At 34.7% G+C, this 288,358-nt stretch overlaps 1 long non-coding RNA gene across 1 annotated transcript; it reads left to right on the top strand.

Moving 5' to 3' along the window:
• The first annotated feature begins 74,972 nt into the window (after positions 1 to 74,972).
• Positions 74,973 to 263,119, top strand: LOC126962340 (uncharacterized). Its single transcript, XR_007728656.1, has 7 exons — positions 74,973 to 75,115; positions 76,466 to 76,512; positions 76,835 to 76,909; positions 112,816 to 112,941; positions 182,405 to 182,513; positions 230,655 to 230,757; positions 263,056 to 263,119. It is a non-coding gene; the product is annotated as an uncharacterized LOC126962340 (long non-coding RNA).
• Positions 263,120 to 288,358: the final 25,239 nt, after the last annotated feature.

The raw sequence follows: 288,358 nt of genomic DNA, 5'->3' as shown, positions 1-288,358 counted from the left end.
ATTAGATAAGACTTTAAAGGAACCAAAGTATTAAAAATAAGACAAAGAAAGTAATTATGTTATAATAAAAGGGTTAATTCAACAAGAAGCCATAACAATCCTAAATATATATGCACCTAACTCTAGAGCACCCAGATTCATAAAACAACTACTACTAGACCTAAGAAAAGAGATAAACAGTAACACAATAATAGTGGGGGATTTCAAAACTCCACTAATAGCACTAGACAGGTCATCAAGATAGAAAGTCAATAAGCACTGTACTTAAACTGCACTCTAGAACAAATGGGCCTAACAGATATCACAAAACATTCTACCCAAGAATTGCAGAATACACATTCTTCTCACTGGCACATTTTCCAAGATAGATCATATGATAGACTACTAAACAAGCCTCAATAAATTTTGACAAATAGAAACATAGCAAGTATTTTCTCAGACCACCGCAAAATGAAACTAGAAATCAATTCCAAAAGAAGCCCTGAAAACTATACATATTAAACAATCTGTCAGAATGATTTTGGGATTAACAATGAAAGATGGAAATCTAAAATTTTTCAAATGAATGATAACAGTAACACAAATTATCACAACTGCTGGGATACAGCAAAAGCAGTGCTAAGAGGAAAATTCATAGTGTTAAACAACTACATCGAAAAGTCAGAAAGATGACAAATTGACAACCTATTGTCACACCTCGGGGAACTAAAATAATAACAATAATAAAAATAAAAACAAAATAAACTCAATCCCAGTCAAAAATAAAAAATTAACAAAGGTCAGAGCAGAACTAAACTTAATTAAAACAAAAAAAAAACACAAAAGACCAGTGAAACAAAATTTGGTTCATTTCAAAAAATGAAATTGATAGACCACTAGTTAGATTAACCAAAAGAGAAGACAGAAGATTCAAATAAGTTCAATTAGAAATGAAAATGGAGACATTACAACTGATACCACAGAAATATAAAAAATCATTTGAGACTGCTTTGAATATCTCTATGTATACAAACTAGAAAATTTACAGTAAATGAATATACTTCTGGAAACATACAACCACCCTACCTTGAATCAGGAAGAACAAAAGTGCTGAACAGGCCAATAACAAGCAGTAGTTAAAAAGCTGCCAAGAAACAAAAGCCCAAGACTGGATGGATGCACAGCTGAATTCTACCAGATATTCAAAGAAGAATTGGTACTAATCATACTGAAAGTATTCCAAAAGGTTGAGAAGGAGGGAATCTTCCTAACTCATTCTATAAAGCGATTATTACCTTGATACCAAGCCAGAAGGGACATAACGGAAAAATAAAACTATAGATCAATATCCCTGATGAACATAGGTGCAAACATTTCTTAACAAAACAATCCCATGAAATTGTGGACAAGTGACATGAACAGACTTTTCGTAAAAGAAGATATACAAATGGCCAATAAACATTTGAAAAATGATCAACATCACTAATCATCAGGGAAATGCAAATTAAAACCACAACCAGAATGGCCATTATTTAAAAGCAAAATAATAATAATAATAGCTCAGATACTGCTCAAGATAAAAAAAAAATAATAAAAAATAAATAAATGTTGGCACAAATGCGGTGAAAAGGGAACACTTATACAATTCTGATGGAGATGTAAATCAATACAACCTCTGTGAAAAACAATATGGAGATTTCTCAAAGAAAGAAAAGCAGGTTTATCTTTCGATTCAACAATCTGACTGGTGGGTATCTATCCAAAAGAAAATGAGTCGTTATATCAAAAACACACCTGCACACACATGTTTATCACAGAAGAATTCACAGTTGCAAAGGTATGGAATCAACCTAAGTGCCCACTCATGGATGACTGGATAAAGAAAATGGACTACTATTGGACTACTTATTCAGCCATCAAAAAGAATGAAGTAATGTCTTTTGCAAGAACTTGGATGTAACTGGAGGCGATTATCTTAAGTGAAGTAACTCAGAAATGGAAAACCAAATGTTACATATTCTCATTTATAAGTGGGAGTTAAGATATGGGTAGGTACACAAAGGCATACAGAGTGATATAATGGACATTGGAGACTCAGAAGTAGGGGAGGTGGGAGGAGGATAGGGATAAAAAAGCTACTGTTGTGTACAGTGTACAGAATTCAGGGATGAGTACACTAAAATCCTGGATTTCACCACTATATAATTTATCCTTATGAGCAAAAAACCATTTGCACCTCAAAGCTATTTAAATATAAAAATTTAGAAAAGAAAATATTTAGAATTGAAAAAAAATAAAAACACAAGTTATAAAAAATTGCAAGATGCAGCCAAAGCAACGTTTAGAGAGAAAGTTTTAGCAAAAAATGCTTATGGTAGAAGAGATGAAAAGTCTAAAACGATCACCTTAAGAGGTTGGGGAAAGAGCAAATTAAGAAAGAGATGAATAAATTTTAAAAAGAGCTTTAATCAGTCAATAGAAAACAGGAAATCAGTAGAAAACAATGAGAAGAATTAAAATAGAGAAGATTCAAATAATTAAAATCAGAAGTAGAAAAGGAACTTTGCTGTAGATACTAAAGATACGGAAGTAATAAGGTAATATTATGAACAAGTGTATGCCATCAAATTTGATAATTTAGAAAAAAAAGGAAAAATACTTAGAAGACATTTACTGAAGAAGAATTAGATAGCTTGTAAAGCCCTATATCTATTTTAATTTTTTTGTATTTGTAAGGTATCTGCCCCCATGACCCAAGCACCTCTCATTAGGTCTGAACTTCAACATGAAGGATCAAATTTCAACATGAAGTTTGGGGGGACAAACATCTAAGCTACAGCAATTCAAATACTAATAAGTGAGTTTATCAAGGTTATGGGATACAAGGTGAAAATATGCACATTGTTGTATTTCTATATATAATCTGCCCCCCAAATTCCTACAAAAGTAACTCTAACTGGGTATGATCTTTTGGATTCTGATTCATACTACACTGTTTGATATTTCAGGCTTTTAAAAATATGTAAACATGAAAATAATGAATATAATAAATTAATAAATTCAATTAGCATTAATTTACTATAGATAAAAACTATATATAAAAATCATTTTGGTATTTTAGTTGTCTTCATTGGGAGGATTGGCTCAAATTGTCTTGTTCACCATTCCTGGAAGCAGAAGTCCAGAGACCCAAATGTTTCATCCATTAGATTGGCAAAGATTGTGATGTTGTGAAATTTAGAACTAATCTAAACGTCCCTTAATAGAAGAATGGCTAAATAGGTAAAATATGTTTTTAGGTATTAAGTTAGAGATAACTTTAAAAGCAGTTAATTTTTAAGTCAAGTTTTATAATACTTATAGTATAATACAGTATATTAAAAATATGTATTTTCTTTGAGTATATATTTTTTTCTTCTGGCATCTCAGCATTTTTTCCAATCATATGCTTTTTCACTTTATTTTTGAAAATATTTATTTTTGAGTAAAGTCAAATACTATTTATTTTAACCTATTTAGCATAACTTTGTATTAAAACGTGTTCTTAACATTCTGTATAGTTTTAACATTATAATTATTAATCAAAATCAAATTTACTTAAAACTCAGGGTAGTTTATTTATTTGAAATTAGGCACTCGTTTTAGTGGCTGTTATTATTATTCATAAGATGTGAGAAAGAGTGATATTCTATTAATGTATGATTACAACATGGATATACGTTTTTTAAAAAGATTTGTAAAGGAAGACTTTAATAAGTAAATAAAATGAGTCCCCCTGATTATAAGTCACTATTCAATAAAAGCTGAAGAAATTGATGTTTGGTTCATATCAAACAATGAAAAAAGTAGAATCTCTATAAATGTCTCATTGTTATATTGATACATTAAAAACATTAGAGCAACTATTTGAGTAAATGGTGTTATAATATCATAGTTTTGGAGTTCCTCCAGTAAATTAAATGTTTACTCAAAACAAAGTTAAGGTAAGTCATGCCTCAAATGGGTGACCAAAATACATTGAAAGTGTAAATATTTTGGTTTCTTAAGAAATGAAGTTGAACTAGCTTCATTACTTGCATTGTACATAAAATATGGATACTCTTTTTTTTAAGTGTGATTACTACTGTGTGAGATTTAAGCTAAAACACAAATTCAATAAAGGGATTATTCGATGTAGCTCTACACTGGGATATGCATTTGTTCCAATTCTGCTGCTAAATCATTCATGCTTGCTACTAATAAAGAATAGCTCAAGAGTAATCCCTAGAGGAAAATAGCATGAGGAAGACAAGTCCAATTAGTTTTAATGCTATACTAGGTATATATCTTATTTTTCTCCAAAATAAATGAAGTTTAAAATATTGGTGCAAAAGTAAATTTACTGAGCTTCCTATTATTTAGTATTATATATAAAAAATGTATAGTGCTGAAAAACTATTCTCAGTAAATATTCAGGAATAAATGATGCAATACTAGAGCACTGCCTTTGGAATCAAACAGATGTTATATAGCTAAACAAAACCAACTGCCATAAATGGGTCTTAGGAATTACTGAAATTTAAACTATCGGTGTCAAATTCTAACCAAAGCCAATACATACATTATATAGGTTGTTGTAAGCTGCATGCTACATGATTATAGAGATTTTAAAGGCAGTCCCAGAGACTCAGGGTTGCAGCAAAGTGATCTCTACTTAATCTTAATTTCCCTGAGCAACCAGCGTAAGTCTTCAATGCAGAAAATGCTCTTAATGAAAGGGCAGCAGGTACTAGTGGGGATATCACCAGAATGATAATTGGAAGTCTGTAAGTTTTTGTCTCTGTAACCATGTTTCCTTGTCTGTGAAGGCAGTCCAGTTTCAGTGCTGGGGGTTCTGGGAATTATATGTAATTCCTCAAAAGCACTGACTTTTCCATCAACTGAGCACTTTCAAATGGAGTAATGTCTTAAAGACCCAAAGTACCACAGAGTTTCTGCAGTAATAATGACAGGATTTAGGTGGCACCTAAATGTTAAACATTTCCAGCTGCAGGCAGATTCTTCCTGTGAATTCAAGTAGCTTTTGGGTTTGGTTTAATTATTTCTTATACAACTTCAAAATCTAGTGTGCTTTAGAGTAACTACGTACATGTCATTTCTTGACAAATGTATTACTTTTTTAATCTCAACTCAAATAGTGCCTTGCTTAAAGCTGGTATTCAACAGAAGTTTGCTGAATGAGTGAATGAAAAACTAAGTGAATGAAAAGCAGACCTTAAAGTCCGGCAAGAAAGCAGACCTTTTGAAATAGAAAGACGATTTAAAGAGTTAAATAGTCTTTTGATGAGAATGAGGCAACCCTAGATTATAATCTCTCATTTTAATATTAAGAGAGCACATTTCATTATAGAGAAAACAGTCTTTTTTTTAATTGAGTAAGCAAGAGAGTGAGTGAATGAGTGAATAAAATTAATTATTATGATTTATAGAAAGCTTAGACTTTGATATTTTTTACAGTGTGAGCTGCAGTAATTAACTGCTGCTATCCCACAATCAGTTCATAAATATTACTTTAATAAGCTGCATAACATTTGGCTCAGATGTTTGCCTTAATTAAAATTTAAATCCCATATTATTTCCCTAATTTAACAATGCAATATTGTACACATGTTATTCAAGAAACACATTTGGTTAGGATCAAATTCAGAGGATAGAAAAAGGAAGTTGAAAACATGTAATTTGGTCAAGGAAGGTGGGAAGTACACTTTTCACAGAATTATGTAGACAAAAAATTATAGTAGAAATATGAACACAAATGTCATACCCATTATTCAGTATCCGGAAGTGTAAATATTTACATGATGGAAACTGCAGGTTGCTAGCAAATCTTTAGGTTCCTAATATCCCACTAAGTCTGCATTTAGTCAAATACTGAAATGGGAAATATAAATATTTTTAAAATATTTAATTATAAGTAATTAAAGCTATTTTACCTAAAACCTTAATATTTATATATCTGTATTAACTATGTTTTGGCCAGAACAATTGCCATGGCCATTTGAAATAAAGCACAGGCTATGAAGCGCAAAAATATGTTTAAATTAGATTCATTGAGTAACTACTAAAGTAGTGCATTATATGGAATTGCTTTGAAAATGAATGATATTCAAATTATGTATATATAATAAATCCTAAAAAACATAGGAAACTCGATTGCCCAAGTATGTAATTTACCAAATCTGTTTGAACATTAAGTTGTCTTTTACCCAAGTAATCCTTTCATAGACCTACTATTCCCAATAGAAACTATTGAAAGAAGTGAGATTGAAAATAATATAAATATTCTAAAATCACTAAATTATAGGAAGTAAATTTTCAAAATAGAACAGTGCCAGGTTGTGCTTTTATAGTTTTTAAACTAATGATAAAATCAACTACTTAGTTTTGTCTTTGCAAATATTATAAATAAAACTAATTTCTTATCTTTACACCAGAGAAAGTAACTTTCTAGTATGGAATACACTGAATTTCTCAGGAGAAAGATGCTGTTTAATGCAGGCACTTTTGATTTTCAAGTTTAAATAACTACTCTAACCATGCTAGCAACATTCAAATTAATAGCTGTAAAATTTGCTATGGAGTGTAAACATTAATAAGCACTTGATATTTCCAAATGCTGATTAAAACTGGAACTAACTAAAAACCATAACCATAGTTTAACGTAAGTGATTTAGCTATTTCTTAATTTGAGGGAAAAAAAAGTCTATTTTTCTGACAGGAATATTCTACTGGGGTTTTTGAGAAAAACACACAGACCAATGGTTTTATTTTTTGTTTCTTTGTTTTTTCTTCAGACGGAATCTCCCTCTGTACCCCAGGCTGGAATGTAATGGTATGATCTCGCCTCACTGCAACCTCTGCCTCCCAGGTTCAAGCAATTCGACTCCTCAGTCTCCTGAGTAGCTAGGATTACAGGCGCCCGCCACCACCCCTGGCTAATTTTTGTATTTTTAGTAGAGATGGGGTTCACCATCTTGGTCAGACTGCTTGAACTCCTGACCTCAGGTGATCCACTCACCTTGGCCTCCCAAAGTGCTGGGATTACAGGCGTGAGCCACCGAGCCCGGCCCAGACCAATGAATTTTCAAATGTCTTCCGCAGAGCAGCTGTATCAGCATTCTCTGTAAACTTAGAAATGCAAATTGTTGAGCCCTACCCTAGATATACCAAATCTTCCGGAAATAGAATCCAGAAATATATTTTATCAAGTTCTCTAACTGATTCTGATGTAGGCTAAAATCAGAAAGCCATTGGTATAATCAGACCCATGAAGCTGTTATTTTCTAGCTTCCTCCAACAGAAAGAATTGATGACTGTTTGGAAAGCAGGCTGTATCGTTGGGTCTCACAGAGCTCAGGGTTGTCCTGGCAGTGGAGGGGCAGTTACCAATACAGGCAAGGTCATCATAGGTAGAGCCCATGGATGAAAATGGAAGCCATATTGTTGAAGGGGTTTGAGGTCAGAGCTGGAAAACGAAGTTTAAACAAAATGATCAATCAAGGTGTCAGAGGTGTTTGAAACAGAGCAACTCCATCTTGTATAGGGGCTGGGTAAAATAAGGCTGAGGCCTACTGGCCTGCATTCCCAGGAGGTTAAGCATTCTCGCCATAGGATGAGATAGGAGGTCAGCACAAGATACAAGTTACAAAGACCTTGCTGATAAAACAGGTTGCAGTAAAGATGTGGGCGAAAAGCTGCCAAAACCCACCAAAACCAAGATGGTGGTGAAAGTGACATCTGGTCATCCTCATGGCTCATTATACATTAATTATAATGCATTAACATGTTAAAAGACACTCCCACCAGCACCATGACTGCTTGCAGATGCCATGGCAACATCAGGAAATTACCCTATATGGGCTAAAAGAGGGAGGAAATCTCAGTTCTAGGGATTGCCCACCCCTATCCTGGAAAACTCAAGAATAATTCACCCATTATTTAGCATATAATCAAGAAATAAGTAAATGCAGTCAGCAGACCATGCTGCTGCTCTGCTTGTGGAGTAGTCATTCTTTTACTCTTTTGCTTTCTTAACAAACTTACTTTCACTTTGTGGATTCACCTTGAATTATTTCTTGCCTGAGCTCCAAGGACCCTTTCTTGGCATCTGGATCAGGATCCCTTTCCAGCAACAAAGATAATCACAATAAGGGTAAAGAAACTGAAGCCTAGATTTAGGTGCAAGCAAATGAGATCAAGGAGCTATGGATTATTTAAGCTTTTTAAAATTCTTCATCTTTGAAATGACAAATACAATACTACTTGTAGAATTATCATGAAACTTAACAGCAATAGTTAACATAAGTAGAATTATCATGAAACTTAACAGCAATAGTTAACATAAAATTAACACCTAATATGTGCCAGGAATTTGTCAAGAGCATTATCTATTTTCCTCACAGATCTTATGAGATAATCATAAATATCATTCCCAGTTTATAAAGCAGGAAACTGCAGCATAGAGAGATTGAGTAACTTACTTAATTTCAAATGGCTGGTGAGTTATGGAGGTGAGATATAAACAGAGGGGGAAAAACTGGGGTCTATGCTCGCAGATAAAGTACTTAGTACATTTCCTAACACAGAGTAAATCCTCTAAAAAACAGGAAAGGAAAATTAGAAAGCTTATGCAATGGAATTGGAAGGAATACTGATCACTGAGTAAGACCAGAAATACCTTCGTACCCATCACAGTGGTTTCTATTTCAATATTCACGTCTACAATGAAAGGCAAGGATGAAGTGAGGCATGAGTTATCTGGATACACTTTGATTTACTACTTTTAATATCATTATGATTTTGAAATTTCTTTCACTGTGTTTGGAATGTTTATCCTCATTTTAATTGAGAATCTGTTAAGACTCTGTGCCTTCCTATGTCATATAACTTTTTCCTGATAAGCAGAACATGATGCTAGCTAGCATGTCCAATTAATAATGTTTATGATAAACTCCCATGGATTCGACTATTGTTAAAGTAAAATATGCCAAAAATATTTGAGATTTATTTACTGGATGAAAAAATAATTTTCAACAATCTTTGAGCTCCAAAATGAAAAGCAGTGTGGTGATGTATCTCATAGAGCCTGACACCAGCCAGAATACTGTTTTTATTTTTTAAGTGCTATTTGCAGGAGAACTTGCAGTATTCTTCACAGAGGGGATCTGTTCTTGGGAATTCTGTACAGGAGAAGGCACTGGAGCTCTGTGACACAGCAGAAATGGCCTTGGGGCTTTTCAAAAGGTGCCAATAGAAATTGAACCAAAGGATAATGTTATAATTCTGTGGTATATTTGGCAGACACTTTTTACCATATATATTGCTATTGTATTCAAGGAGCAAAATCAGAATTTTGATGACAAGCTGAAAATGATTTGCAGAAAAAAGCTCTGTATTTGCAATTTGCCCCCAACGCCCTAGCCCCTACCTCTTGCTTTTACTGAGGGAAAGTGCTACTACAGGGAAACTTGCTCAAATTCACAAATTCTAATCTGGACCTCATGCTTTGGCAAGTTACTTAATCTCTTTCTGTCTTGCTTTACTCACTTGAAAAATGAGAATAATAACACTTTCTTCTTTCTTGGAGTATTGGTGAAAATTAATGCATTAATGCTTTTAAAGAACTTTGAATGGAAAAAAAATGTGCTATGTACAGAACAATATTGCTTTCCTTCTCTTTCAAAGTTAAACAAATACTTCCTGACCAGCAACGCTACGGAAAAAAGTTGATCTAGACTCAGCTCTTCAAAGGTATAAATATGCTCAAATATTTGACTTTGTGCCCCACAGTCAACACTAAACAAGATTAGTGGAGATTTGCTGTTTTGGGCTACCAAGCAACAATTTTCTTAACTTCAGTGAAATTTGTTTTGGGAAACTAACTCTTTCTCATTCTTTTACTCATGGTGGTACTATAATTCAGTGCTCCCTGGGTTCCTTATCTTGAAAGGGTGAAGTAAGCTAATCCAATCTGGCACTCTTTTCCCAGGTATTTTGAATTCTATTCAAAGTTAATGCAAAGATAGCTAAAAACCCCCAAATGGTAGAGCATACCTTCCGGTTACTTTCTAAATTTATTTTTCTAGTTTCCAGCTGATTCTATCACTGTAATCAAAGAGAGACTCTATCACTCAAGTCAAATATCACTCTACTCAAAAAGTCATTGAGTCAACTTGTTTTACTTAAAAACTAAATATCCATAAAAATAAGAAAATTCTAGCTATGATGACTAGTCAGGAGATTCCTGGGAACAAAAAGTATCTTATAGAATTCGAATTAAAAACTTGTAATGCAAATAAATAAATAAATAAAAGAGGAATCAACTGAGTTGCCACAGTAGTATAAAATTATATAGACTTATGTATCATTTCATCTTTGTATTTTTATCTTTATGTCTTTAAATTTAAACCATTCTCACTCTTGAGTCTGTCTGCAACTCAGGCATAGCTAGAGAGGAGATTTTGAGTACTCCTAAGGAGGAGTACTTCTGTAACAACACAAGTGTGTATTATCAGTACTCTAATCTTAGATACACGTGACTGTTCTTGTATGAGTGTCTGTCCCATGAAACGAGAAAACCAAGTCTTTTAAGAAATGGTGTATTTGGATCTAGACCAACATAAATTCCAGGTTAGGTAGAGTGCCAGTGAGGTGTCCCTACCAATGTGGGAACTTACAAGGTCAACCAAATGATCAGTGAAATTTTAACCGTCATTCATATCTTGGAAAATCCTACAGGACTTGAAACCCTTCCTCGATTATTTTCTCAGTTACTGATTGTAGAGTCGAAATAGATAACTTCAGAAACTGAGATGATTTCCCCAGTGAATTCCTGATTTGTGAAGTTGCCATTAAGGATATTTACTGAGCACCAGCCATTGCTATGACATAAGTTTTTAAACTTCTGAAAGCATCAGAATCACATGGAGAACTTCTTAAAGCAGAGACTGCTAGGCCACTCCCAGAGTTTGTAACCTAGTAGGTGTGGGTTGGAACCCCAAAATGTACATTTTTAATAAGTTTCCACTTGATGCTGATGCTGCCAATCTAAGGAACACATTTTGTAAACCACTGTGCCCTATCAAATAGGAAGCGTAATATATGAAAGAACAAAGATTATAAAATAAGGCAATAATATTCTATTCAGTGACTTGAATGATGCAAAAAAACAAAAAGAAAGAAAAAAACAAGAAGTGCAGTTATTGCTGCATTCTCATTTCAATCACCATTTAACTGGGTGCATAACACAACAGGATCTGAGAATGATATTGGATTATTATAGATGAATTAAAGTGGCAACTCTAAGAAAGCTTCTATACATTACAGAAAATCCAATCATCATATAATAACAGGCATTCAGCAAATGACACATAAATTATTCTTCATTTTGATCTGAATTTGTAAATAAATGTTGAATAAGAGGTTTGGCCAAGGGCAAAACTATAATGCAATAGATGATGAAGAAAGAAAATTATTAAAAAAACAGCTACAATATATTAACATGTGACAAATTTAGGACTACAGAGGACCTCTATTTCCTTTCTTATTCTTTTGCTTACATTTATATATATTTTAATTTTATTTCTCGCCTTCTTTTCTTACACTATGGCATATAAGATGTGTTGATGGATTCAGGTATTAACCAATTACTCTGTAGAATGAAAGAAAATATTTATCACTTAATCCACAGAAGAAAAACAATGAATGAATTGGGTCCAAAGCAAATGAGAAACAGACAGCTTTTAACATAGAGTTTGTTTATAGCAGCAATAAGACTTTGGCTTGTCTCACTTTGAAAAGGGCAAAGTATTCTTAGGGTTGAGAAAGAGGTTTAGTATTGTAGATAGAGCATTTTGGAAGCCATAAGTGTAGGCAAAAAGGAAAGGCACCATAAATATTGACTACTTTTGACACTTGCCATCCACAGCATATTTTTTAAAGATCTTAATTTTCTTTTGGGTTATTATCTTTCTTCTATTTCATACTTAGGAACCAGGTCACCCTGCTCTTCCACAAGAGAAACCAATGTTCCTAGAGAATCTACTTCTAAATATATATGCTCTCTGTTTTGTAGTCCAGAGGCTATTTCATGATCCTATTTTCTAAGATTGAACACTTTCAAGTGTATTGGCAAGAAAATGAAAGAAATTCATGGATAATATTTTTTAGTGATATATTCAAGGTGAGTTTTAAAAAGATCTTCATAATATAAATACTCTGAAAATTCCTTATTCTTTGCTGCTCCAAAATTGATCATTCAAAGCTGTCATAAAACCCTGTAAACATCCCTTCATCTCATATCTCCTCAAGAATTTTCTTCAAGTTTGTGTGTGATATTTATTATAAAATAACTGATTTGGATTTGAACATAATTTCAAACATTTAACAGGAATTTATATTTATTTCCTTCATCATAACTTTTACCTGTTTCCTAACATTCTATTTTAACTGATTCAGTCTAGCTCTTTACAAATACTTGGCACTAAAATTTATCTCTTTAATATATAACAAAAAACTTTTATGGTATTGTTTTCCTTTAGAAATTTTAAGTTTATATTACCAGGGAAATATAGACATATATAATTTTATTCCTTTTACCCCTCTGGCAAGAAGCCAAAATAACATTTTTAAAAATATTTCTTCTAAAGATTTTCTTTTTTTTCTAATTTTCTAATTTAGCACTTCACACAGAATTTGTGCATAATGTGAGGCAGATGTTAAACTTTTGTTTAAATTGTTGATGAATTTTCTCAGCACCATTTTTTGAATAGGTCATAATTTCTTAATTGACATGTGGTTCCACAGTTATGTCACATTTGCCTCTTTATTTCCACAATAGCACACTGTCATAATCTTACTTGTTAACTTGTATACAAGTTGTCTTTTTAACTCACCGAATTCAAGCTTCATAAGAGCGGTAACTCATGCGTCCTCTTCAATACTTCATTTTTAGAGCCTAGAATCACTTGCACATATTCGATTCCTCAAAACATTAATAGAATAAAGGCATAAATTTAAAAAAATAAATGAGTGATTAAGTTTTTCAAAGCATAAATATATGTGTGTATATATATATGTATTTGTGTATATACCTACATATATGTACACACATACACAAGTATTTGTGCTTATAGTGTTAATAAATCCACTGAAAAGATTTTTTTTAAAAGAAAGATACCATTCCAGTGAGCAGTTTGCAAAACAGAGATGCAGCCTTCAGTACAAAATAAAGGTGCACTGACATTAAGATTGATCACAGGTCGCAGTCTATTGGTTAGGTCCAGTTGGTGAAATGGGACTTTCCAGCAGCCTTTGATCCAGACTATGTAAACAAGAGCAGACAGCTATGAAAGTTCCTATGCTACTTAAGGATGGTTTTTTTTTTCTAGGAACGCAGAGTACATAGGTGACGTCTAGTCAGCAAATGGCCAATTAGCCCCATTTTGAATATAGGCCCATTGAGCCACTCAAGATCCATCTGGAAGGATCGGCTCTTTGAAGGTTACAGGAGATATGTGTGTTATTTAAGAACTTGGTAAATTTGGGTCTACTTGATCTATTGAGAAAAGTAAATTAAAATCTTGTAACCCTACCTGGGTTTTCTCAGTTTCCTAGTTAATATGTTTATTTTAAAGAATATCATGTTGTTAGTTGCTTAATAAATAATGACAATTATTTATCTTAAATAGTAACTATATAATTAAAATGCCTGCAGTTGTTATACATTTTTGCCTTAAATTTATTATTTTGTTATTTACTTGTGTTTGTGTTTATTAGAAATGGTATTCTTGAATAGTACTGAAGCTAATGCCTGGTGTAGAGCTGGTGTAGGCAGCATTGAATGAAAAAGTTACTATGCACAATTTATTCCAACCTGTGGATTTAATTTATTTAAAGTTAATTATGCTTCAGTTTGTTTGTTATGACAGCCCTCTATAATGTTATCAATAAAAAACAACTTAAATAGGAAGAGCTATGTAACTTTTGTCAACAACACCCTTGATACTAACCTGGGTAAAAGGTAGAAAGGTAGTCACCCTTTAGTGTGCCACATTGCTGTTAATAGATCCACCTACACTTGTTTCTCAGCCTGATACTCAACTACAAGAATTTTTACCTTCTCATCAGTAGAGGACAAACCTGACATGAATATTTGAGAGAACATGGGACAGAATAAAGGGCTGATATGTCAGAAGACGAAAAGTAATTCCATCCTAAAAGAGTATCATTTGTCAACTTAAAGAAGATCTGATACTTTGATCATGTTTGGTATTCTGTATGATATTTTCAGTCACATTTTTGAAAGGGCAGCTTAACCCAGTGAATTGTGCTTTGCCTGGGCATTGAGATCTCAATTCCAAATCACTTTTTCAGTGACCTTTCTTTGAATTATTAAATTTTCATTGTTATTCAAATGGAAAGCACAAATAATGTGAAACTTCAAATTATGTGATGATATAAAACTTGAAACTAGAAATAAGGTTTTAGGTGACAGAAAACTTTAGTTTATAATATTTCTGAAGAAAATATTCTTCTTTTTATCCTTACTTTTACAGCAGAATTTTTTTTTCTGGAAGCATTCTCTTTATTATTATTTTTATGAGAAAAAAGGGTCAAAAACATATTTGTTGGAGGTGATTTCCATTAAAAACAAGCTAGATTCATTGTCTTGGGGAATGAACAATCTCATATGATATGGTGGGGGTTATTGTTTGCTTTTAGCAATTTAATTAAAAGTTCAAACAAGTAAAGCCCACAGGTGATTTCTACCAGAGAGTAATTTATTGCTAAATACTATTCTGCTATTCTGAGTAGTACAGCACAGAAAGTAGAATGTCTGCTATAAGCAGTCTAATTTATGAAGGGAATACATTTAGCAATTATTAAATAGTATAACTTTCTTATAGGTAGAAGGAGAAAACACTTTCGGCATTTAGCCTATCTATCAGTTTGTTTGGGACTAACTGTTTTATTATTTGTATATATTGGTACCATATCCAAAAAATATGTTTCATTGATTTCCCCTGATTTCAGTATGCATATATATTCAGTAAATCTATATATGTAAATATATGTACATATATACAGTATATTACTATATATACATATATGTATGTGTGTGTGTATATATATATAGGTGTAGGTGTGTGCACTTTTATGTATACTTACACACCCAAGAATGTATATATATTTCTTTGGTTTAGGTCATTATCTTATTTTTATAGGTTTATTTGTGAGAAAATGATTCTTCTGTCCTTCACCAGGAGTAGGAAACATCATGAGGAATCCCTTGGACTTATGTTAAATAGTAGAGTTATTAGAATGTCTAAGAACTTTGTTGTAACTAATATAGCTACAAAGTATATGCAAAAAAAACTTACTTATAGCTATTTCACCACCACTATGCTTGCCTAAGATGCCTTATCTTCTGTCATATTTTTGGGTAGAGAAGGATATTGCTTTTATGACTCATAATAGGGTACTTGATCAGGGTACTGCAATATGAGACAAAAAAGGAATAATGGGCCTAATCTATGAATTTATACTGCAGGTCCTCATGCCAACTGTATTAGTCAGAGTTCTCTAGAAGGACATACTAATAGGATAGATAGATAGATAGATATATAAAGGGGAAATTATTAAGGAGTATTAACTCACACTATCACGAAGTTCCACAATAGGACGTCTGCAAGCTGAGTAACAAGGAAGCTAGTCCAAGTGTCAAAGCTGAAGAATTTGGAGTCTATGTTCAAGGGCAGGAAGCATCCAGCCTAGGAGAAAGGTATAGGCTGGGAGGCTAAGCCAATCTGAGCTCTTCACATTCTTCTGCCTGCTTTTATCCCAGTCACAGTGGTGACTGATTAGATTGTGCCCATCCAAATTAACGGTGGGTCTGCCTTTCCCATCCCGTTGACTCAAATGTTAATCTCCTTTGCAACACTCTCACAGACACACCCAGGATCAATACTCTGCATCCTTCAATCCAATCAAGTTGACACTCAGTATTAACCATCAAAAGTCCACCCCTTGTCAACTTGAACACATACACACCTCCTGAGATCATACATAATCTTCAAATAAGACAATTATAAGGTCATAATTATGCATAACATAATACAACTATCCTTCATACAGCTGGAAAGGCACCAATCCCCAATCCAAATGTTATTACATAAAGTTAAAAACACTTAAATGCTAACATGAAGTCAATAAATCTTATATCACATGATAAAGGAAAAAGGAAATAAAATGAAGATATTTTCTTAGTACAAGTGTATGCATGAACAAATATTTTTTTGTTTGTTTGTTTGTTTGTTTGTTTTGTTTTTGTTTTTGAGACAGAGTCTTGCTCTGTCGCCCAGGCTGGAGTACAGTGGCCGGATCTCAGCTCCCTGCAAGCTCCGCCTCCCAGGTTGACGCCATTCTCCTGCCTCAGCCTCCCGAGTAGCTGGGACTACAGGCACCCGCCACCTCGCCCGGCTAGTTTTTTGTATTTTTTTAGTAGAGACGGGGTTTCGCCGTGTTAGCCAGGATGGTCTTGATCTCCTGACATCGTGATCCGCCCGTCTCGGCCTCCCAAAGTGCTGGGATTACAGGCTTGAGCCACCGCGTCCGGCCAACAAATATGTTTTTAACGAAAGAAGGAGGAAATACTCATGACAATTACAGTCCTCCTTTCTCAACTAGTCACTTGGTTGTGGCTGGCATTGATGACTACCTTCTTCTACGACCCATTCTGTATTCCCTTTGCCTTCAGCAAGCACCTCAGCAGTTTGTGGATTTTTTTTCCTGGTGGAGTGACCCAAACCTTCATTCCTGAAGGATCTGTCTGGGCCATTTGTAGTCCTGCCTGGATTGGGATGTTGTAGTTTCCTATTGACCTTAATCACAGGGCATGGTGATACTAAGACATACCAAAAGGGATCTCCTGTATTCCACACGTACTCTTTCTTACTTCCATTATGGAGTAGTAGACAGATTTCATCTTGATAGTCCGGGTCAGTCACCCCAGCCAGTAATGTAACTCCCTTCTTAGCCTGTTGACTTAAAGGTAGGAAGAGCCCAAAGTGTCCAGGTGGCAATCTCAACTTCCAATTTAATGGAATCGTTGTGTCTCCTGGTAGGAATGTTCCTCCCTCTGGAACTAAGACCTCTAGGCCAGCAGAACGTAATGTCGTGGGAACAGGAAGCAAAAATTTTGTTAGTGAATCACTAGGGGTGATGGTGAGGGGTGTCACTTCCATTTCCACCCCTTGATTCCTGGACCCATGAATCCTGGCTATGGGAGAAACAGTATCATACATTGGATGCTAATTCAGAGCATACATGGCCTTCCAGAGAACTTTGCCCTAGCCCTGCAAAGTATTGTCACCTAGTTGGCATTGTAATTGTGACTTCAAAAGGCCATACCACCATTCTATCAATCCAGCTGCTTCAAGATAATGTGGAACATGGTAAGACCAGTGAATTCCATGAGCATGAGCCTACTACCACATTTCTTTAGCTATAAAGTAAGTGCCTTGGTCAGAAGCAATGCTGTGTGGAATACCATGATGGTAGAAAAGGCATTCTGTGAGTCCATGGATAGTAGTCTTGGCAGAAGCATTGTGTGTAGGATAGGCAAACTCATATCCAGAGTAAGTGTCTACTCCAGTGAGGACAAATCTCTGCGCTTTCCATGATGGAAGAGGTCCAATATAATCAGCCTGCCAATGAGTAGCTGGCTGGTTACCCCTAGGAATGGTGCCATATTGAAGGTTCAGTGTTGGTCTCTGCTGTTGGCAAATTGGGCGCTCAGCAGTGGCTGTAGCCAGGTCAGCTTTGGTGAGTGGAAGTCCACGTTGCTGAGCCCATGCATAACCTCTATCCCTGCCACCATGGCCACTTTGTTCATGGGCCCATTGGGCGATGACAGAGGTGGCTGGGGAAAGAGGCTGAGTGGTGTCCACAAAACGAGTCATCATATTCACTTAATTATTAAAATCCTTATCTGCTGAGTTCCCCCTTTGGTGAGCACTCACATGGGATACAAATATCTTCACAGTTTTTGACCATTCAGCGAGGTCCATCCACATACCTCTTCTCCAGATTTCTTTGTTACCAATTTTCCAATCACACTTCTTCCAAGTCCCCAACCATCCAGCCAAATCTTTGGCTGCAACCCATGAATCAGCATAAAATCTCACATCTGGTCATTTCTTCCTCCATGCAAAGTGCAAAACCATGTGCAATGCTCAAAGTTCTGCCCACGGGGAAGATTTCCCTTCACTGCTGTCCTTCAGGGAAGTCCTAGAAAGGGGCTGTAGTGCTGCAGCTGTCCACTTTTGGGTGGTGCCTGCATATTGTGGAGAATCAACTGTGAACCAGGCCCTAGTCTTCTCATCCTCTGTCAACCGATCATACGGAACTACCCATTAGGCCATTGGTGCAGGCTGGGGAGAGAAGGAAGTGTGGCAGGAGTGGAGACCATGGGCATTTGAGCCACTTCTCATGAAACTTAGTTGTGCCTTCAGGATGTGCTCAAGCTCAATCACATATATACCACTTCCATTTGATGATGGAATGCTGCAGTGCATGACCCACTTTATGACTAGATGGGTCATAAAGCATCCAGTTTATGAAAAGCAGTTTAGGTCACATGTTGACTTGATGACCCATAGTCAAACATTCAGTTTCCACCAAAGCCCAGTAACAGATCAAGATCTGTCTCTCAAAAGGAGAGTAGTTATCTGAAGAAGATGGCAGAGCTTTACTCCGAAATCCTAGAGGCCCCTTCTGTGATTCACTTTGGGGGCCTCCCAAAGGCTCCAAACAGCATCCCTCTCTGCCATTGACACCTCAAGCATCATTAGATCTGCTGGGTCATTTGGCCCAAGTGGCAGAGCAGCTTGCACAGCAGCCTGAACCCATTGCAGAGCCTTCTCCTGTTCTGGACACCACCCAAAACTGGCAGCCTTTCAGGTCAATCAATAAATGGGCCTGAGTAACCACCCACATCAGGAATGTATTGCATCCAAAATCCAAGTAGGCCCACTAGGAGTTGTGCCTCTTTCTTGGTTGTAGGAGGGGCCAAATGCAGCAACTTATCCTTCACCTTAGAAGGAACCACATCAACAGGACCCACAACATTGGACCCCTAGAAATTTTACTGAGGTAAAGGGTCCCTGAATTTTAGTCAGATTTATTTCCCATCCTCTTGCACACAAATGTCTCAGCAATAAGTCCAGTGTGTCTGCCACTTCTTGTTCACTGGTTCCAATCAGCATAATATCATCAAGTAATAGAACAGTGTGATATCTTGTGGAAGCAAAAAAGCAATCAAGGTCTCTTCAAGGAAGATTATGACACAAAGCAGGAGAGTTAATATACCCCTGAGGTAGGAGAGTAAAGGTATATTTCTGGCCTTGCCAGTTGAAGGCAAATTGCTTCTGGTGGGCCTTATGGACAGGAATGGAGAAAAGGGCATTTGCCAAATCAATGGCTGCGCACCAGATACCAGGAGATATGTTCATTCGCTTAAGCAATGAAACCACATCTGGTACAGCAACTGCAATTGAAGTCACCACTTGGTTAAGCTTATAATTAACCAAGATCCATCTGTCTTCTGCACAGGCCAAATCCGAGGGTTGAACGGAGATGTGATGTGAATCACCACCCTTGCGTCTTTCAAGTCCTTGATGGTGGCACTAATCTCCACAATCTTTCCAGGGATGTGATATTGTTTTTGATTTACTATTGTTCTGGGTAGACTAGCTGTAATGATTTGCATTTGATCTTTCCACCATAATGGCCCTCACCCTACTAGTCAGGGAGCCAATGTGGGGGTTGTGCTTGATGCTAAGTACATCTATGCCAATTATACATTCTGGCACTGGGGAAATGACCACAGGAAGAGTCCAGGGACCCAGTGGACCCACCATAAGTTGGACCTGAGCTAAAAATCCAGTAATTACCCGACCTCCATAAGCCTCTACTTTAACTGGAGGACAACAGTGATGTTTGGGGTTCCCTGGAATCAATGTCAGCTTAGAGTCAGTGTCTAGTAGTTCCTGAAATGTCTGATAATTTCCCTTTACCCAATGCACAGTTACTCTGGTAAAAGGCTGAGGTCTCCTTGGGGAAGGATGGGAGAAAGATTAACAGCACAAATTGTCAGTAGTGTATTGGGGTCCTTCCTCAAGGGGACCTAACCTCCCCTTCATTCAAGGGGTTGTGGGTCTGTAAACTGGCTCAAGTCTGGAAACTGATTGAGGGAATGTGGTTCTCTGTTTTTATGATTCAAATTAGTCTTTTGTCCACTCGACCTGGAAGTTTTCTGCTTATATAAATTAAGTAGGAGTGCAGTAGGTTTCCTATCAATTTCACTTCTAGGCACACTATGATTAATTAGCCAATGCCAGAGCTCTATAGGAGTAAAACTGTTCCAATTGCTGCTTTGCTTCTGCTGTCCATTACAGTAGCTATGCTCACCTTGCCTTTGATGATTGAGTGCTGCCATTTGGCCCCTGCCACCTTGGGATCGAATTATTCCCATTGTATTTAAATTTTGTAGTTGAGTGACTGCTGTTCCCACAGTTAGATCTGACATACAGAGAAGAACAATTACAGGGCTCTTTCAAAGATGCAGGTGCTGTGCTCACAAATCTATTTCACAAAGCATTGGTCAAGGGTGTATCTTCTAGACCCTCCCAGCTGGGATGAGGAGGTCTAAAGTGACTAATCCACTCCACCATCCCAATCTCCCTAAGCCTTTGACTCCCATCCTCTACATTAAACCAAGGGAGATCAGGCATTTCCATCTCGCTCACAGTGGGCCATCTTTTAATTCATCTTTCAGCTAACAAGCAAATAAATTATTAGAACCACTTTTAACTCCCCAAGCTGCAACATTAAATGCAGAATCCCTACACAGTGGGCCCAAATCAATAAATTCAGCCTGATCCATCTCTGTTCCTTCCACCATTATCCTGTACCCTTAATAGCCATTCCTATGTCTGTTCTCCAGATTTCTGCTTATATAAATTAGAAAACTGATGCACATCTTTTCAAGTGTGGGTCACACTCTGAACCTCACCTCTAGGGACCTGCCAGGACTTTAGTCTAGCTATAAGTCTAGAAGCAAATAGGAATGTTGGAGGTGGCTCCTGAAGAAAATCAACATTGTCCTGCCTGGCAGCTGCCTCACAGGAGGATATCATTGTTGCCTTAGGAAGCACAGAGCTTATCTCCTCGGAAAAATGTAGAAAGGCTGATGGCAGCATGGGTCAGGGAGGGGATGTTGCCACTACTGGGGGTGGGAAAGCTGCTTCTTTTGGCAAAAAAACGTTCATCAGAGTTCACAACTCAATATCCCCAGCTTCATCAAGGTCCTCCCACACATCCCCATTCCAAGTTGCAAGGTCCCATTTTTTTCCAATCAATGCCCTCACTTTAACAGTAGATACCTGGTGAGGCTGTACATGCACCTTTCATTGAAGGTCAGCTGCTCACATGATAAGAGCTTGTCTCTGATTTTCCACAATTTTACCTTATTCTCTACAGGAGATAAGACTCTCACTCAGCAACCTTAGCAGATTTGAAGCTCAGTGTCTGCTTCTGAAGCTGGGAATTAGAATCCCTGAGTTCATTATTTTCTTTCATCCCTTTTCCAGTTAACTTAGAAGCAACCAACCAACTTCATTATATTCCTTGGTTCTCCACATACAGTCAAAGTTATTATGTATAGAGTCACTAAACTCCTTGCCTCTCACAAGCAGTGAATCAGGAGTGTCAAATGCATTTATTTTGCATAACTCTCTAAACAGTTCATGCCAAGGATTATCAGTATTCTCCGTGCTATTAGAAATAGAGTCCTTAGCATTTTTTAGTTTAATCATATTAAGCAGCCAACTCCAGAAACCCTAAAAGCACAAAAAGAACTCCATCCTTAATACTCTGCTCCTCTAGAACCACTCCTGTATCAAAATTGGCTTTAGTCAGGGTTCTCTATTGCATCCCTCAATCCAATCAAGTTGACATTTAACCATCACACCAACCATGACCAGATAAGGGCAACTTAATATTGAAACTTTCTCAGTGTGAATACTGCACTGGTTTGCCAATGGTTAGATTGGCCACTATGATGAAACTTTCTGAAATGAGATTGCCAGTCTTTCTGAAACTAAATTAAATGGTTTTGATAACACAGTCATGTACCTTGTATCAATGTTTTAGTCAAGGACAGACTGCATATATGAGGTTGTTCCATAAGATGATAATGGAGCTGAAAGTTTCTTATTGCCTAGTGACACTATAGCTGTTGTAATGTCATAGCATCTTACATTATCTTTTCTATGTTTATATGTGTTTGGATAAACAAGTATTTACCATTGTGTTATGATTGCCAACAGTGCTCAATACAGTACCATGCTGTACAGGCTTGTAGCCTGGAGGCTATAATGTATAGCATAGCTGTGTAGTAAGCTATACTATCTAGGTAAGAACACTCTACAATGTTCACACAATAATGAAATTGTCTAAGGATGCGTTTCTCAGAAATGCATATATCCCCATTGTTAAGTGAGGCGTGATTGTACTTACTTAATAGTATCATTTAGAGACGTAAGTTGGTCAACACGTGCAATGTTCTCAAAGTTACATATATTGTGGTGTTCAGTAATGACTGGAATATGGATAAGTGAAATTTTATATGAATGTAGAAGCTATATTTTTATACTCTCTCACCATGTATTCCAGATAACTTTTCTGTCTCGTTGAAATGCTTTGTAAAAATAAATCTAATGTTTGATCAATATTTCATAACATGGATTGAGCATAATTGTTTAACCATTCCTCTGTTGAAGATTTCATTTGGGTTCCAAATGTTTTACTACGCAAATACAGTACTAGCATAAATATTGTGATTGGGTTTTGGATTTTTTTTCCCTAGAAGTGAGTTATTCAACTGTAAGTATCGGTTCAAAAATGAACAATTTAGAGGCCCTTGGCACATATTTCCAAATTGCTTCATGAAAAAATTGAATAAACTTCCATTAACAAATAGTAGATAATAGCCTCATTCATACTTGCCATCATCAAATATTATCATATTTTGTTTTACTCATTTCATAGTAAAGATTTTGTTTATTGCCAGTGATATTGAACATATTTGTATGATTAGATTTTGTATTTTCTCTTTTTTGTCCTTTTTCAGATTTTTTTATTGGTATTTGCATATGTGATGGTTGTAAATTAGGAGTTTCCTATCCTTGGTTCACAGAGATGAATTATGAGAAAACTATCATGACTTACTTTATTAGCAATACATTCATAGATACAGAAACAAATGGAGAGATATGGAAGAAAATAGTAAGATCTAAATGTAAATATTCTCTTTAGCTTCTAGGAATGTGGAAGCTCCTACTCCCCAGACCCTTCCCTGTCTTGGAATTACCATAGACTTTTCAGAGGGAAGTTTGATCAACAGTCTCCCAACAAAGTAGAGAGGAGACAAATTTTAATCTAATACTGGAAAGTAAAATTGAATTATTGGGTATGAACACAGAGGATACAGTCTTGACAGAAATTTCTCATAAAAATATTTATGATTTTGTGACACAATAGATTTCAAGCACTTTCATATTCATGGTATCATTCAATATTTATAAAAATCTTAGAGTACAGAAAAAGAAGTGGACAGGGAATATACACAACAGTGTGAATCCATGTAGCTTATGGAATTATGGAATATTTCATTTTTCATGTTGTGAGATGTGATGTTTTCAGAAAGATAGTGGCACACTATGGAGAGAAAAAGGAAAGACTGTATAGGTAAACATGAAAATGTTTACCTTTCACTGAACCCACTGCTGTACCCTTCTTCAAGGAGAAAAAGAAGATGTGGAGGGAAAATTCTTTTTTGCATTTCATAAGAATATTAGTATCCAGGATGAATAAGCAGAGATCTGGGCCTTGGAGATCTGTACCAGTGGAAACACCTCGGTCTGATTCAGTGAATTACCTTGTAATGGCACTAGGACCAAAGGCTGCCATATCACTGCTTGGCTGATGCTAATATCAATGATGATGGGATAACTTCAACTTAATCAGGATTAAAGTGTGTCTGTGACGGAGGATTAACAGCAGAGAGTCGCTGAAGCAATAGCCCTTTGTTGCAGTTGGCACCTCTATGGAGCTATGGTAGTCAGTGGCCACATAGTTCTAGTTTGGCTAACTCCAAAAGAGCAGGGGAACCGTAACATTTTTCATGGACAGGGCTAAGACACTCCTGGAGGACTTCCTAAATTATCTTGGAAAGAGGAACTTTGTAAGGGCCAACGTTCCATCCAGCCAGAGGCATCAAGAGCCGTTATAATTTCAGCATTGTAGTAATAATTTCACAGAGTATATGCACAGCTAAAAATAATGCCCTTAAGTTCTTCTCTCACACACAATGGTTTATTTCAATTATCTACATTTGTGCTAAGTAGCCCCTCTTCTTGGACATGGTTGATTGGAACAGAGAGGATGTCTGACACAAACTGCGTAGGTCAATGGTAATGTAAGCCAGGAAACTGTGTGCTTTCCACCTTTCATTCCCTGTGTAAACTAAATAGCAGAGAAGGCAGCTTTTCAGAGAATGAAGAATGAAACATCCTTTTGGTTCACTGGGATCCCAGGCTCCTGACAACTATTTAGGCTCTGCTTCTGGCCTTTCATAGTTCAGCAGCACCCTGCTTTTGAAATCTAAAATCTTTAGTTTTCTTAAAAATCTAGGATTACAATAGCTCTAGCTGGCTAATTTTGGGGGAAACAATGTGGTTCCAACTAATTATATATTAATGTTAATGACATCTATTATATTTTCGTTATATCCCCATGCACTTAGGAGGCACAAATACACATTGTGTTCATTGAATTCTTCTCTCATAAAATAGGAACCTCACTTCTTAGAATTCTTAGAATTAAGCACGTGTTTTGAACATGGAAACAGTTCTCATTTAAAACTGTTTTTAATTTTTAACTTGTATGGATACATAGTAGTTATATTGATGGAGTACATGAGTGTTTTCATACAGGCATGCAATGCATAATAATCACATAAGAGTAAATGGAGTATCCATCATCTCAAGCACTTATCCTTTGTTCATGCTATAAACAATCCAGTTATACCTTTTTTGTTGTTGTTGTTGAGATGGAGTCTCACTCTGTCACCCAGGCTGAAGTGCAGTGGCACAAACTCGACTCACTGTAACCTCCGTCTCTTAGGTTCAAGCAATCATTCAGCCTCAGCCTCTCGAATAGCTGTGACTACAAGTATGTAGTACCACATCCGGCTTTTTGTATTTTTAGTAGAGATGGGGTTTCACCATGTTGGCCAGCCTGGTCTCAGACTCCTTACCTCAAGTGATTCTCCAGCCTCAGCTTCCCAAAGTGCTGGATTACAGGAATGAGCCACAGTGCCCAGCTCAGTTATATACAGTCTTTTCATTATTTTGAAATGTACAGTAAATCATTATTGGCTGTAGTCACCTGTTGTGAGACCAAATACTAGATCTTATTCATTCTATCTAATTACATATTTGTACCTGTCAACCTTCCCCATTTCCCCTGCTTCACTACCCTTCCCAGCCTCTGGTACCCATCATTCTACTCTGTATCTCCAAGAGTTCAAGTGTTTTAATTTTTAGCTCCCACAAATAAGTGAGAACATGTGAAGCTTGTCTTTCTGTGCCTGGCTTATTTTATTTAACATAATGACCTCCAGATTTGTTCATGTTGTTGCAGAAGACAACATCTCATTCTTTTTATGGCTGAATAGTACTCCATTATGTATAAGTGACACATTTTCTTTATCCATTCACCTGTTGAAGAAAACTTAGGTTGCCTCCAAATCTTGACTATTGGGAATAGTGCTACAATAAACACGGCAGTGCGGATATCTCTTCAGTATACCAATTATCTTTCTTTTGTGTATATGCCTAGCAGTGAGATTGCTGGCTCATATAAAAGTTCTATTTTTAGTTTTCCGTGGAACCTCCAAACTGTTCTCCATAGGAGTTGTACTAACCTATATTCCCACAAACAATATTCAAGAGTTCCCTTTTCTCCACATCTCCTCAAGCATTTTTATTGCCTGTTTTTTTAAAATAAATAAATAAATAAATAAAAGACATTTTAACTGGGATGAGATATCTCATTGTAGTTTTGATTTGCATTTCTCTGATGGTCAATGATGTGGAGCACTTTTTCATACAACTGTTTGTCATTTGTGTCTTCTTTTGAGAAGTGTCTATTCAGATTTGTTGCCCATTCTAATTGGATTATTAGATTTTTTTTCCTATAGAGTTGTTTGGGCTCCTTATATATTCATGTTATTAATCCCTTGTCAAATAGATAGTTGGCAAATATTTTCTATGGGTTGTTTCTTCCCTTTTTTTTTTTTTTTGTGCAGAAGCTTTTCAACTTGATGTGATTTCATTTGTCTATTTTTGCCTTGGTTGCTTGTGCTTGCAGGGTGTTACTCAAGAAATCTTTCCCCAGTCCAATGTCATGGAAAGTTTCCCCAAAGTTTTCTTTTAGCAGTTTCATAATTTGAGGTCTTAGATTTAAGTCTAATCCATTTTTATTTGATTTTTGTATATAGTGAAAGAGTGGGTTTAGTTTCACTCATCTGCATATGGATATCCAGTTTTCCTCGCACTATTTACCGGAGTCTGTCCTTTCCCCAATGTATGTTCTTGGTCCCTTTGTCAAAAATTAGTTTATGTAGGAATATGGATTCATTTCTGGGTTCTACATTGTGTTTCATTGGTCTATGTCTACTTTTATACCAGTATAATCCTGTTTTGGTTACAATAGCTCTAGTACTATTTGAAGTCAGTTAATGTAATTCCTTCAGTTTTGTTCTTTTTACTCAGTTTAGCTTTGGCTATTGTGGGTCTTTTGTGAATCTATATAAATTTTAGCATTGTTTTCTATTTCTGTGGAGAATATCATTGGTATTTTAAAATAGATTACATTGGATATGTAGATTGCTCTAGGTAGTATAGACATTTTAACAATGTTGATACTTACAATCCATGACCACGAAATATCGTGTGTGTGTGTGTGTGTGTGTGTGTGTGTGTGTGTGTCCTCTTCAATTTCTTTCATCAATGTTATACGGCTTTCATTGTAGAGATCTTTCCTTCTTTGGTAAGTTAATTTCTAGTTATTTAATTATATTCATAGCTATAATTTTAAAGTTTGTGAATGGTGTTACTTTCTTAATTTGTCTTTTACACTGTTTGGCATTGGTGTATAGAAATGTTACTCATTTTTTTATGCTGATTTTTCTTATCTTGCAACATTACTGAATTTATTCATGAATTCTAATAGTTTTTTGGTGATATCATTAGGTTTTTCCAAATTTAAGATTGTATAATCTGCAAACAAGGATAATTTGACTTCATCCTTCCTAATTTAGATGCCTTTATTTCTTTCTCTTGTCTGATTGCTCTAGCAAAGACTTTCAGTTCTTTGTTCAAAAACAGTGGTGAAAGTGGGCATCATTGTTGGGTTCCAGAGCTTAAAGGAAAGGCTTTCAGTTTTTGCCCATTCACTATGGTACTACTCGTCATATACAGCTTTTACTGTGTTGAGGTATCTTCCTTCCATACACAGTGTTTGGAGGGTTTTTATTATGAAAAGATGTTGAACTTTATCAAATGGGGTTTCAGCACCAATTGAAATGATCATATGGTTTTTGTCCATTATTTTGTTGATATGATGTATCACAGTGATTGATCTGTACATGTTGAACATCCTCGCATCCCTGTGATAAATCCCACGTGGTCATGATGAACAATCTTTTTAATGTGCTGTTGCGCTCAGTTTGCCAGTATTTTCTTGAGGATTTTTGCATCAGTGTTCATCAGGAATACTGTCTTGTCATTTTCTCTTTTGATGTGTCTTTGTCTAGTATTGGTAACAGGGAAATATTAGCCTTGTGGAAATAGTTTGGAACTATTCCCTCCTCATCTATTTTTGGAATAGTTTAAATAGGATTGGTACTAGTTCTTTAAATGTTTGGTAATTTAGGTCCTGAGCTTTTCTTTGCTATGAGTTTTTTTTTTTTTTTTTTTTTTAATTACAACTTCAATTTTGTTACTTGTTATTGGTATATTTGGGCATTGGATTTTTTTATGGTTCAATCTTGGTAGGTTGTATGTTTCTAGGAATTTATCCATTTCTTCTTGGTTATCCAATATATTGGCATATACTTGCTCATAGTAGCCTCTAATGAGCCTTTGAATTTCTGCAGTATTGATTGCAGTGTTTCCTGTTACATCTCCTACTTTATTTTTGGAGTCTTTTCTCCTGTTTTCTTAGTCTAGTTTACTTTAAAATTTTTACTTTAATAAAACCCAACTTTTCATTTCATTGATTTTTATATTGTTTTATTTCTTTTCATTTCATTTATTTATTCACTAATCTTTAGTATTTCTTTACTCCTACTAATGCTGGGTTTGAATTGCTCTTGCTTTTCTAGTTATTTATGATGCATTCTTAAGTTATTTGAACTTTTTCTACTTTGTTGACATAGGCACTTATAGCTACAAACTTCTCTTTTAGCACTATTTTGTTGTATCCCATGGGTTTTTGTATGTTGTGTTTCCATTACCATTTGTTTCAAAGAAATTTTATTGTCTAATTTCTTCATTGACCCACTGATCATTCAGGAAATTAAAGTTGTTTAATTTACATGTCTGTACACTTTCCAAATTCCTCTTGTTACTGATTTCTAGTTTTATTCCATTGTGGTCAGAGAAGATACTTAATATAATTTCAATTTTTTGAATGTTGTAAGACTTGTTTTGTGGCCTAACATATGATCTATCCTTGAGACTGATCCATGTGCTTAGGAAAAGAATGTGTATTCTGCAGCAATTGGATGAAATGTTCTATAAATATCTACTAGGTCCTTTTGGTCTATAGTGCATATTAAGTACAACGTTTCTTTTTTAAGTTTCTGTCTGGATGATCTGTCCAATGCTGAAAGTGTGATGTTGAACTCTCCAGCTATTATTGTATTAAGGTCTGCATCTCTCTTTGGCTGTAATAATATTTGCTTTATATATGGCTGCCCCAATGTCAGGCGCATATATATTTACTATTGTTTTATCATGTTGCTGAATTGACCCCTTTGTCATTACCTAATGACCTTCTTTGTTTCTTTTTATACTGTATGTCTTGAAATCTATTTTATCTGACATAAGGATAGCTACTTCTGCTCTTTTTTGGTTTCCATTGGCATGGAATATCTTTTTCCATCCTTTTATTTTCAATCTATGTGTGTCTTTATACTCATCACATTAGTAGTGAACATACCACAATTACAATATTATAATTTTCTGTGTTTCTCTGTGCATTTATTATTACCAATTAGTTTTGTACCTTCAGATGATTTCTTATTGCTCATTAATGTTGTTTTGTTTCAGATTGATGAACTCCCTTTAGCATTTCTTGTAGGACAGGTCTGGTGCTGATGAAATCCCTCAGCTTTTGTTTGTTTGAGAAAGTCTTTATTTCTCTTTCTTGTTTGAAAGATATTTTTGCCAGATACATTATTCCAGGGTGAAAGCTTTTTTTTTTCCCTTTAGCACTTTAAATATGTCATGCCACTCTCTCCTGTCCTGTAATGTTTCCACTGAGAAATCTGTTGTCAGATGTATTGAAACTCCACTATACATTACTTGTTTCTTTTTTTTTGTTGTTTTTAGTATCCTTTCTTTATCCTTGACTTTTGGAATTTTTATTATTAAATGTCTTGAGGTTGTCTTATTTGAGTTCAATCTGCTTGGTGTTCTATAACCTTATATTTGAATATTCATATATTTCTCTAGGTTTGGGAGGTTCTCTTTTATTATCCCTTTGAATTAAACTTTTTAACTTATCTCTCTCTGTCTCCTCTTTAAGGCTAATAACTCTAGGATTTTCCCTTTTGAGGCTTTTTCCTAGATATCGTAAGTGAGCTTCATTCTTTTTCAGTCTTTTGAATTTTATCTCCACTGACTGTGTATTTTCAAGTAGTCTGTCTTCAAGCTCACTCATTCTTTCTTAGGCCCAGTCAATTCTGCTATAAAGAGACTGATGAATTCTTTGGTATGTCAATTGCATTTGTCAATTCTAGAAATTCTGTTCGATTCTTTCTAATCGAATTTCAATTTCTTTGTTAAATTTATCTGATAGGATACTGAATTTCTTCTCTGTGTTATCTTAAATTTCTTTGAGTTTCCTTAAACCAGCTACTTTACATTCTCTGTCTGAAAGGTCACATATCTCTGTCTCTCTGTGATTGGTCACTGGTGCCTTATTTATTTTATTTTGTGATGTCTTGTTTTCCTAAATGATCTTGGTGGTTGTGGATGTTAGTCAGTGTCTGGGCATTGAGGAGTTAGGTATTTATTGAAGTCTTTGAAGTCTGGGCTTATTTGTACTCATCCTTTTTGAGAAAATTTTCCAGGTAGTATTCAAAGGGACTTAGGTTTTACGATCTAAGTATCTGTTCACTGCAGTCATATCTGCCTTAGGGGGTCACCCAAAGTCCAGTAATGCCATGGTTCTTATAGACTTGTAGAGGCACAACCTTGGTGGTCTTGTATAAAATCTGGAAGATTTCTCTAGATCATTAGACATACTCTTGTTCTCTTCCTCACTTTCTCCCAAATAAATGGATTCTCTCTATGCTGAGGTAACTGGAGCTGGGGAAGGGGTGACACAAGCACCCCTGTGGCCAATACAACTCAAACTGCACTGGGTCAGTCCTGAAGCCAGCACAGCACTGGATCTCACTCAGAGCTTGTGGTAACCACTGCGTATGTTTGCTCAAGGCCCTAGGGCTCTACAACCAATAGCTGGCAAAGCCAGCTTGGCTTGTGCCTTTTCCTTCAGGGCAGTGATTTCTCCCTGGTCCTAAATGAGTCCATAGCTGCCATCTGTGAGCCAGGGCCTGGAGTCAGGTACCTTAGGAGAGTCTACCTGGTGCTCTATTCCACTGCAGCTGAGCTGACACCCAAATCACAAGGCAAAGTCCTCCCACTCTTCCTTCCCATTTACACAAGCAGAAGAGTCACTTCCCACGGACACCACCACCCCAGGCCTGCAGTGAGTACTGTCTGGCTACTACTGATGCTCATTCAAGGCTCAAGAGCTCTTCAATCAGCTTGTGGTGAATGTTACCAGGCCTGAAACTCTCCTTGCAGGGCGTCAGGCTCTTCTTTGGCTCAGAGCAGATCCAAAAATGCTGTCCAAGAACCAAGACCTGGAATCAGGGACCCCAAGAGCACACGTGGTACTCTACCCCACTGTGGTCAAGCTGGTAACTAAGCTGCAAGACAAAGTCCCCTTTATTCTTTCGTATCTTTTTCCCAAACAGAGGAATCCTTCACTTTAGCCATCACAGCTAAGAATGTGCTGGGTCACACCCGAAAGCCAGCACAGCTCTGAGTCTCATTCAAGGCCCGTGGCAAGTACTGCCTGGGTAATGCTGCTGATTATTCAGGGCCCAAGGACTCTTTGGCTAGCTCGTGATGAATCCTGTCAGGACTGGGTCCTTCCTGTCAAGGCAGCAGGTTCCCTTCCAGTTCAGGGTGTGTTTAGAAATGTAATCTGGAAGCTAGGGCCTGGAATGGAAACCCCTGCCTGGTGCTCTATCCTACTCTGACTGAGCTAATGTCCAAGTTGCATGTCAAGGTCCTCTTTTCTCTTCCCTCTCCTTTTCTCAAGTGAAAGTAAGGAGTCTCTCCTGGAGCTGCAAGCTGTGCTGCCTGGGGTTGTGGGAGGGGTGGCACAAGTACCCCGGTGTCTCACTGGTTTGTGTGTCTCTCAGGTCACTGGCTCTGACCCTAGCACAACACAAGGACTTGCCACAAAATTGCAGTCCTTGCAGCCTAGACTGACTTTCAAGTTTGTTTAGGACTTCAGAGTACTTTGGCCCCATGGTGGCAAGACTTGTTGGAGCTCAGGTTCCAACTACTGTGAAAGATAATTCCTCTCTGACTAGGGTTCATCTAGTTGCTCCCTCTGTGAGCATTGGCTGAGTTTTGCCTGGTGTTGCTTTCTGCTATGATAGTGCACCACTGAGTCCCAATGCAGTGCCCCACAATCACTGCTTTCTCCCTCCCCCAAGTGCTCAGATTCTGTCTGTATGATATGTGGCTGCTGCCAGGGAATTAAGGGAGTGATGGCATCAGAAATTCAATATTGTCTTTCTTCCTCTCCTCAGTGCCTCTTTTGTTAATATGAAGTTAAAACCAGATACTGTGAGCACTCTTCTGATTTTCTGGTTCTTATGAATATATATATATATTCATGAATATATATATATATATATATATATATATATTCATGCCAGTTATATATATTATATAACTGGCAACCTCCAGTTCTCATTTTTGAGAAACTAAATAGTAGAAAACTACTTCATCTGGAATCTTACAGAGGTAGTCAACCACTAGTTGGGAAATGGACTATATGAAATTTAAAATCTATATGTCCCCTTATGTTTTGCATCTAAATGAATTACCATAAATTAATTATTTAGCACTGTATTGCATTTCACAAAATAGGTATTTATTATTAGCATCACTCTAATACAGGGGAATTTGAGGAAAATATAATACAAACTCCCTTTATTCAGTATTTAATATCAGCATTCTCTGTGTGTGGAAAACAAATGAAGAAGAGAACAATGTGTCTTCAAGACAGGAGCAACCATAGACAGAATAACAGGCTTGAATGAACTTTGATCTACAGCAGAAGCCTCCTGCAGCTACCGACTTCACAGAGACAGGGAGGTAATGAGATTCCTGGAGAGGAACACTGCAAAGTAGGTAGAGTCATTGAGCCCAACACAGTTGCTGTGCATTAATTTTCAGATAATGGAGCATAACTAAAATCAGTACAGGCTGAGGGCTGCAATCTAGACAGCTTCAAGTTTAGAAGCCGTCAGTGTAACATGAAGAAGAGTAGACGATGCTCAGTGCCAGAGAGTTAAAAAAAATCCTAGGCAGCAGTAATCAATATCAGATGTGTTGCTATAGTAAACTTATTAACTGTGTTTTAGAGTGATAAAATTGTATAATGAATATAAAGATATTGATTCTAAATATAAACACTATTTTTGTGTAGTGTCTTACATTTTTCTAATGGAAATTTCATAGGATAGTTGTTTATTTATTCAATGAATATAAATACAACTCAGTATTTGCTATGTGTCAAGAGCTAAGCATGGAAACATAAACAAAACCACGTCCCTTCCCTCTAGGAGCTCAGAGTCTACTTGGTGAAATAAAACATCAGTGATTCCAGAAGAACACGAAGAGTACTGCACGAGATGTTAGGGATATGGAGAAGATGGCCTTACACGGATTAGACTGGGAAAGGGGTTTCAAGAAAATATTTTATTCATGAAACTATCCTTGGTCTCAATGTTTCTCTCAGGAGGTAAACTACTTTTTTGTTGATTGCACTGCCAAAATCTGAAGGAGACCTATATTTCTAAACAAAGCTTCTGTGTTTTTTTCAGGGCAACACAGTTGTGTTTTGTGGTAGACTCAAAATTATCATTGAGAGATTCAGATACTCCATGAAAGATTTATATAGATATACATATTTTCCTGTGGCAGTCTTAAGAATTAATAAAAATGACTCTAACTGGACTATATCAATTATTCCATATGCCAATTATGCCCAAATTGTGAACCACAGGGAGGTATTGTGTATTGCATGTTTATGTATAATAATGTACATTTTTTATGTGTGTATACACACAGGATACTGAAATGAAAGTGGATCTGAATATTTTCCAGGCCAGATGTAGGGTAGTCTTGTTGGGAATGAGTATGCAATGATGACAAGTCTTAAACCCCTTTCTTCTTGAAGATGGATTAAACAAAAGATTTATTTCCAATGAATCAAGTTTAGAAAGAAAAGTAGCATTACAATAGAGAAACCTGGCAAAAACTAACACTAATCAGTAATGTCATGTGGATATCATGCCCATCCTGATATAATATAATGAGAAGAGTGCTTCAGCTGTTTGGTACTTTTTTTCTACAAACCTATAACCCCAGACTAATCATGAGAAAACTATTAGACAAATCTAGAATGATGGACATTCTTCAGGATACTTGGACAGCACTACTTAAGATTGTTAGTGTCCTGAAAAACAAGGAAAAACAGCAACTGTCACAGACCAGGGTAGCCTGGGAAGACATGCTTCCTAAATGCAATGTGGTAACCTCAGTTGGATCATGGAACAGAAAGAGGATATTAATGGAAAGGCCAGTGAAATATAAATAAAGTATGGAGTATAGTTAAATAATCATTACCAACATTGGTTATTAGCTTTGACAAAACTTAGTTTATATCACATTAGCGTAATTTGCAAATAATGGGGAAAACTGAATGAAGGATGTACAGGAATGCTGAACCATTTTTGAAATTTTTCTGTAAGTCTAAAATTATTTCCTTCCCTTTCAAAAATTTCCTTGTGGGGAGATACCAAATCTACCTCGTGATTTGCCTTCTCGCTAATCCCTGGAAATCAACAGAATACAATGGACTTTAGAACTTTTACCAAGTGTGATGTGAGCTTGAAATCCTAGAATTGTGGCTCCTTTTATTCATGGCAAAATTCAGAAACATTTTTCTGGTTCTCTGAGCTCCACTTATGCATTGGGGATAAAAATTGATAAATTGATAAATCATATTTTATCCTTAACATGTTTTAGGAAGATTACATGAGAGTAAAAATATACAGTAGAGATACATGGTGGATTTTTAATAAATAGTAATTCTTTCTTTATATATTCTGTCAGTAGTACCCTCTGAATATCAAGGTAAACCATTAAAAACATTACAGGACCTAATTGGAGACCTTTTTTTTAGCAATTAATTAATGAACTCCTATGTGTCTGGCACTATGTGTGTTCTGATGATAAATGATTAATAAGCAAACTTAACTATTTAATCAGAAAGCCCAGCAGAAAATGAGTCAATAAAAACATGAAATTAAAATGCAATAAATGCAAAGGCTTTGAATAAGAAAATGTGTGAAAAATAATAGAAGAATAATGATGTCGCTCACAGAGTCTACGACTCAGTAGAAGGCGGCAAGGAGGCACGCCTCTCTTCTATCTATTTCTCTTCCTCTTTCTTCCTCTCTCTCTCTCTCTCTCTCACACACACACACACACACACACACACCCCTCTGTCTTCCCAAACCAATATCTGATTCCATTCTGCAGCTTCTGAGTTGGTTAATTTTGACAAAGAAAGTCAAAACACGTGGCCAATTACTTCAACTATAATAAATTATGGTTTAACCTTACTGGTATTTATAAACCCTAAATTTAAGGTCGCATAAGAAAGAAAGAAGTTTTCAGCAACTCAAAATATATTTTCATATTCAACCAATATGTGCTAGCAGGTTGATTTATTTCAATCACACTTCTGACTTTAGAGAGGCTGTTTTGAAGAAAGGGGTTGACAATTGCTTCTCAAAGATGAAGAGAAGAAGAATGCATCAGGAAAGCAAGTAGAGGCCAGGAAACGAGATTCTGGATATGCCAGAGGGAAAGGTGCGGGCAGTGTGATCACTCATAATAACCAGCCCCTTCTTTCTGGCTTTAATTATTTTCTGCTAAGTTCTCCTTCACCCGCCTTTTGCTCATTTTACTTTAGTGTGTGCTTGGTGTTCCTAAGGAAATACTATTTTAAAAGCTTGCTTGCCCATCATTTCCAACAGCTAAATTTGTTTCTTCCCATGGGCCCTCCGTAAACTTCCTATCTTCTCTAAATTCCCATACTGATTTATCATTCTGCTTCTCATGTTCCTTAAAGCTTTTAACCTTGAACTGTCATCGCTCAGATATATGTACCATTTCCTCTATGAGACTTTACCTCTTTAAGATCAGTGATCATATTTTATATGTCCACATCTTTCGAGATGTTTATCAAATTGCCTTGTATAAGGTATACATTTTAAAAAGGCTTGAATTAATAAATTTGACATAATAAATGTTTATCCATAGATATTTTTGATTATCACTAAAGGAACTTATTTCTACAGCTATAATCGGAGTGTTTTTCACATCAAAAATCATTAAGTTTTCTCTAATAAATATGTTTTATTCAGGCTGTGCTTCCAAATTGGACTAAATAATGTTTAAGATCACAAATATGGCTACCTTGAAGTTAATAAAACTTCTAAGAAAGTTAAGATTTAAACAAAAGATTTAATCCCTAAAGGACTGTAAAAATGTACAAGATTCTTTAACTGACAATTATTTTATAGCAGAGCTCTGTCTATTGGTTTCATCAATGAATCTAGAAGCAGTAGAGATATGATTAAACATTGAAAAATTGCAAATGAAAGTTACTTTAATAAATACAATCATATTGTTATTTAATATGCAACATTGGAATGTTAGCAATATGCATTTTACTTATTAATACCTACGTGAATCTCTCAAACTAGTTGTGGTGTTTTTAAATTTTAGATTCAGGGGGTACATGTGTTTGTTTATTACATGGTCATTATACGTGTAACAGTGGGGGGTGGGCTTCTAGTGTACCCATCACCCAAATTGAACATTGTATGCAGTAGGTAATTTTTCAACCTTCATCCCCCACCACCACCCTTCCCCTTTTTGGAATCTCCATAGTCTATTCTTCCCTCTTTATGTCCATGTGTACCTGTTGTGCTCCCACTTATAAGTGAGAGCACCTGATATTAGATTTCCTGTTTCTGAGTTAGCTCATTTAGGATAATGACCTCCAGATCCATCCATGTTGCCTCAAAGAACATGATTTCAGAGGAATAAAATTAGACTCCTATCTCTCACCATATATAAAAATTAAATCAAAGTATTTAAAAACCCAAATGTAAAACCCCAAGCTATAAAAATCCTAGATGAACAACTAGGATTAACTGAGGAATTAACTTACTTCTGATAGAAGCCTAATCCTCAGAAAACTTGTCATTCAAAATAATCAATACATACCTGTCTAAACAGTGGTCCTCTGGTTGCTTACTATATAAAGAGACAGAAACAAACCACTACGTCTAGGGTACCTACCTCTCTCCTTTCCTCTTTCCTTCTTTTTTGACCTATTTTTGTTTCCTACTCTTATCCCTTTATATCTCTCAAACATGTTGTCAGTATGTACGGTGGATACATTAATATTTTGAAGTAAATTGATGATGGGATTTCATTCTGGATGTTATCATTTGAGAAGGTACTTGGCAGTATTCTGATCCACAGAGAAGAAGAATGATTGATAAGGCTCATTTATTTTCTCTGATCCCTCCTGAAAAGTGCTGAGACAACTTTTCCAACACCCTTGCTATCCTCATGGCCCATACCCAATATACTTCATCTGAACATTGCTGAAAAATAGGCATTATTTTTTCTTCTGCCATCACTTTGTTCTGAATAGTATAAAAATTTTTTGGTCCATGAGTCTAGATAAAGAATTCTTCCAGTTTATCCTAGCGGAAAAAATTGGCAGAGAATTCACACTCTACTTTTACCCTCCTAATTTGATATGAGGCTGCTAATAGAAACATTTATGTAAATGATACATATTAGCAACTGACCTTGAAAAATAACAACATTTCCCACCTACAAACAAGTCTCCACTTGGCACTTTACTAGTGATAATGATCCAGAACAGGTGTTAATTCTCAATTTGCAGGTTCATTATGAATCTGTTAAAGTTTAGAAGTTGAACATGTCTCTCATGTGATTCCAAATTTTGCCATTTTCATCTATATAGTGGGTTTATGTTCTCTTACTTACAAAGAACATATGCTCTGCAATGGTAATGTGGTCCATAACATATTCAGTATTACGTAAACATTCTTTCTCTTGAAGCATTTACCTACAAATGTGATGTATTCTCAGCTCCCCTCCTCATTTTAAAAGTTCGTTTAGATGACAAACTGTGGATTTCTTTAAAACGTTTTCACTTTTTCCCATGTACTTTTATAAAAGTTTGCACATCTTTTTTGTGGTGTACTCCGAAGAGCGTTTGTTTCTAACAGCATAGATAAATAAATTGCTGCCCACCTCAATCATTTGTTTTGTTTTCTATGGGGCAGATTAATCTGAAAACAAATTAGTATTAGTTATGAAAGCTTTCTCAAAAATCAAAGTGTTATGTATTCATAAATGCACTGTCCCTTTGAAATGGACAACAGTAGGCACTGATAATATTTAAATACAGTGATTAAATTTTTCTTCTTAAAAAAATAGGTTTTCTTCAGGATAAGTCAGAGAAAACATAATAAAGTTACCTGGTGAATCTTCAAAATGTTGGAAACCAGAAATCTTACTGGAGCTAGTGAGAGAAGTATTTGAGCTTACACTGAAGTATAAGAATGTAAGTGTACTAGAAATATCATTTTCAACATGGAACATAAATAGAAATGGGCAGAACATATGAGAAAGCCAAGAATATTAACGTAGATACCAAGACTAGAATTCCTGTAAGTAAAAAACATAAATGAAACAATTTGAGGAAGTAAAAGTAAACAATTTAAATATGATTACTTTTACAGGAAAGTATTTGGAAACTTGAAATAGTCTCATATATTTTGTTATTTAAAATCCATTTTAAATATGTTGAAATCAAATTAGAGTTTACCAATTAGTTACAGGTATCTGAGAAACTATCGCTGGAATGCCAGAGAAAAGAAACAAGAAACAGAGCCATCATGTATTAAATGTCTATGGTGTGCCAGATACGCCTTTTAAAACTTCTGCATGATTTTTCCCAGTTAACCCTCACAAATAGCCTAACAAGTTAAAATGTTGTTATTTTTCAGATAAAATAATTGAAAATTTGAAAAATTTGATTCATGTACCTATACCAACACAAGCACTAAGTAGTGAAGCTAGAATTTAACTCATCCCTTTCATACTCTATCATTTCATATGTTTCTCAGAGGAACCTCAGTGACATCCACTTGTGCAGAAATATATGTGCCTGCTTGTAGGAAGGATTTGAGCCTGCAGTAAGGAGCAATCTAAAGTTATTTCAGTTGGAGTGGCCACGAGGCAGAGACATTAGATTTTTTCATGGTTATTAATTGCAATGGGAGGAAGAGCTGCTACGTTAGAGGAGATTTAGTTTAGTAAGAGCTGTTTATGGCAGAGAAAGCAAGAATGGTGTAGTAAAGAGTCTGCAGAGACACTAAGTACTTTTTCTCAAACACATTTAACTCCCAGATAAGAGTGCTAACTAAAATGATAAAGTATGGTGTCCAGGCAAAGCTTATTGCTTGAGAAGATGCAGTTTAAACATGTTCTCTCAAGTAAAACTTGGAAAGACCATATTTTGAAAATGTTTGTTTGCTTTCTTGTTCTAATTGAATATAGCAAGTGTAAAAATGCCTTGAATTTCAAGGCCCGAAGAAAGTCAAAATAGCCTGAAGACTTTTGTTAATACAAAAGCTGATGATGTTTGTAAGAAATACAAACTCATGGCCCTCATAAAATAAGTTTGAGGCCAGAACCTTGAACTTATTATATGAGAGCCATAAGGTTCTATTAGTTTTTTCCAGAGAAACAGAACCAATAAGATGTGTATATAGGCACTGAGAGCAAGAGATTTATTATGAGAATTGCTTTGTGTGATTATGGAGGCCAAGAAGTCCAACAATATGCCATCTGCAAACTGGAGAACCAGGGAAGCCAGGGGTGGAGGGTGGGGGTAGTGGGGAGCTGGTATAAATCCTGGAGGCTAGGAACCAAGATCTCTGATGTTCAAATGTCCAAGGGCAGGAGAAGATGGATGTTTCAGCTTAAGGAGAGACAGGAAATGTATCCTTCCTCCACCTTTTTGTTCTATTTAGGCAGTAAAGAACTGGGTAAGGAACTATATAGGTGAAGGTGGATTTTCTTTACTCAATCTAGTAAATCAAATGTTAGTCTCCTCCAGAAACACCTTTACAGACACACCAAAAATAATGTTGTACCAGCTATCTAGGTATACTTTAATCCAATCAAGATGACACATAAAATTAACAGTAACAGAAGTAAATAGAGAAAAGAATGTTCAATAATAAGTGTGAATATTAGAAGATTGATTATGAAATAATAAAACTCTTCCAAACGTGGCTTACAGATGTCCTGCCTCAGGAACTAGAAGGAGGGTAATGCCATTAATAGAGCTCATGTGACAAAGCCATTTTCTAACTCTTGTGCAGTTGGCATCTAATGTAATGAAAGGTAACTCTTCCATCCAACTACAAAGTTCATGGACAGGTAAGACATTATTTGGACAACAGGTTTTAAAATTTGATTATGTATGGAATCTCCATTTTGAGAACTTTGGAATTCTCTAGTAATGTTGAAACACCCACCTTCTATGAACCAACATTTCCACTCTTAGTTATCTACACTACAGAGAAACTCATACACATATGCAAGAAAAAAATTTCTGATTGTAGAAAATTGAAAAAAACTTGTGTTCATCATATACACACACACGCACATTATATATACTATATACATAGCTATATAGTGTGTATATATAGTGTAGTGTGTATATATAGAGAGAAAGAGTGTGTGGATATGCAGTGTGTATACACATATAGTGTGTTTATAGTGTGTGTATATATAGTTCACTCACTATATACACAATATATGTATATATATTACACACACACATGCTGAGACAGACATTACCAATTTCCTCCAGGAATGAATTTACCTCTAGATGAGGCATATATAGGATTAAGGTAAAATACAAAGGGATTTTATAAATGTTCAATTATACAGATGTTCTGGGGGAGGCACAGGTTGAGTCTTTGGGAAGCAAACATTGATTCAGAATTTAGTGTGCAGGATATTTATTAAAGAGTGTCCTTGAGATAGACATCTGTTGAAGGGAAGGGAAGGAAGCGGAGGAGTGCAAAGGGAAAAGTTAAAATGCAATGCAAGCCCAAAGGCAGTCTCAGCTGACCTTATGAGGATCTCTGTTGCTAACAAGGTCCATCAGGTTGGCTATTTATAGCCCAACCTGAAGTAGTCATTGGATACTGGCTATTCCAGAAGGGCCTTCCTTGCAGAGAATGGGTAACTAGAAGCTGAGGCAATTCATGAAGGGGCTGACAGCTGAAAACTCTCTCAGCGGACAACTTCTGGTAACAGCTGGCTCAATAAATTCTTCCTTTGAAAGAGAACTACGCTCAATTCAATAAACCAAGTCAAAGACAAATGAATAATAAAACTAGGAATAAATATTTGCAAAGAATATGGCTCACTAAGGGCACATTTCCTTAGTACATAAAGATCTCTTACCGCTCATGAGAAAAAAAAATAAATCAAATGATCTAATAAATACAAAAATGAGCAGAGAACATAAACAGGCTACTCACTGCCACAATAAACACACATGGACATGTGCAAAAATAGGTAAATGACCATTAACAAAATGATATAATGATAAATCTCTGAAGGAAAAAGGACAACTTAAAACTATAATTAATTAAAAATCTTTGTTTAACAATTAAAAAGATATACTCTGTTAGCAAAAATATGGGAAGTATCACAGTTGTATATTGACATATATTGTTTAAAATGTATGAAGAACAATTTAGCACTACATACCATTTTATTAAGTTTATATTCTTGACCAAGAAATTTTCCTTCTAAAAATATATCCAGCAAATATAGTCACATGTATGCATAGGAAATATTCATCTGATCAAATTTCATAGTGTAAAACAGAAAACAAATAACAAAAATATCTAATAATATGGAACCTATTAAGTAAATTACCCTAGAGCCACACAGTGGAACAACATGCAATCATTTAAAAATAATATATCTCTTTTAAAAGTATAAAAAATTAGAAGAGACACTTCTAGTGAAGAAAGAATAATAGTAAACACTGTATATAATGAACCATTTTTGTAAGAAAAAGTTGTCTCTATGTAAATACTCATTCCTCTCACACACACACACACACACACACATACATGGACACTTTATACTTGTTTCTTCACAGAATCTCAAACCTCATTGGAAGAATACATCATAGAGAGGTAATGCTGATTTGAGGATAAGGATTAAGAACTCAAGGTAAGAAATAATCAATTTACTTTCAAAATTTGATGTCTAATTATTTTCCCTCTGAATAATTAAAATTTAATTATTTTCCCTCTGAATTTTAAAATAATTTAAAATTATTTTAAAATCTCTTAGGTTTTCCAGTGATAACAAATAAAACTGTGTGAAAGACATATACCAAAATCCAAATGCCTTCCTTAATATGTTAGTGAGATTTTTAGTTGCCTTTTTTTTTTGCAATGAATATGTTATTTCGATAAACAAGAATACAGTTATAAAAATAAATGATCATATTTTCCAAATTTAAATTATTAGAAATTATACAGTTTGAGGTATTAAGGAAGTAATATGGAAGTTTTGCCTGTGTTTCATGTTTCTTCAAATTTTACTTCAAAGCACATTTTCTATATTTGATTCGACAATTTTCTTCATGAAAATTAATAGAAATTTTATAAACTACAGATGCCTAAAAAGAAGAAAAATTCAAAGCTTTTATAATACCCGCCAATAGGAAATGACCAAAGCAATCATATTTTTCTTGGTAGTATCTTTTGATGTGCATTTGCATGGGTGTGTTTTTTGTAAACAAAACAGGGTTATATGCATTTTAAAGTTTCTTTATTGCAAGTAATCCATCATAAATATTTTAATGTTTTAATATTTTATAATCTGTTCAAAATATAACCTACATTTATGTTTCTATTTTATTAAAATGATATTTTTGTTTAATTTGGTTTATTTTTGAAAAATCAAATATTTTGTCTTTTGTATTAAGCTGTTCATATTTAAGGGGATGTTAATTATTTTACATGCTTCAAAAGAATGTACTTCGACTATTTAATGACAATTTCTTGCAAAGAGAATCTTAAGGAATAAGATACGATAGTTACATCTCAAGTAATGGCCTAGCAAATTCAGTTCAACCTTAGCAATCACACACGAAAAAAAACACAATATGAAAGTGCAAGAAGGTAAACAACTCTTCTATGGAATCTACAATGAAAACTACTAGGTAACAAACCCTTGTAATATTTGAAGGTAGACCAACAAAAGCACTTCAAAACAGTTTGAACTCATATTCAGTAAAATGATTTCATCTCTGAAAATGAGCAGGCATACAGAAGAGTTTGGGGACTTGGTTTGCATTGCATGGGATGTGCTGATCCACTGCCATGAAAAGCTTTTGGGCATGTATTCTAGACATTAAATTATGGTAATTGAAATGGGAAAATGTCTGTAGCCTTTCTCAATGTGTTTGGGTTAGTTGCACATGAACATCTGCTTTCCCTTTATAACCCGAGACTGGAGAATAGCATCAATTTGCAGGCATTAACAACTTCTGCTCACAAAACAGCAGACAACTCTCTGTTGGAACACCACACCATATAGTCTGCTCAGGGAACAGTCTCTAAGCACTTACACCAGTATCAAGTCAATAAATGTACTTGCTAAAAAGAAAAGACATCAGTGTTCAGCCATTTTGTGTGAATATTTCTTTCTTCCTCTTTTCCCTTCTCCCATCCTTGAGTAGATGGAAAAGTTCATGTTTGTGCCATTTTAAATCACGATTGATAAGTTATTAAAACTATAATGTTTACACTATATTGATATGACTCAGAGTTCTCACAACCTATTCACTCTACTCCCTAGAGAAAACCATGGTATTGTTTCAGATCCTTTCTCTGTATAAATTATAAAGTATTATTTCTGTAACTAGCTTTTCCCATTCATATTATTGATATAGGTGTGATAAATGCAAGCATAGTAAGTATATCATGTCAAAAATCCATATGATTTCATTTAGGTATATAAAGTAATTATGTAATTGTTCTTCTGTAGAAAACTTTTTGCTAATGTAAATGATATTCCAAATATTAAGGACAAAATAATTTCAGTTTTATAAAAAATATTTGAAGAGAAGAAAGAGAGGGAACTCTTTCCACCTTATGTTAGGAAGTCAGAATAAACATGACAATGATATCAAAAGATGAAAATGTAAAGGCCAATCTTTGTCAAAAACACATAAGCAAAAATCCATAACATCATCAGTTTTTTTCAACATTGTACCAAATTGGGCAATAGAATAAATAAAGAAAAAGAAATAAAAGAATAAAAATTGGTAAAGTTAACTCTTGTGCTAATGTCCAAATGAATCTGCAAGAAACTCTTAGAATCATGAGTGGATTTGGTAAATTCACTGGAAAAACAATTATTATGCAAAAATCAATTTTACTTCGATACACCAGCAACATAAAATTTGAATAACCATTTTTAGTTTTATCAAAAATACACAGGTTTTAGGAATAAATCCAGTGGATGATGTGAAAACTACAAAACACTGTTGAAGAAAATGAAGAGTCCAAATAAATGTAGAGACATATGCTGTTAATGAATGAGAACTTCATATTTTAAATGTCACTTCACTCTAAATTTATTTTTTGATTCAATATATCCCCAACAAAATTGTAGCAGTTCTTTTTTTAATTGTTAAATGGTGAGTTGATTCTAAAATATATAGAAAAAGAATGGGCAACAAATAGTAAAAAAATACATTTTCCTCCATTCCTCTTGAAGTTCACAGGGCACTATCCTGTGTCTGATCAATTCTTGCCTTGGTCTAAGCAGGAAAAGTCAGAAGTGGAGGCAGGTCCACCCCAGCCTCTTCATGCTCTCAGTACCTATGCTTGGCTTGCATCCAGAGGGGCACCTTCTTTTTCTCACTAGTTTTCCTGAAAATATTGTGTGCTCTGGTTTCTTCTTCCATCAGATCTCATAGCACAATACCTTTGAAAGAGTACTTGTCGTTATTCTTCTAATTTTAAGTATTCAAGGTTATAGATTTGTTAGACAAAAGATAATTTTCTCTTTGTTTAGAGATATAGGATCAAAAGGGCCAGCTGTAATGTGTAGCTTGAATTTTGATCCAATTCTCCTTTGTTGTAGTTTTCTTTTTAGAAACTCTTCACAATGAAAATATGATGGATGTAGTATATGTACAATCTTAACAAACAATATCCTAAAACAAGAGGGTTGTTGAGTATTCAAATTAGTGAAATCTTAAACTTTTTGTTTGTCAAAGGAAATCTAAGGACACAAACAACATGTTATTGGGTATGTTTGAAGTGATGCATATCAACAATTTCATGAGTTGTCTTCAGCTTCAATTCTACATTTATCAATGCTGTTGACTTCTTTAGAAGTCCCTCTAGACTCACCAAGAAACTGGCAGAATCTCCAGCTAATTTGGAATAGAAATGCTATGTGATGAATTAATCTAGGCATTCAGCTTCTGATATGAGGACTCACAGCTCAGTTAAAATATTTTTCCTGAGTCACATAAATCAGAAATCCATTTGCAAAGAAGTGGCTTGCAGTTCCCATTAATAATTTTCTGAGGGTATCAAAATATACAGTTTTTCTTCATCAGTTTATCAACCACTTTATTTTGCAGGCATCATTTTTATACACGTATTACTTATGAATCCAATAGCTCTTTTTCTTTAAAATATCCTGACTAATAATAGAATTAAAATTATGAAGTGCATAGTGGCAGGGATATATTTATCTGTGAAGAGTGATGTTCTTAGAGACTTAGATACAGTGCTTAAATTGGAGAATATTACCAATATGTCTCCTATAGAAAAGATAACTCAGAATAACATATTAAAGGGTATTGGAAGTCCTAGCCAGAGCAATTAGGCAAGAGAAATAAATAATGGGTATCCAAATAGGAAGAAAAGAAGTCAAATTAGTTTTACAGATGACATCATCCTATAGCTAGAAAACTCCATAGTCTTGACCTCAAAGCTCCTTAAGCTGATAAACAACTTTAGCAAAATCTCAGAATACAAAATTAATAGCATTCCTATACACCAACAATAGTCAAGTGACAGCCAAATCAGGAACATAATCCCATTCACAATTGCCACAAAAGAAATAAAATACCTAGGAATACAACTAACCAGGGAGGTGAAAGACTTCTACATAGAGAACTACAAAACACTGCTCAAAAGAATCAGAGATGACACAAACAAATGGAAAAGCATTCTATTATCATGAATAGGAAGAATCAATATTGCTAAAATGACTATACTGCCCAAAGCAATTTGTAGATTCAATGCTATTCCTATCAAACTACCAATGGTACTTATCGCAGAACTAGAAAATAAAACTATTTTAAAATTCATGTTGAACCAAAAGAGACCTCAAATACCCAAGGCAGTCATAAGCAAAACCAACAGAGCTGGAGGTATCATGCTACCCTACATCAAACTATACTACAGGACTATAGTAACCAAAACAACATGGTACTGCTACAGAAACAGACACATAGACCAATGAAAGATAATAGGAAGCCAAGAAATAAAACCACACATCTACAACTATCTGATCTTTGACAAAACTGACAAAAAAAGAAAAATAGCAATAAAGAAAGGAAACTCATTTCAATAAACGGTGCTGGGATAAGTGGCCAGCCATATACAGAAGATTGAAACTGAACCACTTCCTGACACCATATACAAAAATTAACTCAAGATGGATTAAAGAGTTAAATGTAAAACTCAAAACTATGAAAACCCTGGAAGACAACCTAGTAGAAATGGGAAAAGATTTCATGACAAAGACACCAAAAGCAATCACAACAAAAGCAAAAATTAACAAATTAAACAGCTTCTGCACAGCAAAAGAAACTGTCAACAGAGTAAGCAGACAACCTACAGAATGGGTGATAATTTTTGCACACTATGCATCTGACAAAGGTCTAGTATCCAGAATCTATAAGAAACTTAAACAAATTTACAAGAAAAAAACAAATAATCCCATTAAAAAGTGAACAAAGGATCCTTTTCAAAAGAAGACATACATGTGGCCAACAATCATATGAAAAAAAGCTCAACATCACTGATCATTAAAGAAATACAAATCAAAACTACGAGATACCATCTCACATCAGTAAGAATGGTTGTTATTAAAAAGTCAAGGCCAGGTGCAGTGACTCACACCTGTAATCCCAGCACTTCAGGAGGCTGAGGCGGGTGGATCATGAGGTCAGGATATCGAGACTATCCTGGCTAACACGGTGAAACCCTGTCTCTACTAAAAATCTCGAAAATTTAGCCAGGTGTGGCAGGCACCTGCAGTCCCAGCTACTCGGGAGGCTGAGGCAGGAGAACGGCCTGAACCCAGGAGGCAGAGCTTGCACTGAGCCAAGATCACGCCATTGCACTCCAGCCTGGGTGACAGAGTGAGATTGTGTCTCAAAAAAAAAAAAGGCAAAAATAACAGATGCTAGTGAGGTTGTTGAGAGAAAGGAATCCTTATTCACTGTTGGTGGGAGTGTAAATTAGTTTAACCATTGTGGAAGGAAGTGTGGCAATTCCTCAAAGACCTAGATACAGAACTACTATTTGACCCAGCAAGCCCATTATTGGGTATCTACCTCAAGGAATATAAATCATTCTAACATAAAGACACATGCACATGTATGATCACTGCAGCACTATTCACAATGGCAAAGACGGGGATTAAACCAAAATGCTAGTCAATGGTAGACTGGATAAAGAAAATGTGGTACACATACATGATGGAATACTCTGCATCCAAAAAAAGAATGAGATCATGTCCTTTGCAGGGACATGGGTGGAGTTGGAGGCCATTATCCTTAGTAAACTAACACAGGAACAGAAAACCAAATGCTGCATGTTCTCACTTATGAATGGAAGCTAAAGGATGAGTACACATGGCCATAGAGGGGAACAATAGATACTGGGGCCTATCGGAGGGTACAGGGTGGGAGGAGGGAGAGAATCAGGAAAAATAACTAATGAGTGCTAGGCCTAATACCTGGGTGATTAAATAATCTGTGCAACAAACCCCCATGACACAAATTTACCTATATAACGAACCTGCACATGTACCACTGAACTTAAAATAAAAATTGGGCTGGGCACAGTGGCTCAGGTCTGTAATCCCAGCACTTTGGGAGGTCGAGGTTTGTGGATCACTTGAGGTCAGGAGTTGGAGAGACTAGCCTGGCCAACATAACTGTCTCTACTAAAAACACAAAACTTAGCCAACCATGGTGGCAGGTGCCTGTAGTCACAGCTACTTGGGAGGCTGACTCAGGACAATCGCTTGAACCCGGAAGGCAGAGGTTGCAGTCAGTTGAGATTGTGCCACTGCACACTCCAGCCTGGGCAACAGAGCAAGGCCCTGTCCAAAAAAAAAAAAAAAGAGAAGAAAACAAAAGAATAAAGAAACATATATATACATGAGTTTAATATATAACATATATGTGTTATATACGTTTAATATATATTAAACATATATATTAATATATATTAAACATATATAATGTATGTTGTATATTATATATTATAAAATATGATAAACATATCTATATGTTTAACTGTATATGTTAAAAATAAAGAAAAATGAGGAAAAAAGACAAAAATAAGTACAACAAAAAAGAGGAGTGTTCTGACTAGACAGTAAAAATTTTGAAAGGAAAAGACAAAAGGAAAATATTTTCAAAATAATGTTTTAAATGTATGAAGGCATAAAAGAATTGAAGAAAATATCTCATTGTTCTACATGACTAAATATAATTTACTTTCACTTTCATGATCAAATTTATGATCACTTTTCTAAACAATTGTTTGTTTCACTTCATATCTGATTGACAAGTGTTTTCCCTTTTGCTAAATTAAAATAAACATGCATTTCTGCCTCATTTGATGGGTTTGGGAGAAAGAGAGACTTTTTATTAGTTTCACTTTTTATTTGTTTTTTTAAATCACAGAGGTGTTGGGATTTAAGCTTATGCTGAATAGCATGCTATTTAATGCTATCTTACAGTCATGAATGGATTTACAATGATTTTTCTGATAATGCCAATTTTGCAGACGTGTTATGACCCAGAATTTTAAGTTTATCTCTTTTGTTTTCAAATTTACTTTCCTTTTAAATAAAAAAAAACATGATTATCAACAGGTTTTATGTATTATTAATGGCTTAAAAATAGGGAATATTTTGGTCTTATAATGCATCCATTATTCATCCTACATTATTTCACTTACTCTTGAGCAAAGAAGGATGTGACCTTAAATTTTAAAGTAACAGCTGACTTGTTTGTCTAAAGCAAGTATCAAAGTCAACTGTCATTCCTTAGCTATAAGTTTAAAAGTTACTAACTTGTTTTTACGTTTAGAAAAGTCCCCAAAGTTTTTTATTTTCAACTTTGTATACTTAACAGATTTTGTCAGAAGAGTAAGTGCAGTTTACGATAGAAAGGTAACATGACAAATCCAAGAACTTTTGATGTACATTACTAACTGTAAATGTATATAACATGACTGACAATCTTGGTTAAGTTAATGTGAAATAGCTTTACAATTTCAATTTGCATTAGCCTAGTGATGATTTAGAATTTAACACCATTCACATAGTGTTTACTAAATACATACATGCAACATACACAGATTAAAAATATTACACAATATTTTAAGTTTTCAAATGTCCTCAAATAGTAAATATTATATAAAACTTAAGTTTCTTATAAAACTTTAAGAAGTTTATATAGACACAAATATAGTTGATAGCATTATGAAGTTGGTATAAGACATTTACTGTTAGTAAGACATTTACTCTTTTGGACATCAGTGAACTTGTGTAAAATTGTACATTTCAGGGATGCTTCGGTGACTCAGTTTGGTGACAGTCTCTCCCTCACCTTCTGTTCTCTCACTCTCAGAGTAAAGGTGTCTCTTGTTAGGTTGACACCTCTCTCTCCCCTGTGTTTGTGCTTATATATAATATTCTCTAACATCAATGGATCGTTGTTTCTTCAGATTTTCCTTTTTTTCTCTGCATTCTAACCAGTCCTCTGCAACTTGGCTCTTTCTTTAAAGATTACGACTATGCTAAAATGCAAACTTCTTTCATATTATACTTATAATTATTTTACTGCCTTGAATATGATTCCTCCAAAGCTATGCACCTATCTCTCCTCTTTCTTTCTGTTGATAATTGCCATTTATTTCTTAATCTTAAGTTTGAAGAATCTACCCCTGAATGCTCATTATATGAATTGCAGCTATCAAATGTAATGAATACTTTAGTTCTAATGTTGCTTCACCACATCCCCCCACAAAACATACCTAATCAGGTCCCAACTCCAATCCTACCTCTATAAAACCATGTCATATCAATTTTTGTTGATGTCTTTGTATTGCGCCTACATGGCTAGGATGAACTGTGTTTCTCAGAATTCCCATTGTTGTATATTCCTTCCAATGGATCACAGGAGAGATTTTAGAGATTAGAAGGCAAAAGTGAACCACAACCTTTTATTTTTCTAATGCTAAGAAAGGTCTAATACTAGGAAACAACAGAAGGTGTTGTAGCTCATGTATATTTTCATTTACCTGCTGGCTTGGGACACTAGATAACCTACTTTCTTCCAGATCTTTCTTCAACTTCTCCAAGTCCTGGGTAAGGACTTACTTAGATTCATGAGAAAAAGCACCAGTTTCTCTTGACACCATCATTGAAGTTAGAAGCAGTAAGACACTTAAACAAGTTCCAGTCTGTCCTCGTGGGTTCAAGCCCACGTTCATAAGTTCTAGTTTCTACTCATTCTCTCCTATTTCATATCCATCTTCCTTTCTGTCTGACCTCAGATGTCAAGCTCCAGGATCAGATGAGAAGACAGCAGCCTTTCACCAACTCTTTAGCCAATGTCCACAGTTGTACCAGGACAGATCCTTTTAATAAATTATGTAAGTATAACTATCTGTGTCTCATCAATTTTTATCTATCTATCATACACCTATCTTTTTACCTATCTATCTTTTATAATCGTTTTCTTTGATGATCCTGCCTGGACTGATAGAGTCCCCTAATCTTTCCTTTTTTTTCTTTTCTGACTTTGATCATTACAATCTCCTGACTGGTGTTTTTGCCTCCAGTCTTGCACCTCTCCAAGCATTCCCCCCAGCTATAAAAGTTAATTTAACGTTATCAAATTTATTTGTGTTATTTTCCAAAGTAAAACCCTGTTGTGGCTCTCAGTCACTTTCACTGCACACCACAAAACACAGATATGATCTCCAAGGCATTATGAGTTCTGGAATTTTAAAAAATCTCTCCACTGTTATTTTTCACTACAACCCCATCACCTATGAGCATTAGGTACACACTTTAGTTCAGCTATGCCTAAATACTTTAAATTCTTTAGACCTCCTTTGCTTTCATTCAAGCTCCTTCCTTACTTCTGTATTCACGATGAATATGTAACCATCTTCATGACTTATGTCAAGAAATATCCCTCCTGGTGACCCTTTCAGGTGAATAAAAGCTACTCCTGTATCAGTCATTTAATCCTGAATGATTATTGTTTATGTAAAGTCTTCCAATGATAAAAGTATAATTTACCAACTTTACTGATCCTTTACCTTTGTGCTGTGGCCCCTTAATGCACTAATAGTATTGGGGAGAGTGTGGTGGGGATTTAATTTTGGATCAACTTGGATGGTAACCTTAGTCAGCCAATGCAGTATGAAAAATATGTTGAACTCCACTCTGGGTCTCTTCATGCCTGATAAACTTGTCACAAGGATCTTTTGCTCTCCTGTGCATTTCAGTGCCTGTGGACAGCCTTTCTGACTCTTAGTATTTAGTATATATAGACTGCTTTATCCACTTTTTAGCTTCCTCTTCCTATTCTGGCAAATATATGACAAACCCTCTTTAGTGATTTCAATGTGTATTTTGTTTTTTGTTTGGTTTTGTTTCGTTTTCATTTACTTTCTTGACCCTTACTCTGGATTTGTGTCTCTCAGGTGTCATTTGTATACTCGGCAGAGCTCTACTAAATTTGGTTACGTCAAACATGCAAAAAGAACCAATGATAACTGATGCCTCTGTTCTACAACTCCTCAGAACATGGGACCTAATAATCTCAGATGATATTAGATTATATCACATTATCATTATAATTATAATCACAAACTAGCCCCACATAAAGCTGTGGGAGTCTAATATTGCATAACAGAGCTGATGTTTGGGATAAATGGAATTCTCTTCTCATCAGAGGCATCAACTATGACGGGAGCAGTGAAGGTGAAGAAGGATCGATTTAATGAGGACCGTTAGAATTCTAGCCCTAATTAACATTAGAATTAGCTACTTTTTCTCACACTACACCATGCACAATTTCAAATAGAAAAGTAGTGCCTAGTGAAACAGTGGAGCCTCGTGTTAAAACATGAGGGTCTGAGCCAGAGGGTCTGAGCCAGAGGGTCTGCTTTTGATTTCTGCCTTAACTACTTACCAGCTGTGTGACTTTGGGCAAGTGTCTCTCTTCCCTCAGTTTAAAATTCTGCTGCTATTTCTCATAGGGTTGTAGTGAGAAATTCAATGAGTTTAATGGCAACCTTAGAATTCTTCAGGCAATGAAATATTAGCAATGGGAAGAATGAAAAGCCCCTGACATGGAGATCCCTTGATTTGTCATTTGAAAACAGGGAGTCTAACAGATGATTTCACATCTTTCCTTTGTTTCTTTCTTTCTTTACTCCTCCCTCTCCCTCCTTTTCATTCTTAATCAGACATTGCTCTGCTTTTCATGCTCAGAAATGTTACAAAGAATAATCCATTATTGCAGACTCTTATATGGAACCCTGAAAATGGGGCAAACCAAGTATTTATTTATTGCAGTAGGTTCACTTTGACACATCCACAATGGAGAGATGTAAGAGAGCTGCTTGTTTGAGAATTGTTTTGTTTTCTCTCGTTTCTTGTGGTCCTTTGTCTTTTGACATTTCCACCTTCCCCACATTGTTCTTCTTCCTCATAGCCCTGATCCATGTGCAGGCATTTCGTTCTAAACAGCTTCCCTTTAAACTTTTTTTGCAGCTATTGAGGTATGAAGAGCTTCTCAGAGAGAAAAATGAGTGTAATGAATGCAGGAAAGGTGGTCTCCGTCGACTAGGAATAACCTACTGCAAAAGGAAGCATTCCTAATGTTGAGACTTAGCACAGTCTTTTAGCTCTATTTGTCATTATGCCAAAAAAGTTTCCATTTTCTGTGTGTTTCCAAAAGCCTTTATTGTGATTTTATTTGGCTCAGAGTTTCAGAGTATAAAACTTCCTTCACATTGGAGATAATAGTTATCCTGCCCCATCAGGTTTTATTTTTAATTTTTTTGATTTCAGTTTCTAGATTTTTGTTTTTTGTTTTGTTTTGGTTTTGCCTTTGTGGCAAAGGAAGAAAAGAGAAAGAAATTTTTATTCTCTCTAGGAAGGAATTTTGTTCACAGTGGACATGACAATGAGGGTTCAAAGGCAGGGAATTCCCACACTCTGTCAATATGAGGGACACCTGTGACTCCTAGAGCTTAGGACAGGACTTTGAACAAAGTAAGTGTTAAATAAGTAATCATTTGACAGCTGAATGGAGTGTGTGTTCATGAGGCACTACTGATGGTGGCAGCAAAGTCAGAACAAAGGCACTGAAAGCAACAATCTAGGCAGCACTGATGGCTCCTTCCTGGGTCACTTACAGCTACAGAAGAGTCCAGAGCAACGACTGTGACTGTGGCCCGACCAAGATGGACTTAGAGTTCCTTCCAACTTGACTATGCTTTAGACAAGTTTTTTCATGACTCCAGGCCGCTGGCCTCCCTTTTCTTGAAGCATTTACTTTACAAAACTTGAGATTGTAAATCCTGCCTCTGCCCCTTTTTACAATGCAAAAATGACTTTCTTAAGGTCCTGAGAACCATTTCTTTGAAAATGTGGTGCCTATACACCATGGAATATTACACAGCCATAAAAAAGAATGAAATAATATCCTTTGCAGCAACATGGATGCAGCTGGAGGCCATTATCCTAAGCAAATTAATGCAGGAACAGACAACAAAATATTTCATGTTCTCACTTAGAAGTGAGAGCTAAATACTAAGTACACATGGTCACAAAGAAGGGAACAATAAATACTGAAGATGACTTGAGGGTGGAGAGTAGGAAGAGGGTGAAGGTTGGAAAACTACATATTGGGTACTATGCTCACTACCTGGGTGATGAAATCATTTGTATACCAAACCCCAAAGACACGTAATTCACCCACATAACAAACCTGCACATGTCCCCTCTGAACTTAAAATGAAAGTTGAAAAAGGAAAAGCAATGTAAAATATAAACAGCAAGGAAGATAGTGCCCCTATCTCCCAGTTCCAGTGGGAGCGTAGGGGTCTTTCCACTTGAACAAAAGGGGCTTGCTATGTTCCAAGTCATAAAACCAACTCCTATTATGAAAAACAAGAACGTGGCTGGGCGTGGTGGCTCACGCCTGTAATCCCAGCACTTTGGGAGGCCGAGGTGGGTAGATCACGACGTCAAAAGAGCGAGAGCATCCTGGGCAAGATGGTGAAACCGCATCTCTACTAAAAATACAAAAATTAGCTGGCCATGGTGGTGGGAGCCTGTAGTCCCAGCTACTTGGGAGGCTGAGGCAGAAGAATCCCTTAAACCTGGGAGGTGGAAGTTGCAGTGAGCCAAGATCGCACCACTGCATTCCAGTCTGGCAACAGAGTGAGACTCCATATCAAAAAAAAAAAAGAGAGAGAGAGAGAGAGGAAAGAAAATAAAGTTTACTTTTCCTTTGGGGAAGGCCAACTGGCAAACCCAGATGGCCTAGATTCCCCCATGTCCAGCTTTTAATAACTCCTCAGCTTTTATATCTGAGGAGCAGGGTATCTACACCTGCTCCATGCTAGCAACAGTATTAGAATAAAATTGTCTTCTGTCTGCTCATCGTGTCACCATGTCTGGTGCAATTTTGTCTTTAATAAGAGCAACCAGCAGAGTGTGGAATGTAAAACCGGTCACTTAAGGATTTGTCTTTAGGAACAAATCACCTGGAATAGCTTCAGCTACAGGTACCATAGAGCAGAGAGTTACTCAGACACTATTTATAACTGCCAGAGTAAGACATATGGGTAAAAAGAATTTGTTCAGTAACACCATATGTGGGGTAAAAAGAATCAGGTCTCCTGACAGTGCCATACACATACATTTATGAAAGCATGATTTACTTGCGGCTGGCTACTTAGGAGAAACTCTCCTGGCTGTGTATGCTCTGAGTGACTGAATAATTTGGAGCTTTTTATGGAAAATAGATTGGGCAGCACTTTATTAATAATTTTGGCTTTCCTTTAACTAAAGAGGAAATCTCCATCTTTATTTATTAAGACTTCATGGAGGAACAAATCAAAGTCTAGCAAGACATTCTGGCCCGCCTCCTCCGACCCACTCTTTGAGTGAGGGTCCAGCATTTTTCTCTTGTGTTCTGAGGCTTCAATGCAGAAACTTTACTTTTCCTTTTCTAACAGTCACCTCCCTCCCTCACTCACTTCTCAGTCTTTGGTTATTCCTTTTCCAATAAAAACAGCCTCTGCAGGATTTTCTTTTGTGACTGTAGTTTCTGTGACAACTATAGAATTAACTGACTTGAAGACACAAAACTGGGGGGATAAAAGAAAAGAGAGAGAGAAAGATTAGGTGTGAGGCTATAGTTATAAACTGATCAAAGTTTCAGCTTATGACAGAAGGAGGTAAGTTAGTTGGAGAGAGAGATATACACAGAGCAGTATAGCACTTAGAGTGAAAAGTTATGAATATGGGACTGAGCCTGCTTTCTGTTTATAAAGCTATTTCTGGAACTTTCATGAACTTCTCTGTAAAATCACTACCTTACCCATCAAACAATTTTGATAGGAACAAGTGAGATAGCACAAAATTATGTGCTATAAACTATAAAGTACTATAAGAATTGTCAGTATTCATTTAAAAGATATTCAAAAGATGCTTACTCTAATAAACCTTAAGAGTTATTTTTATGATTTTTTTCTTCATTATAATTATAAATTTTTAATCCTGATGAGAGTTGGCAATAAAAGCAATTAAAGAGATAAGGCACTGTATTCATAAAGGGCCTGGACACATTTTTATTAACCAAAGGAAGAAATCTATCGTGGGAATTTATCAGCATGCCTCATGAAGCACAAGAAACCACTTTTAAACCTGTTTTTTTCACCCTTAGTCCCAAATCTATAATACAGCAACACAAACAGGCAAAATATGTTCCTCGGGGCTTCCTTTGTCCTAAGGGAGAAAATAAATTTATTCTGGTTTGTTTGTACTTTCCAGGAAATCAGCGTTTAGTAAATATTTAATAGTTTACTAACGGACTCCAAAAATCTGCTACCATAGCAGTGTCGGTAAATTAAATTTTGCTTGCTTCTCATTTCATGTATGTAATATAATTGGAATCTACTTTATTTTTAAAGAATGGACTTTATGTGTCATCTACAAGTCTTTAACATAAAATAAAGAATAACATTTATTCAATGTGTTGTGCGCAGTCATGTTCCTGTTATAGACAGCATAGTCTGTAAGACTACACATATTAAAATTGTTCACACATAGCTCCTATGTGGCATTTGATATCATAGCTCAGTGGTCTAAAAACTCGGTAATTCTCAGAAGACGACATGTTTCTCATATGCAGTTTTGCCATCTGCAGTATCCTGGTCAGACTCTATATATCCAATTACTGCAGTAAAAATAGGAACTACAATAACATAAACAGATGCTACACACTTGCTATGGTTGGAATGTGCCCCCTCGAACATTTATGTTGAAACTTAACCCCTTTTGCAGTGGTATTAAGAGATGGGTCCTTTGGGGAAGTGATTAAATCATGAAGTTTCCCAAAACTATAAAAACCCTAAAACAAACCCAAGGCAATACATCCTAAACATAGAAATAGGCAAAGCTTTTTTTAACAAAAGCATCAAAAGCAATCACATCGAAAGCAAAAATTGACAAATGAGATCTAATTAAACTGAAGAGCTTCTGCACAGCAAAAGAAACTATCTACAGGTTAAAGAGACTTGTAGACTATCCACAGGTTAAAGAATCTACAGAATGGGAGAAGTTTTTTGCAAGCTATATATCTGACAAAGTTCTAATATCCAGCATCTATAAGGAACATAAACATATTTGCAAGAAAAAAAAAAAAAACCCTGTTAAAAAGTGGGAAAAGAATACAAATAGACACTTTTCAAAAGAAGACATACATGTGGCCAAAAAGCATGTGAAAAAAATGCTCCACATCCTAACAATTATAGAAATGCAAATCAAAACCACAATGAGATACCACATCATGTCAGAATGACTATTAATAAAAAGTCAAAAAATAACAGATGCTGGTGAGGTTGTGGAGAAACAGCAACACTTATACACTGTTGGGGGAGTGTAAATTAGTTCAACCACTGTGGAAAGCAGTGTGGTGATCCTCAAAGAGCTGAATGCAGAACTAACATTTGACCCATCAATCTCTTTACTAGGTTTATTTACCCAGAGGAATATAAATCATTCTAACATAAAGACACATGCCCATGAATATTCATTGTGGTGCTATTCACAATAACAAAGACATGGAATCAATCTAAGGGCCCATCAATAACAAACTGGATAAAGAAAATGTGGTACATATACACCATGGAATATTATGCAACCCCAAAACGAACAAGATTATGTCTTTTGCAAGAACATGGGTGGAGCTGGAGGCTGCTAACCCTAGAAAACTAACACAGGAAGAGAAAACTAACTACTGCATGTTCTCGCTTATAAGTGGGAGCTAAGCGATGAGAACTCAGGAACACAAACAAGGGAGCAGTGGACACTGGGGTCTACTGGAGGGTGTAAGGTAGGAGAAAAGAGAGGGACAAAAAAAACTATAGGATACTAGGCTGAATACCTGGGTGATGAAATAATCTGTACTACAAGCCCCCATGCCATGAGTTCATCTATATAACAAACTTTCACATATACTCCTGAACCTAAAATAAAAGCTTTTAAAAAAAAAATCAGGAAGGTTCCACCTTTTTGAATGGATTAATCACCTGCAAAAGGGCTGGAGCGAACCAGCTTAGGCTCTTTTTCACTCTTTCATACTTCCACAGTGTGAGGACATGAAAAACAGCTCTCAGCAGACACCAGATACAGGCACCTCGATCTTGGACTTTCCAGATCTGTAAAAACTTCAAAACACACATTTTTATTATTTAAGAAGTACTCAGTCTCTTTATTTTGAGGTTTTCCTTAAAACAGCAACAGAGACTAAAAGAACATTTTCTTTTATTTATCTGATAATAGACACATTTTATGAAGATTTCTAGTTTCTTGGATATCAATAAAATATTTTGTAACGTGACATTAGCTATTATCAAATAACGTATGGCAATGATTTTAAATATCAAAGTCTTATCGACTTAATTAACAAACAGCAGTCTCCTGCTCCTTTCCCTCCCCTGCCCTCCCTGTTCCTGGATTCCTACTCCACAGCAGTAATCATCCTCAGCTACTTTAACTCTAATTTAGTGCTAATTTGTTTGTTCTATTTGTCCATGTTCTTATAGAATACATTTGTACTATATTTGGAGGATTTTGAAATTCAGACATAGATATCCACTACTACCCTTACATTATATTCAGATATCAATATTATCTACTAATCTTGCACTGTATGTTGTAGGTACAATAATCTGTTATTTAGGTTTTTATTTCAAAATATCTAAATTTTCTTTCCTATATATGTCACTGGATATGATACTTGAATTTTGGAGATTGCTCTTATTCAGAACTGGCTCTGTTGGTTGTAAGTTCCTCGTTTTTGTTTGTTGAGGTCTTCGTCTTTCATACCACATCGTAATTACCCAGTAATCCTTGGTTGTCTACTCTATTACAAATAAAGCACTAAAAAGCTGATTGGAAGCCCTAAGTATATGAAAGAGATTTTTCACTAGCAGGTGGCACATTAACTTGAAAAACTTTCCATAAAATTATTGGAGGATTTCTGATTTTCAAAATCTATGGGTTATTTTCCTTCTTTGGGAAGGTAAATTCCCCTGAGAGAATTCTCCAGTCTTAGGGGAGAACATCTTGACAGCAAATGTCCTGAGAGCAAAATCAGGACAGGGGCATGAGCCCCATGGATTGCAACATAGTCCATCAATTAATCCCTCTGTTTCTGTTTTGCCTCCAGACCCTAGTAATATCTGTTGTTCCCGGATTCGGAGTTTCTCAGATTCGATCTATACAAAGAGTATGCTGCCAATCTTCTACTGGATTGGGGAAAAGTTCTTCTTTGCTGTGTGGGCGGATGAGAAGGCAGCTGGTAGGCTAAGCGCTTTCAAGTCCCCTGGCACTTGGAGGGCTATTAAGTGTTCATGCTTGTTGAGTTATTCTTGGTTTTGCAGACGAGTAACTTGTGACTGGGTGTTGCTCCACTCTCAGCTTTGGTTGCGGATTCTGCTAAGTAAGCTGTCACTTTTCTATTGTCCTATCACCTCCTAAAATACTGCTGTTGTTGCCTCTCCTTTTCTTTTTACTTGGCGTGTATTCCCTTTGAAAACTTCTTCATTGTTAATTTAAAAGGATTTAGAATGCAACAGAGATAAACGTGTGTTTAACGTATCATGTTTAAAAAGAAGTTCACCATGTCTTTCTTTTATAGGATCTAAGCATGATCCTTCAGACGTAATATAGAGGAAATAAATTTCAAAAATTTTTAAAGTTACTTGGCAGAACTTTTGACAGCTATTTTCTGTTTAAAACATCAAGTCAGTATTCATATCTTTTTTTTTTCTTTTATTCTCTGTTACGGCTTGGATACTTGATACCTCAAAACCTCATTTTGAAATTTGACCTCAGTATTAGAGGTGGAGCCTCATGGAAAGTGTCTGGGTCATGGGAGCAGATCCCTCATGAATAGATAAATGCTTTGCCTCAAAGGGAGTAATGGTAAGTGAGTTTTTGCTCTATAAGTTCCCAAGAGAGCTGGTTTTTTAAAAGAGTCTTGTATCTCCTCGTCTCTCTTGCTTCCTCCTTGCCATATGATCTCTGTACATGCTGGCTCCCCGTCACCTTTCGCCATGAGTAAAAGTAGTTAGAAGTAGTCATCAGATGTAGATGCTGGCACCATGCTTCTTGTACACCCTGCAGAAGCATGAGCCAAATAAAACTCTTTTCTTTATGAATTACCCAACCTCAGGTATTCCTTTGTAAAACACTAAATGGACTAAGATAGTATGCAAGTCCTAATATTTTCAAGAAAATTGTAGCCATATTACCAACAACCGATGAGTCATTACTTCTCACTCTTTCTTCATTTTTAATACATGCTGCTCTTTCTAGCCACACCACTAGAATCTTTTATATAATCTAGGACACGATACTAATTATCAAATTATTTTCTATCTATTTAGGGTGTCCTTTGTTTGGCTACTTTGAGGTTTTACTTAAGGGGTTACCATTGCCCCATAGTAAATTCTTTACTTGTGTTCTGAGTGTGTTCACCTTTCCTAGACTGTAAAGCATAAAACTTGAGTTCATTCATTATTGAATGAGAAAATGCAGACTGCAAATACTTGTCTGTTAAGTTCGAAAACAGTGATTAATCTAACAGATAGATTCAAATAAAACATTTTAAAGAGTATTTTCCTGTTCCCATGCTACATGAAAGATGCTTAAGTTAAAGAAAAAAAAATAAGATGTAGAAAGGAAAGAAAGAGAAAGAGAGAATGTCAGGTGAAAGAAGAAAGTTTGATATCAGCAAGCCCCACAGAGTCCCAAGATGTCCAAGATGTCCAGAAGTCCTGTCATCACCTTCCTCTCTCCTTGCTGCTGCCTGGTGAGAATTGCCATGGAATGCAGCCAGAAAGTCACCAACCACCAGTGATGTTGATCTGTGCGGCATAAAGAGCCCCATGTAAGTGGCTTAGGACACTCATGAGACTCTTGGAATTGAAGTTGGGACATGAATCAAAGTTCTGTAAATGAATTATTCTAGTAAAGTCTCAATTAAGAATTAAATTATTATTTTTCCAGCTTTCTGAGGGTAAGGTAAAAAACTATATCTTGTCTACTTTCTTCAGTAACAGATTCCCAAGGTATAGTTTGTGGATTTCTACATTAGAATCACCTGGTGTAATTGTTAAAATAATATGACGCATGGCCCTACCACACTATCTTGGGAGAATTCCTGGAGTGGAGCCCAGGAATATGCTTTTTTTTGTTTGTTTGTTTGTTTTTTGAGATGGAGTCTCACTCTGTTGCACAGGCGGGAGTTCATTGGCGTGATCTCGGCTAAGTGCAACCTCTGTCTCCCAGGTTCAAGTAATTCTCCTGCTTCGGCCTCCCGAGTACCTGGGACCACAGGTGCCTGCCACCACGCCTGGCTAATTTTTGTATTTTTAGTATAGACGAGGTTTCACCATGTTGACCAGGCTTGTCTCGAACTCCTAACCTCAGGCAATCCACCTGCCTCAGCCTCCCAAAGTGCTGGAATTACAGGGGTGAGCCTCCACGCCCAGCTCCAGGAATGTGCATTTTAAAGAAACATCCTAGATTGGTGGTATGCACACTAAAGTTTCTCTACTATGATTATTATCTCTACTTTGAATAATCTCCAGCAGGGAGAAAATTGTTTATACTAATTAATAAAGAAATTTAAAAGTTTCTGTTTTTTGTTTGGTAGATTTTCTCCTACATTGGTATGAAGAACCTTCATTACCTGTCTAAACTTTAATCCTCTACACATGACTTCTTAAAATATTATTCTTAACTATAAATCTGCTTATTTGTTCATCCATCTATCCATCTCTTGTTCATTTGTTCATTCATGCATTTAACCAATGTTTATTGACTAGAATTATGTATTAAGCATTTTGATAGGCAGTGACCTAAAAATATAACTTTAAGTAAAAGAATTATAGAAGAAAGGGTGAGGGCTTGAGGAATATATATCTGAGTATGGATCCTACATACGTTATTCATAAACTATATGAACTCAGGCAAGTTAGTTAATCTTTACACATTTACATCCTTAACTTTGATAGGTAAATAATGATTTCTACATTGCAGGATAACTGTGGACAGTAAGTCATATAATTGTTACAAATTATACCATGCAATTTGTGGCACATAATGCTAAGACTTCTTGCTATATTATTACAACAATCATTGTGATTATTATCCTTGTATACCTTGTACAATCTCCCACTACTGAATTACACAGGCTGAGGATTTGAGACTCTGTGTCTTGAAAGTGTAGCCTAACAGGGATTTCCTCCAGATGTGAAATGTACAGCTTGGAAATTATATCAAAAATGAACATACGGGCTGGGTGCGGTAGCTCACGCCTATAATCCCAGCACTTTGGGAGGCCCAGACAAGTGGATCACTTGAGGTCAGGAGTTCGAGACCAGCCTGGCCAACATTATGAAATCCTGTTTCTACTAAAAATACAAAGAAATTGTTGGGCATGGTGATGTGCACCTGTAATTCTAGCTACTTGGGAGACTGAGGCAGGGTAATCGCTTGGACCCAGGAGGCAGAGGTTGCAGTAAGCCGAGATGGCACTACTGCACTCCAGCCTGAGTGACAGAGTGAGACTCTATCTCAGGAAGAAAAAAAAGAAATGAACATATTATTATGTTTTTACATCAGTAATAAAGTGGACATTCAAGAATCAACTTAAGACTCTAATTAGAGTAAAATACAGGCAAAGTAATGTGTGAAGCTAAGAGCACTGAAAACTGAGAAAACTGTTAAATAAAGAGATTCAGGAAGGTAAAAACTGAAGAAATTCTCTAAGTTTTATGTTGTGTGTAATCTTTATGTGGTATAATCATTGTAGGTAGAGAAGGGACTAGCAATGAAAAGAATGCTTTCTCTCCTTTAACTGTTAGCGAGGTAAAGGAAAAATCCATGAAGATGAATAATTAATATGCCAAATGGAAATGTGATAAAAGAAGTATATATGAAGTATTCAAACCACAGAAAAGAAGAAAATAGTTAAACATAGATATAGCATATAAAATACCTATTGAAAAAATGTTAAAAAACACAAGCCACTCAGCTCTCTTTAGAGCAGCAATCACAAACCCAAATGCTTACTAGGGACAGATATATAAATGAATGAAGCAGATTCTGGGTGAGAGCATTATGAACACAGTGAGTAATTGGTGAAAACTGGCAAAATGAAGAGTATTCACATTGTCTGGCGAGAACAGCTGCTACTCAGGTGCAGGCAATTATTGCCATTTGAAAATAAGGCCCAATGTTGTCATCTAAAGATTTATGAGGAGCTGAATATCTACAATTTCAGGTGAAGTCTCTTACTAAAAGTGTGGCCAGGAATTTACAAAGGAAAAATCATACTCTATTGGAAAGAATAAAAGTCTGGTTGCAGACTATCATTTGAGAAATCTATTTAGATTTTAAGAAAATCTGAGCTGGCAAATCAAACTCTAACCCTATCAGGAAATCTCTGAGCACTGGCCTAATAAAAGTTCAACAATGTTAAAAGTTATTAAACTCTTTTATGTCCCCCCTCTCCACTGGTTTCTATATAGACAGGATTTTCTTAAGCATATTTCTGGCCTCTAACTATATCATTACTTACTTTGTCCCAAAGGGTAGTGAAGGGTAGTGAAGTGATACTTGGTTAGTGAGTATGGGAGCAAGAACTTAGTATGCCTAGCCCTGCTCTTCCTTTCTTCCTCTTGAAGTAAACTGCTCCTCAAGCAAAGGGACCTGCCACTGTTCTGTCAGGTACTTTATTACTTAGAAAATTGCTGCCCCAGACCTGAGTGGCTTGGTTTCAGTGATTGAATAGTTTGCCCAATTTAGGGACTGTGTTTGAGTGAGCAGACAGGCTCAGTGTATGCAGAATAACATTCTGCAGCCTGAACGTTCTATGAGTTATAATTTAGCTTCCATATGTTACCCATTCTATTTTACAAATGAAGTCTTATGGGAAAGAGGGTTGCTGTTTATCAGTTGCCTCTGAAGAACTTTAACAAATATGTAATCATTTTATTTTACCTTCAACTAGTGTTCTGTTTTAAAGTCTGCTAAAATATCATAAAGTTTATTTTGAAAATATTGATCTTGTCTAATTTTTATTCATACAAACAAAACCTAGGAGTCAATGTCACTGATTTACATAAGGTTACCCAGAAGTTACTGTCAAGACTATGGTAAAAAGTAAGATGGATTTCTTGTTTTGGGACTTGGAAGTTCTCACTCTCATTATCACAACAAGAAAATAATGGAACAATTTGAAAAAGAACAACTCTTCTTAAATCCATCTAATAATTGCTGTCACAGGGCAAGCTGCCAACATAGAAACTGGAGAGAAGGGCAATCAACTTACGATTTTACAACTTCACAACGTTGCAAAACCATCACAATTTGACATACTTCGAATTTTGAATTCTGATCTTTGCCTGGCCTAGGACTATGTGGTACGTAAGATATTTGACACTTTTTTTTCTATTTATATATATATATATATATATATATATATAATTGCTTTGTATTAGGTGATTTTACCTAACCATAGACTAGTGTGAGTGTTCTGAGTACATTTAAGGTGAACAAGGCTAAGTTCTGTAGGTCTGGTGTATTAAATACATTTTCAATTTACAAGATTTATGATGGGTTTATCAGGATGTAACCCCATTGTATGTCAAGGAAAATTTGTACTGAGAATCACAATACTTTCAGAAGTCTTACCTTCAGGAGTCTAAATAGATTATTACGGAGATGAAAAAAAAATATCCCTTCCTGTTTCCAGCAGAGGGAAGGGAAAAGTAGCCATTTTGAAATGCACTCAGAGCTTTCTGTCCTCCTTAACAAAAGCCTGTCCTCAAGGGAAGCTCTTCTGTCACACCTTAATTGACTTTATTTTTACTAGAACAAGGTCACTTAATTCATAAATGGAACTGAAACAAATACACATCCAATGAAATTTTTTTAAAAAGGAATCTAGATAGTTTTTACAAAAAATAACAAGATATAGACTTAAATGTAAAATGAAAAACCATAAAAATCTAGAAGATAGCATAGGAGAAAATCTGTGTTGGGTGTAGAGTCTTAAGACCAAAGCAACATGGAATTAAAAAAAAAAAAAAAAGGCATAGCTCAAAGATAGTGCAGGTTTGGTTCCACACTGCCACAATAAAGTAAACATTACAATAAAGTGAGCCATACAAGCTTTTCACTTTCCCAGTGCATATTAAAGTTATGTTAACACTATGCTGTAACCTATTAAGTATGTAACAGCCTTATGTTTTAAAAAGTACAAACCTTCATTAGAAAATAATTTGTTGCCAAAAATAATTGCTGATAATTACCTGAGCCTTCAGCAAATCATAATCTTTTTGCTGGTGAAGGATCATGCCTCCATGTTGATGCCTGCTGACTGATCAGGGTAGAGGTTGCTGAAGGCTGGGTGGTTGTGAAAATTTCTTAACATAAGCCAGCAGTGGAGTTTGGCATATCACTTGACTCTTCCTTTAACAAAAGATTTACCTGTAGCATGCAATGCTGTTTGGTAGTGTTTTACCCGTAGTGTAGCTGCCCAACAGGTTCACCTTGCCTGCTGCCTAGACAGAGTCAATTTATCAAAGCAGGAGAATTGCAACAAAGAGAAAATAATTCATGCAGAGCCAGCTGTAAGGAAAAATAGAGTTTTATTATTACTCAAATCAGCCTCCCTGAAAATTCTGGAATTAGAGTCTTTAAAGATAATTTCGTGGGTAGGAGGCCAGTGAATCTGAAGTGCTGATTGGTTGGGTTGAAGATGAAATCACAGGGAGTCAAAACTGTCCTCTTGTGCTGAGTCAGTTTCTCTATGGGGGCCAAAACTCCAGATGAACAAGTATATCGATCTGAGTAGTGCCAGCTGATCCATCAAGTGCAGAGTCTGCAAAATATCTTAAACACTCATCTTAGGTTTTACAATAGTGATGTTATCTGTAGGAGCAATTTCAGGAGGGTCAGAATCTTGTGGTCTCCAGCTGCATGACTCCTAAACCATAATTTCTAATCTTGTGGCTAATTTGATAGTCCTGCAAAGCCAGTCCAGTCCCCAGGGCAGGAAGTGGGTTTGTTTTGGAACAGGGCTGTTACCAACTTTGTTTCAAAGCTAAACTATAAACTAAGTTCCTCTCGAAGTTAGTTTGGCCTACACCCATGAATGAATAAGGATGGCTTGACAGTTGGAAGCAAGATGGATTCAATCAGGTCAGATCCCTTTCACTGTAAATAACTTTCTCAGTTATGATTTTGCAATGGCAGTTTCAATAATAGAACTTGCTATACTAGAGTCAATCTTTTCAAGCCCTACCACTGCTTTATCAACTAGGCTTAGAAAATATTCTAAATTCTTTGTTGTCATTTCAGCAATGTTCACAGTATCTTAACCAGGTATAGATCCCATTTCAGAAACAACTTGCTTTGCTAATCCTTAAGAAGCAACTGTTCGTGCATTCAACTTTGATCATGAGATTGTAGCAATTCAGTCATATCTTCAGGCTCCATCTACAATTCTGCAGTTACTTTCTTCACTGAAGTCTTGAACTCCTGAAAATTACCCATGAGGTTTTAAATCAACTTCTTCTAAACTGCTGTCAAAGTTAATATTTTGACCTTCTCCCATGAATCACAAGTGTTCTTAATGGTGTTTAGAGTGGTGAATCCCTTTCAAAAGATTTTCAATTTATTTTGCCTGAATCCATCAGAGGAATCACTATCTATAGCAGCTATAGTCTATAAACCAAAAATGAAATTCTAAGCACCCTCCAACCACCTCAGTGGACCCCTCCTCTTGGCTAAGGGTATTCTGGAATTTGTCTGAAAATCTAGTTCAGGCTATGATGGAATAGGAGGTTGGACATACCTCATTATACTCCTCAAGAGTTAATATCAATGCAGAACTTAAGTCTAATCAGAAACATTTTCAATGTATTCTCTCTGAAGCCTGCTACCTGGAGGCTTCATCTGCATAATAAAACCTTGGTCTCCCTAACCTCTTATCAGTTTTTTTGTGTGTGTGTGTGATGGAGTCTTGCTCTGTTGCCCAAGCTGGAGTGCAGTGGCATGATCTCAGCTCACTGCAACCTCCACCTCCCAGGTTCTAGCGATTCTCCTGCCTCTGTCTCCCAAGCAGCTGGGATTACAGGTGCCTGCCACCACATCTGGCTAATTTTTGTATTTTTAGTAGAGACGAGGTTTCACCATGTTGGTCAGGCTCATCTCAAACTTCTAACCTCAGGCAATCTGCCTGCCTCAGCCTCCCAAAGTGCTGAGATTACAGGCATGAGCCACCATGCCCAGCCCCAACCCCTTATCTTAACCCTTTTTACCGATAGACATTCCTTTTTACCGATAATAACTCTTTCAACCAATTACCAATCAGAAAATTTTAAAATTTACCTATGACCCAGAAACCTCACACCTTAGCCCTTCCAGGTCCAACCACTGTAGATCTTATATGTATTGATTGATGTAATATGTCTTTCTAAAATGTAGAAAAGAAAGCTGTACCCATGGGCACATGTCATCAGGATGCACTAAGGCTGTGTCACAGGTGCATCCTTAACCTTGGCAAAGTAAGCTTTCTAAATTGATTGAGACCTGTCTCAGATGTTTTGGGTTCACAAGCCCTACAAAAGGTATTTATTAAATACAAATACTTGAAAGTCTAAATGACTCCTTGATCCATGGGCTGCAGAATAGATGTTGTATTAGGAGGCATAAAAACAAAAAAAAACAACATTAATCCTCTTGTTTATCTCCATTAGGCCTCTTGCATGACCAGGTGTATTGTCAATGAGCAGTAATATTTTGAAAGGATTTTTTTTTAGTAGTAACTCTCAAAAGTGGGCTTAAAATCTTTAGTAAACCATACTGTCAACAGATGTGTTGTGACCTAGGATTTGTTTTTCCATTTATAGAGCACAGGCAGAGTAGACTTGTCATAATTCTTGATGGTCCTAGGATTTCCAGAATGGAAAATTAGCATTGGCTTCAACTTAAGTCCCCAGCTTTTTTAGCCCTTAACAGGAGAGTCAGCCTATCTGTTGAAGCTTTGAAAACAGGCATTGACTTCTCCTCTCTAGCTATGAATGTCCTAGATGGCATCTTCTTCCAATAGAAGGCTATTTCATCTATATTGAAAATCTGTTGTTTAGTTGTTTATCTTAGCTACTCAGGTCTTCTGGATAACTTCCTATAGCTTCTACATCAGTACTTGCTCCTTTACATTGTGCTTTTATGTTATGTACATGACCACTTTCCTTGAAACTTATGAACCAACCTCTGCTAGCTTCAAACTTTTCTTCTGCAGCTTCCTCACCATTCAGCCTTCATAGAATTGGAGAGAGTTAGGGCCTTGCTCTGGGTTGGGCTTTGGCCTAATAAGGGAATGCTGTGATTGGTTTGATCTTCTATTCAGACTACTAAAATTTTCTCCATATCAGCAGTAAAGCTGTTTCTCTTTCTTATCATTCCTGTGTTCACTGAAGTAGCACTTTTAATTTCCTTCAAGGACTTTTCTTTTGCATTCATAACTTGGCTATTTGGCACACAAGGCCTATCTTTCAGCCTATCTCAGCTTTTCACATGTTTTTCTCACTAAACTTAATCACTTCTAGATTCTGATTTAAAGTGAGAGACGTGTGACTCTCCCTTTAACTTGAACATTTAGAGACCACTATAGGGTTATTAATTGACAGAATTTTAATATTATTGTGTCTTGGTTAATAGGGAAGTCCAAGCAGGGGGTGAGACAGCCAGTCAGTAAAGCAGTCTGAAGGTACAGAACATTTATTATTCGTTTGCTGTTTTATATAAGTGCAGTTCATGGTACCCCAGAAGAATTACAATAGTAACATTAATAAACACTGATCACACATCACTATAACACATATAGTAACAATGAAAATGTTTGACATATTGTGAAAATTGCCAAAATGTCACACAGAGACACAAAGTGAGCACACGCTGTTGAGAAGATAGCACTGATAGATTTGCTCAGTGCAGGGTTGCCACAAACTTTCATTTTCTAAAAAGCTGATATGTGAAGGGCAATAAAGCAAAGCCCAACTAAATGAGGCAGGTCTGTTTTGATAAATTGAACTTCATTAAAATTAAAAACTTCTGCTCTGAAAAGACATTTTTAGGAAAATGTACAGACAAGCTATGTGTTTTGCAAAAATCAAAATATTTGCAAAAACACATATCACAATATATAAAGAACTCTTAAGACCCAACAATAAAAAACAGAACCCAATTCAAAAAGCGAGCCAAAAATCTAAAAAGACACCTCACCGAAGAAAACATACAGAGGCACAAGCAAGCTTATGAAAAAGTTTTCTACGTTATATGTCATTAGGAAATTGCAAATTCCCTAATTTCCACTATTTCATTTAATAACCTCTATGACATACCCATGAAACAGTGCCAGTTGTTTGGTTTGCTTTTTTATGCTGGGGGGTAAGAGACATATAGCCATAGCTCTCAATTAATTGGGCTACTCCCTTCCTTCATGATTTAATTATTCTAGAATGCTTGAAAAGGTTACACTGCAGAACCCTGTCACAGCTCTCCACAGACTAGAATCCTGAATAATAGTATAGTTTATTAACATAGTTAGCTTACTGTGTGTATCTACCATACATGATTCAACAAATCAGTGTCAGCTCTGAGATACACTTAAAATACATTATGCGACCATATATACCTCCTCTAATGACCCAATGAAGTAAATAATGAGACATTATCACAACATAAAAGCAAAACCTTCACAAATAAATGTTTGAAAACACTCAAAAATATTTACCAATACTTATCTTAAAATACAGTTGGAATTTGCATTTCTATGTGAATATTACATTGAGATAGATAAAATCTGAATTTCAAATTCTTAGAGTCATTCAGGCATTTCCAGTTCTTAATATCTCATTGACAGAGTGAATAGGATTATATTTTCATATACCTGTTATTGAAAGAGCCTGTTGCACAGAAATACAGATTTTTCAGTTTGGGAAAATTACTAAATTTTTTAGTATCTTCTTTTTTTTTTTTTTTTTTTACTATTTCTTCTTTTTCATAAATCCAATATTGAATATATAGAGATATTGGTATTTTACTTGTGGGCACAAGGAAATTGCAAAATAAAAATTCTACTTAGACAATTTTCTATAACAACATCACCTTTCAAATTATAAGAATAAATAAAGCAACATATAATAAGAATTCTTAGCATCTTTTGTTTATATGAAGAAAGCTGCCTATTTTGGACTCCTATATGAATGTGCACATTCACAAGCCTATGTTTGTATATGTGCTGGGTTAGATTAGGATCAGGGAGATTTGGAATGCAAAGGAGACTAGCATTAATATGAACATATGAAATTACTAAAATTTCAGTGATACCACCATCTATTTACACAAAGGCAAATGTATAGTTTTGGTTGGTTTAATATTAATAATACAAAATAAAAATAAATATTGAAATGTCAGTGCTTGAAGTTTAAATTACTAAGGTCTTTTGGAGAGAGTTTAGTCGTGTTTTAAAAGACACACACACCACACACACAAATACACACATATACACACCTAAATTGTGTTAGAAAATATTGTATATTAAAATGTAAATAGTGGACACTCTTCTATTGTAGTATACATAGTACAATATGTATGTATACTTCTACATCTAATGTATACATACATGGTATATTCATTTTATACTCAATTTACTAAACTAAGTAGAGTATACAAATTCATTATGTTTTAATTAGTGTATCTTTTATGGTACATAGTTCAGTGAAAGCCACAAAATAAAGAGAAGTTTCAAAGTTCTTTGATTCCAGAAGTAAATAGTTAAAAACCATGGGAATTTACTAAATAGCATTGAGCCATGATAGTTCCTGATGAGCAGACACATATAATCAAGAACGACCATTAAAGGTATGGATACCTTTAAAGCTAAACCCTGGGGAATCTATGCCTTCATAACTTACCAATATGCTCCATTGTTAACTGCGATATAATTAAGGACCTATGGCTGGCACTTACCGATACAGAGAAATAGAAAAATAAAACTGAAAGGTTTATGAACTATATACTTTTGCCATGTAAAGAATTAAAGTCTATTTCATAGTTTAAACAGCCATTAACTAATTCTAGTGTTACTCTGATTAAATTCAGCAAATAATACTTAAGCAGACCATGGTAATCTCTGTGAAGAGATGAAAACTAGTGACTCTTGCCTTTGAGAAGTTTTCACTGTAAAGAAGGATGAGTTATTCTTCATGCTTTCTTTGGCTATAATGGCAAAATCATACTACTTACCAGCCATAAATGAATCTAGTATGGTATATGTAGATAGTTATATACATGTTTAGAGGTATATTTTGTATGGCTTAGTATTATTTTTGAAAGAGAAAAATATGACATTATAGGTAGGTTAATAAAGCAGATAGAATGACAATAAAGCAATATTTTACGAATTTTGGAGAAATAAATAAGAAAAAGAATGAATGACATAAAGTTTCTAGTTTACTGTCTTCATGAAGAGATTAAATATCTGTAGGAAGTGTCTTGAACACAATTGATAAGTAATGTACTCCAAGAATACAACGAGAACGTACAAAAATAATCTGTAAAGCATTAAGACCGGTTGAGCAAGATTGTCATTTGAGTCCTGTGGAAAGAAACTCAGACTGATATTTTTTTTTTCTAAATGCTTTTCAGAATGACAATAGAAAAAGCAATAAAAACTCCATACCTTGCTCAATGTTGCATTATGCAGATAGAACAGGATACTCTCAATCTTCTTGAATTTATGCACAAAACAGTTTATCTTTACGTAGAAAACAATGACTTGTCTGCAATTTTCCTTGCTTGATATTCTAAAACATGAATATTCTTTATTAATTAAAAAGGTGTGCATGGTTGCAAATGAGTTCTCTATAAAATATCTCTTGCTAACCAGTAACCAAGAAAACAGAATGCTTCATATGATTTTGAACATGAACGTATCTCAGCAATCCTATTACAAAATCCACTTATGCTTGTCTCTGCCTTTCTGTTCCTTTTGAATGTTTTTAACGTCCTTTTTCATCTCCACCTCAGGCAGTCAGGGCTCCTTTTCATTTCACCTTCCTCGAAAACTTCTATGCTTGAACCTCACAAATCCTGGCATTTCAAAAACTAAAAGGTATTTCCCAATTAATTCATTAACAGAACATGTTGAATATACAACTACTTTTGCTTACTCTGAACAGAATGGAGGAGTTAATACATTTCTTCCATCTGAAAAGAAATTGTAAAGATCTAAACTCTTTCTTTGAATATCTACTTGCTCTCAAATAATTTGGTCAGTTGTCTTACTTTAACTTGAAAACTATATTCTTAAAAAACATACATACACAATTCCAAAAAAATGTTTTAGTCTCAGTTAGAAAAGTCATATGTAAATAGAGATAAAACTAATTATTCATGTCTTCTCTTTCTAAAAAATGTTTATGTATATATAACTTCACCTGTTCTAAAAATAATTAGGCAAAGCGATCATGTTAGAAGACACTTCGCTCTGATAAACTGTTGAGATGTTAAAATCAGGAGAAATTGGTAGAATTACAGAAACTACAGTTTGGAAGTGACCTCAGAGGGCATCTCATTTAACTGGCTGCCTCATGGATTGATGCCTTCAGAGAGGTTTAGGAGTAGTGACTGTGCGGTTTCTGCTTGAATACCTCCAGAGAAAGAACACTCACTCTTAATACAACCAGGTTTCAGTTTCTGGAGAGCACAGTTAGAAATCTCTTTCTATTCTTCAGATCAGGGTCTACTTTATAACTCAAACAATAGAACTCCCATATATTTTTGTAAATAGCTTTACATTTCATAGCTTAAAGTTGAAATAAAAATGTGCATCCGTGGCCCTAACTAGGAGAAAGTAATATTCAAAACCAAGAGTGGCATCTGACATTGTCCACTTTGAGACTGAGTTTTGTTTTTGTATTTTTAAATCAGGCAAGATGGTAATCTGTTAGCCTAAGAATATCTATACTTATATGTTCAAACTGTGGAATAATTATTTCTTACAATGACTGTCTAGCAGACTAGAACAACTAGGGGGCACTGTGGAAAGTTAAGAAAAATCGTATTAGTCGAGGAATATGTGGCTATTAGTGTGTGTGTTTGTGTGTGTGTCTATATAAGTGCTTGTAACTGTGTGGATGTGTCTATGCAGATTTTATGTTGTGTGTGTAGATGTGTCTGTGTGCGTGATGAGTAAGAAAGGAGAAAAAAATAAAGATTTATTGTTAGCTCTGACTTCTTCCTTGCATATCATTTAAACATAACGACAAATAACACTGGAGAGAACACATTTCACTGTTATACCTCATAGTTGAATCATCTGTGTTTTTACTTGAATATTGGACAGGTAGAAATTTATAAACAGCTTTAGATGAATTGTATATTATGTTGACTATTACATAAAATCCAAAGATTTTTCTGGTGTCATGTTGTGTGTGTGTTTGTCGGAATGTGTGGAGTTTTTGTGTGGGGGTGGATAATAATCATTTCTGTTAGGGAGCCATGCAACTTGACCACATGTAGCCAAGTTAAAGATTGGGACTCCCAGCCCAAATTAAAGATTATGTTTTTTTTTTTTTTGTATAGAAGTAAAAGATTTCACCTCCAAAATGTGAAGAGAAAATGAGTAGATTTTGCAAGCACATACTAATACCTTCTGAATATCATATTTTGAATATTTTAAAACTTTGGGATTGCATTTAAATACCATTTATACATTTGAAATCTATGTTTTCTAGATATCCAGAAAGTAACACCAAAGGATTCATAAAAATATATTGGCAATTTTACTAATTAGAAGTTCTATACACAAATAAGTGAAACCAAAGATATGAGGTTATAAGAGCATAGATTTGGTTGTCTTTGTTCTATTTTCTGTGCTAAAATTACCAGCCATCTTGAATATGGCATCTATTATATAATTTTTGAATATGCCAAATAGTAAATGATCAATTTTATTTTATAAAAATATAGCAGTTGTTGAATTTTATATTTTCCATTGTCTGAACATATGCTATTGTTTGCCCTGTAAGTTTAAAAGTGTTAAAAAGACAGTTATAAAAAGTTAAATCTTTAAATAATTACTGGCTTTGGAGAGTTTTTTTCCTTTGTGTTCTTTTCTATAGCTTTTAAAGTTACTTGGATAGAGGACCCCCTATTTACTTCTCTTGGCTCTGATATTTTTTGGACTCATTGCAGTTATAGCATACTCTCTGATATATTGTGGTTTACTTTAAAAAAATTCCAACTGTCACTGTATGCTCTGCAAAGTTTTGGTTGTGAAATAAATCCTCTATTTTGTTTTACATCCTGAGGCGATAGCTTGTAACTCTGGTGGCAAGGATTTGTTTAGCAATCCTGCCTTAGGGGAGGAGCCTTCTCTGATTCAGTATTTGCATGTCCCGTGTCTCTTAAAGGGCTTTCACTCACGCCTATAATCCCAACACTATGTGAGGCCAAGGTGGGTGGATCACCTGAGGTCAGGAGCTCGAGATCAGCCTGGCCAACATGGTGAAACCCCGTTTCCACTAAAAATACCAAAATTAGCCGGGCGTAGTGGCATACACCTATAGTCCCAGCTACTCAGGAGGCTGAGGCAGCAGAATAGTTTGAAGCTGGGAGGCGGAGTGAGCCGAGTCGGCGCCACTGCACTTCAGCCTGGGCGACAGAGCAAGACTATGTCTCAAAAAAAGAAAGAAAGAAAAGATTATTGGCAAAATGAAGGTTAGATGCAAGGTTTGCTAAGTGTTTTGAGGTTACAAACTGCTTTTTGGGTTTTGAGAACTATTTGACTTGCTGGCTTCACAGTTGATGAGGCCTGAGGACATGTGGAACTAACCACGCCCCTAACTAAGAAGGCACGCCTTGGCTGCAGTTAGCACACGATTAAAGCAACTTTCCAAGTTTTACCTTAAAGTTCAAAATTGCTAGGAGTTGGAACTACTCAAAATATATTCACATGCAAGGTGAGTAAGAACAGTAAAATGTGTTTTTTAATAAAATGTTATAAGAAGGCATGGAAATGTAAACTTCTGTCTGGGATTAAAGGATTGTTTTGAGTTAAATTAGGAAAAAGCTGAAGGTTCAAAGAAGTGCTGGGAGAATTGTGGAAATTAATCTTGCAGAAGAGGTTCTCTGTGTGAACATACTGACTAGATTCAGAAAAGGGTATTATTTGGTTTTTCTGTAAATTGAAATAAAAGCATAACAAGATTTTCCTCAGGTGCTAATCTGCTCTTTGGCACATTTGTAAAGGGTTATAACAGGCTTTTGCTTCTTTAAAATTTCTGAGTCATGATTTTGGCAAAATAAATAACTTATGGTAATCTGGAATTCTATTTCATTGTATCAAGTTATTTAAACCTCAAACATTTAGCAGCCTTCCCAAAATCAAACCTCAGTTTCAAAATTGTCTTCCCTGGCACCTGGCTTTTCAATATGTCAGAGGTCTCCTGAAAAGAGAGGTAAACAGGAATATTTGACACGCTTAGGTCCATGGGATTGCAAAAATTATGCTCAATCTTCTTTAGGTTATATCTTGGTGAATAATCCTAATATATGTTTCAAAATTGTATGAGATTTCTAGAATTCCAATGGCTGACTATATGCTATCAATCATAATTAAGGTTGTTATGTTAAGTTATTGTAATCCACGGAGATAACAAAACTTCAATCGTGTTTCTAACTATAACTACCCTGGACATTTTGGTGTTCACAGACAATTGTTGTCTTGTTTTAATCCTTTTCAAAGATGATTTATAACAGGCTATAGAACTTTAACAGGTGCTCTCAAACACAGGCTTCTGATAACTTTGGAAATTGTAACATTAGAATAAAGGAAAATGTACAGGACTCACAAGGAGCTGAAATGCTCACGAATATCAAACAAAACTAGAGTTAACTAAATGGACTGAACTCAAGAAACTGAAATCAGGCTGGAAGCAATGGCTCACACTTGTAATCCTAGCACTTTGGGAGGCCAAGGCAGGTGGATCACCTGAGGTCAGGAGTTCAAGATCAGCCTGACCAACATGGCGAAACCTTGTTTCTACTAAATGCAAAAAAAAAGAAAAAGAAAAAATAGCCAGGCATGCTGGCGCATGCCTATAATCCCAGCTACTTGGGAGGTTGAGGCAGGAAAATCACTTGAACCCAGGAAGTAGAGATTACAGTGAGCTAAGATCAAACCATTGTACTCCAGTCTGGGTGATAAGAGTGAAACCCCGCCTCAAAAAAAAAAAAAAAAAAAAACAAAACCTGAACAAATCTTTTTAACCTTTGCTTGGAATATTGCTGATCCATGTTTTGTTTTTCAGAGTCAAAGAAACTTTGAACTATTTATGGTCTTTAATAATTAAGTAAGGTAGGCGGGGCACGGTGACTTACACCTGTAATCCCAGCACTTTGGGAGGCTAAGGTGGGTGGATCATGAGGTCAGGAGATCGAGACCATCCTGGCTAATGCAGTGAAACCCCATCTCTACTAAAAATACAAAAAAATTAGCCAGGCGTGGTGGTGGGCACCTGTAGTCCCAGCTACTCGGGAGGTTGAGGTAGGAGAATGACGTGAACCCAGGAGGTGGAGCTTGCAGTGAGCTGAGATTATGCCATTGCACTCCAGCCTGGGCAACAGAGCGAGACTCCATCTCAAAATAATAATAATAATAATAATAATAATTAAGTAAGGTATACTCCTGTGATCAAGACTTGGAGCATGTTTGTTTTTCCCTGCCTGGCTGCTCTAGAAACTGGAAACTATCAGTGAGTATTCTTATGGCAATATAGTTGTTTGCATAAGTGCAATAAGAGTCCATTTTCAATGGCAGAATTCTTTTCTCGCTCTTTTCATTGTTTAATAATTATTATAGCAATAATAATAAATATCAATTATTACATGAACTTTCTGCATTTCTATGTTCTTACTGTGTTTTCTTATAGGAACACAAGACATATTGGATTATGACCCACCCTAATTATCTTATTTTACCTTTTTAAATATCCTATCTCCAAATACAGTCATATTCTGAAGTACTGGGAGTTAGGATTTCAACAAAGGATTTTGAAGGGGCACAGTTCAGTCTGTAACAGTGGTTAAAAACCCAAGCTCAGAAACCAAATTTTCTTTGCACAAATCTCAGTTATGCAGATTAGGAGATATGAGACCTTGGCAAACTTGCCAAGACCTTGGTGACACTCTATATGTCTTCTTGTTCTCATCTTTAAAATAAGAGGTAAAAGATGATTTAAAATTATTACATAAAAACAAGACTTAGGATGATGATGACACACTGAGAACTCAATATATGTTAGATATTAGTATTTTTTATCTCAATAAATTCAATTGCCATAACTCTAAGTCCTCATCTTGCTACTGTGAAATTGCCCTTCTCTTCCCTCAGGGTCACCCATCAAAGGGTAGATAGTCTCATTACAATACTTACTTCTATATTTCCTTTCCGATTTATCAGTTCAACCTCTTTATTGACGCTGGGATTTATATGCATTGACTTAAGAATGGAGAAACTACAACAGCATTAGAGGCTGTTTTTAAATTAATGAGTCTTTCCACTTACACAATCAAACTGAAGATTAGTTGTTGATTTATGAGATACCCTCAGCTTGTATCTTGTGCCACATCCAAATCATTGCCAATTTATTTCCAGAAGGAGGATCAGTACCATTATCTGCTCAGTATCTCTCGTTTCAAGCACCTCTCAGAGAGAGAACTGAAACATCTTTATCATTACCAGAAGTAAAGCTAAAGCAAAAAGCTATTCTCTGAAGTCTGCTGGGGGGATGAAACTTCTCAAAAAAATACATCTCTGGGAGATGGGAGAGAACCTTTTTCACACCTTCCCTGAGAGAAGCAAAAGGGATGTGGGAAAGGGAGCATTCTCTTCTGCTAGGATAACATACTCCTCCTATAGTAATCCCACGCCACTGAGGGCCTAAGTTCTCAATGCTTCCGCTCTTTATTTCATCTAGACAGCCATTATTCTTTTTTTTTCTTTTGAAACAGAGTTTCGCTTTTGTTATCCAGGCTAGAGTGCAATGGCGCGAACTCTGCTTACTGCAACCTCCATCTCCCAGGTTCAAGCGATTCTCCTGCCTCAGCCTCCTGAGTACCTGGGATGACAGGTGCCTGCCACCATGCCTGGATAATTTTTTGTATTTTTAGTAGAGATGGAGTTTCACCATGCTGGTCAGGCTGGTCTCAAACTCCTGACCTCAAGTCATCCACCTGCCTTGGCCTCCCAAAGTCCTGGGATTACAGGCATGAGTCACCGTGCCTGGCCAACAGCCATTATTCTTATACACACCCACAGACCTAGAGAAGTTAGGTTGAAGTTTCTGTACCATATGCTACACTTGAGACCAGCCCCATTGCTCCACTTTCCCCATGGTAGGAATGTCGAGTTTTATCCAAGCCTTCTCTCCAAACTCATTCTCTGATGCCTAATTAGTTCTTCCTTGTAGAGCCCTGTTTTCCTTTTTTTTACCAAGAAACTCCTTTCCTTTCTTGAACAAGTTAGAATCTGGTCCCATTCATCAGAGCTATTCTGATACTATTGAGTCTATATAGGGAAAGGGTTAAAGCTTGTATTCTTTAATTACCCAGGAAAGGTTGCATGCACTATCACCAGCAGCTGTCAGGTACAATACAGCTTCTGGCATGCGTTGGGAGGTGGAGGGTAGGGGGAATTATTGAAGCCTTTGTCAAAACAAAAACTTACATTTTACTGAAGATGCAAATTTAGTCAGTAAAGGAAGGGATACCAAATTCTCTCCCCATCTGCTCTTGGTTGATATGTTACTAAGCTTGGAAAAATTAGATGATTTTTTTTATATATATATATATTTTTGAGACGGAGTCTCGCTGTATCGCCCAGGCTGGAGTGCAGTGGCCGGATCTCAGCTCACTGCAAGCTCCGCCTCCCGGGTTTACGCCATTCTCCTGCCTCAGCCTCCCGAGTAGCTGGGACTACAGGCGCCCGCCACCTCGCCCGGCTAGTTTTTTGTATTTTTTAGTAGAGACGGGGTTTCACCGTGTTAGCCAGGATGGTCTCGATCTCCTGAGCTCGTGATCCACCCGTCTCGGCCTCCCAAAGTGCTGGGATTACAGGCTTGAGCCACCGCGCCCGGCCTTAGATGAATTTTTTAACCAGTGGTCTTCCCCCGTTTTGTAATCATCTGTCTTATAAACCAATAGTTTTATAGGGACATATTTTTAACTGCATGGAAATAAGAATATGTATATACATATATATGTATATAATTAATTCGTTTTGTATGCAAAGTTTAACAGAAATCATAATATTAAGAAATACAAAAGATTTGGAAAGAATCTAAATTAAGAAGAGAAAATAAATAATAAGAAGTGAAACTATAGGATAGCAAAAAGAAATAAATATGTGGTACTTGAGACTTCAGGATTAATTAATTCATTTTCAATACTTTTTAACAAAATAATTGTTTTATCTACCATTGATTTAGAATTTACTAGGATCCGGGCATTTCTCTAAATTTGTTTATATTATTATAAATCTTTATAAGTATAATATAAAAATTACTATGTTTATTTTACTATATTTTAAATAATTTATTTATAAATTCACTACATTTATTTTAAAGATAATGAAAGTGAGGAAGTCACAGAGAGATTAACTTTATCACACACAGCTAGTTAGTTGTAGAGCCATGGTATGAATCCAAATCTACAAATTCCAATTCTCTAAATTTTTTCTAAGTTGTTTTATGTTTAAGCTGTAGTTCTTAGTAATATATTTATATTTAGTGTTAATTTTTAACACAGCAATATACTATTTTTTGTGTGTTGTTAATAAAATTATATGGTCTTCAAAAAATGTTTAAATATTTTTCAAAGCTTTTTTAAATATACACTTATAATCATTAAATTTACTTGTGATTTATGTGGCACAAAGACAGGAATGCATGTATATGACAACAGGTAAAATAATAACAAATCTAAAAATATAATAATGGCAAGAAATTAAACGAATTCAGAGGATATCATTTTATATTTAAAAAATCAAGAATTAAAATTTTGCAATATAGGAAAAGAAAGACATATAATACAAAGGCTAATGAAGAGGAAGATGGTTGATAGAAAAATAAAAATGATGTTGAAAAATAAAAATGATGTCAGAAATAAAAAACCATTGTAAATTAACAATTAGAGCAACACCAGTATTATCTTAACACACTGAAATTATAGAGAAAAAAATTATAGTACCCAGTTTCAACAAAGGGAGAGGAGAGCAAACTCGTTAACATTCACAAAAGTATAGGAGGAAACAATAAATACATAAAAATGGTTATATTAATGAATGATCATAGAGAGAAGATATCAGAAAGCCAACAAAGATATGATTGGTGTCCTTGATACAGGAATCAGAAAAGGAGAAAAAGAAGCAACATTCATTCTTATTTCTTTCAGCCTTAGGAACAAGTTAATTTGAAAATGTAAAGATAATTATATAAAAAGATAAAGAAATATCAAAGTCATTATAATACTAAGTAGGTATATTAAGTATATATATCAATATATATATCAATACTAAGTATATATATCAATACTAAGTATATATATCAATATACACTGATATATATATTGGCAATTTCAAGCAGAAAAAGAAAATGAAAAACCTATGTAAGAAAAATGAGGACAGATTCAGATGTATTCTACCACATAAAATGCCAGAACAAAATGAAATAATCTCTTATTTCATTAAGAGAATTAAGGAGGAAACGATTGTGACAAAAGATACATTAGCCAGCAAAGATTTTTCACTTATAAAGATAAAAAGCACATCAAAACAAGTATCTTTTCATGTTTAAAGCAATAATGCATGTATGAAGCAAAAACGAGTGATCATAAAAACACATAACATTTAAATAGTCTTTTAAGAAACAACAATGTGCAATGAGATGCACATCAAGATAAAGAATTCCAAAACAAGAAAGCCAAACACAGAAGGTGTCACAGTTGATACTGCGACTATTGAAACATAAAATAAAACTACTTTTTGCAAGAGCAGCTATAAAATGCAACATATTACTATTAATGAAGAATATGTAACGTAAAAGGTAAAACAAAATTAAGAAGTGTCTAAAATCCTAGACTATTCCAAAAAAAAAAATGGTAAAGATGCTAAAGTTTCGTATTTGAGATGAACTAATTTATTCATAATATACATGTACATAAACATGTATATGGAAGTCAGTATATACTATTTCATGCCTTGAGCTGGTCAAATAGGTAAAATATATCATTGCTATTTTTGTTTTTAATAAAAATTTAACAAATAGAATAATTAGAAAGAGAATGCATAGCTTAACAAAGAGTAGTGAAACAAACCAAAATTCCAAAAACTCTAAAAAATGGGGGAGGGAGACAGATTTCATCAAATAAAAGACAGGGAAAGAAAAAAACCGAAAGAAAACAAAATATAGAAAAAAAAGGATTACAGTTCTGAATTGCTAAGTTCTGCATTAAGAGAAAGTGATCCTCAAATTTAATGAAAACCAAATATATTTATTTGAATTCTATAAGAAGTGCAATCAAAACCACATTATAAAATGGACACAAACATTGTATTATGATTTATTTGTTAAAAACAATAGTGTCAAAATATAAAATAAAATTTTTTCATCTTTTTTTACATGAAAGATGTAAAAAAAGACATCTATACCTAATTCTTGATCATTAAGTAATCAAAAATAATAAGTATTCTGAAACCAAATAGTATCATTATAATGTTGTATTGATTTAATTAAGATGTATCTAAATCCATAATAGGAAAATCAAAATCTTAATTTTTACCCTCAAAAGTTATACCATATGTAGTATTACTGGGTCATTTATTAGGACAAAACTTTCTTGTATATAAAGTTTCTTGTATATAAACTTTCTTGTATATTATTATCAGTTATTCTGTGGTATTAGAAATATACACATCTAGCTATTTAACCAAAATTTTAAACAATAAAGGAATTATTGAATAATTAACCTTTAAGCTATTTATTCTAAATAAATTGAATTTTTGAGCAAAGATATATGTAAAAAGAGTACCACTATATTATTTTTAGTATAGAAACATGACATGACCTATGCTGTGAAACTGTTTAATAATAATCTACTATAGGTAGAAGAATTGCCATGGAATATCTATACCTTATTATCTTGTACATGTTATATACACATTTAAATATAAATGTTTTCTAAAGTAAGATTATATTTAAGTTTACTAAGTATAAATATTTGTTTACTTTGGAGATACGTAAGGTTTCAATTGATTATTTTAACTGCCTTTTGGGGGCTTGTAACATTCCATCATTCTTAAAGAAAAGTTATTTCTGATGGCAATCTCTAAGGTAATATAATATAAATAAAAAATATTTGTAGAATGCAACAACAGAAACATTTCTTGAAGTGTTTTCTTAAATACTAGACCTCATTTTGGTTATATAATCTGCATAACTTCTCCAGAACTTTCAGATCTCAAGTAAATTAAATGCTGAAGTCAAATAAAACTGGCTCCATAATGATAACACTGAGATATCAGGTACAGATTGCCTGCCCCCTGAAATCTGTGTTTTACATATTTAACTATAAATTTGAAATTGTTATCATCAAAAAGGTTTATTTTAATAGCTATCTCTGCCTATTTGTATATTCTCTATATACATATCTTTATTTTTAATTGATAAAATTTATATATATTTATGGGGTACAATGTATACCTTAATAGATGTATATGTTGTGAAATGGCTAAATCAAGCTATTTAATATATACATTATCTCATATACTTATCTTTTTTTGTGGTATGAACACTTGACATCTACACGTTTCAGCAATTTCCAAGAATGCAATATATTGTTATTAACGACAGTCACCATGAAGTACAGTAGATCACTTGAACTTGTTCCTCCTGACTAACTGAAATGTGTCCTCTAGGCAACATCTCCCCAGTTCTTCCAGCCCAAAGCCATTGGTAACAACCATTTTACTCTCTGTTTCTATGAGTTTTATGTTTTTAGATACCACGTAAATCTCTTCCATGAAAGAGATCATATAGTATTTGGCTTTCTGTGCCTAACTTATATGTTTAAAAAATATCTTGAGTTTTTTTACTTTGATTTAAATAAGTACTAAACATACTCCCAACATTCTGGTAATTCCTTCACCTTCTTTTAAAGTTGAATTTTCATGCTGTGGAATAGTTACTTTGTGACTAGTCCCACTCTTTTCTCTCTAGTTTTATACATCTTTTCCTATGTTATCTATGACCTACTTAAGAAAACAAATGATTCCATTGTACTACTAGGTTTGTAAAGTGTTTTATTCATTTAAGGAAGCTTTTAGTGAATACCTACTATATGTCACATATACTGAGGGTGCAAAAATAGGTCAAACATGGATTTGCTCTTAAGGAAATCACATATATGTCATCATTTATATCTAACATTCCTGTTTTAAATTGCAAATCTTTGCCATTAGGTCTATAAGAGAAGTCCATCATCGAGCTGTGGTAGCATAGAAATGGAGGAATTAATAACTCCTTTGGACAAAATCATCAAACAATTCAGGTAAGGCTGCACTAAGAAAACATCTAATAGCAATTTTAAAGAACATTTTAGATCTAACAAATGGGCATGTGGAAAGATAAAAGTGTACAGAAAAGAGGGAGAGAAGAGAGAACTAATATTTATTTAAGGCCTGTGATGTGTAAGACATTATGCTAAGTGCTTTACATGGGTTATTATATGACAATAGGTAAGTAGTTTGACTTTTATTGTTGTAAGCAGGGGAGTGATATTACCCAATATGCATTTTATAAGGATTAGTCTTGATGTTGTAATGTAGAGGGTAAGTATGTAACCAGGAAAACCAATTACAGGTTATCATATTTCAGGGGAGAGATGATGGCAGCCTGAACAAGGTTGGCAATAATGGAGACAGAGAGAAAAGGACAGATGTGGTATGTGTGCAAATATTATATTTGCATATTTAATGTAAAGTAGAGAGAACTTGGTGATGGATTTATTGTAGTAAGAATTAGGAAAAGACATAAATCAAGGCTGCATCTTAGTATTTGTTTTTGCAACTGTGGGTATAATATCACTAATTACCAAGAGGAGAAGCACAAAGGAATTAAACAATCTGGGGGGATACCATGGACACGGGAGAATGAGAAGATAGGAAAAATTAATAGCTCTATTTGGACATGTTTAGTTTGAGATGACTATTTGGGCATTCACGTAAGACGAGAAGGAAGCTGTAGACGAGTAAAGGACTTAGAATACCTTGAGAGAGAATTTAGAACTAGCAAGAGATAGCATAGAAGAAGGCAAAAGTTGGGCCAGGTGCAGTGGCTCATGCTTATAATCCCAGCACTTTGGGAGGCCAAGGCAGGAGGATTGCTTGAGCCCAGGAGTTTGTGACCAGCCTGAGCAACCTAGCAAGACCCCCATTGCTACATTTTTGTTTTAAATTGGCCAGGTGGGGTGCTACATGCCTTTGGTTCAGCTGAGTGGGAGGCTGAGGAGGTAGAATTGCTTGAGCCCAGGAGGTTGAGGCTGTGGTGAGCCATTGTTGTGCCATTGCACTCCAGCCTGGGCAGCAGCTAGATCCTGCCTCAAAAAATAATAATAATAATAATAAAAGAAGACAAAGATCAAAAGAATGATATATCAAAAGAGGAGAGTGTTTGAAGAGAAAATGATCAAGAATTTTGTTTACTGCTGAGTGAATGAACACAACATAATAGGAGCCATAAATATTCCTGTGCAAATCTGTTCCATCTTAGGGTGGTTTCCTGATTTCAGTCTTTGATACGTGATGCAGAATCAAGGCAACAAGTACTCCAGACAGCTGTGCCTTTTCCACACTTAATCACTATACCTTTGCAGCATTTTATTCTGGGCTTTGAAAATGTTAGATTTTTCTGGACTTTGAAAATGTTGGACTTTTGGTGTTGAGATGAAATATTAAATGTGCTTGTATTATCTAAACTTATTGCCAGAAAGCAATTTGCTCAGGTGAACATTCCGCATTATCACAGTATACATGAATAGGTGAATGAATAAAAGAATGAAGGAATGGATAAATAAATGAATTTTGAATAAAATTCAAAAGGCTTAAATGTTTCATATGTAAAATCAATAGCAGCAGGAAGCAGACAAATCCTAGGCAGACAGGGGCAGGTCCCCAGTGAAACCCAACCTTCAAGCTGAAGACAATTTGAAACCTGGCTACAAGTCCCAGATAAATCCACAGACTAGGTTGAGAACCTCTCTTCCCATTTGGTGCACTTTCCTCTGATTGATCTCCACCCTTCACCTATTTTACAAATTCCCACTCTTCTCTAATTGATTTTTTACACTGTCATGCCCACCTTTAGATGTGCCTTTGTTTTAACCTTTTTTGGCATACTCACAAACTATTCAGCATGCACTCCCCCATTCTGAGTCCATAAAAGCCCTGGACTCAGCCACATGTTGGGAATACCCGCATTTGGGTGGTGGGAGGACTACCTGCTTTTGGGTGATGGACCACCCCACTTCGAGTCCACTCTCTGCTGAGAGCTGTTATGTCCCTCAATAAAACTCCTCTCTCTCCTTCTCACCCTTCAGTTGTCAGCATAACCTCATTCTTCTTGGACATAGGACAAGAATTCAGGATGCACCAAATGCAGGTATAAGAAAGGCTGTAACACTGTGGCCCTTAGCCCTCCACTAGCGCTGGGCAGCCACCCCACACAATGAGAAGCAACAGTGGGGCTGGGTCAGCCATGGGCCTGAGCAGGGGAGCAGGACTGAACAATCTGTAACACAGCTGTGCAAGGGCTCACCTGGCCCAGCTGCAGCCTGAGCACAGGATTTGGCTGGGGTGCATGCCAAGTGCAATCCGCATGATTGAGTGGGCCAGGTACCTCCACCTAGGAGCCCAGGACCGAGCGGAGCCCAGGTGGGGGTGTTGCTAGCAGTGGAAGTCTCTGGCTGGCAAAGCAGCACTGAAAGTCCACAGCTTAAAATACTAATATAGTACCAGAAGAAAAAATCCTATGTCAAAATAATTTAATATTTAAACTGTTACTATGATATTCTTAGTTTTTGTGTAAAGAAAAATGGAATATAGAAGGCTAGAGGTTCACCTTCATAGAAATAGTAAGCTGAAGAAGCAGAATTTAAGCTCAGATTTTCTAACTTGAAATGTTGTAATATACTGTAACTATCTCAACAGTAGCAAAGAAAGCCACAAATGTATGAAAATTCTACTGCTATTTCAATAAGTTTAAAAATAAATGTTTCGACAATTTAAAAATAAATTAAGTTGAAGCTATTGTTAAGTAAAACATACATGGTAGACACAGTTTCACATTTAAAGAAAGAAACAACAATATTTGTAAACTGAAGCAAGGTAAAACCTACATAAAAAGATGCTTACAAAATTTCCACAAGAGGCTTACTGGCATTGTGGAGATAGATATAAATTTCTGAATAAAATTGTTTACAGTTATTTTATTAACCCTTCTACTGGTAATATTTCTAATAAATAATTTGTTAATTAATATTTAGTGAAAAAAGTTTTGTGGAAAGATATACCTGAGAAAATGCTTCAAAGGGAGAAAGTGTTTATGAACTGGTACTTCAAGGATCTAATTAAAACATGGAGAAAAGATTGGGAACTTCAGTGAACATGTCAGCAGTATCTTTGAATATTTCACAGTACAGTTCAGCTTCATCAGAGTTTATGGAAAAAGAAAACAAATGCAAAAGTCAAGTCATGAAAAATAATGTTTCGCTGTCTCCACAATACTCCCCTAAAAGTTGCACACTTGTTTAGAATCAGGTGATTATAAAGGACAGATATCAACTTGGCATGCAGAATTTTAGGATATTTTACTGACCACTAAATATTTACCAGTACCATGGAATTAGTAAAGATAGTGAGATAACACAGATCCAAAGAAAGGAATAGTCCATGCCTAAAAATAACATAAATTTAGCATTATAATGTATTCATTGATTCCTTTCAAATTCTGTTTCTTCCTAGTACAATAACAACCATATCCCATAATAATCCCATAATAATTATTGCAATTATTTTATTAACCCTTCTATTGGTAACATTTATAATAAATAAATAATAATATTATCCCATCAGAACCATTAGTCAGAGAGAAAAAAAGTATGCTTGTCTTCAGTGGCCATCAGGGGCATGTATCTTCCTCTTGAAAACTCTTTATACATCCGGAAATGTGGCCGTTGCTTCTGTAAAACAACTCTGAGTGCTTCAACTGCTTTGCTCACCTTGGAGTCAAGGATACAACTTACGCCTACTCATAATTCCCAATGTCAAGAATCTACATGCTATGTTCAGTCAACATAGCTATATATAACCTAAGCTGCTCTATTAGTCTCTGATTTTCTTGGTTGTAGCCTATACCCAAAATGATAATGCTCTGATATTAAACTGAATCTTTTACAATTTTAAACACACACACACACACACACACACGTGCATGTACATCTCAATCTTGTGCTTCATTCATTGGTACTGAACTAAATATTATTTGCCATATCACAGCATTTTACTTTTATTTTGTTTCAAACACATTTTCTTTTTTGCAACTCAAAAGTAAAACAAATTTATTGACAAATTTTACACATATTTGTTTAGTGATCACCTTTTGGAGATTTGAAAACATCCTGAGATTTTACCTTCTATCTTATTCTTTTAAAATAAATAGTGCTTACTCTAAGAAAATGTGAAAACTACATTTTTATTCACAAAAATATATGCTTATTCTTGTATATGTAGTCTTGGATAGTTTGAAACCAATGCTTCTATTACAAAAATAGGAAATGAAACAGAGAAGAGTTGTAGGTAACAGATTAATTATGTCTTATGGATATGCTAAAAAATAAGTATATACAAGGGATATAAAGTAAATGTTGTCTTATTGGTGGTTACAGATATAGCGCTGGAGATTGGGAGATATTTAAAGGCTCTTGGTAGACAAGTGAGTTACAAACATGTATGTAGTAGCTGAAATGAGTTTACTGAGAAAACATGGGCCATTGATAATATATTGGAGACTTTTTATTTTTGTAGAATGAAAGTATATAAACATCTAGGGAAATAAACAGGAAGGTTTTGAGATTTTGAAAACAAACTAAGACACTAAAGGACAAATAATAAGAAATAGCAAGTAGTCTACAGCTTAAAATACTAATACAGTACAAGAGGAAATTACTTATTATTCATGAGTAGAATTTATTGTGGCCTTGTATGAGGCATATGCTGTTCTAGCCTCTGGGAGTATGATAATGTTTAATTTTTGGCCATTTGCCTTCATGAATTTAAAGATTAAGAGAAAAAAACAGACCCTATACCAAAACTATAATGTGATTTGCTGAGAGTTAAAATAGAAGGTGCTTTAGAGGTGCCTTTAGAGAAGCACTGTGACAGAGACTGGCCTTTCTTTTTCCAGGAACAAATACAAGCTCCATTTCCCAATCCCTTTGCAATCTGCATTGAACCATGAGTCAAGTTCTTGATAAAGGAGTGAAAATGATAAGTCTAAAGCAACGAAAAGCTGCTCTATTGACTGCACATGCCTTCATTTCTTCTACCCTGCTTCCTTCATGCCTGCTCATCTGAATAACACCAGGATGACATTTAAGGCACACCTGAAGATGGGGCCAACCACAGCACAGAATGAGGCTGGGCCCTTGAATCAATAAATCAAGGAGAACTACTCAAGAGAACATAACCACCAGCAATATCCACCTGTATTTGTCTTTTCATAAGTGAGTAAAAAAGTATTCACATATCATTGGGATTCAAGATTTCAGTTGTTATGCCAGCATAGCCTATCCTAGATGAGATTTTCATGTTGGAAACAGGTTACTGGATCTGGAAAGTAGTGGATCAGAAAACATTGAGTGAATAGTTCTCATAGGTAGAAAAATTTAGATTTTAAAGAATATATTTGTTTAGATTGTTCAATATATGCATTTCTATAAATGTGTATTAGGGATGTCAATGTGGTTAAAGTAGAAAAATATTTTTACAATCCTGCTGTGAAACAAAGAAGGGAGATAACTTGGAAACTTGGTAGGGAGCAGGGAAATTCAAAAGGAAAGGCAGAAGCATGGGCATACAGGGATGTAATGTGGTCGTTGTTATAGTTGAGGGGAAAGCAGTATCATATAGCAGATGTTCTATGGCTCTTTGATGAACATATGAAAATAAGTAAAATCAATAAAAGGAAATGGATTTATATCAAGTACTATGATCCAAGTGGTGAAATCAATTTAGATGAAAGAGTAAACTATGATTGAAAACACAGCAATAAACAAGATGAGGAATGGCAATGAATTGCCTAAAAAGATTGTGAGAGAACTTTTCTAGGAAAAATGACAGAAAGGAAGTTGTTAGTACATGTTTGCAGAATAAAAGTCTGGACTAGAAGCAACAGTAAAAAAGCAAAGAGCATGTTGGTCCTCTGTTTTATTCCTGCGAACAGTAAAGAAAAGTAAAATAATAAAAATAAATATATAAACTTTTTCTGGGTTGATCCCAAGAAAAAATAATGTTATCAAGATATGATGAATGATATGGTTTGGCTGTGTCTTCACCCAAATGTCATCTTGAACTGTAAGTCTTCTAATTCCCATGTGTCATGGGAGGGACTCAGTGAGAGGTAATGGAATCATGGGGCAGGTCTTTCCTGTGGTCTTCTTGCAACAGTGAATACGTCTGGAGAGACCTGTTGGTTTTATAAAGGAGAGATCCCCTTCACGCGCTCTCTTGCCTTTCGCCATTAAGATGTGACTTTCTCCTCATTCACCTACTGCCATGATTGCGATGACTCCCCAGTCATGTGGAACTGTGAGTTAATAAATCCCCTTCCTTTATAAATTACCCAGTCTCTTGTATGTCTTTATTAAAGGCGTGAGAACAGACCAATACAGTCAATGTTGACACATGTGAAAAGATAAAAAGAGTTTTTATGTATTAAAATGAAATATCATAGAATGATGGGTTTATGGTGGAATTTGCAAAGAGCATGGTGGCAGTTGTCAAACTGCACTGAGTTTGATGGGGATAGTGATATAAGAAAGTATGGCATATGATTTTTTTAAAAAATAATTTTTTTTTCTTGCTCTTCTTTCTTCACTGGTTCCATTCCTTTCTGTCACTCTGTCCACTGCTGTTTGACAAACTATTGATTCAAATGCATGGCTAAGATACAAATCACATGCAACAGATAACAGGCAAGGCAGAATGTGGGTAACAGAAATGAAGGCAGCGAGAGGAGAGGAGCTAAGTTATATAGGAATATGTTTCGACCTCTGGGGCTTTTTTATGATGTTTCAGTTTCACTAAATTAAGCTTGGAACTTTGAAGCAGTATATGAACACCAGGCACTGTTTATAATGTTAAGACAGCTACATTTATCTGCTTTACTTTGGCACAGTGAAAAATCTAAATTACTGTGGGAAGACGAAAAACAGGAAAAGACGTGTTAATCCTGTTTTTGGTTTTTGTTTTTTTTTTTAACACATTATTTGGCATTATCTTTGAGAAGATGTTTGGTCTCTTTTGCTTAGTTTCTTGATTTAGAAGCTTATTACTTTACTGATTGTCACCTAGCAATATTGTAATTTGAACTTGCTGAATTTTTTGAACTAAAGTTCCAGTGTCAAAAGAGAACATATAGTGGAAGATTTATTTTGAAAATTAGACCATTTTCTGCACCAAACATGGATTCAAGCAATCTAAATAACACAATCTATAAACCTGGTAAAGAAAAAAAAATTGTACAGCTCTTTTTAAAGTATGAAAAAAAAAGAAACAAAAACTGCTCCTATGGCAGCTTCTGCCAGTACACATGGACGTAACTATGACTGCCACACAGGTGCAGGTGCACGCCAGGAGTGAGGGGGAGAGGCCAAGTTCTCATATCTGTTGAACTTACCACCCCCTTAGACTTTCTGAGAGAGCTTTTCTGGGGAAAATGACAAAATGGAGCTGCTAAAGGATAAAGTTGATTTTTTCACAAAGTAATCTACTAAAGGAGACTAAAGCCCGGGGTTACTGACCCCATGTGTAGGGCACAACAGGGAAAATGAAATCTAATATTGGAAATCTAAGACAGAATTTACAAACCTGAAATCAATCTATAAGGTCAAAATCAGTGCTCTTCCCTAAAAACATTCATGAATATTTGTTATTCTTCTAAGTTATTGATGTTTGATAAGGAGTAACAATGGGTAGTTTTAAACTCAATTTATCTTTCTAGAGTTAGTTTCAAAGGAAGACACAGAATCTACTAGGGAAGAGAAGCTGAGCAAGTAGTAATTTAAAAACTGTAGAATTCCTTCTCCATGGATAATTAACATTGTTTTGCTCTTGTGACCTTAGAAAATACTACATAATAAAAATATTAGGGATTAAAATGTATATACTATATTACCTTAGCCAGGTGATCAAGATTAACATCAATAGTCATAAGTCTTGTTAAAAGTGTGTGCCCTTGGTATGATGTGATGAAAATGTCACCTACCTCTGTGGTCTTCCTCCCAATAACTTATAACCTCCATCTAATCATGACAAATGCACCAAGCAAAATCTAACTGATTGTCATTCTGCAAAACGCCAGACAAGTATTACTCAAAAATGTCAAGATCATCAAAAACAAGGACAGACAGAGAAAATTTCACAGCTAGGAGAAACCTAATAATAATTACTATTGCAATGTGATATCCTAGATGGGATCTTAGAACAGAAAATGGATGTTAGGTAAAAATTAAGGATTTCTGAATAAAATACGAACTTTAGTTAATGATAATATATTAATATTAGTTCATTAATTTAAAAAAATGTACCATAGTAAACTAAGATATTTATAATGAAGAAACCAGGTATGGGGTATGTGGATTCTCTATACTGTTCCCTCAATTTTTCAGTAAATCTGAAACTGTTCTAATAAAGTATCTTTTTAAAGCATTATACTTAATTTATAGGTAGAGTTTAATGAGTAAGAATAAAATTAACACCATATGCCATTGTCTAACTTAACACAGAAATGTAACTATTAACCTTGGAGTCTCCTTTGTGTACTTCTCTACTAATTTTTCTCTAAGTATTCCATTTTTAAAAAATTTTCTTTATGAAAATTTTGAAAACAAGTTATCTAAAAAAACATATACTTTATTGTTTTATTTTAAAAATGTTAAAGCCTGGTGCAGTGGCCCAAACCTGTAATCCCAGCAATTTGGGAGGTGGAGGCAGGAGAATCACTTGAGTCCAGAAGTTGGAGACCAGCCTGGGCATCACAGCGAAACCCCGCTCTACTAAAAATACAAAAATTAGCTGGGCATGGCAGCATACCTATAGTCCCAGCTACCTGGGAGGCTGAGGTGGGAGGATTACTTGAGCCCAGCAAGTCAAGGCTGTGGTGAGCTGTGATCGCACAACTGCACTCCAGCCTGGGTGAGGGGAGTGAAATACTGTCTCAAAAACAACACAAAAAAATTCCATCAAATTATATATTTGCTCTTTTTTTTTGTTCGATATTGTACTTTTAAGGTATTCGTGTTGATTTAACTAGCTATAGCTTAACATTTTTACAAATAAAATTGTTAATTTTAACCCTATTTCTTTCTGGTTTGTATGTTTCTGTCATTTTTTTTTTAAAGTATGTCTCTTTCCATGGAAGAGAAAATACTTTATATTTTTCACTACAAGTGTGTGTGTATACATATATATATAGTGTGTGTATATACATAGGTATATATGTGTATATGTATATATACAAACATATATGCATACCTATATATACACCTATATATATGTATAGGTATGCATATATGTGTATATGTATAGGTATGCACATTGGTATGCATATATGTGTATATACCTATATATGTATATATGTTTGTATATATGTATGTATATATAGATATGTATATATGTGTGTATATATTTACACACACACACATATATACTTAAGAACCGTTTTATCTAAAATTTTTTATTTTCGTTTTCTTGTTGTTTGTTTGTTTATGTATTTATTTATTTAATTGTTTTTTGAGATGGAGTCTCACTCTGCCACCCAGGCTGGAGTGCAATGGCATGTCTCAGCTCACTGCAACCTCCACCTCCCGGGTTCAAGAGATTCTCCTGCTTCGGCCTGCAGAGTAACTGAGATTGCAAGTGTGTACCACCAGGCCTGGCTAATTCTTGTATTTTTAGTAGAGATGGAGTTTCACCATATTGGCCAGGTTGGTGTCGAACTCCTGACCTCAAGTGATCCGCCCACCTGGGACTCCAAAGTGCTAGGATTACAGAGATGAGCCACTGCTCCCAGTCTCTTTTGATTTTTAATTAAAAAAAAATTTTTTCTGTATAACATGTGGACCCAATTTTATTAAGAGTTATAGAAATTTAAAAAATCAACTTGGAGATATTCTGTAAAAAAATTATTAAAACATTAGTATGTGGATCAATAAAAATCTTCCTGTGTTGCAAGTGAGAGTATAATTGGTACTATACATTGATAAACTGTTTGAAAGTATCTATAAAATTTACATATATGTATACCGTAAATGCAGCAATCCCACTCCTAGGTATATACCTAACAAGTATACATTCTGTTCATCTAAAGATAGACACAGGAATGTTCACAGAAATCTTATTCTTACCACTCCAATGCTGTAAATAACTCAATGATCATTCACCGTGGAATGGATAAATTGTATCATATTCATAAATGAAAAACTACAAAATAATAATGAACAAACTGCAATTACATGCAATGTGGATGTATCTTGCAAAGGTATTTTTGGGCTAAAGAAACCATATATAAAATAAATAATTCCATGTGATTTCACTTGCATATACATTTATATATATTTATATATTATAGAGTGAGTTCAAAATTGACAAAACTAAACTCTGGTGTTACCGATTACAGGGTTTCTGCCCAGAAGGAGCCATGAAGTATGCCCAGAAGGAGGCATGAAGTGCTAGCAATGTTCTGTTTCACGATAAAGGTTATGGATATACATATGTGTTCAGTTTGTAAAAATTCATTGAGTTACACGACTATGATTTTTCACTTTCTACAGTCTTCTATTATTCAATTAAAAGTTTACTACAGATCTTAATAGTAGTTATATGATAAGGAATAAATTTTTGCTTAATTTATGGTATTTCACTGTATTTTTCTAATTATTTATGGTAATAAGTATTCCCTTTTTATGAGAGCTTTACTGAAATATAACTTACATAAGAAAAAATCAACTCATTTTAAGGGTACAATCCAAGATATAGAACATGTTCATTTCCCCAAAATTTCACAGTGCCCTTTTGCTAACATTTCCCTGGGCCACTGTGATCTGATCTCTGTTTGCTTTCTGTTGCTACAGTTTTGCCTTTTCTGAAAATTCCACATAAATGAAAGTTTTTTGTGTCTGGCTTCTTTTACCTAGCATATTTTCAAGATCATGTTGCTGTGTGTATGAGTAGTTCTTTCCTTTCTATCGCTGGGTTGAATTCCATTGTATAAATTATTGCATAGTTTGCTTGCCTATTCAGCAGCTAAAGAACTTTTGGGTTGTTTTCTTTACTTTGGTCTTGTGAATAAAGCTTCCAGGCGCATTTCAATACATTTCTCTTTCTTTGGGGCAGAAAACTAGGAGTAAATTTCTTAACTTTGCAATAAGCACATATTTAATTTTATACAAAATTATCAAGCTATCTCTATAATGGCTATACCATTTGGGGTTTTGTTTTGTTTTGTTTTGCTTTTTACTTTTTTTTTTTTTAATTTATTTTTTACTTTTAAGTTCATGGGTACAAGTGCGGGTTTGTTACATAGGTAAACTTCTGTCATGGGGGTTGTTGTACAGGTTATTGCCTCACCCAGGTATTAAGCCTAGTACCCACGAGTTGTTTTTTCCTGATCTTCTCCCTCCTTTCATCCTCCATACTCTGAAAGGCCCAGTGTGTGATGTTCCTCTATTTGTCCATGTGTTCTCATCATTTAGCTTTCAATTATAAGTGAGAAAATGCAGTATTTGATTTTCTGTTCCTGGATTAGTTAGCTAAGGATAATGGCCTCAAGCTCCATCCATGTCCCTGCAAAGGACATGATCTTGTTCTTTTTCATGGCTGCGTAGTATTCCAAGGTGTATATGTACAACACTTTCCTTATCCTGTCTATCACTGATGGGCATTTATGTCAATTCCATGTCCTTGCTATTGTGAATAGTGCTGCAGTGAACATACACATGCATGTGTCTTTATATTAAAATAATTTATATTCCTTTGGGTATATATCCAGTAATGAGACTACTGGATTAAATGGGATTTCTGTATTTAGTACTTTGAGGAATTGCCACACTGTCTTCTACAACTAATTTATACTCCCATCAACAGTGTATAAGTTTTCCTTTTTCTCTATAACCTTGACAGCATTTGTTATTTTTTGAATTTTTAATAGTAACCATTCTGACCGGTGTTATATGGTATTTCATTGTGGTTTTGATTTGCATATCTCTAATCATCAGTGATGTTGAGCTTTTTTTCATGTGATTGTTGGCCATGTGTATTTCTTCTTTCGATAACTGTCTGTTCATTTCCCCTGCCCACTTTTATTATTTTTGTTTTTGTTTTTGACAGAGTCTCACTCTGTCACCCAGGTTGGAATGCAGTGGCATGATCTGGGCTCACTGCAGCCTCTACCTCCCGAGCTCAAGCAATTCTCCCACCTCAGCTTCTCAAGTAGCTGGGATCACAGGCGCACACCACTATGCCCGGCTAAGTTTTTATATTGTTTTGGTAGACATGGGGTTTCGCCAGGTTGCCCAGGCTGGTCTTGGACCTGAGTTCAGGTGTCCAACAGTGCTGGGATTACAGGCATGAACCACCATGCCCAGCCTTTTTGTCCACTTTTTAATAGGGTTGTTGGGTTTTTTTTCTTTTAAATTCGTTAAAGTTCCTTATAGATGCTAGATATTGGACCTGTGTTGGATGCACAGTTTGCAAAAATTTTTTCCCCATTCTGTCAGTTGTCTGTATACTGTTGATGGTTTCTTTTGCTGTGCAGAAGCTCTTTAGTTTAGTTAGATCCCATTCGTTAATTTTTGCTTCTGTTGGAATTACTTTTGTTGTCTTCATCATAAAATCTTTGCTTGTGCTTATGTCCTGATTGGTATTGCCTAGGTTATCTTCTATGTTTTTATAGTTCGGGATTTTACATTTAAGTCTTTAATCCATCTTGAGTTAATTTTTGTATATGGTGTAAAGAAGGAGTCCAGTTTCAATCTTCTGCATATAGCTACCCAGTTAGCCCAGCACCATTTATTGAATAGAAAATCTTTTTCTCATTGCTTTTATCAGCTTTGTTGAAAATCAAATAGTTGTAGGCATATGGTCTTATTTCTGGGTTCTCTGTTATGTTCCACTGGTCTATGTGTTTGTTTTTGTACCAGGACCATGCTGTCTTGGATACTGTAGCCCTGTAGTATAGTTTAAAATCAGGTAACATGATGTCTCCAGCTTTGCTCTTTTTGCTTAGGATTGCCTTCACTATTCAGACTATTTTTTGGTTCCATATGAATTTTAAAATAGCTTTTTCTAGTTTGTAAAGAATGTCAATGGTAGTTTAATAGAAATAATATTGACTCTATAAGTTTCTTTGGGCATAATGGCCATTTTAATGATATTGATTCTTCTTTTCTATGAGCATGGAATGTTTTTCTATTTGTTTCTGTCGTATCTGATTTCTTTGGGAAGTGATTCTCCTTGTACACATCTGTCACCTCCCTAGTTGGCTGTATTCCTAGGCATATTATTCTTTTCATGGCAACTGTGAATGTGATTGTATTCCTGATTTGGCTCTCAGCTTGAATATTATTGGTATATAGTTAATGCTAACGATTTTTGCACATGGATTTTGTATCCTGACACTTTGATGAAGTTGCTTATCAGCTTAAGGAGCTTTTGGGCTAAGACACTGGATTTTTCTAGACATAGGATCACATAATCTGCAAACAGGGAGAGTTTGACTTCCTTTCTTCCTATTTGGATGCCATTTATATTTTTCTTTTGTCTGATTGCTCTTGCCAGACCTTCCAATTCTATGTTGGATAGGAGTGGTGAGAGAGGGCATCCTTTTCTTGTGCCACTTTTCAAGGGAAATGCTTCAAGCTTTTAACCAGTCAGCATGATGCTGGCTGTGGGTTTGTCATATATAACTCTTATTATTTTGAAGTATGTTCCTTCAATACCTAATTTATTGAAAGTTTTTAACATGAAATGACATTGAATTTTATCAAAAAGCCTTGTCTGCATCTATTGAGATAATCCTGTGTGATATTTCCCTATTTGATGAATCATTTTATCATTATACAGTGTCCCTCTTTGCCTTTTTTTACTGTTGTTGTTTAAAGTCTGTTTTGTCTAATATAAGAATAGCTACTCCTGCTCACTTTTGGTTTCCATTTGCGTGGAATATCTTTTACCACCTCTTTACTTTAAGTTTATGTGAGTCCTTATGTATTAGGTGAGTCTCTTGAAGACAGCAGATACATGGTTGGTGGATTTTTATTCATTCTGCCACTCTGTATCTTGTAAGTGGAGCATTTAGGCCATTTACATTCAATGTTAGTATTGAGATGTGAGGTACTGTTCTCTTCATCATGTTAGTTGTTGCCTAAAAACTTTGTCCCCCCCCCCCTTGTGCTATTGTTTTACAGACCCTGTTAGATTTATGCTTTAAGGAGGTTCTGTTTTGGTATATTTCAAGGTTTTCTTTCAAGATTTAGAACTCCTTTTAGCATGTGTTGTAGTGCTGGTTTGGTAGTGCCAAATTCTCTCAGCATTTGTTTGTCTGAAAAATACTTTATCTCTCCTTCATTTATGAAGCTTAGTTTTGCTGGATTAAAAATTCTTGGCTGACAATTATTTGTTTAAGAAGGATAAAGATAGGACCCCAATGTCTTCTGGCTTATAAGGTTTCTGCTGATAAATCAGATGTTAATCTGATAGGTTTTTCCTTACAGGTTACCTGATGCTTTGTCTCACAGTTGTTAAGATTCTTTTCTTTGACTTTAGATAACCCAATGACTATGTGTCTAGTAATGATCTTTTTGCAATGAATTTTAGGAATTCTTTGAGCTTATTGTATTTGGATGTCTAGATCTCTAGCAAGGCCAGGAAATTTTCCTCAGTTATTCTCGCAAACAAGTTTTCCAAACTTTTAGATTTCTCTTCTCCCTCAGGAACACCAATTATTCTTTAACATAATCCCAGATTTCTTGTAGGCTTTATGCATTCTTTAAAATTCTTTTTTCTTTACTTGGCAATTCAGATATTTCTTCTTAGTTTGCATCCATTGCTGGGGAACTAGTATGATCTTTTGGAGGTGTTATAGAGCCCTGTTTTGTCACATTATCAGAATGATTTTTCTGGTTCTTTTACATTTGGGTAGACTATTTCTTAAAATTAGAACTACATTTTAATACTAAGTCTGTTGCTACTGATTGGCAAGCTATCTTGATGATATTTAAACTCTACCTTGGCATAGGTTTATGTCTTAGTTCTCTATTTAGTTGCATTGGTTTCTTTCTATATTCCTGTTTCACTATCACACTGCATTAATTAGTGTACCACTATAATTAACATTATATTGTGTAATGTAATCTTCTCTAATTGTTATTCAACTACAGAATGTGCAACCTTGAAAATTTAAGTTGAAACTTAGGTCCTTTTGGGAAATGATTAAAACATGAGAATTCCAAAAACTATGAAAACCCTGGAAGACAACTGAGGCAATACCACACTGGACATAAGCAGGGGCAAAGTGGTTTTTTGAGATGGAATCTACTCCTGGTAAAGATATTGGAAACATGGATGACACAACCAAAAACAATTCAGAATGTTATGGAAACTTAGTTGATAGAGTAATTGCATTGTTTAAGAGTATTGACTGCAGTTTTAAATGTTTTCCTGTGGGTAAAATACTATCAGACAACATCACATGCTACAGAGAAATATTTTATGAAAGGAATAGTCAAGATGCAACAAACATTACTTTCGTCTTATTTTAAGAAACTGCCACAGCCACCCGCCCTTCAGGAACCAGTACCCTGATTAGTCAGCAGTCACCAGCATGGAGGCAAGACCTCCCACCAGCAAAAAGATTATGACTCCCTGAAGGTTCAGATGATTGTTAGCATTTTTAGTAATTAAGTATTTTTAAATTATGATATGTACATTGTTCTTTTTAGACATTATGTTTTTACTACTTAATAAACTACAGTGTAGTGTGAAGATAACTTCAATTCACTGAGAAACAAAATTTCTGTGTGTCTCACTTTATTGCAATATTTGCTTTATCGTGATGGCCTGGAATGGAACGTGCAATTTCTCCAAAGTGTGCCTGTATACTCAGAAATAGGATTGCTGGACCCTATAATAGTTCTATTTTTAACAATTTGGGAAATGTTTATATGATTTTCTATAATGGCTGCACCATTTTACACTCTAATCAACAGTGTACAAGTGTTCCTTTTTCTTCATATCATCATCAACTTTTTTTATCTTTAGACTTTCTTAAGTCTAAAGGTGTAAGGTGATATTTCCTTGTGGCTTTGATTTGCATTTCCCTGGTGAGTTGTCTGTCAAGCATGTTTTCATATACCTGTTGGTCATGGGTATGTCTTCTTTGGAAAACTATCTATCCAGGTCCTTTGCTCATGTTTTAATCTGTCTAAAATATTTATCCATTCTTAAGCATCCTTCTCAAGTACACTTCCTCTTTAAAGGTCATCTCACTACCTAATATTACTCTATCACTCATTTGTGTTTCCATAATGTATTTACCTCCATAACTTGTGTTTTCTATTTTGTTTTGTATATAAGTCTGTGTCCATGCTAGATAGACTCTTGAAGGTAAGACTCATGGTCATACCCCTCAAAACTCATTCTGAAAAAAGACGAGTAATAAGTCTTGTTATTTATCTTTGTATCTCACTTCCTTACACCTAGCATAACGAAGGGCCTCAGAAAATGTTGATTGATTTAAATGATTTAATTTTAGATATTTGGAAGAAATTTCTATACCCTTGCAAAGAGAGCAAGAGCAAGAGAGTGCATATAACCTTAAGCTATAAATGACAACCAAGTGACTGGAGATTTTCAGAGTAAATGACCATTAATCTTGATTTCTTTTGAGCATATTTCATTTTCATGCTTTCTCTTTCCTCTTTCCTTGGTGTTTACTTTTCAAACCATATCAAATACCACATACTGAGGATGGAGTTGAGTTTTCTGTATTTGACTATTTTATTAGACATCTTAGAGAATAAATTCAGTACAATATCATGTCTTACATTGGAACCGAGGTCTTTTGAGGAGGCAAATGGCTAATGGAATTTCTAAATAACCATGGGTTTGTTGTGGCCTTTTTCTTTTCTAAAATCGAGATAGCTGTCTATCTCAGTTTTAACTCACACAATTTGCAACTTGTAGGTAATTTATTAGTGACAGATTTAGTTATAGATCAACTAAAAATATTGAGTGTTTGGTTTGGGGACATTCTAATGGAGCTGGTCTATTATGTTTCATTTTGATGAAGATATTAGACTCAATAAAGTTTCCTCCAGCTACATCTGTTAAGTTCCTTTTAACAGGAAAATCTTTCATTGGTATTTTAAAGTTTTTATAGTTTTCTTTGTGTGTTTGGAAAGTGTTCAAAACATTCTAACACTAACAAAAAATTACGCAGTTACGCAATAATTCCAGGAATATTAGTTTGTCTTGTTCCAAATGTACTATTTTCATCCTCCTTTTAACTAATCTTAAATGTATTCAGCCCTTTTCCTTAATAAATTTTGATTTTTTAAATCAGTCAGATATGAATTGTTATCATATCAAGACTTCCAGCTAGCCAAAAACAATGACGTCTAGGTCTCTATCTTCAATTATTTTCCCCAGAAATATAGAACAATGAGGAGAAAAAAAAATAAAACTAAAGGAAAACCTCAGCATAAATTCAAGACAAGAAATGCCAAAATGTCAAATTACCTGAAAGTACAAAAGGAGAAAAAAATGCCAAGTTATGGCACGTGATCTCTAGTGCTCCTACTCTATGAGGCAAAGGCAGGTAAGAAAAATGCATGGAATGGAGAAAAATGCAACAAACAACAGGGTCTAATTTTAATGTAAAATCACAGTCAGAAAGAATAATTTGTCCTAAGTCTAAAAATACTATAGAAGTTTCAAGGAAGACCAGAGAATAGATAAAGGGAATGGACTTACTAGTGTATTTTATTTGAATAAAACTTTGTAGCCTCTGGAAGAGGAAAAAAATGAAAAAGGAGAATTAGAAACAACTTTTGGCAACTAGGTGGTTAAGGGAAAAGTTTATGGTGCTAAAGACAAAATGTAACTAAAAATTCAAGAGACATGACTTCTCTATCCACCATAAAAACTAACAAACAAACAAACAATTTAGCATATGTCTTGATTTTGCTTTGTTTACAGAGTAATGACTTTCCAAAAGAGACTACACTAAAATAAAAATGTATTAAGTGACACTGAGGAAAGACAAGAATCAATCAAGCTAAAAAAATAAAATAAAGACATAAAAAAGTTCAAAAAGAAAGTAATAAACATGAAAGACAATAATCACATTTTTATTGAAAAAAATAGAAAGTATACTTAAAACTTTAATACAATAAACTGTCAGAGTTAAAATATTTTTATCTACATATTTGAAAGGTTCATCAGGTACTTGGAAAAATAAAACCAAAATGAAAACAGAAATATGTGCTAGTAAAAATATTAGTTTAATAAAATATTTGATATTATTTCAGGCCAAAAAAAATCAAATAATGTCAAAAACAACAGGAAAAAACTTGAAATATCAAAGGACTAATGAAAAACAATATGCACAATAAGATAGCAAGTGGAGAGTATTTTTAACTCAATAATAGTAGATCTGAATAAAGTAATTTATATGCAGTTATACTTTCAGTCAAATATCAAGGTTATTGTGAGGGAAAAAAGCAGTTTTCAGAATACTTAGAGAATTCCACTTCATCTATGTACCTATCTTAAGGTAGGTACTAAAGAATGAGATTCATCACCCATAAGATGACTGAAAAAAATCTGGAAATAGGATGGTGGTAAGTGGGTATATATGACTAATCAAAATTGGGACAAAGATGGAATTTGTTGGTTCTGACCAATCTTACATAAATATAGCAACAAAATAATGACAAAAAGGAATTACAACACATAAAATAAAATAAATATCAATTAGTCCATACTTATATAAATAATCAAATGAATATATAAATAAATAGATATAAGAATAAATAAATGAATCATAGCAAGAAATAGTTATTCCTCAAAGTAGACTTCCAATTCATAAATGTAGAAGAATTGATGGAAAGAGAAAATCACCATCAAACAGATACCACAGTAATAATATTCCAGGCAGAAATAATGAATGGAATCTAACATTAATGAGTACAGAAATGTTGAAAAACAGGATATTTGCATCACCTTAAAATATCTCCACATAAAATATTTATTAAATACAAAGGAAAAAATAGTAGCATTATAATGAAGAATCATGTAACTCCCGAATCAATATACTTCAAAAGAAACCATGTGACTTCTTTGGTTATGTTTTTCTAAAAATGCATAACATTAGTTTAGCCATCAAACATCAAAATATCAAACTGAAATTGAAAGACATTCTACAAAATAATTTGCCAGTTATTTTTTAAAAGTATCAAGGCCATGAAAGATAAAACAAGACTGAGAAACTACAAAGGACTGAAGAAGACTAAGAAGTCATGATGATACAATACATTATAAGAGCCTGAATAGGATCTAAGTCCAACAGTATAACAGTAGTGGAACAACTGGCAAAATTCAGATAATGTCCACAGGTTAGTTAATAGTATTCTGTCCGTGTTAATTTCTAAGTTTTGATAATTATCTATGTCATGATATGTGATGTTTTAAAAGTAATGAACTGGCTGAAGAATACATGGGGATTCTATACTATTTCAAAAATTTTCAGTAGGTATTAATTATTTCAAAACAAAAAGTTCTAGATTTGCTATTTCCTAATGACTAATAATGTTGAGCATCTTTACATATATTTATTGAACGTTTGTATATCTTCTCCAGAGAATGTCTATTTAAATCCTTTGCCCCATTTTAAAATAGGATTGTTTACCTTTTTATCTATATCTTAATAAGAAATGGTTTTTTTGTTTGTTTGTTTTAGTGTGGCAATACCATTGAAGAGCATTTCACTATTAGGTAATTTTCACTTTAAAATTTTTCATTATAATATTTTCACTATGCAAATGTCATTGAATTTTCCACTGCAGATAGATAAAATGTAGTTTTACCAACAAAATTCCTTGAAGCTGTTATGAAAATCCCTCTAAACATTCTACCCATCTGAAAAATAGGCACATGATTCAAAAGGTTGAAATAGCAACAGTAGTAGAAAATCTATGTAGGAGAACACTGCTCGGATATATCATTCCTGTGAAGATATCTAGAATTTGGGACCTTGTTTAAGGTTCTTCTGCAAAGCTAAAATTCTCCTAAATGTTTGTAAAGAGGATGGAAGGACCTAACCTGACCTATTCTCTCTTCTGGTCCTGAAAGACAAAAACTGGACTACATCTATATGACTATAATAGAGAAGAATGTTTCTGTGTTCCAGCAAAGTATCTAGAAAAGTCGATCAGAAGATAGCATGGTTACTTGTTTACCAATTCTTACTAATTGAAGTCATGCTTCCTTCCTTGTGAAGTTACTAAAGATGGTTAGGAGTTACAACAAGCACATTCAAGAAAACATAGTATATATTTTATTCATTAGCACCAACCTGGGAAAGAAAAGGGAATTTCTTACCTGTAACTAAATTAGTCATATATCCTGGTTTATAACTGTATGCCCAATATTATATCGGATGATCCCTTCTTTCTCTCAAAATTATCTAAATTTGAACAATAAATAATATGGTTACACTACCCATATATTAATATAATAATAAATAAGATGTTATTATATGTTCTTCTGGATTATTTTTTTCTTCAGGTAGGTCAGCCACTTTTCACTTTATCTGGAGCTTAGTGAGTTTGGATTAAAGTTAATCAGCATGAATTGTTAACCAATATGACAGAAAAGCTTTTTGCCAGGAATAACTATTTGCCTGAAAAATAGGTGTTTTTCTTCTTTTCTCTCCATGATGTAACATCTAACCCATAGTTTGTTCCCACATATCAGAAAGCATTGTTGGTTCCATCAACAGAATAGGACACTGAAAAATTTAGGTAGTCAATGTATCCATGAGAAACACTGGAGTACAAAAAGGCTGAAGTAGACTTGGAATATTGGTCATAGCTAAGGTGACCCTAAAGTGCCAAGAAAGAGGAAACTCAACAACCATATTAGGAAAAGCAGTCTATCTGGGATGCTTCCCCTGCTGCTGGATGGTATTTGGTACAGGACATTCTTACTGACTTGGGGAATGTGTCCTTTATATTTGCCCACCTACAAAGATTCATAGTCATTGTGGAGTCTTTCTTTTTCTTCCTTTCTTTCTTTCTTTCTTTCTTTCTTTCTTTCTTTCTTTCTTTCTTTCTTTCTTTCTTTCTTTCTTTCTTTCTTTCTTTTTCATTCTTTCTTTCTCTCTCTTTCTTCTTTCTTTCTTTCTTTTCTTTCTCTCTTTCCTTTCTTTTTCTTTCTTTCTCTCTTTCTATCCTTCCTTCCTTCCTTTCTCTTTCTTTCTCTTCCTTCCTTCCTTCTTCCTTCCTTCTTTCTCTCTCTCCCCCACCTCCCTCCCTCTCTCTTTCTCTCTTTCTTTTATTCTTTCTTTCCTCTCTCTCCTTCCTTCCTTCCTTCCTTCCTTCCTTCCTTCCTTCCTTCCTCCCTCCCTCCCTCCCTCTCTCTCTCCTTCTCTTCCTTTCTTTTCCTTTCCTTTCCTTTCCTTTCCTTTCCTTTCCCTTCCTTTCCTTTCCTTTCCTTTCCCTTCCTTTCCTTTCCTTTCCTTTCTTTTCCTTTCCTTTCCTTTTTCACTCTGCCTGGATGAGCAGACTTTTGAAGGACTTTTCCAAAAAAAAATCAGTCAGCAGAACTGGAATAACTACCTATAACTACCTAATTCTTCAAATGTGCAGACATCAATGTATAGCTACAAGGATCAAGAACAATCAAGGAAACATGCCATGACCAAAGGGATAAAATAACATGCCAGTGACCAGCATGAAAGAAATTAAGATATATGAACTGTTTGACAATCCATTATAACTATTTTAAGAAGGCTTAATGGACTTCAATAAAAGTCAGAGAAAAGATTTAACAAAATAAGGAAACAACAAGTGACCTGAATGAGAAATATGGAAAACATCCCAAACCTGGAGGAAGATGTAAATATCTAGGTACAGGAAAGTTAAAGTTAATAAAACAGATTCAATCCAAATAAAACTAAACTGAGTCAAACTGACAAAAACCAAAGAGAGAATACTGAAAGCAACAAGATAAAAGAAGCAAATAATATATATCAGAGTTCCAGCAATGCAGATGCAGCTAGAGGACATTAGCTTAAGTGAACTCATGCGGAAACAGAAAACCAATTATCTTATATTCTCATTTATAAGTAGGAGTTAAGTTTTGAGTACGTTTTGGCATAAAGACAGGAATAATAGACGCTAGGGATTCCAAAAGGCGGAAGGGGAAAGGGTTGAAAAACCTCCTGTTGGGAGGTTCAGTATCTGGGTGATAGGCTCAATAGAAGCCCAAACCTCAGCATCACACAATATACTCTTGTAACAATCCTGCACATGTACCTAGGCTGTACAGCACAAAAAGAGATACGATCCACTTGTGGAAGACAGAGAAGGCAGTGAACACAGAACTTTGCTTTAGACTCCAATAAAAGTTGAATTAAAAAAAAATAAGAAAAGGACCTGAATAGAACTTTCTCAAAAGAAGACATACAATGAACAGTGGGTATATGGAAAAGTAGTCAACATTACTAATTTTAAAAATGCAAATTAGAACCACAACGAAGTAGTACCTCATACTTGTTAAAAAGGCTATTTGTCAAAAAGAGAAAAGGTGACAATGGCTCATGAAGATGTGGAGTAAAGGGAACCCATGTACACTATTGGTGGGAATGTAAATTAGTAAAACTATTATGAAAAATAGTTTGGAGTTTCCTTGAAAAATTAAAAAGTTAACAAAACATTTGATCCTGAAATCTCACTATTCAATATATATCCAAAGGAAATAAAATCAGGACATCAAAGAGATATCTGCATTTCTGTGTTTATTGCAACACTGTTGAAAATAGTCAAGATATGGAATTAACTTGCTTTCATCAACAGATGAATGGATAAATAATATATGGCTTATCTAAAAAGTTGAATACTATTCAGTCATAAAATGCTACTACATGGGTAAAAATGGAGGACATTATTTAAGTGAAAGAAGCCAGGTACAGAAAGACAAATATTGCCTAATCTCACTTCTACGTGGAATCTTCAAAGGTTGGTCTCACAGAAGTAGAGAGTAGGGCTAGGCACAGTGGCTCATGCCTGTAATCCCAGCACTTTGGGAAGCTGAAGCAGGAAGATCACTTGAGCCCAGGAGTTCAAGACCAGCCTGGGCAATATAGCAAGAACCCTTCTCTAGAAGAGAAGAAGAAAAGAGCAGGAGAAGGAGAAGAAAATAGTGAATTGAATAATAGTGGTTACCATGGGGCCGTGGAAGTTGTGAAGGGGTTGGGAGATGTTAGTTGGTCAGTAGATGGGAGGAATATATTCAAGAGATTCATTGTATAGCATGACCACTAGAATTAATGATGATAAATTGTACTCCTAAAAATGCTAAGAGAGTGGATATTAAATTTGCTCACCGTAACAATGATAACTATGTGAGGTAATTTATATATTAATTAGCTAGATTTAACCATTCCACAATCTATATGTACTTCCAAACATTGTGTTTGCATGATAAATATATACAATTTTATCTATCAATTGAAAATATAATTTTAAAAAGAAAATGTTCTTCCAAAGGCCCCAAATCTTATAGAAACTAAAGCAGATTTGTGGCAGCTTGAGAGTATGTGTCTGGGTTGGGACATAGAGAGTCACTGGTAATGGGTGTAAGATTTTTATCTGCTGTGTTCTAAAATAGATTGCAGTGATTATTGTAAATCTCTGTGAATACACTAGAAGTCCTTGAACTATACTTTTTAAATGAGAAAATGTTATGAGATATAAATTATACCTCAATAAAGCTATTAAGAATATATCATGGCCAGGTGTGGTGGCTCACGCCTGTAATCCCAGCACTTTGGGAGGATGAGGTGGGTGGATCATGAGGTCAGGAGATAGAGACCATCCTGGCCAACATGGTGAAACCCCGTTTCAACTAAAAATACAAAAATTAGCTGGGCATGGCAATGTGTGCCTGTAATCCCAGCTACTCAGGAGGCTGAGGCAGGAGAATCACTTCAACTCGGGAGGCAGAGGTTGCAGTGAGCCAAGATCATGCTACTGCACTCCAGCCTAGCAACAAAGCTAGACTCCATCTCAAAAGAGAAATATATATACATATATACACACACACATACATATTGAGATGTTGCTATTGAACATACTTTGCACCACTACCATTGCACAGAATCATAACCATGCCTAAACTGTACAACAATGTACTATATATAATTTACAAGCATTCATGTGATTAAAAAGCATAAAAATTTGTAAACTTAATGTAGGTTTTAAAAGTCACGGTGGCATACAATGGATGTGTAACAATTCTTTGCTACCATTTAGGTGAATATTTCAGTTGATTACACCTTTGTGTTTGGTGATTTTGTAATTTTTCTCAATAAAATAGAACCCATTCAACACTGAATATACATAGCTAGCCTCTAATACATAGATTAGCCATTCATTTTGTATCTTTGGTTTCATTGTAGGTAATTTCCTGTCTATAAGAGTGTAGAAAATCAACACTCAATTTTAATCTTGTTGCAAACTTCAAATAATGGTGGAAGATAGAATCTTTAAGAAAACATATCAATATTAAAATGTAAAATAGTCTGAGTTGAATTGTGGCTCAGCAGGATTACCAAACTTAAAATTTGTCGATTTATATCTGCTCTGCTAAAAATGTCAATGTTAAGTTTGTAAAATTTGAGAGTAGAACAATAAGAGGTAATGTTACATGTCCTAAGCGCCTTCTGAAAAAAATGCATACTCTTCACTTTTACCCTGTAGTCTGTGATTAGCATATCTGTCTGTAATAATCAGAGCCATTTGTTTCAAAGGCAACAATGCTGACTGTGGTGGACATGTGCCAGTCTGCAGAGATTTTAGTCATACTCCATCCATATAGTGTGTAAGATAATACATAGTTACTATTCAGGAGCCATTTGGATGAAGAAATAAGTTGCTTGAAGAAAATAAAGTCATAAAGTTCACTTCTAAATTGTAAAATAATAATTGAAGGCTTGCCCTTGCATTTGAAAATATTAACATATTATTTAAGTCATCTACATGCCAGATAAAAATATACCACAAGCCTCCAGAAAAACTGAGCAAGTATTTAGAAAATGGAAGCAACAGCTTACAAGATATCATTTTAATGGGTTTATAAAAGCTCACGTCTCTGAGAGACTTTTTTTGCTCAAGAAAATGTCATGGAGATGTATGTCTCAAACAGTGTTTATGAACAGTATAGTTATTCATAGTTTTCTTTACACAATTCCTATGGTCTGTGTGTCAAACCGCCTGCATGCATTTATGATGGCTTCCTGCCATATGAAATCTGGCTGACTTAATCTATATGAACTTGTGTTATGCATAGAGCTTTCATACACCAACTCACTCAGAAGTATCCTTGATGTAAAATAATTTTTATGTAGTTATTCAATTAAAGTTTGTAAAAAGAAAATGTAGATGCTTTTAAATCAGGCATAGGTTGAAAGTAAGCTCATATCTGTGATTATCTCATTAAGCTGCTTGTCCTATTGATAGAATTGAGAAATTGAATTATGAAAATTTTTTAAAAATATAAAATATGTTTATTTGAGTGGAAATGTATTGATAATCCATCCTAAGTAAAACAGAAAATAAGAGACAGAAACAGCTTGAACCCAGGAGGTGGAGGTTGCAGTGAGCCGAGATCGGGCCACTGTACTCCACCCTGGGAGATAGAGCAAGACTCTCTCTCAAAAAAAAAAAAAAAAAAAAAAAAAAAAAAAAAAAAAAAAAAAAAAAAAAAGACAGAAACAATGCAGCAGAGAAAACAGTCTAGCATTTTTATGGGTAGGATGTACTTCCAGAGAGTATTATTTGAATAACTTTTCTCTCTGACATTAAGTTGTATAGCTTAATACAGATATGTAAAGTCTGTATGTATTTATCTACAGATATGTAAAGTCATTGTCACAAGCCTAACACACAGTGAGCTCTGTCTAAATGTTTTTATGTTAATTACTAATGAAGTTCGCACCTAAGAAAGGCATTTTTTCAAAAAAAAGAGTTTTGCCTTTGAGTCCTTTCATTTCTCTTATCAGTTTTCTCTCTTCTCTTCCTTATCCCTCAATCAATTTCTCTTGACAATTTCACGCTGATTTCAAGATCTTGTTGTCAGTCCCCTTTCATCCAGTAAGATTCTTTCCTAAGAAGCTTCCTCATATTGAATATGTCTTATAAATGTATATTACATAAAGTACCATGCCTGATGGTGCCTCACCATTCTTATATTATTTTAACAACTGTCAAGATTTTTGAAGTAGAAGACATATCCTTACATTCACATTTACAACTTTCATGTAATTATGCTTGTCAGAGATTTAACAGAGTTGACTACCTGTTTCTTCCTATTACACACCTTTTTTTTTTTTTTTTTTTTTTTATCTTCACTGGTCACTCCTCTTTAGTTCCCATAGTTTGTTCTTCCTACTTGAGTGAATGTTTAAATGATGGACTTCTTCAGGTCCTGGTGCTGAATTTTTCTCTATTCTCTTTCTTTAGTCCCTTCTAGGAACTTTCATTTCCAAACCGAAATTTCTAATCTATCCTAGATAACCCTGACCTCAAGCCTTCCACTGCAAATTTAGCATAACTAAAATAAAAAATTTATTCCTGCAAACTTCCCCTTGCTCAGTTGTCACATCTTTGCCCATAGAACATTTTAAAAAATGTTACCTTAAAATTAAAATTTTAAAAAGTTAGAATTTTTAAAATGATAACTTTCACCCAAATTCTTGCTAATAAAGTATCTTGACATAATTCCTGCTTCCCTCTTTTTCAATGACTCTTACAAATGTACCTAGACAATCCATTACTGCTTTTCTAACTTAATATGTTGAATTATGATAACTGATTTAATCCACTTCAAATTTCTTTGACTTCATTTTTTTCCTTTCATATATTCCTTATAGCTAGAGATAACCATATAATTCATATGTGAACAAAGAGACTTAAGCACAAGCCAACTGACTCATACTGACATACTGCTCATTTAAATTAAATTAAATTGTTTAGCAGTACTAAACAAAAATTGTTATTATGTAATGGTTTGGTTAGTTATTATACTGAAATCAAACAATTTCATGATCTTATAAGATATCTATTATTATTCTTATGATTCTCAGTACTATTTCTTCTTTAGTAGTACTTCTGTTTAATATCTTAATAGTGTAAAAATGTCAGTTAAACTGTTGCTAACAATTTACTTTCTTTGGGGAAATGAAGTGATACCCAGATAAATACATTTAAAAGATGTAGTTGAAAGGAAAGAAAATCATTTTAAAAGAATAGTCTTCAGTGCAATAAAGGTAAATTCAGTTGAAAGGAAAGAAAATCGTTTTAAAGGAATAGTCTTCAGTGCAATAAAGGTAAATTCAGTTATAGCTAGCATTATTTCTAATATTGTACCATATGGAATCTATCATTCTGAAATACGCATATATTCAAAAAGTTATTGATTATCTGTTATGTTCCAAGCACTATTCCTGGCACTTGGGATGTAGCCATAACAAAATACAAAAAAAGTCACTGCCTTTATGGAACTTACATTCTAGAGAATGAGACAGACAACACTTCAGTATGTAATATGAAAAGTGGTGATAAGTGAGATGAAGAAGAGCACAAAATCAGAGATGGAGAGTGATAGTCCAGTTTGAGTGAGTAGTATTTTGTATTCCACACAGAACAAATGAGTAAAAAGTCCTTTAAAGTTGGAGCATGTTCTGTGTATTTAAAAACGAAAACAAGGAGGTTGATATAGGTAATGAAAAGTATTTTGTAGGCAGAGTAAAAGGACATGAGTTTAGAGAGATAAGAGAGGATCTAGCTCACGTAGTGCCTTGAAGGACATGGTAACAACTTTGTATTTTAGCCTTAATAAGACGGAAATGCACTGGAGGGTTTTGAGTCTAGAAGTGAAGTGACGTAATTCAGGGAATTACTCTGAAAGGGAAAACTATAGAAATAATTTCTCTATGGAAGATAGAGACCCTTTAAATACTGGTAGGAAAAAGGAAAGAGATTTCTCAGTCAACACAGGGAATATTGAGTGTTTGTAATACAGTGGTCTTCTATTTAATCTCAGGAAAACTCAAGAATATACAAATAAGAGGAAAAGGAATATATTTTACTATAAATAAAGGTGGCAGTTATTATCAATATTGTTAGTAATCTGTCTTCTTTCGCTTTTGTAATTTCAGTGATCATACAATTGCAACATTTTACCTATATAATGAGTGATGAATCAGTGAGTCTTTTTGCGTGTGTGTGTTATATTACAGTAACAATTAGCCTCACATTTTCATTGGCTTATAAAATAGCAAAGTTTATTTCTTACATATATGGCAGATTCTGTAGATTGGTTACAGGTCTGATTTGCTCAAATCAAGCCACCTAGACATGATCCATGCTGATCATGTAGCATAAGTAAAGTGAAAGGCAAATCACAGAAACATCATGGCTCTTAATACTGCCACTTGGATATTGTGTGTGTTAAAAATAATCAGTGCTGTGAAGAAAAGTCATCGTGGAGACAAAGGATCTTTCATCAAGACAATCTTTACTTTCTGCAGAAAGGGTGCTCCTCACAGATGGAACAATGGCAAGAGCACACTTGAACAAAGGAAAAGCAGACATATTTATCCCTTACGCATTTGGGTTGTCCTTACTGCTGTGTCCTGCCTCCATTGGCTGGAGCTGGACCTCACGGTCTTAAAAACCTGATTTGCTAACAACCTAAAACATTTCTAAATAAGTAAGTGCAACGGAGAACAAAGAAGGAGAGGAAGTTGCTTATGAAAGTTTTAAGGAAGCAATAACAATTCCAAATAAGGAAGGGGCATAAGCTGTGAGCTAAGACTTGCCTGGGCCTGTCCAGACATGCCTGAGTAAGCCAAAGCAACTAACTGGGCTAAAGTGTAAGAACTAATAGTTGGTAGGAGGCTTTAGAGTAAGAAGTTATTATTTCTAGTGTCTATTACTTTATTTTTAAACCAAGACGAGATTTGAAGAGAAACTTTTATAATTTCTACAGCGTGTGACACATGTGCTCATGGATTATTGTCCGAAGCAAGTCATGTGATCAAGGCTAACATCAACTGGGTGAAGAGTTATATATTCCTTTCTGAAGAGGCACTACAAGTTACATGCCAACAGGCAGGTAAGATCCTCTCAAATGAATGGGACCATAAATATTTGACTAATAATACAAATATTTACTGGCTATTTTACAGTGATAATTACAAATATCACTTGCTAACTTTTCCCAGCTTGATATCCTGAAAGACGCATAGTTTCAATAGTAAATGGCAAATTTACCTTGATTGCACTGAAGGCTATTTCCTTAAACCTATTGTCTTTCCTTTCAGCTATTCCATGTATTCTTTCAGAAGTAAACATTGTTTTTACCCCTTTAAAAAGTCTCTACTTATAACATCTATTTAAGTTGGAATTTATCTAACATTGTCAGTTTGATATAGGTACAGAAATTTAATGAGAAAATGCGGTTCTATATTTAGAATATGGATTCTTCAAGATGTTTCTGACATGCATTTGTTTTAATTGAAACCTTAAAAAATTTATTTAGCTAACATTTTGTACCGTTCAACTTTTTAAAATGAAAGAACTAGTGTTTCTTGTAGAAGGGAAGAATGGAGATTAGCACCGAAGGAAAATTTGACTCCTTCTGTGTCACATTTGGTCTTGAAGGTTAAAGTCTGAATAAGAGAAACTATGTCCAAGAAGTGTATCTTATGAATAAGAAACTAATGCATCACATTTTCATGGAAATTATTTTTAAATAATCAGAGTTACTAAATTCAGTTTTTGTCTTTTTTTTTTTTTTTTTTTTTTTTTTCCCTAAGGCAAGCTCACAGCCCATACTTAAAGTTGTAAATATAAGCCTGAAAGTGTAAATTTCTAGGCAGGGCATGGCAAGGTAGATGAATGGATTCCATTAATGTCAGCGGAAGCAATGGAGTTAAATCCTTTTTTCGTTAGTCTCAAAAATGAAGCCCTAAGCGAGTTTCGCAAATGGCAAGAGTAATAACAGTTAAGGCATGAACCTTAGGCTCTTAGTGTTAATGCTCTAATTCATTAAACCAACGATTTTCCTGATGGAACTCAATTTCTAAATGGTTTCTAAGCCAAAATGCCTGGCATAATTAAAACTTAAATTTTGGTTATTTTCTTCACTCTTCCCCATTTTTTTAATTCTTAAAAAATACTTTGTATCAAATACAACTCTTCAAAATGTATGACAATTTTCTTATTTGATAATTTTAATTTCATGATTTACAAAATTAAGCTCACTAAATATGAAGAAAATTCACAACTGAATGTATTATAAATCCTAGGAAAACATTCACTAAGGATCAGCAAACTGTGGACTGCAGCCTATTTTTTAAAATAACGTTTATTTGTTTACATATTATCTATAGCTGCTATTTTTGTGCTACCACGACAGAGTTGAAGGAAAGGAAAAGAAAGGAAAGTAAAGGCTTCTTTCTCCATAGTACTCAGATGCCTGCCAAGATGCTGGAGCTATGTGGCATAGAAAGAATTAGGTAGTCATTTTTTTTTCTCCTCAGATTCTCTCCCTTTAGCACACACTGTTTAGCCCATAAAGTAGAACCATTTTCTTTGTGGAAGCATAGGGAAAACATCTGCCTTCTCTCTAGATCTAGCCCAAGGCTTGGTCCCTTCAGACCCTCTTGGCCTTGAGGGCACCCTGTGATTGACAAGTGGGAAGAAAGTCAGAATTCTCTTTGTGGCTGCAATAGAAAGATCTTCTTCTGAACAATGAATTCCACTATTTATATGTGAATATAGAGAAATTCAGGGCTAGCTTCATGGATATATGACCTGTGTACTTATACAGAGTCCCATGCTTAGAAGAGTCCAATGTTTGGTTTAATATTCTGCTATCACTGTCTCGAAATAGGCCCAATAAATTAGGTAGGTATCCTAGGTAGGGTATGAGAAGTCAAACTCTCCTGTTACATTCAACCAGAAATAATGTCATATTTAGATGTTTATGTGTTTCTGTGTACACTTCTTAATTGTTGCATTTATCAGTTGGGAAAAAAAAAAAAAAAACTGGTGTAATATTGCCCACAAAGAATCTTTGTTTAATGTTAGTCAAATTATCATTTATGTTTTCCCCACCCGGAATGGGTTACCCGGAAATCTCACATTTAGTACTTTGCTTAAGCAGATTATTAAATGTCTGTCCATGAATAACTTCTCATAGACTTGCACAACCACAACGCATCTTTAGAAGCAAAACCCCAGTTTATGTGTGAACAATGATTTGGTCACAAATCCAAGTGTAACAATATTTGGACTATGAATATTGGTGGCACATAATAGTAAATACATCAATTTATTTACATTAAATAAATTAGTTTCAGAAAAGACACAATCTAAAAATCCATTTTCATGTAGGAGGGAGTTTGTATAAAAATATATTATTCGGCTCCTATTAAGAATAACTAATATTATTCTGTAATTATAATTTTACCATGCACCTTTGTTAATAAAACAGCTACCTGAAATGGATATTTTAACCACCGTATCTGCTTATTCTGGCCTTAAATACTATTTTGGATTAACTAATTCATACACTTTTACATTCCTAAACAAGATTGCTAATCAAAGTCCAATCAAATTTTTAAATTCCTAATCACAAAATGCATCTATTTTCAGTAAATTCACAAATTAAGCAGAAAAAAATGTATAAACCTAATAAATTGGACTTTTAAATAGTAGTGATTTTTTTCGATCTTCCATTTTTCTTTCATTTTGTTTACAATGACTGAAATTATTTACTATTTAAATACCTATATTAGTTAAAGTTAAGATGTTGTAGTAAGATGTTGTATATTTTGGATGTATATTACTCCAAAATATAATGGCTTAAATAAATCATAAATACAGTTATCTCTCATGAGACAGAGCTGAGTGGTACAAAACAGAACAGCTCTGCTCTATAAGGCCATTCAAAGACTTGTATTTCTTTGATTTTCTTACTATGCCATTTCAGAGTTGTCCTTGTCTCAATGGTTGAAGCTAGCCACTGCTATATCCAGTCTGCCAGTGGGAAGAAGAAAAGAGGAAACCTAAGGCAAAAGGCTTCATTTTATTTATTTATTTATTTACTTACTTACTTATTTATTGAGACAGGGTCTTGCTCTGTCACCCAGGCCAGAATGCAGCGGCATAATCGTAGTTTACTGCATCTCCAAACTCCTTGGTACAAGCAATTTTTCTGTGTCAGCCCCCTGAGTAGCTGGGACTACAAGTGCACACCTCTATGCCTAGCTAAGAGGCTTCATTTTTAAAGAGGTGACCTACAAATCACATGCCTGACTTTACTCAAATATCATTTTTCCAGACTTAGTCATGAGGCCAAGGTTATGAGTAAAGTTGGCAGCCATGGTCCATGCACCTAACTAAAAGTCAGCAACCAAGAGCGAGAGAAAGAGAGAGAAGGAAGGAAAACCATTCTGGGCTTACAATTAATGCTATAATATCTCAAGTGTTTAAGCTGTTGTATCCAACACATAATTCTAATAAAGTCCAAAAGACATGAAGGATTTAATGTGTACAGCCTCTTAATCCTTGGCTAAATAGAACTAAAAGGTTAGAATTACTATGTTCCTTATTTCACTTGTAAATAGAAACATAAAATGCTATTAATAAATACTAGAAATATTTCAAATATGGAATATTATAATTAAGAATTTTAAGAGAATTTAGAAATACCTCTATATGGAGAAGCAATACTTCTTAAAGTTCCATCCCTTGGCCTCGCATTGGTCTTTTTGAAGTTGGGTTGTTTGCAACGTAATAATACAATTACAGTGAATATATTTATTTAATATAATTTGTGTTCCTTATTCTTAAGTTTACTCTTTTTCAAAAAATTTGATGTTGATATATTTTCATTAATAAACTGACAGTGATATAATAGGTTTTGGATATTGTTGTGAATTCCATATTCCCAAAATATAAGTTGGCTGTCCATGGTGGTCCCCCTATTAAAATAAATAAATTAATAAGTAGTACTGGTGCATAAGATCCATAAACATTGTGGCCGATAACGTGAAGTGTAAATGGGACTTTTCTCCATTATAAGATTACATTGCACAATGCAACTCTGAACAAAAGGTATTCCTAAATTAAATCCTATATCTAAGGTAATGTGTGATGAAGAAACAACACAGAAGCCTTCAAGGATTTGCCCAAGTTTGCACGATTTGGCAAATGCATTGCTGGCCCTAAAACACTGGCTTCAGCTTATTTCTTATATTTTTTTCTACTGCATAATAAAAGTAATGCTTTCCAAAGTTGTAAATGGTGAAACATAGTTCCTCTAGATATTATTTACAAAAAAATTGTAACACATGCCAAATAAGTTCATGAAAAGACTACAGTAAAAATTAAAAAGGAAAGCTAGTGTCTTCATTGCAGCCTTTTCTAACTAAGGTGCTTTGTGAGTTACAAGAGATGGATAGAGGACAGAGCATTTTACGCAGCTTCCTGCCTTTGAATGAGCATCCCTTTATTTCTACTTACTTAGAATATTTTTTGAGAAACGTTTCTCTCTTGGAAATGATTTTAAGCAGGCTGTCAACAAACTTTCAAAAGCTCTCTTGTATCAGTGTATTTCAAACACACACACCTTAAGTTATGTCATACGACTTGCACATAACACGCAGCATACTGAGATACCATTAACTGAACTTCCCTGTATTCAAGTGCAGGGTTCAAGAGGTGCAAATCAATGTTTACTTTTCTGTTCTTAAAAAATTCTGGTGCTTCAGAAGACCAAGAAAATGCATGAATTCAGGAACTTTCACCTTTAAGTCTTCAAATGGCATTTGGTTTATAATGGGTACTAAAGAAATATGTAACACAATTCACTTACAATAGCATCCAACTGCAGTCTTTAAAATTAGTCCTCAAGTGATTGAAAACATTAGAGGCACATCTTTTGTCGTTTTTATATGTGAAACAGCAACAACAACCTGCACCCTCCACACACGCACACACACACACTCGCAAAATTAAGACAATTGGAACTAAAAATACAATATCATTAGCAGGTTATCCATTTTTGTACTTGTGCATATTTTTATCTACTTGCCCTGATTTAGTATTTATTTTTTTGCTGGGTTCCCATTTTCAACTTTCTTCATCTGCCATTTCTTTTGTTTTTTATATGCACTACTATTCTCACTCATTCTTTTACCCATAAACCTAACTTATTCTCACTGAGTCACAAATGGCTCCAAGGCATAGAAATATCTTTAAAAGACCATTTCCGAAGTCCACAGATTTTTTTTTTTTTTATGTTGGTCAATAAATGCTACATGTTTGGGCTTGATTCACACTTTACAAGAAGGGTAATGGAGATGTGATTGGAGTCAACTAACAGGTATTTTTTTTGGAAAGACGTTTGGTAGAAGTTTTGCATTTTATCTTAGTTGACTTGTTTGACGTTTATTAAGTTTCTCTATTGAGGTTTATCTAATGTTTCTCTTGATCAGACTGGGGTTATGTGATCTTGTGAAGAAGGCCACAGAGCTAAAGTGCCATTCTCATCAAATTATATAAAAAGTATGTATTTTCAACATGACATTACTGTTGATGTTGACCTGAGGTAATGCTTGTCAGGTTTCACCACTTTAGAGTCATTCCTTTTTTCCGCTTCCCATACTGTATTCCATGAAAGAAAGTCACCATTTAAAAATCCAAACTAAAAGAAGGGGGAGTCATTTTCCACCTCCTTGAGGGCAAATATCTACATAAATTATTTGAAACTGTTCTGCAAGGGAGTATTGTCTCTTCTCTCCCATTTATTAATGTATTCATTTATTTATATCTGTATGGACTCCCTAATATTTATTTTATTCTTTGGGTTATAATCCAATAGCACTTTATTGTATTGCTCAAATTGTCTCAGTTTTGACAGTTGGGAACTCTTTCAATGGCTCCTGTGTCTCTTTGACATATCCCCATCATTGTGGTGTTATGTTTTATTTTATTTGTTTTATTGTTTATGTTTGTTTTATTTGCTCTTGCTAAGTCCTGGAATGTGCCCTTTCTGCAAGGAGCCTTGGTTCATTTTATTGGAGAATTACATTAGAAACAAAAATCTGGGTGATAGGTATCTGTGCATTCTTTAATAAATCCACCCTTTCTCCAATTGAAAGTAATATTCTATATAAGTTCTTGTAATGATAGATAGTATGCATTGAGTAGTTGCTGAGTTCTCGGCATGGTTTTCAGCACTTTACCCCCTCATTTAATCTCTAAAATAAGTCTTTGATATCAGTACTATTGTTTTCCCTACTCTGTCCAGAACGGGGCTAATTGCTGAAGGTCACACAGAATAGTAAGTGATGTAATACAGATTCACACCCGTGCAGTCTGACTTCTCTAGTGTCACTCATTCAAAAACTGAGTATTTTCTCCATCGTTTTAAAATGACAATCCTTTCTTTGTTTCGTTTTGTTTTGTTTTGTTTTGTTTTGTTTTGAGAGAAAGTTTCACTCTGTTGCCCCGGCTAGAGTTCAGTGACGCGATCTCGGCTCACTGTAAACTCTCACATCCAGGGTTCAAGCGATTCTTGTGCCTCAACCTCCTGAGTTGCTGCAACGACAGGCGTGTGCCACTGTGCTCTGCTAATTCTTGTGTTTTTTAGTAGAGACAGGGTTTCATCATGTTGGCTAGGCTGATCTTGAACTCCTGACCTCAAGCGATGCACTCACCTCGGGCTCCCAAAGTATTGCAATTACAGGCGTGAACAGCCGGCCGTGCCCAGCCAGAACTTAATCCTTTCTTTCATTCATTGTACTTTTTTGAATGTACAGCTATTTGCTTCTTATACTAAAAAAGAAAAAAAAAAACAAACTCATTTCTGACATTATGGAAGCTTTCCTAAAAACCTAAAAACTATATGAAATTTAAGCACTGTTCTATTTGCAATACTTTATCACACTATATTAAATTGTACATATTTAAATCTCTCTCACAACTAGCTAATAAACTTAAGATCTGGAATTTCATCTCTTATATCCCTGATCTTGTCATTATTTATACTTGCAATACATTTGAATAAATGAGTGTCTACTTTTCGTTATGAGGCTGCAAGCAACTAATACATCTGATTCATATTAAAGTTTCATTTTTAATAATTTATACTCTCTTGACCACATTGTAGATGTTTAATAATGAATGAATGAGTATGGATCTGTGAAACATGTCTTATCACTCCTACGTGGATGAAATTTGCATGATATTTTTTAAAACAGAAAAAAAATATAGGAAGACTAGGTCTAAATTTCCTCAAGATATTTTTGCTAGGAATTTGTTTCTCTAAATAGTGTGTGGTCCTTCAATCATTTCAAATTGTTTTAAAGATTTATGGACTTTTATTTTGCTTTGTTTTGTCTTAGTCTACAATTAGTAATTTTTAATTTACCTAATAAATACAAAACCCAAGGTAAATAAGATAATAGGTTTTTTTAAAAAGGAAGATTGGGTAAAAGGGTAAATTTAAAAGAATTGTGGTGGAGCAGGCATGATGGCTCATACCTGTAATCCTAGCACTTTGTGGGGTGAAAGCCAGAGGGTCACTTGAGATCAGGAGTTCAAAACCAGACTGGCAAGATCCTGTCTCGGCAAAAAAAAAAAAAAAAAAAAAAAAGAAATTTAAAAATTATCGAGATGTAGTGGCATACATCTGTAATTCCAGTTAATGGGCAGGCTGAGGTGGAAGGATCCCTTGAGCCCAGGAGTATGAGGCTGCAGTGAGCTATGATCATGCCACTGCAACAAAGCAAGATCCTGTCTCTAAAATAAAATAAAGTAAAATTAAAAATAAAAAAAGAAGTTGTAAATACTGAAACAGAAAATAATTATTTTAGGTACTTCAATATTTATTTCTGATTTCTCGTCTCTGGCCGAAAGTAAGAGAGGGGGAGTTAAAATTGAAGTGAATTTAATCCTTTATCATTATTCAACAAATTCAGTGAACAGAAAAATATAATGGATTTTCCAGGAATAGTTTCTGTTATTTTAGAAATGCTGAAAGTAGATTAAAAGCTGCATAGTTATTGACCTAAAAATATCCACTGTTAGAATTTTTCTTTCATTATTCAGAAGTAAATGCTTTGCTAAAAATCTATAAATAAAATTACTGATTTTTTAAAGTATGTTTGAAGAACTAACTTTTGGAGCAACTGCATCAATCCAAGATAATGTTAATCTGTTGGAAAAAATTAGAGAACATGTTTATTAGACATTTAACTCTGTGTGGAAAGTAATTTCTTATTCATCTCTCTGCTCCTTCTTACACCTAGTGTTTAGCCCATAAGAGTCAATGATAAATATTGTATGTATGCATAAAATACTGTTTAGAATTAATTTTAAGTTAGTTTTCTGATAGAAAAACTCTGGTTTAACAATATTGCTAACTTAATTATAAGTAGGTATTGACATAATAGTTATTGAACTTAAACTGTATTCTACTATTTATTGAATGAAAAACATTTTGTATAAATTCACCTATACAACTGTTATTTCACCTTCTGACTTTTTTTTGGAAGAAGTCAAAATCATATTATGCAAGGAAATTTTTGACGGAATATAAGGGACAGATAAATTCAAGTGATTTTCATTTTCTCTATTGCATTTGGAATTTTATTTTCCATTTTAATAATACATTTTCATAAGCAAGGACAAATGAATCATAAAAAGTAAGCAAATTGCAGCCTACTAGTGGCACTAGTGCTTTCCCACAGATTCTTAGGTTAAGTCTTTAAGAAAAAAAAATCAGTAATTTGAAATGTTTGTAGGTTATTTGTGCCCCAAACTTAATAATAAAAAAAAGTATACTCAGATTTTCCTTTACATTTGCATTATGGACACTGTTTTTTTAAAATGTTAACTTCACAGTAATTCTTGGCCTGTAGTCCACTAACTGTGATATACATAATAAATATTTGTTGGATTAAATTTCACTGTTCATTAACATGACTTTGAGTAAGAAGACTGACCTAGTAAATTTCCACAATAAATGTTAATATTCCCAGTAAATTCTAGTTAAGTTCCATGCAAAAGCTGTTTTATTATTTTAAGCAACTTGAGTTATCAAAATATCTAACCTTCATGTATTTTAAGTATTGTTCTGGAGACTCATCAATTTAATCAAAGCTATTGCTTCAGTCCTGATAAGTATTCTTATTGTAAAAGACTCCAAAGTACTGTACAGATTTATACTCAGCAAAAACCAACAAACACATGCAATATACAAAATTGTTTTCTGACAATGTGCCCAAAATATTTTATTACTCTATTTCTTATATTTTCCAATGAGTTGCAGAATATAGTTTACAAATCATTACATTGACTATTAGCACATTATGAGCCTTCAACATATTCCATTATATATGAAGAAAAAACTGAAGTCTTAAGATGAATGCAAAAATATACATGTAACAATAGCTCTAGAGGAAGATATACCATTTATAATTCTTCATATAATCTACCTGAGGGCAAAAAAAATTATCTTATATCAATAAAGAATTTGCTGGTCTTATACTTTCTTTGTGCCCAGTGTATATAATCTCTCATTCTCTTAATATATATGTGAACTCACAACTGATTCTACATTCATTATGTTGTGATATTTTGTTTTGGTTTAGTATGTGAAGAAAATAGATGGACTCATATAGATGTGTAATTGAAAAAGGGAGGAGTATTTTAATAGCCTTATGATTGCTGCAGTTAGTCCAATTTGATGTTACCCCCAGCTTTACAAATAGTAGTTTCTTAAAGATTAGTTGCAATTTGGAATGGAACTTGTATCAATGAACTTCTTATAATCTGTTTAATTTCACTGATACATCTTAGATATAAAGTGAAATTTGTGTAAGGTCACTGATATTTGAAAAATTATCAGTTTACTGGGTTGTGTAGACTTCACAAAAGTTGATACACTTAACTAGGGTTAATGTGAATAATCACATGTTAATATCACCATTGAGCTCCTCAGAAACATTTTCTTGTACTGAGAAACTGTCAAGCTCATAATGGTGGATAAAAATTTTGCAAAATTCTGTTTCTCTTGAAATTAAAATTTCATTATTTGCGACACACACTGTTAGCTGTTTTCCTTTAAGTAAACAGTTCTGTTCCTTAACTCTGTAACACTAAATTCTGAATAACAATACTTTGATAGTCATTCTTTCAAGTGAAGATGGTGTTTAATTACAACAGATAGCCACATCAGCCCAGAAGTCAAACAATTGCACAATTATTTTTCTTGATACAATCTTCGTACTTCAATGGGCAGCAGAAATGCACTTTATATATATTTCTCATTTTCATCACATAGAGTATAAAAAGATATGTTTTCAAAATAAAAGATTTAATAAAATTAATAATTTTCTAAGACATTCTTAGGTGAAACAGGTATTTTTTTCCACCTGTGTGGTGGGAAAAATTATTTGGTATCACTGCCTCAATTCTTGTTAACACATCAATGATTTTACATATCACTGCTCTTGTATCATGAATTCAAATGCATACACAGTGAGAAAGGCAAATACTTTCTTAGCATTATTGAGAAAAAAAGTTTTTAATTGGACCGGCTGAGAGGATTACAGTGAAATTTGGAGCCAAAAATCACACCTTAATAATTATTGTTCTAAATATATCTACCAAAAACTGATAACATTCTATGGAATAGAAAACAAAGTAACTGTAATTGCAAAATCTTCCATATGTGCAACAAGAAAAGATTTTGTATGACAGAATTTTTTTTTTTTTTTTTTTCTGGGAGAATCCTGCTTGTTGAAGGTATGTTGGAGGATACATTCTTATTTATGAATTAAATACAGGCCATTTGTTTCTTATTTTGTCTTGACTCTTACAGGTTTTTTACTTTTCTGTTCACCCCCACTGCCTTTTAAAAGCCCATCAGAATGATAAATATTCAGAGTTCATATTGTAGCTTACACAAAACAGAAGAAATTATATTTGGAGTAAAAATAAAGAACCTTTACTTTCATCTTTATATTCAAAGCCCCTCAACTCAGGAGATACAGTGTGGAAGATCCTATTGAAACAGCCTTTGCAAAAATTATAACTGAGAAAATTATGACAATGTAAGAGATCTACCTGACTCCATCTTGCTTCTAACATCTACGCTGTCCTAATTCATACCTGGGTTTAGGCAGAACTATTTTTGGGAGGCATTTAGTTTATAGTTCAACTTTGGAACAAAAATGGTAACAGTCCCATCCCAAAATAAACTCACTTCCTGCCTGGAGGCTAGATTGCCTTTGCGGGGGCTAACAAATTAGCTACAAGATTAGAGATTATGGTTAAGGAGTCATGCATCTGGAGGCTGCAAGAGTCTGAACCTCCCCACATTGCTTCTGGGGATAACATTACTTTTGTAAAACCTGAGATCAGTGCTTGAGATATTTTACAGACACTGTACTTGATGGCTTTTTTGGTCTTGTGGCTTCCCACCCAGGAACTGACTCAGTGCAAGAGGACAGCTGGGACTCCCAGTGATTTCATCTCTCACCACACCAGTCAGAAGTCCCCACTTTCCAACCCCCTAGCCACCAAATGATCCTTAAAAAACTATGTCCCCAAGTTTTTAGGGAGACTGATTTGCATAATAATAAAACTCTGGTCTCCTGCACAGCTGGCTTGTATGAGTTAAACTCTTTATTACAATTCCCCTGTCTTGATAAATCGGCTCTGTCTAGGCAGAGCGCAAGGAAAACCCCTTGGGCAGTTACATTATCTCGTTCCTTCTTAGAACATAAGTCTTTCTCCATTGTATTGAAAGGACATTATCTGTTCAAATAACTCATATGTGAAATATGACAAGGATTCTGTCCTAATATAATGTTATCCAATTATATTTACAGCGAAGTTACTATTTATGCAGTGTTTTGCTGGAGCCAATTTATAATGGCACACAAGAGTCTACTGTGCACCTCTCTTCCCAATGCTACATTCAATGATGTTATCGAAGCAAAGCAGAGATTTGCCAAACTCATTGTCAGAGTTTGCCTAAGGAGGTGTTTCTAAGTATAAAACATAATTGAGTCCTGAAAAGATACGTAAAATATTCATTTTTAATGATACTGTTGCTGTTACTGACAATTGTAATTATATTTATTTTTTGGCCAAAAAATTTAATTATAAACTTTTGCCAAATTGTCTTTGTCAATTAATAAAGTTTAAAATTTATCAGGTATTTCTTCTACTGTGTTTGGAAAAATTCTCTGGATATCTATTGAGCTTACTTTGAATAATAAAAAATCTCTTATTTTAATATGAGGAAATATTCCAGTGCTGACTTTGCCCTGTATCAGACATAAATTCTAAAAATAAAAACTAAATATTTTATGTAAGCATTTTAGCAAATGTTTCCAGTACTTTGGATGGTATCATGTATATGTATTAGATAATATGTACTTAAGGATACCAATATAAAAAAAATAGAATTTTAGCAAAAACCCAACTCAATATAGAGTTATCCTTGTGTTTGTTTGAAATACATTGTTGACTTTTTGCAAAAATAATTTCCATATCTTCAATAATTTTGCTAAGAAGTGTTAAAAAACCATGAGAGATTGGTTTAAAGTTAATATGATGAAAAAATAGATAAACCTCATAAAATAGAACTACATGAGAAAATAGCACCTAGCACGGTCCCAGTGGTCAATCTTTCAATGTTAATTAAGAGAAGTTCTGCCTGGGTCTAAAGAAAAGGACAGAAAATGAGAAATGTGGTCATTAAAGCAACAGTGAGAAAAGAAAGAGGGCTTGGTTAGATATCAAGATACCCTTCTGGTTTTCAGCCCAGTTCTGCCACTAACTAGCTGTGTCCCTTACTCTTATGGAATGTGTTTCTTTGGGCCTTTGTTGGCTTAAATGTACATTGAGAGAAATTAATTGGTCTGCTTTAGATTTCTTACATTTCTAAATCTTACAGTATGATTAAGGACATAGGATAATCAAGGATACACACACACACACACACACACACACGCATATTATCCAACACCTACTGCATGACATATATAGAGTGTGAACCATGACTTTTGATCAAATTCGTTCAGCTGTGATGAGTTTATAGAACAGCCTAAACAAAACAATCTCCTCTCTCATTTCTGCTCAGAACATGACATCTGCAGAAAACCCATGGTCAGTTTCACAGTAAATTATATTATGACACTTCTGCCAAAAACGATAACACAGATTCCAAAACCTCTGGAAATTTTTAAGGTATTTCCACAGGTTTCAGAAAAACAAAACAAAGCAAGAATATTTATTACAATATATGATTTTGGTAAATGTGTTTTTCTCTTTCATATATGATATTGAAAAAGTATTATGTGGCTGAGCGTGGTGGCTCATGCTTGTAATCCCAGCACTTTGGGAGGCCAAGGAGGGTGGATCACCTGAACTCAGGAGTTCAAGACCAGCCTGGCCAACATGGTGAAACCTTGTCACTACTAAAATACAAAAATTAGCCGGGCATGATGATGGGCACCTGTAATCCCAGCTACAAGGGAGGCTGAGGCAAGAGAATTGCTTGAACCTGAGAGGCAGAGGTTGTGGCGAGCCAAGATTGTGCCACTGCACTGCAGCCTGGGTGACAGAGTGAGACTCCATCTCAAAAAAAAAAAAAAAAAAAAAGATATCATGCGTAGCACTAAATACAGTATAAACTAAGACATATTCTTGGCCTGGTGGTTAATATTTATAGTGGATGATTATAATGAACTGGTTCAGAAAGTTTTTAAATTTTTAGAGTATAAGACTTCTTGGCTATAAGAAGAAAATAGTAATTTAAAGGTATAAAAGTTCTTTTATTAAGACATAAAATAAAAGCTACACAAGTAATTGAAAATAATGGGCTATAAAACCAAAGGCAACGATTGACATCAATGTTACTGATAGCTATATTATAGCATGATGTACAAATAAAAATCACAACTTGGAAATATATGACCAAATTTCCTCAGAAATCATAAGTTGAGAATAAATGTTCTTTAAAGAGGAACTCCAGGCTCAGATGTTAGCTGACCTGGATTTTAAACTTGACAACCTTCTTTCTCGTCATGTAATCTTTCAGATCTATCTCTATGAGTAATAAGGTTAATATAAAGTAAATGATAATTGTTCTGCTGTGATATAAATTGTTTTTATTTTATTATTATATATTTTGAACTTTGTATAATAATCGTATATCACTTTTAGTAAATACATAATGATAAAATCCAAAGGAAATATAGCAAGATTTTAAGAATTTATTCTGAACAATAAGAGTTTGAAGAATTATTGTTCTTTTCTGCATTTTTTGCATTTTAATAATTAAAATTAAGTTTATTAAGGTAATTAATCATACCATCCTTAAAAGTAAAAATCTATTTAATGCATTTTATACCTTAAGCTCTCTCTATATTTTACATTTATTTCAACAAATATTTATAACAACTTTAGGCAACTGAAAATATTATTACTTTCCTTGTATCAGTTAAAAAATGCAGGTTGAGAAAGATTACTATCTTCTCCAAAGTTGTAAGTGTTACAGATAGGATTAGAACATAGATATGCCTTATTTTGCTCATGACATTGGTAGCCCACATTTCCCACTGAGTAAAGGGACCAATTTGTTCAGCCAAAACGGCAAATTCAGTTCTCTTCTCTACAAATAGCCTTAGGGTTGTGAAAACCATTTTTATTCATCATCCATGTCCAATAAACAGAATGCCCTTTTTCTTTCATTCATGCCTAACATAAATGTAAAATCAAAGGTGTTTTGGGGAGAACATTGAAAATAAGGATTTCAATATTAACATTGACTGAAATAGATGACAAGATCATAGGAACCATCTAAGCGTGTTTTTCTTTATAATGTCTAGAAAAATCAGCACTGGTGGTTTCTGTGTAGAAGTTCAATAATATTTTATCTCATCTGTAATATATAAATAATTATGGTAGAACAAGAAATAGTTTCAGACCAAACCCTATTTTCTAAGATTGCTACACTATGGGATCAATTTATTTGTAAAAGTTTCTTCTTTTATTTTTTTTTCCCTCAGGATTCTCCTTTCTACTCTTCTACTTTCTGAGCTACTTTTCTTCCTCTGTAAGTCTTAAAGAAGTTCAATGAGCTATAAGTGAACTCAGGTAGACAACTAAACAAAATCAAGAAAACAATATATGAAGAAAATGATACTTTTAATAAATAAATATAAACCATAAAAAACCTTGAGTTATTCAGTTCAGTCATAATACAATGACTTTAGACTTCAAAACAGTTTGTTATAGTACAACCAAAATCATTAAAATTAGTCAACTAAGAAGTATATATTTTTTCAAGTTCTCTAACATTATATTCACCACTTACAAAATCTGTCCAGCAAGGTAACAGAAGACACTTAACCTTCCCCAACAAAGGTATAAGTAGCAACTATTCCAAGACAATAAAACTACCCTGAAGTTACTAAAACTTGAGAGAGAAGCAGAGAAACTGATGGAGGCTGCAGAAATGAGAGAAGCTGTGACTGATAAAAGAAATGATGATTTTAGAATCTACTACCCACTACCCTAAGCCACATAACACAGCTCACAGAAAATTTCTGTACATTTAGGATGTCTGAGTTGGAAGGAATTGGGAGTTGAAAATAAACATTCAATTTCCCTATCAGTTGAGGAGTCTTCATGGGAAGCCTATATGGGTCTCATCCTGTGGAAGACACTGAGAGCTCCAGGAGGGCTGAATGACTTGGGTGAATTGAAGATAAAATCAGGAGAGCTGATTGCAGCAACTGTCCTGTGGATCTTGGTAGCTGCTCTGCATTTTGCTCAGCAGGAATGCCATGCTGAGGAGACTGTCAAGTCTCATAGCGCTGCAGAGGTTATGAGCCCTGGAAATGCCTGAGTCCTTTTTTGTGTTTGTGTGGCACCTTCCCCTGCCCTAGAAGCAGCTGAAATGTTTAGTAAGTTCTGGTGCTCACAATAAGTCTTTTCCAAATAACAAACAATGGCAGAGCAGTGATTTCACTCCAGTGCAGCATTTAAATTTTGATACACACTAAGTCCTCCCCAGTGGAATCAAAAGCTGGACAGCAATTAAGTAATGATATTAAGTTGTAATGATCTAAGACCACAAAAAACACCTGCAAAAACAGAAAGAGGTGACCATCTCCTCAAATTCTCAGGCATCAATATGAAGATAAAAGGATTATGAAAAATCAGGAAAATATGACACCACCAGAAAAAATAAACAAAGCTCTATAATGGACACAGAAGAATTGATCTGTAAAATGTCTGAATTCCAAATTGAGAATAATCTACTTTAAAAATTTCGGGGAATCACATAAAATATAAATAGAAAATTAACTAAAATTTGGAAAACAATCCATAAATACAATGAGATATTTGATAAATAAACATATTTAAAGCCAAAATATAAATCCTAGAAATAAAGAATACAATAACTGAACTGAAAATGCTCAATAGAAAACTTTTACAATAGACATAATCAGAGGAAACAACTTGAAGACAGATATATGAAATTAATCAGAGGAGCAAAAAGAAAAAAAAAATATGATGATGAAGATCTACAGGAATTGTGTGACACTATTAAGTAAACTAACCTTCACATAATAGGAGTTTCCAAATGAGAAAAGAGAGAACAGACCTAGAACACATATTTAAGGAAATCATAGCTAAAAATCTCCTAAATCTAGATATAGAAAACAACATCCACTTACAAGAAACACAGAAGTTACCAATCATATTAACCCAAAAGGAATTCCCCAACACCCATCAAATTATGATTTAAAAAAATCAAAGATAAAGAAAGAACACTGAAAACAAGAAGAGAAAAGAAACATATCATATTAACCAGGGCCCTAATACAGCTTTCTGCAGATTCTCAGCAAAAACCCTGCAGGAAAGGAGAAAATGATACGGCATATTCAAAGTAGTGAAGGAAAAAGAAACCTGCCAACCAAGAACAGTGTACCAAGCAAAGGTATTCTTCAAACATAAAGAAAAGATAAAGGCTCTGCAGATAAACCAAAGCTGAGGGAATTCATCAACACCAGACCTACTAAAATGCTAAAGGAAGTTTTTTAATCTGAAAGAAAAGGATGGTAACATGTAAAAAGAAAACATCTTAAGGTATAAAACTCATTAGTCATAGTAAGTAAAAAATTCAGGACACTCAAAAACTGTAATTGGGCCAGATGTGCCTGTAATCCCAACAGTTTGGGAGGTTGAGGTGGGCATATCACCTGAGGTACGGAGTTCAAGACCAGCCTGGCCAACATGGTGAAACCCCATCTCTACTAACAATACAAAAATTAGCCGGGCATGGTGGCATACACCTATAGTACCAGCTACTTGGGAGGCTGAGGCAGGAGAATTGCTTGAACCCAAGAGGCGGAGGTTACAGTGAGCTGAGATCATGCCACTGCACTCTACCCTAGGTGAATGAGTGAGACTCTGTCCCCGACATCCCCCCAGAAAGAAACTGTAATTGTATATAAATCACTTTTTTTTTTTTTTTTTTTTTTTTTTTTGAGACAGCATCTCACTCTATCACCCAGGTCAGAGTGCAGTGGCATGATCTCAGCTCACTGGAACCTTTGCTTCCCAGGCTCAAATGAATCACCCACCTTAGCCTCCCAAGTAGCTGGAACCATAGATGTCACTTTATATCTTTATATAATGTCACTTTCATCTTTTAGTATCTAAAAGAAAAAAAAAACAATTAATGATAATAACAGCAACTGTTTAAGAGAAAGGACATGTAAAAAGAAGTAAATTTACATACCAAAATTCAAAATTTGGAAAAAGAATGGTTTAAAATGTAAATGCTTATAATGAATACACTAAAAATAAAAAGTGCTGAACCAAAGCATACTAGAGAAAATCACTTAACCACAAAAAAGACAGAAAAATGAAAGAAAGAAACTCCAAAACAGTTTTAAAAAGTGACAAAATGACAGTAAAGTCTTTACCTAGAAATAATAACCTTGAATATAAATGAATTCACTGATTAAAATACATAGGGTTGTTTAATGGATTAAACACACACACAGCACACACACACACACACACACACAACCCCCCCCCACACACACACCCAACTATATGCTGCCTACAGAAACTCATTCCATTTATGAAGATACAAATGGACTGAAAGTGAAGAAAAGCAAAAACACATTCTACACAATGTGCACCCCTTAAAAAGCAGAAATAGCTATACTTACATAAATAACCTTCAAGTCAAGTACTGTAAAATAAATACAAAGAAGTTTATTATGTAATGACAAAGCTGTTATAACATTTGTACGTATACATGCACTCAACACTGAAGCACCTAAATATATAAAACAAATACTAACCTAGAGGAAGAGATTGACAGCAGGACAATAATGGTGAAAACTTTATCACTCCCCTTTTCAGCAATGGATGGATGATCCAGAGAGAAAAATCAACAAAGGAACATCAGAGTTCAACTGCAGTCTAGATCAAATGAACCTAACAGATATTTACAAAACATTCTATCCCACAACTACAAAATACATGTTCTTTTCAAGTGCACATGGAACAGTTTTTAGAATAGACTATGCTGAGTCATTAAACAAGTGTTAGAAATTTTTCAAAAATAAAAATCACATCAAGTACTTTTTCTAAACACAATGGAATAATACTAGAAATCAATAAAACTAGAAATCAATAACAGAAGGAATGGTGGAAACTTTACAGATAAATGGAAATAAAACAGCATGCTCTTGTATCCCCATGAAGAAAAGAAATTTCTGAAAATTTCAGAGATAATGAAAATAAAAGCCTATGGGATATAGCAGAAGCATGTCAAAGAGGAAATGCTAGAGTAATAAATTCCTACATCAAAAAAGTAAAAGATATTCAATTAAAAACCAACTGGTGCCCTTCAAGGAACTAGAAAATTTCTAAAAAACCAAATGCAAAATTAGTAGAAGAAAAGAAAGAACAAAGATCACAGCAGAAACAACAAGAGAAAAAAAAAAAAAAGAGAGAGATTTTAAAACAATACAAAAAAATCCATCAAAGAAAAACAATTTTGTTTGAAAATAAAAAAAAAATTAACTACAATAAGAACAAAAGGGAGAAGATTCAAATAAATAAAATCAGAGAAGAAAAAAGATATATTACACAGAATTTGTCAACAGAAATACATAAGAGACTTTTATGAACAACTATAAATCAACAAATTGGAAAGCTAGAAAAAAATGAATCAAGACTGAATTATGAAGAAATAGAAAATCTGAACAAATAATGAGTAACAAGATTGAATCAGTAATAAAAAAAAATTATCCCATCAAAGAGAAGCCTAGGATCTGACAAATTCACTACTGAATTCTACCAAACTTGCGAAGAACTAATACTAATTCTTCTAAAACTACTATGTTAAATTGAAGAAGAAGGAATATGTCTAACTCATTCTACCAGGCAAGCATTACCTTGACACCAAAACCAGATAATGACACAACAGTAAAAGAAAACTACAGGTTAGTATCTCTGAAACACAGAGGCAAAAATCCTGAGCAAAATGCTAACAAACTGAATTCATCAACACATTAAAAAATCACTTACTATGATCAAGTGTGATTCATCACAGCAATTTGAGGATGATGTGTTAGGCTCTTCTTGCATTGCTACCTACCAACACCTGAGACTGGGTAATTTATTTTTTAAAAAGGAGATTTGATTGGCCCTACAGGGTGCCAACATCTGCTCAGCTTCTGGGGAAGCCTCAGGGAATATTTACTCATGGTGGTAGATGAAGTGGTAACAGGCACATGGTGAGAGCAAGAACAAGAGGGTGAGTGGGAGGTGCCACACACTTGAAAACAACCAAATCTCATGAGAACTCATTCACAATTACAAGGATAGCACAGCACCAGTCAATGAGGAATCCACATCTATGATCTAATCACCTTTCACCAGGCCCCACCTCCAACACTAGGAATTACATTTTAATATGAGATTGGGGGGACAAATATACAACCTATTTCAGATGGTTTATAATATGCAAATCAATAAATGTAGTACATTAACACAATCAGATACAAAAAACATATGACTATTACAATAGATGAAGAAACAGCATTTCATAAATTCAACCTCCCATCATGATAAAAACTTTCAATGAATTAGGTATAGCAGGAATGTAACTCAACATAATAAAGACATGCAAATGGCCAGTAGATGTTTGACAAAAATGATTAGCATCACTAATCATCATGGAAATACAAATCAAGACCACAGTGAGATATTACCTCATACCTGTTAGAATTGCTATTATCAAAAAGATAAAAAATAACAAATGCTGGTGAGGATGAAGAAAAAGAGGAACACTCATACACCATTAGTAGGAATGTAAATTAGTACAGACATTATGGAAAACAACATGAAGGTTTCTCAAAAAATTAAAAATAAAATTATTATATGATTCAGCAGTCTCACTGTGAGGTATATATTCACATAAATAAAATGAGAAGTCAATGAGATATATGCATTTCTATGTTTATTGCAGCACTGTTCACATTATGTAAGTGATAGAATTGACCTAAATATTCATCAGTGGACAAATACATCAAGAAAACATGCTAAACATACACAATGGAATATATACAGCTACAAAAAGAATGACCTTCTGTCATTTGTGACAACATGGATGAACCTGTAGGACATTGTTAAGTGAAATCAATCAGGTACAGAAAAACAAATATTGCATGAGCTCACTCATATGTGGAATCTAAAGTAATTGTACTCATTGACCAACCTCTCTCCATCCTCCATCCCCTTTTCTCTCCTCGACCTCTGGTAACTACCATTCTACTCTTTATTTCTATAAGATCAAAATTACAGTTGTATAGTAAGAATAAATTCTGGTGTTCTATAACATAGCAGAGTGACTACAGCTAAAAATAGTGTATTATATGTTTCAATATAGCTAGAAAAGAAGATCTTGAATGTTATCACCACAAAGAAATGATAATGCAGTGGTAATGGGTATGTTAATTACCCTGATTTGATCATTATACAATGCATATATGTATTAAAACATCACAGTATACCCCACAAACATGTACAATTATTATGTGTCAATTATAAACAAAAATAAGAAAGAAAATTCAGAAGAAGGGAGTTTTTTGAATCTTGTCCTTTTTTGTTCACACTCCAGGAAGATCCTTACGTTTCACCATTTACTTCTATTGCAACAGTTGAGTTTGATATAGTTAATTAGACTAGAAAGTAGGGCAGGTTATACACATCAAGCACATTGGAAGTAATGTACCATGATTATCTCTTTAATGTTTTCATGTAAAATCAAATTTGACTGTTAAATTCAAGATCTATGTGAATCATACACACCTTCTAGTCTATAGTTTTGAACTTCTTTTATTTGGTTGTGGCTTACTAACATTAATTTCAATATATGTGTTACTGCCTCACATATGTACTTTTTATATCTAGAAAATATAAGGGCTCCTGAAATTTAAAAATAGTATGAAATTAGTAGCCTTATAGTAAGAATCTCTAGCTTGACCAACTATGAGGATTTAAAAGGTGGCATGAGGATATGTGGTTTTATTCTAACATGTTTTAAAATATATGTAGCCTGATAAACTTTTAAATAAATAAAATTGCCAGTAATAGCTATTTTGAACATCACATAAACAAATGTGTAAAAGTCCAGTGGTGAAACGATGAAGCTTACCTGTGGTTGGCAGTAGGCATAATGCAAAATATAGGCTAAAGTGTTGAACCAGTAACTCAGTTCCAGCATGGTTTTGCCATTCAGGCTAAAGGAAATACAAGAATTCCTGTCCTATCCCCCACCTAGTTTTTCTAAAGAAATGCAAAATTCAGATTCTTATTTGAAATCTTCTGATTTCTATATGTCTCTCAAAGAACAGTTGATATTTAATGACTAGTGTTTCCAGGTAGATAAGCTTTATATTCTACTATCTTGTTGGATTCTCATACCACTTTAATAAGTCAAGCAAAGGAAGCAACTGAAGACCCAATAAAGGACAGTAGATCAGCAGTAATGATTGATACCTAAATTCTGATAACAATTCTTCCACTTGATTCGTGAATTTATTATCACTGAATAAAGAGCCCTTCTGATTTTCTCTACTTTGTCTGAAAAATTCAGCAGGGATTTTTGCTGTTGTTTATTTCCCTTCTCAACAGGTGTTTCGCCTTCATGCTCAATAGCTATTTCAATTAAACTGTCAGAATATGTTTCACACTTCCTAAAACCTGGCATCTTACAGCAAAGTGTGTGCAACATTTTATTAGGAAGTTTGGAAAGCTTACAATGGATATACAAATTATTTTTCCATAAAGACTTTCTGACTTCAGAATGAACAGCACTAGGTAAGTCCCTATATAGTTTATTGTTATAAGAAAAATCAAAGATTTGGTTTAGTTATACATAGATTTGAAATTCAGTGGCAATGGGGACTGAAAGGAAAGGATATTAAGTTTTGCTTTGTAAGCTCTTCCGGGAATGAATTGCATTGGCCTCTGGAAGTGGCTCCTAGTCATCACTTTCAAAGGCATTTAATGGTTGTAGTAGATCTAAATCATAACTTACACGTGCATTGATACTTGCTAGCTGTGTTAAGCCCTGAGTCAGCAGTGGCCATGGCTGAGCAAGATCAGTAATTTGGTGGCTTTCACCCAACTGGAAAAGGGTTGCAGTTTTCACAGTGACTATGATAAACCACTCTCTCTTTTGGACTGATACAGGAGATTTTTGAACTCGATCCATTGTGGTGTTTTTTGATGTCATTTTAGGTGAACTCCTGAGAAATTTGTTTTAAAATAGAAATTTAAACCTGGATTTTATCACTAAAAATAATTGTAGGATTTTGATATTGAAAGTAATCAAGAGATAATAAAGTCCAATCCCTCATTTTAAAGATAGGACAAATAGGAACGTGCAAGGTGACTGCTCCAGGTCATATAGCTTTTTAGTAGCCAAGCTGAAACAGCAACATAGGGATCCAGTTTATAAGGCCAATGTTTGAGCACCTGTACTATGCTATTAAGTAGTAGCATTTGGTATTTAGCCATGCCAATGTAAAAAGGAAGAACAGGAGAGGTGGAAAGTCAAACATGGAGAAACAACACTGATAGTCTTCGTTAGTTTAAATTTTTCTTTACAAGGTGTCTCAGTAAGGTGATTTTATTTCTCTCTTTTGCTAAAAAGCATCTGAAAGAAATCAACAATTTCACAAAAGGGACAAAATCATACAGTTGAGAAGCAATTACAATATCTTTCCATAAGCAAGGATTCCTTTCTAAAAGATACTTGCTTTACTTAATCTCTGACCATCTTCTGCATTCACACTACTTTCCTAAGTGCAGTGGGTATAAATGGCTCCCAGAGTATGGAATTTAGAGTTAATGAGGAAATAATATGGGTTCAATATCATTATCCTATCAAATGTTGTTTAGGCTTAGTAAACAACAGGTGATATTTCTTCTGATTAATACATTCAGAACAGGTTCATGGAGAGGGTGGCATTGTATTTGTCCTTAAATGGTAATAAATTTTTCAACAAGTGGAAGTGAGAGAAAAACTGTAAGTGTATATTTCAGGTAGAAGGAGTGACAAAGGCATCAAGGTACAGTGGTAGAGGAACAAAAGGAACACAGCAGAGGTAGAATCTGGTTCAAGGGCAGTGTGTTTCTAAGGCCAACAATTGAAGATAATTTTGGTAAATAAAAGATCTTTAGTAACATACTATGGTACCAAGGCATTATAATATAGGAAAATGTTTAAACAGAGAAGTGATACATTCAAAACTGTTTTAGAAAGATAATGCTAGCAATAGGTTTAAGATGGATTGCACAGTGATGATACTTAAAGGAAAGAAGGATTCTGAGACTTGGATTTGGTTGGAGCAGTAGAAATGGCTGATAAAGAAGCCTGTGACTTTCTTCAGAGAAAACCAGCATATCTTTGTAACTGATTCAACAGGGAAGGTGAACAATATAAAGAAAAGAGTACCATAAAATATGAATTTGAAATTTTGGGCCTTTGGAGAATATGGATATAATGAATGAAGATTAGGAAATAAGTAAGTGGAAAAAATTTGGAAAGAAAGATGAATCTTCTAAGAAGATGCTAATCTTATTAGGTGAATTTTATTGATAGCATTAGATATGTAAGTATGGGGGGCATCCTAAAAAATGTGATATCAGAAACATTGAGGGCTATGAGAATTAGAAAAATGAACGAGCATTTCAAGAATGACCCTATTGCCGCAGAAGGTAGAAAAGATGATCCAGTGAAGCAACAAGAGAAGATGTAGCCAGGAAACGTCTGAAGCAAACTGGTGGATGCTGAATGATTAAAACTAATAATAATAACCAAAGAGAAAAGAAGTACTGGATGAGGTTGGCAGAGATGAGGAACTGCCATCTCTTCAAAACTCTGAACCAAAAGTAAAGACTCATTTGAATATTTTGCCAAGCTTGAGCACTTTACAAAACTTAAAAGTGTGCAAGAGCAAAGATGTAGCATTAAGCACACTATAAATAGCATCTAGTTTAAAAACGTTGTACTCATTTCTCATAGTTGAAAGTAAATAACCTGAGATTTAAAACATCTGTCAAAAAATCTGTGAATGTTATGTGCCATTTTAATACATTATGACATTATTTCATATTGAAAAATACTTTCTCTGATTGTATTGACTGGATTATATAGAACCTCTTTGACTGACTTAGTCTATAACTGGCCCAGATAAAATGTACATTGCAAGTAAATAAAATGTGGGTGATATGGAAATGAAATTTCAAGGCAAATTTCGTGTGTAATCTGTAGCTCCTCTCAAACTATATTATCACTCACAAAGAATCCTTTATGTGATATGAATGCCTAATAATAAGCAACATTCCTTTTTATGTTATAATTACACTGTATTAATTCTTTTTCTAAAATGGAAATGCATGTCATCAAAGAATAAAACAAAATGTTAAGAATTTCACACATTTATATTTGATAAAATGACACATTTGTATTCAAATGACACATTCATTTTTTCCCTATGACTTGAATGAATGAAAATATTTATTGTTCATTAGCATTATATAACATAATTTTCCAAAATAATAATTATGAGTGATACTTTCTAGCAAGTACAAAATCTCTTTAAAACAAACTTTATTTGGGGAAGAGATAATTGAACATATCAATTTCTTCAGTTTATAGAAGTGATAATTTTACTCCAATATTTGAAGAATAAACATATATTTGAAGAAGTACATTTGTAGAATAAAAAGCAACTCTGATCTGATGTGCAATAATAAGATTATCCTATCATCTTTAATGGCTATCTATCAAAAACGAGAAAATTACAGAATATAAAATATGTGTCCCAAGTCAAAAGTAATTAAATTTACTTGAATTTTAGAGTAAAAGATTATTAAAGAAAAAAAGCTATTGCTTATTATATACACACCACACAGACACACACACACACACACACACACACACACAAATACATATATACCCCTCTACCTTTGTATCATATGCATTAGAGAAATTTTTAGATTTCCTTAAAAGGAAAGGTATGGACTGCCATTTCTCACAACATAGTGAAATGAAAATTTTGTGAAACTTCTAGATCATATTCATAACTCTTGGCATATATGTATTTAAAGTTGATATGCAAAATTAATATAATTTTATGGAGACAATTTTTTAAATTGTGAACTTATAAGGATAAAGTAGTTCTAAAAAAAAATTTGTATTGTGTAGGTCTACTGGTCCCTGGCTGTCTAGAAGCTGGGATTTACCAAAGGGTCAACATAAAAGACTCAAATGACAAAGCCAAATTTGTAAGCAGAGTTAAAGTTGGGATTGGGACATCTAAATGGAGCTGAGACTTCAAAATTACAAAATCCTCAGTGAGTGGAGCCAGGTAGTAACTGAGGGATACATGCATGCTCCAAGTTTGACTTTGGGAGAATTAAAATAAAATTATGAAACTTTTCAACCACAAATTGATATTTTAGATTCGGGGTTAACATCCACCTGGATTTATGACCTGAAACTTCAAGGAGAAACATAATTTAGAATAAATTTTTGGTTATAGTACCTTTGAGTCCATTGCAGACAAAGACGGATACACTGCAGAAGAAAAGTTTAATCCAAAACTCAGTTTTCTTTCTTTCTCTCTTTCTTTCCCTTTCTTTCTTTCTTTCTTTCTTTCTTTCTTTCTTTCTTTCTTTCTTTCTTTCTTTCTTTCTTTCTTTCTTTCTTTCTTTCTTTCTTTCTCTTTCTTTCTTTCTCTCTTTCTTTCTCTTTCTTTCTTTCTTTTTCTTTCTATCTTTCTATCTTTCTTTTTCTTTCCTTTCTTTCCTTTCTTTTCTTTCTTCCTTCCTTCCTTCCTTCCTTCCTTCCTTCCTTCCTTCCTTCCTTCCTCTCTCTCCCTCTCTGTCTCTCTGTCTCTCTCTCTCTCTCTTTCTCTCTCTCTCTCTCTCTTTCTTTCTTTCTTTTGATGGAGTTTTACTCTTGTTGCCCAGGCTGGAGTGCAATGCCATGATCTTCGCTCACTGCAACCTCTGCCTCCCAGGTTCAAGCGATTCTCCTGCCTCAGCTTCCCAAGTAGCTGGGATTACAGGCATGTGCCACCATGTCTGGCTAATATTTTTGTATTTTGTTTAGTAGAGATGGGGTTTCTCCATGTGGCTCAGGCTGGTCTTGATCTCCCGACCTCAGGTGATCCACCTGCCTCAGCCTCCCTAAGTGCTGGGATTACAGGCATGAGCCACCACGCCCAGCCAATATTTTCTTTATTAGTATAGCTTTAGGGTAAGTCTTTTAAAAGTTTACTATGAGTCAAAAGCCTACTGAGAATTTTTTACTAGCATTACATTGAATGTAAAATATAAAATCTTAGAATCTATTAAAATGCTATACTTCTCCATACATTATTTAGGCATTTTTTAATCAGTGTTTTCTAGTTTTCAGTGTATATATCATGAGAACTTTTTTTTTTTTTTTTTTTTTGTATTTTTAGTAGAGATGGGGTTTCACCACGGTCTTGATCTCCTGACTTCGTGATCTGCCTGCCTTGGCCTCCCAAAGTGCTGGGATTACAGGCATGAGCCACTGCGCCTGGCCAAAAACTTTGATTTATATCTAAGTATTTTAGTTTTGGGAGATTTTATATATGGTATTAATTTTTTAATTTGAAATAATTTGCTTCATTGCTAGTGTATAAAAATATAATTTTTTTTTGGTATATTACCTTGCACTCTGCAGCCTTAGAACCCTCAGGTATAACTTCTTAGAAGTTTTTATGAGTTATTCTGGTTTTCTACACATAGAATAATATCACCTGTGAGTTGAAACAGTTATTTCTTCCTTTCTATCATGGATTCATTTTCTTTTTCTTGCCTTATTACACTGGTTAAAACTTAAAATACAATGCTGAATATGAACTTTGTTCCCAGTCTTAGAGAGTAAGCAAGCATTCAGTCTTTTACTATTAAGTGACATTACAGCTAAAGGCATTTTATTGATACCCTCTGTTATATAAAAAGAAGTTCCACTGTATTCCTATTTTGCTGAGAATTTTTACAATGAATGAATGTTAAAGTTTGTCAAATGCTTCTGCATCTTTTGTGATTGCCATATCATTTTTGATTGATAAGTTGAATTACATTGATGGGGAAAACTGTTGTTCAGAATTATTTTTATATGTTGATAGAATAAATGTATTAGCATTTTACTAAAGATTTTTGAATTTATGTTCATAAATATTATTGCTCTATCATTTTCTAGTATGTAATTTGTGTTGATTTTGATATTTATGTAATGCTAGTCTTATAAAGTTTATTCAGAAGTATTGTTTTATTTTTTCTGAAAGTTCCTGTTTGTAAATGTGCTGTAATTCTCCCTAAAGTGTTTGAAAATTTTCACCATTGAAGATTTCTTTGATTGAAAGATTTTTACCACAAGTCCAATATTTTAGTAGACATAGGACTATTCAGCTTATCCGTCATCTAAGTGAGTTTTCACAATTTGTGCTTTTTTGGAATTAGTTCACTTCAACCATTTGTGGAATTTATAAGCATAGAGCTTTTTGCAGAGTTCTGTATATGACAGGCAGAAGAAAGTCTACCCCCTGAAGATATCCACATCTTAATTTCCAGAACTGGGGAATATGCAACCTTATATGGCAAAATTGACCTTACCAATGTAATTTAATGAAGAATTTTGAGATAAGGTGGTCATCCTGAATTATCCAGGGGAACCCAACTTAATCATAAGGGTTGTCATAAGAGAAAGAAGAAAGTAGTAGAGCTAGAATCAGGGAACATGATGTGATAACAGAAATAAAAGATAAGGCAATATGAAAATGGAAGCAGGGGTCAAAACAATGCAGGCAGTCACTAGAAACTAGAAAAGGCAAGAATACAGATTCTCTAATAGAGTCTTCAGAAGGAATTCAATCTGGCTGATATCTTGGTTTGAGGGCTTCTGATCTCCAGAACCGTAAGAATCAATATCTACTGCTTTAAGCTAGTAAGTTTGTGGTAATTTATTACAATAGAAAATTAGCACACCTTAGTATACTTTTAATGGCTGTGTGGCCCATATTGGTGGCCCCTCTTTATTTCTGATATCGGTTATTGTCTTAACTCCTTGTCTACTTGCTCAATTTAGTTAGAGTTTCTTCAGTTTTATAGATTTTTTAACAAAAAAACTCTTTCCATTTCACTGGTTTTCTCAATTATTTCTTTGTTCCAATTTATTTTCATCTCGAGTTTTAATTTCTTTGTTGTTTTTATTTATTTACTTATTTTTTGAGGTGGAGTCTCACTCTTGTCACCCAGGCTGGAGTGCAATGGCACAGTCTTGTCTCATTGCAACCTACACCTCCCAGGTTCAAGTGATTCTCCTGCTTCAGTCACCCAAGTAGCTGGAATTACAGGTGACCACCACCATGAATAGTTAATTTTTGTATTTTTAGTAGAGATAGGATTTCACCATGTTGGCCAACCTGGTCTTGAACTCCTGACTGCCAGTCTCAACCTACCAAAGTACTGGGATTACAGGCATCAGCCACTGCACTTGGTCTATTTCTTCTTTCTAGTAATTTTGAATTTAAACCTCTATCCTTTCTCTAGTTTCTTAAGGTGAAAATTTTATTTATTGATTTGACACAGTTTTTTTCTACTATAGGCATTTGAGACAAAAAGAAATTTCTAAACAATGCTTTAGAATAATTCTACACATTTGGATATGTTGCATTTTCATTTTCATTCACTCCAAAATATTTGCAAATTTATCTTGAGAATTTCTCTTGACTCATGAGTTACTTAGAATACTTTTGCTAATTTTCAGAAAACTGGAAATTTTTCAGTTATCTTTCTATTACTGATTTTTTTTTTTTTTTTTTTTAAGACATAGTCTCACTCTGTTGCCAGGCTGGAGTACAATGGTGCAATCTCAGCTCACTGCAACCTCTGTCCTCCCAGGTTCAAGCAATTCTCCTGCCTCAGCCTCCCAATTACCTGGGACTACAGATGCATGCCACTATGCCCGGGTAATTTTTAAATTTTATTTTATTTTTAGTAGAGACAGGGTTTCACTGTGTTAGCCGGGATGGTCTTAATCTCCTAACCTTGTGATCCGCTCGCCTTGGCCTCCCGAAGTGCTGAGATTACAAGTGTGAGCCACCGCATCTGGCCTCTGTTACCATTTTTTAACTTAAATATATTATCATAACAACATATACATTACATGATTTCTAGTCTTTTAAATTGTTTAAAGTTTCTCCCAGAATAGCATCTGTCTTGGTTAATGTTAAATGTATACTTGAGAAGAATGTGCATTTTATTGCACAGTGGTGTGTACTATAAACATCAGTAAGCAACAAACAATAAATTTTTAAAAATCACTTTTAGACATATCTTAATAAAAATATTAGAAATATAAAATAAAGAAAATCATCTGAAGGCAGCTAGAGTAAAATGACACAATGCATGACACGTGGTAGAACTTATCCATTAGTATAAATGACTATAGGTGTCACATAAGAAACACTAAATGGTAGAAAACAGTGAAAAAAAGATTTTAAAGGAAAAAATGTGAAAATAAAATTCTATAACTAATGAAAATATTCGTTATATATAAATGCAAAATAAAGTTTTTTTATATGAAGTCAATTGCCAGCAGACTTGCTATATACAAAAATGCTAAAGGAATTCTTCAGGCTGAAGAGAATTAATACTAGAGGGCCAATTAGATATTCAGGAACGAGAGGGGATCAATAGAAATAGTTGGAAACACATGAAACACTACATTTTTTTCTCTTAAGTTTTCAAAATTAATATGTATTTTAAATGGAGTTAATATTTGCTGGTAAAGTTTTAAAAATACAGATACATTGAATGCACATGAGCACTATAACATAATAGTTCATGGGGAAAAATGTGTTCCTAATAAACAGTCTCAAGATAAAAGAAAATAAAATGGAGATCAAAGTAAGCCAAAAGTAAGTAATATGAGGAAATAATTTTAAAAAACACAAATTGATGAAATAATAAAATGGACATGTTTCAGAAGATTAAAAATGCAAAACTCGTTCTTTGAAAAGATCAACTAATTACCAAACTGTTACTTACATTGATCAAGAAAAATAAGGAAGAAACACAAATAACTCAATATCAGGGATAAAATAAGGTATTTGATATATAGTTCTGATAGACATTAAAATGATAGTAATAGAGTATTTAAACACTGTCACATCAGTAATTTTTATAAATTCAATCAAATATGTATATTTCCTGAAAAATATAACTTACTGAAATTGACATAAGAAATGAAAACAGATTCTGAAAAGCATTATATCTGTGAAGTAAATGGAATTTATCATGAAAAAAAATCTCAGATATGAAGATCCTTCTGGCTTAAAGAAGTTTACTGATTAATTCTATCAAGTATTGAAGAAACAAAAAATACCAAACTTACACAAACCATTTTAGCAAACTGTGGAGGAATGGTCACTGTATATTTCATTTAAGTTGTCCAATTTCTTAACATGCTTTTTGAGGGCAACATAGCCCTAATACGAAAACCTTACAGACATGATGCAAAAGTGAAAAGCACAGATCAATTGCACTCATGAATATGCATGAATATATTTATAAAATATTAGCAAATCTAAACTTAATGTATATAAAAAGAATAGTATATCACAACCAACCAGCATTTATTTAAAGGACATAAGGTTTTAAACATTTGAAAACCACACAATGAAGTTTATAATATTAAATAACAAATAATAAAAGTTACGTGATCATTGCAATAGATTTAGAAAAAGTATTTAACAAATTTAACACCCATCTATATAAATAAAAAACAACAAAAAGAAATTCTGAGAAAACTGAAAATAGAAACTTTCTCAAACTGATAAAGAGCATACATATAGAAACCTTTAATCAGCATAGTACTTAATGTTGGAAACATAAATTATGTTTCCCCTTGTTATCTGGAAAAAGACAAGAATATCCATTTTAACCACCTCTATTTATATTGTTCTAAAGTCCATAATTATTGCAATAAGCCAGATAAAAGTAATAAAAACATCAAGATACAAAGGGAAAAAATATATTATCTCTATGTTCAGATTATATAAATTGTTTACCTATAAAATTCTAGAAAATCTTTGTAAAAACTATAAGAACTGATAAATGAATTTAGCAAGATTAGATAATACAAGATTGCTACACAAAAATTAGTTATATTATTTTACATTAGATTAAAAAAATTGGGAAATAAAGAGAGGAAAACACCTTAATTTACAGTAAAGCCTAGAAACAACAACAACAATAACACTTAGAACTAAGTTTAAGAAAAAGCATTAATGAACTTTACACAAACGTTATTAAAGAAATTTTTTAAAAGACCTAAGCAAGTGTAAAGATATACCATGTTCATGATTGGAAAACTCAATATTCCCCTAGGGTGTCAATTCTTGGCCAGGTGCGGTGGCTCATGCCTTTATTCCCAGCACTTTGGGAGGCCGAGTCAGGCAGATCACGAGGTCAAGAGATTGAGACCACCCTGGCCAACATGGTAAAACCCTGTCTCTACTAAAAATACAAAAATTAACCAGGTGTGGTAGTGTGCACCTGTAATCCCAGCTACTCAGGAGGCTGAGGCAGGAGAATCACTTGAATCCGGGAGGTGGAGGTTGCAGTGAGTCAAGACAGCACCACTGCACTCCAGCCTGACGACAGAGCGAGACTCCATCAAAAAATAAAAAATAAAAATAAAGATGTCAATTTTTTCCTAATTGAGCTGTAGTTCTAAATGTCAGTAAATATTACAGCAGTTTATTATTTTTTTGGCAGAAATTACCAAATATAATCTAAAATACATGTGAAAATGCAAAGGACCTAGAAAATATCCAAAGCAGTTTTCAAAATAAAGGAAAAGTTAAGAGAATTTATCCTACCTCACTTGGGGACTTAGTATAAAGATACGGAAATTAAGACACTCAGTTATTGGAGAAAATAGATGATTGATAGATAGATAGAGAGAGAGATGTACTAGAATAGAAAATCTACAAATAGGTGCCAAAGCAATGCAATGGGATAAGAAAATCTTTGAAAAATGGTATTGAGTTACCTGACTATCCTTATAGAAATAAGTGAGAACTTACTGTAACTTCATTCAATACTCACTCATATGAAAACAAACTAAGTTTAACTTCATCAGAATTGATAATTTGATTTATAGCTGGAAATAAAACCTAAAACTATAAAACTATTTTTTGTTACAATTAGTTATTTCTGGAACAAATGGCTGTTATTGTTCTGATACATTGATCATATATTCTGCAACCTTGCTAACTCTCTTATTAGTACAAATACTATATCTGTTTATTTTCCTTCATTATGAGCTACAAATATATATCAGCTACAAATGATAACAATTATATATTTCCTTTCAAAACTTACACCAAATCTCTCTTTTTAGGCTATTATCTTATTATTGACAAAGCATTCCAATATGTTGTTACATAAGAGAGGAACTTTGGTTATAAGTACGTTTTCCTTATTCTTAAAGAAATGTGTCTCAAGTTTTAGCATAAACTGTAATTTTTATTGTAGGTTGTAGTAAAAAACAAAAATAAAAATATCACTTTATGGAAGTTTATTTTTATTCCACTATTTTCCAATATGTTTAATATAAATATTTATTGAACAATAAGAAATGCCTTTTACATTTATTGATAATAATTAGCTTTTTTAGATTTTTAATCTAATTAATTATAATAATAGATTGTATTAAATCATATCTGTGTTCTTTATCTAATACTCATCCAGAATTTTTATTACCTAATACTTATCTAGAATTCACTTATTATCTAATACTTATCTGGATTTTTTTTTACATCAATGTTTCTGTATGACATAGGCTTATTTTCTTTTCTAGTACCATACTTATTCATGACTGGTAATAAAATTAACTATACATTTTATATTTGTATAATTTTAGTTGATAACTTCTCCCTGCACTCTGATTTTTTTTCTTAATGGAGCTGAAGCAAGGGAATGTCATTAATTATCTAAGTACCTAAGTATCTGAGGCTAGAAAATGGCATTATTAGATTTGCATTTTTAAAGGTCATTTGGATGTAAGAGTGGAGAACTAATTTGAGGGTAATAATATTGTTAGAGTCAGGGAAGGCAGTTGAGAGAGTGAATTTTTTGTAGTTTTGATTTGTATTTTCCTGAAGATTAGTGATGATATTGAACATATTTTTATATATTTACTGACCATTTGTAGGTCTTGTTTTGAGAAACGTCAGTTCAGATAATTTGTCCATTTTTAAATTCGATTTTTTTGCTATATAAATGTTTGATTCCTTGTGTATCCTGAATATTAATCCCCTGTCTGACGAATAGTTGACAAATATTTTCTCCCATTCTGTAGGCTGTCTTTTCTCTCTGTTGATTGTTTACTTTGTTGTACAGGAGCTTTTTAGTCTAATATAATTCCATTTGTTTATTTTGCTATTATTGCCTGTGCTTTTAAACTGTTAAATATTTTCAAAGACCAATGAAGTATCATCTCATCTTAGTTAGGGTGGATATTATCAAAGAGACAAAAAAAAAAAATGCTGGTGAGGATGCAGATAAAGCAAAACATTTATACACTCTTGGTGAGAATGTAAACTTGTTCAGCCACTATGGTGAAGAGTATAAAGTTTCTTCAAAAAACTACAAGTGGAACTACCATATGATCCAGCAGTCCTAATACTGGGCATTTATTCACAGTCAAGGATATTGAAGAGACATCTGCACCCTGATGTCTATTGTAGCACTATTCACAATAGGAAGATATGGAACCAAGCTAGGTTCCCAACAACAGATAAATGAATTTTTAAAATATGTAATATACACCTTGGAATACAATTCAACCATAAAAACAATACAATCCTGTCATTGGTGGCAACGTAGATGGAAATGAAGGACACTGTTAAGTGAAATAAGTCAGGAACAGAAAATTAAACACTGTATGTTCTCACTCACATGTGTGAGAGATAAAAATAAGATCCTAAGCCCCCAACCAGCTGAGCATACCTTCTCCTGACCAAGAAGACACCAGAGAAACCTTGAAAACAGAGTTCTCAGGCACGGCAGGATAGGAGATTGGACATGCCTCATTATTCTCCTCTCTCACTAACTCCCGTTAGGCTTTCTTCCCTAAAGGCTAAACGGAAATCAGCCATTTCAGAGGACTCCACTACCACTGATGTCAACCAAACACCTGATGTTGCCCCTCCTTTTATTTGCAGAATGACCACAGAGTGGGGTTCTGGCCAGTCTATGTGAATGTGCAGTGAGGGTTTTTATGTCCTCTGCTTTACCTTTTTACACTGAAGGGCCAAAAATTTCACACAAATCATACTAACACACCATTTTTTTTGTCCAGGGACCCATGAAGGGGCATAACACTCAATTCCTCATGCACATGTTTCTCCTTTCATAAATATTCATGAGTCCTCCTATAGCTTATTAAATATGTATATTTGGTCACCCCATTTAGTATAAATTCCTATTTTCTTTGCCTCTCTCTTGAAGTGTCTGTTTCTAGACTTCACCTCTCCTACTCCTCAGTACACATGTGTGTATGCATCCTGCCATCTCACCACCATCAGTGGGAGCACAGCTCTCAGTGCCACCCCTACTGACATGCAGGCACCCCACAATGCCACCAGCGCTGGCATGAATGCTGGCAACGAGGCCTCTGCCAGCAAATTACCCCTGCCATGCCACCACTGCAAGCATGTGCAAGAATGCTGCCACCCCACTCCTGTTGGTGCCCCACTAAACCCAATGCGCATGCACACCAACATGCCACTGTTGAGAACCAACCAAAATATTCAGGACCTGAACTGGACACTTGACCAAATGGAACTAACAGATATCTACACAACTCACCACCGAAAAACAACAGGGTATACATTCTGTGCCATTGGGACTGCTGAGACACACAAGTGAGCATGTATTCTGTTATCACTGCCAAGATGAAGTGCTTTGGCCAACACCATCACCTGGAGTGTTGTGGTCAGCAGACTGAGAATTCTTCACGCCCTTCATTACAACAAGTTCCCAACCACCAGGGGCCAGAAAACAAAGCTGGGGACCTGTTACCAGACCCAGAGTTAGAGCACACAGCCCAGGAGTGCGGAGGTGCACTTTGGTCCCCTAACATGTTTCAGAAACAAAACCAGTTAACTTAACCCACCTTGTATTACAATCAAACCTCCAAGGACATCAAAGAAGAAAAAGGCAAAAAAAAAAAAAAAAAGGCCATCCAAAGGATAGCACCTTCGAAAATAAAAGGTACATCAGCACACAGAGATGAGAAAGAACCAGCGCAAGAACTCTGGCAACTCAAAAAACCAGGCAGGGCATGGTGGCTCACGCCTGTAATCCCAGCACTTTGGGAGGCCGAGGCGGGTGGATCACCAGGTCAGGAGGTCGATACCATCCTGGACAACATGGTGAAACCCTGTCTCTACTAAAATACAAAAAATTAGCCGGACGTGGTGGTGCATGCCTGTAGTCCCAGCTACTCAGGAGGCTGAGGCAGGGGAATTGCTTGAACCAGGGAGGTGGAGCTTCCAGTTAGCTGAGATTATGCCACTGCACTCCAGCCTGGTTACAGAGCAAGACTCCGTCTTAAAGAAAAAAAAAAAAAAAAAAAAAAAAAAAAAAAGCCAGAGTGTCTACCTGCCTCCAAATGACTGCATTAGCGTCTTACCAATGGTTCCTAACCAGGCTAAAATGGCTGGAATGACAGACATGCAATTCACAATATGTGTAGGAATGAAGAACATTGAGATTCAGGGAAAAGTCATAACTTAATCCAAAGAATCTGAGGAATGCAATAAAATGATACGAGAACTGAAAGAAATGGCCATTTTAATGAGGAAACAAACTGATATGATAATGCTGAAAAACTTACTGCAATAATTTCACAATACAATTGTAAGTATTAACAGGCAAATTGACCAAGTTTAGGAACAAATATCAGAGTTGGAAGACTAGTTCTCCGAATGAACTCAATCAAATAAAAACAAAGAAAAAAATGAAGGAAATAACCCCGGAGAAATATGGGATCAAGTGATGAGAACAAATTTATGACCCATTGACATCCCTGAAAGAGAGGGAGAGAAAGCAAGCAACTTGGAAAACATACATGAGGATGTTGTCCATGAAAATGTCCCAGACCTCACTAGAGAGGCCAACATTAAAATTCAGGTAAGACAGAGAGCCCTTGCGAGATACTATACAAGATGACACCCCCAAGACACATAATCTTCAGATTTCCCAAGGTCAAAATGCAAGAAAAAAATGTTAATGGCAGCCAGAGAGAAGGGATAGGTCACCTACAAAGGTAATCCTATTAGGCTAACTGCAGATCTTTCAGCAGAAACTCTCCGAGCCAGAAGAGAGAAATAACAGTGGTAGGCTTCACCATTCCACTGACCTTATTAAACAGAACACTGATGTAGAAAATTAATCAAAATATTCCAAACCTGAACGAGACATTTGACCAAATGGAGCTAACAGATATCTATAGAATTAGAACTCTCCACCAAAAACAACAGAATATACGTTCTTCTCATCTGTACATGGCATATACTCTAAAATCAACCACACAATCAGCCATAAAACAATTCTCAGTAAATACAAAAAAATACTGACATCATACCAAGTGCACTATCAGATCACACAGCAAAATAAAAATTGAAATCAACACTAAGATCGCTGAAAACCATACAATTACATGGAAATTTAAAAATGTGCTCCTGAACAACTTCTGGATAAATAATAAAATTAAGCCAGAAAACAAGAAATTCTTAAAAACTAATGAAAACAAAGATACAACGTAGCGGAATGTCTGTGACACAGCTAAAACAATGTTGAAGGGAACATTTATAGCACAATATGCCCACTTCAAAAAGTTAGAAAGAATTCAAATTAACAACCTAACATCAAACCTAGAGGAACTAGAAAAACAAGAGAAAATGAACCCCAAAGCTAGCAAAAGGCAAGAAGTAACCAAAATCAGAACTGAACTGACTATAGTTGAGATGTGAAAAACAATACAAAAAATCAGTGAGTCTAGAAATTGGTTTTTTGAAAGTATAAATAAGATTGATAGACTGCTATCTAGATTAATTAAAAAGAGAAGATCCAAATAAACACAATCAGAAATGACAAAAGCCTCTAGACTTGATAAACAACTTTGGCAAAGTTTCAGGATACAAAATCAATATACAAAAATCACCAGCATCCCTATATACAAAGAACATACAAGCTGAGAGCCTAATAAGGAACAAAATCCCATTCACAATATGTACAAAAAAAATTAAAATACAATACCTAGAAATACAGCTAAGCAGGGAGGTGAAAGATCTCTACAATGAGGATTAAAAAACACTGCTGAAAGAAATCAGAGATTATATAAACAAATGGAAAAATATTTCATGCTCATGGATAGGAAGAGTCAATATCATTAAAATCGCCATAGTGCCCACAGGAATTTACAGATTCAATGCAATTCCTATCAGACACCAATGAGATTCTTCACAGAATTTGAAAAAAAACAAAAAAACAAAACAAAACCTGTTTTAAAATTCCTATGAAACCTAAAAAGAGTCTGAGTATCCAAAGCAATTCTCAACAAAAAGGACAAAGCTGGAGGCATCATATTACCGAACTTCAAACTCTGTTTACCAGGCTACAGTAATGAAAACAGCATGGTACTGGTACAAAAGCAAACACACAGACCAATGGAAGAAAAAGGGAGCCAAGAAATAAAGTCTCACACCTATAAACATCTAGTCTTCAAAAAAGTTCACAAAACCAAGCAATGGGGAAATGAGTCCATATTCAATAAATGTTGCTGAGGTAACTGGTTAACCATATTCAGAAAACTGAAACTGGACCCTTTCCTTAGGCAATATGCAAAAATCAATTCAAGATAGATTAAATACTTGTATGTAAAAACTATAAAAACCCTGGAAGATAGCCTAGAAAATACCATTCTGAACATAGACCCTGGTAAAGATTCATAACGAAGATGCTAAAAGTCATTGCAACAAAAACAAAAATTGACAAATGTGACCTAATTAAACTAAAGAGATTCAGCAGAGCAAATGAAATTATCAAGAGCAAACTGACAACCTACAGAATAGAAGAAAATATTTGTAAACTATGCATCCAACAAAGGTCAAATATACAGAATCTGTAAGGAACTTAAATTAACAAGCAAAACAAAATAACCTCATTACAAAGAGCAAAGGAAATGAAATCGACGCTTCTTAAAAGAAGACATACACACAGCCAACAAGCATATGAAAAATCACTCCACATCCCTAACAGTTATAGAAATCGAATCTAAACCACAATGGGATATACCCTCTCACACTAGTCATAATAGCTATTATTAAAAAGTCAAAAGATAACAGATGCTGGTAATGTTGCAGAAAAAAAAGAACACTTTTATACACTGCTGGTGGGAATGAAAATTCATTTAGCCATTGTGTCAAGCAGTTTGGTGATTTCTCAAAGAACTAAAAACATAACTATCATTTGACCCAGCAATCCCATTACTGGGCATATATGCAAAGGAATATAAATCATTCTACCAATAAGATACATGCAAGCATATGTTCATCACAGCACTATTCAACAATAACGAAGACATGGAATAGACCTAAATGCCCATCAGCAGTAGACTGTTAAAGAAAATGTGGTACATACACACCATGAAATACTACACAGCCATAAAAAGAATGAGATCATGGTGTTTGTAGCAACACGAATGAAATTGACGGCCATTATCCTAAGCAAATTAATACAGGAAGAGAAAACCAAATACCACATGTTCTCATTTACAAGTGAGAGCTAAGCATTGAGTACATATGGACACAGAAAAGGGAACAGACAGCAGGGCCAACGTAATGGGGGAGTGTGGAAGGAGGTTATGGATCGAAAAATTACCTATCAGGTATTATGCTGATTACTTGAGTGAGAACAGTATCTGTATACCAAACCCCCACAACCCACAATTTGCCTATATAACAAACCTGCACTTGTTATATATTTGCCTATATAACAAACCTGTACTAAACCTAAAACAAAAAGTTAAAAAATAAATAAATCATTCTTTTAAAGATTTTTTTTTCTTCTTTTTATATATTATGAGTGGAAATGATGAGGCAGCGGGAAGAGATAAGAATTTTAAGAGCTGTAACTAAGATGAGATCCACATAATTTTGTGGCCATTACATAAGTAGGGCAAAGCATGATGAAGTTACATTTTTCCAGTTGGGAACCTGATAAAACCATTACTAAGATATGGAATATGGAATAAAAATAGTGGCTACAAACAAAAATGGTTATGATAATTTTTATGTATGTATAGTAATTGGTAGTCATTTAGAATTTATAGGTATAGGCCTTTAAGGTGAAATTCATTCTGGAGAGTTCTATTTGAGAGAGGGTAGAGATTATGATTCTACCACAGGAATAGATGAAAATATTTCACATTCAATAAGTAATTTAGCAGAAAGCAGGAGTTCCATGAATTTAGAGGCAAATTACAGGAGAGTCATGAAAACTATGATTTAGCCTAGGTTTTTCTCTGTTTTTTGGTTAGCAATACTTCTTGCTGAGTTGTATTTCACAGTCAATGTAATGATGGCCCCAAATTTGAGGCCTCAAAATTATGGTATTTAAGGAATCCCCTGAATAGTTATTTATACAGTACCTGGACTGCAGTCAGTCCTCCATATTCATACTTCTGGATCTCAGGCTACAAAATGTGTATTTAATAGAGAAATCAGCACACATGGGACAGGTTTTTCCTTTGCAGCCCTGATGTGTAATTCAGGGCAGAAATGACAATATAAACGCAAAATCTTGAGTAGGATTCTCTGTACCTTTGTGAACTAATAGAGAGCAATCCACCTAAGATTGTAATGTTGGCAGGGAATAGATTTGAGTCTGAGCACACCTCTTGTAAGAAGAGCCTTTGTTAAATGGCTTAACACCTTGTTATATAAAGAGAACACAGGTCCTATCTTTACAGAAAATGTATCCAAGCAATCCTTGTTCTTGTGCAAATGAATGCTAATGCTTCATTCTTAAAATTTCACCTACAGAAAAAAGTATCATGTAAGCTCTTTGCATTCCCCAAAGTGGCTGCTATGGAAACGAGTCCTGATGCATGACAGAGGAGGAAAGCTATCAGTCCTGTGGCTAAACAAAGAGGGGACATGTCCACTAGATTTCCAATTGCATATAGAATCAAGAAAGAAGCAACTGGGAATTACTCCACACAGCAAATCTAAGGCAGAGATTTGCCTTAGATTTGTTCATTTGGCTTTGCCAGTTACTCCTTCTCAATGCCCATAATTAAATGTGAGTTTCTGGGCACTAATGCAGAAGCCAGATTTGCTCTGAGCCTGCGGGGCTTATAAATTGGTTGCTTTTGCAAACTGTTATTGTTCCTTTAGGTCAAGAGGGGAAGAATGATTGTCTTTGTTCTGTTGAATAAATGCTCCCCTTGTGGTTCGAAAGAAGAAATTTGCCTTTCTCACCCTCTAAGATTACATACAAAGGGAGAATTGGCTTTGGGCAAGTTAGACTTGATGAAAAAATACACAGTTCTACTGGATTATAGCATTGTGTGCTGCCTTAGAGTCACATGACTCCAGTTTTGCCTTCTATATGCCCAAGGCTTTAATCTTTTTCTGATATAGTGGGATCTCCAGCCTAAGCACTGACTTTCGTGTGATAGTATACAATGCCTGTACACTCCCACAAAAAGTTCAAGATGTCCTTACAGGTATTCGCTGTAGGTATCTTTCAGCTGACTTTGGTGCCTAGAATCTAGATGCTTTGCAACTAGTTTCACCTTTGCTCACAGATACTGTAGCAGGACGAGTCCTGACAAAACCCCTCAGACACAGAGTTGTAGAAGGAAGCGCTTTATTCAGCTGGGAGCATCGGCAAGCTACCGTCTTAAAATCTGAGCTCCCCAAATGTACAATTTCTGTCCCTTTTAAGGGCTCACAACACTAAAGATTTCACATGAAAGGGTCGTGATTGATTAAGCAATCTCGGGGGTACTTGACAGGGGCTTCATGCACCCGTAGTCAGAGTGAAACAGAACAAAGCAGGGAGTTTCACAATGTTTTTCCATACAACGTCTGGAATCTATGGATAACATCAGTTGCTAAGCCATGAGTTTATTTTTAACTATTAGGTTTAGGCCCAGCAGGCCCAGGCCTGGTTTCGGGTCTAGTTTTGGGTCTGGTGCCTGGTGCCGGGCTGCCTGCCTTTGGTTTCACTTCCTAGTTTTTTTCTTAAAACAGGTACTGAGTATAAAACAATATAAAACAGTGTGGGAGGGTCTCTCTCTCTTCCCTCAATACTAGTGCCTTTTAGAATCCCAAGAGGCCAAACTAAAACTAAAAAGCTTAGGAGGACCTGGTGTGGCAAAATCTAATCATGATCCACGCAACAGTGGAGGCAATGTTACTGTCTGCCCTAGGTTATACTTATATGTAAATTAAAAATAAAATGCATAGGAAGCAATTATATTAGAGTTGGTATTTAATCCAACATTCTTCTGATTTATCTCACATATAAACTTACTTCATCTTAATATGAGAATTAAATCAAATAATAAATTTGAAAAAATCTAACAGATTTGTTCAAAATATGATTGCTGAATAAATAAATTAATAGTATATGCTAGCACAGTGTATGCATGTGTGTTGTATGTGCATATATGTGTGTATAATGTCTAATTTTTAATATTACCTATACTAATGACTCTAAAAGTTAAATCTTGATATACACTAGAGCAAGATTGTCCAACCCACAGCCCATTGGCCACATGCAGCCCAGGATAGCTTTGAATGCAGCCCAAAACAAATTCATAAGTTTCCTTAAAACATTATGAGATTTTGTTGTGATTTTTTTGTTTTTAGCTCATCAGCTATTGCTAGTGTTAGTGTATTTTATTTGTGGTCCAAGATGATTCTTCTTCCAATGTTGCCCAGGGAAGCCGAAAGGTTGGATACCCCTACGTCAGAGTAAATACTTTGCATTCATAAATGAAATATAAAAGAGAGTAGTATAATAATCCAACAAAATATTTCTGCCCTTAATACTTACGAGGCATATTTAACCTAAATTTAAACATTGTATTGGGCAAGTCATCATTTCCCTTTAAAAATTTGTATATTCCAAAAATATTAGCCCAGGGTGGTGGTGCACACCTGTAATCTCAACTACTCAGGAGGCTAAGGCAGGAGAATCACCTGAACCCGGGACGCATAGGTTGCAGTGAGCCGAGATGGTGCCACTGCACTCCAGCTGGGTGACAGAGTGAGACTCCGTCTCAAAAAAAAAAGTGCATATTCATGATTACAAAATTTCATTCTCCTTTAAAACCATTTTGACTACCCTGAGAAACCTGAGATAGTTTTTGCAACACTAATTGGTCATATCCTCTGGTTGTTGACTACCGAATAAATCTGCATTTCCTCTCAGCAACACTTCTCTTTTGAGTTTGGCTTTTGAGCAGCAGGCAGCTGAACCTGGGTTACACTACAATTTTCCGTGCCCAACATGGGATTGTAACCTACAAGTGGTCTAGCTTGCCTGGTATCCAATAGATGGAGCAATTGGGCACAGCAGTGTTCACACTACCAAGCAAAGCAACAATCACTTTGAATGCAAGCTACTTGTAGCTAGCTGATCCCATGGCTGGGATTCTAGGGACACCCCAGCAGCTGCCAAAATTGCTCTGGCTTGAGGGATCTCCCTTTTTTCCTCTTTCCAGCATCAGCTGCCTGCAACACTTCACTGGTGTTAGGAAAAGCAGTGTGTCTGGGGAAGTCAACAGCCTCCAAGACTGAGTAGGTCACTCTGGTGTGTATAGCTGGCAACTCCTTTTCCCTTCTATTTGGGTTTTTCCTGGGAATAAGCCACTTTGTGTACTGACTGGAGTACCCTATTGGAGAGGGGAATAGCTACTGGATTTTTTTTTTTAGATGAAGTCTTGCTCTGTTGCCCAGGCTGGACTGCAGTGGCACAATCTTGGCTCACTGCAAGCTCCACCTCCCAGGTTCAAGCCATTCTCCTGCCTCAGTCTCCCAAGTACCTGGGACTACAGGTGCCTGCCACCATGACCGGCTAATTTTTTTTTTTTTTTTTTTTTTTTTTTTTGTATTTTTAGTAGAGACAGGGTTTCACTGTGTTAGGTAGGACGGTCTCAATCTCCTGGCCTTGTGATCCACCCATCTCAGCCTCCCAAAGTGCTAAGATTACAGGCGTGAGCCACTACGCCTGGCCAGCTATTGGATTTTTACCCAATTTGAAAACAGTTCATTTGCATTTGTCTTCCAGTTGTCTTTGTGGGCTCTGGGGTTACATCTTTAAAAAAATGAGAAAAGACATGCCAGGTTTTCTGGGACTCTAGATGGTTACATATTATGGCCCACTTGTGCACATTTTAAACTGATGGGCAAATTACAGCAAGAAAAATTCAGAGCTCAAGTGGTTAACTTGCAACTATAGAGTTAAGTAAAGTCTTCTAAAGCTCTCCATTTTTCTCTTTATTTTCTGCCTACTTTGAATCTACTGTGAGAGGAAATAGCTTTGTAAGCTATTGGTGTTGGGATAAAACTCACTGTTTATGCTGACACTAATTCAAGGTTACTTGGAGATTTTGTTTTTCTTATACAGTTAAGTCAGTTCTAGCTAAAACAAAAAGACTGAAAATTCATTTGAAACTGAAGGGGAAATGGGGTGGTAGTAAAAGAGGCTTTTCTAAATTATCAAAAGTCCCTGAAATGTGCTTGACCCAAAATTTTGGTCCACAGCCTTCACTGGATTACCAGTCAGGCAACGTTTAGCCATATGAACAGGTCTCAATTTTGTCAGAAATAATTTGGATCCAGCTATATCTTTTATAGGCTGGTGACTTTGTGATGCTGTCTTATGATTAGAGTTCCAAGATAAAAGATATAGGATCTTCGATTTTGTGTGTATATGTGTTTATATGTGTATTTACATGTATTATGTTAAAATCATGTCCTGCATGTTTCCAAATTGGCTTATAAGTAAATGATTACTCATAAATTAAGTAAACCCAAATGCTTTTCAAGTTCACATGAATTTAGTAATCTTTGGTAAATAAAAATAATTTTAAAATTATTAGTAAAACAAAACTAGAAATGTACTTGGAATTGTAGGCATACATTTTTTAGGTGGGCTTACTGATTATTTTATATTTTGCCTCTGCTAGAAATTTTAAGGTGTCAGGGGTTGGCATAACCACAAAAGTTATGACTATAAACCCAACCAAAAAAAGAATTATCTTTGTGTGAATTTTTTGACAAGTAAGACTAATTTAAGATTGTTAATTCAATAAAAACACCTGAATTTTTTGAGTTATCAGCAAAATACTCATGTGTTTCACTTTAAGGTTCTTTCTTAGGTGAATACTTGGTATTCCAAGGGTACACTCAATGGTTAACAAGAAAATAATTTGAAATGATGACTAGCTTTGTCTAATATCTCAGTTTTCACAAATAATTTGTATAAAATGTTAATAAGTAAAGAATTTCTGGGTACAGGGCCTCACACCTGTAATGCCAACACTTTGGGAGGCTGTGGTGGGAGTATTGCTGGAGCCCAGGCATTCAAAAGCAGGCCTGGCAACATAGTGAGACCCCCATCTCTAAACAAATTTTCTTAAAATTAAAAAAAAATAGTTTTAGCTGGGCATGTTGGCTCACAACTGTGTTCCCAGATAGGACATTTAGTTGGAAGAATCACTTGAGCCTGGGAGGTTGAAGCTATAGTGAGCCATGAGCCTGCCACTTCACTTCAGCCTTGGCAATAGAACAAAACCCTGTCTCAAAAATAAATAAATAAATAAGTACATGTAAATGGGATATATGCTTACATATAAACTTTGTAATTTAAAATCTTCAAATTATTTTGAATTGAATAGTAGATGCTTGTTGGATATCTGGGTAATTTATAATTAAAAAAGGGTTATCTTATGGAAAACGTTACTAAAAATTGTGGAGAGGTTTCATCTATAAAATGTTAACATCTATAAGATGTTAACATAGGATTTGGTGTTTCCTAAAATTTAAGGTTACTAAGAATAAGAATTCTAGTTAATATATAATTCCATAAGTTGTTTTCTTATTAAGAAAAGGCATAATTTTATGTAATTTGTAGATTATTTAAAAGTTATGAAAGAAGGTAGGAAGAAACAAGTAGGAGAGGATGATGCAAAGAAGCTTAACGATGTGAAGATGCATTTTTATAGGGAAAATTATAAAGAAAAAATAATAATTTTTTATGAAAAAGGATCTTGTATGTTAAATTTTTATCCTAAAGTACAATGACTGGTTATATAAAAGAGAGGAAAGTATGGGAAAAATACAAAGTCCAAGAATGTCATACATGGTCTCTGTACATCATGATAAGGTTTGTGAAATGGAATTTATGAAAGAAATTGTGTATGTAATTAAGTTGGTTATAATTAAAAAGGAAAGTATTGATTTACTCTGAATAAAATTATAAGAGGTTTTTATTTTTAATTCTATGACCTGTCTCCTTTTGAAAATTTTTAGATTTATATCTTGGAAGTTCAACTTTTGGTCAGGTGCTCATACCTATAATCCCAGAACTTTGTGGCTCATACCTATAATTCCAGCACTTTGGGAGGCTGAGATAAGTGATTTGGTTGAAACCAGGAGCTAAGGAATAGCCTGGGCAACATAGTGAGATTACAACTTCATAAAAACTTTAAAAAATTAAAGTTATCAGGACATGATGGCATGTGCCTTTAGGCCCAGGTACTTAGGAGACTGAGGTGGGAAGGTTGCTGGAGTCCAGCTGGTCAAGGCTGCATTGAAAGCCACAGTTGCTGCACTACACTCCAGCCTGAACAACAGAGCAATACCGTATCTCTAAAGAAACAAACAAACAAAAAACACAAAAGAATTTTCAGCTTTTGCTGTGTCTCACTATTTTCAGTGTTTCTCTCCCTTTGAAAAGGCCTGAGATGATCATTGTCTCTCAACATGTTTGTTAGCTCCCGTAACTCTTTTTCTCTGTTTCCAATTGTTGTTGTGGCCTGCTGCTAAAATGCTTCATCTTGAATGTCTAAAAAAGTAATGTTTTCCTACAGTCTAACTTGCTTTTCTTCATATTTCTTAATTGTTTCATGTAACTGGGAAACTTCTCATGCAGTTACAAAGAGTCATATATTCTCCTGCTATACTCATACCTTGAACACACTCCCTATGTCTGGTGAATGTCAAGTAACCTTTATTATCAAGTCTGACTTCTAGATTATATAAATGGGCTTTCCATAAGGAGAAGCAGTCACACTGTAGGTTTTTCTTGGCCTTTATCATAATCGAGTTAAGAAACAAGAGTTTGCATTTTATCAAGATAATTACTATGTTGTCTTTATTAGGTTTCTGATTACTCAGGAAAGGCTTAAAAAAGTTTAAGGCTTTTATATTCATGTAATTTTCTATATTGCTTTTAAAGTCTTTTGATATCACTCTTGCCTAAATGAATAACTACTATTCTATGTTGATAAAATGTTGTGAGCCTTTAATACCTTTGATAAATGTCCTCAAAATCAAAACTCTAAACTAAGTCTCTGAACTAGACTTATTACTGGGGACTTATCAAAGCTATACAAATTAAATTACTATAAGATTGAACAATCCTTTTTACAACTTCCAGTTAGATCATAAACTCCAGTATCACCACCTCCACTCCCCTTGAAAAGGTCCTTTATCAGGTGCTATTAATTAATCCTGTGCTATTAAGTTACAGGGCTTTGATTCAGAGTACAAAGATCTTATCTAAAGATGGCACCAACTACTGCCAGTATCTGACACCAAACTTTAGTTAACCACAGCCTTACCTTCAGACTTAAGAAAACATAACAATCAAAGTAACTACCTTCATGCGATATATGAACAGTCCTCCATTAAAAAACACTGAGACTCATTTAATAATTTTCCTCCAATCTGAGTCCTAGATACCAGATAATTTGAATGGTTAGCTATCTGTAAGCTTCCTTTTCCTGTCATTGTCAAAATCAGACAGAGTTATGATCTTTTTATTTGAAATGTTGTTAATTCTTTATGTTTGGTTTTACAGAGTTAAGAAAACCTTTTTTTTTTCTTTTTGAGCTATTTAGGACTTACAGAAATTGGGTAAAACAATAAAGATTACATTTCTCTCTCATCTAATATCTCCAGAATTTGAAAGCTGTTCAATCCCACTGGGCCCATCTGCATTGCCCACACACTGCTGCTAAAGCTATACAGTGTCAAGCACCTTCCCTTTAAGTCCAGGGACTGTCGTAAAAGAGGTGGGCATATGAGTTTTTAAGTGCCAGTTTTTAGGGATGAAATTAGCTCAGACCTTCCAAATCAAAGATGAGTGCACAGGTGCCCATACAGCTGATGAGTCAACACATAGAACTTACAGATAAGTCAATCCTATAACCTTTCTTTTTGGCTTTTGGTTTTTGACTCTTATGTTACCCAAAAGGGTTCTAATGGTTAATGACCCTCTGCCCACTTCCATTCCCATATGGCCTAGAATGTTTAATTGGCTGTAAGTCTTTTGACTCTAAGCCACTTGGCCATAGGGGTCAAGTGACATAATAGATCTGAGGCAGGTAGCCACCCCATCCTGGCAATGACATTAAACTAAATAAAACTTTGGCGATTGATGTTACCTGTGGTATGTCTTGACCAAAAACGAAGAATGCAAACTATAAAAATAAAATCCTAACATGCTACCAACTGAATGGACACCTTCTTTGGCCAAGCGAGGCCAATACAAGTGTCTTCTGTGGCCTCTCCAAAAGTGTCTTAACAATTTAATTCCCAACACTTATGGGACAGGAGGTCAAATAAGCCTCATTACACCTTTCATTTTATGGTTTAGGCACATCAATTGATCAGAGTTAATGTTAAAATAGAGATTATAAGACTGACAGAACAGATTCTTTTAGAAATAAGACACAGATTATAAACAAAACCTAAGGCCATGGCTGGCAAGGATTAAGTCTCCACCACAAGGTAATCAGGGTCATATGTTGCATGAATGTTTGTTCAATATGCATGTGTCAGGATCACCTTCATGAATATAGATCCTTGTGTAACTAGTTAAATATGTATTTTTAGCCAATCCATCCTTATATCTCCACAGGAGCCCCAGGTGCAACTGACAGTGGAATACAAACTTGTGTTTTTTTAACTTTTAAAATTTATTTTATTTCTTATTTATTTATTTATTTAGAGTTAGAATCATCCAGGCTGGAGTGCAGTGGCACAATCTTGCTTCACTGCAACCTCTGCCTCCTGCTTTCAAGTGATTCTCAAGCCTCAGCCTCCCAAATAGCTGGGATTACAGACACCCGTTACCATGCTAGGCTATTTCTGTTGTTGTTGTTGTTGTTGTATTTTCAGTAGAGACAGGGTTTCACTATGTTGGCCAGACAGGATTTCACCATGTTGACCAGACTGGTGTCGAACTCCTGACCTCAAGTGATCTGCCTGCCTCAGCCTCCCAAGGGGTTGGGATTACAGGCGTGGGTACCATGCCCAGCTGGTACAAACATCTGACATTCTTATATGGGGCCACAGATTGTGTAGTTAACACACATCTATTCCCTGATTCAAAAACTATGATGATTACAATAATGTCAGGGGAAACTGTGACTCACTCTTTCCTATAACCTTTAGATTGACATCTTGGTGACAATAGTTGATGGGAAAAACTGAAAAGATTAACCACAATCTTTTTAAAAAGAACAAATATGTTAAGGAACTAATTTAACTTAAGATAATTCATTGCTGGTTGCTCTGTTGTGGATTAGAGTGGCTCCCCAATGTAGTCCACAATTGAGTCCCCCTGAAATATGATATGGTAGTCTACTTCCAGGTTTCTGCCCCAGTGGAAAAACCAACTGATGCTTTAAGAGATATAGCATTTGCCACATATGTTAACACTCTAGGCACTATGCTTACTACCTGTCATGAGTTTGCTTCTACCAGGACCATTCATCCCACAGACATGGCCCTACATCCTTTTCAATTGGGAGATAGGGTCCTTCTAATGATTTGGAAAGTACAAGGACCTGAACACCAACTTGCTACTAGGTCAAATAGTTTCATTTCCACAGTTGCCCCACATTGACCACGTTCAGCAGGAAGTGCCCAGATGAGAGACAATGTCGCATTGTCCCTAACTCCACAAGATTGTGGAATGAGCCTTTGACAGTGGGGAATTGTAACAATGAAACAGCAAAAGAGCTAACGTAACTAACTCAATTTTTGTTTAAGGATCCTTTACCCATGCCTGCACATAGACCAGGATAATTTTAGAGCACTAAGAGAAATCACAAAAACAACAATCATGCAATTTTTGAAACTGTGGGATTAAAAGGTAATATATAAATAACTAACTACACTTTGTTAAAGATTTATAGGAACATTGTGACCTGACCAAGGGTGAAGAAGTTCCCAACCTCTTCTGATCCTCACTGGTACTCAAATGCTTGTGGTTGTTGGTCACCTCTTGATTGAAATCCCTTTCTCTTCCTTCTGCCCTCAACCTAGAAAGAGCCTGAAATTTTTACTGACCTAAGATAGTTCTTTAGAACATCACTTCACCATTTTCAGGGTTTGCTGGCTCTTCGAAATAAAGTTGCTTTCCTTGCCGTGAGCAAGGAAATTATCCACAAAAATGTGAGTTGTCACCTCAGTGAAAGAGGAAATCCAGCTATGAGCATATATTATACAGGAGAAACAATACAAAGAAAACACATTCTTTTCTTCATACTCAGTTGCCAGAGCAGTACGTCTATAATATTTTCAGTTGTGATACTATGTCCCATTGAATTCAACCACACATTGGAAAAATCAGTTTACCCTAGAATCGAGTTATTATTGTGGTAGTTTAATTTTTGTCAAATAATTCTTTCTAAAATTTCTAATGTAAGTCTTCATTTTTCAAGATATTTCGCTTAGAAGATGATATGGTTTAGCTGTGTCCCCACCCAAATCTCACCTTCAATTCCCACATGTTGTAGGGGGCAGGTCTTTCCTATGCTGTTCTTGTGAAAGTGAATAAGTCTCATGAGACCTGAAAATTTTGAAAAAACAGGAATCTCCCTGTACAAGCTCTCTCTTTGACTGCTGCCATCCATGTAAGACATGACTTGCTCCTTCTTACCTTCTGCCATAATTATGAGTCTTCCCCAGCCATGTGGAACTGTAAGTCCAATTAAACCTCTTTCTTTTGTAAATTGCCCAGTCTTGGATATGTCTTTATCAGCAGTGTGAAAACAGACTAATACAGAAGTAGTTTCTGTGACATTATATAAGAACATAACTAAAGATTTATTTTTCCAAAAATGTTGAGTGTTGATGCTATATTCTGGTGATGTTTGTTTTACCAGAAAAATACATCATATTCAGGATGTGAACTAAATTAGTTGCTACTGCTCAACTAACTTAAATATGAGATCTTGTCTAATTATCTCTGATTGCTTCCTTCGGTTTCTAGTCATTAATTATGCCTAATTATTTCTTGATTATTTGGAAAATCACATTTAAGTTTCCTCTGCAAAGAAAAGAATAGGTAAATCAAGTCCTCTAGAATAAAAGCATAAAAAACATAGTTGTGAAATTCTAAAACTCATAAAGGTAAAATAAAAATACCATTTGTTTTTATTTAAATATTTTTCTAGAAAGTACAATGGAAGGAAAGCAGTCTTTTTTCTAAGACAGCAGTATTGTAGTCAATTGTGTATCAACAGACTCTATATAATTGGGAACCACATCTTGGAATTGCTCTTTCAAACAGCAGTGATGTCTGAGGAGAGTCCACTGTGATATGGACACTATACTAGAAGGAGACAAGAGTACAGTAGGAAAAAATTAGTCTGTGCCATGAAGGGGTCTTCTACTGTCCCTCGGTAGATTTCTATAACATTTCACTTAATTAGTAGCAAGTAACAGAGTTGGAATGAGGACCTATATCTTTCCATTTTAATCGAATACTCTTTCTTCCACTATTTTAGTTAGAGTGGTATGGGCAAGCCCACAATTAGTACATGAGGACATTTTTAATGGGTGAGATTACAGAGAACCATTAATTCCAGCTATTAAATCTAGCAATTCAGCAAACCTTTGATTCCCCCTTCCCTCGTTAAATAAGTTGTTCTTCATTCAGTTACTGAAGGATTATTTCTTGATAACAAAGAAATAATAAACTTCTTAAGACAACCTGGTATGCATAGCTGAAATTGATTGATAGTAATTTTAGTAAATCGTTTCATTCTAATTTTTGGTATATCTATACTGCTTTGAATAACTCTTCTACCTACGGCCTATTAATAAATATTTGCCTAGCCAAATTTTAGTTTATGCGATACTCCTAGAAGGACATGGGGTGTATGGAAGTGAAACTAACTGGACATTTAGGGCATTCAATAATGTCTTTTTGCTTCTGATTCTAGCTGTATAACATAGGTAAATCTCTTAAATTCTCAGAACCTCAATTTATTTATGCATAAAGTGAGGAGCTGTATCATATTGGTAGTTATCCATATGTACTATACTTGTGAATCAATCTGAAAATCTTGCTAAACTGCATATTCTGAGGTTTTCTTAATTTTTTTTTTTGTTTTGTTTTCTTGGAAACGCTGATTCTCTAGGTCCTGGTTGGAGCCCGTGTATCTGCAAATTAAATAAGCACTTGAAGTGATAGTATCTGAGTGTCTGTAGGCAAATGTTAGGAGAACTGAATCAGATGTTCTTTGAAAGGTTTTCATGGTTCTAAAATGTTCTGATTTAAAATCCACAAAGAAAAAAAGCCTTGAAAATGAATCAGCAAACTAGATGTAATTAAAGCTTCTTGCAGTTCCATTAGTAAACTTTTTAGAATGAATTACACTTTAAGTATGTCTTCGTTTTTTTCTTTTACATTGGCATGAAAGCAGTGAACCCTGAAATGTTTCAGTCCTTGAGTTCCAAAAGTTACGTAAAAGCTTGATAATCTTAATTGACCCACATTATCTCTGATATAATAATAGTGCTTTCTAGAAGTTGACTATCAGATGGTGAAGTCAGTTCACTAGATTTATATCAGCTGATCATTACTTCAAGTTTTTAAGCTATAGACGTCTGAACTACACCGAAAACAGCAACTGTCATTTTTCGCTCAAAGAAGTAAAAATCCTCAAAATTTTCTCAGGTGTTCTATAAATATTTCTCTCATTTTCTAAGAAACCACATGAAGTATATTCCAACTGATAAACTAAAATCCCTTGGAGTTTGCTAATTTTGAAGATCACAGAGGAACAGGAGTTTTTACACAGCTCCTCAGCAGTTTCAATGTGGTCTGACTAGTGGCTGGACTGTGCCACAACAACTTATTTTAAAGATCTTTGTGATAATATTGGTAAATAAATGATTGGAAAACATAGATACCTCTCTGCATGTAAAATAATAGTCTCCCACCACTTTCTCTTTTTCACTTTTCACATTTCAATCTTACCCCATTTTACTACTTATTACCATGTTGTAAAATAAGTTTATATTAGATTTTACCTAAAGATACTAAAGATAGTAAGGACACTAAAGATTTTATTAGGATACTTAGAAAATACAGTACTTCTGCCATCTCTCTAATTATAATAACATTATTGACTAATAATCTGGAAGTATGGCCTCAGTACACTCACCTGAGCAATGAGAGACTGGTTGGCCTGATATTCTTTATTATAGAAACATACTGTTTAGAATAAACAGTTATATAATCAGACTGCTGTGTTAATGTCTTGGTTTCATCACTTGATTGCTTTGTATACTGGGCAAGTTATTTCAATCATCTTTGATTCAATTTCTTCACCAACATAAAAACCATGATGACTATTGTACATACTTCATGAACTTCTGCAGATATTAAATTACTTAGGGTACATAATTATACCAGTTATGTCATTTTTTAAATTGTTGCTAATATTGTTAATCCATTCAAATATTAAATTAAAGCATAGTTTGTAGTTCTGCAAGTTTTAATACTCACTATATAATTTGAGTACGATGCATTATTCATAAGCTGAATATAGGGTTTTGGATATCTTCTGAAGGGTAGGTTACAATTAAATTGCTAATTATAGAGGGTTGCTAAAGGTATTTGTACTGCGCAAAGTATCCTATTATCAGTTCTATCCTGGTTATTCAATGTCAGCCAGAATGCCTCTAAAAAATTTGAAGTCAGCCTTTATTTTAAAAGTGTCTTAAACATTTCACTGAAATAATTTAATGTATTGGTTTAATGGAACTCTCATGATACAGTAGAATAAATGGGCTGTTAAGAATATTGAAAGAATTAAGAAGCAGTGAATTTAAAGCGCCCTCTTCAACTTTTCTTAGATGTTATAAATGTAACCATTAATATACAGTTTCCTACTAAAGTACAGCATACTCAAAAGATCTTTTCTCTTTCTTTATGATTTAGAAATGGTAGTTACAATATGTTAAAAGTATAAGCCTTAGTTTTTTATATATGAAAGCACTATCAAATCATAATGAAGGCAATTTTTCCTATAGTCTTAATTTAGCTATTTAATATAAAATAAAAAAATGGCATACATGATTGTCTAGAAGTGTCAGTAAATAATTAGAGTGGACATTCAGTCTTTCCAGTATATAATTATTAACTATAGATTAGGTTGCTTTGGGACAATGTAACACCTTAGAACTTTACTTCATGATAATAATCACCACTTATTAAATATATACTGTATGTGACACTACATACTAAACCCCTTTCATTTAATCTTTATATCTCAATAACCAGTGCTGAATTGTCTTACAAAGTTGGTATCAGCACCACCCCCTCTGAATTCTCCCTGATTCAAGGGAAAATAGGAACTGAGCTCTATTGAATTCACTTCCGCTTATGGTTTTGACAGAGAGAAATGAGAAATTCTGTCTGATATATAAAATGTAGGAGACAAAGACAGAGCATTATGCTCCAGAGACAGTTGCTCCTGGACAGCTACAAGGTTCAAAGTAACTCAGATGAGGTATTTGAGAAGAACCTGCATCATTGCTGCAAGCTGAGATTATCTGGATGAGTTTCCCATTCCCAGAGATCTTGAATTTGCTACAGCTGTGGACTGAGCTGTTCCTAGCCATATACTTCTGTTGTGTTGACATTGGTTTCAAATCTTCCATTTGTTTCCTAAGCACAACATGTAAATCCTTTCTATTGATAACAAATAAGGTGGTGTCTGTTTTCCTGACTGAACTTTGATTGACTCAATCCTGATAAAGTAGGTATCATTCTTCCCTTTTAAAAATCAGGAACATTATGTTCAAAGGGATTAGGTAATATATTTGAAAATCACATGGCTAATACATGGATCTACTGAGATATGTTCCAAATTCAAAGATGGTTTTCCTCAATGAAGAACATATCAGTCACTAAGTTCTGAGGCTGGTTCTGAAAGTGGTACGTCTTATACTAAATTAATCTATGTTGTATCTACTCAAAGGAAAGAAATGGGTATGTATCATCACAAAATGTAGGATATCGGTCAGGGTGGTGGGAGAAGTTATAAGAAAAGTTATAGGGAAAGATGCAAACCTTCTTGGAAGACTGGGAGGTTTTGCAAAGCTTTGGGAGAGAATAAAAGCTGAAGGCAGCTAATTCTTTTACCTTCAGGCTGAGGGCAACAAGTAGATAACAAGGAAGTGTAAAGGAGTTTATCTAGATAAGTTTGTTTACTTATGTTGTCTGGAAACTGACCTTTGATCATCTGCATGCAAGACTGCTCCCTGCAAGGGGGGACAACAATGTTAATTATCCACAGGTTGCGTTGGCTCCAAGTCTTTGTCATTAATCTGCACTGAATAAATACAAGTGGCTCCAGCTTATCAAGACTGCTCACTCTCTTCAGCCCCTAGTGCCAGCAGTCCCCTGGCCCGTTCTTTTACTGGATACCTGTGTCTGAGTACTGGCCAGGATCTGTGGCCAGTGTCTGTGGTATGGACCCAGCAACTAAATATAGTAATATAAATTTAATTTAATGTGCATTTATTTTCTATCTAATATAGGGGCAGCTTAACAATGAGAGAACTTCATTATGCAAGTTTATAAGGTTTTTTTTTTTTTGTCCAAGTTTCCATAGGCATACACAACCTTAAATGCCTGATGTGCCCTTAGAGTCTGTTGGTATTAATACATGAAGACCATTTCCTGATGCAGCAAGCCACCCTGGGACCTGAGACATGACAACTGAAAACTTTACACAGAAGATAAAGACCAATAGCTCAGTTTTTTGAGGAAGGTAACACAGAAGGAATAAGAAAATTAAGAGCCAAAAAGAAAAATAATTTAATGAAAGTGGGCAAATGAAACTAAACAGACTACTCTCCATTTATGTGTTTTGAGACAACTTACTCTTCTAAGACTGAAGTCAATTGTCTTGTCTCCTTGGAAATATCTCTGGATAAAGCCCTCTCCTTTCCCAGGCTAAGTTCAATAACCCTTGCTCTAGCTCCATTATCACCATATGTATGTATTTATCAGAAAGATTTCAAACTTTCTTGCCCTTTAAAATGGTGGACAGAGGCAATATCTTTAGCTTTGGCCTGTCGAGAATCTTCAGAGTCATGGAGAATTGCAGATGCTTAGTAAGCAGTCATAATAATAATGACATGGGTCATTTGTGTATCTCTTTGGTGAAATATATTCTCAACTATTTTGCCCATTTTAAAATTTTTTCTTCTCATTTATTGAATGGTGAAAATTTGCGTATATTTTGGATACAATTTCTTTACCAGATACATGATTTGAAAGTATTTTCTCCTAGTTTTTCACTCATATTTTCATTTTCATAATGATGTCATTCGAGATGCAGAAGTTTCAAATTTTGTTATAGTCCAGTCTATCAATTTTTTCCTATAAGAATTATTATTTTGGTATTATATCTAAAAATTATTTGCCTTATCCAAGGTCAAAAAAATTTGTTTCTCTCTTTTTTCCAGATGCTTTTGTTTGTTTTATGGTTATAGCTCTTATATTTAGGTCTTTGATCCATTTTTAATAAATTTTCTATGCAATGTTAGGTAGAGGTGCAAGGTTCCCCCCTTTTTTCTAATTAAAAAATATTTTAATGGAGATATATAATTTTCCCAGCAGCATTTGTGAACTGACTATTCTTTTCCTATTGAATTATCTTTGCACGTTTGTCAAAAGTCAGTTGGCCATAAATATAAAGTTGATTTCTAGACTTTTAATTCTGTTCATAATCTATACTCTTCTCTTAGTGTCAATGCCAAATGGCATTGATTACTGTGGACTTATTATTCTTCCTCTTATTTTATATATCATGAGTATCATTTCAGGTCAATGTTCATGCTTTTGAATAATTTAAGGAATCTTTCTCATACTTTGTATTAATAAACATAATTAATGAATAATGCTTTTCAACTGGTCCCTTATGGATTCATAAAGATTGCCTCCTATGTTGTATTATAAAAACTTTGTTTGGCTAGTCACATGTAGTCGATAAATTATTTGGGAAGAATTTTTGTAGTATAAATTAGAGGTACAATAATTTTCATAACAGTACTTAAATGCCTCTGCATAATTACTTGAAAAGACTATAGGTTACTCTCTGTTCTGTAGTGCAATCTATGCCATAAATCTATTTTTTAGACCTTCTTAAAGATTTTCATTTAAATTTTTATACTTTTATTTTTTGTACTCAAGTACATCTTTTGTCAAAATTATTACTATGTACTTGATATTTTTCATATACTGTAAATTATATTTTTTTCTTTGTAGTGTGTTTCTGAATGTTATACTAGAAACCAGGAAGTTTGCTCAACTTTCCAATTAATTCTGAAAAATTAATGTTTCCAGTCTATTGAATTTTTAGCACACACACAAAATCCTATTGTCTATAAACATTTAGAGATTTTCTATTTGCAATATTTATAGTTTTAATTTATTTTAGTTCTTTACAGCATTTTCCAATATTGAATAGAAGTAGTAATTTTGAGTATTTCTTTTGTCCTTGTTTGTATAGAGAAAATATTTTAATGTTTCACGTTCAGTATGATGATTCTAAAATTTTTTGTTTTGTTTTGTTATGTTTTTGCTTCTCTGTTTATTGTTGAAAAAAATCTTTGTTTAATTAAGTAAGCTCCACTCTATTTGTATGGTAGCACAAATTTTATAAGACAATTTTTTGCTAAAACTACTGAGATACTCAAATGATTTTTCTTCTTTAGCTTGTTAATGGGATGCAACATGTTGACTGGCTCTTTTAGGATTGACGGTGGTAATGTTGAATTCTCTTTCTGTATTGGTTCATTATGCTTACTAATATTTTATTTAGAATTTTGTATCTAGTATCTTTTAGTTTATCTGTAATTTTCTCTGCTGGTACTGATGTTCCCAGTTTTAATATCAAAGTTATAATTACCATTTAAATTAATTTAAGGGGTGTTTCCTCATTCCAATCTCTGGAATAATTTATTTAAGATTTGAAATATGGTTTCTTCAAATGTTTGGTAAGTTTTCCCAATGAAAACATTAAGTCACAAAATTTTCACAATGGTAAAATATAGAATTACTAATTTCTTTTCTGTATTAAATATACAATTACATAAGTTTTCTATATTGTTTGTTTTATATGTATTGTTAAAAGCTTTGTCAATTTTATTTAGTTTTTCATTTTAGCTGAAATAAATTTGTTCACAGTATTTTATTGTCTTATTTTCTGCTGGGCCTAAAGTGAAGCAATAAAATTTTCTTACTCATATCTGATATCAGTGATAAGATTTCTCTCTCTTTTTCTTTTTCTCTCTCTCCTTTTCTTTTTCTCTCTCTCATTAGTCTTGCCAGAGTTTTATCAATTTTATTGGTCTTTTCAAAAAGTTACTATTTTACTTTGTTGATCCTCTCTTTTGTATTTTTATTTTCCTTTTTATTTATTTGTACTTTATTCTTTATTATTTGTACATTTTTACTTACTTTGGATCCTTTTATTTTTATTTTCTTTTTACTGAACTTTGCCTAACTTCTTGGGGTGGATATTTGATTCATTAATCTTCAGTGTTTCTTCTTTTGTAATATATTCACTTAACAAAGTTCTTCAGCAAATTGTTTTTCTGTATCTTACAAACAATGTATGTATTGTTTTCATTCTCATTTACTTCAAATATTTATAAATTTTTTTTTCGGCTTCTTTGTCGTGTGTGTTATTTAGAATTGTATTTTTAGATTTTAATTATTTGGAGATTTCTTAGTTTTATTTTTTATTCATTTTTAATTCAATTGTACTGCAATTAGAGAGTATATTCTGTATGATTTCAGTGCTTAACATATGTTGAGGTTTGGTTTATAGACCTGCAATTAGTCACTTTTTATCAGTGGCCCATATGTACTTGAAGAAAACATATTGTGCAATTTTTGGTTTTACTCAAACCTTCCTTGCCCTTTCTTAATTTTTTCAACTCTTTCTTCAATAACTGGAACTCACACTTACATAAGTTTCATTTCTCCTTCAATCATTGTTAATATGGCTACTTCTTTGTAGTTTCTGTTTATCTTTGTTTTGTATAATTTGAAGCCATATATTTGAATGCATATATATTTTGATTTGATGTATTTTCTTGGTACTTTATAAATTAAACCTTTTATTCTTGTGAAAAAGCCCCTGTTATCTCTTAAAATGCTTTTTAATCTTTCTTTCTGAAAGGAAAACAAAATGTGAAATTGATCTCCATGTACAAAACTAAGTCACACCATCATCTATTTAGGTAACTTTTCTCTATATGCTATTTCATTAACAATGACAGCATTCCACATTCATTATTATTATTGTTATTATTATTTTAGAGACAGGGTCTCACTCTGTCACCCAGGCTGTAATGCAGTGGCACAGTCGTAGATCACTGTAACCTAGTGATCCACAAATAATCTTCTGCCTTAGCCTCCAAAAGCACTAGAATGACAGGCATGAGCCACTATGTCTGGCCACAATTTTTTTGTTGCTGTTGTTCCTTCTCACTTGTGGCACTGAGTGGTAAGCTTTCTATGTTCTCTAACAAAACTGTTACAAAACAGCAAGCATACATGGCAAAAGGACCATGGAATCTCAACATTTTACTCATTCCTATGATTAGAACTTATATAAGCTAATGGAAAGCTAAGAAGTAATTTGTAATAGTAAGTAATTTGTCTCTTATGGATTAACAGTCTAAATTATATTTTGTACTGTGATCTCCTGGTGATAGTTTTAAAAATCCGTATGTTGGCCAAGGAATATGTTATTTGGAATGTATTCTATCTTTCTCCTAGCTCATCAGAAATAAAGGGCATTGTCTAAAATTCCTGTGATGGTTCTTGGCATTAATGAAACTTGTCTATGTGTATCCATAATAATGTTTGTGTTGATTAAATTATCTGGTCTGATTTTTTTAACCTAATGAGAAAAGCTGCTTTTTAAAATGTGACTAGACTTCATATTTTAAAAGAGTCCCAGCCAGTAAAAGTTTCCCCTACTGGAAAATAAATATGTATCATTTTCATTGGAAAAAGTACATTAAAAAATATGAAATGAGGAGACACTGCCCAAACATTGTCAAAGCTTCACGGGACAGAAATGATCTCTAGCTTCACCCACAACTTAATTATTCTATGCCCAATTGACTTTTTATTTTTCGTCTCCCCAACTCTATCAACATTTTTTAAGATATGAAATGCACAGAGTTAGTGGGACTAATACTGAATTTCTGTGACTCGGTATTTAGCAATCATGACTGTGTTTGCTTCACTGATTTTAAGTAATCTAAATGTATATAAATCAGAATGTACACCTGACATGAATCTAAAGATTTGTTAGGAAACCTGCAGAGAGGTCCTCATTGAATCTAAGCATTCATGGCAAATGGAAAACATACATTCTGAAAGCAGAAAATGGCCTACGCAGGTTGAATTAATCATGTCACTAACTATTAGATCAGTTTCCTAAAAGTAATCTGAAATATGAAATAGCAAATCTTGGTGATTTTTTTAAAAAATTTTTGTTGTAGTAGTGAGTCATGTTTGTTGAAAAATACATGGACAAAAATCATGGTAAAAGATGAGAGGCAGGTACTGCTGTTCACTTTTTTATATTTTCTATTTTAATCTTAGTTTTATTACTGTATATATATGCATTATTTTAACCATCTCTAAAACTTTAAATCTTTTATAACAACATTTCATTTATTACATGTATCATTGATATATATATATATTTCATGTATCATTGATATATATATATATTTTTTTTTTTTTGTGAGAAAGAGTCTTGCTCTGTCACTCAGGCTAGAGTGCAGTGGTGCGATCTCGGTTCACTGCAACCTCCGACTCCCGGGTTCATGTCATTCTCCTGCCTCAACCTTCTGAGTAGCTGGGACTACAGGCACCCACCACCACGCCCGGCTAATTTTATATATATATATATATATTTTTTTTTTTTTTTTTTTGAGGCGGAGTCTCACTCTGTTGCCCAGGGTGGAGTGCAGTGGCCGGATCTCAGCTCACTGCAAGCTCCGCCTCCCGGGTTCACGCCATTCTCCTGACTCAACCTCCCGAGTAGCTGGGACTACAGGCACCTGCCTCCTTGCCCAGCTAATTTTTTGTATTTTTAGTAGAGGCGGGGTTTCACTATGTTTGCCAGGATGGTCTCGATCTCCTGACCTCGTGATCCGCCCCCCTTGGCCTCCCAAAGTGCTGGGATTACAGGCGTGAGCCACCGCGCCCAGCCTAATTTTTTATATTTTTAGTAGAGACAGGATTTCGCCGTATTAGCCAGGATGGTCTCGATCTCCTGACCTTGTGATCCGCCCACCTCAGCCTCCCAAAGTGCTGGGATTACAGGCGTGAGCCACCGTGACTGGCCTAAAATATTTTTAAAACCTGTAGAGTGTTTGTATTACTTTTGTCATAGTACGTAACATTGAAATGGATTTCTTGTTTGTGTATGTGTGTATATTCATTCACAGCCCTGTTAGTTTTTCTGAATATTTACTTTGGATTTTATTCTTTTTTCATTCAACTAAATAAGAACTTGCAACATCTTTTTCTAGTTTAAAAATTACAATATCTGAAGTGAAATTACTAGAATAAATAAACTATTCTTAAGGATTATCTTTTAGTCAGTATGGTTTTCAAAAAAGATTGTACTGAGTTTACTCCCAGTGGAAATATTTAAAGGCAATACTTCCATTTCAGTTTTACAGAATAGAATCCAATTATTCTTTTTCATCCCATTGTTGTATACAGACTTTATTTCATTTACTTGTAGATCAAAAGTTTTTTGGTTTCCTATCTTTTGGACACTGGTTTGGATACTAGAGAGATGATGAGTAGGTAAGTTTATAAACTTTACAATGAATGGAAAAAGGTAGGCATAAATGAAACAATCACAAAAATAAATGTAATAGCTACAGTTTCAGTTGTAAAACTGTGGTCGGTGCTATGGAGGAGAGTACAAGGTGATATGAGAGATCATAATAGGGAAGTTAAATCTCTGGTTCATGTAAAATTGCCATGGATGCATTCTCAGTGAACTTAGAGCTAAAAGAGGAGTAATAGCCATTAGACACAAAAAAGCAGAGAAAAAATGTTCTGGGAAGACTAATGTGTATAAAGGATCTGGAGTAGGAGACAGCGTTGTTCTTTGGTGATATTAGTCTGGGGAGATAGGTGAATATAAAATATAAGCCTAAAAACTAGATAGCATTTAAATCTTTTCCTTGGATCTTAATGAGAAGCACTAAAGAGATTTAAATAGAGAATGACAACACGTTCACTTGGCTTTTAAACAAAGTTATGTTTTTTAATGCAGAAAATAAATTGGAATGAAGCCCACGTGAATGCATGGAGACAAGATGAGAGGGTAGATGAGAAAAGAGTTGGAAATATTTGCAGGTACATTTGACAGGACCAGGAGATGTCTTGGGCATTCATGATGACGGAAGAGTTGTCAATGATCACTCTATTTTCTAGCTTGTATCATGAGGTGGATGGAGACCCGTAGAAGAATAAGTTTTGTGAGTGACTGGGTCATGTAATATATTTTGAATTTGTTAAATGTGAGCTACTTTTAAGAAACTGTGGAGAAAACCTTTGTTTTGTTTATATCCATGAATCACTTGAAGCACAAAAAATAATTCTCAGCTGAAGATACAAATGTGAGGGTCCTGGGAGTATAATTGAAGGCACAGGCATAAATGGGATTATTTAGGGAGGGCTTAAGAGCAGATAGAGAGTAAATTCACAGACCACAGGTACAAAATAATCACCAATGACAATACATTATGCAGCTTAAGGCCAATTGTGTATATTTTCCTGGCAATGTCTTTTAGAGCCCGTGACTATTTTTCTACTGAAGGTGTGGTGATCTTCTTATCAATTTTTAAGAGTACTTAAATGTTTTAACAATTATATTTAACTCAAATTAGTTTCTAACTTGTTTTCCTTTAATTATAATTTAAAGTGTATATTTTATGTGCACGAATATTCAAAATTTATGAAGTCATATCTATTGCCTTTGTCTCTTATTACTTTGTCAATGCTTAAAAAAACTTTCCTCATTAGTGCTTACATAAATCTTCTTTTTTATTGCAAATTCTTCCATTCTTCTGGTTTTTAAAATGCCTAAAGTAAAATGTATATCTGAATTAATTAATCATTAAATGTCTGTTCAATTTTCTCAACTCGATATATTGGACAATTCACCTCTTACTCCCAGAGTTTTATCTCTACATATTATTCCTATGAAGCTTTTACACATACTGAGACTAAATGGTCCGTTCTATGTCACTGATTCTATTTGCCTAGTTGTATATTTACCTTGTAGTTTTGAGGTAATAAATGGTCCTTTAAACTGTGTGTGTTTGTGTGTGTGTGTATTTAAATTTTCTCAATGTTATTTTTAGTAGGTGGATTAAATGTGATAAATAGCCACACAAATGGAAACAGTTGAAGTAACTTGATGAATTGACTATAGTTATAGTCTTTTAACCTACCTATTAATTATTTATAGAAAGCAAAATTAAAATAAGCAAGAAAGAGAAGATTAAATAAAGAGAGCAATGTACTGGAAAATACTTACCAGGTATTTAAAATTATCATAAATAATTTAAGTATTCTAAAAACCAAGCAGAGGGGGCTTTCATTTATCTGAAATTTTTGGAGAATATTTTGTCCTGGATTTATAAATAGATTTGCTAACTGGTACTTTGTAACTTCTAAAAAGCAGAATAGTTTATTTTCCAATATAAGTGAATTCTTCAAATGATTCACCACCAACTTAGACTTATATTGAAGAAACATCTAGAAAGAAATACTTTCCAATTTTTTAAAACTTGACTTTGGTGTCATGAAGTTAATATTTATTAATTAATATTCAGAATATTCTAACATTTTAAAGATGACAATACAATTTACTTTATATACAGCAGTTTGGTAAAGAAAACAACAAATAATCAATTTAAGTGAAATAACCCATTTTGAATATATATCTTAATTAATTTATCAGAGATGTTAAATGGCTTTCCCTTTTTTTGGACAGTTGTGTATAATTATTTATTTTCATCTCTAAAATCTTAGAAATCACTTCCCAACATTATATATAAAAGAAACACTATTAGAAATGAGTATTTTTAAAACTTATTTCTATAGAGTGAAGTTTTGCTTCACTCTTTCATGATGGCCAAGAATGCCTTCCCTAAATCTTGCAATGTGGCTGCCGCTACTTATAGAACCCTGGTGATAATTGCTCTATGGGCCTTTTATGTAAGATGAATCAAAACTTGCAAATATATAATTGCTGAACAGAACACTCATCTTAAAGGAACTGGTCCAGAATATAACAGGTAATCAGCCAATGTCTTTATACAGGTTCCTTGATTTTAGCAATTTTCAAACATAGATATGATTAGGTTGGTGAAAAAGTAGTTGCAATTTTTGCCAATGAAAGTAATGGTCAAAATCTCAGTCACTTTTGCACCAACCTAATAGGAATTTTAATTGCTGTGCAGTCACTTGTAGAGTGCCTTGAATAATATAATAAGCATCCACACTCTAGCCTGAATCTCTTAAATTGGAACCTGTGAAAATGAGTCCCAGGTGTCTATAATTTCTTTAAAACGCTGTGGAAAGATGGTCTTAATGCAGGGCAGTGATTAACACAAGAAAATGAGTAGTAGAATGCAGCTAAGAATTCATTACTTACTACTATTTTATAACTCTCATGGAAAAGGACCTCGATTTTATTAGACAGGTTTAGAAGAAACTAAGTAGAGGGATTGTGAAGAAATTGGTATGATAGAAAGAGCTCTGGACTGAAGGTCAGAGGACACGAGGCATTTTTTCCTTTGAATGTCTGAGGCTCACTCTGACTCTGTATCCCAGTCAATAAACACAAGAGCGTACCGGGTAATTGTAACAAACATGTGGTTGCTTTCTAACAACCACATTTTTCTTTCATTTTCCCATTATTTCTATACCTCTTTTTAATAATCCATATGATCCTGGATTAGGTGACCCCATTAACTCGGACTTTCAAAGTCCATCAGTATATCCCATCTCTCCTGGCTACAGGTATGAGTGCAATGCTCAAACCAAACGAATTCGAGTAAATATTAAAATATTGCTTATTTGAAAAGGACGTGTAGGTACCATTCATACCTGCTAGGCCCCCACACCAATACTAAAAACCAAAATATTAACTCTGACTTTTGGTGGGAATTATTCAACACTTAAAATCTAACACTTTGAGGCTGTAAATAATTCTCCCTACATCCTATATGTCTCTGATTTTATTCAAAACTGTCTTTTGTTTTGCCTGGGATGTCACGCCAACCCTAAGTATGCCCCAGGATATCCCTAAACGAATGATGGCCTGACATTGGGGTAGCAAAGGATAGTCTCCTTGCCTCAAGCTCTGACCAATTCATTGGGGCAATTGGTACTCCTGAGTTGCCATTGGATCAGGCTGAGGCTAGTCTTCAACTGAGATCACACTTTTGCTTATGTCTTTTCTTTGGCTTGTCCTATTATCTCACTTCCCCCTTCCAGAAAACTCCCCCTCCATAAATCATGTGAGTAAGAATGCACCTCTCAGCTTCTAGGTAACCCTTGTTCCCTGCCTTTTCCCCTGGTGCTAGAGTCTCTGCCTCAGGAACATGCCAACTTCTCCAATCTCTTGAGAACGGGAACCACCCTTTTCACTTAACATTTTCTCTTTAAAGTCCTGGAGTTCAGATGCTTGCAACTTTTCTTTTTTTTTTTTTTTTTTTTTTTTTTTTGAGACAGAGTCTTGCTCTGTCGGCCAGGCTGGAGTGCAGTAGCACAATCTCAGCTCACTGCAACCTCCGTCTCCCGGACTCAAGTGAATCTCCTGCCTCAACCTTCCGAGTAGCTTGGATTATAGGCGTGTGCCACCATGCTGGCTAATTTTTGTATTTTAAGTAGAGATGGGTTTTCACCATGTTAGCCAGGCTTGTCTCGAACTCCTGACCTCAGGTAATCTGCCTGCCTTGGCCTCCCAAAGTGCTGGGATTAGAGGCGTGAGCCACCGTGCCCAGCCTGATGCAGCTTACTCTCCACTACCGTGCTTTTCCTTGTGTCTCTAAAAAGCTTTGTTTCTGGGTTCTATCATTAGTTGATATTTGTTTTGCAACATGATTTTGGAAGATGGGGGAATCGACTAAGATAGCCTTACTTAAATGGAACAGATTTTTTAAAACATTTCAAATACCAGCATGTTCTCATGAAAAATTTCTGTGTCTGTAATATAAAAATAATTGCAGATATAGAGATAAAGTCATAGAATTTTACATATGCATAAATTGCTAAGTCTGTATCTATATTAATTTATCAATTTTCCAACTATATATTATATGTGGAGGGGTGGTGTTTTCCTTCTACTTGTCTTTCTAAGGACTATATGTTAGGATCATGCCAAATGCATGCCTGTCTCCTGGATAACACCTTTGTTTAAATGACAATGCCTCTTCTTATAGTTAGAAAGTACTAAGAACAATTACCCTTCTAAGTGTCTTCCTTTTTTATTTTCTCATTTTGTTTGTGTTCTTTTCTCTGCAAAACATAAGGGCACAGATCTATCAAATAACATCATACTGTGTAGCTGCAGCTGCTCTTTATTCTGATTTTACTTTATTTGAATATAGGATCTAAGTCATCTCTAAGTAAATTTAAGATCAATATAAGCAATAGATAACCAGGTTGTTCCAAATTGAAACAATTTGTGTGAGGGAGTAGATAGGAAAATAAGCCAACATTCAAGTGAAATACAATAAAAGAGGTTAAGTCATTGACCCTGTTGGAATAGATAACCCTAATATTTCTTCCTACTCTGAGATTTGTTATTCCCTAAAATAATAGAGAGTAAAATAGTGAAGATTCCAAGTATTAAAGCATTGCTCTTTTTAAGTTAAATAAAGTCTAAACATTTTAATCTTTTATGTCTCTGACAAATGAGAGGATTTGTTGACATTTAAGTTTGACCCAAATTTCTTACATCTTTTTTTATTTCTCTTGCGTTAATTTTTTATTTTTTTAGATTACATCACTTTCAAGATGAACCCAGAATGTTTCCGATTACTTTTTACTCAACAAATGATGTTTTGAAAGAGGTAGTCAGGGTCTTGAAAGATCTTATAGGCCTTTTTACAATCCTGTTGGAGTGTTTTTTTAAGACCAAAATTTACATTGCATCGGTCTTCCTTGAAATAAAATTATTATTGTTGCTAAAGCAACATTTTAATATCTGTAAAAAGTCTACATTCCATATGGTGAGATCCTCCTTTTCTGTTTAAGCCATAGTTATTTCAACAATTATTTTTCTTTTTTACAATTAGCAAAAGAGAAACAAACAGATTAAGTAACTTTGCTAAAAGCCACAGTAAGGTGATAATAAACTAAAAAATCAAATTGACCACTTCCAGTTACCCATCATGTTACTTTCTAGGTTTAAGAGAAAACTAAAATTCATGTACATTTTAAATTAGGCAAAAGACACATACAGTGTATTTCTATGTATAAACAGATAACATTTAATTACTTTGTGGTGTGAAATTTCTGAAGTTTAATCTCCACTTTTCACTTATATTGGCCCAGTTTTTTTTTTCTATAAAGGAATATATAGAATACCTAAGAAAAATGTACCCTCAAGATATATCAAACCAAAGAACTTTTAAAAGAAAAATCCTATAGGCATAACATTACTTACAGCCAAAGTATTATAGTAATAGAAATAGCATGAAATATTTTTCATTATTTTATAGCTTAAAAAGTTATTTTACTTGTCCCATAAAACCATTCATGATATAGGTATTATTTTTCTTCTCACTTTTTATAGATTTGAAATTTAAAAATACTTAGACTAGTTAAGAGACTGGCATGAAATCACTCTCAAATTCAAGTTGTCTCATTTATCCATGCATTCACCCATCATCAGGATTCATATACTGCAAGACTATAATATGTATCTGACTAAGTAAGATGGCCAAAGATCTTAGTGTGACTTAGGTAAGAACAATAATTAGTAGGCAAAATTTGTAATACTAGTATTTTCACAATAGAATGAAGAGGGTATTTCATGCATGGTCAGTATCAGAGGGCTCTAGATCAATAAAGAGGTATTGTGTGAAGGGTCTCTTTGAATAAGAACTAATAAAATAGTATGATTAAAAATAAAAAAATAGGTCTTTTTAATAGCAGCAACTACTAACTGGGGAAAATTTAAAATTTGATAATTACAAAATAATTTTTAAAATGCCTATAAGTTAATCTTAGAAGACATGTCCAGAAACCATTTAAAGAAAAATATGAAAGGTTGATGAGAAATGCAAGATGTTAATAAATGATAAGACATGCCTTCTTTTTGGTGGCAGTGTCTCAATATAAAAAATATGCCAACTCTCCCTAAATGTATTACTTACGTTTAAACAATCAAAATCTCAACAAGATTTTTATAAGAATTTGCCAAATTAAATTTTATCATATAAGTAAGATATATACGTATATCTGAACATTTGGGGGGAAATGAAGCCATGGTCACAGGGTCTTATAAGAAAACTAAACACATTATAAGCAGTGCAAAATATAACAGAAATGTATAAATGAAATAGAACTCTTCCTTATATTTTCACAAAGTTCACCTTCAATTGATTGAAGAACTAAGTATACACAAGTAGAAACTTATACATAGGAGAAATTAATAACATTGCAGTACTGGAAGTTTCCGTAACATAGTCAACCTTCCTCGTCCACGGGTTCTGCATTCATACATTTAACCAACAATGGATTGTAAATTGTTTTAAAAAAAGGATGGTTGCATCTGTACTGAACATGTACAGACTTTTTTTGGTCATTATTCCCTAAATAATACAATATAACAACAGTTTACATTGCATTTACCTTGTCTTGGATATTATATGTCATCTAGAAATGATTTAAAGAGAGGAGAAGGAGTGCAAGACCAGCCTGAGCAACATAGCAAGATCCCAACTGTTAAAACAATTTTAAATTAAATAAAAAATAAATTAGCTGGATGTGGTAGCATGCATCTGCAGTCCTGGCCACTCAATAGGCTGAGGTGCCGGGATCGTCTAAGCTCCCGCGTTGGAGGCTGCTTGAGGCATTATTGTGCCACTGCACTCCAATCTAGGTGACAGAGCAAGAACCTTTCCATAAAGGAAAAATGGAAAGAAAAATATATTATTATCTTTTAACTGTGGCTAACTCGTATGTTCATTTAGTTTAGCAAAAGCTGGAAGTGCCTTGACATTTGCAGTACACAGAAACAGTGACTGGCTTGAAAAATCCCAAAACAATTTTCTGCGGGAGAGCCCTTTTGACTAATATGAGGTAAGTTTCCACAAAATAATAATGTGTAAAATCGTCACCTTCTATTCTAAAATTTCTGGGATGATTTGTTGTCAGTTTGTTTATTTTAAGGAAGATAAAGATATTTACAATGAGCTGGAATACTATGAGTTTCTATTCTGAATCTTTAAATATATGAAAAAAATGTTGAGCAGGTTCATTTTAAAAAATCGTTTTATACTCAGGCATTTAGCATCTGTTTTATTTCTTAGAGTGTCTTATAAGACTGACACAACATCTTCTGGTCCATTCAACATACAAGCATTCTATAGAGTCTAATAATACAAGCTCCTGATTCAACTCCAATCATGTCTATGGTAGCTGCACATTCCATTCACACTGATTAGAGTCCAAAACTAAGTATAATCCCTAATAATTGCTTACCAATTCAATTTGCTTTCTGACTCAGTGTTCTAGTGAGACTCTTATTAAAAGGTCAGCAACTTGTCTCTAACTCATTTTGTGAAATATGAAGAAAAAAGCAGCTTTATATTACTCAGCAATGACAAGGCACATTATCACAAAGTGAAAAGTGTTAATATCTATTCTTACTTCAAATGAGTTGCAGAATTTCTTCAACTTTTGTCAGAGCTTTAATTAGCATTTTAAAAAGGGTATCATATACGACAGAAACATGGTAAAGAAGACAATGGCTAGCAAGAATTTTCATTATTAAAGAACACTTTTTGTCATTTGAAAGGGAAAAAAGGCTTAAAACAGTTTGTTAAATACTAATTTCATGCATTCGAAATCAGTGGTAACAGCTTTTCAGTCACAGCAGACCAAGATGTCATTGATGATGTGGATTCTTATTAACAAGCTAAATTTGAATGAGAGATGAATAGGGTTTTATTTATGTGCCAATTTAATTCTTTCCTGCAGAATCTTATTTCTATTTTCATCACAAAATCAACTAACCACTCCAGCTAGCACTGGCTAGGCAGAGTTTAATGGTTAAGGTTTACATCTGGCCTCGTCCACTTATGAGTTATTAATATATCATCAGTATCAACTTACTATCATTACTGAACATCAGTTTTATATATGTAAAATAGGATAATTAAATACACTATAGTACCTGTCTTATAGGGGAACAGTGAACACTAAACAATCTATATAATACAGTTTGCACAGGACTGATTGTGTAGTCAGTGATGATAAAAATGGAAGTTATTAGCATTGCTATCCTGTAAGTGGGCTCTTTTTCAAAACTTTTCTTCAGGCTTTTAATGAAATAGAAACAGTTTCCTTGAATGCTCCTCTACTCTCCACACAGGTAAACACTAGTCATCATTTTATATCCAGCTCACATATTTATAGTGTCTCTAATGAATACTCTTCTGATCACTTCTGTAAGTTTTTATTATCAACATCATATTCTTTGCACTTGAAAAAGCCTTTCCTATTTATTAAAATGATTTTTCTATTACATATATATTTTGGATTTTCATTTCTTCTTTTGAGTCTTGGTTCTTCTTGAGAATCTGATGAAAGCAATAAAACTTCTCCTAAAAAAGTCATCTATTTTTTTTTCTCTCTCTCTATATATATACATATACATATTTTCTCTATATATATATACACATACATACACATACATATGAGGTATATGTGTGTGTACATATTTACACACACAGAAACACACAGGATTTTTGCCACCCAATTTCATAAGAGTTCATAACCTACATCAAATCACCACATCCCTGGTTCAACAAGGAGTTATTTAGGGGTGTTATTTAGGGGTTTATGAAACCAGCTTTAAATATACTGGTGGAATATTTGGATTTCTAAAAACCTCGAGCTGGCACAAACCCAATTCTGCATGAAAAGACCCTGATTTCCTTAAGTTCCAGATTACAAGATAATGTAGATTTGATATAAAATACTTGGTAATTCAATGTGAAATCAGTTTGAGACAGGAAATGTGAGGTCAATATAAGCTTGAAAAGACAGGGGCTGAAGTCTTAAAAGGGCACTTATGGAATATATCAGAAGATGAAGACAGAGCAAATGCAGATCTCATTGAGAAAAAAATGTAAGGTAAGTGAAAAACGATATATCAATACTTTGCTTGTGTTAGAGGTACAAAGAAAAAGAAGTCTACCACAGATGTGCTGAAGCTCAGAAAATGACACTACAAAGTATGGCACTTTGACATGCTAAGTACTTTGAACTAAAGTAGCAGCCTCAGAACCAAGATCTTTCTGAACTTGTCTTCCCACCCCGTCTCTCTACCCTGTTTCTCCCCTAAAACTCTCAGAGAAGCTTTCTCTGAACTTTGCCTTATCTGACTAAGGGAAGTTCCTCCAGAGGGAACGCAATTATTATGAACCCCTTTCCTGGAATCTACATTAAACAGAGAAGATTATTGCACGTAGCAAGAGAGGAGACTAAAGGTCTTCCTGTCCAGGATATCATATCTAGAGAGGCTTTACATCCATTTTTCTGAGAGTTCATCAGACCATGTCTGTGCAAAAACCTGGACAATTCCATTGTACACTAGGAAAAAGTTATTCAGCTGATTTCAGCTTTACCACAACTTTCTCATCAAAGAAACACACAGGCTTCTTGGAAATCAGTGTGGGAAAGACAGTGAAGAGCCAAAGAGAGTGATGGAGAAAAGTGGTCCTATGTCTAATGCACTCATGTGGAAAATTAACTGTTCACCCATCTAGGTCATTAGGACAACTTAAGAAGACTCAGGTAGGCTTAGTGATTAGGCTGCTCAAGTACAAATTCAGAAATCTCAATTTTGTTACTAGCTTTCTGCCTTTTGACCTTTTGAAAAAGTAATTTCAGATCTCATTTTCTCTGGCTCTTAAATAGAGTCATACTTGTCCATAAGGCAATTTTAAGATACTCAGATGAATGATGTTACACCTGTTTAAATGCAATTCTCTACTGATTTACTGGAAGACATATATTTCTTTATTTGGAAAGTGTCATATATTTTATTAGCTCTTACTATGTAAAAAAAAAGTCTGAAATAAGCTACTAATAGAATCCCCAGTTTGCCAGTATGTAAACTGAATAATAGAAGTGCAAATAAAAGGATCAGAAATCAGAGTTTCAGAAATCAAATACAGTTACTCCAAAAAAAAGGACAGCAAATAATGACTTTGACACATTCCAACAATCTTAGAGCAAATAGAATAATGTCCACTGTATCTAACTTTAATTAATAGTAATAGGTAACACAATGTACTAATTATGTGCAGGTACTGTTCTAGGCATTTTGCATGTATTCATTCAAGTATTCTCACAACAATCCTTTGAGGTATATAGTATTGCTTCACTTTACATTGAGGAATTTGAGACACAAATGACTAATACACTTGAGATCAATAAGTGCCAGAGCCAGAATTTGAACCTGAAAAAAACAGATTCAGAATCTAGGCTTGTACCAATTCTCTATGCTACATATCAAAAATCCACGAAGTTACCTACCAGCTAACTTCAACTGTTTTAAAAATTGGTTAAAAATCTTTGCTTTTAAAAACGAGATAACATTTATTTAATTTATATAATGTATAAGGGGCTGAGCTTTACATTGGTTGGATGAAAAGGACTAAAAGGCAGTGTCGTATTCTTGCTGTTTTCTATATTCTAGCCATAAGAATACAACTTTAATTTCCTGGCAACATTACAGGGCATAAAAGAACAAATTAGTGTAGTCAGATATTTACCATTAAAATAGCTAAATTACCCAATTGCCCAAAATTTATTGACTAGTTGGCAATATAGACTGGGCCTTAACTTTTTGAAACAAAAACAGTTCCATAACGATTGTTTGTTTGTTTGTTTATGATTACTCCTTTAAACTCTACTTATTTAAAACTCACATGCATCTCAAGAAAATACTGGGAGTAACACTTTGTAGTTTAGAAATATTCAATAACAGCTGATATATTTTAATTGGTGGTGTATTAATGAATGATTCAAAACATATTTGACCCCAAATATTTGTAACAAATCAGTATATATTTAAACTAATTTAGAGAAAGAGTATAGATTCAGATTCACAGCTCTTAACCAATATCTAATCCACAGCCACAGGCCATTCCTCCTAATTAAAACTTGGCTTCATACTATCCTAGGATATGCTAACAGATTTAAAGAAGTGTTTATGCGAATACATCTCAACAGCTTCGTATAAATTTGTTTCCTAAATGAGTACATAAATATTATTTATTGAAATGCTTATAGGTTTTCTTCTTTAGTATTCTAATCAAAATGGGTTGCCCAAATTGCTTCCATAAGCAATACTTTCCAAATCACTTTACCAGCTGAAAGATCTGGCTTCTAGGTAAAACAACGCATTACCTTGTATCTAGTTACTCTTATGTAGAATGAAAAAGATTTTGAGAAAATCACTTCACCAAAGTTTTTAGAAGACCACAAATACCACATACATTATTTTACATTTCAAATTATGCTGAAGTATGTTGTCTGATTTCCACTTTAATATCTTATAAGCAGAGGAAAAATTTATTATATTCATTCCCCAATGCCAACAAACTGCATATAGATAGATACTTGAGATTCTGTTCAACTTGCTAGAAATGAGGCTTGATCAATATAATTAACCAAAATTATATGTATATTTGGCTGCCAATGGCTACAATTTGTGGTTAGGATAGTATTTATGTAGTTTGGATATATTTGAAAGATTTAACATCACAATTTTTAAACAACTTTAATTGCAATGTGAGACAAGCATTGGTCTTCTTAGCATAGTATGCCATATGGTAGATTGCCACTTAAGTATCTTTCTTAAATTACAGATTATCCCATAAAGAATAATGCACCAGAAATGACAGACTTTGATTCCAAAAGGTAATTCATCCATGATGTGAGACTACAGATTATAGGGATTGAGCTCAGTAACATAAAGGTGAAAATCAAACAGAAAACACATCATATCTATTTTCTTTGATAATTTCACGTTTAAAGGAATACAAGGTTTCGTATAATAAAGACTCAGTAACTATAGATAGGCCAACCTAATAAGACATTTAGAAGTAACACACATAAGAATGTGATTTAAATCGAGAAGAGCTACTTCATTATGTACCATGGAATACAGGTTTTATTTTAAAAAGAATAGATAGAGTAAAACTTGTGTTGTGTCACAAAACAAAATAGCCACAGGATCTAAATTCCCCAAAGAGATTCCCATGGTTGAAATGTTTATTTCTGCTCTGTGAACAAGGACATGTCAGAGTTTTCTATGGAGTATCTGGGGAAACTAACATATCTTTTCACTTCTATTAGATGTTACAACTTCCTGCCAGTGGAACAGACAGAGGTGCCATTTGTGGGTTTCTTCTGACAGAATGAACACCATAAAAATATTAACAAAGAAGTTTGTGCTCATTTTCTATGATCCTTAGCATAATAAATCTTGATTTTTTTTTAGATTGGATATTGGACATTGGTAGCACTTCAAAGATAATACACCAATAGTCTCAATTTGCTCTTTGAATGGACATATTAAAAATCGCTCCACTATCCTTAGTTATAAGGATAAAAGCTACCAATTTATATAGTAAGCAAGGTTTACTTTCAACAGGAGCTGATGTATAGGGCTGCAGATTGACCTCATGCTTCTTTGCTACATGTGTTAGTTATGTTTATTTTTTTACAAGGTATTTCTTTTTTTTTTTTTTTTTTTTTTTGAGACGGAGTCTCGCTGTGCCTCCCAGGCTGGAGTGCAGTGGCGTGATCTCGGCTCACTGCAAGCTCCGCCTCCCGGGTTCACGCCATTCTCCCGCCTCAGCCTCCCAAGTAGCTGAGACTACAGGCTTTTGTATTTTTAGTAGAGACGGGGTTTCACCATGTTAGCCAGGATAGTCTCGATTTCCTGACCTCGTGATCCACCCGCCTCGGCCTCCCAAAGTGCTGGGATTACAGGCTTGAGCCACCGCACCCAGCCTTTACAAGGTATTTCTACAGCTATCTCAAGAGCAACTTCTTTGTTGCACTACCAATACAGAGTGGGATGCTGAACACAGAATTGGCATGCACAATACATCTTTGTTAAATTCAGTCTATTAGCAGTTCAAAATATTTGCATGGAATTAAAACATCTGTGTCTAAGTCCAGTTATGCCACTTCAAGCTCTACAGCATGGGATCAGTTTTCTCATTATCATAAAAAGGATAATGGCAATGAAATAGGTTGTTATAATGGTCAAATGTGGTAATATATGAGAAAGTGCCTTGTTAACTCTAAAGTGATGTAGAAGTGGATATTATTCGGGATATGCATTTAGCTATATAACTATTCATTTTTAATTTTACATCTAATTATATTTTATAAAATGTTTTGCATTTGTATAAATTATATTTGCTATAAGCTTTCCTTCATGCAAAAGAAGTCTCAAAAGTTCTAAGGTTTAATTATTTCACATTTAAGCATCACTCAACTCTACCACAATTTCACTAAGTCAGGAGCTAATTATATGGATTCATTTTTGTCACCAATTATGTATGTGCAAAAAAACAAAACACAAAAAAACCCTTTGATATTTATCAAGGTTATTTGTGATTGTAAAGTGCCCAATATTAAATGAACTGGTTTTGGAACTATAAATTTGTTCCAAAATAGTGTCAGTAAGTTCCTCACCATAAAATAAAACAAGCATGAATTGAGAGGCGCAATCTCTGAAAACATTCTCTATCACAAAGAAATGTTTTTGAGCGCTTAAAAATTATTAGTACTGTAAGAATAAAGTCCATGATTATTCCATACCACATAATAGGGCATTCTAAAAATTGGGCAAAAAACTTTACTGTACTTCTTTCTATGTTTCAGGTAAATACGATATTGCTATCCGGGTTTCTTTCTTTTCTTTTTTTTTCTTCTTGAAACTACACAAGAAAATAGCAGGCATCTCTTATTCTGTTCAATGGAGGTATTAACTTTAGAGCTACCTGTCTTGAAGAACAGGACTTGAATTGAATTCTTCAATTAGTTGGGATTTAACTTTTGGGTCCAATATAGTACTGAAGAAATGCATTCAGGCACAAAGCCAATTTAGTTCTTACAGATTTCCTGTTCTTGGGACTACTAGACTTCTATCCAGAGGCAAAGTTCTATTTTTTTATTGTTTTATAAAATGTAAAATAAATAAAAAGAGGTGCTGCTACACTTCCCTACGTATTTATCTGACATTCTATACACACATAAGATTAAATTCTCAAGCAAATTATTATTTTGAGAGCAATTTTTCTTAACCCTTCATGCTACTTGTGACAGCCTAGGACTCTTCCCTACTCTATCTCCCCACAGGTATAACACTTGAGTAAGGTCCTTTCTGCCTCGTCAGTGTTTGCCTATCTAATATGTCTCATCTTCTGCGTAAAAAGAAACACATTATATATATATGGTATTAAATTTTAAGAAAATTTCAGTGACTTATAAATATTACAGATGTCAGAACAAAAGCAACAAAATAAAAAGACTATAGGGAAACATGGCAGGCATATGTTCAAAGTCAATTTTGAAATCATAGTCTGTGTCTTTGGTCATGATTGACAGTAAAGGAATTCAGGCAGAAAACGTGGGAATAAAGTTTTATTTCTAAAGCTAAAATGAAAACCTGATATTTTCGGTGAAAGTGAAAGACAAATATTTGCCATAAGAGGTAGATCAGTGGCCATCTGAATAACTGTATCTATACACAGGTATTTCTAATTAATAATTCCGTGTAGAGAAATCTCAAATGGAGAGCTGAAGAAGCCTGTTTTTATCTATACTGTACATATTTTAATTAGTTTCATAGATTAAAGTCTTCAAAAGATACTAACAAAATTTTCACATGTGAAGCTTAGTTTCTTAGGAAAGAGGTAAACAGTGGACTAGGTAAACAAAGAGACAAACCAACAAACAAAATAAAATAGAAAATAAAAAAAAAGTAAAAAAGACTTACCTAACTGAAATGCCAATTTTACTTTTTACTGTACTTTTTCTGGGAGATATCTGAGAGAGTTTAAGGAAATATAAACAAGAGATAGTCATGCTAACTTTTAGAAAAGATGACATCTGTTGAATTCTTATTTGTAGATGAAATTGCTTTGGAAACATCTGCTTCTCTCTGTTACTCCCTGGAAGTGACAGTATGATGCAAAGAACACTGTACCTGATTCCTCGTAAATTCTAGATGAATATACATTAAGAAAGAGTACAAATAAAGACATATCCCTCCCTGTTTAACCCTGCCTATCTTTCACTCATTGTAAGTCATGGCAAAGTGTATATAGAATAGGTATTGGAAGAAGGTGGCTATAAATTCCATTTATAAATACCAGCTATGATTGTGTCAGTAGTTTCAGAAGTATGAACTAAAATAATTATGAAAATGTGTGCCAGATGTGGTGGCTCACACCTGTAATCTCAGCTACTCAAGAGGCCAAGGTGGCAGAATCCCTTGAGACCAGGGATTTGAGGCTGCAGTGAGCTACAATCATGCCCATGTGCTCCTGCCTGAATGACAGAATGGGACCCTGTCTCTAAAAAAAAAAAAAAAAAAAAAAAAAGGAAAGAAAAAAAAGAACATGTATTCATTACTTTGATTTAAATATGTTTGTATATATGTTAACCAAATATTTTTCTACTCTCACATTTTCCTCATACATAACATAGGATTTATTGATGGTATTTAACTTTACTCTTAGTATTTTTGTTGCAGAATGTTTACATGTGAATCAACTAGCGGAATGAACATCACCTAAAGACAAAATGGGATATTTGTATATGTCTTCTGGGAAGAAGTTGTTATTATTTCCACAAGGCCAATTGCATCATTCAGATAAAAACATTATATTGTCGTTATTTGGAAGTAAAATATATTTTAAAGAGATGTGCATGAATATAAAGTTTATAATAGGTATACTGTGATGACTTTGTGGAACATTAGCTTGACTAAGCTGAATGATATTTCCTAGAATTCCCTTTCCTTTGTTGTCTATTAAGGATGGAATGTTTTCTGGTAGACTATGTAATAGAGATAGAAGTTCTTCTTTTTCATGCATTCATTCATTATTATAGTTTAATGAATCTTAAATGAAAAAAAAAAAAAAAAAAAAACAAAGAAAAAACACCTCTCTTCCAGAAGCATTTACTAACACTTTCAAGTATATGAGAATGGAATAATTTTCAGAATCTGGGCTTTCTGTATTTTCCCTGTTTGCTATTTCAGACCAATTCCCCACCCTTCTCCATCCTTCTCCATGCCCTGGGAAACCAACTTTTATAGACTGCAAAAGTATGCTCTCTTACACTTCGGTTTCCTATTGAAGTCAAGTAATAAAAATCACTGCCAAAAATTGGAAGGCAGAAGGACAGTGAGATGGTGCATTTATTCCACTCTGATGAACAATATATTCATCTATATTGATGGTTGTCTCTTATAACATTTTTAATAACCACGTTCTTTGACCTTTGCAATCTAGAGAGGTGTAAGCTATTTTCTGTTGCTAGTCTTAATATACCTTGCAATCCCTTTTTGGTTTTATGTAACCCTACCCATAGCTTTATAAATATTCTCTTTGTTGACCTCTTCCAAATTGCCATATTAAATGTACTTAACTTGCTGGGATCTGGACTTACACTGAAATGGCACTGGGAAATTGAATTATAAAATTGGTGTATAGGATTGGCTTCCTTACTTGTCTGAAGAGCGTGCAGAAAACTGACCTGGCAGGGAGAAACAGGACACAGGTAATCTGTGGCATGGGATGACTTCATATTTCTCAAATTATTACCAGTGGTTGCAGGATACAAGATTCAGGAAGAGACAAAACATTGGGAGATCAAGACACTATCACATTTAGTTGCCAAGATTATAATTGTAACTGTAAGCAGTGCAGCATGAAACATCTGCCTTGAATTACCTGAGAGCACATACTCAGGAAAAATAAAAATGTGAAGGCTTTCAATAACAAACATAACACAATGGGTGGGAAAAAAGAAACCACTATGACACATTTTAAGAAGGAGTCCATATCTTTTAATGTCCTTGAGACTATTGAAGTTATAGTAGCAGACACTACATAGCTGTGCTTCAACGTCAGAAAAAGTGGGCACAGTGGCCACTATGAGTCACAGAGACTGAGTACTAATTAGAGTGCTTTGACATACAGTCATCTTTAATGATGGCTAATTAATCATGGGATACTAAGTAATGGAACAGATTGATGCCCTACTAAGGTACCACACAGGATGTGGTAAGTGTCTTAAAATATAGGCGCTATAGAGTTGCATTTCTCACAAAACCCACCAGGACAGCTGTGCAAACCAATAAATGGTGTTTAGAGTGACTGCCTTATGATTATACCTAATAAATGACTTAAATAATTTGTGACCTTGGGCTCGGTGAATTAGAAGTTCATAAAACTCAGGACAGGAAGATTTTCACAAAGAAATGCAATCACTATTTTTGTTCTCTCATTTTTCTAAACCAGTAGCTAGAGAAAGAGATATTGGCTAAGGATATTTATTTCAATCTCCAAGAGGAATTTGGGCCTTGATAGTTAATGAGGGCAAGGAAGACTACACCTGGAAACCAAGAGATTCATTGAGGCCCTTCTTAGTATTCCCTTAGCCAAGAGTTTTTGTCAAAAAAAAATTATGTTAACTCAGTAAAAACAGGTCCTTAAGAATTTGTATCATGTAGGAGTGGATCTGTGGTTCACATCACTGTTTAAAGAACCCTGTCTAGCTAAGATCCTTATAGAAGGGAAGAGGCCAATGGAACACATATAAAATATCCTGGCAGTCATTATCAATTTTTGCCTTACAACCAGCAGAGAAGCAGGCTTTATAACAACAATGACTTATGTAAATTTATCATTTAATTTCCCCTTCTACAACACTTTATATAAAATGCACAGATGATAGTCACCATGATACATTTCAAGCAAGAATATGATGAATGAAACTAATAATTATGTAGTAGTTAACAAGTGCAAATCTGTGTGTGTTTGTGTGTGTGTTGTGTGCGTGTGTGTTCCATTGTTGTGGAAACTTTTTTGAGAGGATCCGGTAAAATATCAGCAGTACATGTGAAGGGCAGAAGGAATGGTTTTCTACATATTCTCCTGTCTGCCCTTCCAAATCCATTTTTCACCTTGATTATGCCTCTCCAAGCTAATCTTTATGTATTGCATCAGTATTTCCTTTGATGCCTGCCTTCTGGTTAGATTTGTTAAATGAAAGGCAACTGTAGGAGACTAGACTTAAAAACAGAGTAAGATCAGAATATTTATTATCTCTGTTTACTTTCTGCGGGACTACAGTTATATTCTTCAACCAAAGCCCACAACTCCTATTGAACAGCACGAGGATAGTTCTTCTGAATTCTAGTAACCTTGTATAGGTGGGTAGTAGCAGTTCTTTACTTTCGATAGTCCTAGGATTTTTCATTGTTGATTTCCAGTAACCTTTCACACAACTCTTGTGGGTTTCCACTAATCCTTCACCTTTCTGTGAATAGTTCTTCATTGAAATCTACTACCTTGAGCGATGACACTGATATAACACAGTGTTGAAAAAGTAAAAATTTGCATATCACCTATTGAAATAATGAGAAAAATAAGTTTTTATCTGCCTAGATTTGGTTTCCTTAGATCATCACCTGCACTTTACTTTTCTAAGTATTTTATTTACTTTTAAATTAAAAACTAAGAAATATTATGTATGGAAGATGTATAGTATGTATAAAGTAAAAAATGCAAGTTCCATTTAATCACCTACACTCTCACTAATGATACCCCACTTCACTCTGACACTTCTTGTACACAGAAAAAGCTATTGTTATTGTAGCCTTTCAGATTTTTTTCTATACATGATTTCTGTTGCTGGGTAACAATTTACCAAAAACTTAGTGGCTTGAAACACCTCGTTTCTCTAGGTCAGCAGTCTGGGTCTGAGTTTCCATTCAAGGTTTCAAGATAAATAATGAAACCAAGGTGTCAGCCAGACTGCATTCTCCCCTGGAGGCTTAAATAGGGAAGAATCTGACTCCAGGATTCCTCTGGTTGCTGGCAGGCAGAATTTATCACCTTATAGGTAAGGAATTCATGGAGTCTTGCTTCTTCAAAGTCAGTAAGAAGACAGAAAGAGAAAGAGGGAGTTGAAGAGAAACGGGGGCGGGGAGGGGAGAAGGAGGGAGAGAGAGAGAGAGAGAATATGAATCACTGAACTCTAGAACCTGTTCAAAAGATTTCACCTGATTATGTCAGGATCATGAAGGAAAATCGAGTTTTGATTATCTTAAAGTCACAGTTGGACATTTCTTTAGGTTTTTTTAGGTTGCATAAAATTGTTTGTTACTCAAGTAATTCATTGAATTACTGAGTAATTTCAATTTTAGGAAATTTTAGAAAATTTTCTTTAATGAGACCAGCATGTTTTTAAGCTGTCCTTAAAAGGTCAATATCATTAAAATGGTCATACTGCCCAAAGCAATTTACAAATTCAGTGCTACTCCTATCAAAATACCAATGCCATTTTTTTACAGAATTAGAAAAAACTATTCTAAAACTTACATAGAAAGACAAAAGAACTTGAATAGACAAAGCAATCCTAAGCCAGAAGAACAAAGTCCAAGGCATCACATTACCCAACTTCAAACTATACTGTAAGTCTACAGTAACCCAAACAGCCTGGCACTGGTACAAAAATAGACAGGTCAATGAAACAGAATTAAAAAACCCAGAAATAAAGCCACACAGCTACAATGATCCAATCTTTGACAAACTCAACAAAAATAAACAGTGGGGTAAAGGACTTATTCAGTAAATGATGCTAGCCATTTGCAGAAGAATAAAGCTGGACCCCTACCTTTCACCATGTATAAAAATTAACTTAAGGTGTACTAAAGATACAAATGTAAGACCTCAAACTATAAAAATCCTGGACAAAAACCTAGGAAATATCCTTCTTGACATCAACTTTGGCAAAGAATTTATGGCTAAGTCCCCGAAAGCAATGGAAACAAAACAGAAGTTGACAAGTGGGACCTAATTAAACTAAAGAGCTTCTGCACAGCAAAAGAAACTGTCAATTGAATAAAAAGACAACCTGCAGAATGGGAAAAAATTCACAAAATATGCATCCAGCAAAAGCTTAATATGCAGAATTCAAGGAACTTAAATCAACCAGCAAAACACAAATAATCCAGTTTAAAAATGGGCAAAGGACATGATCAGACACTTCTCAAAAGAAGACATACAAACTGCAAACATATAAACAAAATACTCATCATCACTGTATCATCAGAGAAACACAAATCAAAACCACATTGAGATACTGTCTTATACTAGTCAGAATGGTGATTTTTTTAAAAGTCAAAAACTAACAGATGCTGGCAAGGCTGAGGATAAAAGGAAATATTTATACACTGTTGGTGGGAATGCAAGTTAGTTCAGCCACTGTAGAAAGCAGTTTGGATATCTCTCAGAGAACCACCATTTGACTCAGCAATCCCATTACCCAGTATATACCAAAAGGAAAATGAATAGTTCTACAAAAAAGACACATGCACTCATATGTTCATCGCAGTGCTATTCACAATAGCAAAGACGTGGAATCAACCTAGGTGCCCATCAATTATAAAAGAAAAAGAAAATGTGGTACATATACAACATAGAATAGTATGCAACCACTAAAAAAAAAAAAAATCATGTCCTTTACAGCAAAATGGATGCAGCTGGAGGCTATTATCCTAAGCAGATATACATAAGAACAGAAAACCAAATGTTGCCACTTATAAGTGGGAACTAAATGTTTGGTACATATACACATAAAAATGTGAATAGACACCGAGGACTATGAGAAGCAGGAGGGAGGAAAAGTGGCCTGGGGTGAAAGACTACCTGTTGGGTACTATGCTCATCATCTGGGTGACAGGATTATCCATTTCTAAACCTCAGCATCATGCAACATACCCGTGTAACAAAGCTTTTGAATTTAAAGTAAAAGATGAAAAAACAAAAATTAAATAAAATGTCTTAATATTTTTACTGAAGATAAACATGATTAATGTTATCTGTCTATCATCTGTCAGTTATTTTACTAAGTGTACATAGTGTCTTTTCACTTTTTAAAATATAAATGGTATAAAACACACACCAAAAGTTTATACTTCTATGCCAAGTATGGATATATATACCCACTTTTGATAGCTATACAGTATCATATTAAATGGATGGGCCATAATTTTTATATCCACTCTCCTAATGTGTGGAAATACTGAGTTTTAATACTTTCTTTTATAGCCAATGCTAATGTGTGTTTTTTATACTAATTTTCTTAGGATAAATTTTTTAACATTATTCACACACTTAATACCATTGAGTTATTATCTAAATTGCCAAATTTCTACTTAGAAAGATTATGCCAGTTTGAACCCATAAAACAATATGCAGTAAGTTCATTATTCACAATTCTCTAATTTTTTGCCAATCTAACAATAAAAATTGTATCTTATTTGTTTATATCTTTTTAATGCTGTTTGACTATTTTTCCTAAATTAGGAGATTTGCTTATCTTCTTTATTTAATATTTTTTATTATTCTAATTAACTTTTGTATAGGAAAACTAAATATTTATTGACTTGGAAAGCATGTAAATATTAATAATCTAAATTTTGATCATAATTTTGCAAATATGTTTTCCTGTTTGGGTATGTCATTTTACTGTTTTAAGACAGTTTCTGTTTTTTCATTATTATTTGTGGCTTTTATTGTGTGGATGATTTTAGTCAGAGTTAATTTGCATGTAGTTAAGTAAAGAGGTTATGTTTTATATTTTTTCCTTTGATTTTATAGTTAAAATTTCTCTGAAAAAATTATGTAGTCACATATATTTTCCTAGTTAGTAATTGTGAGTTTTTTTCTTTTTCTTGTGTTAAAATAATGCTTAGAAACATACTTTAAAAACACAAAATAGCTCATTATTTTGTTCTTCCATAATAGAAATACATGAATATATACATACATACACCCATACATTCATGTTTCTGTATGTGTGTATATATTCAGCTTTCACTCATAATGACAAACCCTAATTTGTTTCTAAAGTTTTATGTCATATAGAAATTTGTCTTAGCTTTATATATATATATATATATAATTTATCTACCAATAAATATACACTCATTTTATTATGTTCTAAATATTTATCTTAGAATACCTGTTGTGCATTTTTCTATGTGAATGCATAGGACACAAACTATTTTTAGTGACTGTACAGTTATGCATCATCTAGCAATGGGAATAGGTTCTGAGAAATGCATAGTTAGGCAATCTCATCATTGTGTGAACATCCTAGAGTGTGCTTACACAAACCTAGATTGTGTAGCCTACTGCACACTTAGGCTATATGGTAGAGTCTGTTGCTCCTAGGCTACAAAAGTGTACAGTATGTTATTATGCGAAGGACTGTAGGCAGTTGTCACACAGTGGTATCTGTATATCTAAACATATAAAAGGTACAGTTAAAATATAGTAAGAAAGATAAAAAATAGTGCAGCAGAGTAGGGCGACTCCATTAGAATCTTATGGAACCACCATCATACATACAATCTGTTGTTCACCAAAATGTCATTAAGCAGTGTGTGACTATATTCCATTTCTGATCATGCATATATCACAATTTATTTATCCATTCACCTCCTGATTAATATTCAAATAGCTTCCAATTTTTTGCTACTGTATATTTATGTGTACTAGTGGCTTCATTTTGACAAAATCAATTTCTAGAATGTTTATTTTGGAAAACATCTACAAATATGTATTACAAACTACTAAAAGTTGCTATTTTGTAGTGGGATTATGACAGCATTTTTCTTCATGCATTATATATTTTATTATTCATATTCTTTATATTTTACTATTTACAAGTGGATTTTTCTGCAATGAAAAAGAATATTTGTTTAAAATGATGGAGGGTCTCCAAGTACATACAGTGATTCAACATGTATATTGAATGAACCTCTTCCTAATGTTCTCTTAAAGAAAAGACACTTTTCTTAAATTCAGGAACACACACTGCTGAAGAGAACAGACAACACAAGAGCAAGACAATAATAATTGGGGAAGATGGAAGGCATACCAAAGCCTAACTGATTTAGAAAATCTGATATAGCCAAATTATATATCAGAAATGGGAAAAGCTAAGGAACAACAAAATTTAGTTGAGGGATCCCTCAGAAGACTCAGAGGTGGGTAGCATCTCCTACAAGGAGGGCATTATGATTGTATGTGTGTGTGCATGTGTGTGTGAGTGTGTGCATGTGTGCCCATACATGAGTAAAAGTGGAGACTCTCTTTAGCAAGTCCAATATCTACCATACCCACCCAGAGTCTGATACCCCTCCCCCTGCTGTCCTATAGAGATTTAATTCACTGTTACAGTAAAAGTAGTGTCTGGAGTGATGGATATCATGAATAATTTAGAGTGGTGATACTGTACTGAAATAAGGTTGTTATATGAATATTTGCATAATGTGTGTTGAGGTTTCCTAGCTTCTCAGAATTTAGTTAACTAAGCCTAAACTGTTAGGGAAAAGTTAAAAAAAAAAAAAAAAAAAAACTTTCTCCTGGAAATTTGAACAGACCAAAATAAAAGGGATAAAGATACTAATAATGGGGGAATCCAATGAAGCTTGCTTAGGTCTTTCTCCCAAGCCTCCAGATAAGACGTCATTGTCTTGAGAAATTTATATTGGCCTTGTGACATCCTGAGTATAAAGCCTAGTTGAGCAGCCTGACCTCATGGAACTACTGTTTAAGCCACTATGTGACAATCTGTTATGCGGCAATACAAAAGTCATTCATGAAAAGTCATAAAATGCTTTCCTCCAGTACCCTTCCTTAGAAAGTTTCTGAAAACTGTGCACTTCCTAAACCAGGCTGAACCAGATCCAGGTTTCAACCTTAGGTTGAAGTTAAGAAAGTAATGTACAAAAGATGCATAAAATAAGAGATTCAAGACAAAAGGCAACAGAAGGAAATAGCCAAGATATAAGTGAAGAGAGATGACAGGTAACAACTGTGTACCAGACTGGAGCAGAAGAGAAGGCCCCAGGAAAGTTTTCCTCAGTTAGATTGATTTGATAGAATAATTCATGAATGAAGACACTGGGGAAAGATTTAGACAATTGTTAGAATGTTTAGCATTAAATAAGTGAAAAATACATCAAAAACTAAGCAACCTTCCTTCTCGGCATCCCTAAAAATAAGATAACTATTAACTCCAGAGGAAAAAAAAAATTGAAGTAGGAAATTTTTTCAGTGGCCATTGTAAAATAGATGGTTCAGCTTGAGTCAGGTTTTCATACTTACAACATGAATACTGAAATCAACAAAAATCAAAATTACAATTTAACTAGATTAGATGTATGGGAAAAAGGGAGACTACATATGTTGGGGTGGTTTAGGGCCTTGAAAAGGGTTGAAAAAGACCTACCTTCTAATATTGTCTAGTAGGGGCAGTATATAATGCCTAAAACTTAGAAAATAATCAAGGAACAGCTAAATAGCACATTATTTGGAAATATACAGCTAAATTCTAGAATAAATGTTAAACAGAATTGAAAGTGGTAGCCTCGGGTTAGAAGGAAATTTAGGATGTGTGAATTGCTACAAGGACCCTTGTAGAACTATTTTACCCCCTATTTATATTGTGTGCAAGTATAACTTTTAATAACAGTGAAAACCATAAATAAATATAAAAACGAGAAAATGTTTCATATAAAACAACAGATTTTATATGAATTTCATCAGTTTCCACTTCTCTCTGTTTCAGTATCTAACCCAGAATCTTATTTTCACACTGTACATACATCTTCTTGGTTTCCTCCAGTATGTGACAGTTCCTCCTTCTCTCTTTGTACCAATTACCTTGACATTTTTGAAGAGTATTGGTCTACAATTTTTTTCCTTTATAATTAAAAACATCCCACTAAAATCCTTGTAAAAATTATGTTTCTTTTCGAGTTTCAATCCACTAAATTTAGAATCCATTAGTGTGTTTTGTTTGCAACAATCGTTACTGTGATGTTTGCTTAATGGTGATTTTTATATTTTTCCTTTACCCCTAAATTTATTAATTGAAATTATTTTGCTAGGAAGATCTTTCTTCTCTCGTAATTTACCTATTTATTCAATCATGTATTGCTATCAATGTGGATCCATATATGCTTTTATTATTCTGTGGATTATAATAATTACTATCAGCATTTATCTTGTTATTCAAAATTTTCCAATTCTAGCCATGAGTAGCTCCTTCAGGTTGACTCATGTGTCCTTTCAACACATTACCCCTCTTTTTTGAACATGTGCTTACTTTCTGACACAAGATGCTCTAGGCTCAAATTGTATTTTCCCTAAATAAGCCTTGGGTTCAACCATTCCTCCAAAGAAGTTTTATCAGTAAGGGCTCTCCCAAGAAACTAAACTACTAGGATGTGTGTATATATGCATATAGAAGGATTTATTTTAAGAATTGGCTCACACAATTATGGGAGCTGGCAAGTCCAAAAATCTGCATGGCAGGCCCATAGGCTAGAGACCCAGAGAAGAGTTCATGGTGCAGCTCAAGCCTGAAGGCAGTCTGCTTGTGGAACTAGCCTTTTCCTCTGAGAACTTCAGTCTTTTTCTGTTAGGTCTTCAGCTGATTATATGAGGTCCCCTCACATTAGGGAAGATAACCTTTTTACACAAAGTGTACTGCTTAAATGCTAATCTCATCTTAATAACACATTCATGACAACATCTAGACTGGTGCTTGACCGATTATCTGGGAACTATGACCTAGACAAGTTGACACACAAAATTAACCACCACAGAGCCCTAGTTCCTCTTATTGGATAACACTTACAAACCAACACATGGGTGCCATGTATGCTCACTGCTGCTGGGAAATCAATGCCTCTCAGTGTACAGAGCTAAAAACATGTGTATAAATACTGTAAAGTATATGTATAAATACTCATCCACACAATTCTGTCTCTCCCTCAATCTATCTCTTTCTTTATGTGTGTGTGTGTTTATGAGTTCTTACTTATACTTTTAATTCTAATTCAATGTAACAAGACCCTCCTCTTTATTTGTAACTTTTTTCTACAACGCTGATAAAACAATATATGTGTGTAAAGTCATTTCAGAATGACTCACTTACACCCTTAGGAGAAACAAATTTACTAATTATATGACAGTATATACGTGTACAGTTTATTGTGTCTTTAACTTTACAGTATCTAGTCAAAATATTTTTTCCAGTGTTATTTGGGTTAGCTCTTTTCTTCCCTTCTACCTTCACTGTGTTTATGTTATTCATCTGTAATGCATTTAGATTCTTTTGTTCCTGTTTTTATTACCTTTCTGGTGGTAGGTCAATTTTTAATTTAACATTAAAGGACAATACTTACATAATAAAGAGTGAATTTTTTGATTTAAATTCCTATTAATTTTTTTAAAACTCTGTATTAATCTTCAAGTATTACTTAATGACTTTCATTTTAGATTTTGGGTAAGCTCAGTCCCTCATGGGAATATGGAGGGGAAGAAGCCATTGACCTTGCTCAGCATATAGATTTATTCTCTCCTCTTCTAGAATTTGCCAGTTCTTTTGATGCTCACCCAGTATCTATAAAACTATTAATGTTCAAGATCAGAATAGGGTGATAATAGTGAGCACCAATGTAGTGTATATTTCAAAATAGCTTGACAAGGGGATTTGAAATGCTCCCAACACATAGAAATGAAAAATGCTCAAAGTAGTGGATATCCTAAATACTCTGACTTAATCAGCTTTAAAGCTCTGACTAATAAAGCTATTAAAAAACAAGCCAAAGTGCTAGCATGTTGCCTTGAAACTGCCAGGATAACTCTCAAGAATTCTCTAAGACATCTGGTTTGTTAAACTAATTTTGCATTAGCTTTTCTATCTGGTGAGAGTTTTCCACAGAATATTGAAACTATAAATGTACTTCCCAGAGATTACTCTAATTCAACAGTAATACTTGATCTGTTTTAAATGATTTGATTGCTATATAATATTTGTATACATTTTTACAGATTATGTAACATTTTGTTACATGCATAGAATGCATAATGATTAAGTCGGAGTATTTAGGATATCCACTACTTTAAGCAATTTTCATTTCTATGTGTTGGGAGCATTTCAAATCCTCTTGTCAAGCTATTTTGAAATATACACTATATTGGTGCTCACTGTTGTCACCCTATTCTGATCTTGAACATTAAAACTTATTCTAACTGTATGTTCACTTGATCACATTAATTAAAATAGGTTTGTCTTCAGACAAATTGAAAACATCATTTTTCTACAGAAATCACATGAATCTACTGTGTGATTCCATGTTTATGACATTCTAGAAAAGTCAAAAACTATAGAGACAGAAAATGAGTCAGTATTTATTTACTAGGGTGAAGATTGACTTTAAGTGGGCATGAGAAATTTTTGTCCAAATGGAGATGACCTATATCTTGATATTGAAGACGGCTACATGAAAGTATACAATTGTCAAACCACATTAAACTGTATGCTTTTAAATGGTGTATTTTATTGTATTATATATTGTATTTCAATTATAAAAACATGTTTAATCACAAAGTACCAGAGCAAAAATATAATATATTGAAAGTAAGATTTAATGACAGCATTTATAAACATGTTGGAATATTAGATAATTCAATGATATGCAGTGAATGACTAAAAAGACTATTTTATCTTAGGCTAATTTTCTTCTGCAGCTTCCTCACCTCTCTCAGCCTTCATAGAATTAGAGAGAGTTAGAACATTGCTCTGGATTAGGCTTTGTCTTAAGGGAATGTTGTGGCTGGTTTGATCTTCTATCCAGACCACTAAAACTTTCTCCACATCAGCAGTTAGGCTGATCTGCTTTCTTATCATTTGTGTGTTCACTGGAGTAGCACTTTTAGCTTCCTTTAAGAACTTTTCCTTTGCATTCACAACTTAACTGGTACAAGAGGCTTTGCTTTCAGCCTCTCTTGGCTTTTGACATGTCTTCCTTTCTGGCTAAGCATAATCCTTTCTAGTTTTTGACTTAAAGTGAGAGATATAGTGACTCCTCTTTCCACTTGAAAACTTAGAGGCCATTGTAGGATTATGAATTGGCTTAATTTTAATATTGTTGTGTCACAGGAAATAAGGGGGCCCAAGGAGAGGGAGAGTAATGGGGGAAGAGCTGGTGAGTGAAGCAGTCAGAACACACACAACCACAGGATTTATCCATTAAGTTTGCTTTCTTTATAATGGCATGATTCATGGCATCTCAAAACAACTACAATAATAAAAAAAATCGCTGATCACATATCACCATAGCAAATATAATGATAATGAAAATGTTTGAAATATTGCAAGAATTACAAAAATGTGACAATCAGAAATGAAGTGAGCATGTGCTGTTGGAAAAATGGCTTCCTGTGGATTGGCTTATTTGAATAATTTTCCAGGTTCCAAAGCATAGGACTATTCCTAGTTGTCTGAAACCTGGCCCCAGGGTGATTTGGGCTGGAGCATAGTGGCCACGAAGGTGATGGCCACTTTAATGGAAATGGTAGGGGTATGAACTTCATTAGCTACTAAAAAGAATGGAATCACCTGTAGCTAGAGACTCAACATTGGGTTAAATTACCATTTAGCTAAAACACAAACCAAAAAGCTCTATTACAGTCCTTACCCAGGTCTGCTGAATCAGAACCTGTGTTTTGAAAATACCTCCAGAAGATGCCAATGCATGTTCAGATTTGGGAAGCGCTGCTTTAAACAATGCCTTTTCAAGAACAGTTGAAACATTAGAAATGTTTAATTTGGAAAAGAAGAAATTTTAGATGGATATGGAAAGTGAGTCAAAATATATTTTGGGGACTTTGTGTGGGTCTAAATATATGAGGGCTCTCATGAGACATTTGACCCCATAGGAAAGAAGAAGAAATATCAATTACAAGTTCAAGAAGACAGATTTTGTTAAAATAAGATCCTAGTAAAGTGACTACATTATTTGAGGATCATCTTTATGGAAGTATTATATATCCGCATTCTGTTTGACTTGGCCATGAACACTCTACCTGTTCCGGCCAATGAAATGTGTGAGAAAAAGACATTTGTTATCTCCAGACAGAAACTATAAGAAGCAATGAATATTTCACCATTTTCCCTTTCTTTGATTCTGGAATCACAGAAGTATATGTCAAGATAGAGCTTCCAACAGTCTATTATCAGAGACTAAAATAAATAGAGTGTGTTGGCATACTGCAATAAATATATAGTGTAAACCATAAACATTTTATTTTAAAAAACTCTTTGGGTTGATTTGTTTGTTTTATGCCTCTGAAATTTGGAAGCTACTTGTTATTGGTGTAACATAACCCAAGGTGACCTGACAGATATCTGAAAATGATGATAGAACTTTCTAAGATATGAAGTTTACAAAAATGCAATGAATTTTCCTCTGAGAAATAAGAATGAGAGTCTGCAATTAATGAAACATAGATTTAAATAGCAATTCTATTTCCATGCCATTTGTATTGGCAGGTATTTCATAGGTGTTTGATAAATGTCATTTTTATTCCATTAGTGCAGTGCTTTGTAAATAGTCTTCTGGAGCTCCATATTTTTATGCTGGTGCCTATGGGATCATGGTATACCTCAAAGAGGATGGTGTGGGTATAGGTTTCAGGTCTACAGTCTCCTATTCAATTAGTGCAACCCTACTTGAATATTTTTACATATTATGGTAGCATTTAAATTTAGCTAACTAAAAATGTTCAAAAGGGCATGGAATGTGAAAAACAGTGCTTTACAGAATTGCTTGTGAATGAAAATGTTCTAAACATTTCAGTTAAGTATCGTTGAGCACCATTGGTGGCAACGTGTCTCAGTTTTCTCAGGATAGTCCTAATTATTAATTAGCTATTTTGCCCTCTTTCACTCTCAAAAATTACCTACTTGGTTAATAAATTATATGGTCACCCAAATAAAAAGTTGAGAACAATGACTATGAATAAATGATGATAATAATAAATAGTTAAAATGTATATGTCACAATATACTACAGATTCCTTTGTTAAAAGTGATTCTTTGTCATCTGATGAGTCAATCAACTACATGCACTTTAAAATTACATTTAAATTTTGCAATTCTATTACAGCGTAAACAGAAATAACCTAGAGTAATACTCTAAAGAATGAGGAGACTGTCATTGCTAAGAAGAATACATTTTGATAACACCAAATACACAGAAGCCATGAGAAACAGACAATGCTAATGGAACATGATTTTAATATTTGCAAACCTTATGTTCTAAGAGATGAGACATATATTTTAAGAGTGCAGAATTCTACCAAGTTCAAAAGTCTTTAGAGTTGTAGGGAAAAGTTAATTAACTTGGAGAACTTAAAAGCAACAAAATTAATATTACAACCAAGAACTATAGCCATCAGGTACCAGTTACATATAGTTTTACTCAAAACATAGGTTGTAAATCTAAAGGGCATGTTCAGCATCATCACTTCATCTTTCTGTAATAGAGCCTGACGACTACAAATAGTGTTCACCTATATCATCAGTGTTATAGTAAGTTGTTCAACTGCATCCCAGCCAATCGTCCTGTTTCTTAAGTACTTAGAAACTCAAAGAGGCAGCTCCAAAAACGTTGCTTCAGGAAAGCAACCCTTCACAGTATTTGGGCTTATATAATTGTGATTGCAGTGGTGAGCATTTGAAAACTTATGAAAATTTAGAATCACTCAAAATACAAAATGACTCCAGGTTATTAATAATTTACATTAGGAAATGTAAGTATAAATATTTATATTTTAACTATTTTATTTAAGACAATTTGACCTTTTAAGAAGATAATTTTAAAAAGTAACTTGAAGACTTCATTAATTTAAAAACAATATTGAATTTTTTAAGATAACTTAAAATTACTCTATTAAAAGGTCTAATGTATTATGATTTTAAGAGTTACAAAAATGCTTGCCAAGGCTTGTCACCTAGATAATGGGGAAAGTTAAAAAGGATATCAAGTATTGCAAAGTATCTGATGAGCAGAGAGACTAAATTCAGATGCCAGCATAAAGTGTAAGTATCTCACACTGTTATTTAACTTGTGTTGGCTAATAAAAATCAAATTTGGAAAATCCATCCTTCATGCCTAATATGTGAATGAAGAAAAACAAAAAAAATTAAATAAAATTCATCCTTTTATAAGCATAACTGTTTGTGGGAAAAACACAATTACCAAAGCAGTCCTAAAAGTATCAGTGTGCATTTTCCTAAGTAGTGATATACCAATTCTGTTTCCTCATAATTTCCAGCCATACTTTTCAGATGTATAAATGGCAGCATATGACCACATAACAAAGTTTAAGAAACTAAGTATCATCATAAATTTCACAGAACGCTAGCCTCTTATGAGCAATGGGAACTTGGGAATAAATGTAATCTTTGTGATAGAATGGTATCTCTACATTTCATTAATTGAAATAGATAATTTTCAAGACTTTTCAAACCATAAATGCAACCCAGTATGAAAAGTCTAAAGCACGGGTATAGAGTTCTTATCTGATGGAATGTTTAATCATGAAATCAGTATTTCGAGAACAAAAATTCTAGTGAGCTGTGTGTGCCTGGGGAGAATATTTTCATGGCTCGTGATGCTACTTAATAAGTGAACATCACTGAGACACAACCTGAGAAGGAAGTTTGTGAAATAAAACATTTAGCTGTTTTTACAAGATATTGGGCAATGCAAATGATGTTGTCTAACCATTGTGATTTTTTCAATCTTGCTGATGCCTATGCAATGACTTGTCAGGGTGATAAAACTTGTGGTGCTTTTTATCCTGAGTTCATTGATACCTGATTTCATTTTTTAAAATCACTCTGCATCAGCATTGAAAAAAGGTAAACAAAGCTTTTACAAGACAAAATTTGAGGTGGAGAAAATAATGGCACATCATTTCCATTCCTGTCTTCTTTTATTTTTTTTATTTTTTATTTTTTTAAATTTATTTATTATTATTATACTTTAAGTTGTAGGGTACATGTGCATAACGTGCAGGTTTGTGGTTTTTTTTTTTTTTTGAGACGGAGTCTCGCTCTGTCGCCCAGGCTGGAGTGCAGTGGCCGGATCTCAGCTCACTGCAAGCTCCGCCTCCCGGGTTTACGCCATTCTCCTGCCTCAGCCTCCCGAGTAGCTGGGACTACAGGCGCCCGCCACCTCGCCCGGCTAGTTTTTTGTATTTTTTAGTAGAGACGGGGTTTCACCGTGTTAGCCAGGATAGTCTCGATCTCCTGACCTCGTGATCCACCCGTCTCGGCCTCCCAAAGTGCTGGGATTACAGGCTTGAGCCACCGCGCCCGGCCATGTGGTTTGTTACATATGTATACTTGTGCCATGTTGGTGTGCTGCACGCATCAACTCGTCATTTACATCAGGTATAACTCCCAATGCAATCCCTCCCCTCTCCCCCCTCCCCCGTCCCCATGATAGGCCCCGGTGTGTGATGTTCCCCTTCCTGAGTCCAAGTGATCTCATTGTTCAGTTCCCACCTATGAGTGAGAACATGCGGTGTTTGGTTTTCTGTTCTTGTCATAGTTTGCTGAGAATGATGGTTTCCAGCTGCATCCATGTCCCTACAAAGGACACAAACTCATCCTTTTTTATGGCTGCATAGTATTCCATGGTATATATGTGCCACATTTTCTTAATCCAATCTGTCACTGATGGACATTTGGGTTGATTCCAAGTCTTTGCTATTGTGAATAGTGCTGCAATAAACATACTTGTGCATGTGTCTTTATAGCAGCATAATTTATAATCCTTTGGGTATATACCCAGTAATGGGATGGCTGGGTCATATGGTACATCTAGTTCTAGATCCTTGAGGAATCGCCATACTGTTTTCCATAATGGTTGAACTAGTTTACAATCCCACCAACAGTGTAAAAGTGCTCCTATTTCTCCACATCCTCTCCACCACCTGTTGTTTCCTGACTTTTTAATGATTGCCATTCTAACTGGTGTGAGATGGTATCTCATTGTGGTTTTGATTTGCATTTCTCTGATGGCCAGTGATGATGAGCATTTTTTCATGTGTCTATGGATTAGAGACTTAAATGTTAGACCTAATACCATAAAAATCCTAGAGGAAAACCTAGGTAGTACCATTCAGGACATAGGCATGGGCAAAGACTTCATGTCTAAAACACCAAAAGCAACAGCAGCAAAAGCCAAAATTGACAAATGGGATCTAATTAAACTAAAGAGCTTCTGCACAGCAAAAGAAACTACCATCAGAGTGAACAGGCAACCTACAGAATGGGAGAAAATTTTTGCAATCTACTCATCTGACAAAGGGCTAATATCCAGAACCTACAAAGAACTCAAACAAATTTACAAGAAAAAAACAAACAACCCCATCAAAAAGTGGGCAAAGGATATGAACAGACACTTCTCAAAAGAAGACATTCATACATTCTTCTTTTATTTTATTTTGTTTTTTTAAGGAGAGCATACAGACTGGAAGAACAAGTCCTGTATGAGTCCATATAAACATCTATAGTGCACTGGGCAAGAGTATTGACACTTTCCCATGTCTTGCACACAAGGTTTCTGTAATTCATTGTAATCACAGTTCCCCACACCCCTACTTGCTACAAAGGTCTACAGCGATAAAGCATTTTGGTTATGTCTAATGCTCTTAGATAATGATTCTCTAATTCAAGAAAACACAGGAAAGCCACCAACAAAAAGACTTTTTTTTTTTCTTGAAACAGTAAAAATAACATGGTTAAAAAAATGAAAGAATAAATATGAGGAAACTCTGGTCAAACAAGATGTCACTTACTAAACAGAAAGATAGAAGTAAAGAATTGATGCCTATAAGTATGTGTGACTGTGTTGACCTTGAGCAAGGGAAATGTACCACTGATTCTCTCTCATCCTTCCCTTTTGGGGCTTCTCTCTTTTCTTTTACTATCCTTACTTTCTCTGATCTATGAATCTAGATACCTATGCTTCCCTAGTGGGTAAGATGCACACAATGTGAACAAATGTGAAGCAACTCACCAAAACCAGTTGTTCTGAGCCTCTCAACAAAATATATGTCTGTCGGCATCTCATTGAATCTAGGCCCAGTTCACTTCTCTGAAAAGATAGCTAATTAATCTAAGTATGATAGATATAGATACATGCCACCTGTCAGGAAAGAACTGCCATGCTGCAGGAGTGTAATCAGCAGAGAGCCATCAATATTCAACGCCTTTATAATCAGCCTCTGCTTCAGAAAGTAGCCTTGCCAGCAGTCATGATTTTCCCTGGGCAACCCACACTGGATAAATAAAAGGCTGGGGCATAAAGGTACAGTCATTTCAGCTGAAAATAGGACAACTAGACAGGTAGTACTTGCTCCTGATCTCTTCCCCCACATTGGCTGAATGTTTGACAGACCTACATCAGAGTTGGACTTCTTCCTCTACCCAATCTTTCTTTCTTTCTTTACCTTTCACAGGTATTAATCCCTAATAAATACTTCGCACCCAAAACTTCATCTTAGTGTATGCTGCTGGAACTTTCCAACCTGTGACATCAACTAATTTCTACTAAAGTGTTATTAGCAAATAGCAACTTAATGTGCTACACCTCTGGGTACACTGTAGTTTAAGAAGAGACCCCTGAAAACACAATGCCTTTATCCAAAAATAGTCATTCTAAAATGCTAGAATTCTTATAACTTGGTAGGCTAGAAATTTATACAATACTTAGAGTGCAAAAAAAAAAAAAAAAAAAAAAAGTTTTCCTAAAGTAATTTTAATGGATCTCATTAAGAGGCTACTTATTGTTCATTAACCTTTTATCAACACAGCTAGAAAAAAAAAAAATCAATTCTATTAAAAATGGATAGGCCGGGCGCGGTGGCTCACGCCTGTAATCCCAGCACTTTGGGAGGCCGAGGCGGGCGGATCACAAGGTCAGGAGATCGAGACCACAGTGAAACCCCGTCTCTACTAAAAATACAAAAAATTAGCCGGGCGCGGTGGCGGGCGCCTGTAGTCCCAGCTACTCAGGAGGCTGAGGCAGGAGAATGGCGTAAACCCAGGAGGCGGAGCTTGCAGTGAGCCGAGATCGCGCCACTGCACTCCAGCCTGGGCGACAGAGCGAGACTCCGTCTCAAAAAATTAAAAAAAAAAATAAAAATGGATAATTTCACTTTTGATAGTATACATAATTATTTTAAAACTAAAAATGTTTCAGGCACTGTATTAAATTCTGTAAATTCATTTTCACAAATTTATACTTGGAGCAATCCCTTATCTAACTTTATAGGTAAGAAAATGGAGGCTCAGAAAAGATAGATAGATAGATAGATAGATAGATAGATAGATAGATAGATAGATAGCTAGATAGATGGATAGATAGATAGATAGACAGACAGATAGATAGATATGCAAAGCAGAAGTACAAGTCAAAATATCAAAAGCCTATGATCCTAACTTTCTGAGTAAAAGCAAAGGTGAAATTTGGGAAGGGGAAATAGTACAGGTTCTATGATTAGTGCTCATCCTCTCGCTGGCAGACCCAGAATTTTGGAGTAGGGACTCAGCAGAAAGAAAGAAGAGGAAATGTTAGAGGCCTGAGATTATTTCAGGACTGATTCTTTTTGGGGGGAATTGCCTTAACCAATGTCAAATGCTGCAGAAAAATTTTGTGTGAAGTTTGACTTAAAATGCTATAAATACAATATTTTAACTGGAGTTCCCTGTTTAGAAAGTAGAACTTTAAGAATATAGTAAAAATCAATATATTCCTACCAAGGGTTTAGATAGCAACTGACTAAAAACACAAATAAAACTCAGCATTATCACATATTTATTGAGTCTCAACACTAGACAATACCATTTGAAGCACAAAGACACGTTATCTTGATAGCTGTTATTATTTACATGCAGTCAAGGTTTTCAGGTGTCTAATGATAAACTCCTAAAAGCAACCAACACACATCAGGATGGTTACCTTGGCAACTATGACTAATCAGCCACATGTACATTTTAGGATGACAGCCGACTGTCAGTGATAACAGTTTTAGGTTGACACAGGAGGAAAAATTGGCATTCTGACCACTAATAGAGTGGGAACACACTTAAGGTAGGCAGAAATAAATGCTATAATAGAATGTTTTCTAAAATTCTACTTACTAAAATAATCATTATGGCTCAAATAACTCAATTAGTTTCCAGAGGATGTTTAATATTCTATCATGGACTGAGCTTTCACAAGGTTGAAGCTTTAGTTGCCTACCATGATCTTTATCATAATATTGCATGGTCACGCTCAATTGAATCTAGGTACACAGATATTTCCAATGGAGGCTTCCGGGGCACTAGAAAACTCTTGGCGAACTGTTCCATGAATGCCTTTTAAATAAATAGATATAGAAGATACTATTCGAAAGTTGAAGCTTAATTCATTGATCTCGTTTATTAGGTAGATGTGGAGAACTGAGAAAATGTATGGTCTTGCTCATTCCCCTTCAACTGTATCACATTGGGCATATCCAACACGCTTGATTTTTAAGGCTGAGTTTCAGTTGGTGGACTTCTGAGAAAGTTAATTGAAACGTCACTTTTTTTATAGACCAGACCAGTATCTTACATACTGACTTTGGTTCTGCTGGATAATTTAGTATGTAAATAATATGCTGAGCAGCAAACTGGGATCCTTTCCTATTGTTTCAGTATGGATAGGCAGTTGGATTACAAACACCACACTATAATTAGCATGTTTGCTCCAAAATAGTTCATTTATTTAGGATGAATACATGCAGACATAATATGACTCCAAAAAGATGTACTGTGTATTTTTTGCATTAAATTATTGGACCCTACCAGAGATAGTGATCCATTTAATGTAGCTTCTTTTGGCCTGACTTTAAAGATTGAGTCAAATACTCCATTTCTGTCTGCTTAAAGAACACTATAATACTATTTAAGACATTATTTTGTAATTTTTGTATCCTGGCTTGTCTCTTCTTTTGACTGAAAGCTCTTTGAGAATAGCAATTCTATATGTATGCATTTATATCTCCGTGTCTAGCTCAAAATAAACGTAAAAAATGTTTGCTGAATGTAAGAATAAAATGATATAAAACACATGTGAATTAGAATTACTCCCACTTAGTAGAGTGACCTGTTCCATGGCTTCTGATAGTCCTGATGTTCTGATATTCCTGTTGGCTTCTGACAGTCCCTCTGATGTGTCTCAAGGTGTGCCCGACCCAGCCTTTCGGTAAGCTGGGCTAGCTTATAAGTAACTAAACTGCAAGTGAAGAGGCAGTAACTATTCCCCCTCTCTTCCTTTCTCTGTTTCTCTCCCTCCCTTTGTTTTTTGCTGGTAGACTCACACTCACTGTAAATTATACATTTTCCAATGCTGCTTTGAAACAATCTTACCTTTTGTAATTTTCTCTGCCCAGACTCCTAAGCTATAAGCCTCAGATCTAAGATACTGAATTTTCCATTCATCACAGTGGACTGGTGATTCCCTGTGTTCCTTGTCTTGATTGACTAATTCCTGAGAACTGGCTGATTGAGCCCCACCCAGACTGTCTAATCCTAGCCAGATCTGCTTAAATTCTCTTATTAACGTGATAAACAAGAATTGTTTTCTTTTTAAATTTTGTGCATTGTCTTTATGCCAAGAAATATCTAGAAACTGGGCCAACTACATACATTGTCTTCAAGAAAAGCTTACCAATCACTTCTTGGGAAACAAAATGTATAGGTACACTGCTCCATTGTGACCTTTTTTCCCATTGTTTTTTTCAGAGAGAAATATTTACTTTGCAGGTGTCATTTAATTTTTATGTTAAAAGTTCCATTGTTCTCAAGGCAAATATTCTGCCCCTCCTTTGGGTGAGCAAACTATGGCTTTGAAGTTTTGTTTGAACCAGCAAAATGTAGAGCCTGGATAAAAATTCATGTTTACTTTATCCTTGAGACTCCTCAAAGACTCTCCAAATAACAACTTATCTCAGAAAAAGAACTTAACAATTTCATGAATTCCACTTGGGTCACAAGAAGACGCTGTGTTATTCATGCTATTCTCAAATAAAAGGATGTTATGGTGATTTGAGAGGATTTATATGTAGTAGCAACAATATAGTAGATTATTGATAAGAATAAAAGGCTTTTGTCTATAATTTTTCAAGTGACTGTGATGTGAAAAAAAATGCAAAAGGCTTTTAGAAATGTTTATTTTAAAAAATGGTGTATATCTTTGTCCCTGTCATTTTTATTAACACGATTTGTGTATATAAAGGGACTCTGACATGAGTAGATATCTCATAGTTGATTTTAGGTACCTCTTGTATTGGAAGCTTATCTTTATGTTTTTATTCATTATTTCATTTCTCCCAGAAATCTAAGCAGTTTCTTTTCTATGAAAAGTATCTTTTAATTTGATGAGCTAGGAAGCTCTATCTTAATAGATCTCATGATAGACAGACATAATAAACATTTATTTAAATTGATGTCGTAAAGGCAAAACAAATATCATTTTTAAAAAATTACGAGATGACCTTTTAAAACAAGGCTAATGCTCTCATACCAAAATGTATAAGTGATATAGAAAACATTACTTTTCATTTGTCATGATCTACAACCACACACATGACATTTCTATTTGAAAAGGTCAGGATGGATGATGTGATTGTTTACCAAGAGTAACACTACAATTTAAATTAGGTATTTTATGAGTGTATTATTGAAATTTTTAATGATCACTGGGGAAAATTGATTAATACATCAGAAAATTTCCCATTCTAAAATTATCATGGCCATGTGCAATCATCTAAACTAGAAGGTGGTAAAATGTTTGGTCTCAGAATTTTTATTCTGGGTACTATCTTGAGCTTGCATAAAAATATTTCTGGCCTCACTTCCACAGAACATATATGGCCCATGCTTTCGTTGTGCACCATAACTTTTAAAATATGACAAATTCATCTTCTGATCAGTTGATTGTTAAAAATATATGGAGCTGAGATGGGCAAACTTTATTCTTAAGGCACCAATTAGTTTATGTTTTAGATTTTATAGGTTACTCAACTCTGCAGTTACGGCATGAAAGCAGCTGTAGAAAATATACAAACAAGTGTGTGTAGCCATGTTCCAATAGAACTTTATTTAGCAAACAGATGGGGGCTGGATAGGATGCAGTTTGACTCCTAAAAGAATACCAGCATTTTACAGTTTTGAAAGATAAAGTTCCTTTGAAATCATAATGTGCAATTACCAAATTATCTATTGTGAACAGTATTACTCATGCAGCTTTCCTTGAAGGAGAAGCAGTTCTTCATTTCTTTCATCAATTACCCCAGGCTTTTGTGGAAAATAGTATTTCTATACAATATTCTTAGATTGGTTTGTAGTTAAAATAAGTTTGGCAAATACAGTAGCCCTCCCTTATCCACAGGATATGTGTTCAACCTTCCCAGTGGACGCCTGAAACTGTGTATAATGTCGAACCCTACATACACTGTTTTCTCATATACCTAAAAACCTATGATAAAGTTTAATTTATTAATTAGTCGCAGTGAGAGATGAACAACAATACATAATAAAATAGAACAGTTACAAAAATATACTATAATAAAAGTTATGTGAACTTGGGCTCTCTGTCACTTGCTCTCTCTCTCTTTCAAAATATTTTATTGTACTGTATTCACCTGTTTTCTTTTTAAAAATTTTAATTTATTTCTTAATTGATAAGTCAAAAATGCATGTATTTATGGTTTACAATATGTTGCTTTGATACATGTATACATCATGGAATGGCTAAATCAAACTATTTAAATATGCTTTACCTTACAGACGTAACTTTTGTGGCCAGAACACAAAATTTACTCTCTTAGCAATTTTCAAGTATGCAATATATTGTTATTAACCACAGTTACCATGATATACAATAGATCTCTTTAACTTATTCCTTCTCTGTTACTGAAATGTAACAAACCTGCCTGTTCTGCACATGTATCCCATTACTTACAGTAAAATTTAAAAAAATAAAAATAAAATGCAGGTTCCTCCTGCCAAAAAATAAAAAATAAAAAAAGACAAATACTTCACGATCTAACTTATTATGTGGAATTTTTAAAAAAAATTAAACCCAGAAACAGAAAAATGATGGTTACCAGAGGCGGGGGTTTGGGGGATTGAGAGATTTTCAAACTGTGATTGACTGTGGGTAACTGCAAGTGCAGAAAGTGAAACCACAGATCAGTAAGGATTACTGTACTGGAATTAAAAAACATAATAAGTCTTTTCTGGAGCAGGATTTGTCCTAACTTTTAATAAGATAAAATGTACCATGTATCTTCAGAGGGGGAAAGGAGAAATTTTCTACACTTATTTTGTGTTTTAGAAGCTTGCTTTTTTTTAAAACAATTTTTTTATGGATTGCTATCTGTGGGACACAGTTTGCAAGAAAATTACTTTTAGTTTAGCTTGTAAGGTAGTGATTTGTTTTTTTAATGATTTAAAACATTATTTTAGTCTTTTTTGTTTGTTTCTTTTTACAATTGGGAAGTGTTCACATTAGTTCTTAAAAAAATTGTGTTACCTCTCAATATATATCATTGAAATCTTTGCCTTTATGAAAGGTTTGAGATTAAGATAAAATGGAGAAAGGTGAGATGACATTATTGTCATCACATTCTTTATAAAAACTTCACTCGTAGAAGGGAAACTGTATTCACCTGTCAAAGATCTCACAATTAACACTTCCACACTACAATGTTGTTGGAAATTTAATGCAACTTTCAGAAACCTTTTCCACTGCTGCCTCCAAGTGAAAACAATTGTATTAATACTAAAAGTAATGTAAATGAAAGTACCCTCAGTAATATTTATATAAATTTTCTTTTCTTAATTCAATTCTCAAACTTTTAATTGCTATAATACATAATTTCAAACAGGCTTACTTCATATAATAACTCTTTTGTTAACAATTTTTAGCAAAATAATTCCTGTAAAGATATATCACTTTTGGAGAGAAACTCTTCTTAAAATTTTATAATGGCATTTTTTGCAAAAGATACTAAAGAGTATGGTGTAAAATACGACGTTTCAATTAAAAGTTCAGGTTATAATACGTTCACACTTTTTAGGAACACAATCCACTTTATTCAGAGAATATTATATGGAACTAATGTAAAGTACATGTCATATTTGGATGAATCCACAACAATATGCTTTGCATACTTAATCAAGGATGTGGGATAAACAAGGAGTATCTTCCTCAACTTCAGTTTCTTGCACAAGTGTGTCATTTCCAAATATTTTGAAGCTCTCCTACTTTTATTTTTCTCTTACTGGTTTTCTGTCTTAAAAGTTATTTTCAGTGTATTTTAAATTCAGTATAACCAAAAGCTCCTAATTGATTGAGAAAAATGGCAAATAAAAGAGCAGAAATAAGACTGCATTTGCTGATAAAACTCTCATATCCCTATTCACCAACTACTACCCGCTGTCAGCCTATCCCTTCCTCTTTGGAGATTACAACAGAGGCATCCTAATTATTCAAAGACTACATGTTTATGTTTAAATTATTCTTTGCTACTTAGACAAACTCTTTCTCTTTTGCTCAAACGATATATATTTTTCTTTTCCTTAAAATTTCTTGAATTTCTTTGGCTATGATATAATGTATTATATTTTCTGAAAAAATAATAATAAAAATATTTTCTGTAAATGGCTTTTATTCAGTAGCAGAAGGAATAATTAAAATTATTCAATTGAAGGAGAGGCCAGGTGCAGTGGCTCACATCTGTAATTGCAGCACTTTGGGAGGTCAAAGTGGGCAGATCACTTGAGGTCAGGAGTTCAAGACCAGCCTGGCCAACACGGTGAAACCCTGTCTCTACTAAAAATACAAAAATTAGTCAGGTATGGTGGCACATGACTGTAATCCCAGCTACTTGGTAGACTGACAGGGGAAGCACCTGAACCTGGGAGTCAGAGTTTGCAGTGAGCAGGGGAGATTGGGCCACTGCACTCCAGCCTGGGTGACACAGCAAGACTCTGTATCAAATAAAATAAAATATAAATAAATAAATTGAAGGAGAGATATCATATATTTCATTTTTATTAAAGTCAGTCAAATATTCCAGTTAATTTTAAGTTCTTAGAATGTAGAAATTATGTCTCATATGCCTTCTGTATGACATAGTATTATGCTGGATACATGGTATACTAATGGAATGGGTTAAACTTTCTCAGGGAACAGCTGATTGTGCTTTCCTATAGCCCCTATTCCTTGAAGATTTTTATTTAGAAAAAACAATTTCTCCAGGAATGCTCCTTTATAATAAAGAGTTTTGGGGAATTACAATAATAGATATAAGGTGGAGAAAGCACACGATGTGTGCTCAGAGGACTTGAGTGTAAGTTCTGCCACTGTGGTTACTAGTAGTTTCACCATTAGCAATTTAGATCACTTTTCTAAGACTCATTTGTCTCATCTTAAATGTTATAATAATGGACGCAATTTTTCAATATCATTGTGGAGATTCAGTGAAATCATGAATGTGCACATGTGGTGGGGACATCTAGTGAGGCTTCATGTTCTAAATGGGCAAAATGAACACAAATTAACAAATAGACAGAAAATAAAATGTCTAAGCATATAGCAAAGAGAAAATTATCTTTAGCTAAGCGCGTCCAAGACAAAGGAGGTGATATATGAACTGGAGTTTGTTTTGTTCTATCAGATCGTTTCACACCTCTGTAAAGAACTACCTGAGACTGGGTAATTTCTAAAGAAAAGAGGTTTAATTGACTCACAGTTCTGCAAGGCGGAGGAGGCCTCAGGAAACTTACAGTCATAGCAGAAGGCAAAGGGGAAGTAAAGCATATCTTACACAGTGGCAGTATGGGAGGGAAGTACTACACTTTTAAACCATCAGTTCTCATGAGAACTCACTCACTATCATGAGAACAGCATGGGGGAAACCGCCTTGATGATCCAATCACCTCCCACCTCGTCCCTCCCCTGATACATGGGAATTACAATTTGAGATAAGATTTGGGTGGGACCACAGAGCCAAACCAGATCCTTTGTAGAATGTTGAAAGTAGAACACAGTGGAACGCATTTCAGGTGAAAGGGGATATGTTAATAAAGCTCAAAGTGTAGTGAATAGAAGGAAAGTTACATCAGGGAAGACAAAGTAGGCATCTTTGGCAAATGATGGGAAACTTGCTTTGAAGAAAACTATAAAGGCGAATTGACATAGATCTGAGTGGACACTAGTACTACACTAAGAGTTTTAGATTTATTTTTGGAAATTGGTACAAACTTTGGGTGGTGGACTCTCTAGGACATATGAATTACTGGATAAACATTAATGGAAGATGAAGGTGGAATACAGATAATTTCAAGATTGCCTGAAATGTGATGCCGATACCAGGAAAGAGAGAGAACAGGAATAGGGCAGACAGATTTCAATTCCAGAACTGGAAAAACAAAGATTCATATAGAACATTATAAATATGTCCAGGAAATCAAATAAATTTAAAGACATATAAATTTGGCTAAGTCATACATTGACACTTGACTGTGTTTGAATTGACTGGGATTCTTTAATCATGAACCCATTTTGTGATTTCAAGTTTATTTTCCAATGAGATAGGAATTTAAAAAAAGCAAAATTAAGCATTTGGTTGGATGTTGATTTTAGGAGCTATGGTAAATAACTATCTGTGTTCACATCATTTCATTTTGGTAATTGCAATAGGATGAGAGCAGTTTTAAATGTCTACCTCTGAAATAAGTTCAGAAACCATAAGATTGCACAGATGAATTCTCATATCATTTAGTTCAAGCACTTTGTTTTATAGAGGCCCAGATGACTGAAGTATATTGAGCAAGCTCTTCAAAAGCTAGTTTGCTAATCTTTTTAAAACATGGTTTAAAACCTTCTTATTTTATTGTAGAAAACATCACAGTATGTGACAATAAATAACAGAAAATAATTAACATTAAAAGAATTCAGGAATTCTACCTACCCTATCCCTTAGACAGGTTTTTAATACTTTACCCAGGGCCTAAAATGTTTACAAATTTGGTAAAAGGCCTTGGTTAAAAATGGATTAATTTCTAGAGACTGACATTCCAAAGAAAGAAAACTGGGAAAAAACTAAATCTAAATCACAACAACAACAAAAAGAAAAATCAGCACATGACCTTTCTTCTTGAAATAATTTTTAAGATTGTGTTTGCTAAATGCACTGTTAAACCAACTAAAAAAAATCAATCTAAAAAATCTGGAAGTAAAACAGAAGCCTTGTGAATCACATCACTACATCAGGAATATTTCTTTTTCAGCATTGTATCTTTTGCACATACATATGGAAAAGAGAAAAACAAATATGAAAATGTAAAGCTAAGAGTTAACAAATAAATATCTCGGTTTCACCATAAGTGATATATAAGATGTATATCTTTTTAAAGTGGTTTGACTTTTCAACTTTTTTAATGTATTTAAAAAATTTAAAAAATGTAAAAGACTGGATCCAGATATGCAATGACACTAACAGTGATAAAAATATATATTGAACAATGTCAAATATTTTCATTTAGTTCCACGTGTATCAATTTTAAAAAATCGTATCTATATTTGAAAAATGTAGAAATATTACTAACCTTCCTTTTATATTTTGGAAAATTTGTTTATTTCTAATTCCCTAAGTACTTTTCTTTTTATTCAGATCAAACACTCTTCTCTGGATCTTTTTCCTCCTTGAAGGATTTGGATATGTCTGTAGAAGGTAGTTTTTTCAGGGATGATTTACTTGGTGAAACACCAAAGAGGACCTGAAACAGGTCAAGCATTTTATGTAGATTGTGACTTGGAGCACCCATTCAATAACAACAACAAAACAAAATAACACTACCATGATTTCAAAGCAAGCTTGAGAGGTTGGCAGCAAGATGGTAGCATCAGCAACATAGTACGTGAAGCAAACCACACTTCCCCAGAAACTCTTTAAAATTAAAATTATAAAAGCACGACTTAAAATAATTCTCATTATTTCTGAAGCAGTTAGCTAGAGACAATGCATTGCATCAAATGCCTATATCAATAAAATTTAACATAATTTTATTATAAAACATAATTTAAAAATCTAAAAAAATTCAATAGAATAGGTTGAAAGAAAGCAGAGGGAAGTAATGATGAAAATACAAGCAAAATTTAATAAGGTAGAAATCAGCAAAGTAATAATTCCAGAAGTTGTTTCTTAAAAAACAAAACACTTAGCTTACCTAATTAAAAAAGTGAAAGAGAAGAAAGTGCTAATACACAATATTTGAAATTATAAGGTATAAATATAATGTAAAAAAAGATTTTATAAAAACATAGAAAACAACTTTTCTAACAATTTGTAAATGTGCTTGAAAATCCAAGAAATTGATAATTTTGTGGGAAAATAGAATTTACCAAATTGTCTTCAGTAGAAACAGAGAGTCTAAAAAAATTGTCAAAAAGAGAAGAAATAATGAATACAGTCAAAAAGCCTCCTCCATATTAAAACACCAGGTCTTTATATTTTTCTACAACAAATCAACAAAACTATGCAAGAATAGGCAATCTCAAACTATTCACAACACAGAAAAGGAAAGAACTATCTAATTATTTCCATGAAATGAGCATGACTTTGATTTGAAAATTTGACAAATATTTCACAAAATATCTTAAATTCTGATTTATAATATGAAATCTGATTTTTGATTATAATATTGTAAAAATATTGAAATTTTAGCATTAAAATATTAAATAGTTTTAAATAGCAAGAATAAAATAATTATGTTTAATAATCAAGAATGAAAGAGTGTTTTAATATTATGAACTACATCAACATAATGAATTATATTAAAGAAATACAGGGATAAGCATATTGCTATTTCCGTGGTGTCTATCTACCATTATGTAACAAACTACTTCAAAACTTACAAAACAACCAATCTATTATCTCATGATTGTGTGGGTCAGAAATAGAGTGCAAGACTTTGTTGGTGAATGTATCAATTTTTCATATCATTGACTAGGATCACTCAGGATATTCATTTCATGTATGGGCTGGTCTAGAAGATTTTATAACAATTTCATTCACATAACTGGTATATTGCCATAGAGAAGGCTGACAGCAAATCACCTGGGTGCCATTCATTTCCTGTACCTCTCTAGGCATTCTCTGCAGGAAAGTAACTATACTTTCTTCATTGTGGCTTAGACCTGCCATCCTCTAAAATACTAAGCCTAGAAACTGATAGAACATTATTTCTATTGTAATCAATTGGCGAAAGCAGTCGTATAATAGTCTAGGTTCAGAGGAAGGGAACATAGACCCCACATCAATTAAAGAAAACCAAAATATTGGTCATCATTTTTATTTCCTGCAGAGGTAAGCTATGCATTTAAAAATAGTAACAGCAATTTAACAAAAGTTTTAAAAAATAACTGTGTTAAAGTTAGGAATTAGATATAGATGCTGCCATCTTCACTATTATTGTATTATTATATTAGCCAATACAATAGGCAAAAGAAAGCAAGTAGAGTCCTAATAATTAAACACATATATTTATCTGAAAATTATTTTGTTATAGGTGGAAAATTTAAAAGAATATGTGGAAAAACTAAAATCAGCAAGAGAATTTAATGAATTCATTTATAAGATCAACATACAAATATTAATAGCCCTCATATATATATATATATAAAACCCAGTTAGAATACATAATGAAGACCAGACCCCGTTTGCAATGGCAAAAATTTTTAGAGGTAAGATAAAATGTCACATGTATACATTGAAAAAATCTAAAACTTACAAAAAGAAACCCTAAAACATCGAAAAAGCATACACAAGATAATACATTTTGTAAAATGAAAAAATTACCATGTTTTTTGACAAAAGGCTTAAAATTATAAAGATGTTAAACATTTCCCACATTAATTTATAACCAATATATGTAATTATAGTTTATGATTTATAAATTATGTTCTCTAAATTAAAAACATCACTAAGTTTCTTTTTACTACAGCAAGACAAAGTGATTATTAGGTTCACATGGAAGAACAACCAAGGCAAGAATAGCCAGAAAAATACTGCAAAAAAAGAAGAACAATGAGAAGGGAGAAGGTCTACCAATACTCAAACACTGCGATATGGTGTATAAAGGAACAGAATAGAAATCCAGATATTGATTCAGTTTTGTATGGAAATATATCATAAAAAGGCAACATGTTAAACAAATAGTAAAAAAGAATTAATTTTAAGTTGTTCTGTGATAAACAACTATTTTTAAAAAACTAATAATATACAAATGTCTGAAAGCTTAAAATTATACCAAAACAAAAAGTTAACACAAAAATTATTCTTTTTTACATACAAGAATTTTTCACACAAGAATATTACACACCAGAATATATTCTCAATGGATTGAGAATATGAATGTAAAAATTAAAGCAGAGATTTTCTTTTTAGTACCTAGTTGAAATCTCCTAGTATAAAACATACCAGGAAACACAACTGAGAAAAATTGTTTAGGAAACTATCATAGGCAGTGAACAGTAGACAGTATAACACTCAGATCACTGAAAGAAGACAATATTACAAGTGGGCATCATAACTGCCCTCAGCTTTGCCTAGGAAAAGTTACCCTGCTGCAGCATAGTGAGCTGGATTCCAGGCTCAGAGCCTGTTGTTCCTGTTGAGCTGTGGAAGCAGTCATAGGGTTTGGAGCAGATAAGGTAGCTCTAATCTGTCGGGAAGAAAGTGGAGAGGAGGACACTGGATGTGTAAGGGTCTGAGAACTGTGTGTGAAGAGTCTCCATGAATCCTTGAGCAAGGGTTGTGCTGAGCACATGTAAGGTACAACTACGTAAGGCTTGCTAGGAAGTATCTGCTATTGGGATGGGATTGGAAATATCAGAGATCTAATTCAACTAAGACTTTGTTAATATGTTAACATCACAGGCATCTATATGAAATACCAAAAGGCTGTACCTTAGAAGTAAGAACCACAACTTATAACAGGGCCTATTCTAGATCCTCCTTAAACACATGCACAGCCATACACACATACACTCTTATGGAAGAAAACAAAACTTCTGGTAAAATGTTATGGGGAGAAAATGGTTGGGAATTCTTTAAAGTTAAAGGATCTTAGAGAAAATGCTATTTCTACACTTCTACCCTTTAAAAAGCTCAAAAACAAGGCTATACAAGTTTAAGGTGACATGCCAAAAATTGAAATACCTATTCCTGGTGAAAAATCTGGTAAACAAGTCAAAAATAGTATAGAAAAATAAACATACTTCAGAGAAAGTTAGCAGAATCTAGAATCTTGAGAAATCATCAAGAATGCCCAATATACAAAAAATATGACAAGACATGCAAATAAATAGGAAAATGTGACACTCATCAAGAACAAAACCAGTCAACAGAAATGAACCCTAAGATATCTGAAATATATTTAGCTGATAAAGATCTAAAAACAGGTATTATAATAAAAACGTTTAAAGAGGTAAAAAATTAAAGAAAAAAATAAAATATAATCTTAATGAGTGAATTAATAAGGGAACTAGGCAGAGAAATAGTACCTATAAAATGAACCAAATAAAATAAATTCAGAATGAAAAACTACAATACATCATAAAAAATTCACTGGATAAGATTAACAGTACATTGGAGATGACAGAAGAGTAAGTAAACTTTGAGATCAACAAAATGATCAAATGTATCAAAAAAGAATTCAATCCTATACTCACTGAAAGTTTTCTTTAAAAATGAGGGTGATGGGTTTTTTTCAGACAAATTAAAGTTGTATACTTGCACTACAAGAAATGCTAAAGTATGTTCTTCAGATTGAAGGGAGGTGATACCAGGTAGAATCTCAGATCTACAGGGAAATAAAAGAAGAGCATAGAAAATAGTAAATAAGAAGGTAAATGTTGATGATATTGCTTTTATCTTCCCATAATTTTCCTAAAAGGCAATAAAATAGCTCTGTATATCTGAGTTTACAATATATGAAGAAATAGAAAATACAACAAAAAGCAAAAAGACAGAGATATTTGGGTAAATGGAAAGAGAGTTGACACTGTTGAATATAGGAGTAAGAAATAGAAAATACTAAATTGAAGTGCTAGGTAGAAAGTGTGAATGGTCAAGTGTGAAATGAAGAAAAGACATAATGTACCTAGGAATAAACTTAAGAAGAAAAGCAGAAAGAGACAAAAAGCATCATTCTCTTGACTGCCTGATGTATGTGACTATTGCATTAGTCAAGTCTCTCCAGAGAAACAGAACCCATTGGATGTGTGTCTCTGTGTATTTCTCTATCTTTCTCTTTTTCCTTCTCTCCTTTCTCTCTTTCTTCTTCTACACACACACACACACACACACACACAAATATTTATTATAAGGTATTGGAATGGCATCCTATAATTACGGAAGCTTGCAACTCCAAAATACGCAGTGTGGGAGACCACGGAGAGCTGATGGCGCAGATCAAGTCTGAATGAAGGTGGTAGGCTAGAGAATTTCTTCTCGGTCTGGAGGCCACGGTTTTTGTGCTAGTCAAACCTTCAATTAATTGGATGAGGCTCACTCACATTAGGGAGGGAATCTGCTTTATCCAGAGTTCACCAATTTAAATGTTAATCCCATCTAAAGACATCCTCCAAGTTGACATGTAAAATTAACCATCACAACTATTTTCTTTAAGTTAATGCACTAAATTTATTACAATTCCAGTTAAAACACTGCTAGAATAATAGGAATTATATAAGCCAATATTAAAGTTCATATGGAAAATAAATAAGAATTTCCAGGGAAATTCTAAAAATAGAGAGTAATTAGAGGTAACAATTTCTCCCAGATATAAAATATGTTTTGAAGACACCAGTGAGTTCCTGGTGAAAAATGTGGTAAACAAGTCAAACGTAGTATAGAAAAATCTAAAAATTCATAGAAAATGAATAAAAATGTATCTTAATAAGATACCTTAATAATAAGGTCCAATCCTATCCACAATAAAATGCATACATATAAAACTACGTTGAGATATAATTTTTATCTATTGCATTGAGAAAAAAACAAAAAATGAAATATTTACTGCACTTTGAAAACCTTTTTCTACCCTTCCCTCATCATATTCCTCACAATTTCTTTCCAAAAGCAGCCATTCTAATTAATTTTACATTAATCTTTCTTTTGAGTTGTACCTAAATTGCTTTTTTTTTCTTTTGTGATGTCTATTGTTTCCTTTATCTGTTCTCCTGTTTCTTCTTAATTATAATTAATCTAAACCAACATAGCCTAGTTATTTTTAGTTAGAGATGAATTTGCTTTGATGAGATTTTTTTTCTTTATCTGCAATGAAGCTATGTCCAAAGAATGTACTTTTCTGTTCCCTGGGTTTGAGCAATTCTTGTGCCTCAGCCTCCCAAGTAGCTGGGACTACAGGCACATGTCACCATGCCCAATTGATTTTTGTATATTTAGTAGAGATAGGGTTTCACCATGTTAGCCAGGCTGGTCTTCAACTCCTGGCCTCAAGTAATCGGCCTGCCTCAGCCTCCCAACAGGCTGAAATTACAGGTGTGAACCACCACGCCTGGCCAGAAAGTACATTAGAGAAGTTTCATATAGATTCTTTTCTTGTTGCTTAGAAATAGAGGGCAGTCATTCAGAGAACCAGAGAAACTAAAGTGTGCACATTTCCCAGTCAAAAATAAATAAATAAATAACAATTAAAAGTATTGACTATGAGCAGATATATTGTCTGTTGCCTGTTAATTATCCGTGTTCAAATGCAGTTAGTAATATTTGGCACACTTTTTTCTACATTCCTTATTTTCATCCAGAGTATAATTAATGTCTTAATATACCAGAGAGAAAAAACGCTGTCCTCTATATTTTTGAAGGAATGAAAGCTGAAAACAGGGTGTGAAAATGATTTGTTTACCTTGGTCCACAGTAAAATTGCTTTAATTTTTCTAGCTGCATTGCTGCAGTAATTTGAAAGCCAGAGCACGTCTCCTAGTATCACTGAAACAAAACTGGAATTAAGACACAACCCACTCAATTCATATCATAAAGCAGTCAAGGAACTGCTGATGGTGGTTGAACTACTGAGAGTTGGTTGAATTTTATGAATTAATGGCATATATATCATCAACAATTATGTGGATAAAAACTGATTCTGTTATGCTTGAACAAAAAAAGGGTGTGCTTGCCCTAAAGATATGCCATTTGAGATATTACCTTTCTTTTACTTCATGCCTAAAACATGGATATAGGCGGGAAAAAGAAGACTGTCACACTGATACGGAAGGGGGCAGGGACGTGTTGGGTAGAGAAAGGTGGGTCCTCTGGCTAGGGTTCCACCCCTGGGCCTGTGCCCACAGACCTAGGTGAGGACGGGCACTCCTGCCTTCAGGCCCAAATGTTGTATTTTCCAAGACCACCCTGCTGACCATGCCCCCATCCTGTGCCTATGGAAACCCCTAGACCCTGGTGGGCAGAGACATGAGCAGCTGGACATTCAGAGGAACACATCAACTAAAGAAGAAAGGGGCTGGACGTCAGAGCACGCCAGCAGAAGAGCATACCACCAGGCCGGAAGGCCATCGACTGGTGGAATGATGCCTACTTTGACCAGGGTGGTCACAGGCGAGTCTGTGCTGCTGAGCGGCTGAACTCCCTTCTGGTGCCCCTATCTGCTGAGAGCTACTGTCACTCAATGAAACCTTGAACTCATTCTCCAAGCCCATGTGTGATCTGATTCTTCTGGTACACCAAGGCAAGAAACCCCGGGATACAGAAAGCCTCATCCTTGTGATAAGGCAGGAGTTCCAATCGAGCTGACTAACACAAGCCACCTATGGGTTGCTAAACTAAAAGAGCACCCTGTAACACATGCTCACTGGGGCTTCAGAAACTATAAACATTCATCCCTGCATGCTGCCATGGGGTCAGAGCCCCACAGCCTTACCCCTCTGCATGCTCCCCTCAGAGGTTTGAGTCTCAGGGCACCGAAGAAGTAAGCCACACCCCCATTGTATGCCCTATGAGGGGGATAAGAGAATTTTTCCCGTTTCAACACAAATAACCTAAAATGTGAAATGTGTGAGCCAGATGGAACACTTGGGTTCTACAAAAGTGTACTTTGAATACACCATTTTCTGGTAGACGTATGTTAATTTTGAAACACTTGGCACTGCAATGAGATCTTCACTTCCTGCAAGTGCCTCTGTTTTGAATATTCTAAGTAGCCTAGTATTGTCTTTGTGTCTTTCAGGAGAGTGTCTTGGTGTCTTTGTGTGTGAATTTGAGAGTGGAAGTGTGTGTTTGAGATGGGAAGAAGGCAAGGCCATCTAGTGATGGTTCTCTGAGATACCAACAAAGTTAATACTGAAAGAAAGGAAATCAGTGGAGCCAAAGGCCAAGGAGAACCTGAGGTCAGTGACGTGAACATGTGTCTTACCTACAACCTAGCAATTCCAATTCTAGGGAGGTAAGTAGGGACATTTTGACATAGGTACACAGGAGACCAGCACTAGAAATGTTCATGGCAGCATTTTTTTGTAATATCTCAAAACATGCAAACAACCTAAATGTCATCACTGTTAGAATAAACAATTTAGCATATATTCATTCAGTGAATACTATGCACAGTGAAAATGGATCAACAAGCTATATTTATCAACTGTGATGAATCCCAAAAATGTAATATTAAGAATGAAGCACGGGGCTGGGTGCGGTGTCTCATGCCTATAATCTCAGCTCTTTGGAAGACTGAGGCAGGAGTATCAGCTGAGGTCAGGAGTTTGAGACCAGCCTGACCAACATGGAGAAACCCCCGTCTCTACTAAAAATACAAAGTTAGCCAGGCGTGGTGGCATATGCCTGTAATCCCAGCTACTCAAGAGGCTGAGGTAGGAGAATCACTTGAACCTGGGAGGCAGAGGCTGCAGTGAGCTGAGATCGTGCCATTGCACTCCAGCCTGGGCAACAAGAGTGAAACTCGGTCTCAAAACAAAACAAAAAAAAAAAAGAACCACTGCCAGGCACAGTAGCTTACAGTAGCTTAACCCTGTAATCATAACACTTTGAGAGGTCAAGGTGGAAGGATTGCTTGCGGTCAGGAGTTTGAGACCAGACTGAGCAACATAGCCAGACCTTGTCTCTACAAAAATATTTTAAAAATTAGTCAGCTGTGGTGGTGCCTGCCTATAGTCCTACCTACTTTGAAGATTGCTTGAGCCCAGAAGTTTGAGATTACAATAAGCCATGATTATACCACTGCACTGCCTGGGTGTCAGAGCAAGATCCTGTCTCAAAAGAAAAAAAAAAAAAAAAAAAAGCAATTTAGGTATAACTCAAAAGAAAGATTAATGTAAATTAATTAGAATGGCTACTTTTGGAAAGAAATTGTAAGGAATATGATGCAGGAAGGGTAGAAAAAGGTTTTCAAAGTGCAGTAAATATTTGATTTTTTGACTTGATGGGTAGAGAAATGTTTGCTCTATACAAAATGTAAATTGTGTACAAAATATAAAACACTATTATTGACTCTCTTTTCTTGAATATTGTCACATAAATTTTCCAATTTATTTTCCCAAAGCATCTGGTACTACTATTATTCCTTTTTATGTAGAAGCAAACTTAGGCACATATTAACCCAGCCAAGGTCACACAGAATAAATTATCCAAGATAGCATGACTAGCAAGTTTCAGATCTGGGATTTAAACCGTGATAATCTGACTGCAGTGCAAATGTTACTCTCTATATAGTGCTATGTACACTTTTCCTTATCTAAGCACATGCATGATTTTAATGTGGCTGAAATCATATTAAATTTTGCGTTTTATCTGTAACATTGCATTCAGGGATTGTCTGTCACCCATGCATTTTCTGTGTCAATGGGTATGGTTAAACACCCATTGAAAACCATATATTTTAATGGTTAATATTTTATCCTACAGTTGTGTCATACTTTATTTAAAGCCACCTAAGTGTTTATTTCCAATGTTTCAATATAATAGTTTCAAAAAAATTCTTGGATATATTCTTTCTTTTCAATAAAAAATACAAACATAATTTTATACATTATCATTGGTCTCTAAAGAGGCCATATCAACTGACGTTTCCATTAGGTATTTATGAGAGAACTTGTATTTTGAAAATTTGACACGTCATGATCATATAACATGGCTGCTCCCATCTGCACACATTTAATAAGCAAGAGGTTTGGATTTTTATATACATTTTGATAAATAATTTTCCTTTATTTTTATAGTATTTTAGTTTTTTTCTTTATTTTTTTTTCTTTTTCTTTCCTTTTTCTGAGAGAGAGGATCTCACTCTTGTCACCCAGCTGGAGTGCAGAGACACCATCAGGGCTCACTGCGGATTTGAACTCCTGGGCTTAAGCAATCCTCCCACCTCTGCTTTCCAAGTAGCTAGAAACACAGGCTTGCCCCGCCATGCCCAGCTTTATTTTTTGCAGCAGCTAAGTTAGCATTTGTTTCAGTGCCAGGTAGGATAATTTAGTATAAAAAAGATTATGGTTATTTGTCATGTTGGTCTAAATGTTTTGTTATTCTATCTTTTAATTTTATTTTTGACAAAATATTTTTTAATTTTTCATGAATGTGTGGCCTTAAAATTACTAATATGTTTAGGAAACTATTAATTTGTGTGGGAAATATATTTTGTGCTTTCCACTACAAAAATCATATACAGACACCATTTTTTCTTCTTTATATGTTTTTAAATTATTAATTATTATACGTGCATCTTATTTTTGTCAGATATAATGCTATAGTCTGAAAGTTTGCATTCCCCTCTCCCAAAGCCATATGAAATTCTAATCCCCGAGATGATGGTGGCATTAGGAGATTGGGCCTTTTGAGAGTAGAGGCCTTAGAATGAAATTAGTGACCCTATAAAAGAGACACCCGAGAACTGACGTACCCCTTCCACCTTTTTGAGGGCAATGAAAAGACTTCATTTATGAACCAGGATATGGGCCCTCATCAGACACTGAATCTGCCGGCACATTGATCTTGGACTTCTGTCTTCAGAACCATGAGGGGTAAATTTCTGTTGTTTCTAAGCTGGCCAGTCCATGGTACTTTGTGGTAGACACCCAAACAATCTAAGAAAGATGAGTATATAACTTTTTTTTTCCAAAATCATGTATTAATTTTCAGAAAGTTTTCAATATTCCTTGCATTTAATTAATTTGGAATATATATATGTAATATATATATATGTAGCCCATCCTTTTATTCTATCAATTCTTACACCATTGATTTCTAAATCATTTACTTATCTATCAATGTTTGTACTAATACAACATTGTTTTTCAATATATACAAAAAGTAAATATCTTTATAATTCTATTTGAAAAAGACTTCTAGATTTCAATACTATTCTCCTCTCTACAAATTTAGTAGCAGTATCAATTACTTGGACCATTGCAATGAAGTCCTAATTGGCTTATTTACTTCAGCAATATCCTCCTTGTCAATAGTCCACCTAGCAGCCAGGGTGACTCTTAAACATGTCAATCATATCATTTCCCAGTTTAAATAATCTAGTAGCATCTTTTTCATTTTACATTTAAAGTGTTCATGGATTATACGTTTCTACAGAATCTGGACACTCCATTTGGTCACCAGTTTTGGCCTAATTTTCCCTATTTCTCATTTTGTTTTAGCTACTTCAGCCTTCTTGATATTCTAGGGACAAAGCAAATATAATTCTCTCTATACAAATATTGTTGGAATTTTTGCATCATTTTCAATCTTAAAATGATGTTGGTATTAACTAAAAATGATACTGCCGTTGCTTTTCAGTTTCTAAGTAACAAAAATTATAAAACAACTTTGTGTTTTTCAACAGCCTTATACATGGACTTAGATAAAAATTGAGCCTTTTGAACACGAAGAGTGGTGGCATATTGCTTTGCTGATGAAAACATCTACATTGTAGCCTCTGGGTCAGTGACTGCAAGCTCATTTGATAAGCAGGGACAGGATAAGCCCAGACGCATGCCTCAGTTCAAGAGTCTTGGGGAAATTAGCTATATCCCATCCCTAACACTCAATTTTATTGTAGCAAAAACTGCAATGGAAAAACAACCAATTGTCACATCCTATCCGGGAAGGGCATTGTGTGGAATAAACATAAGTCATCAGCTAGTCCAAGCACTTAGATTTTTTGTTTCTCTTTTTTAATCTTCAAGACAACCTAAGGACACAAAGAAGAAGTTATTATCAGGCTTTTTTTATAATTGAAAAATGTAACAGATAAATTTTCTATGCATGAAATCCCTTTATATTGAACATAAATTTTCTTGGACAAAAATCTTGGCTTTTAAGAAACATTAATAGCTATCTTTTTCCTTTTGTTAACTATAATCCATTTATAATTCAAGCTTTTATTCCACCAGAAGAAAGTAACTTAGTCTGAGTTAATTGAGTTATGTTTATTGTATGCAAGTATCCACTCTTAGGACATCACCTCTTCTAGGGATCAAATCTAATTTCCTGGAGAGAATGGCTTACAAGGAGGGCATTTTGTTTATCAGCATTAGCCATGCTGATATTAGCTGGGCATCCAAGTTACCATAAGTTTCCAAGTTTTCAGTTCAAAAGGCCCAAGCAATGCCGGGCACGGTGGGTCATGCCTGTAATCCTAGCACTTTGGGAGGCCCAAGAGGGCTGATCACAAGGTCAAGAGTTTGAGACCAGCCTGACCAACATGGTAAAACCCCGCCTCTACTAAAAATACAAAAATTAGCCAGGCGTGGTGGCGTATGCCTATAATCCCAGCTACTCAAGAGGCTGAGGCAGAAGAATCTTTTGAACCTGGGAGGCGGAGATTGCAGTGAGCCAAGATTGCGCCACTGTACTCCAGCCTGGGTGACAGAGCGGTACTCCATCTCAGAAAAAAACGAAACAAAACAAAACAACAACAACAAAAGGCCCATGTGGATCACAGCTGTGTTCTTTTGACCTTAGCTACACAGTCACTTTAGACCTTATGCACTCTCAGTTAATTCGATGCACCCTACCTCTCAGGTTTTATTCTTCAACTCATCTGTCTCTACCCCAGGAATTAACCCTGGTACAGCAGGTTGGAAACCTTTTTCTCAGGCATACATACAAATGATTAACTTTTTGGGGGGCATGAGACTTCACATTTTCTACCCTTTCTCTGTTTGTTTAAGAAAAGTGGCTATTACTGAAGTATTCCTGCTTAGTATTAATTTATAAAATACATTTATGTCCATAGCTATTCTAGGCTGTAGCTTTTGTAACACAAAGTATGTTTTCTTGAGAAATAATGCTTTTTAGAAAAAATGATTTTCAAAATCCATTGTGAAACTCAAAAACCAATACTTGATATGTTTTGTTCTACGTATTTTTATATGGAATCTTTCATTGAAAAAGCCAATTAATCATTCTTATCTGATAGAAAGAAACAAAAGGCAAGAAAAATGATTGTGAATGAAAAAGATGTCAATAAATAAACTAATTTCATTTAAAAATGAAACTATTAAAGAAAATAAAATCAAATGATGAAAGCTCCTATTTTTCAGTTTCTGGTAGACTGCTGTAGTTGTCCAAAGAAACAGAACCCAAAAGAGACATTATATATATAAAAATCCTTATATATAAAAATATATCTTAAATATATATGAAGTTTATATATAATATATATTTTATACATAGAGTAAATATTCATAATTTCTATATTATTTATAATTAATATATACTTTAGATATAATTTATATATTATATATCATTAATTTATATTAATATAATATTTAATTATTGATATATATAATTAACATAGGCTTATATATATTAGATATTATACATATAAACTTTATATATAAATTTATTAGGAGAGAGAGTTATTATAAGAAATAGGTCCACAGAATTCTGAAGGCTGAGAAGTCCCAAGATGTTCTGTCTAGAAGCTACAAACCCAGGAGAGGTGATGGTGTAGTTCCATCTGAGTATGAATCCATGAGAACCACGAGAACCAATGGTATAAATTCTAGCCCAAATCCAGAGCAAAGTCCTAGGAACTGGAAGGCTGCTATTTTAAGTTTCAGCCCAAGTACAGAAGAACAATATTCCAGCCCAACAGTCAAGCAAAGAGAGTGAATTCTCCCTTCCTTCATATTTTTGTTCTATTTGGGTCCTCAAGGAAATGGATGTTGTTCACTTACATTGAGGGCAATATATTTTAGTCAGCCTACTGATTCAAATGCTAATCTCATCCATAAACACCCTTGCAGACAGAAATAATGATTAACCAAATATCTGGGCATCCTATGACTCAGTCAAGATGATACATAAACCTAATTATTAAAAGTCTACCCTTTTTCAACATGGCACTCATCTGTGTCTCCTTAAACCACAAGTAATCTCCAAGTGAAGAGAGTAACCGGGTCATGATTCTGCCTAACATGACACAGTGATCCTGTGCACAACCAAAACCACACCAACTCCTTCCTAGAAAAGGAGATAAAGTACGTAATATTTAATTTTCTCTTTGATATACTGTGATATAAATACTATGAGGTAAAATAGACTATACTTAAATACTATGATATAAAGTTAATACATCTTAGTTAGATGATAACGGAATAAGACAAGAAAGAAAACAAAGATATTTATTATACACACAAACGAAAATAACAAAATAGGAGCAATACTCATGACAGTTACAATGCTCACGTTTTCAGTGGTCACATGGTCGTAGCTAGTATTAATAATTATCTTTTTCAATATTCATTCTGTATTTCCTTTGTCTTCTTTCAGTAAGCACCTCAGCTGGTCATGGTTCTCAATTTAATGCGGGAACCCAAACCTTTATTCCTGAAGTACACAGCCCATTAGTAGTCCTGCCTGGATTGGGTTGTCGTAGCTTTCCATCAACATGAATCAGAGGACGTGCTAATTCTCACAGACATGCTTTCTTATTCTCCATTGTGGAGTAGCAGTCCAACTTTCTATTGGTAGTGAGGATAAACCACTCAAGTCAGCTCAGTAACTCTATTCTTTGCCAATTTATTCAGAGGCACAAGGAGCCCAAAGTTGGCAGGCAGCAGTCTTAACTTCCAGTTCAGTGGAATCATTGCTGTGCTTCTTGTGGGAGCATTCTTCCCTCTGGCCTTTATGCTAGCAGAGCATAAGGTTGTGGGAACAGGAAGCAAACTTTGCCAGTGGGTCACTGGGAATGATAGTGAGAGGTACCACTTCCATTTCTATCTCTTGATTCTTGGATCTGTGAATCCTTACGGGGAAAACATCATATGTTAACTGATTCAGAGCGCAAACAGTCTTCTGAAAAACACTGCCAAGATTTGCAAGGTCTTGCTGCCTAGATGGCACTATGAGTCTTCAAAAGGCTATTCCACCTTTCTGTCAAGCCAAATGCTTCAGGATGGTGGAGAACATGATAATACCAGTGAATTCCATGAGCATAGGCCCATTGTAATATTTTTTTTGTGGTTAGTTCCTTGATTAGAAGCAATGCTGTGTAGAAGACCATGATGGTGGGTAAGGAATTCTGTAAGTCCACAGATGGTAGTTTTGGCAGAAGTATTGTATGCAGAGAAGGTAAATCCATATCAAGATTAAGTGTCTATTCAAGTAAGAACAAAATGCTACCCCTTCCATGATGGAAGTAATCCAATGTAATCAATGTACCACCAGGTAGCTGGTTGATTACCCCAGGAAATGTTGCCATATCAGAGTCTTAGTGTTGGTCTCTGCTGTTGGCAGATAGAGCACTCAGATGCAACCATAGCCAGGATGGGCTTGGTAAATGAAAGTCATGTTGCTGAGCCCATGCATCACCTCCATCCCTGCCACCTTGGGCACTTTGTTCATGAACCCACTGGGCAATGACAGGAGTAACTGGAGGATAAGGCTGACTGGTATCCTTAGAATGAATCATCCTATCCACTTGATTATTAAAAATCCTCCTCCACTGAGGTGACCCTTTAGTGAGCATTTACAAAGCACACAAATGTCTTCACTCTTTGTTTTTTTGCACCTTTAGATAATTCTATCTACATACTTCTTCCCCAAGTTTCCTTGCCTCCAATTTTTCAATCTTCTTTCCTCCAGATTGCTGACTATCCAGCCAAGCTGTTGTTCACAGCTTATGAATTAACATATAATCATATATCTGGACATTTCTTTTTCCAAGATAAGTGAACACCAAGTGTGCTGCCTGAAATTCTGCCCATTGGGATAATTTTTCTTCACCATTATTCTTTAGAGATGTACTGGAAACTGGCTATAGTGCTGCAGCTGGCCACTTTTGGATATTGTCTGCATATCATGCAGAATCATCTGTAATCTAGGCCTAAGTTTTTGCTTTTTCTATTAACAGATCATAGGGTACTCCCCATAAGGCCATGGGTGCAGATGAGAGAGCAGAAGCAGTATAGCAGGAGTAAGGACCATGAGCATCTGGGCTATATTTTTATATAAATTACTTGTACCTTTAGAGCCTGTTTGTGCCCAGTCATAATATAATACTTCCTTGATGATGCATCGCTACTGTGAAAGTCCAACTTCACGGCTTGGTGGGCCAGGTAACACCCAGCTCATGATGGACAGCTTAGGTTGCCCATGATTAAACATTCAGTTCTCTATGAAGGTTCAGTAAAGAGTTGTTCCTTAAAAGGAGTAGTTATTTGCAGAGGATGACAGAACTTTATTCCAAAATCCAAACGGCCTGCACTACCATTCGTCTATGGGGGCCTGCCAAAGGCGTCAAACAGAATCTCTATCTGCCACTGACACTTCAAGCACCATTGGATCTGCTGAATCATATGGCCCAAGAGGCAGAGCAGCTTGCACAGCAGCCTGGACCTGTTGCAGAGCCTTCTGCTGCTCTGGGCTCCACTCAAAACTAGCAGCTTTTCAGGTCACTTGGCACTGTCACACTCGGAAATAATGCATAATAGGCAAAACAAGAAAAAATGTTTAGCCAAATATCTTGGCACCAGTGACACAGGCCACTTCACACATAAAATTAGCTGACACAGTTGCACTGAATTAAAATGGCTTGGTTGGAATAGGAATGGTAAGAGTGTTAAGTAACTCATAGCTCTATGTGTCTTTTGAATATAGCTGTCTATCTTTATATCCATCTACCAACCTATCTATCTAAGAGATACATACGTGTAAAGCTAACATTGTGAGTCACGACTCAGTTGAATAAGAACACTACAAATAACTTTAAAAACTCAAATGCCTTTGAAACCTTCTGTCTTCCCTCCAATAACAAATAAACTTCTAAATTTTGTTTTTATCACTCTCCTGTTTTCAAAATAGTTTTACTGAAAATGAATGAGTTTTGAATAGGATGCTGTTATACTTTGTATGTTTTTAATTTTATACTAATGATAACACTACATGAATTATTGTCATGTGCCTTTTCACTCAAAATTGTTTCTTGTCATTTATCCATGTTATTTTACACAGATATACCTTATTTTCAGTGCTATAAGTATTCCAGTGGATAGATATTCTGCAACTTTTAAATTCATTTTACTATGTTCTGCATTATACCATTTTGGAAGCATTTTGGGATAAGTTTTACATCTTAATAAAAAATAAATTTTCATAAGCATTCTATATGTGCTTAAAAAACCACCTTCTCAAATGTTTGAAAAAGAATCTTATATATGTGCATTTAATTTACTTAACCATGTTCTTTTAGTGTTAGATAGTCTTATTTTTTGTCTATCAATGACCAACATAATGCAAATGTTGAAATATTTTGAATATGATCATGAATTTGCCAATTCATTTTCTATTTCTATCTAATATCATTTTGTATGTTCTACTTTTGATATATTTCTTGCCAACACTAATTGGAGACTATATTTTAAATATAATCTAGAAATCATTGTCTTTTAAATAGTTAATTGGTCTACATGAATATCTAGATTATTGCTATTATTGATATATTTGGAATGAAGTGAATATATCATATATTGATATCTCATCTATTGCTTTACTGTAGACTGAGTTTTCCCCAGGTTATGTCCTCCTTTCTTACCTTCTTGGAATTATTTTACTTCTCATACACATTGTTCAAACACTACTTTGGAAACCACATAATTCATGAGTTTTCTTTCAGTGCACACTCATTAGAAAGTATTGTGTTTATTTAACATGACCATCTATCTTAACCACCCTCCCTCAACAGAGAAAGAATTTGGAACTCTATCTCTGATTAAATCTATCTTGAATGTTATCATTTTCCAGTATTTTAGTTCAATTTTTTATTTCCTAATCACAGACATATAAAATATTATCAACAGTGTTAGGACCATCACAATTCCATGGGCAAGGATATATCCAGGCAAAGATGATTGCATTTGACTATCACAGATCAATGATTCTAATATGAAATACAATCTACTCATCTCTCCTGTCTCTGATTTCTTGATCTGAAAGCCCCTCTATGCTTTTTCCTCAAAGGATGCTTCCTCGGTGGATGTTCATGACAGCATATTGCTGTCATGAACATTCCACACTGTTTGGCAGTATTGTGTTTCTCATTTTAACCAACAAATTGAATCTGTACTTTATATGCCGGTCTCTTGGGAATATTTTAAATTATGGGAGGCATAAACTTACTCCAGAGAGATCAAATCCATTTCCTGGAAAGACAAACCCAACAATAAAATCCTGGGACATAAGCAATTTTGTTTCCTTAGAAGTCCTTTCATCTGTCTTGTTACTGCAGCACACAATTGGTCAGAGAAGCCCTCTGAAAATCACAATAACAGTAATGCTAGCTCTACACACAGAAACTCAATTGCATATTTTCAGGAAAAATGTAAAAATCAACAATATGATACATATAACCCCCCAAAAAATAAAAACATCACATAGTGTTTATTCTCATAAGACATTAACTACAATAATGAATTAACATATAGTGAAAAAAATTATTTTTTAAATTTTTTCTCCTGTTTTCACTTACGTTGTTTCCACTTTTTTAAACTTCTTTTTTACTTTTCTTCTTTTTTGTTTTTTTCATTCATTTATTATTGCTTTAATTGTCTTTCTATGTTGATAACTGGGAAAAGTGTATAAGATTAGATCTTGGGTTACTAAGGAAAAGCTATAGAAAATAATCACATGCGGCCAGGCGCAGAGGCTCATTTCTGTAATCCCAGAACTTTGGGAGACAAAGGCAGGAGGATACCTTTGGCCCAAGAGTTTCAGAACAGCCTAGGCAACATAGGGAGACACTATCTCTATAAAAAAATATGAAAAAATAAACTAAGTGTGGTGGTGCACACCTGTAGTCCAACTTACTTTGGAAAATGAGGTGGGAGGATCACAGGAGCCCAGGAGTTCAAGGATGCAGTGAGCTGGGATCATGCCACTGCACTCCTGCATAGTTGACATAGCACGACCCTGTCTCAAAAAATAAAATAAAGTAAGTCATGCTATTAAAAAATATAAAATGTATTAAGCTAATTCACCAGATAAAGAATGGAAGAAATCTGTTGAAACCTAAGAAATAATTAATGCCATTCAAAGATAACTGGTGAGAGCCAAGATAATTTCTAATTAATAATTGGCATTTTAATAGAAGCAGATACAGTAAAAAATACAAATTTGGAAATAAGATTTTATTCAAAGGAAGCATATTTTGACTTTCAAAGGCTAAATTCTGTCAGAATGTATTATTGTTGAGTGGACGAACGATTAAATTTCATTGTAGATTTAAGGAAAATTATTACATAAATATCATGCTAGTTCTGATGAATCCACTTTTCAGATGCTTTGCTTTACACTAATTGGCTTATGTTTGCCTAAGGATTATGTTTGAATGCCATCACGATAATCTTGCTTATTCTAGTATTTAGACACACAATATATTCATTCATACATATTAATGCTATGAAGGAAATAAACTGTGTCATTGCTATTGGCAAAATTGTGTGAGAAACAGAAATCTCAAAGGAGCATTTTTCAGACCACATTAATATTTTCCTGTGTCTGTCTCATTCTCCATTTGTATACAAATATAAAAATGTAGCTTTGAAGGTGATTTCTCTACTCAGGCAATGATTTTCCCAAATATCCTGAAATCACACGTTACCAAAATTCATATTCGCTAATTGTTCTTTTTCTACTCTCCATATTTGCATATTTCTCTTTTGTGAAGTATTACAAATGACATATGACATATGATTATTATTATTTAGAATGTTCAGGCAAAATTTTTAATGATCATTTACAAACACTCCATAATCATCAAATACCAGTTACACGATCTTGCAGATTTAAAACATCCAATATTGTTTAATTGTTAACAGTAACTAGTTATTCTTTTTAATATTTTCTTACATTCATTATTATAAATTCATCTAACACAGGTATTACGGAGGTGATAATTAAGTTTGGAAGATTAATTTTACTTGTCATGACATCTAAGCATGTAGTCAACAATGTTGTTAATTGAGATAAAGTAAGCATAATGATTAGAAACTCAAGTATTTCAACAGGTAATCATTCTCAGCTACCAATATTGTCAGACGTACTGTTGATGTTACAGTGCATATGTCAGACTCATATCACCTACAAGGTAATTTTAAATTAAAACTGGTGAGGATTTAGAAAATTCTACATTGATGAACATTTTCATAAAGTCTGATACAAAAAGCAAAACAAATTGAGGATATAGTTTGTTTCTGTTATTCTTGAAATGGCAAGACAGAGAAACGATACTCTTCATAGACTACATATATGTAATTTATTTTTAAGACAGAATCTCTCTCTGTTGCCCAGGCTGGAATACAGTGAAGTAATTTTGGCTCATTGCAACCTTTGCCTCCTGGGCTCAAGTGATGCTCCCACCTCAGCCTCCTATGTAGCTGGAACTACAGGTGCATGCCACCACACCTGGCTAATTTTTGTATTTTTAATGGAGATGGGGTTTCACCATGTTGGCTTGGGTGGTCTCGAACACCTAACCTCAGATGATTTGCCTGCCTCAGCCTCCCAAAATTCTAGGATTACAGACATGAGCCACCACACCTGGCCCATAGACAATATTTTTTGACTAGCATGAAACCAGAAACACATATAAGACAGAGCACAGCAAAAATTAGAATGTACTAACTCAAAACTTGGATGAACTTGATTCTTTGATAATCAATCTCTAACATATTTTCTAAAAATATCTCATTTACTGGGACAAAAAACTTGCCTGATTGCTCTCTCAGAGACATCTTATCTTTATCCATGTATGACCTCTGACAAGCTCATGCATGAAACCTAAACCATGGTCAAATTCAAATCAATATAATTTAATACCACTTTTTAGGAAAGAGAAAAGTATAACTGTTTCTTGTATGAATATTGTGTATCAAATATACAAAATCATCAACTGACCAGTAAAAATATCAACTTATGCCTGGTGGGGTTGAGTAGAGAGATTCGGAAATAGCCATAGACAAACGTTTTATAAGATATTCAACTTAAAAAAAATCACTGCAGTTACTAATTACTCCAGAACAAATGTGATTATTTCTATAAAATTGGAAACTAATAGGATTACAGAAATTTTAATCTACTACAGAGGGTTTACTACACATATATTCTGAGCCTATCAAATCAGCTATATACTAAGAACACATATGTGTGAGTGTGTATATTTTTATACATCCCTTTAACAAATACAAAAGTATTTTTATAGCCAAATTATTATTCTATTTTGAAGGAAGTCACTTTTTTGAACTACATTATCCAATTATATTGCAATTGTTTAAACTTTGCTAATGGAAAATGTCTTTCAAGTTTCAGTAGGGCACAATAATTAGATTGAGTTCAATATTGATTATGATTATTATTGAATGAATATTTCATTTGAAAATAGCCAAGACATTTAAAACAGAAACAAGTCTTGTAGAATATCAGATATTACAGAATTCTCTATATCATACTATAAATATTAAGTTTGTCCTAAGAGCAATGTGAACTGACCAAAATGTTTCAAGTGAGGAAACTGTAGAATAATTAAATTGCATTGTTCAATAATGATTCTTTCTTGAATGAGGGGAAATAATTAAAGAATATAATGATTTTCATGACGAATTATATTGAATGAAACTAGTGTGAGATCACTGATGGTTGAAGAAGTTGATTTGAGAATTATTAAAATTAAAAAAAAATTTTTTTTTTGAGACAGTGTCTCACTCTGTGACCCTGGAGTGCTGGAGTGCAGTGGCATGATCTCAGCTCACTGCAACCTCCGCCTCCCGGGTTCAGGTGATTCTCCTTCCTCAGCCTCCCGAGTAGCGGGGATTATAGGCACACGCCACCATGCCAGGCTAATTTTGTATTTTTAGTAGCTACGGGGTTTCACCATATTGACCAGGCTGGCCTTGAACTCTTGACCTCAAGTGATTCACCTGCCTTGGCCTCCCAAAGTGCTGGGATTACTGGCATGAGCCACTGCACCTGGCCTAAAAATTGTATTTTTATTTGACAATAATTGTATATCTGAGAATTTAAATTGACACAACTCAGTGACCCACTGTAAGTAGTTGGTGAAAGAAATGGACTTACGTGTTTCTGGATGGAGCAACTATGTAAATGATGGCACCTCTCATGAGATAGAGAATATTGGAATAGAAAAACATTTGAGTAATATAACATGTAATTTATTTCAAATATATTAAGTTTAAAGTGTCTAGTATGCAATTTAATAGTGAATTTGAAACTCAAAAATTTTTTACAGTTGGTGTTAAAAATTCAAAAGTTGTCAGAATATAGTTGATGGTGGAAATTGCTGGAGTCGGTTCATTGGGGGATATACAGAGTGAGAAAAGATAATTAGAGTGTATAGAATCTCAAACATCTGATGATTACTCGAAGAAAGAACAAGCAAAACAGACTGATAAGAAGTTGTTAGAGAGGTGAAGAAAGATATTGAGATTACGCCAGCATAGAAGCCAGAGAAAGGTGGCTCAAGACTTTTTTTTAATCAAGTGGTGCTGATATCTAGTAAAAGTTGTCTTACAATTATTTTTCAATAGAAGCTTTTAGGAGAATAATTAGATTTGGAGCCAAAGAGGTGTGTTGAGAATACAGTGGAGGTGAGAAACTGAAGACAATGAATAAATGAACCATTAAATATTTCAGAGTTTCTAAAGAATAGGAAACAGATAAGGCAGTAAAAGATATATTAAAAATATGTGAGATAGAAATTTTTTTAAAACATGGATTTTACTTGAGTCTGCACAAATGCTGCGTAAATTAATGTGTAGAGGGAAGAAGATGGGGGAATAGAAAGAAGAAAGAGAAAACTGAAATTAGGGAAACATTCCAGAACATAGGAAGAACTGGTATTGAGAAGACAGGTGGGGGAGGGTCTTTATTTAGGAACAAAATGCAAATCAGTGACTTATCTCATAACATATATGAAATTATTCCAGATAGATAAAATAATTAAATGTAAATAGAAAATATATTTACATACCAAAAGAAAATATTGATAAATACTTAAATGATTTTTTAATAAAAAAACTAGACATAATGGTTTTTAAAAGAATCAATAGATTTGACTGTATAAACTGTAATCTATAATATGTCACAAATGCCATAAACATAATACAAAATAAGTAGTAAAATGAGAAAAAATGCTAGGTATATGAATGCTACTAATGTAATATCAGAGTAGATATTAGAATGTATCTTGTAAACAAGGGCCACACATGATGATAAAACCAGAAACAAATGAAAAAACAAGGTTTGTGGGAAGAAAATAAATGCCTAGAATGTAGAAAGCAATAAGAGAAAGATGTTTAGACTTAATGAGAAAAAAAATGGGTAATCTACCAAAATAGATATTTTCTAAAACTCATCAGAGATGAGGTCACAGTAAAACCAGATATGTTGTTTGCAAATTTCCAAGTTCATACATTTCCTAGTTCATGTATATACATATATATGTCTGTCTGTCTCATATATATATATGTGTGTGTGAATACATATAACATATATGTTTCTGTCTCTCTCACTTTCTGTCTATCTATATCCCCATTATTTGCCAAGCCCATTTTTGAAAATTTTCCTACTCATTAAAATTTTTTTGTGATAACAAAAGTAATACTTGCTGCACTTTCACAGTCATTAAAGAACGTGTGCAGGTTGGCAAAAATGTATCACCCAAAGCACAGGTTGCCCACTGAGGTCAAACCAGGAGATGCTCTGCCTTCTTGCTTTAGTTCTTACACTATTAAACAAGTGTCCTTTGGAATTCTACTTAGTGCCATACCTATGACATTTTTATACTTTGGTGATGTGGTTGTTTAGAATGACCCACAAACATAGTGTTGAAGTGGAAGGCTGAGATTTGCCTAGAAGAGAATATATGTTTGTTAGATAGATAAGATTCATTCAGGTGTGACACATAGTGCTGTTGGCCATCAGTGCATTGTCTTCTCTGCCTCCCGGGTTCAAGCGATTCTCCTGCCTCAGCCTCCTGAGTACCTGGAACTGCAGGCACCTGCCACCATACCCGGCTAATTTTTGTATTTTTAGTAGAGATGGGGTTTCACCATGTTGGCCAGGCTGGTCTCGAGCTCTTGACCTTGTGATCTACCCATCTCAGCCTCCCAAAGTGCTGGGATTACAGGTGTGAGTCACCGTGACCGGCCAACATTATGTATTTTAAAAGATGTCTCCAAACAGAAACACACACAAAATAAGGCCATGTATGAATCAGTTGCAAATATATATAAAATCTGGTTATATGAAAATATAACCAGAGCTCTCAGGGCCCTAATCCTGTGTTTCCCTTAGGAACAATGGTTTAGTATTTGCTAATTCAGTGTTTGCAGTAACTGTATATTGCCTAACTACCATGAATAATAAAAAATGACTCTAAATACAATCATGTGTCACTTAACAATTAGGTTACTTTCTGAGAAATATGTCCTTATGCGATTTCATCACTGGGCAAATATCACAGAGTGCACTTACACAAGCCTAGATGGTATGGCCTCCTACACACCTAGGCTATGTGGTATAACCTATTACTTCTAGGCTGCAAACCTGTACAGCATGTTACTATACTTCATACTGTAGGCAACTGTAACCAAATGATATTTGTAGTATCCAAACATATCTAAACATGGAAAACACAGAGTAGAAATAAAGTATTATAATCCTATGGGACCACTGTCATATACACTGTCCACTGTTAACTGAAACACCTTCATGTGTTGCATGACTGTAGGTGATTGGCAGCTAGCTAGCTAGATTAGTAGCTAGATAGATATGTTCATACATAAAATAGTGAAGATACAGGTGTTTTATTATTTTTATATCTTTTAACTTTCTATAAGGAGCTATAATATATTGACTAACACTCAACAGTTTACCTAATTTAAAAAATGTGTTTGGGATTGTGTATGTTATGCAACCACATGAATGTGTTTGGATATATGTTTTTGACTGTTATCCTTACAAAAATATTGCAATTTTTCTTTGTTCTTGAATTTCTGTTTTAGCACAAGATTATTGATAATTTCTGTTTCAGAACTGATCTGTGGTTTTCAAGGTATGTTCCCTGAACCAGGCATCAGGATCATCTAGAAAGTTGTTAGAACATTCTCAAGCCTCACCCCAGACTTAGTAATTCAGAATTTCTGGGAGTGGGTCCCAGCAATGTATGTTTCCACAAAACTCCAGGTTATTTTGACACATGCAAAAGTTTGAGAACCACTGGTAGGAATCACTGAATTGGCCACACAGATATCTGGCAACATTCTGTTACCACAATTTAAAAGGAGAATTGTAATTTTAGGGGAATAGTAGACTTTTGTCTATTGAATATTTAAGTCTTTTATTTGACAACATTATAAATAAAAATATGATGACATCCTCAGAAAATGCTAGTCATATTATCTCAACTATATGTTTCTGAAAATCAGTTTTTTTTCTTTCTTTTATTGCAGCTAGAATTATCAGGAGATAGTTCTTTTAAAAAAATATGTAGACTCCTTTAGTCAATAATACATAATGACATACCATCTATACAATAATGCAACATGTCACATACACAGTACAAACCCACACCTATGTACAAGCATGAAACTTCTTATTTAGGCTATTTGATGGGAGACATTGCCTCTGGCTAGTAATTTCTGAAATATTTATTTGTAGCAAACTTTATTTTGCTACAATAAAAATTTAAAAAGTATTGTATAAGCTACTTTTCAAGGACAAACTTATATAAACTCATTCATATAGCATGAGTTATTTTCTGAGGATCCTTGCATGTGATATGAATTCTAGTTCATTTCTATTCTACAAACATTGCTAATAAGGGATTTAGAACAAGGAGATCAGAATAACTGTAAATGTTGAGAAAAGTGGTTCAGACACTCAAGAATACTAACAACTACAAAATATCTTCAGATTTAAAAACAAACCTACATTTAAGAGCTTCTAATAAGAATATAACTTTAAAGTCTTGGCATTTTCCTGAAAGAACACTGATTAAAATAAAACACATCAAAATCTGCTTAAGTACAGTGGAACTACTTTAGATAACCAACAATGACTTATTTTTAACCAATTTTAAAACTATTTTATATGTTTTTTGCAATTTTCATCATGCCACTGGCAAGTTATATGATGAAGCCAAACCTCAGCAGCTTCTTGGGCTAAAATCAATAAGCCAGGTATCTTTTATGACTTTCTCCAGGTTTTAAAAATGTCTTATGCAGGATCATCAGCCTCAAGTCTAGACACCTCTAAAGGACTTATTTTCTTAAAATGTCTGCACACAGACCTAAAGGTAGAAAAAGACCTGGTGTAAATAAGAGCTGTTGGAGTTAAACCAATAAAGTCTAAGGTTGCAGTAAGCATGATGATAACCTTGTCCATGTTTTGCAAGATTATTTACCTTTCTCTCATGGAATTATTTCATAGGCAAGGAAATAAAGGTTCAGTTTGCTGGTGATAAGTAGGTCACCAAGAATTTAATGAAACCAAAAGCTGAGAACTGAGGAAAGGGGAAGCTGTGTGCTGAGTTCACAGTGCAAGAAGCTGTGATTTTGCCCGTTCTAATATTTCCAATTTGAAACCAAATAATAGAACATTTGATATTTACAAACGTTACCCGTGTTTCACTGTGTTATTGAGATGGCTCAGTTATTTTACTGAGTGGACCACTTCAATCCAGTTAAAGAACACTCTTCTACAGTTTTACTGCTTTAGATTATTTATCATCAGGATTTCTCAGAGCTTCCGCTCTACCTAGAATGTGTCTGGGCTTGCATTTCTATGAATCATAATTCACACATATTTATAATTCATCAAACCTGCCAGGAAGTGTTCTGTCAAGTAAACATTTTCTGAATTTTGTTATGCATATAAAGGATAGACTCATAATATGAGTAGAAAACAAAATTGTTATCTCCGGAAGATACCTACAGACACATTTTAATTCATTTCAAGGAAACTTGCTGTTAAAGTAGAGCTAGAACAAATGGTTCAGACAAAATTACCTACTTGCTTAGGTACAGTGCAGTAACTATTTCAGGTGACTAGGAGAACTTCAAGCAAGTTTTTGTTCTGGAAAACTCAAATGGCCAGAGAATACAGTCATATATCCCACGTTGACATTACAATTGAAAATGGACAGCATGTATGACAGTGGTCCCATAAGATTCAAATACCATATTTATATGTCCCTTTTCTATGTTTAGATATGTTTACATACATAAATACTTGCAATTGTGTTACAATAGCCTGCCATATTTAGTACAGTAACATGTTCTACAGATTTGAAGCCTAGGGGCAATAGGCTCTATTATATAGCCTAGATGTGTAGTAGGTTATGCCATCTAGGTTTGCATAAGTACACTCTGATATTTGCACAGTGATGAAATCGCCTAAGGATGCATTTCTCAGAAAGTATCCCCATCATTAAGCAATGCATGATTAGCAGCTTTGCTAATTAGAATGGTCCAATAAGTCAAATTGACCTAAAAACCATTAGTAAGAATATGAAGTGATGCTGCTTTCCAGAGTATTTCTTACTAACATTATAAGATTTTTAACATATTTCAGGATGATGCATAGCTAGAGCAAGTAAGAATTGTGAGAGGGGGAGGAACAAGATATGGTAACATCTTCAAAAATGAAAATATTTTATGTAATTTCTTTCCAGAATCCCTAATATAATAAGGAATAACCTAAGTGAGCTGATTAAGCTCATTAAAAATGTTACTAGCAATGAATGACAGATTTAAAGGGTTTACATTAATTCCTAGTTTTTTGATGTTACAAGTTGTCCTCATATTTGCGTACCATATTTTCTTTTTCTTGTCTTAGAACACTATCAAGTTCAAGAACATTTTCATCAACACAAAAGGAAACTCCATATCCTCTAACCAGTCATTCTCCATTTCTCCCTCTCACTAGCTCCTGGAAATCACTGATTTGTTTTTGGTCTCTATCGATCAACCTATTCCAGTTATTTCATATAAATGGAGCAATATAATATGTGATCTTTTTTGTCTGGCTACTTTCACATAGCATGTTTTCAAGCTTCATTCATGTATAGTATGTATGAGTACTTTATCCCTCTTTATTGCCCAATTCCATTTTATTTTTCAATTTATCTGTTGATTCACACTTGGGATGCTTTCCACTTTCGGCTATCGGGAATAGCGCAGGCATGAACACAGGTGAAAATTTTTTTTTGAGTACTTATTTACAATTCTTTTGCTTATATACCCAGGAGTTGTATAGTACAGTTATATAGTAATTCTATGTTTGGCATTTGAAACTGTCAAACTATTTTCTACAGTGGCTGTCCCATTTTACATTCCCACAAGCAATGTACAAGTCTTCCAATATCTCCATAATTTTGGTTAACATTTTAAAATTTTGGTTTAGTTTGTTATTTGGTTATATCGTCATTTACTCACTTACGTATTTCAGAGACAGGGTCTCTCTCTCTTATCCAGGCTGGGGTGCAGTGACACAATCATAGCTAACTGCTGCCTTGAACTTCTGGGCTCAAGCAATCCTCCAGCTTCAGTCTCCCCGATAGCTAAGACTACGGGCATGCACCCCACCATGCCCAGCTAACTGTTTAATTTTTTGTAGAGCTAGGTTTTCTCTATGTTGTCCAGGCTGGTTTCAATATCCCAACCTCAAGTGATCCTCTCACCTTGGTCTCCCAAAGTTTTGAGATTACAAGCATGAGCCACTGCACCTGGCCTATTTTCTTTTATTATGGTCATCTGTACCAGTGTGAACTGATATTCCATTGTGGTGTTGACTTATAGTTCCCTGACTAATAATATTGAGCATCTTTTCAAGTACTTGTTTTCAACTTTTAAATATCCTTTGGAGAAAGCTTTATTCAGATTCTTTGTTCATTTTAAATTCTGATTGCTTTTGTTGTTCTTGAGTTTAAGAGTTCTGCTTATATTGTGAGTTCTAATCCCTTATCAGATATATAATTTGCAAATACATTCTTCCATTCTGTAGGTTGTTGTTTCACTTTGTTTATAGTTTTCTTTGATGCACTAAAAAGTGTAATTTTCATAAAGCTCAACATATCTCTTTTTTTCTCACTTGTGTTTTTTATGTCATTCATAGAAATCATCGTCAAGTCCTGTTTATGAAGATTCACCCATGTCTGCTTCTAAAAATTGGAGGATTTTAGCTCTTATATTTGCCCCTTATATTAATTGTGGTTGCTTTTTGTATGTGAATTGAAGTAAGTCTAACTTCATTCTTTTGCATGTTGATACGTATTTGTTCCAACACCATTTGTTGAAAAGACAATTACCTCCCCATTGAATTATCTTGGCAACCTTGACAGAAATTATTGTAGATATATGGGTTTATTTCTGCATACTAAATTATATATATCAATATATGCAATTTTTATGCTAATATCAAACATGATTATTGTAGCTTTTTTATTTTTATTTTTCAAAAATATTTAGAGGTGGGGTCTTGCTATGTTGCCCAGGCTGGTTTCAGATGCCGGGGATCAAGCAACCCTCTTGCCTCAGCATTCCAAAGTACTGGAATTACAGGTGCGAGCCACCACATCTGGTGATTATTGTAACTTTACAGGAAGTTTTGAAATTAGGAAGTGTGAGTCTTCCAACATCATTCTTTTTCAAGTTTGTTTTGGCTATTTGGAGAAAGAAGCTGTTGGAATTTTGATGAAGGGTGAATTGAATGTGTAGCTAGCTTTTAGTAGTATTGACTTCTTTACAATATTCACCTTACGATCCGTGAACACATAATAGCTTTCCATTTATTTGGGTCTTATTTCACTTCTTCTAAAATATTTTGTAGTTTTGAACATACATATCTTGTACCACCACAGTTATATTTATTCCCAAGTATTTTACTCTGGTGTTATTCTAAATGAACTGTTTTCTTTCTTTATAAATGTGTGGAAATATAACTAGATTTTGCATGTTAATCTAGTATTCTAAATCTTTGCTTAATTATTGACTTAGCTATAATAGTTTTTTTTTTAATGGCTCCTTTAGGATTTTCTATAGATAAGAGCATGTTTTCTTCAAATAGAGGAATTTTATTTCTTCTTTTCCAGTATGAATCCTTTTTGTTTATTTACTTATTTATTTATTTATTGTTTGCCTAATTTCTCTGGCTAGAACCTTCAGTACAACATTGAGCAACAGTAAAGAAAGTGAGATGCTTCTCTTATTCCTGATGACAGTGAGACTTTCACCATTGAATATAATGTTAGCTTTGACTTATTCATAAATACTCATCATTTTGCAGAAAAGTCTCTTTTTCCACATTTTTCAGTGTTTTTTAATCATAAAAGGAAGTTTATCAAATACTTTTTCTATGTCAATTGGGACAATTATGTGAGGTTTTTTTTTTTTTTCATTCTGTTAATACGATGTATAACATTGATTGATTTTCATATGTTTAACCACTCTTGCGTTCCTGGACAAACCTCATTTTTTCATGGTGAACAATTCTCTAAATATGCTATGGATTCAGTTTTCTAGTGTTATGTTGAAGATTTTTGCATCTATCTTCGTAAAGGATATTGGTCTATTGTTTTCTTTCTTTTGTGGTATCTTTGTCTGACTTTGTTATCAGTAATACTGATCTTATAGAATGAGTCAGGAAATGCTTTTACTTTTTTTTTTATTTGTTGGAAGAATTTGAAAAGCATTGATGTTAAATCTTTTAAATATCTCCAGTATAATTCACTAGTGAAACAATCTGGCTGATTTCTTTGTAGGGAGGTTTTTTATTAATAAATTTTTCTCTTTACTCTTTGTAAGTCTACTTAGATTTCCAATTTACTTGTGAAGTAGTTTTGAAAATTTGTATGTCATCAGGAATTTGTCCATTTTGTCTAGTTTTTCTAATTTGTTGCCATACAGTTATTCATTGTATTCTCTCAGGAAGGGGAACATCACACACTGGGGCCTATCACAGGGAGGGGGGAGGGGGGAGGGATTGCATTGAGAGTTATACCTGATGTATATGACGAGTTGATGGGTGCAGCACGCCAACATGGCACAGGTATACATATGTAACAAACCTGCACGTTATCCACATGTACCCTAGAACTTAAAGTATAATTAAAAAAAAAATTCTTTTTGTTTTTGTAAATTTAGCAATAATGTTTTCTTTTTCATTTTTGTTTTACTTATTAGTGTCTTATTTGTAGCCAGTCTAGCTAAATGTTTGTCAAATTTATTGATCTTTCCAAAGTAATAGCTTTCATTTTTTTTATCTCTGTTGTTTTCTGATGCTTTAGTTTACTTATCTCCATTCTAATCTTTATTGTATCTTTTGTTCTGCTAGCTTTGGGTTGAGTTTGTTTGTTTGTTTTTTAGTTCTTTAAAGTATAGAGTTAGGGTATTTATCTGCCATTTTTTTTAAAAAATGAATACATTTACAGCTATGTACTATACTCTGAGCACTTCTCAGAGGAATTAAGTAATGGTATAGGGAAAATCTTCAATAATTTTATCATTAAATTTCAAACTTTTATTGAACCTCTTTTCAAGGACTGGGGACTTCACATGCATTTCTTTGCTTTTTCATTTTTTGACTCTTCTCCTAACCTTAGGCGAGATAGGAAGGTTAGAGCTGGGTAATTTTAATGCCAGTTATCTCTGTGGTCCTGACTCCATATTATGTAACTTCAAAGGAGTCTTATGATTTGCACATGTCTGTCATTAAACTGACTCCCAGTTTACTTCTTGCTCTAGTCTGAGTTCCCTGAATCTCAACTGATAGATGTAAGGCAGACAGAAGATCATCCAGAGAAGTGTCAAAAAAAATTGGGAAAGAGAACTTCAGAAAATAAGAAACATTAATAGTGCCAAATATAATGGAAACATAAAGAAAATCATATTCTAATGGCTTGGTCACTGGCATGCACATATATAAAAAGAATGTTTTTGAGGCCTTTCAAGAGAGTGTAGTGTTGGATACACAGAAAGTGTTCTTACTGCTATTTAGTTTGATGAAATAAATGTGTCTTTTTTAAAAAAAAAAAAAGTTAGATTTGAAGAAATTAATAGTCTCCTCTTTTAGGCGTGAACATTTCCACAATATTCACTAATTTATCTCTCGTTTCCTCTAAAGTAAAAGAATGAAAAGAAAAACAATGTTTTAAAAAAGCAAATCAAATAGAGAGTAGACAAATAATCCATCATAATTCAAACTAAATGATTGTTATTTCTTCCATTTAAAAAAAGTTACCAGAAAGTCTTTTGAAAGATAGTATCCTTACGTTGAAAAATGATTGTGTTCATTTTCTTTCAAATGTAGCGTCAGTTCAATTGAAAATATGCTATGAAATGCTGTGTAAACACAGTCAGAATGTATTTAAATTTTTGTCAATACCAATGTTTAAGAATATTAAATTACACTTCCTACTAGGATTGGCACATTTCAAAATCTTTACAAGTGCCTATAAATGTGATCTCATGCATATACTTTTCGTTGTCATTAATTGAAAAGTTAGTGGTACAGGTAATTTTAGAAAACACCATGATCTATTATAAGTTTTAATTTGTACAGCCCTCATTTAACCTTTGTGTTCATATACTGACTGGATTCAAACTCAAATAACAATGAAATTCCTTAATTCTAGGATGTAAAAAGAAGCAAATTCTGCAGCTATTTCCCTAAGGATGCCAGGGTGACAGAGAAGATACATTATAATTGACATTAATTGGCGCTCCTGATTTCTGTGTTATATATTTATACTGATGTGTGCAGGATAGCTGGAGAGTCTGTTTTCACGCTGCTGATAAGACATACCCGAGACTGGGAAGAAAAAGACATTCAATTGGACTTATAGTTCCACATGGCTGGGGAGGCCTCAGAATCATGGTGGGAGCCTAAAGGCACTTCTTACATGGCAGCAGCAAGAGAAAAATGAGGAAGATGCAAAAGCGGAAACCCCTGATAAAACCATGAGATTTCATAAGATTTATTCACTGACACGAGAACAGCGTGGGGGAAACCGCCCCCATGATTCAAATTATCTCCCACTGAGTCCCTCTCACAATGCATGGGAATTATAGAAGCACAATTCAAGATGAGATATTGGTGGGACCCAGAGCCAAACCATATCATTCCACCCCTGGCCCTTCCAAAATCTCATGTCCTCACATATCAAAATCAATCATGCCTTTCCAACAGTCCCCCAAAGTCTTAACTCCTTTCATCTTTAACCCAAAAGTCAACAGTTTAAAGTTTCATCTGAGACAAAGCAAATCCTTTCACCTATGAGCCTGTAAAATCAAAAGCAAGCTAGTTACTTCCCAGATACAATGGGGGTACAGGTACTGGGTAAATACCGCTGTTCTAAATGAGAGAAATTGGCCAAAACCAAGGGGTTACAGGGCCCATGCAAGCCTGAAATCCAGCAAGACATTCAAATTTCAGAGCTCCAAAATGATCTCTTTGACTCCAGGTCTCACATCCAGGTCACACTGGATGTGTGCAAGAGGTGGGTTCCCATGCTCTTGCGTAGCTCTGCACCTGTGGCTTTGCAGGATACAGCCTTCCTCCCGGCTGCTTTCACAGGCTGGCATTGAGTGTCTGCAGCTTTTCCAGGCGCATGGTGCAAGCTGTCTGTGGATCTGCCATTCTGGGGTCTGGAGGATAGTGGCCCTCTTCTCACAGCTCCACTAGGCAGTGCCCCCGTACAGACTCTGTGTGGAGGTTCCAACCCTAGGTTTCCCTTCCACATTGCCCTAGCAGAGGTTCTCCATGAGGGCCCCGCCCCTGTAGCAAACTTCCCTGGGCATCCAGATGTTTCCATACATCTTCTGAAATCTCGGCGGAGGTTCCCAAACCTCAATTCTTGACCTGTGCAACCACAGGCTCAACACAACGTGGAAGCTGCCAAGACCTGGGGCTTCCACCATCTGAAGCCACAGCCCAGGCTCTATGTTGGCCCCTTTCAGCCACAGCTGGAGTGGCCAGGACACAGGGCACAAAGTCCCCAGGCCGCACATAGCTTGGGACCCTGGGCCTGGCCCACAAAACCACCTTTTCCTCCCGGGTCTGTGGGCCTATGCGGGGAGGGGCTGCCATGAAGGTCTCTGACATGGCCTGGAGACATTTTCCCCATGGTCTTGGGTATTAATATTAGACTCCTTGCTACTTATGCAAATTTCTGCAGCTGGCTGGAATTTCTCCTCAAAAAATTGGTTTTCCTTTTCTACTGCATCATCAGGCTGCAAATTTTCTGAACTTTTATGATCTGTTTCCCTTTTAAAATGGAACGCTTTTAACAGTACCCAAGTTACCTTTTGAATGTTTTTTGCTGCTTAGAAATTTCTTCCACCAGATACCCTAAATCATCTCTCTCAGGTTCAAACTTCCACAAATCTCTAGGATGGGGCAAAATGTCACCAGTCTCTTTGCTAAAACATAACAAGAGTCACTATTGCTCCAGTTCCCAACAAGTTCCTTATCTCCATCTGAGACCATCTCAGCCTGGACCTTATTGTTCATGTCACTATCGGCATTTTTGTCAAAGCCATTCAACAAGTCTCTCGGAGGTTCCAAAGTTACTTGCATATTTTCAGATATCCTTTCAGCAACGCCCCACTCTAGCGGTATCAATTTACTGTATTAGTCTGTTTTCATGCTGCTGATAAAGACATATCTGAGACTGGGAAGAAAAAGAGGTTTAATTAGACTTACAGTTCTGCATGGCTGGGGAGGCCTCAGAATCACGGCAGGAGGTGAAAGGCACTTCTTACATGGTGGCAGCAAGAGAAAAATGAGGAAGATGCAAAAGTGGAAAACCCTGATAGAACCATCAGATCTTGTGAGATGTATTCACTACCATGAGAACACTATGGGGGAAACTGCCCCCATGATTCAAATTATCTTCTACTGGGCCCCTCCCACAATGTGTGGGAATTATGTGAGTATAATTCAAGATGAGATTTGGATGGGGACACAGAGCCAAACCATATCAATGGCTTACTACTTTTCAAAGGATTAAATACATTTCTGGTGTAAAATAAGCCTACTCATATCTATACCTGAGTAACAAACATTTTAGGAGCAACTAGAAGTGACATTCTGAAGAACAGATTATTGCTTTAGAAAAATACTCAGAAGCGGTGTAAAAAGGTGTAGACTACATATAATGTATTATTTTTAAAATTTCATTATTGTATTCATTAAAATCTAAAGATAAATATAAAAAAACTAATTATAGTATAATCAGTCAAGAACTGTAAATTATGTGTGTAGTTCCTTCAAGTTCTTCCCTTTATAGCAATGTTTAAATATAGTCATGTATGCTTAATGATGGGGATACTTTCTGAAATATGTGTGGTTAGGTGATTTTGTCATTGTGCAATTATAGAGTGTATTTAACACAAACCCAGATGGTAGAGCCTATTGCTCCTAGGCTACAAACCTGTACAGAATATTGCTGTACTGAATACTGTAGGCAACAGTAACACCATAGAATATACTGGTGTATGTAAATGTATCTAAACAAAATAGCACAGTAAAAATATGGTATGAAGGTTGAAAAGTCATACACCTGTATAGGAAACTTACGACGAATTGAGCTCGCAGGACTGGAAGTTGCTCTGGGTGGGACAGTGAGTGAGGAATGAGTGATTATGAAGGTCTAGGACATTACTGTAAACTAATGTAGACTTTATAAACATTATCCATGTTGGCTATATTAAAACTAAAGAATCAACCAAAGAACTGTTAGGACTGATGAACAAATTCAGTAAAGTTGCAGAATACAAAATCAACATACAAAAATGAATAGCATTTATTTGTCTCGATGGTGAACAATCTGAAAAAGAAACCAAAAATATGATCTCATTTAAATAACTACAAATAAAATAAAATACCTGGGAAAAAAACTTAGCCAAAGAAACAAAAGATCTCTACAATGAAAACTATCAAACATTGATGAAAGAAATTGAAGAGGGCACAAAAAATGAAAAAATAGCGCCTAGTTATGGATTAGAAGAATCAGTACTGTTAAAATGACCATACTACCCAAAGCAATCTACAGATTCCATACAATCCCTATAAAAATACCATTTATATTCTTCACAGAAGTATAAAATAATCTAAATTTTTTATGGAAGCAAAACAAAAAATTAAATACCCCAGAATACCCAAAACAAGCCTGAGAAAAAAGAACAAAATTGGAGGTATTGCATTATCTGACTTCAAATTATATTGCATACCTACAGCAACTAAAACAACATGATACTGGCATAAAACCAACACACAAACAAATGGAACAGAATACAGAACCTAGTAATAAATTTACACATTTTCAGCCTGCTTATTTTCAACAAAAGGGCCAAGAATGTACACTGGGGAAAGGACAGTTCCTTCAATAAATGGTGCTGGGGAAACTGAGTATCCACATACAGAAGAATGAAACTAGACTCCTATTTCTTGTCATATGTGAAATCAAATCAAAATGAATTAAAGACTTAAATCAGAGATCTGAAACTATGACACTACTACAAAAAGACACTGGGGAAACACCCCAGGACTTTGGTCTAAGCAGAGATTTCTTGAGTAAGGCCTCAAAAGCACAGACAATCAAAGCAAAAGTAGATGAAAGAGATTACATCAAGCTAGAAAGCTTCTGCACAGAAAAGATAACAAACAACAAAGTGAAGAGACGACCCACAGAATGGGAGGAAATATTTGCAAACTACCCATCTGACAAGGAATTAATAACCATAACTTATAAGAAGCTCAAACAACTCAGTAAGAAAAAAATAAGTAATCTGATTTAAAGATGGGCAAAAGATCTAAATAGACATTTCTCAAAAGAAGACAAAGAAATGGTCAACAAGCATATAAAAAATGTTCAATATCACTTATCTTCAGATAAATGCAAATCAAAATGCTGAGATATTATCTCACCTGAGTTAAAATGGTATTAACCAAAAGACACATAGTAGTGAGTGCTGATGAATATGTCAAGAAAGGGGAACCCTCATAAACTGTTGGAAATGTAAATTAATATTTCAACTATGGAGAAATGTATGGAGGTTCCTCATAAAACTGAAAATAGAATTACCATATAATCCAGAAATGCCATTGTTGGATGTATATCTAAGAGAAAGGAAATCAGCATCAAAAATATATCTATACTCTCATGTTTATTGTAGCTCTAGTCATGATAGCTAAAATATGGAATCAATCTAAGTGTCCATCAATGAATGAATGAAGGAAATGACGTACATGTGCATAATGGACTTTCAGCCATAAAAATGAATGAAAACCTGCCATTTGCAGCAACATGGATGGAACTGGAAAACATTATGTTATGTGAAATAAGCCATACACAGTAAAACAAATATTGCATGCTCTCACTTATATGTGGGAGTTTAAAAAAAAAAAAAAAACTCATGGAAATAAATGGTAGAAGGATGGAGGCTGGGAAGGGTAATAGGGAGGATAAAGAAGCGATGGTTAATGTCTAAAAAAAAAAACTGTCAGATAGAATGAATAAGACCTAGTATTCAGAAGCACAATTCTTTTTAACTATAATAAAAAATAATTTTTTGTGTATTTTTAAATAACTAAAAGAGTAGAATTTGAACATTCCTAATATAAAGAAATGATAAATGCTTTAGGTGATGGATAATCCAGTTACCCTGATTTGATCATTACACTCTAGATGCTTGTATCAAAATATCACATGTACCCTATAAGTATGTACAACTAACATGTATCCATAATAATTAAATATTTAAAAATATTTTTAATAATAAATTAACCCTAGTTTACTGTAACTTTTAAATTTTATGAACATTTTAGTTTTTTAACTTTTTGACTCTTTCATAGTAGCATGTATGTTAAAACACAAAGACATTGTACAGCTATACAAAATATTTTCTTTATATCCTTATTCTATAAGTTTTTATTTTTAATTTTTTTAATGTTTTAAACTATTTTGTTAAAAACTAAGTCACAAACAAACGTTAGTCTGTATTAAGGTTTTTTAAGAGTGAACTTTATGTATATGTGTACATGAGAATTTACTTATATAAACATATAAACTCCCCTTTATATATTATATATATGACTATATATTACAGTCACAACTTGCAACAAAAAAGTATACTAAATAAATAAAATATACACATATGAATAAAAATATATATATGGGAGTTTTTTAAGTACTAACTTACATGATCACAAGGTCCCACAATAGGCTGTCTACAAGCTGAGGAGCAAGGAGAGCCAGTCAGAGTCTCAAAACTGAAGAACTTGGAGTCCGATGTTCGAGGGCAAGAAGTATCCAGCATGGGAGAAAAATGTAGGCTGGGAGGCTAGTCTCGTCTCGTCTCTTTGCATTTTTCTGCCTGCTTTATATTCACTGGTGGCTGATTAGATGGTGCCCACTTGATTAAGGGTGGGTCTGCATTCCTCAAACCACCAACTCAAATGTTAACCTCCTTTGACAACACCCTCACAGACACACTCAGGATCAATATTGCATCCTTCAATCCCATCAAGTTGACACTCAGTATTAACCATCACATAGCCTAAGAGTTCACGGGCTCAGGATCACTGTCTTCCACCTCCTCATCTTGTCCCACTGGAAGGTCTTCACGGGCAGTAACGCACACGCAGCTATCCACTATGATGACAATGCCTTCTTCTCGACCTGCCTGAGGCTCTGAGGCCGTTTTATAGTTAGCTATTTTAAATAAGTAGAATATGTTCTAAAATAATGATAAAAAGCATAGTATAGTAAATATGTAGGTGAGCAGCATAGTCATGTATTATCAAGTATTATGTACAGTACATTACCATATGTGCTATACTTTAATAGGACTGGAAGCACACTAAGTTTGTGTACACTGGCATCACCACAAACAGTAATGTAAGGACATTACAACAGCTACCTTGGCTACAATGTCACTAGGAGACAGGAATTTTTCAGCTCCATCATAATCTTATGGACCCACCGTCGTGTATGCAGTTCATCCTTAAACAAAATAGTATGTGGTACGTGACTGTATTTGAAATCATATTAGATATTATTTTAGTCCTTCTTTTCTTAATATCTTCAACTAATAAGTGTTTTCCCAGTACACTTCAATAACATTGCCTAACCACAGTTAATATTTTCAGAGTCTATATGCAATAATTTTGTTAAATTGATTCATCACAATGTACTTAGCCTTTTTCCCGTCCTTGGAAAGGTAAGCTGTTTCCAAAAGCTGCTGTTACAAAGACAACTATATTTAAAATAATTTGTGTTTATTAATGTTTCCAGTTAATGATTATTTCTCAGTATCATTAAGCAGTTATAAAAATTCTAGAATAGACAAAGAAACATTTTAAAGAGGATACATATTATCAGACTGCTTTATAAAATAATATTCCACTTACCACTCTCAAAATGAGGTCTTATGAACACTTCCAAGCCTATGCCATTTTTTTTTTTTTTCTGACTGTTTTAGACTGTCTTTCTCTGAGTAGGGAGGCAGGTAATTTTTATGTGTTTGTTTGCTACTTGTATGACTAAAGAAATCTGAAGTTCATTATCTTTGCTCACTTTTTAATTAAAGTCAAATGTTTGCATCTTCTTGCTGTGTACATATTTTTTATTTAGTAAATACTGTATGTTATAACAACAATAAATGTATTCCTATCTTTTTGATCTGTGGATTTTGACACTATTTTACATATGCAAGTTTTAAATTTTTGTAAAGTGTATCCATCTTTTGCTTTTTAATGTCTTCTGTTATTAAATAAAAATGAATCTACCCAAAATAATTTAATTTTTATTCATTTAGAATAATTTTTTTGTTGAAAGATGTGACTATAACTTTATTATCATAAATTAATAATCTTCCAAGTAGTTAATCAATTGCCTCAATACTTCCTTTCCTCCTTGATTTGTGCTTTCTCTTTTATCATGTAATAAACTGATACATAATAGGTCTTATTCCTGGCTGTCAGTTCTGTTTTATTGCTCTGTCCCTCTAATTTTATATCAGCTTCATACTACTAAAATTAGTTCTGAGATGGCTAATGCCCCCCTTCCATATTAAAATTCTTTTTGCAAGTCTTATTCGCTTACTGTACCTGATAAGCTTTAGAGTCATTTGGCCGAAGCTCAAAATTAAATTCTGTTGGGTTATATAGTAGAATTGAATTAAATCTATTAATGAACAGGAGTTAAAAATGGTCTAAGAGTAGCCTCAATCCAAATTGTGGGAGATAATCTGGACTCGTCATATAAGCAGCAGATATTTGTAGTTAAAATCTCCCTGATCAGTATTTCTTCACCATTGTGCTCCAAAATTTATAAATATTACTGCTTATCCACGTAATTCAGGATTTCTTACTTATTAAATGTTGACATTCAGTATCTGAGAATAGTTTGTGTGCAGAAATTGTGGAATTTCAGTGGACATTCATTGGCTAATGTGGGACATAAGGAGCAATTAGACATCCAGATTAACTAAAGGTTAATACACACTGGAAGCCTTGCAAACATATTAATTAATGAATTGCAAGGTTCACAGTTCAAGACTTACTCTTCTGGTCACAAGATTTTTTACATGTTTCCCCATAGTACAGTTATAGGAGGTTTGACTGAAAATTTGCAAGGAGAGAAAAGACTGTTCCTTCTTCCTGTGTAAATATTGTTAAAAATGTAAATTTCTGAGCTATCTGGAAGTTCCTTTCCTATTTATGTTAGTACACTATATTTGAAGGCCCTGCTCTGCAAAGTAATATCTGAATTCTATGCCATATTCCTGGTACCTCAAAAGTAGACTTGGCACTAGAAGCATTATTTTCATAAAATTTATTTGAATTGTTTTCATAAGAGATTTTACTCATACGTTCTTTTTTATGACAGAAAGAATAAAAGTGGCCGTTGCAAGAGTTTTCTGCTTTGTTTATGTTATTACAATCCACTGGATCTCACATGAGATATGAGGAGTCTTGAATGAATTAAGGCAATTTTAGAGAAAAAAATTGATGAGAAAATGAGGATCAAAAAATACAAAAAGAAGAAACAATTAAACATAAGGAAAAATGCATAATTTAGATATGTTAACCAATGTTCTACAAAACTAATATTGAACTGCAAATCTAGTTTAAGCAAAATAGTTACATTTGCAGCGATGTGACTAACTTTATCCATCAGGCTCACACTGCACTGATTTCTCCGAAGAAAAAAAAATCATTTCCAAGGCCTTTGTTAAGAAGAACTTTTAGACATGGGTCTCATAGTGAAGCCAAATTAGTGATGTGAAAAATGTTGCTAGCTACATCTTTTTAATAAGAGGTGGTAAGGATAGTCGCTTGTTAGATTTGATTTTTGCAACGGTCTTGAATGTCAGTCAACGTGACGGTGCTAACGTGTAGATTTACTGTCACAGTTTGAAGTGGGGAGAAAAACCAAGTGGCCAATGTAGTCAGCCTTTTGTTCATTTGGCCTGCATCAAAGAAACAGAAAGAAAATAAGGAGTAGTCCAATTAAAAACTGCAAGTGTCTTTTAAATATATCAGTTCTTTCAACCTGATCTTTAACAAAAGTTGGACATCAAACATTTTGATATTACTGTGTTCCTTCTGGTTTTATGTAGTTTACGAAAGGGAATGTATATATTTCACAAATTGTCTGAGTGAATACTATGGTCTTTGTCCTCTCCGTGAGAGTCAAGGAGCCAATGCCAACTGTGGCTTGTAGGACTAGTTATTCTGCCTCTGAAGAAGCAGGCTGAGATTTTTAAAAGAGTGAGCTTGTTTCTCTGTTACAATTTTAGTTGACCTCATGTATTGAAATTCTACTTTCACAACATTTTCTTAATTTGTTTCTAATATTGATAACATTTTTGTTTTACATATTGTTTCATTGGGCAGAGATTTTATCTCAATATTAAAATACAAGTGAGCTTTTTGTTTTTCTTTTATTTATTTATTATCTGGAAATGTTACCTGAATTGTCCTTGAACTATGCTGAAATCTCATCTATAATCACACTTCAGTATCTTCTTGTTATCTAGGTCTTTGATTAAATATCACTTCCTGAGACAGAGGTTGATGGATACCTTTGACTCATGTGTCTGTTCACTTACTTTCCATCCTACTGCCAGGTTTTATATTCTTCATAGCGCTTTAGTATTTCTCCCCCAGCTAGAATGCAAACGACATAAAAGCAGGAACTATTAGAACCTAAAACAGATTCTACCACATGGTAGTGTATCAAGGCAGTTTTGTAATGTCAATGAATTAGACCAAGATGAATGGATAAATGAAGAAAAATATTAATGTAATTAACCTGTTGACTGCTTAATCATGATATTGAATAGCAGTTTCTAGTAAACATAATTTAGCACGCTAAAATGTTTGCCTGTCTTGTGTAATAATTGTAAGTTATGAGTACTGGAGTTTATTAAAATTTCAAGAATCAGATTAGTGCATTATTTATCTTATTTCTCAGAGTTATATATTTTACTAATACATGCCCTAACATTCCTTGCATAATTGGGATAAATCTTACTTAATTATAAGAGGGTCATCTTTACATATACTCTTCATTTCTATGTACTATTAGTTCATCAAGGATTTTCAAACTTACACTTCACAATTTTTAGTTTATATTAAACATATTTATCTTTAATCATTTGCCTTACAAAAACATAAAAGTTTTTCTTTGTTGACTACCTTTACCTTTTTATCTTTTTTTAAGTCTTAAGTGTAAAATGGTCCATGCAAACCATATGACTCTGATATGCTTAAGTAACAAAAAATGTACTCCTAATTTCCAGGGTGAGGCAATGAAAAGCCAATCTGTAATTGTCCCCTCTGTCTTACCCTGCTGCTAACTACTGAGGAAGCTGCGACAGCTGGCAGAGCCTCCATCAAGCCAGGTTGACTGAGTAACGCAAACTCTCTCTTTGCCTGTGTTGGACAGGTAATGTGAGCAAAAGTAAACTTCTGTTGTTTTAAGCCACTGAGATTTGAGGGTGGTTTGTTATTGTAGCATATTTTAGTCTGACTTGATTAATAGATGAGGGTTTGTGTTTGCCTCTAGGGAATTTTCTTTGGAAAAATCCAAAGAAAATATCTGCCCTTCTAACCCTCTTTTAAAATTAAAATAAATTATGAACCAAAAAACTTCTTTATGATATCGGTCAATCTGGCTGACATCACAGCTAATATTAAATGATTTATACATGTGAAATATTTTCCTAAAGATCTGTTTTATGTGGATATTTGAATACATAGAAAGCAATTTAAAATCAAATGAAATTATTTTTTAGGCAAAGAAACATGGTATGTATGTGTTTGTAGAGATCTATGTATTTGTGTGTGTGTGTTTGTGCATGTGTCTATTATTTATCCACCAATTTGTTTAGGTACAATTTGGATTATCTGTAACTAAAGGTGCTATGGTCTAAATAATTGCATACCCCACCCCAAATTCATGTGTTGATACCTAACTCCAAACCCAATAGTCTTAGTAGCTATAGCCTTTGAAAGGTGATTAGATAATGAGGGTAGAATCTCCTGACAGATTTGTACCCTTGAAAAGAGAGCTAGCTAGCTTCTTCCGCTATGTGAGGGCACAGTCGGAAGTTGACATCTCTGAGGAAAAGAGCCCTGGCCAAACACAGAGCATGCTGACACCTTGATTGTGAACTCCCCAGAATCCCAGAATTTAGCCTGAATAGAATAAATGGAAAATTTAAATAATGGATATTGAGACACAACTAGCACAATTATATAATCCCTAAATGATTATACGTAGATCTGTCAACCTTAGATACATTTCTCTTTTTACTAAATCTAATGTTGTTTCTTCACATATTTGTGATAATGCTAAGAGGGCCTTAAGGAAAAATGACATTTGAGTTATCAACTGGAACAAACCAGCACTCTGCTTTGGTGCTGGAGGATTAGGGCCTTATGGCCTTAATGTAAATTATTCATTGGGGCATATTCCACAGGGTTATTTTATTTTTTTATCGTGCACTCTGGTAACACACATTTGTAGTGTGTTAATGCCAATAAATTATATATAATACTGTGACAAAATGCCTGGTATACTCAGCTGGGGTAATAAAATTCGTGCATTTTCCTGCCTGAAATAATGTTTGTGAAAAAATGAAACTTCTCTGTGATTCTATAGAGAATCAAAAATTTCTAAAGCCCTAATAAGTCATAGCATTGTAATGCATATATATATATAAAACATTATCTATAATGCATATACATGCAAATATATATACATATATATTTACCTGTTCTTATTGATAGGGTATACTATAAAACAAAATTAAATTAAAATTTTTCTTTGAACACTGGAATTTAGAAACATTTTTTATTGACCATTGACTTAACGTTCAGTGCAAATTACAGCTGAGAAAGTTTTAAACAGCAATGATATAGTTTGACCTTGTGTCCCCACCCAACTCTCATCTCAAATTGTAATCTCCACATTCTGAGGGAGGGACTTGTAATCCCTACATGTCAAGAAAGGGAAGTGATTCTGAGGGAGGGAAGTGATTGGATTATGTGGGAAGTCTCCCCGATGCTGTTCTCATGATAGTGAGTGGATTCTCATGAGATCTGATGCTTTTATAATTGGTAGTTTTTCCTGCACCCACACATGCTCTCTCTCAACTGCCACCAGGTCAGATGTGCCTGCTTCCCCTTCTGCCATGACTGTAAGTTTCCTGAAGCTTCCCCAGTCATGTGGAACTTTGAGTCAATTAAACTCTTTTTCTTCATAAATTTCTCAGTCTCAGATATTTCTTTACAGTGGTGTGAAAACAGACTAATACAAGCAGTTATTTTGCTACCATCTACTGAACCTTATAACGTAGTATATGAAAACACAGGGAATTAAGGTGATGCAGGGAATACTGGAAATCTGCCTGCCTGCTGCTACTTTTCTCTGTAGCATTGGAAAAACAAGTTAAACTCTTTCCTTCCATTTCATCCTCCACTTATGTGACATGAAGAAGACTACCTGCTATTTCTAAAGAACTTTGAAGCTAAAAGCTAGTGTGTAACCAGAAAAAGTGCTTCAATTAAATTTCAAATGATTCAAACATAGTCCAGTGTAAAACATTTCCCAAACACCTGCTCTCTTCAAATGAGTGTTTTTCTGCAGGACATAAGTGTATTTGAATTCCTTTGGAAAGTATATGCTTCATGAACCTATTTTAAGAGTTTTAGTCTATTAAATACATTCATTCAAATCTTATACATCTATGTTTTAAACTGATTGGACTTCCCTTTCTTTCATTGTCTCACCACTGAAAAAATAAATTCATAAAAGCATAGACTAAATAAAATAGCTGACAAAACTGAGAAAGAGCTGAACAATTAAAATGCATAATTTAGTTAGCCGTAAGTTGCTTCCTACCTGTGAGGAGAACTACAAGTAAAAATAAGATTAAACGATAAAATCTTTGAACTGTGAAATGGCTCACTAAATGTGAACAGAAACACGCTATAACATTTACAGATTAAATTTCTCAGAAATCATTATTTCATGTTCTTCTGTATGCAGTACATTAGCTCCTCAGAGTTTTCAAGTTTCCAGTTTTAAAGGTTCTAAAGTGAATTAAAGTTTGTGGGATGTTTGTGTTATTCTAAGGCAATTTTATATTGGCTACTGTGAGACTTGTGAGCAATTGGGAAATGGTTTCTTCTTCATGTTTTGAAAATAATATATATTTACGATTGTCTTATAGGATCCATAATAACTTTTGCTTTTAATGGAAAAATTAGTTCAATTCAGATTTATTTATATACTAAAATGTATGCTAATACTTCTAACCATTATACTAGCAAAAACAGAGTTCTTATGCATTACGTAAAAATATAGCTTCATCCTTTTGTTTACTACTGAACCAAGACTGGCCACAGTGGCTCATGCCTGTAATCCTAGTGCTTTGGGAAATTGAGGTGGGAGGATTGCTTGAGCTGAGGAGTTTGAAACCAGTCTGGACAACATAGTCAGATCCAGTCTTTACAAAATTTTTTTTTAATTACCTGAAATATTATATCATAATTGTCTACCAGCAAAATTGCTAGGATTTAGCCTGAGCAATTTTGGGTTTTTTTAAGCTATATCTGAATTTCTTAGAAGAAAAGCTTCTGATTCTAGCCTTCTTGCCTTTACAACATTACAACACAGGATCCCTGAGGCATTGCCACCTTGCTGCTCAAAACTGCCTTTCATTAATGATTACTGCTATCCCTCACACTGTTCTTGATTGTTTCCAGGAGTAACCATGGTATATTTCTGTGGTGGGATGATGCAATGCTCTCCTAGGCAGTTAAAAAGTTGTTTTCGATCATCTTACATCCCATAAAATAACTTAGAGCAGGATGCACAACTAACAAGAACTTACTGAGCATTTAAGATAACAGAAACACACGTGCACATCAAATAAAGTAAAGCTACTGCATAACTCCACACCACCTTAGGGAGTCATAATCTTATTTTCCATGTGACTCCCACATCCTAGACAGGAAAACTACTCCAGGTCTTCAAAACCCAAATAAACTGACCTAAAGGTCCCAGGTAAAGGAAAGGTCCCAGATAAAGGAAAGATTTTTATTTCAAACACAATTATAAGGTCTACTTTCAGAAGTTTTATTCCCTGTCCTAAATGTTTTTCCCAAAGTATTTGACAGTAGGGACAAGCATTCCATTAAGGCAAATGTCCACCCTCATTTTGTATGTGCTTGCTTTATGGACCGAAAAAATCAAAATCAATCCTAACATAGTCTAGAGTTGATTCATTTCCTAAAGTCTGGACTATTTACTAGTTTGTAGCTACCATCGTGTAGCAGTCTGAAGATTTAGATATGTTGTATTATGCCTGAAAAATTAAAATTACAATTTATGGCTGGGCTCAGTGGCTCTCGCCTGTAGTCCCAGCACTCTGGGAGGCCAAGGTGGGTGGACTGCTTGAGGTCAAGAGTTCAAGAGCAGCCTGACCAACATGGTGAAACCCTGTTTCCACTAATAAGACAAAAATTAGCTGGGTGTGGTGGCAGGTGCCTGTAATCCCAGCTACCAAGGAGGCTGAGTCAGGAGAATCACTTGAAGCCGGGAGGTGGAGGTTGCAGTGAGCCAAGATCGGGCCACTGTACTCCAGCCTGGGCAACAGAGTGAGACTCTGTCTCACACACACACACAAAAATACAATTTATAACATTTCATCAGTAAAATAGCATAAAATTGTAAAATTATATAATTTTATATAATGTATAAAAATATACATTTAATATTTTATTATATAAAATTATATAATTTCATCAAATTTTATATAATTTATAGATACATTATATAAAATTAGCTAATGAATTCTCAATCAGGTAATTGCTTCTATTTTTCATTTTGGAACAATAACTATTTTCACTATCTACAAGCATCAGATAATAGATAACTTGCTAATATGAGGGCTTTTTGAAAACTTCATAGAAAATCCATACTATGAAAAAACTATGCATGGATTTCAATTATTTTTTGCACTAAACAGAACTTGTACTAACTTGTTATAACATGTTTAAACAGGATCCAGTTTGAGGCACTAACAAGGTTAAGGTATCATTTGGAAAACAGCCTCTATCAGAGCAACATGAATTCTGCTAAAATTGAAGTAAGAACAAACATCAAATTTATAGTGAAGTTTGGATGGAAGAATGGTGAAATCACTGATGTTTTATTAAAAGTTTATGGGGACAATGTCAGCGGTTTACAAATGGGTAGCTTGCTTTAAGAAGGGACAAGACAATGTTGAGGATGAAGCCTGCAGGGGCAGACCATCCAATTCAATTTGTGAGGAAAAAATTAATCTTTTTTAAGCCCTAATTGATGAGATACAATAACCAACACCATAGACATCTTGTAATCAAACCCAGGTTTCACTGCTTGCCACTGGAAACCCAAAGCTGAGAGAGATCAGAGTTGGTGGCAGGAAAAGCAGGTTTACTCAGAGAGCCAGCAAACCAAGAAGATGGTGTCCTAAAGATATGTCTTAAAGAACCATCTTCAGTCACTACAAATTTCAGGTTCTTTTTATGTTAAGAGAAGGGGGGAAAAGAGGGAATCTGGATCAACAACCACAGACATATAGGCACTAGTGAGGTTCCAAGGAGATTGAGAATTTCTTCATCCTTAGGTCACAATGTTCTTATAAGTGTTTAACAAAGCATTGTTAGAGGTTTACATACTTCTCCTTTCCAGAGTTAGTTTTAAAAACTACAGGATTGCTGTTTTTGCATATTATCTCAGTGCTCTTAAATTATCCTAGCCTATGTACAGAAATGGGTAAAAGTCCTTTAAACAAAAATGGAGTTAGTTATGTTTGTTCTTTTGCTGTTTCACTGTTACTATCTCAACTGACTCCACTTAACCAATTCTGAATGAAAAATTAAAGTTGAACAAACTTTTCATTCAATGTGTGCCAAAGCTGCTGTACCCAAATCAACTGTAGACAAGAGCACAGCTTTCAGTAAAAATCTTAAATAAGTGGGATCACAGTCCTGAAGGATTTATTCAAAGCATTATAGCAGGAGATGAAACATGGCTTTACCAGTACAATCTTGAAGACAAAGGACAATCAAAGTAATGGCCACTAAGAGGTGGAAGTGGCCCAGTCAAAGCAAGAGTGCACAAGTCAATAGAGAACAGCAAAATGTTTTGGCATGATCAAGACATTTTGTTTGTTGACTTTCTGGAGGGCCAAAGAATAACATTTGCTTATTATGAGAGTGTCTTGGGAAAGTTAGCCAAAGTTTTAGCAGAAAAAACACACGGGAAAGCTTCAACAGAGAGTTTTTCTCCACCACAACAGTGCTCCTGCTCATTCCTCTCATAAAACAAGGCAATTTTGAAGAGATTCAATGGGAAATCATTAGGCAGTCACCTTGTAGTCCTGATTTGGTTCCTTCTGACTTCTTGTTTCCTAATCTTAAAAAATCTGTAAAGGGCACCAATATTTTTTCAGTTAATAATGCAAAAAAAAAAAGACTGTGTGTGTTCATGCAATTAAATTCCCAGGATCATCAGTTCTTTAGGGATGAACTAAATGGTTGGTATCATCATGTATTGGTCCATTCTCATGCTGCTATAAGGACATCCCCGAGACTGAGTAATTTATAAAGGAAAGAAGTTTAATTGGCACACAGTTCTGCAGGGCTGGGAGACCTCAGGAAACTCACCATAATGACGAAAGGGGAAGCAAACATGTCCTTCTTTACATGGTGACAGCAAGAAGTGCCAGTCAAAAGAGGGAAAACTCCCTTATAAAACCATGAGATGTCATGAAAACTCCTTCATTATCACAAGAACAGCAGCATGGTATAACCACCCCCCGTGATTCAGTTACCTCCCACCAGGTCTCTCCCACCATACATGGAAATTATGGGAACTACAATTCCAGATGAAATTTGGGTGGGAACACAGCCAAACCATATCACATTGCTTACAAAAATATTCTGAACTTGATGGTGCTTATGTTGAGAAACAAAGTTTACACTTTTATTTTTAACTTTTTTTTCTTTTTTGAGATGACTCCCACTCTGTCATCAGGCTGGAGTGCCGTGGTGCGATCTCGGCTCACTGCAACCTCCACCTCCCGGATTCAAATGGTTCTCCTGCCTCAGCCTCCCAAGTAGCTGGGATTACAGGCGCACACCACCATGCCCAGCTAATTTTCATATTTTTAGTAGAGACGGGATTTCACCATGTTTGCCAGGATGGTCTTGATCTCTTGACCTCACACCTGCCTCGGCCTCCCAAAATGCTGGGATTATAGGCATGTGCCACTACACCCAGCCTATTTTTAACTTTTAATTCCATTTTTCCATGAACTTTTTGAAGTCCCCTCTTATTTACTAGAAAGATACAATGCTGTTTTAACACATTTAGGAGTCTCAATAACATAACCTACAAGGATAGTTTACATAAATAAAGCAGTATGGGTATTTTTCCAGAACCTAATAGAATTTTCAAGGTATTACTGTTAATGATTTCAAGAAGCTTAGAAGAATATGTGTATGTGTGGAGGGTGGGCATGTGGACTCATGCATATGTGTGTTTTGGAAAGTTGAATAACATACCACAACAAGAAGACTTTATACACTGCAAGTTTTAAAAAAATGTATTTTTATTGTATATATTTCAGATGCACAATATGATGTGTGCCTGTGTGTATGATTACTACAGTCAAGCAAAGTAACATACCTATTATGTTACCTAGTTACTTGTTTTGTCTTTTCTTTTCCTGTGGTGAGAACACCTAAAATCTATTCTCTTAGCAAATTTCCATGATACAATAAAATGTTATTTACTATAGTCCTTCATTTTGTATATTAGGTCTCTAGACTTTCTCATCCTACATAATTACAACTCTGTACCCTTTGACCTACATGTTTTCATCCCACCCTGGTAACCACTACCTTACACTGATTCTATGTATTCAACTTTATTTAGATTCCAGGTACAAGTGAGATAATGCTGTATTTTTGTTTCTGTATCTGGATAATTTCACTTAGCTTAATCTCCTCTAGGTTCATGTATATCATCCAAAGTCTGGATCTCCTTTTATTTTAAAGGCAAAATAGTATTCTATTGTGATTGTGTACACACACACACATACATTTCTGTATTGACTCATCTGTCAACTGACACGTTGTTTCCACATCTTGACTATTGTGAAGAATGCTGCAATGAACATGAGAGAACAGGTATCTCTACAAGGTGCTGACTTCATTTCCTTTGTGTATAAACCCAAAAGAGAGAGATGATAGTTTTGTTTTCAGTTTTTTCAGGAAATTCCATACCGTTTTCTGTAACGGCTCCGCCATATACATTCTCACCAACTGTGCACAAGAGTCCCCCTTTCTCCAACCTTCACTAACACTTGTTATTACTTGTCTCTTTAATAATAGCTGTTCTAATAGGTGTGATGTGATATCTCGTTGTATAAAAATAAGCTGTTAATTGAAAAATCACTTTTTTCTCTTAATTCTTAAGGTGCTTTTGCCAAAGTATTGTGCAAGACAGTAACTCAGTTTTAAATAGACTCTTAAAAGATCCATAACTTCAGCCTCTTCTTTGAAAGGATTTCAGTACAGTAGAAAGTTGAGTGGGTGAGTGAGAACTCTAAATTTCTTTATCAACAGATGTAATATGATCAGAATAATTTGGAGATCACCAGTGAAGAAAGCTAGCATTACACAGGTTGACATCTAAAAAGTAAAATAAAAATATGACCACAATAATTTATGTTTAAAACTTCCACCCCTTTTCTGTCATTGTATTTTAATATTTGGTTTTACTTCTATCCCCATGAGTAGATTCATGTTTAGATAGACTATATGATAATATTTTTCTAAATATCACCCATATTAGTATTTTGCAGTGGCCTATTCCAAGAATGACTTCTTAAATATAGATTTTCAGTAATTTAACTTTCTTCTCAAAGAAAGATTAAAGACAGATACATTTCTATCAACTCAAGTAAGACCTTTCTGCTCTCCTCATTTACATTTTCCCCCTTATCCTTCACACCGATTTTTGGGTTCCAGCTATGTAGACCACAGTATTATTTAAAATGTTGACTTTTAAATGTGACACAAAATAAATGTTCAAAATGATACGAAATTAAAATTAATGTAAATTCACATCACTGTCAGCTGATTATAGAAACAGCAACTGTGTATGTCATGTGCTTAAAAAATAAGGAATAATGTTATTAACCAAGAGAAAACATAACATTTATAGTTTACAAGTCATTTTAAGTATAGATTTGTTTTGTAAACACTGAAAAATCTAAGCTGTACTAATTTTCTAGGTCTGAAATGCCCTTATTTACTTATTTAGACTTCAAAATACAAAAACAAGTGCCTCCAAAGAAGGGATAAAATTATACTGCCTTTAAATTCCAAAATATACCTTATTGAATTTAAAATATATTACATATAACTAGATCTGGAGGTAAAAGACAGTCTAAATTACAAGTTAAAGTTATGTTCATTTAGTGATATTTTCAATAGCATGATAAAAGTTACTTTGATTATCTAATTATTTTTCATTAAATCCATACCATTAATAATCTATGCTTATTAATAATACCAGAAAAATAAAGGAAGGAAAATAAAAGGAAATTTTTGTTTATTTCACTTTATTTACTTATTTATTTACTTGAGATAGGGTCTCATTCTGTCATCCAAGCTGGAGTTCAGTGGTGTGATCATGACTCACTGCAGCCTCCATCTCCTGAGCTCAAGCTATCCTCCCACCTCAGCCTCTTAAGTAGCTAGGACTACAGGCATGTACCACTGTGCGGGGCTAATTTTTTAAATTTTGTATAGAGATAAGGTCTCTATGTCTATGTTACCTAGGATGGTCTTGAACTCCTGGCTTCTAGCGATGCTACCACCTTGGCCTTATAAAGTCCTGGGATTCAAGGCGTGAGCCAGCATGCTCAGCCAGTTTTGTTTTATTTACAGCAGCTTTATTGAGATATAATTCATATCCCATACCATTCACTTATTCAAAATTTGTAAGCCAATGGTTTTCATCATATTCATAGAATTGTGCAATAATTACCATGATCAATTTTAGAACGTTCTTATCACTCTCCAGGAAAAAAAAAAAATTCACCCAACTCTGTCTCCCCAGTCCTAAACACACCTTAATCTACTTCTTGTCTTTACAGATTTGCCTACTCTGAAAATTTAGTATAAATGAAATCAAAATAGGCAGTCTTCTGTGACTGACTCCTTTCACTTACAATGTTTAAAAAGTTCATTGATGTTTTTGCATATAACAATACTTCATTCCATTTTATGGTTGTATAATATTCAATTTCAAAGATACAAAATTATATATGTGTATACAATTTAAAAAATTTTATTCATCAGTTAATAGGCATTTGGTTATTTCCACTTTGATTATTTTCAACAATGCTGCCATGAGTATTGTGTACAAATTAATGTGTAGACATACGTTTTTGTTCCTATTAGGTAAATGCTTAGGAATGGATTGCTGGCTGAGTCATATGGTAACTTCATGCTGAACATTTTGGAAAATTGCCAAACTCTTTTCCAAGGTGTCTGAGCAATCTTGCATTCTCACCAATAGTGTATGAGATTTCACATTTCTCCACATTCTCTTCACCACTTGTTAGTTCCTGTCTTTTTGGCTATAACCATCCTAGTAGGTGTGAAGTGGTATTGCATTGTGGCTTTGATTTACATTTCCCTAATGACTAAGGATATCAAGCATCTTTTCATGTGCTGTTGCCCATTTGTAAATTTTCTTTGAGAAAAAGTCTATTCATTTACTTTGCCAATTTTCTAATTGAGTTCTTGTCTTAATTATTGAGTTTTAAGGTTTCTTTATAGCTTCTACTTATGAGTTATTTATCAGATATATAATTTGCAGATGTTTTCTTTATTTTGTGTTTTTGAACTTTTTTAACGTTCTTCAAAGCAAATGTTTTTAGTTTTGATGAAGCCCAATTTGTTTTTGTCTTTTGTTCCATGTGCTTTTGTCATATCTAAGAATTCATTTCCTTACCCATGGTCATGAAGATTTAATCCCATATGTTCCTTTAATACTTTTATAGTTTTACAACTGATTTTATGTATTTGACCAATTTTAAATTGACTTTTGTTTATGGTGAGAGAGAGACATTCATATTTATTCTTTTGCATTTGGACATCCCATTGCACAAGTATTATTTATTGAAAAGACTATTCTTTCTACCATTGGATGGTCTTGACATTCTTGTTAAAAATCAAATAACTGGCATCTATAAACTATACATATTTAATGTACACAACTTGATGAGTTTGGGGATAAGTATATAGTACAAAACCATCACCATTACGACCATAAACATGTCCATCATCTTTCTAACTTTTCTTCTAACTCTGGGTGTGGTAAGAAAACTTAACATGAGATCTACTTTTCCCTTCTACTTTTCTCCTTTTCTGTTTGTGTCCTAAAGTTTACTGTCGTAGTGACAGCAGCTTAAAATAAATCAGTATTTGGTAGGATGAGTTCCCTACCTTAACAATATTGTCTTATTGTCTTAGACATTTTCTTTATTTTTCTCTCTTTTTCTTTCAAACACATACACATACACAACACACACGCACATAGTCACAAAGTTTCCATCTGATAGCTTTTATAATAAAGATGCATAATAATCTGGATGAAATGTTCACTTTACAAAATAGAAATAATCCATTCATAAACATGGTGTACACCACCAATTATTTAGGTCTTATTTTATGGCTCTCAATGATTTTTCTATATCAAGAGTTTTTGTGATTTTTTTTATTTTTAATAGAGACAGGGTCTTACTATACTGCCTAGGCTGGCCTTGGTCTTGTGGCCTCAGTTGGCCCTCCCACCTCAGTCTCCCAAGTAGCTGTAATCATAAGTATAAGCCACTGCATCTACCTATACCCAATTTTTTCATGTTTTATTAGAACCATTCTCAGGTATCTTTAGTTATTATTGTTATTATAAATAGTGACTTTTCTATAATTACATTTTTAGCAATTCACTGAAATTTTATTCCATTTCTCTGTTCTGCCACCCTGAGAAATAATTAGACTTCCCTTAGGATATCAAGACTTCTAGAATTCCAGATATTATAGCCAAGTATGTCAACATCTGGTTATTGAGAAGGGCCTTTTCTCCTAGCAGTCACTTTTAATTACGGATGGTCCTTTATTCTAGAGTATCACAACTGGCTTGCTGTTGGGTTTCTTGACTAAGATCAGGTCACACGCTAATCATGCCCAGCCATAAAGGAGAATGAAACGTAATTATCTGAGTTTTCAGATGCTACACTAAAAAGTGGTTCTTTTCAATTGATATGGGGTGGTGGTTGTACATGTTGGAAAACAGTAAACAAATGGGAGTGAATGTTACAGCTTTTCTATTTGAGAAAGCTCACTGAGATGGATGTTGGTGGCGGCACCAGCCTGTCTGGAGCAGCCACTGTGGGGATGCCAGCTGCTGTGGAGGAGGCATAGCTGAGGCTGTGTGCTCTGTGGAGCCAGTGGGGTCTGGGAACTGGCAGGAGCTCCAGCCCTTACTGAGTTGATGAGGCGAGAGCCCCACACTCCTGGACACAGCTGCAGCCGCCCAGCTGCAGCTCTGGACCGGGGCATTCTTTCACTTTTGAGGGTCCGGGAAGCTCCCTGCCCTCACAGGCTCAGAAGTGCCTTCTCCTGCTCCCTGGCCTCTCCCCACTCCTGTGCCCACTTCAGTTTTGAAGCAAAGTTGAAGCTGAGCCCACGCATTATCATGACCTGGCGTGTGTGCATTCCTTCGGGGAGGTGCTGACACTCCAGGTCTCCTGCTGTCTCGGCTTCCTCTGAAGCTTTGGGCACTGATGAGCTCAGGGAGGGAGGCCGGAGGTGGGATGGAGGTGCTGAGGGCGGCTCAGCACAGGCCTATAGGTGCCCTTTGGTGTGAAGAGCCTGGGATCCAGGAACAGCATGTTGATGGCAGCTGGAGGCAGACAAGTTCCTAAATGTAAAGGGGCGGGTCCCTGGTGTAGACCCACCTTCAAGCCAGGGGTGGCCCGAAGCTTGGGAGCCAGGCTGCCAGTTCTGGGTAGAGTCTGTGATGGGGAGTAAGAACTTATGGTGCTTTTTCCAGGCCCATCCATGGCTACCCATGGACCAATCAGCATGCACTTTCTCTCTTCTGAGCTCATAAAAACCCTGGACTCAGCCAGGCTTGCATACTCATCAGGATAACATCCCTGCAGAAAGGAGCTACTCACTATGTTTCTCCTCTCCTCTGTAAGCTGGAACCCCATCAGGACAACTTGCCTATGGAAAGGAGCTACCCACTTTGGGTCTCCTGAGAACTGTTCTGTCACTCAATGAAGCTCCTCTCTGCCATCCTCACCCTCAAGTTGTCCATGTACCTCATTCTACATGCAGGAAAAGAACTGGGACCTGCTGAATGGTGAGACTGAAAGAGCTGTAACACAAACAGGGCTGAAATATGCCCCCTGCTCACCACATTGTGAGTTATGAGGAGAAAAGAGCTGCAGCCCTTCTGGGATCCCAGACCTCAGGTCTCCCCAAACCAGGGCTGTGACACTGTCTTTGGAGCTCTGCTTTTGAGCACCATCTCATTCCCCTTGTCTAGATGCTGGTGCCCACAGCCAAAGCTACTTTTAATATGCCTAGTCTAGCTTCATTCTTGCACGGAGCTGGCGCCTGTGCCAGTGCCTGGAGCTGCCCACCCCTCTGCCACAGCCAGAGCACCTGGTTGTGTGCAGTCGCTGGACCCTGCACTCACTTGTTCACACGTCCCTCACTGCTCCACACCTGGCTCACCCATGGCAGGCATTGGATCGGGCTGGTAGCACAAGCTCAACACACTCTGCTGGGCTGAGTAGGTGGAATGAGCCCAGTGAGCACAAGCAAAACCTAAGCAGAGGCACTGCCAGCCACAGAGGTTTCTGGTTGGCAAAGCGACACCCTAAGGATCCCACAACAACCTGGGCTCCTTGGTTGCCCACTGCATTCTGGGAGAGCTTAAGGATCCACTATCTTTAACGTCAAGTTTTCCAACCTGTGTCTGTTGAGACTTTTTAAGATATGTCATTTCAGAAACATTAACCACTTTTCTGTTAGAATCAAAGCCTGAATTCCAAATCTTTTGGTACCAGTAGCATATTTTTACAATAATTTTGATTTTTCAACCCTGGCCATTCTGATTTTGTAGTGTACCAGCCCCTATTCTGGCAGGAGATGGAAGGGCTAGGGAAACTAGGGGTTCAAACGTTGCATTTTCAGCTGTTTGAGATAATATAACCTTTGTAATACAACCTGTGTGATTCTGCAGGAAAATAAATAAGTAGATAAATAAATAGCACCAAACAATAACCATTAAATGTCTCTGAGGGGCAGTTAGACTGGTGATAAGCCATAAATTAGGGCATAAATACATTGGTCAGCTGACTACTAGCAAACCACCAGGACTCTGCCACTATCTGGAATGATAACCTCTGGGATAGTCAGCTTTGTGCCAGAGCTCCATTTGAGCTTGAGTCTGTCATACTCAACTGATACCCAAATGACCCCTTCTCTCATCTTTCATTCATTTTTCATGCTTGCATTTTCATACCTACCCTGCTTTATTCCCTTGCCATCTCTTACTTCCTTCTAGAGCTTTAGAGCCATAAGTCAATGGCAAAAATAAATAAAATAAAATGCCTTACAATACAGTGCCTCACTGTAAGATCTAGAAAAAGCTAGAAAGATGACAAGTTGAAAAGATGTTCTTCTCCCCCTTGTGATGGGCTGACTCCTGAATCTGTGTTACCTTCCTGTACAATTCACTGACCTATTTTTCATTTGTTTCTTAACTTGGTTTTAACTTTGGCCTGTTATTCTGAAGTTGGTTTCTGGGATCCAATCTCTATTCTAGTTATTCATTCTTTACTCAAATACAGTTTTAAGGCCCAGTCTTTGCCTAGCACACAATTGAAATGTTGACCATAATACCCCCTTGATATCTTTCTCATGTTTTATTCTCTGTGAAGAATAGCAGCATGCACCTTTGTTTATTCCTCATGAATAAAAATATCAATAAGAATACATGAGTGAGACCATAATATGTATTTTATAACGCATGATTTGTCCTGTGACCATAGACAATATATATTTTATTAAAGTTATACAACTGTGAATTCATCTTGTTCTTCAATAATTTACCTGAGTAAATTCTTTACAATGGGATTTTTAACACTATATATCACAAATAAAGTCTGGGTCTTCTCATCGGAAATTTTTTACAAATTATTAAATGAATTAGACATTACTTGGACTCACAGTTTCTAACCTTCAGTCTCACTTGGACTTCTGAGAATACAACTAACTCCTTCAAACTAGTGAGATACAGGAAAATGTAGCTACAATACTATATACAACATTAACACTCCCATACAAAAACCTGAAAGAGATCATATAATACTGGTGTGTCTACATTAAGATAACATATTGCACACTAACAAACATTGCAGAATCCAGCACATGAAGAAAATGAAAAATTGTTGAATAGCAGGTGATTGGAATGTTAGGTGCCAATGAGATCCACGTATTTTGCTAACTGTTCTAAACACATTTCTTCTATGAAGAGGAAGCAATACAATGGTGATTGCTTCTCTTCTGTGCCTGCCTTGTATCACACTTTCAAAAGAAAACAGTCTTTTAAACTACAATTTATAATGCATTATATAATTTGCTGCTACAGTGAATAGGCAGAAAGTATTTGTTTAATTTAGAATTTAAGAACTGCTGAGCTTGGTCCAATTAGTGTGGCAAAACAGAACTTCTATACTTCTGTTGAAAGTCAACATTCCACACTCAATACTTAAGCAAGTCCTTTCAATATGTCAGTTTCACCATACATCACTTTCTTTATAAGTTGAGTTCTATTCATGCAGTTTTGATTGCCATTTATGAAGATGAGCTCTTATTAAGGCCTTATATATATATAAACTTGTGCTGTGGTTATACCATTATGTAAGTCATTTCCTTTTGTTTTTAATAGAAGATGAGCAGTTCAATGCTATTGATCAATGGTTGTTGGCTTTTTATATTCTTCTCTAATAAATAATGTGAGGTTCTAGTGGTGCTATGTGTTTGCGTATGCATATTCATATATATATACATATGAATACAGAGGTAGTTAAAATATTAAGACAAGTATTCCCATATACATGTATGAAATTTGTTTTCATATTTTCATACAATTTTTGAGTCATCATTAGTGCTATTTAAAGATGACCTACCCTTTAAGATATTTGGCCAAATACCTAAAATTTTTCTTAGGTCTTTTCTTAATTATTTCCATCAAATTAATTTGTAAGTCACAGAATTTATGTTATCGGCAATCAGAAAAGAATAAAAAATATTATTTGAGCACCTACTAATAACTCAACCTAGGCATCAATACTTAGCCAAGCAGTTAACTACAAACCTCAAGATCCCAAATCATTAGCAGCAAATCAAGATTGACAATAAGGACAGTCTCCTAATCATTCCTCAGGAAAAGTTGAGGCTCCTGCATACATTTCCAGGGATCTTTTAATATCCAATATTGTAGCGACCTATTAACATTATAATTTCTGAACATCAACCACTCTCAGTTTAACCTCATTTATGACTCTTTGCCCTTAAGAGAGCCAGTGACCAACTTTAGGCAAGGGTAATTCCATTTCTCTGAGGAAATCTGTTGTACATCCAATAGACATATTCAGTCTTTTCCAACTTTTCTACTTCCATTTCCTCGTCTGATGTTTTCCCTCTTTACTTCCATATTCCTTATTTGCCAATCACCAGATACCTCACCTAAGTTAGGGTATCATTTCATTGTACCTCATTACCATCAGGAAACTGGCAGGAATATCATGAATTTTTTTATCATTAAGAAAAGGATCCCTTATTTCTTCAGAACTCTCTTATCTTTTTTCACCTATATTTTAACCATTTTCCTTTGAGATATTTAGCTAATTTGGCATTGGTTCCCCTTCCCACCTGGTTAGTGGAGATAAGTCTCTCTCACCCCTGGTATATTTCACACTTTTTAAATCAATGTTATTTGCTTTACTCTCTGTTCTCTGAATCACTTTTCAGTTTTTACACAGATAGAGCAAAACACGGAGGTACATAATTTAAATAAACCTCCAACAACCCTACAGAGAGATATTGTTATACAAATTTTATAAACATAAAAACCAAGTTTAATAACCCACCCAAAGTCAGGCAATTACTAGATAAATGGTAGAATTTTGTATCTACTTTATCTCATTTTAGTATCTAAACCTTTCCTACCAGTAAACAGTTTCTCAAGATTTGAATTAATATCCTTAACTGTTCCTTTTCTATCTTCCCAACTCGTACACTTTGACCTTGCTTGGCAAATTTTCATAATAATATCTGGATGTAGCATCTTTTTCTCTGAGGAATATATATTTGTTTATCATTTGTCTTCTGCATTTTCTATAAATACCATAATTTTTTGTTAAGAGAAGTGGATAATAAACACTATGGAATCAGAAATATCTAAAACTTTTTTTAAAAAATTAATACAATTTAATACAGTGAGCACAAAATAAAAGTAATTCTGTGACACTGACTTTCTTCAGGAGACGTGAGTCCAGTAAGCAAATCTGACTGATTTGTTGAAGTATTCTGCCGGCAGGTGAGTGTTGCCTTGCTTGGTGAAAAGTCCACTTTAACCCCCGAGTCCCTGAAGGGTACATTACAGCCTGCTTCATGAAATGTACAGTTTTCAGGTATGGATGTTTGCCTTTTTCACAAATGAGAAATTTGAAATGTTTACAAATAAAATATGATCTAAATGACAAATTCACTTACAGGAGGGTTAGAAAGCATCCCTATTTTGACAGCTAATTTTACTCTGCTAACTACAAAGAAATTATCCTGGAAAATCAGAATCTTTGGAGCAATATCTAAGTTCAAATCTTATATGCTGTGTGCATTATCAATATAAGCTTGGAAAATTAACACCTCTAATCAAGTTTCCTCATTTGTAAACTAAAGACTGTTTACTTAGTTGTTACGATAAGTGAAAGACATCAAACACCTCAGTGCTCAGTTAGTAAGAAATTACTTTCTCACATTCCTTTTAATGGGAGCAGGATACTATCCCATGGGCCTTATGGATAAACAATTATCTTACATATGTAACCAACTCTTAGTATAATGGAGCCAGGAGAGAATCCTCCTACTGTATGTACTTCACAATTTTTTCCTCTGGCTACTTGTTTAAATGAGAATAAAATTAAGTAAAGTAGCTTAACAATTCAAAACTAGACCAGCAATAATGTATTTTTAAACCCTGGAAAATTTACTTATTCATCTTGGACTCTAAATTTCTTACTGAGATAATGCATTGGTTAAACAAACATGTATCTAATATTCTTTTTAGTCAAGAGTCCATAAAGTGACAGAATGAGTGAATGTGCAAAGAAACTATTCCAAGTTCCGGGCAACCAAATAACAAGGAAGATACCAGAAGAGTTAATAATAACCCAAGCAATTAAAGTGATGCATATCAGGTACTGGGAATGCTTTAGTGTGCTTGGACTGCCATAACAAAGTACCACAGATTGGGTGGCTTAGATAGCACAACTTGTTTTTCACAATTCTGGAGGCTTGAACTTCAAAAGCAAGATACCAGCAAATTTGGTTTCTGGTGAAGACTCTCCTCCTAGCTTGCAGATCACCCACCTTCTCGCTGTGTTCTTACATGACCTTTCCTCTGTGCTTACAGAGAGAGAGAGAGAGAGAGAGAGAGAGAGAGAGAGAGAGAGAGAGAATGAGAGAGAGAGAGAGAGAGAATGAGAGAGAGAGAGAGAGAGAGAGAGATCTGGTGTCACTCTACTTAGAAAGATAGAACTCCTATTTCATAAGGGTCCCACCCTCATTACTGCCTTTAACCTTACTTAGCTCCTTGAAGATTCTCTAAGATGGTGGGGTGGGGTGGCATTCAGTTCAGAACAGGAGATATGACTAAAGTACTGGAAAGAAAAATGTACAGTTTAAAAGAGGTACCTGCCCATCCATTCATCTACTCCTCCCTCCAACCACTCCTCCCACTATCCATTCAGTATACATACATAAAGACGAATTTTAAAACTTAAAAAGATACAGACTTAATAGAAGTAAAAGAAGTTAATAAAATATTTTGAAATGGAGACATCTCAAGTAACTCCAAATTTCATTTCTTAGAACTAAAATCTATTAAAACACACACACACACACACACACAACATAACAGAACCAGAGAAAATAAACATTCTGCAAGTATGATTGAGAATCAGTGAAAATATTCCACATGGTTATATCAATAAATTTGAATATCCATGTGAAATAAATTAATTTCTGGGAAAATAAATATTACTCTTATTAACATGAAAATATAGAAAAAACATTAAATTAATTGCAAAGTCAATTAATGATCTATTTGTAATATTTGAGGACCATGTAGTTAATATATTCCCTAAACTGTTCCAAAGTACAGAAAAAATTTGGAAAACTTCAGATTCATTTTACCTTGCTATATTATGTTATTCACAAATTAATACTAGTGATTAATGTTAGCCCCGAAAAGAAAAGTTTGTGTCAATTTCATTTGTTAAATTGAATTTTTTTAAAACCATAAATAATTATCAACAAACAATATTCACCAGTTATTTAATTAATACCTTACCCTATTCTAGGAAGCATAATCATCCCCCACCAAAAGACAAGTATGGTACAAATTATGACGTATTATTATAATAAACCACATTGTCAAATGTAGTTATTCAGTCAGGGACCATAGCAAAGTCTGAGAGAAGTGAGCTATAATAGGTATTCATGAATAACACCAAATGTCCCAGATCTTAGCAAGAAATGTTTGTTAAGGCCATTTTACCAATAAATGCCTTGTGGATAGGGGTAGGTTTTCCCCTTGTTGCTGCCATCTATCACCACATAAGAAACTTCTACAAAATATATTATTTCTATGATTCTGCTGTCTGTGTGTTTGGCTCAGCCGGGCAGTTTGTCTGCTCTGTGTGGTGTCTATCGGGCTGAAACTTCCGAGGTGGCAGTATTAGGCTGCAAGGACAGACTGGGTGGCTGAAACAATAGAAATGTATTTTCTCACCGTTCTGGGGGCTAGGAGTCTAAGACGAAGTTGCTGGCAGGTGTGGCTTCTCCTGAGGCCTCTCTTCCTGACTTGCAGACAGCTGCCTTCTCACTGCGTTCTCATGTAAATTTTTCTTGTGCTTGTGCGTTCCTAGTGTCTTATCCTCTTCTTATAAGGGCACAATTTTCTTGAATTATGGCTCCTCTCTCATAACCTTATTCAACCTTATTTACATCTCTAAAGGCCGTTATCTCCAAATACAGTTACATTGAGGGATTAGAGCTTCAACATATGAATTTGGGAAGAGACATAACTCACTTAATAGCAGTGGCCTTATCACTCACCCGTCTGATACCTCAGTTGGAAAGGCTGGAACAGCTGGGAGGTGGACCAGACATTCTCTCTCCAAAAGGCTTTCCACTGTGGCTAGCTGGGGATTCAGCAGAGCTCGTGCTCTCACGGTAATCAGACATCCTATACGGTGCTGGTTTTAAAGAAAACAGAAGTTTCAAGGTCTCTTTCTTGGAAACTAATCCAGGAACTGACGGAGCGTTTCTTCTGCCACATTGTATTAATCAAGGGAAGTCACAGGCCCACTCAGATTTGTGATGAAAGTGGTGGAGAAATAGGCTCCCCTTCACCATAGGTGCAAAGGCATACACACGTAGGAGAAAGAGAATTGTTGATTCCTGACATTGGAGGCCACCACACCCCTGAGAAGAATTAATGTTCTCAATGTCAGTCAACTTAGAAAGATTAATACTGGAATAAGGAATAAATCTCATCAAAGGGATATTATATGAAGAAGAAAAGCTTCTTTTTCTGGGCAATAGAATAAGTGTATTCAAATTCTAAGAGCACAAGAGCCCCGAAACAGTTGTTAGGTAAAGATTGGATAAAATTGATTAGCAGCCCCAAGCTTGGCCAAAAGTTTTACTTTCCTCTCTGTTTTGTAACTCTCATTCATGATCCTTACCCTTTCATTAACCTCTGATTAAAATTATGGCCTTAGCATTAGTTCTGCTGTGGCGATAGAGAAAAAGAGTCTGTGTTCCTACTTAAGATGAAATAATGTAAAGGAGAACAGAGTGTCCCCAGCCCAAAGCCCAAAGAGTGATTGACAGAAGCCAGCCCAACCAAGAAATTGCAATTAGGCGTAGGTGAGCTATAATAGAGGCAATAACAAGGCAACACGAAGTCATAATGTATTATCTAACAAGACGCAGTAACCTGGGAAATAATATTGGTGAATGCTGGTGTCACTGTCATTTGGATGCATGATGACATCATATAAACTTCTATCTTGACCCATTTTAAAATCACTTATGTTTCCTAGTGCATATAAAGTAGAATGGAAGTATCACAGCATAACCAGCTATATATAATTTTGAGTCAATGTATGGACATAATATGCCCATAAACCCTTAATAAAATGTAGTATGCATCTTTTCTAGTTGATTCAGCTTTCCTAAGATTATTAGTGGAACCCAATATCCAACGAAAATTGAAAAAATTGCCTTGCCGTCTTATTTCTCACTGCTGGTCACATTAGACTGTACACTCAGTCACATCACTTGCAACTCTCTGAAAATGTTTTTTGGCCTTTTGCATTTACATGAAGTTGCCTATTGTCTTTATCTGAGCCCAGACTCTCTTACCTCTTATGTATTTGATCCCTCAGAAATCACATAGGTAGAGTCTGTACAAGCCTACCTCTTCAAGGAAACATTTCCTGACACAGAGCCTTAGCTCCTGACAACTCTGCTACTATATTGAGAGTTCCTTGATGGTATGAACTCTGTCTTGCATTCCTCTCCAAAGAAAAATAACAGTAAATATTTTTAAATGGTTAAAAGAATGATATAACTTCACACTTATATTTTAAATATAGAACTTCTCACTGGCTCTTGATACTGTAAAATTTTGAATTTGAAGGAACTTGGCAAAACCACAAATTAATCTCCATATGTTCTCCTTTGAGATGCATATGAATATTGTATTCCATGGAAAACCTCAGTATTACATAGCTCCTTAAAATAAATGTGCAAAGTAATCTTAATAATAAATCTTCTGTAGTATATGTTTTGGTTAAATAAAAGAAACCATAGCAATATGCTGTAAAATTGCTTTGGTTCAAAATGTCATTTTAGATCATCTTTTCCTGGGCAAAGGTAAATAGGTTTCTAATAATATTTGGCTTGTAAACTGTATTTTTATTAATGTAGGTTGTCTTTCTTATAAACTAAAAATTAATTTGAAGAATTCCTAGTCATGCAAATGACAGTATCTAAGAAAAGAGACATGTATAATATCATCTAAAAGAGCTGTTGCTTTATATGTTTTCTTCTTGATATGCAGCCATACAAGTGCTTTTTAATGTTCATAGTATGGTAAGTTAGTTTTTCCTTTTTGATATAAAAACATGACAGATTTGGTTCTCTTTTGGAGTGCTATTTCTGATATAAGAAATCAAGTAGGTATCAATATATCTCTCTTTTCTTTGGGCAGAGCCTCACTCTGTCACCCAGGCTGTAGTGCAGTGGCATGAGCATGGCTCATTGAAGTCTTGACCTCCCGTGTTCAAGTGATCGTCCTGTCTTAGCCTTCCAAGTAGCTAGAAGTATAGGCACATACCACCTGGCCTAGATAATTTTTTAAAAAATTTTTGTGGAAACAAGGTCTCACTATATTGCACAGGTTGGTCTTAAACTCCTAGGTCAAGCAACCTTCCTGCCTCAGTCTCCCAACCTGTTGGGATTACAGGCATAAGTCCCCACACCTGGCCTCCATGTGTCTCTCTGTATGACTAAATTGCTTTTTTGCGATAATCAGAAATTGACTTAAGTTAACTTAAGCATAAGAATAATTTTTTGAAGCAATGTCAGATCTTACAGAATCAGATGGAAGGCTAGATAATCAAGTCTAGGCAATGAACACACTCTATCGTCACTTTGTTTGCCATTGCCATTGTCATTCTTTATACACCAATGGGAATCATTTCAAGTCCCAAGACTTCAAGACTCCAGTTTACCCCGCCTGGTGGAGGAGAGGCATTAGCAATATCTAGCCTCATTTTACCTGTGAGAGGCAGGACCTAGGTGAAGAAGATTTCCCAAAATATAGAAAAAGCGTTCAGAAATAGATAGCCTTCACATGTAACAAACATCCACTATATATTTTTAATACATTGGGAAATGAAACTCTATGGACATTTTGGCTTTTTTAAAATACATAATATATGGCAATCTCTCTATGTTAATCTGATATAAAAAGTGATAGTTGTGGCTGGGCACAGTGGCTCATGCTTGTAATCCCAGCACTTTTGGGGGCCCAGGCCAGTGGATCACGAAATCAGGAGATCAACACCATCCTGGCCAACATGGTGAAACCCTATCTCTACTAAGATATGAAAATTAACTGGGCATGGTGATGTGCACCTGTAGTCCCAGCTACTCAGGAGGCTGGGGCAGGAGAATTGCTTGAACCCAGGAGGCGGAGGTTGCAGTGATCTGAGATCACACGACTGCACTCCTGCCTGGTGACAGAGCAAGACTCTATCTCAAAAAGAAAAAAAAAGTGATAGTCATAAGGGGACTTATTCTTTCATTTGTACTTAATTTGTACAATATACATCAACATAACATGAGAGTAAAAGAAGAAAAATAATATGCTTGTATAGTGTATGGAATCTTGATACATATGAATCAGGCTGTTAGTATAGGACACGGCTTAAAAATTATTAATTATCATTTTAAAAATCACTAGAAGTCAATAATTTATTTTAGTGTTCCCTGAGTTAATTGTAGAGTAAGAAGAAACTTCACAGAAGAGTTTGTCATTTGTTTGATAAGAAAGTGAAACCACACACAATCAATCATATGGGCTGACTCTTCCTCTTAATGTGATATCAACAAAACAAACTGGAATGGGTTATAATTCAGGATATAAAGACATTTCTCATGGAACTGCTAAAGTCAAATAAAATCACCAAGAAGAGTGTCAAGAGGTACCAATAGAATGGAGACTATTAAAAAGCATGAAAATACTAGTAGGGGTTCCCCACTGAAGTTCAAGTGGCATGATAATTATTAAAATGGTGGAAAAAAAATCAGAAAATTACAGATAATATATGTCACCATTTGATATGGTTTGGCTGTATCCTCACCCAAATCTCATCTTGAATTGTAACTCCCACAATTCCCACATATCGTGGAAGGAACCCAGTGGAAGATGGTGGAATTATGGGGGTTGGTCTTTGCACTGTTCTTGTGATAGTGAATGAGTCTCATGAGATCTGATGACTTTAAAATTGGGAATTTCCTTGCACAAGCTCTCTCTTTGCCTGCTGCCATCCATGCAACATGTGATTACTCCTCCTTGCCTTCCGCCATGATTGTGAGGCCTCCCCAGCCATGTGGAACTGTAAGTCCATTAAACCTCTTTTTCTTTCCAGTCTCTGGTATGTCTTTATCAGCAGCGTGAAATTGGACTAATACATCATTTATTTATTTATTTGAAAAGGCGTCTCACTCTTGTTGTGCTGGTGAGAGTGCAGTGGCATGATCTTGGCTCACTACAACCTCTGCCTCTGGGTTCAAGTGACTCTCCTGCCTCAGCCTCCAAAGTAGCTGAGATTACAGGTGCCTGCCACCACGCCAGGCTAATTTTTCTATTTTTAGTAGAGTCGGGGTTTTACCATGTTGGCCAGGCTGATCTCGAACTTGCAACCTCAAGTGATCTGCCCACCTTGGCCTCCCAAAGTGCTGGGATTACAGGCCTGAGCCACCATGCCCCGCCCACCATTGTTATTAAAAGGTCATTAGTCTAGACTGGGAAGGACTAGCTAAACTTAGAAGTAATAGGAGAAGTTACAAAGGGAGGCACTGGCATACCGAATACACACAACTTGAAACTGATATATTTCAAGGTCAACATTCTGTCAAAATTAAAGGCAACAATATGCTACTTAAAATATCTTCAATAAATATGACAAAGGATTAATATTTCAATGCATAGAAAATGTTTAAATATTGATAGTCTTTTAAGATACCAATATGCAAATGGGTACAGGACATATAGGTTGGTGCAAAAGCAATTGCAGTTTTTGCCATTGAAAGTAAAGACAGGCCGGGCACGGTGGCTCCCACTTGTAATCCCAGCATTTTGGAAGGCTGAGGCAGGTGGATCACGAGGTCAGGAGATTGAGACTATCCTGGCCAACATGGTGAAACCCTGTCTCTACTAAAAATACAAAAATTAGTTCATTGTGGTGGCACACACCTGTAATCCCAGCTACTCAGGGAGCTAAGGCGGGAAAATCACTTGAACCCAGGAGGCGGAGATTGCAGTGAGCCAAGATTGCGCCACTGCACTCCAACTGGTGACAGAGC

Source organism: Macaca thibetana, chromosome 9 (genome assembly GCF_024542745.1).
Source record: "Macaca thibetana thibetana isolate TM-01 chromosome 9, ASM2454274v1, whole genome shotgun sequence".
NCBI lineage: Eukaryota > Metazoa > Chordata > Mammalia > Primates > Cercopithecidae > Macaca > Macaca thibetana.
Note: the sequence above shows the minus strand (reverse complement) of the source record. Positions and strands in the feature narration are given on the sequence as shown.